Genomic DNA, 278,644 nt, shown 5'->3' with positions numbered 1-278,644 from the left:
GGCGAAAGCAGCCTCGCGAAGAAGTGCTTGCGCATGCGCCCTGGAGGGAGAGGCATTGATAGCGCCGGAGCGGGGATGAGGAGTATGCAATGACTTCATACAGCAAAGGTGGGTGGGTGTCACAATCGCTCCACGCTGTAGCATTTGTCCTAATGCAGGAGATGGTGGCATCTTCAAACCTGACTCTACAAATGTATTTTGGGGGAGTGACACAGAAAAATACGACAGTTACTCGAGGAAATGTAGTCTGCAAATCCTATGCACTTGGGAGTAAGCACCAGAGGTCCACAATCGGATTTATTTTTGGAGTTAACATTTATTAGCTCAGCATCCAAGCTGAATAGCCTGCTCTCAATTTATGAACGGACAACTACCAACAGCTATTGTATATCGATTTTTACTTTTGCCTTTCTCATATTGAAACACAAATTTTAGTGTTTATTTTCTTCGTTTTTTAAACAGCCTTTTGTTTTCTTTAAAGAAAAATCAGCAGGCACCCATTTTGCTCCTTTAAAACTAATATTCCCTTTTGAGAAATTTTGAGCAACGTGCACCTTTATCTGAGGAAATACAGATAACTTGCCCATATTTTAAGGGTTTGTCTCATTCAGATCCCGTTTTCATAGCTCTTAGCGTTTTTATTTGGTCTTCGAGAAAATGCCTGCTAATTTTAGCACATCTCTCATGGAAGCTTGTGGTCTTTTATGGAAACATATATTAAACAGAGCAGTAAGTACAGAAATACAAGGTTTTGTCTCCCTCTCCTATCATGGGTGTCTAAAAACACCTGGATGTCTGGGGGACTTCTCCAAGATAAAAGCAGGAAGAGCTGTATTTAGTTAAGGAATCTAAGATTGTTCCAAGGCTCAAAGTGTAAACTGACTCAGCTATGCAATGCATATAAAGAGATTTCTCATGCACAAAATTACAAAATATACATTAATCTCTTTACTCTTTCACAACCCTAACAAAATCTAAAGCAGACCCTCCAGAATTTGACATGTGAAATCATAAACATTAGCACTTAAAATATAGTAAAGTGTTCCTTACTATGGAGTGTTAAAAATGACACTGTTAGAATTAAACCATGCTTTCTGACATCTTGTTTGGAGTTCCAAACCTAAGAGCTGTTTTGCAGATAGACAAAGTCCTCTGATGGTAAGAGCTGTTTGACAGTGGAACAGACTACCTGGGAAGGTGGTAGACCAAAACCTCAAATGTTGGATGGCCATCTGTCAGGAATTCTTTAGCAGCGATTCCTGCATTGCAGGGAGCTGGACTCAATGACCCTTTGTGTCCCTTCCAACTCTACAATTCTATACAGCGGTACCTCGGTTTAAGAACAGCCCTGTTTATGAACTATTCAGTTTATGAACTCCGCAAAACCAGAAGTAGTGTCCCAGTTTGCGAACTTTACCTCAGTCTAAGAACGGAATCAGAACAGTGGAAGGGCCTCATTAGGGAAAGCACGCCTTGGTTTAAAAACGGACTTCTGGAACAGATTACGTGCGTAAACCGAGGTACCACTGTACTAATAAACTTACTACAGCATCAGTCTTCCTAGTACTGTTAGGAGAAATATTTTTCTATGGTTCATATTCTCCCTCCTCAGGCAGAACCATGAATTCCCTCTGCTTACAAAAAGACTAGCACATACACATTTACAGGAACACTTAACTACAACAGTGAAGTCATTTACAGACAGTGTCGTCATATGGATAAAAGAAAAAAGTCTAGCAGGTGAGATCATTTGGTCCAGCTAATAACTTAGAAGTTAAAATATTAGTTCCCATTTCAAAACCCTACTGTTGCAATAAAACATGTCACACTTAGCCACCTCTTTGGTGGCTTAAATTTGTTTTGTCACACCTTTGTAATTGCAATATTTTGATTTAGAGATCACCATATTTTTGTCTGAATATAAAAGGGACCTCACCATTCTTACTGGAATTCTTGAAGGGTGATTTTAGAAGTTCTAAAGCCTTGACAAGTAATTTGAGAAAGTGGCTGTGTCATTGTGTAAATGTGTTCCAAAGATAACACAAAAAGACATACTCAGGCACCTTCCATTTACGTAATTCCATGTTTTCCCATTCTACTTTCCACTGCTCTTTAGATCCTCAAAACCAATTAGGGGTTCTTTTTGTTTGCTGCACTCACCACCCCCACCAGCAATCTCTGCATAAACACGCAAGTCTTCTACTCACACTTCTATGGTTACACAAGTAAGGAATGCTGTCCCATCCTGCTATGCTATTATAGACTGGTTGTTTCCTAAATGTAGAAATCCTTACAGCTAGAGGATAACATTCATAAATTGCATTAAACCTATGCTTTTCAATTAAACAAAAGACAGCAGTAGAGTTGTTATACATTAATTATAGGCATCAAATGGGTGCCAAGGGTGTCATGACATGTCTTTTTGTGGGGGTCGTGCATACCTGATAGTTTCTGGTTGTTTTTAAAGTTTTGGTGAAATATACCTTGCCATTGTAAATGCTCTTTCCTCAGATTTTGTAAAATCCATGCACCCCCAAATCTTATGCATGTTTACATTATATTCAGTGGCTGTAATCCAAATAAGCAAGCAGAGGATTGCCGCGTTAACATTTGTACAACATATGAAGCAATTACGCTTTTACTTGCTCATTTTTAATCCTTCATTCCTCCCCTCCTTCTAAATAAGTGTTGTGCCAATGCCCATACCACCCCCTAAACAAACTTTTAGTTTTTCCTGGTGTGTGTTATTGAAGACATTTGCTTTTAAGCTCCTGTATGTGCACTAATGACTCTCTACTTGTAACTTTTTGTGAATAGGGTGGTAGGCAGTATCCTCGGGGGTACACTAAGTCCAACTAAGGCATCTGGAGCACTGGATCAGTTTAGATTATTGCAACCTAAGGGTGTGGGCAAGCTGCTTAGAGGTGTAGCTGACCACAGGTCTCATTGTCCCTTGCTGATTCTGGCTTCTTAGAGCTAGCCGCAGGGAGTTGATTAGGTGGGCTCAGGAAGTGATTAATGCTTCAATATAGTGTGAGGAGTACCACCTGTCATAGAGGAGGCAGTGATGCATCTCCTCAAGAAAACCTACTTGGACCCAGAAGTGTTAATCTATTGCCCAATGGTGAATATTTCCTTTTGGGGCAAGGTAATCAGGAAGGTGCTGGCAGTCCAGCTTCAGGCATACAATGGTACCTCGGGTTACAGATGCTTCAGTTTATAGATGTTTCAGGTTACAGACTCTGCTAACCCAGAAATAATACCTCAGGTTAAGAACTTTGCTTCAGGATGAGAACAGAAATTGTGCAGTGGTGGTGCAGTGGCAGTGGGAGGCCGCATTAGCTAAAGTGGTACCTCAGGTTAAGAACAGTTTCAGGTTAAGAATGGACCTCCAGAACAAATTAAGTACTTAACCCGAGGTAGCACTGTACTTGGTAGGAAACTGATTCCTTTGATCCATTCCAGTCTGGCTTCAAGCCTGGCTATGGCATTAACACTGCCAAGTTTCCTGTGGCGTCCAACTTCTGTTTGTAAAAAGGACTGATGAAGTTCTGTGTGAGCTCTTTCAATTAATTTTATTGAGTAGCCAAATTTGATAAATTAGCACAGCTAAAATAAGCATTTGCATGTGTTACAAATGACTTTATACAGGAATAAAACAGTGAAAATTACAAACTGTAAAAAGGGGAACAAGTAAAACCTTGCCTCCAATTTCAGAAGAGCATGGTTTACAATTTCACACCGAATATCAATGTCTGAGTTCAGAAAACAAGGATTAATATTACAATATTTTACACTACTTTACAAAATCAAATTTACTACGTAAGGATTTAATCTGTAACTGGTGGACAGAAGCTTTATGTCACATTTGATGGTCCCTTCACATTCTGTATGATTATATATTCTGTTAAATTAATTTTGAATAAAAATAAACCTCATCATTATTGCAAATTATGAAATTACAGAAATGTAAAGGCTAATTAAAATGGATGGTTTTGATGCTGACTGAATTTAACATATCCATCAACCATACTAAATTGTTTAAAAATCTTAAAACTAGAAAAATAGAGAACATCTGTTGTGAACTGCCATGCTAAGATGGAAGCATCAGGGCCATTCTTGCCTAGTTAAGTTGTGACAGATCTTAAAACAGACAGTTGTAAGTAAAAGTATAGCATAGGCAATTTTACACATGGGTCTGCCCTGCAATCCCTATTATTAAAAAAGGAGTACAACTTGAAGCAGATGTAGTTTTGTCCATCATGAGGAAAATTAGAAAATTCAATATTGCAAAAAAGAGTATGAACATTCTAAAAAGCATTCCTATCCAGACAGTATAATGTGCTCACCATCCTTTTTTGTTAAAGAGGTGGAAATTAGGGATTTATTCTTGAAATCACTTTCTCCCTCAGTTAGGCTAGTTCAGTCAAGGCCTATCATCCTGTCTGACATGAAGTGAAACCACGTTTGAAATACACACACCCCATGACACACTCTTCAAACTAAGTATTTTTGTGCACAGGAGATAGCTGGGCATGGTGCTACATTTAAGGGCTCCCACCACCCCAAGGATAGCAGTCAAGCCTGGCGACACCAGTTATCTGTTCAAAATATTATGCGTGCAGCATAGGGAGCAGTTATTCACCCAAGGGGTGCTGGATGCATTTGTTATCCATGCACAGTACCTGTGCCTGAGCCAGAAAAATAATCTAAGCACACAATCTATGCACAAATTGTTCTTGGTATATTTTGTACACTTTTGTTTAGAAGAGTCAATGGAACTATGGTCAAAATAATAATATTCAGGTTTTGATTTCCAGTACTCACAAGCACGCACTGCATTATGATCACATGCTGAAAATGTGCATATATCATTCTTGATAGCAACTTCCATAACTGAATTACTACTTTAAAAAAAGAATGACACCAGCAATAAGGAACTTCTCTTTTGCAGATTTCAACAGGTATTTTAATCCCTTTTGAAGAGGGAGATTCCCCCCCACCTGTAACATGAAAGTAAACAATTCTATAAGCAACTTTTTATAGACCACTCTGACACACTGGATAGATTAGCAGACAATGTTGTTAGAAGTAGATAAGAGTTGGTATTCCGATTCGAAATGCTGGTTTATAAACACCACAGTTCTTTAGAGAACTTTAGTGGCTTTTTGTGCATGTAATGCTTACCCATGCCCGTCACTGAGGACATTTCAGTTAATCTTCTATAACTGAACAAAAGCAACGGTCTGAAAAAGTGGCTGCAAAGTATCATTCCACAAAAGGAACACCAAGGAAGAAGTGTAATGGAAATATATTTCCAATCCACTTTTCTTGGGAGAGGAGAAGAGGTGCGAGAGAAAATAGAAATCCAAGACAGCTACAAGTTGAAGTTCTACCATGGATGAAGGATGATACTAATGCTGGCTGCTTGTGTGGTAATCTACATAAAAACACTAATGCTGTTTGCCATGATTTATTTCACAGTAGTTTCCTGGGTATGAGTAAAACTAACATTTATTATTCTTGCTTATACTATGCAGTACTTGGGATTCTTGCCTATTAAGTGGGATTTCTGAAATTTTTTTCCATTAAAGCCACAAAAATTCTTCCCTGCATTTTTTCAATTTTAAATGGCAGCATGTTAGATGCTCATCTGGATTTTAGACAAGTTACTCAACACTGTTTTTAACGTGATGATTATGGCTTAGTGTCACCATTAAGCACTCGTATTAAAAATCTTAACTGAATATAAAAATGTGACTTTATATTTAATCAAATGCAATCCATGACTTTTGGTTGGACAGTCTGTTCCCCTATTTACTTTCAATTAATGAATTAAGACTTACATACATCATGTTACTATCGAAGACAAGAATCCATGGTCACCATTTTTGTAGCCGATTCAGGCCATGTGATTATAATTCTCAATGGACATAGTGCAAGTTCATGGTTCTTTCAGGTACTAGAATACTGGTGCATCTTAAAGCTTTTTAAATGAATTGTTTCATATTCATTTAAATCCAGCCAGATCCTGTCACGTTTACTCTGCCTTGCTTATCATAATCCATTTTGAAAAGTACTAGAAAACCAAGTTCATTAAATATTTTGTTCACAACGAATTGTTTCATTGCTTCTTTAAAAATGTATTTTTTAAAAAATTAGTGATACATATTGTATAAATCAAGACAATATAGTTTCCCTGCAACTCAGTCTTGGGAGGTTTGAACTATAGCAGCAAAACAAAGCAGAAAAACAAAACAGAAAGTTAGAAACATACCATTTTGAACAAAAAAAATATTGTATAAAGGTTCAGCTCTTCAATATTGCCTTTATAATGCTACTTACAGTGAAACATTCTGCAGCAAATTAAAAAGGCATCCAACATGTTCAAATGGATTTTAATTGTTTGAAGTACAAGATTTGGTGGTCCTTTATTTGCTTTGTTTTTCCTTTCTTTCTGAAAATCACAGTGAGATTCTCATCAACTGCATCAGGCCAAAAACTATAGGAGCATTACAAGCACAAGTGTTCTGTATGCAGGAACGGTCCTTTGAAAGGGGCTCATTTATTCACTTGCTGCTGAATATGCAAAAGGAACTCATAGTACGATAATGCAGATTCTGTTCTGTCTTCTATCATATTTTGCAGAAAACTTGGTTTCCATGGACTTTCATCCCTTAAAAATAAAAGCAAACAGAATTTCATGAGCGTCAACACTGTTTAATGCTTCATTCCTAGAAAATATTTACAATGTGAATTGTCTGATAAAAGCAAAATCTATTTTGTTAACATGTCGGGAATCTACAGCATTAAAGATGCTCATGCTGTTTGCATGGGCACAAACTCTGATACATACATGGATCGGAGGAAGCAAACACTTCTTCATTCATGGCAGCACCTGGGACAGCCCTGTAGTTGTTCTTGCTATTGAAATGGAAGGGAACTACTGGCTTGTGTGGGAATTCCATGCATGCCACAAGACTGGCCATTTCAGGTAAGTACTTAAGGGTCTGAGCATCCCTCCATTTGTACATCCCTTAACACTCCCCATATGCCGCCAAAGATCAGTGTTGCTGCCCCTTTTTACTTTCATTGAATGTGGCCCCACTCTATATCTGCCAGAAGCAAGCAGAGAATGTTCCTCTTTTTAATAGGCGGGGGGCATGCAACAGAGGAAGTTTGTAACTAAGCTGTCTGCAGAGAGCCAGTTGCCACCTGTCCCAGGTGAGCAGCAAGCTGCACGGCTACCAGGTCTGTATGCTGATGTAGCCTTCTCATATAAAAATGCCACTTACCTTAAAATATACAATATAGGAAAGAAGGGCCTTTGCTCCCTCAGCCAAGAGATAAAAGCAAGCATTCTAGAAGACTCAGCCGTATCAAGTTCTGGAAGTTGTGTCTGTCATAAAAAGAGCTACTGTGAATGCCAATCAAAAATAATATCTAAAGTATTCAGGTTATATATATTCAGATATAATCAGGTTGACATTGGCCCCCATATACCTGCAAGAATATGCATAACCCTCAATTATTTGAAGGCGGCAAAAACTGTTCCCACTGCATTTTTTCAGGCACTGCTGCTCAAGTAAAACTGCATTGTACAAAATGCCATTAGCAGTCTGTCAGCAACCCACTATCAATGAACCATGGTGCAAGAGCAGCCCTTCTGAAACTTAGTCAGCAGTAGGATTAGATTTAGATTTAGCCAGCAGTAGGATTCACTCTCTGCACCATTCTTTAACTTCAACTCCTGGCTAATTGGTAGTGAACAATGTGTATACTTAAACAAAGAGGCATTCAATGGGGTCACTTGCTTGTGCAATAGAAAATTGCTTGTGCAACAGGATTCCCACCCCCACCCCCTGGAAGCTCCTCCAACTCTCCAGCACATGTTTTGGGGTGCATGGGACAGGAGGAGAGAGGAAAGCTGCAGTGCACACCTGCTTGCACTCCATTGGATCCTATCCGAAATGTCTCCTTCAGGACTGGAAGTGGATCCCTCAATCACCTGACACCATTGTGACATTATGTGACAACGTCAAAGGGACTTGCCTCTTAAGTGCCTATGCCAGCAATTTCTATACCATCCACTTGCAAACAGCCTTAAAAATGATGGCAGCTCACACAGTCCCCACCCTCAGGCCTACATAGTGGAAAATCTTTGAGGAAACATTTTTGTTCCCCTAAATAAGGAGATACAGGGTGTATTCAACATTGTGTTAAGAGGATCATTCTATCAGTGTAAGGGTTTTTCCTCATGCAATGGAACCATCTCCCCTTCTCCTCTGCCTGCACAACTCTTAAATCTGCTCTGGGGGCTTTCTCAACTCTCAGGAGCCGTTTTGAAGGAATCCTAGAGGAAAGACATCCCTCTGCACTAGTGCAACTATTTCACTGAATGCTGCCCATAAATTCAGACACTTGTGAGAGATATCTAAAGATTAGAACAGGTGAAGTGAGCTGCCTGTAAGCCAATCCTTAAAAATACTGCAGTTTGCACAGCAGAAATTTTAATTGTGTAGCTTAACTTTTTCATGTAGTTCTAAGGAGCCAGAAGTTCTTCTGAATTACAGAGGAATCTTCGCTTACGTGGGGGTTCCATTCTGGGATGTGCAGAAGTCCATTCTGACCCTGTTCTGCCCCCGCACCCTTTCGACACTGTGCACCCTTGTGCACAGTTTTGCGAGGTGGGAGTTGCCTGTACATTCTTACCATATTGTGTGGTATTGATGCATAGTGTGGAACTCCAAGGACACGGCTGATAAAGTTCTGTCCACAATTTTTTCCAACCCACAAAAACATCACCTGTAAAGACAGACATGGATAACCAGAAAACATTACTCTGTGCATTTTACTCCTCTCATACACTTTCTGGCAAATGACAGCTATGAAGCTTCAAAGAGCCACATTTTGCACACAATACGAATATTAGCAGAATGTAACTTACAGAGCCAGCATCCATAAGGTAGGCACCATCTCTATTTATCTTCTCCACAGACAGCTGGAGAATGGGAGGCTGAGGTATTGTTTTGTCATTGACGTTGAGGGCTCCCTAAAGAAATATGCATATAATGGATAAGATATGAAGAGGCTACAGGTCAGATCTTGACTAACAATAGGAATAAAGACCTTTATCGTGTAAAAAGGCACAATGTACCGACCCATATGTTCCAACTGCATTTTACCCTTCAGTATGATTAACCTTAAGGGACGCGGGTGGTGCTGTGGGTTAAACCAAAGAGCCTAGGGTTTGCCAATCAGAAGGTTGGCGGTTCGAATCCCCATGACGGGGTGAGCTCCTGTTGCTTGGTCCCTGCTCCTGCCAACCTAGCAGTTCGAAAGCACATCAAAGTGCAAGTAGATAAATAGGTACCGCTCTGGCGGGAAGGTAAACAGCGTTTCTGTGCACTACTCTGGTTCGCCAGAAGCGGCTTAGTCATGCTGGCCACAGGACCCGGAAGCTGTACCCCGGCTCCCTCAGCCAATAAAGCGAGATGAGGACCACAACCCCAGAGTTGTCCGTGACTGGACCTAATGGTCAGGGGTCCCTTTACATTTACCTATGATTAACCTTAATCATGGCAAAACCTTATCGAGGCCTAAGAGGTGGTATTTACAGGCACAATTTAGAGAAAAATGATCATACCTCGTCTGTGAGATTGTCAATTCGGTATAAATTAGGATGCATCATAAGCATGAGGTACACTAAAGGTTGGTTCTTCACTTGACACATGGTAAAGATGCGATCATCTAAACGTATGTTTGTCCCGGTTTGGAATGCTTTCTGTGAATAAAAATAGCATCGTTACCACATCCATTACTCAGGAAGTAAACATACACAGCATAGCATACAATTTATATCCCATTTGGTAATATATGTAAGAGAGGAAGATGAAAGGACATCTCAGAGGGCAACACACCAAGAGCTATGGGTTGCAGGCAAGCCTGCACTCAGAATCTAGTGTTTCAGCATATCCAACAAAATTGTTCTGTTAGCACCTGTGCAATGAGACTTTTTCTCCTCACACACATAAACCCATCTGCTCCAGAGGATTGGGGAAAACCCCTGGAATAGATTTAGGGAGGCAGGGAGAAGCAGTCTGTTGTGCATGAAGAGGTATTTGCAGTGGATAGGACAACTTTGCTGGCAAATCTGTGTTCTGCTTATTTGTTTGTATAAAATTCATGTTGTGTTTGATACAGTCTGATTTAAATACAGTTAATAAATTTGAAAGTGCAACAGCAACAAACACTAATCAATCTAGAAGGTAGGATTCATTAGTCTAAATCTAGAGGGCCAGTTTCTCCTCACACATCAGGACTTGAGGAACAACTTCCTATCATAACCTGCTGTCAAAAAGCTTTAACCACAACTTGTAAAGTTTCAGGGAAGCCAAAATGGAACACTGAAAAACCACAGGAGCTGCAGTGGACAGAGGAAATGGCAAAAGCCGGTGTTTCCATGTATTTTGGTGCACATCTCGGGACCTTCATATCCTGGATATTATGTTTTCAATTTCACTTTTGTCCTTACCTGCTTTAAGAGAGCCAGCACATACAATGGGAAGAGACGTAATGAAATCGGAGCCATGAGTCCAGGCTGCTGAATGGTTAGGACAGAGGACCGGTACGCAGACAGGGAATCTATTACAGCATTCACCAGTGCATCTCGAGCATCACTCAGGCTAGCAGTAACTGACCGGTCAACAGCTAAAGAAAAAAAGTACATACTGATTTTGGCTATTAAGTTAGGCGTTCTTGATGATCTATAGTTCTACAGTTGCTTAAGACACTCTCTCTCTCTCTCTCTCCCTCTCTCTCACACACACACACACACAAAAAGCTAGGAAGAATGCAAACCAGAGATGGCAGAATGTCAGCCCTTCACACAGTGGGTCATTGTTCCAGTCACTTGAACCCACACAGCTATAGCAGAATGCTATGCATTCTATGTCAATACAAACCAAAAACATTCACCACCACCTTCAGTATCTCAAGAGCAATACGGTGGTAAAAAATAATAATTGTTCAGACATTATTATTCAAAACTACAAATACCTTACATTCAAAAAGAACCAAAGCACTTACCCATATTGGCTAGCAGCCCGGTAATTGCTTGCACGTCAGCTCCCAAATAAACATCACTCAGCTGGCTAACAACTGGTAAGCACAAAGTGTGAACACGAATCCTCCTTTCACCTGTACAGGGAAATCCATAACATCAGAGCTGCATCTAACAAATGTGTCCAGGTGATGCTTCAGAAACCTTCACAGATGTAGCCCAACATTATAATTAATAGTCCCCCCCTCCCGCCTTAATGTAGTTATTCAAATAAGTCAAACACAGGTTGCAGTTTTTCAACCAAACTTTCACCAGGGACACTTTAGAAGAAAAATCATGGAATTGTAGATTTGGAAGGGACTCCGAGCATCACCTAGTCCAACCCCCTGCAATGCAGGAATCTCAACACAGAATCATAGAATTGTAAATGCTACAATTGTCCATCTTCAGTTTAAGCAGTCATTCTATTTAACAATGTGCATTCTACAAGCAAGCTAGTGTGTGCTAATTAGTCAGATCTATGAGGACTCAAGACCAATTAATCTTATCTTCACAAAAAATGTAGATCAACAAGCATGTATATATTTTGTAGCAGATACTACTAGTGGCAACTGATGCCATGACATCCTTACCTTTACTAGATGTATAGAGGAGAGCTGACTGGAAGCAGACAACCTGCATGTCTGTGAGATTATCCTCTACTGACATCTGTACAGCATATCCTGCATCAGGGTTCACATTGGGTAAAGACAACAGATCTGTTGACCGTACAAAGAAGTTGCCATGGAAGGTATGAATCGAAAGGCCTATGGAAGAGAAAAGTGTTTCAGGAATACTATTTCAACTCAAATCTTGCACATCACTTTGACTGCATTGTCTCCTTGCAAAGAAAGTCATAAGCACGTCTGAAAGCTGCTGAAGTTCAGTAATTTATCCAGTTCTCCAGCATCAGACCAGCCTTAGGCAGTGCCACTAAACACCTATTTACTGGGTGTCCTCTATTCAGAGAACTTGTATAATGTAATGGCTGTCTAGCACCCATTTCCACTACAATGGTACCTCGGGTTACAAACTTAATTCGTTCCAGAGGTCTGTTCTTAACCCGAAACAGTTCTTAACCTGAGGCGCGCTTTCGCTAATGGGGCCTCCCACCGCCACTGCACCACAATTAACCCAAAGCGTTTGTAACCTGAGGTACCACTGTACAAACTCTTGCATTGCTGGAAAGCTTTATTAGAGAAATATTTAACATAAGTGCAAAGGGCAACAATCCTCCTGTGCTGATGTGGAAGCTATTTTGGCACATGCAGAGGGCTCTTTGGACCAAGCCAATGTCTCAAAGTCTCAGTCTCAGTGACTAAACAGATAAGTAGCACAATATATTAAGGAATAATTACACACATGTATTAGCACTTGCATTATCACAGGGAGTCGGTCAAGTCCTGTAAGGGGGACTAGGGAAAATAAAATAATGCTCTCAAAATAAAAGACAGAGAAGCAACTCCATTACTATTTCACCTGATCTTGATTTACAGATTAACACTCACTTTATTAATGAATGGTCTCACTTTATTAACGAATTTTTCCACTGGCAGAACTGTCTGAAGGTTATTTTTAATTAGACTTGGTAGACTCTATATGTAAATCTAGGGCAAGATCACACAAACAAACATTTACCTTTCTCAAGGCTAGTTAGTTCAAGAATATTCTCTTTAATTTTGTTTTATTTATTTTTAAAAGTAAATAACAAATAGACAAAGGTGTTATTTTTTGTATAAGGAAAGATTTAAAGACCTGTATCCATTAAAACTGAAGAAGCAGAAATCCAGCTCTAGGGATGTGGGAACTGCTTCCTGACTCCAAATTCAACTCATCCAAGTCTGTTCTTTTTGAAAACAGCCTGGCCTACTCGTCGACATAGAGAACAACCACCCAGTATTCTGGACACTGGATCACAACACAATGGGAGAATCTAATACATTCACAGATGCATGTTCACTGTTCTAAATATTCTAAATTCACAATGCTAAGCTTTTAAATATTTGCATGTGCGCTTCTGCCAATTACTTATTTGGGCACTTATGGAAGCACTGCTTTGCTTAACATTAGCAAATTAAATTGTCTGACCTTTCGTACACCTAATTCGCATGACAGCCTCAAAACCAATCTTCCGAGTCAAGTATCGTTTCAGCTCTTTCTGTAGTTTCTCCACCAGAAGAGGATTGTGTTGTTGATGGTAAGATTGGTAGTAATAGACACTACCAGCTGAATACCTCGATATACAACCTAAAAATAAAAATCCAAGGATAAATTGAAGGAACAAACTACAGTCAACACAATAAATACAGTCTAACATTGATAGTATTGGGAGATGCACTAACAGTATTGGGAGAAAGTATGTGCCAGGGTATTTTAAAATATTGTAGAAATGTTACAGTAAGCCCAAAACTTATGCACATTTAACTTGTGCGCATTCAGCTTATTGTATTAAAATTTAACTTCCTATACTCCAAATGGAACCCACCATTAAGATTCAGTTTTTACTATTTAAAACGTATTGTTAAAACTATCGTGCTGATTTCTTTTCCTTTTTACAATGAGACATCAGAAAGCACAAATGTGAAAATACCTTACTCACCTAATGAAGCCAAGTCAGAGTACTGCCCGCTAAGGAGGAACAGGTCAACTGCAACCTGCTGTCCAGAACAGTCCAAGGCCAACTTTTTATAGAAGTCAGTAGATGGTGTAAGATGGATATCCTGGTAAAAAAAGTCAAAATGATAGAACTTCAAAATACACATTTCTGCTGTTCTCCATAAACTCGCATGGATTGAAGCAGTAGCTCAACTTATCCGTAAAAGAGACTGGGCATGGGTTCAAAAGCGTGTTTTGAGGGATGCAGTTGCAGCCAATAAGACAAGTTAAATTGAGGGTTACTTAAAGAATACATAGAAAGCAGCTTTTGCTAACCTTTGCAGCAGCTTTTTGGTTAGGCTCTTCCCGAGGTTTGAGTGCACCCACTCCTACACTTGGAAGTTGTGTCTGGAAGACAGAAATCCGACCACCAGTGGGGGACATCAATTTAAAGGCAGCCTGTAGTGCAGGTCCCAGAGCACTCTGAGTTTCCAGGGAGTTCGTAAACATTTGAGGCAAAGTTTTCAATAAATCTTGAATTAGCTGGGGGGGAAATAAGAGCATTAGAATATTCAAAAGACATGTCTCCCATAGAATTCAAAATTTCATTAGAAGCATTCATAAAAGACATTTTGTTAGCAAATAGTAAGCCTTGCCATTTTATAGCAACTGGTCTCTGAAGATTCCCAACCCACCCAACACCTTCCAAGATATACATTCTTTCAAAATCAAACATAAGCCCACAAATTCAATCAACTGTCCTTTCTATCTTTCACATACTTGTCCAAAAATGTGGTCCCAATCTCCAGCCCATTACTACACTTGCCTCCCTAAATATAATTTCAAGATAGACTAAAAGAAGCTTCAATATCTGCAACACAGGTGGGCGGTTAGATAAACAGAATTTGGGATTCTTTTTTTGCGGGGGGGGGGGCGCTTAGTTATTGTGCCTATAGCGTGTTCACCAAGGGTATGAGCTTAAAAGTAATGCTAAATTCCTGAAGTGGAATCTCATATAGAAACACTTTAATAAGGATTTAAAGTCCTCTTGATTAGTATTACAAAGTATCTGTGCTTTAAAACAGTCTTGCAACTCCAGTAATATGCATTATATCCTACCTATTCACATGCAAGCACACATGGAACTTTGCTTTCTATCAGACTACAGTGGTACCTCGGGTTACATCCGCTTCAGGTTACAGACTCCGCTAACCCAGAAATAGTACCTCAAGTTAAGAATTTTGCTTCAGGATGAGAACAGAAATCGTGCTCCAGCGGCATGGTGGCAGCAGGAGGCCCCATTAGCTAAAGTGGTGCTTCAGGTTAAGAACAGTTTCAGGTTAAGAACGGAGCTCCAGAACAAATTAAGTACTTAACCCGAGGTACCACTGTATATGGCAGCATAATCTAATAAAACTGAAGACTTGGATATTTTGGGAAACACTAATACCACATGATTTGATAATTTGGGAAGCACCTGTTTATACCATATTTGGTTTCTTCTAGAAAGAGGGAATCTATACCAAATACACATGAAGCATAAAGGAAATAATTTTTTAAAACATTACTTTGAAGATAAAGATTGGACACCACTGATTTAAAAGGATTTCAAACTGAACATGTTCAAGTATAATTGTTAAAGTTTCAGAAGTCAGCTCCCCCCACTCCCTCAAATTCAGATTAGTGGTTTTATCATTCATTCTGTTCTTAGAAGAGATGTCGCCTAGTCAGTTGCCAAAGAACTTTGCACTGTACATATTTGCGCAACCAATCAACTGGAGTGGGCAAAAAACTTTAGCTCATAGCCTTATAAGGGCTAGGGGAAAATGATCAAAAGGACAGAGTTAAATGACATCTGTTTTAAACATATACTTGCATAATGACTGTATAGTATTAATCTTACCTCTTTACTTTCATTTAAGTTTACTAGTAGGTTTTCCGGCATTGGGATAAACACTTCTGCAAGAAAAACAAAAATGCGATGAAAGCTCTCTGAATCAGTTTGACTGTTTAAGAAGTATTCTTAAATATTCCCCACATCTACAAAATGCATTAAACAAAAAAAAAGGCACCTCTGCAAGAAAATGAAAAGTTGGTTTTACTGCAAAGTTCCATTCTTGTATGTCAGCAGGAAACAGTTAACCCATTCTCCAGTCAAAGGCAAGACCAACAACTTTGATGTCCCTTCCAAGAGGAATGAATGACCCCCAATAATTAGAAAGGCCAGGTAAAAAGTTGTTTAATGAACACAGAAGTGGATAAAAATGAAGATGCAAAAGCCTTGAGAGTGGCAAGTGAGGTGCTCCATCCCATTCTTGTCAAAAAGGTGGTTTGACCCATACTGAAAAAGGCAGCTTCTGAGGTGGCAATGGCACAAGGATGTCCCATGTGCTGACTCAGGCAGCCTTTTCAGGAAGCAGCAGTGCCTCAATTTTCCTTTTACTGGGGTAGACAAATGACAGGAGAGTGTCAATAAAGTTGCCCTTTCTTTTGAAAGGGGCTGTAATATCTGAGGAACCAAGTGAATGAGCAGCCTCTCTGCACCTCTACAGCAGCAAGTCTATTACACCAGTTCTGATTCTAGGAATCACAAAGCATACTTCATAAATCTAATGCTACAGATTATTTCTACTTACCTTCAATATCTGAAACTATCAACATCTGGGGCTGAGAGAGACCTTCCTGAAGGCTATAGAAATGGATTGTGCTGTCAAATGTTATAAATCCTATTTTTGTTCTAGTGTTTCCTGGAAGTCTGAAAATTAAACATAGAAACTTGGTATCATGTTTAATAAGGCCCTAGGTGCACATTCATGTCAGATAGATGTATTTTCTTTGGGAATAAATGCTTGTAATGCATTACCCTTTGCTTAATGCTTCATTTTTGTTGCAAACAGCTATCAAAATGTCATTCAGGGTAGCAGCATTCAATGTAGTAGATTAAAACCTTATGCTGATTTTATTAAGGTAACAAAAACATATCACCATCCAAGGCTCCATGTTAAGGAAAAATAATCTTGCAAGGAGAAAAAATTTGGAATGGGTTGGTTAGGGTTATTTCAAGCATATCTCAAATGCACTGTAGGTTCTATAAAGATTTCATCTGTTACACCAATATATTTACATTTGTTTACTGAAAAAACAATACAAAAGCACAATGTTCCTAATCAGAATGCCTCTGCGAAGTACCTGCATTCGTTATTTGCGTGAATGTGCTTCTTGAATATATTCTTTTGAAATCCCGTACAGTACCACAAGAAACTAAAGTCCTTTAGTTGCTTTAATGAAAAGAAATACAGTGCAGCAAATTGGGGGTTTTAATACAATGAGCTTGAGAATGTAAATTGTTTTGGTGATGAATACAAATTTGGTACCTGAAATTCACAGTAAGTGCGTAGGGTGCATATTATGAAAATGGCAGCTTGAAATAACATCAATTGATTTTTTCCAGGTTTGGCACATGAAAGGATTGGACCAAACATGACAATGACATGAAAATTAAAAACTATATGGACAGAGTGAAAAGATGTGCAGGACTTACAAATCTAGATTGTCCAACACGGTCTTGCATACAGTGTTCAAGTATCCTGTTTCTATTGCATTATGTGACACATCAAACACAAAGAGGTACACAGGAGGCTGAGGTGGACGTAGCTGAAAAAGAAACAGTTACCTTAGTTTAAATTTCTAAACCTTGTCACAACACTACTCCTAGTTGATTTTAAATTAAAATTAGCACAATTGGAAAAGGTAGGTTTTTGCTGGAGGAGGGGGGGAAACCAAACTGAGAACAACCAGGCATTGTGTGTTTTCATCCATCAATTGAAATATATTTGCCAGGAATGGAATGTGGGAGAGGAAACCAAATTTCTCACACATTTGGAATACTCAGCTATAGCTATTTGTGCTGACATCCAATATTATCCCATGTCCTGTCCCAATCATGTCCAAGGTTTCAAATATGTTTTGAAATTCTGAGGCTAGTATCAAGGAACAACAAGCAGTTGTTCTTTGAAAAAAATATGTTATGGATCATCTTTTCCTTGGAAGGCACAATACACATGGCTTGTCTTCCTGACTCATCACTGGGTTAAGTTCATTATGTGACAATGAAGGACAGAGCCTTCCCTGTTGTGGCACCAGATCTCTGGAATGTCAGAGTCAATACACATTTACCGAAGCTTTGTGAAGTTTTAAAGTTGATTAGTATCCAACCTGTTCTGCTTGCCATTGTTTTTATGTACGAATTTGTTGTTTTATCCTTCATTGCATTATAATGAATTTGCTTTATTTGTCTTTGTATGACACCCTGGTATCTCAATTGCTGAAGGGTGGTCTGGAAGCATTTTAAAATATGTAATGTTGGGGTGTCTTAGGTTTTTTCTCTACTAAAAATGAACATCTTTATTTGAGAGGATTTTCATTCCTTTTCTTGGTGTCATATTAAGACAGAGAAAGGCTATGCCTGATAACCAAGCCAGATACACTTATGGGTCACAAATCTATCATGGAAGTTTAACAGAGTAAATACAACCAGTCTTTTGCATTTATAGGCAATAGGCTTGCAATTTTACAAAAAAAGCTATATTCAATGGGCAGCATCCATGGGATAGATTTGGTGTGCTGCATGTCCTCCAGGGCTTATCTGTGCTCCCTTCTGCACACACGCGCGCGCACACACACACACACACACACACGGATGGGGGGAGCAGTTCCTGATGGCAAGGACACCACCAGGGAACAGCATTCAACATGGTGTGAATGCTATAGTCAAAGAAAAATGGGTAATCCCTCATTACTGAAAACATAAGCACTTATGCTTATGCTTGGCACTGTGTGGATCACAGCCAATATCCTAGACTAATACAGTGCAATATAATCATAATGAGAACTATACTAAGATAGTAACTTTTTCCTAAAGCAGTACACTTACCTTGATTTACTTTTATATTTTTATTATTTATAAATTGCATTTTACATCTTTTGCCAGATGATTTACATGCATACCATAAAAACAGCTATTTTTTGATAAAAAATACAACCCCCACCCACCCCCCTGAAGACAGTTGTTCCCTTGATTTGTTTTTAAATCCAAGGCAGTCACCTTTTCATCCATCAGGAAAAGGCTGTCATATCAAAAAGGTCTTCAGTTGACTCCCAAAATACAGATAGTGGACACCTGTTGTACCTCAACAGGGATGCTATTCCACAGAACGGGGTAGTCACTTTGAAAGCCCTGCTTTGCAGGTATAAGACAGGGAAGGGAATAAGGCCTTCTACTAAACAGAAGCTGTTTTTAATTGGGTTATTATAGCAGGCAGCTAGCTTGGGTAAAGGACCTCACCATATATTCAGAAGGAGCCATAAACTCAATTGTGGCATTTTGAACTTCAGGTCTTTTATGAGGTTCTCCATAAACTCTTGTCACAGGATTGTACATAAATTCTTCAGGAACTGCAAGTGGGGGAAAATATAGTGCTTTACTACAAGATACAAGCATTCTAGGGATTGAATATTCTAGATATAGTTGTAGCATTCCCTAGTGTTATCACATAAAATTTATCCCCCTAACATGTTACATCCTCAAGCACTAAACCCTTGAAAGAGCTAGCAATTGATACAATTATATCCCACTGGAATCAGGTAGCATATTAACATACAGCAGGTATCTGATATCAATACAGTTGATGCTTTTAGTGGATTTATGCTCATTTGACAAAGAAAACTCACCATCATTCACTCTGTAACATAAATTGCACTTCCATCTCCTTTGGTCAAGAAAGCTGACAAAAGGATTGATGTATGTCCTACAGCTACGACATCTCACAATTGTACTGGAGGTTACCACAGGCAATTGCTGGAAAAGAGGAATGCTTTTGTAAGTCATGTGTTGGGAATGCACTAGCCACCTTGAGTAATTTGGGTGCCTACCTCTGGCCCAGATGTAAACAGATATAGTACAATGGTCTAAGCACTAGGGTCTCTGTCAGCTGAAGGTGGGTTTCCACATGTGTGATAACAACAATTATTTTAACTGTGGCCCAGTGTTTTATTAGACACTGAGACATACATGAATCATGCTCTGGGATGGGAAATGGTTTTGCAAGACCACCATATTATGTTAAATCACCAGCTTTACAAGCAAAAAATTATCTTAAGTGACAATGCACAAAGTTTACTGCTGCAGTAAAATGGAAGCAGAAGGACTACTAGGGTTGTATCTAATGGTACAACTTAGTTTGTCCCACAGAACTTCCTTTCCCTCTCCTTCCTTACCCCCCCACAATTGCTGCAGAGGGTTTGAAAAACCCCAGAGCAAACTGGGGCAGTTGTAGGAGGAGGAAGAGGAGGAGGAGGAGGAGGAGAGGGAAGGGAAATTCCATTGCAAGAGGATGTTGTTCCACTGGTGCAATGACTTTGCAGGATACAATCACAATCCCTCCTTTGATCAGGAAGTGCTGTTTAGTTTTGGCCACTAGTCCCCTTACCAGCATATTCTTAAACTGGAGTACTAAACTTAATCCTGTAAGGTCATATTCAAATGTACATTTACATAAAAAGGAAACCCATTGTAAGAAAACAGGGTAGCGTGGCTGTCTACAATGATAACAACCGATGCCACAATCATTTCCCACTAGGATCAAGTAGTTATTCCCCAGCCTAGAAACCCTCTACCTATTTGCAAACAGCAACCTATTCACAGCAGGTTAAAAATCAGGGAAAGGCGGATTTTGAATACACTCTTTGATTTAAAGATTAGCAACTGAAATATCTGTTAAGAATAAACCTAACACCATACGGCTTTTGAAGGCTTCAGTGCTGAATGATGCACAAAGTTACTACCACAAGGGTACAGATAAGATGTTGAAGAATGGGAAGGTCTCCATTAACAAAGCTCCTTTCAAGTGGGGCTCTGAAATGTCATCTTGCAGGAAATGTTATTTTTCTAGGGCAAGGCTAACAAAACTGTTTATACTGGCTGCAGTCATATGATCTTCTAAAACAATGGTTTGGGGGATTTTGACCACACTCTTCCTTCCCTTGCACATAGGGCCTAATTCCTTACTTTCTGTATTGAACCAAACCACAAGCTGCAGTGCCACCCAAACCACTGAACTGTCGCTTTGGGTGATATTGCGTAAAAGGATCTATCCTGGTTTGCAATCCCGATTTGTAGGTACTGGCCACACCATTTGATTCAAGCCCTACAGAAGAAATGGGATGTGGGGGGGATGCATGTGCACAGCGCTCACACTCCAGCCTCCGAATATTGTTTGGAGGATTATTTGAATGCTTTCTTCTGAAAGCCAACTCCCCATCACTCAGAGTTTTACATAATGTATCATACCGATAGGTCTTTGAAAGGATGAAGCAGGAGCCCCAAAGGAAGTTTGGCTTTGTTCAGTAAGGCCTGAGTTTGAGGAATGTTAGTCAAGGTACATCGGAATAACCTACATGAGGGACAAACGGTGAAAGTCACTATTAATTGCATGCATCACCCCTTCCTGATCAGGACAGATAGTTTTCCTTATGACCCTCTCTTACGTAAAGTTTCAGTCAAGCAATAAGCTCAGATTCAGTTTTATGCAGTGTGACAACCACCAACAAATGCAAAATCTAAATATAGTTTATAATACCCCAGGTGAAAACCACAGGGACACACTCTGAAGAGGGTATCTACAGAAGTGTTCTTCTGTTTACTATTAATCCTACTTGAAAAGCAATCACAGGCTACATGCCAGCTATCGACTAAGCTCCCAACAGAAGACAGACACACCTTCAGGACATATGAAAGTGAAGAGTCTTCCTTCCCCCAACCCTCAAAATAAATATTTTTTAAATTGGCCTTACTCTGGATTACAGTTGACCTTCTGGATATCTTCGTGCAAGTTCGGAATAGGTGCTTGCAAAGGGGTTGCAGGGAGAATATTTCTGTCTTGAAGAAGATTAATAGGTCTTAATCCTTCTGGTTGAAGGCTCAGTCCACCCATAGATGCAGCTAAGGAATTTGCTCCCAGGCCAGGCTAATGAAAACAGAATTGCAAGGTTAGCCGTTTGAGTCACCTTTAAAATTCATTCATATCAACTGGATGGAGGAATGCTATGTTTGCAGACCACTTGCACTAGAGCATTTAAGTAGAAGTTGATCTTGCCTAAAATGCTTTTTGAACTAAGAGCCAAACTGGAAATGAAAGGCCTCATCTGATCTCTTTGTACTTTAAATAATTTTTGGAACACATATTTCAGACAATTTTCTTTTACAATATCAAGCAACAATGACTGATTGTTGATTATTAGAAAGGAATGCAGAAAAGACTGGTGGAAAAATAGTGTACCCAGAATTCTCAATTGGTATAGATATTGGACTCACTAAAGCTCTCGGGAATAAAGAAGGCTGACTTTCAAAGTCAGCAATGTATTTATGTAAATATATTTATTTGTTAAATTTTTATTCTGTGCCCCCCTCCAACAAATAGTGCTCAAGGCAGCTCAATGAACTCCCAAGATAGCTTACATAGTTAACATTTTAGTAAGATTTTAAAGATTTACTTGAGGAAACTGTGGTGATCCACCTGGATACTGCATTCTTGGTCCTGCAGATGGAGATGCATTCTGGTAGCCTGGTGGCAAGGTGGGGTAAGCACTCCCAACATGTCTGTTTGTTTTAAGATTCTGAGGAGCAGAAGGGGGATGTGCAGTTGCTAAAAGAAGAATGTACTCATTAAAATGCAAGCAGTAACCCTAACATTCCAGTCGTAACAAAGTGGAACTCTCTTCATATTTTTTTCTATATATTAACCAATATGCACACCACTTTACATGTTCTTTAAAACTCTAGCTCAGTAATGAGGAACCTGCGACTGTGAGTACAGATTTTGCTGGACTACAACTCCCGCCAGTTCCAGTCAGTATGGCCAATGGTCAAGGATGAGGTACCCCCCCCAGTCCAGCAACATCTGGAGGGCCACAAGCTCCCAATCAATAATCAATACAATCCATACACTGCTGTAACTGAAGTAAAAACACTTTCTGACTGAACAACTTTGCAGGATATGTGGTTTAAAGAAGACCTAAGGCTTGCATTGCAGCATGCACTTGGATAGGTCATACAGCAGCAACAATATCATTACAATCTAACATTAAATGGAACTGAAGTATTTCCATTTCTAACTTGCTAGTCTTAATTTAGGAATACTGTATATGGCCAGAGGGTTTTTATTAATTAGCCAATCAGGAAAAGGAAACATGTTTCAGCTCCTGATTTGCCAACAGCAGCTTAATGACTGTAGTTCTGGAAGTGTCAACTGATTCCATTTGCCTGTTTGTCTTCATGCTTTGTGTTTGACCAATTATGTCCTCAAGCAGCACTAGGAGGTCTTAACTGTAATTTGCAATTTCCCCCTGTAGTCAAGACTTTAACATCTTGCCCAATATAACATGAGTTCAGTGAGTGACTTAATACTTTCATGAATATTAATCTTACCTGTTAAATAATTAAAGGTTATTAAAATTAAAAGGAAGTCATTCAACTTAAAGTGGGCCTACAGTAGCTTTATACAATGTATAATCTACATATGTTATGTTCACTTTCTAAAATAAAATGTATTCATAATGTTTCTTACTGCCGTTCCAGCATAAGATCCCAAGGCAGATTACAATATAATCAAACAAGCCCAGTAGTTTCTACCTTTATAAAACAAGTAAAACAGTCCCCCCCCCAAAAAGCATCACAGTGTTCATTAAAAAATAGGCATGGCTAAAGAGCAGAGGCCAAACTATTACAGACTTCAGTCTCTTGCCCCAGAAGGCTTATAAATCTTTTCACCCAAAGGCTTACCTGTCACACCATTGCATGGATATGAAACAGTTAACTCTCCATATATTTACATTTAAGCAATGGAAGAGGCAGGAAGCTGCTGTCATGAAGTAGCAATGAAATGGCTAATAAACTGAAGAAAGTATGTCTTACCCAAGAAGCCTCCTCCTTCTATTGTATCATAATTGTTCTGGACCAACAATCCATCACTGGCAGTGGATGCAGGATCACCTGCCAAGAAAGGCATCTGTTAAAAGCAAATGCTTAAATCTAGTACTTGTGTAGTTCTTGCTTATTGGTCATTTACCACTAAAAACAATTCTGGATGATATGCAAAGGTTAAATGTTTTTAAGGTTAAATAATCCCCATTTTGTACAGCTTTTCTCAGTTGGGAAAATAATTCTTCAGTCACCCTACATGACAATTCTACCCATTCAAACAGTACAATATCCACAATTCATCAGGCTACCTTTCTGCAGCATGCTTACATGAATGATGAGAGAAGGGATGTGTAGAAGTCACCTTTAACAGACTCTTTCTAAATGCACTTTCTGGTACACAAACATGTAAATATAGAAATACACAGCCTGATAAAATTGGTGGCTACCCCTTGGCTTCTGTCGTGCAGTACTGCAAAAGTAAGGTTAACAGTAGTCCTATAACAGTAGTCCTATAACAGTAGTCCTATAAATCCAGTAAGGCATAAGCTTTTTGGCATGTAAAATAACACCCTGAGTTTAAGTCAGATCCTAAGGGATAACTATTTGAAAAGCAAAGCTGCGTAAGAGTATTCAAAGATACTTGCAGCCATGATTTCATTATTCTGGCCTATTTTGAAAACAAAGGTGGCCTGCTCTTCCCTCCAGATTCCTTTGATCAGACTTGAACCAGATGAATATTTCTTATTTTAGAAAAATAAGAGTGAATTGGAAGTTATGAATTGATAAAGACTGTCACCTCAAGTTTACAATAAGTCAATGAAATCCTATGCATGATAACTCAATAGGGCTTACTCCCTAGTAACCATTTAGGATTTCAGAATCTTGCATAGATTTCCTTCCATATAATAATATTTAATACATAAGCAACAACATTCAAGTTATAATATTCAGGATATAACAAGAGCTGAAAGAGGATAGGGCAAGGCTATGGACATTAAAAGTAGAGATACCCAACCCTGATTTCTGCCGATTCCTTCCTCCCATGCCATGTGGGAGGGTCCCCTGACTGCTGTTGTCAATGGTCACTCCAGAGGTTGTTGAACTATAACTCCCATTAATCCCAGATGACATGACCAAGGGATTAGGGATTAGAGGAGCTGTAGGTCAACAACATCTGGAGGGCACAAGGTTGAGGAAAGCTAATTTAAGTTCTAATTGAATTGCTAAGACTATACTTTTAGATTTTTAATGCCATCTTTAATCCCACCCATCCCCTACACACCTCTGGATCTATACACTTGCCTTTAAGAGCTTATACCTGTATAAATATATTATGGTGCAACAAGACTCTTGTTTTTGCTGTTTAATAGAGCAACACTGATACCCTACTAATCCTTAGTAGTAACATTAAATAACATTTCCTTATTACAGGATCAATTCCTTACCTCCTTGTGTATTTGATGAATTCTGTAAAGCTTGGGGTGTCATGCTTGTTGGAGGAGCCATGGGCTGTGTAGAGGCTGGACTGCTAACTGGAGGAGGTCCTAAAGGAGGTCTAATTGGCGAATATGTTAGCTGATTACCTGGAAGAGGAACAGAACCTGCAAGAATCATCAGAACATAGAGTCAACATTGCTTCTGATTTGTTTTATTTTTGCACAGAACCAACCAAGAGGGTTTAATAAGTGCATTAAATTTCTTCTACATGAGGGATATTTTAGATGACCTTAATAAAATTCAAAGCCAAACTCTTTCTACTCCCCTTTTCAATACAATCTGCATATTGATCCAAAGAGCAGGTGTAGGAATATGCACATAAGTCTTCATTAGGCAGTATGGCCAGGGATGATAATGATGATGAATGATGATGAATGATGATGATGATGATGATGATGATGATAATATAGTGATAATATATCACTCACAATGCAATCATGTCATACAAAACTGCTGGGAGTTCACTTAGAATGTTGGTGCTAATTAGTGTAGCGTGAATATTGTGAAATGTATTTGGCTACCCACACCACCAGGTTTAGCCCTGTTCATTTTGTTTCGTACAAGTGTAACAAATCACTCTGTAGGTAAGAGCTACGCATGGTGTAACCCCCATCCATATGACACATTCTGTCTATAATGCTACAAGGTACAACATATACCATGATGTAGCAGGGATAAAGTGTTCTCCCCACCCACCTTTTTCTCATACCAGCAACAATGAAGCATCTACTTGTCTGTTGCAAAATGCTTGCACTACTGGAACCATCATAATAGCACAATGTTGAATTTCATCCAGTGCTTTTTATCTTAAAAAATGTTCAGGGGTACGCTCATTTTCCTACTCATATTGAAATACTGCCCCTCAATGAGGCCAAACATAGATTCACAAAATGTTTAGGGGTATGCGTATCCCTGCATCCCCCCAGAAAAAAGCACTGATTTCCACTCACAATACACATGAGAACATTTATTTGTTTTTCCAAAATTGATTGCTTTTAAGTACATCATTACTTCAAAAGTCTGGACTCAAGAATGCTCAAGATGAATGACAGTCAATATTCTTTGCTACTCCAGTTGCAGAAATATATTGGGAGAATTTCTTTTCTTACCTGGCTTTGTATAGCTGTTTTGAACTGGAGGACCTCCAGCAGAAGAAACATGATAGCTTGCTGATGGATTTGTATTCCCTGATGAAGGTAACAATGGCTGAGTTGCCCCTGCATGAGCAAAATGGTTTGGCTGAGAGCCCATTGCTGGCTGAATTGAAGGAGCCTGTCCGTACTGCCAGTTTGAGTGTGCTGGGAGATTAACTCCAGAATGAAAGCTACCTGCAGAGCTTGATGCAGCAGCTGAGTTCTGCGATAGAGGAGGCATCTGGGCAACAGGTCCCTGTTGTGCTGTTGCTAGAGAAGCAGATCCAATAGGTGGCCGATTAAGAGTTTGCCCAGGTCCCTGATAATTACTAAAAGGTGAAGCGTTCTGAGGTGCACCATAGTTATAGGGTCCAGAAGATGTATGCACCAGGTTCTTTGCAGGCGCTTGCTGAGAATACATGCCTGGGACAAAAGAATTGTATCCCTGTCCACCTGGTAAGTGTGATGAATTCACCATTGGGTTTTGTACAGGACCTGGGGAAGGAGGAAAATCACTGAATGAATGCTATATATTCTTGCCATTGAGGAATGCAAACATTTCAGGAACAGAAACTAAATTTTCCTGAAGATACAAGTTAAAGGCAGAGAGAAAGCCACCAGGAAAAGCAGTAACTATATGCAATTTTTGCCGATTTGCTTCACATTAATTATAAAGCCCCCATATCATTGTTCACAATGGGGTATAATTCCATTAAAAGAACTACCGTATTTTTCGCTCTATAACACACACGTAGTTTCTGGAGGAGGAAAATCCGTAGGCATGCCACCCATAGGCATTCCCTCCATAACACACACAGACATTTCCCCTTACTTTTTAGGAGGAAAAAAGTGAGTGTTATGGTGCAAAAAATACGGTAACATGTTTAAGATTCTGCACAAACAAAAAGGTATGCAATCACTGCTGCACAAAAAGTGCTTGGTTGCACAAAAAGAAGGGAAGCTTACACCAAGGCAATTCACAACCCACTGCTCCTCACTATATTTCCCTGTGACCTTAAAAATCTTCTCCAAAGGTTCAAAGAACCCTTAGTACAGGCCTTTGGTGTGAGATGGGGAGCTACCAGGGGAGACAGGAAATAGCCCAAATCAAGCAGATACCCTTTCCATTAGCACTGTAGCATTATAGCAAGCTGATTGGCACATGGTTACACAAGGGAATGGAATTACCGGTAAGTCATGTTAACTCCCTGAATCACCAACCCAGGTGTCATGCAGGAGACATGTGAAGTAGGTCTGTAGTTGGGATAGGGGAGATTGCCCCCCAAATTCTCTGCACCCCCTAACTTATAAAGAACTGATAATTAAAATTATTTTAGAAAATGAACATGACAACCTTTGTTTTTCTTCTTAAATATACTCTTATTTGGGGTGGTAGTAGAGCAGAATCTGCCTACCATTAAACATCATGTGACAAGGGTAAGATGCTTTCCATTAAAATGGAAAGTCAGAAGATTGACAGAGCTAGTCAATTTGTTCTTAAGTATCTAAATTCAACAGTTAGGTGAGTTATTGACCATTGCACTCATAAATCAAAAAACATATTCAAGGAGACATACAATACTGTTATATCTGTAGCTTGCAAACATTTGCTCAAGCGCTTAATGAGGACAATTTGAATCCACACATTGAAATACTGACAACCCAGACTACTTGAAATCAGAGCTTGAGTTGGTAAAATCCCTTACTGAAGAATGTCTATCATTGGCGCAATCTGCATACGAGCTCACAAAATATGGAACAGCATTTCCAGGACATGGTCTTTTCATTAAGACTGCATTGACTATTCTAAGTAGTACTGCAACAGCTGAAATCTGCTTTCCTAATTTAACACTAGTTTTAGGTTCACAAGGGATGCGGGTAGCGCTGTAGTCTAAACCACTGAGCCTTGGGCTTGCCAATCGGAAGGTTAGTGCTTCAAATCCCTGTGACGGGGTGAGCTCCCGTTGCTCGGTCCCAGCTCCTGCCAACCTAGCAGTTCGAAAGCACATCAAAGTGCAAGTAGATAAATAGGTACCGCTCTGGCGGAAAGGTAAACGGTGTTTCCATGCACTGCTCTGGTTTCACCAGAAGCGGCTTAGTCATGCTGGCCACATGACCCAGAAAAACTGTCTGCGGACAAACATCGGCTCCCTTGGCCTGAAAGCGAGATGAATGCCGCAACCCCATAGTCGCCTTTGACTGGACTTAAGCATCCAGGGGTCCTTTACCCTTTTTTTTTTAAGGTTCACAGCTATTGCCAGTACTGTAATAATGTAAAGCAGAGCTTGCTCTTTTAAGCAGTAACGTCATGACGATAGCATTGGTCTTAGATTCACGACATTTTGCAGCATCGAAAACAAGAAAACTTTTGTTATAAACTGTAAGAATACGGTTGAAGCTCATTCTTGATTTTCTACTAGTAGTTTGTCTTGTTTTCTTAACTTTTTTGTTAATTGATTGCAAGAAAAGTAGCAATTGTCGAAGTTGCTTAGTGAAATATTTTGAATGTACGCAAGCTGAAGTACAGTTAAAGGTTAAATAAAAACAGTTTACAATTTTGTCTTTAAAAGTCCTACAGACCAGATAAATGCCCTATTGCTTTTTTGGTGCCCCTTCCCAAAATGTTTAGGCTCCCTATGGGCATGATATGGAATGTATCACAACAGTTTTGATTGATACTTTAATGCAGCCACAGAGAGCTCCATGTTTGATCAGAGAAGTGGGAAGGGAATGCTTAGCCCTAAAAAAATCCAACTCTCCCATCCAGGATATTTTTCTCCCCAAATACCTCGCAAGACGAATGCCTCGCAAGACGGAAAACTCGCAAGACGAAAGAGTTTTCCGTTTTTCGAGGTGCTTCGCCAGACGAATTTCCCTATGGGCTTGCTTCGCAAGAAGAAAGCCCATAGGGAAATCTCCGGGGACAGCGGGCAAGCGCAGCGCGCCTTCGCCTCTGTCCCCGGACCTCTTCTGAAGGCTGGCGGGGGGAGAAGGGCTTTCCTCCCCACCACCAGCCTTCAGAAGGCTGTTCTGAAGGCTGGCGGTGGGAAGAAAAGCCCTTCTCCCGCCGCCAGCCTTCAGAAGAGTTCCCGCAGGGCTGCCTAGGCTGCGGATAGTAGCCTGCTGCCCGGTGCAAGGGGCGCTCTGAAGCAGAGCGCCCCTCGCGCGGGGCAGACATCCGCTGCTTGGGGAGCCCTGCAGGAGTTCCCCGCAGGGCACTCCAAGCTGCGGATAGCAGCCTGCTGCCCCTCGCGCCGGGCAAACATCCGCAGCTTGGGGAGCCCAGCAGGACATCCCCGCAGGGCTCTCCAAGCTGCGGGTGTCTGCCCCGCGCGAGGGGCGCTCTGAAGCAGAGCGCCCCTCGCGCGGGGCAGAAGGCTGCTATCCGCAGCTTGGAGAGCCCTGCGGGGAACTCCTGCTGGGCTCCCCAAGCTGCGGATGTTTGCCCGGCGCGAGGGGCAGCAGGCTGCTATCCGCAGCTTGGAGAGCCCTGCGGGGAACTCCTGCAGGGCTCCCCAAGCTGCGGATGTCTGCCCGGCGCGATGGGCGCTCTGAAGCAGAGCCCCCTCGCGCGGGGCAGCAGGCTGCTATCCGCAGCCTAGGCAGCCCTGCGGGAACTCTTCTGAAGGCTGGCGGCGGGAGAAGGGCTTTTCTTCCCACCGCCAGCCTTCAGAAGGCTGTTCTGAAGGCTGGTGGTTGGGAGAAAAGTCCTTCTCCCGCTGCCAGCCTTCAGAAGAGGTCCGGGGACAGACTGTCCCCGGACCTGGTCTGAAGGCGGTCTCCATAGGAAAGCATTAATTGATTTTCAATGCATTCCTATGGTAAACCGTGCTTCGCAAGACAAAAAACTCGCAAGAAGAAAAAACTTGCGGAACGAATTAATTTCGTCTTGCGAGGTACCACTGTATTAAGTTGACCTGATGTCTCCCCTACAAATGTGAAAGAAGAAGGGGGCATGACCATCCCAAACTACTGCTTTGATCAAATTTAGAACCTGCTGCAACTGCATTAAACTGAAAACAGAACAGGAGCTGTCAGCAGATGTTCCCCATGTATCCTGTGTCACATCTGGTTTGGCTCCAAGCCGCCATGAGGCAGTAAGAGAGGGGACCATGGTATAGTTAATTTGCTTCAGCCACAGGCCATACACAAACAAATGCAGGCATAAAACAAAAACACAAAACAGGCAGAAACAGATAAGATGAAAGAACAAATAACTGCAGGAGTCTTTCCTGTTATTGAAGAGTCACAGCAAATACCACCACCCTGATCCAAGTAACAGATCAAGAGCATCAGGCTCAAAAAGAATTTTGCCAAGGAAGATGTGGTGACTGTGCAGTCTGCTTATTTTCATTATAAAAGGACTTGTTTTGTAGATTTTACCAAATTTATCAGCTGGAGGACAAATATATTTCCAATACTTGCAGCTGAAGAATAACTAAGCAAGTAACGAATAATGCCGTCAATTATGACACACAAAGGTGAAAACTGAAGGGGATTTCCAATATTTCTAATGCAGAACTGCATGTGGTATTTTGTAGAATGTGAGAATGGTAAACACTTGGGTTGCTCAACACAACTGTTAATATCAGTTAAATAATTTCCAGCAACATTTTAGTACATAAACACAACATGGGGCCATCTTCATGTAGCCCATCCATCCCACTAAGACAGAATTATTGCATTTAAGTCCCAGAGTTACAAATGATGCTCAAAATCGAGAACACTCATGAACAAAAATCCACATGATCAAAACATCACTGCAAAACTCTTGTATCATGTGACTAACTGGTAGGCTGAGCTGAGTACATTCTGTAAAACAGATTTTGGGGAGTCTGCTTTGGATCTATTAGCAATATAGCTCAATACTTGAAAAGATTCAAATGCACATACAATTCTACCTTAAGTATTACTTCACTTCAGTGAAAATACTCATGGAGAGCTGGGGTGCCTAGAATAGTTCTTAAAAACTTTTCTGAAAAAATTCAGTATCAGAAAGCCCATCATTCTCTCAAATTGTAGCTTAAGACCAGAGGCAGAATTTGGACAATAATCTTTAATAAAGGGCAATCTGCCCAAACAGTTTCCTCAAAAAAATTGGGCATGAAATGCTGACTATCTTTTAATTTTTAATTTTTAGATAGCTTATCTTGAAACAGATGTTTATTTGTTCAGTTTCATGGCTGGTGCACAAATATAAGTTTAGTTTCGTCATCAGTAATGTTCAGCAAAATACAATCTGTTTCTGAAAAATCAACTCGGTCTTTTAAAAACAAAATGCTAAGATCCATGAGAAATAGGTTCCACATCTTCTATTTTACCACCAATGCGCCCTGGGTCTCTGTGGTAGTGTGAGCCGAAAAATGGGTGTGAGGGACCTAGTTTTAGATAGGTAACAGAGTAAATAACTAATTACAACAAGTGATAATCTGACCAGTACAGAGTAATTTTTACAGAGCCTTCCCCCAAGGGTACAGACATTTTGACTAGCCATCATTCAGAAGGCTGGCAGTGTCTCTAAAATACATTTTGCTGAGGTTTCATGGGCCTCTGAATCTTAATGTGACTGCAGGGCCAAGTCTGCCTCCTTTCATGGGAAGGACTGAAATCAAAGGTCCACAATGTCATTGCTACAAAGCATGTTCGTTATTCTGGCAGGAGCTCTTCTCATCCTTCTCTGGAGAAGGAAAGGGGCTTGGGAAAATCTCTCATCTATGCTGGGTTTTGGATGCAATAAGGAATCGTGTTGCTTCCAACTGTCACCCACGGCCAGAATAAGGTAACAAACATCATGCCCTCTCTCCACCCCCTCCCCAATGCTTACCTCAGTAAAAGCTCTGCTCAACAGTAGTGGACAGATTTTTGTGAATAATCTGAACAAGTACAAATCAAGTCTATATTGTGGAATAAAGTTATTAAATAATACCTACCACACAGCATAATTTTTAGGGGGAAAATCATTCCCCATGCATGCAAATGCCCTAGCCATTAAAATAATTTGGTAGCCAATATAATTTTTAAGGTGTGTATTCTATGTATAGTGTAACTGCCAAACATAAGTAGTCTAAGATACTCTTTCATATTTGATTTTCAGTTTCAAGATGACAACTCATCAATTCAGCCAATTCTCCAACTGATCTGTACTTCCTGTTTTTCAGAAAACAGCAAGATCCCACACTTTCGAACAGTCAAGTGAGCTCTCATTGATTTCTGATTCCTCAAGCCAGATTTCATGAAGATCAGTAAATTTAGGAATGCGCTTTCCCTTCCCATCCCCAGCTAATATCCTGCAGTTGTTCCAGGACAGGACTGTAAGGGAACTGCAATCCACATAATTTTGAAAAGTAATCAAATGACACAGAGTATGTGAAGTTGCCATAAGACAAAATTACCTGTGGCAGGACCAAACTTATGGGTGCTATGAACAGGGGTATACCAGAATAGAATTGCACCTGTACACATTTCAAAGCTGGAGTTCAAAGCTGAATTCTGCTCTTCCATTCTTTAGAGCTTGCCACTCTTCTATTATATACAAGTGTTGTAAGCATTCTTTGTTAAGAAGATCTGCATCAAGCCAGATGCCTTCTGGAGAATATCCAGATAGCCTTGTAATACTTAGGGTAAGCGATCGGGCAGATTTTTAAAATGATTTTGTTTAATATTTGTATGTCATTTCCCCAGCAACCAACTTGAGCTCAAAGTGGTTCATAGGAGAAATAAAAACACCTCCCAATACAAAACAAATATACAGTCAACCCTTGGTTCCCGAATGCCTCCTCTCTGGAACGTATTGGCTTCCAAAAGCCAAAAACTTGTAAGCTCCGGTATTCGAATGTTTTTTGGAAACTGAACATCCGATGCGGCTTCCGCTTGAATGCAAAAAGCTCTTGCAACCAATCGGAAGCTCTGCCCCGGTTGTGAAACATTTCAGAAGCTGAACTGTCTTCCGGAATGGATTGCGTTCATCAACCGAGGTTTGACTGTACCGCAAAAGTATAATAAATAAAATAAATGAATCAAAACAATACTAGACAGCAAAATTACAAAATTCAAATCAAGATAAACAGGATTGGTATCAGTATAGGGCAGGTGTGGGGAACTGGGCATCCATCATGATGGCTCCCTAATCCCCCCCCCCCGGGCAGGGTAACTTTGACAGGTGAGAGAGACCACCTACCTGTCATAACATAAGGATACAGATGGGAAGCACACCTTAAAAGGGGTTTGCTATAACCGTCCTCCAAACTGCATTTCCCCCTCTGCATGCATCTGCAGAAGGATCAATGCACTATTTGGAAGAAGTGGTCTGAATTCAAAGCTTGCTCCAAACAGATGAAGTTAGTCCCCCTCAACTACACTATTTTGGTCAAAGAACTCCCTAGTACATCCAGTCAGAATGGGACTCCCTGCCAGTAGCTATCAATTGGCACTGGCAGGGAGCACCACTTCCAAAAGAATGATCAGGACCTCAGCCCTCATCTGTTCCTTTGTAGCCAAATCCATACCTGCCTCACACCTGATACCACTAACTGCATGAGATGTGGGGCAAGTGGGTGTGTTTTGTGGATAAAGGCCTCAAAAACCAAGTTGGGACTCGTGCCAGGCTTAATTAGGCCCACAGGCTGGAGGTTTCCCACTGCTAGAATATCTTGTCCCAGAAGTCATGAGAATAAATGAGAACAGCCGAAGTGAGAACATCAAGAGATGCAAAGTATCAAGGGTAAGTCCAATGAGAATTCTCTGGGAACGAAATGAATCACTAGAGTATAAAGGATGTGGAGGAATAAATACGTGTGTCATGTAAGGCCGGAATAGGCACGTTTTGCTGGAATCTCAGGTCTGCTCAGAAGCTCACAAACTGACCTGGTAAGTTCTACATCTACATTCATCCTTACACACAGTCTTTAGATTTTTGGGTCCTATTCAGACAATTAAACATGGCCTTCCAGACAGCAAACCACAACATCAGCTCACATAATGACTGGGGCTATGCTTCTGGCGTTGCACAGTGGTGGTAAGGGTGTTAAAGGGATGTGGACCAGCGGTATGCCTGACATGTGTAAAGGGTGGGTATTTATTTACTCTGCCAAAAAGTTCCTTTAAGATGTTGTTGCTGTTTAGTCGTGTCTGACTCTTCATGACCCCATGGATCAGAGCACGCCAGGCACTCCTGTCTTCCACTGCCTCCCACAGTTTGGTCAAACTCATGTTAGTAGCTTTGAGAACACTGTCCAACCATCTCGTCCTCTGTCCACCCCCTTCTCCTTGTTCACTCAATCTTTCCCAACATCAGGGTCTTTTCCAGAGAGTCTTCTCATCTTATGAGGTGACCAAACCAATTCCTAATTCCACAAGCAAAGAACTCTCCCATTATTGGGAAGCATCACACTAGCCTGATATTTTGCTCCTTTCCCTCACATATTCCAGTGGCCTCAGGGTATCTCTAGGCATAACTAGAAACCTTGGTTTTCTGCTAAACAAATGTCCTCCAATTATGCATATAAATAAATAAATAAATAAATAAATGAAGGGCAGGAGGAGCTCGTTCATGTTTCCCATTATGTCTGATCCAGGCCACTGGTTTCCCTGTTTCAGCATGTTCTAAACTTACTTCTTCTTTACTCCATCTATACTTACATATGATTAAATTCATTTGTTCAGAACTGTGCATTTTTAACAGCAGCACTTTTTTGGCAACCTACTCTCTGCTTGTAGATTGTTCTATTTAGAGTACAAGTTGTTCAGAAGAAGGGCTGTCTTTATGCTATATGAGCTATTCATGATGTTGGCAAAACACAAGCCACATTCATGTATTCAAACTTTATTTAGAATCTCTTATGAGACAAATAATTAAATGATGATTTTATAAAACAACAATCTTTTAAAGCTAGCCATTTCAACTGCAGATATTCAAGTATAAATCTGCAGCTATTTAAGTGTAGGAGCCGTACTTCAGGGGGGAATAAAGATCCTCCCACCACCACATAAACATAGTGCCACATAGGCAAACCAAGTTCAAAATGGTGACTGAGGCCTCAAGGATATTTCAGCTAAGTGAAGATATTCCAAAATGCCACACTGAATCTGTAACCTTATTTCCTCATTTGATTCCAAAACAAGAAATGTTCCTTTTTAAGGTGCTACACAGATTTCAGATAGTGTTTAGAAATATGAGCAAGAGTGAGCAACTTGATTTTATGTGAACTTAACGTGCAGCACTCTGCTGCTACATAGAGGCAGCATTGGGACATAGAGGCAGCATTGTCCAGAGCTTTATATGCCATGGTTTACAAAACTCTAGACACGACACGTCTCAGCAATAATTCCTTGGTTTTTGCTATAGCTAGCATGCAACAGGAAGAGGAGGGATATGGAAGAACATACTTCCAATGCTATAGCATTTTATTATTCCAAATAATGAAGTTCTGTGGTCATTCTTATAAATCCTGTAATTACTAAGGACTGGTGAAATCAGTAAGAAAAGTGTCTTTCAGACAACAGAAATCCTGAAACTGGGGTGCATAAGAAGAGCCTGCTGGATCAGGCCAATGACCCATCTAGTCTAGCATCCTGTTCTCACAGTGATTGCCTGTGAGAAATCAGCAAACAGGATTCAAGCACAAGAGCACTCTCCCCTCCTATGTTTTCCAGCAAGTACAATTTAAAGATATTTAGCAATTGCTTTCTATCAGCCCCATCCAACCGCATAAATGCACAGTGGACCAGATCTAAAGGTTATGAATTGTGTTGCTTAACCCAGAAACACCTGCAGGTGTACCTGTGGGTGAAGGGGCATAGTTCAGACATGTATCAACCCAGTCTCAGATTATAGTTATGTTCCACAGTAAAAGAAGACTTGAGCAATCAGTCAGATAGAAGAGATTCAATGTTATTCTTTGTATCCAAATACTCACACCAGCAGTTCTTGGTCATGATCCACCTAGATTCTTTGTAGCAGATGAAGAACACAAACTAAAGCTACTACCACACTGCATACAGCCGTCCTCACGTCAAGCCCTTCATTCTTACAAAAAACTGTGGGGTGGTTATCCCGAAGACGCAACTTATCATCGATCAAGTGATTGTGAAATCGAGTAACTACCTTTAAAAGGTTACATGAGCAGCTGACTATACAGAGCAGTCACTCGACACTTTCTCCTTTTGTTTTGTATTAAGGTACGCGAATATTCCGGCAAGGAACGTTTCGCTTTTAAGGGTGCCACCAGGGCTCCGAACCCACGCCATTCACAAGCCTCCCAGCAGGAAAACATTAAGTTCTGCCATGAAGCCAAAACCGGATATCAAATCAAACCTGAACAATAATAAGAGTGCTACTGCTCAAAGCACTTCCCCATTAGTCACTCGCTACTAGAGAAGCCGTGACTGCGACTTAAGGAGCCGGTCAGGAAACGAAGCCTGAAAGGTCTGGGTCAGGGTTAAGAAGTAGAAACCCTCCCAGGCTCCCAAAGCCGTGTGAGTCGTCTAGCCCTTATTTCTAGCAGTAAGGCGTGCTAACAAACGAGAAGGAAAACCCAGCGCTCCTCATTAGACACATCTAGACAAACACGCACACCCCTCCCTGCCTTTGCTGGTGGCGCTCACTCGCCTCGCGCCCCGTCCCAAGGGCCCTTCCAGGCACAAGACGGGCGCGAGCGCCGGCATGTTGGGGTCCTCCGCGCAGTCCGTGCGCTGCCCCTACCCGACCCCACCCGGACGCGGCCGGGCCTCCCTCACCGTTGCTGTACGGCTGCTGCTGCTGTCCAGCCCCGTTCTGGCTGCTGTAGGCGGCGGGTCTCCCTGGCTGGGCCATGGTGGTGGCGGCGGCGGCAGCGGCGGCGGCAGGAGGGCTGTCGGTGCGCGGGCTCCCGTGACTGCGCGCCCGGCCCCAGCGCCAAGCCCAGAGTGGGAGGGCGGGGAGGCGCTCACCCTCCTCACACCGGAAGAAACCGGACGCAGCCGCGCAAGCGCACTCCGTACACGTGGCACTTCCGGGGACAGAGGGAGCGAGAGGGGTCGTGGGCGGGGCTTATGGCTGAAGAGCAGTGGCCCGGGAGAGAGGGAGGCGGGGGTGCTTAAAGGGGCAGGACGGCGAGCGCGCTGCCCTGGACTTCTGCTTGTTGTTCTGCTCCAGGCCTTCCAGATGTTTTTGGCCTACAACCCCCATGATCCCTAGTTAGCAGGACCAGTGGTCAGGGATGATGGGAATTGTAGTCTCAAAACATCTGGAGAGCCGAGGTTGAGGAAGCCTGTCTTTTCTGTATCAGTTCGTTGCAACCGAGCTCGCCAGTGTCTATTTTCAATGCAAGACCTGACCCACAGTAATTCTGTGCGACGAACAAATATTAGGGTATCTCTGAGGATGTGCAGAGTGAGCTTTCTTCGCCGTCGAATAACCACCACCACCCAGATCCAGCGTGTTTGGGCTTGGGCCGTGGGCGGGGGGGGGGGGCATGTTCTTGTTGCTCCTTGTTTTATAGACTGTGGTGTTTGAATGTACTGTATTTCTTTTAGATCGTTATCTAAATGTTAAGAGTATGGTTGCTTATGAGTTATTTTGCATTCTGCAGGCAAAACGGTCACTTCCAAATCATTCTACAATATCTTTTAAGAAACCTTTAGATCGTGTGGAAATACCTACTTACTCCCTGTTACATACACTATATTATTTTGGGAGTGTAGGCTTTGGGACTTGCCTGTTGGTATACTTTGAAATGTTCATCATATAGAATTGTCAATGAGTTAAAAGTTATTTTCTCCCCTCCAATAAGCTGAAACAAAGTTGAAAACTTTTTTCTGCCCACTCCTCATATAGTGGCACCAACATGACAGTGATAGATTCCCCCATCAGCCAGAGGATTCAGGTTTTCAGATATAAGGGCACTCCACCACATTCTACTCTTTTTTGCTGAAAAATAAATAAATATAAACAAGCATGTCAAAAGTGCTATCGAGTGGCTTTTATTTTCATTATATTTAAAACAAAAACCAAGATACTACACATCTGCGGTCTTTTTTTAACCAATTAATTAATCATATCATTTGTTGAAAGAATTCAGCCACTATGATGTAGTTAAACATGTGCCTCAATCTAGTATTTATATTATAAATTAACATAAATCATTATAATAGTTTCAGGTAGGTAGCCGTGTTGGTCTGACACAGTCAAAATATATATAAAAAATAAAAAAATGGTCCAGTAGCACCTTAAGAGACCAACTAAGTTTGTTCTTGGTACGTATAAGCTTTCGTGTGCATGCACACTTCTTCAGATACCTAGTAGTGTTAATGCATTAGTTCCTTCCTCAGAGTCATGGCATTACACAGAAAAGTATAAAAGCTTTTTATGTCTTCATCAAGTAATGACTGCCACCCATTATCTTCTTGTAAAGTAATGTCAGCCTTCACTTCTACAATGACGTGAATTCTCCACTCTCTTCTAATATATGTATCAATAGAAGTATAATAAGCATGGTGCTAAGTCTGATTATATTCCTGTCTGGGAAATACTTTTTCAGGGAGGGTGGTTTCTAGTAATATTTTGTCCATGTTTTCTGGAGAAAGTACAGTGGTGGGGAACCTCTGCATCAGCAGGATTTGACTTGGAAGACCAGTTTCACACCAACCTGCTCTACACCTCAATTGTGGGCTCAAAGCAATTTTGCAGGCTCTGCTAATCGAATGTACCTCAGTGTTTGCCAAATCCCTGTGCCTATGCTAACTGTGTTTTGATTTATAATTTAAATGCAATAGATACATTTGTGCTGCGTTTCCCTCCTAGAAACAACGGTTAGCAGTTGAGAGGATGACAGTCCATGGACTCTACAGTGTTCCAGCCCAGCCTCCTTTTTATAGATATATGGAATGGAATGTAAACGCACCTCATGTTCTGCATCTGCCATCCAAATTGTGATCTAACGCCAGTTTGAAGGTAAGCATATACATATGTATTGTTGCACACTACCCCAATCTCTGAGTGGTGCAAGATTCCAGAGGTTTCTAGGTGCTTACCCAGAGTTCATGTTTCATTCAGGAAATGAGGGTTGGCAGAGGCTGTAGTGTCTTTATGATATATGATTTATTTACACATATATACAACCTGGACTACAATGGAAAGATTCTCATCATCACACTCCAAGAGGATCTAGCTTCCTCCATAGCTGCAGCCTTGGATTCAAACAGAAATCCAACATGCTCTCAAACATGGCTCTGACCCTCTCTCCAACTTACTGCATTTCACAGACTGCAGCATCACTGCAAAAACCCAATCCTAAAGTCACTTCTAAAACTCTACCTCAAAACTCTCCTTTGTCTTCCAAACTAAATCTGGGTTGAGTAACGGACCCCTCCCATTTTCTGACTGGCAAAAAGTGCCCTCTGTCTGGCTTTCCTAATGGCCCATTACCTTCCCTTTGTCTTTGGTTAATGGCTAATCTCCCAGGAGATTTCCTGAAAATAGGAAGCTAGTTTGGCCAGTATTTTAACTTTGCTAAATTTTGTGACTGGCAACCAAATTTAACACCCCAAACACTGATTAAATTCTAACACTTATCAGACCCAAGAATTTAGGAGAATCTTGTACCCACAACTCATAACACTATTATTACAAAGACAGTAGCAAATAATGACTGTTAGTGCACACTAGAGGTAAAAACATTCCTCTTCTCCCAGGCCTTTTGCTAATAAAACAATCTATGGCCTTTTAAACTTTGGGGGTTGGTTTTTTATTGTTGCTACTGTTATGTATTTTTGTGGTTTTAATATTTAAAACTGCCCAGTGATCCTCAGATGAAGGGTGGTATAGACATTTAATAAATAAAAATAAAAGTAGCTCGCTGGTAGGCTTGAATTTATGCAGTTCTTGTGTCAATTTTTATTTTTTATTTTTTAGATTAAACTCTGTCACAAGAAGTAAATTCTCAGCTTCAGAGAGTCCCAATACATCCCTTACCTGAAAGGGTGGGGTTGGAAAATAGGTTTTACAAGGTAAACTGTGATACTATCAAAATGAAATCAACAAGATTCATTCTGGCTTTTACTGTACACCAAAAAGCATCCTTAGCAAGTGACTTGTGAAAGAAGTCGTTTCCATGATGCAATCTTTCTATCGTGGAGGAAGGCCACAATCATTTTTTTGTGTTTAATGGAGGGAGTGTTTAATGACGAGAGAAGAACATGGTTGCTAGATTCTTATGACCGATATCCTGACAATGTTTCTGATGAACGTGGCACATTGGCATGTTGAATTTTCTACAGATGGGCGATGGGCCGTTCCCCTGACACAAGGCCACACTGACTAAGCTTTATTCCTATCCCATTAATTAGTCAAGTCTTATTTACCTTGTATTTTCAGGTTTTTTTCTGAAAGGGGAGAAACCAAGCACGAAACTCCAAACCACATTAATTTTACTTATAATTGCCCTGAACAATACAAATGTTACCTAACCCTTTTAAATATTTGCCTAGTAAAACATTTCCTAATCACAGAACTATTTTATTTTCTAAAATTATTTGGAATGATGTTAGTAGAGTGATATAGTTTAGTGCATTCCATTCTTGGCCCCAGTTACAAAGTTACATGTAAGGATGCCAACCGCTTGAGTTATTTAATACTTGAGTACAGAAGACATTTGTTGATCAAATACTGAAAACTTAAACTATGCAACAGCTGAAAGTTAAGGAAATATTATACAATGGGAAGAATCAAGGTAATCAGGCATTCTTTTCTCATGCTGCAAACAATGCTTTGCAAAATAAGACTACCAGATTATTTACCAAGACTTCCTGAATGCAGCATTTCAGTGCCCAGATTATTATTATCTTTACATCCAGCTAATATGCCATGCTTACAAAGAAGAACATAGCAATTGGACCTTACTTATATTCACATCCTAACCACAATTCAGCACACAGTTAAGATGATCTAATGAAATTAGTGGGCTTAAGGCTATGATCCTTTGCAGAGTTGCTAACAATCCCTTTGCACCCTGGAAATCTACCTAATTTGATGTTTGACTGAAGTGTCCCAGGGTGTAAATTCAGGGTTCTAAAAAACAATACATGACCAAAAACATATATATAATTATATATGTTTTATTATATAAAATGCCTAACATTTCAACAAGTGAGTCACGTCGAGGAAAGGCTTGTATATTAAAGGGTAGCAGGGGCACCCCACTTGACCTACTACCTCACCCCAATGTTGCCTGATAAGCTAGCCTTACCAGGTAGCATCCCAACAGAGCTAAATGCCCAATGGGCTCTGCCCTCTGCTTTTCCCCCTTCTTCCCATCTCTCCCCCCCCCAATCTCCAAATGATTGCTTCATGTACCCTGGCAACAACATGCACTCTTCTTGTGCACCCTGAGAGCCTGTTCCTTCACAGTCCAGAGGATCTGAATGAGGAAGGGCTGTTGTGTCTGAGCTTTGCAACTTCCCTGCTCCCTACCGAAAGTCCCATTTTGAGGGCAGCTGAAGCCACATCATAACAGTGTGAGGCAAAGGGATTCCTGCTTCCCACACCCTGGCAACAAACATACAAACACATGTGGCAATGTCAAAGTCCTAATTGCATAGCATCTGGGGTGGAGGAGATCCTGAAAGGGAAAGGCACAGACTGTGTGGGACTGCAAACCAGCCATCATCATTGGTTATTTTCTGTACTGCTTTTTGGTCACAGGCCCCAAAGTGATGAAATGATTACTACAAAGAAAACATAGCAAAACTACAGTAAATACAAATACCAAAGTATAATGCAATAAATAATAAATAAAATAAAATAGCAACAACCCAGACATACTAGCAGGGCTCTTGTGACTTACAGTGGTTTGACAGACCCCAGGGTAGCAGGAACACTTTCACCTGCTCCATAACTATTACCTGGGAGTAAACGTCATTTAATTCAACAGGACTTACTTCTGAGTAGACATGGTTAGGCTTGCGCTGCAAAGAACTCAACGCAAGGCCTAGTGATATCTAGGACCACCAGATCTAGTAATATCTCTCCTTTTTCAAATGTTGCTCTTGGCCCCGTGGTGAATATTTGGGGGGGGGGCTTGGAACCCTAAAACACCCAACTATAGTAAAAGGGTGAGGAAATAAGGAGTGGATGCAGCCTGCCTAACAAAGGATCTGAAGGAGTAACCGCGGATTTGGGTTGAAGCCGCAGCCCTCCAGCGAGACCCCCCTCCCATAAGTACTCTTGAGGGGAAGGACCCTCTTTCCGAATAGACCCCTTGAAAGCAGCTATAGGGCGATGGTGGCGGTTGTTTTCTGAACGAGAAGCGTCTGGAACAGGAGCAGCCTTCGTTGGGGGGCGGGATGCTCGAGGGCGACCCAGCCAGAGGCAAAACGCCCCACCGGCCGACCCCGACCATCCACAGCAGAAAGAGGAGGGGGCGGCTCAACTACCGGCGGCGGCGGCTGCCGTAATCCGACGGGACCCGGAAGGAAGGACCCGGCGAGGGGCGGAGCGGAGGAGAGGAGAAGAGCCGAGCGGAGCGGCCTCGGGCTCCTGTGTTGGTGCCGGGCGGAGCTGAAGACGGACTGGCCTGGATCCCAGGCTCTCGGTAGCGGGTGAGTGGCGCTTGGCGGCGGGGCTGCCGGCCGGGAGGGAAGGTGGTTGGCCAGGGACTGGCTCCCCTTTCTCTCGCCGCCTCTGGCCTGTCCTCCCCACAGAGCCCCGCGACGACTCTCCGGCCCCATAGCCCCTCTCTGCCGGGTCTGTCCTGCTAGCCATATACTCCCACCTTACCTCTGCTGCCCCCCACCCCATGCCCAGTCCTCCCTTGCCCGACCCCTTGGCTCTGCTTGTGCCCTTAGTGCTGTCTCTGATATTTGTTTGCCCCTTCCCGCAAAAGATCCCTTCTTTCGCCCCACTGATTGTTTCCCCTTCCCACTAAATAATAACAATAATAATCTCGTGCTGTTTCTTACCCTCTCCTTTTGTCACTTGCCCCCAATACCCCCGCACCCTCCCTGTCTCTAGATTGCCTGCCCCCCCCTTTATTTCTTTATGTTCTTCCCTGTTTTGTTTATGATGGTGGTTTTTATTTATTTATTTTAAAATAGATGTTGGTGGCTCCGTAGTTCATCAGTGCTGTCATGCATTTTGCCTAACTAAAGGACACTTGCAATTTAGAAAGGAAACCACGTATGGTGCCTTGCCCAGTTGTCATATGATGAGTCAGTGCAGGGAGCACGAAGGGTGAAACTGGGTTGGTGATTTGACTAGTAGTAACCTTTGCTGCTGTCACATATCAAGTTGCCACTAATGAATCACTGCTATAGCACACATAACGAGCTAAAAAATGTGTGGCGGTTTCTGTTTCTTTCACCCTTGACAACAGTTCTGTGAGGTAGGCCCTTGTCATTTCCATATACGGATGCGGAACTCAGAGTGATTTGCCCAGGTAACTTCCCACATAAACATAAGTCGGGTCAAGCCAAGCGCACCACCTCTGGAGCAAGCTGGCAAGCTGTGCCCATGGCCACACATGTTCTCACTGAGGACATGATGTTCTCAGATAAGATGTCAGTTGGCAAATTCTTCCAATTGATAATTATGAAACAAAAGGCTTAATACTGATACATTCTCAGTGGTGGGAAGCTCAGAAGACACACCACTGGCTGTATGGGAAGAACTTGGCTTAATTGAAAATTAGAAACTGCTGCCTTGGTGCTGGTGGGCTATTATAGTGTAGTATATATAGCAGCTTGGGAGAAGGAGAAAGCACACACCATAATTTTTATAATAACCTTTTTTGTCCCATCAGCTATTTTGTACAGAATTAAATGCATACATGAAGTGATAAATAGCCCATAAACTTATAGTTCGTTTAATATTTTGTCCGCTCTTCACTGCTGTTTCTGGGGCATCTGAAGTCACTTAGAGTAGGGGTGATGGACCTTAGGCTTTCCAGATACTACTGTATTAGACTCCAGCTCCCATCAGCCCCAGCCAGTATGATCAGTGGTCAGGAATGATGGGAGTAGTAATCTAGCACCATCTGGAGTATCACTGGTTCCTGCAGCTCTACCCTGGAAGCAAATCAAAAGTATTGTTGGATAGCAATCCTAACACTACTTGCACCAGGAAGGAAATCCCATTGAACTTTGTTTGCTTCTAGCAAATACAATTATAATTTAGCTATTAAGAAGTGCTTCCGTTTGCTTGTTTTCCTACAACTGGTATTAAAACATATTTCATTACTCAACCAGCTCATTAAAATGTTTTCATGCTTCTTATGTGGAAGTCAGGCTAGGAGGCTTTTCCTGGGGACTGTGTTCCTTTGTTAAAAATAATAGGTATGGATATTAAGGTTGCTTAATACAAATTAGTTCCCCCTGAACATGCTTTAACTATGTAGTGTTTGTAATCAGGATTTTCTAGACTTACCCTCCTACTTTTAAATTTGTTTATCAATGAAGTGGGAATGCAGATATCACATTAGTGGACCTGATGTTTGGTGGTAGGAATTTTAGGTGAATTAATTTAGAACAAATGAGTGAAAATTTATGCATGTGTCAGAAGTTCAAAAAATGAATTGTACCAGAAGGCAAACTGAAAAATATTATTCACTGATATAAAGCTTCATATATTTCTAATATTTAATGTGGAAAAGAAGGCAGGCATTGTGTTACATTGGTAGAAAGTTACGAAGTCTTCAGAGATTAACAACAGCAAAATAGTATACAAGAAAGAGGTCTGTATTTAAAGAAAACATCAATTACTTGTAGAATGTAATGCATACCAAATCAATATGCTAGTATTTAAATGGACTCTGGAGTACACTAAACATTAACCACACGTCTATTTAAAATTGTAAGTTCTGCTGTGGGAATTTGTAAGAAGTTGTTTCTTACTAAGAAGTAATTTTGCAATCGTAGTCATATGTAGGTCACTGTAGGTCAGGCATGGAAGTTTCACTTTGATTTCCTAACATTTAAGAATCTGATGACATATGTCAGTGTAGATTATTTTGCATTACTAACTCTACCTTTTTTGGGTGGAAGGAGCATTAGGTGAAATGGAATGAATCAATAAAAAATGAAATTCATTCAAGGTAAATTTAAACAGTATTAAATTACTTTTAGTTGATCACCATTACCACCTTACTATATAATGAATACAGAAGTGCCACCATCTCTCTGATAGTGAATCTAATTGGCATTAAAATCATTGTATTTAATCTGTTATACATATATACCACTACAAAGTGCTATAAAGCAGGCTAGCTTTTTAAGAATGTGTAAAAAATAAGTGTTTGCATGGCATGACCTATATACTTTCTTAGCTTTAGCATTGTAGTAGTGCAACTTCAAGAAAGGTTGCTGCTTACATGTTGAAAGGTAGGAATGCAGTTGTGTTAAAAGGTTGAGACAGAGAGGATAGAGACGCAAGGCAGCCAAACAATTGCAACACTACTCCCAAGGTGTCCTTATACTTCTGATTACTCAAAACTAAGCAGTTAATGGCAGGGGTTGGATTACTAAATAATTGCCTTGAGCCTTCTGGTATGTTTCTTCCAAATCATCCAGCACTGGCCATGGTCTGAAAGTGACAAAACACATTGAGTGCCATACATAGAAAACTAACACACACACACACACACACCTCTACTAGCCCAGCCATATGTTCTTACAACAGGTCACATACAGTGCATAATAGTTATAAAATGTTATTTGAAATGTATATTATATGCAACAGTTATTGTGACTCATATTACGCCACAATGTGCAACTTACATACCGTAAATATGTTGTCATATGTGTCATTTAAATCCCTTCTTAGGACTGTCATAATTCCTTCCCTGAGAATTTAATAATTATTGGGCCTAAAATTTGTACTATGTAGGGCATCTTATGGAGGTTTTGTAAGAAGCTTACAATCTGAAAGACAGGTCGGATGAGGAGTGGATATATGTTACTGCTTTCAAGAGAGAGACAATATATTTAATAGTTGGAAAACCTTTTAGGTTAATTATTAGTAAGTTCAAACTAGGTGTGGTTTGGAAAAGTGTAGAATTGATGTTGCTACTAGAATCCCACCCAATTTCTTGAAGCATATAGGGGCTTCTATCTTCTCCTCAGATATATCCCCCTCACAAAAAAAATGCTGAAGATATCTTGCCTTGCCTTAGGGAGCCGTACAACCCTGTAAAGTTTGAAAACAGGCTTGAGCACAAAGTGTATATGAAGTTTTCAGGTAATTTAAAACAAGCCACAAGCACAGGAAATACTTCCCCTATTGAAAATGTGGTTATCCTGAAAGGATGCAGAAGCAGAAATAGCCACTGAAGTATTGGTGTCAGCTGGCAACTTCGTTGTTAAGTTTGAGGCAGAGAAATTTAAATGAAAATTTGTTGGCCAAATGACGCCAGATTATATTCATCGATATGAAATCATCATCTTAAAAAGGGGATTTCTGTGACCTTTGTTTTCCCTGCAAATGATGATAAATGTTGGGTTGAAAAGAAACAAATAATGACATTACAATTTTCCACATGGACTTGATGCTGACCTAAAACTTGTCAATGCATAGTTAAATGTCATATACATAGGCTCTTGCTTTGGAGGCATTTATTTGTAAGTGTCTGTCATTGAATTGTAACAAGTTATAGTGGTCACAGATCATTTGACAGAAAACCATTTTTCCACAGTTCCCAAGAAACATCAGCATATGATTGACTCTTGTCTGTGAAACATTAGCTTTTTACATATATTGCTGCAGATGGATTTCTTTTTTTGATTGGTTTTTTTTAAAGACAATAACATTATTAAAGTTATAGGTAAATTCTTAAGGTTGCAAGATTGTCACGTTGGTCACATCTTTTAAAAAAAACAAGAAAAAGGAAGTATTTAAATTAAAAATACTGACTGATTTTGTTTTGGAGGGAAGATCAATAAAGTTACCACACAAATAGTTTAATGTTAATTGGAGTTCAAATAAAAGTAGCTAAAACACAAATGTTATGTACATAAGCTTCCAGATGTTATATTGGTCACTACGGAATTGCCCTTCAATAATAGAGTGGCAGTTTTCAAACTGTGTTCACAAAACTTTGGAATTCCATAAAAGCTTGGTAGCTCCACAGTGATAGGATTATTAGTGGTGGCTGAGCTGCCTGATAGACAGTTTGTCTGTCATCATTAGTATTGCCTTGCAATGTGCAGCTGTGAAGGGGTTGAGGTGTGTGTTCTAGGAAGGCCTGTCAGCACATATGGGGCAATGACTAGGTCGAAACAGTAACACAGAAGGATTCAATGGAAGATGAGCAGAGATTCTGTGAACAGCAATATGAAATGGGATCACTGAAGGTCTGAGAAGTTTGAACCCCATTGGTATAGATCACTATGACTATGTTCATTCATAGGGGACACATACACACACGGTGCAGATGGACTAGTTAGAGCTCACTGTTTGTTTATAGCTCCATCAGTGCACAAAAGTAATTTGCAAGGTATGAGTGGCATGGGCCCTGTCCTATGGAGCTTACAATCGAAAAGTTGATACAGAGGACAGGGAGGGAAACAGAAGTGGTGTACATGATATAATTTCATTAACTTGGGCATAGTCAATTTCTTAACTATAGTTAAGAGACTGGGTGTGAGCCATTGCAGGCTGGGTGTCATATACCTCCCCCTGTCCCCAGTTCTTCTGTTCTGGTGCATGAATTGTCACTGCTCATACCCTGTCAGTCTGAAGCCTACCAAAATCTCCATTAGCACTAATTGCAGTTAAGGTTTACCAGGATTCCATTTTTCTTGAGATTTGAAACTTAACTGGTTATTGAGACATCAAAGATTGGTAAGCAGTATTCAGTTACAGAAGTTACATAAAGATGCTTAGCATAGCTTGTAGAATTAGAAGCCTGCAGGTTCAGGTCAGCTTCTGTTTTTCAAATAAAAGGTGCTACCTCACCCTTTGGTAGCTCTCAAATAATGCAGGACCATCTAATAGGTTTCACTACATTGTACTGTAACCAGATAGCCATAGAAAAAGGGCTTACATAAATCACAGTTTTGATTTATATGGAAATATTTCATCTGGAAACTTTCTTGTTCTCCAAGGTAATTGGATACTACTTAGCTTCCAGAGACCGTAATATATTTCTGCTTTACTTGAATATAACTCAATCATCAATAGAAAATTAGTTGAAAATACAGGCAGTTCTTAGAATACAAAGTTCAATAAAACTGCTGTGAGTCTTGCAGAGTCACACAGTAGACTTTAAACTTTCATTTGCCAAGCTGTTTCTAGAAGATTGAATTTCTACAATTCTAGCTGCACAAAGTACAATGGCTAAAGTGCAATCAGATTATATGTTAACTCTTTCCGTAATTTTTCTTAGAGGAGTTTTTACTTGATATTTCGAAACAAAGCTGTTACTGTTATCTAGTGAATTATCTTCTAGTTATTTATCATAATTTTGAGGGAGGAATTTCCAAAATAGTAAGTTATCATTTTCTACGTTAATAAAATAATTACCTTAGAATTGTCATCCTGTATGCTGGCTAGGGGGAAGCTATGATGTTTAGCCTTGGAGAAAGCCACTGTTTCAAATATCCCTTTATTCTAGAATGGGAAAGGGGGAATCTGCTGCCCTCCAGATGTTTCTTGCATCATCTTTGACCATTTGCTGTGGGGACTGGGGCTGCCTGAATCTGTGTGCCCTCTTCTCGAGGACTAATAGAAAGACATTTAGAATGCATTTTAAAATGTATGCAAGATCCTGTAGGGTTAAAGCTGTTTAGATCTAAAAAATGACTCTGCATTCTGAATGTGGTAGCTAGGGAGCGAGGCAAAACCTTGGGTGCATATATGGTAGGGTGAAAGGAAAGTGTGCGCATGTTTCCATGTGCTTGTGCAGACAGTGTAGAACAACTGTGAACTTCTAGGACCGCAGTGTAGGAAGAAGGCATTGGATAGAGTTATGTGGGCTATGCTTATGCAATGTTACTTTCTTGCATCTGCCCTCTCTCTGCCACCCCACGCTGAGTGTGGGCAGCAGCAACAACAAACATTATACTCTTTGTGAAAGCACACCTATTCCTAGATCATTTCCTATAACATTTACTTGCCTCTTGCTGTGTTCTTAGTAGTCATAGCCATAGGTATTCAGGCAGGAGTGTGCAAATCACATCAGTATCCTTGGCCTGCAGTGAGAGGTTTGAAATCAACTTTTCAAAAAAGCACTGCTGTATCTTGATTTATATCTGGCAAAGCCATAGCATTCTGAAATAAAGAACACCAGCTGTGTTTTGTGGGGTTTTGATACTCGATCTGACCTGTGCAAGCTTCATTGAAAAGAAGAGTTTTAACCACAAGAACCTGGGTCAGGCTGATCCATTTCTTTGGATATCTCAAACATCACTGTGGAGGCCACATTGCACCAAACACATAGTAATGGACATTAGAATAGGACATTAGCAAATACGGTATTGAAATGTGCAATAGGTAATCAGCAGCGAAATGGGGGAAGAAATGATGCCCTCCCTTACCCTTTGTTTACTTCATGTGATGAGGTGTGGAAGATTCCTGACCCATTCCACAACTTGTGCTAGAGGCCAGTGTTACAGTGCATGGAATATCCAGGGTGGGCCCAGTATCCAGACCTGGTTCGAATTCTTGCTTAACCTAACCTAGAGTGACTTGGACGAACAAACGGTGAAGCTGTGGTGGGACTTTCCTTCTGTGCCACAATCTCTGACACTCCTCATGCAGGAGATGCCATATGGGAACTTAGCGTTTCTCCTCAAACAACTGCATATGTCTTTTATTTTGGTTAGGCTTGAATATGCCTAAACATGAAAGACCCAAACAGGATTTTTATATAAAGATATCTGGTGACAAAATCCTTAATCGTGCATGCCAATAGTACTGCACTATTGCATTTTTATGGTTCTTTCTCCTCCTCTTTTCCATGGTAGATATATTCAATTTCACTCTTGTAGATTGTTTTTGTTGTTGTTGTTACTACTGCATCATTTCCATCCTGTCTGTCCTTCGGCAAGGAGCATAGGGCAGCAATTATAAAAGAACAAACTACCTTTAAGTATCAAGCTTCTCAGTAAGATATGTAATTTCCCATTTAGCAATAGAAATGTCCACTTTGGATGCTGGGTATCTTCTCTACTGTGCTCCCCCTCCATAGTTTGTTTCAATCCAATATATCAATTTCTTCTCTTACATAGTGTGTTGCATTTAAGTGTAACTTTAAATAAAATCTCCAGAGGCCTCTGTTTTGATTTACAAGATTGCTTAACCCAAAAGGACCCTTCCAGCTCAACTTCCTAAAGCCTAGTCATGTTATTTTCACCTCTGAAATATGAGCAGTTATTTTGCATCACACCCTGTGGACTGATTTGTATGTTACTTGAGTAGATAGTTTTTCTAAACCTCTTGGAAGCTTTTCCTGTTCGGTATTTTGTTCAAGCAATAAATAAATCAGATGACGTGTATGTACTGCTGTGTTTGCTTGTTCTTGACCTTTGCTTTTCAGTCATGTAAGTGTCAGTTTTAGACGTGCCGTTGTGTAAGTTGAGTTCATGTGATGAGCATGTTCTGTCCTTAATGTTTTCTTTGTAATGCATCTTGTATCTAATCAGTTGTTGTATAGTTTAGCCTAGCCTTTTACAGCACAGTCCCATGCAGTCTTACTTGGGAGTAAATCATATCAAAGTCAGTGGTACTTAGTTCTGAGTAAACATAGGATCAGGTTGTCAGTTTTTTCTAATAAGGGGAAGCACAGCACAGGTCCTAATATTAGTTTTTTCTTGTTACACTTCATGTGATAGATCTTTGCTTTTTATGTTAACAACAGAAGGTTCTGGGGTTTTTTGATAATTAATAATAGTCTTTAGGAATCTAGGAAAAACATAGCTCCTCACTCCTAATAACAGTGGCTATAGAGCTGTTTAGGTCTTGATCTACTGTTGAATTTTGCCCTGGCTACTTTGTATCATAATCGGTAAGATGTTATCCCAGACTTGTAAAGAGAAACTACCAGATCACCTATGGTGATTATTATTTTATTCCTGGTGAGCAGGGAGAGGAAGTGTTGTAAAACAGAATTTTTTTCTTATTCAGCCTTTCTATGTTTCCAGATAGCTAATATTAATGAGGTAAGTGGGATAATAATAAATTTGTGGCCAATGGCTATTGTGGATGTATTGCAAATCTGTGAATATTTTCATGGGAGAGGCCAGTATATAGGCATTGCTGGGATTGAAAGGACGTGAGTGCCACCTTTGCAGTTTGTTTGTGGTAATTTAAAGTATTTCAGAAGTTCAGAGTGCATTTGAGAGATGTAATGAGTTCTAGGGACTTCAATAAAATAAAGCAGCAAGTTGGAAGCAGTTGTTTTTTCTCCTCTTTCAAATGTTTTTCATGCACAATACTGAGCACTGCAGTTCTCAAAAGAGAAAATAAGGATCTAGTCCTTGCGATCTGGATATAGTTTCTGGCTGCTTCAAAAAAACTATTGACCATCTATCTCCATGTTGCAACACCAGGTGATAGAAAGGTTTAAAGTTTCTGTTATGTGGCTTTCTCGCAGTTTCTATTGTCTTGTCACAAAAATGGACATTGGAGCCTTCTCTGAATCACTGAAGTTTTGATTACACTTGACTACAGCCAAGGGACTCTGAACTCATATCACCTGACCCAATCCACACAGATGTTATGGGTGAACATTTATAAAAAGTTGTAACCACAAATTCCTGGGCCATCAGGGAAACTGAACCCAATCAGTAATTATCCTGGTGGTGTTGCAATCTGTTTCTGAGCAGGCTATAAATGCAAACACTCAAGGAGCTGAAGACATGTTTAATTTTGATTGGAAGCAGGACAGTGCAGTGATAAGGAAATAAGAGTGCCAGGGCCACTTGGATCCACGTGTTTCCTTAGACACGGCAGTGGTGATAGTGAACTGCTCCCCCAGCAGCTGTTTTAATTGTGGTGCTTCTAGTCCCATTCAGGGTGAAAGGATCTTTCAGGCCTGGCTGTACTCATACCAATTCATCTCTTAATGGCTGATGCAGATGCTTTGTGCAGTGTGTCTGGACCAGGGTTTGCTGTTGGTTCAGGAGTTCCAGGAACAAAGGGACACTTGCTGTACTTTTATGTTTCCTCCCAGTTTTACTTTGAAACCCTATAGATATAAGCCCAGCCTGGAAGGGTTTGGTGTCTCCGCTATGCGTGTGTGACGGGGAAACTGTTGAATCTCTTTCACATATAATGTTCAACTGTCCCCTACATAGCATATCCAGGACTAAATTCCTGGGTCCTGCTTTACTGCGCTTGGTTGGCAGGCCTGTTGAGTCACACGCCGCACTGCTTCTGCCGGATACAGATCCTTCTGTAACTCTGCAGGTGGCGAGATTCCTGAATGCGGTTATCTCACACTCAAAAACCACCAAAAAACAACAACAACATCAAAACTAATCGGACTGTTATGATGAGAGTGCATGTCGGATTTCGTCTTCAGTTTTCCTTTTTCTGTGATCCGTCCCTTGGAGCTCTCCTGGCCCCAAGCTGTCATTTGGCTCTGCTCAATGACCCACCCTTGCATGGTGGTGTTCACCTTCTGTTGACGGATATATCGGTTTTTATGTCTCTGTGTTTTTATGTTTGTACATATTTTATGGGCTAATAGCCGTAAATAAATAAATATTAAATATTAAAGCCCAGCCTGGTACTCTCCACATGTGTTGGACAACTATTCCCAGAATGGCCAGTGGTCTGGCATGATGGGAGTAGAAGCCCAAAACATGAATGGCAGCAGGGAAGGGATGGATGGTATAACCCTAATACAAGTACATTGGTACCTTGCAAGACGAATGCCTCGTAAGACGAAAAACTCACAAGACGAAAGAGTTTTTCGTTTTTTGAGTTGCTTCGCAAGACGAATTTCCCTATGGGCTTGCTTCGCAAGACGAAAACGTCTTGCAAGTTTGTTTCCTTTTTGATTTTCAATGCATTCCTATGGGAATCTGTGCTTCGCAAGACGAAAAATTCTCAAGACGAAAAACTCGCAGAACGAATTAATTTCGTCTTGCGAGGTACCACTGTACACCAATCTCATGCAATCTAAACAATTAAGAGTTAAGACTGGAGGGAAGTGTTCACTGGCCAGTAGATAAGAATCTATAAGTCCTGTAGGCTTCCTAGTTTGTAACTAATAAAACCGGCTCCTCCAAATGAGAGATATTATCTTGGTTTGCTCGAAGGATGTGCCCTTTGCTGAAGGCTGTTTAAGACTTAATTCCATACCATGATGTGCTCAGAATGTTGATTAGTTACTGTAACACACTTTTTGGGTGAATATTTTTGGCATGGAAAATGGGCTTTCAGGGTCTGTTAGGTGGTGAACCTATTTGCTGCCCCACTGATTCAAAACCATTTTGTGTGTTCTCTTTTTGAGGTCCCAGCCAGTCATGTGGCCACTATGATGTCACTGCAGCATGTAGATTTAATTAGTTGGTGATGTTACAGAAGGCAAACAAAGTCCTTAGCTTTGTTTTAACATGGAATGGAGACGAAAAAGGAATACATCAGTTGTTTAACCCTCCTGCAAATACTTTTGTGTCCTTTGGAGCCCCACCAAAAATGGCCGAAAAGAGTGCTCTTTTTCAGAGTGTGTGAAAATTTTAATGATTTTCACAATGCCCTCCCCCCTGCGGTTATACTCAGCACTACTGGTTACTTTTCTGAGAACTTTCAGACAACACATCAAGCTGCAATAGTAGAGTTTAATTTGAATAATATTGTGGTGTCTTCTCTTGTGTTGGCTGGCTGGAGAAGGTCACATTCCTTGTATTTTGAAATGGAGATGTCCCACCCAAAATTATATGAAATTGATTATGCTATGCTGGGAGAACTACTTAATTGTCTTTGCTAGCATTGCCAGTTACTCTAAACAAATGACCTGGTTTTCCTCTGGGTCTTTTACCTAGTTAAATAAACATGAATGGCCATGAATTTAAATTATGATTCACAAAAAGTACTTCCAAATTTTCATATGGAAGGGAGGAGTGTTAAACTCTATTTCACCACTTTTATCAAAGTAAATTCTTATTTTGTAAAACATCAAAGAAGGGGTCAACAATCCTTTGGCAGAGATGATAACTCTTTATCTCCTCTGGATGTGATATTCCTTACCATTCACTGAAGTCTGGAACCAAACTAGATTTATGCTGTGCCACAATAACAGTTTGGGATGTGGAACCAATGCTAGTCTTAGAATGAGATTAAAAAGTATAATTGGTTGTGTACATTTTAAGCAATGTTACCAATTGTGTAAGAAGATACATGCTTTTATTTGGAAAAAGATGAAACTGGCATTTCTGGGCTTTGGGTTCTACTCAATTCCCTGTTTCTGCCTTCTGGATTCTGTGATTTCTGAATCCAATCCTGTTCTCTCTCCATTGTTAATAATACAAGGGGGAAAGTGACTTTTGTACATTAATGGAGCACTTCCACATTAGCAGACCTTGGAAACCCCACTAAATATGTGTGTATCTGGACTGTAGCCATACAGGCAATTCACTTTTATTTTTTACATGATCCCATTATATTACAGTAGCTGCTGTAGACTTGGATCCAAGTTATTTCAGATGAAGTCAAGGGGTTTCCACATACCCATTGAGTCTTTTGTGTAGCACAGATGCTTGGCATACCACAAAACTTACTTCAAAATGCCTTTTGGAGATATCTTTTGATGAACAGATTTATGCTAGAAGAACTGTTCCCACAAGCACTCCAAGTTGCATTAGTCACAGAAAGTCACAGAAGACTGCAGCTTTTCTTTCTACATTGTGCTGTTCTTGCAGAGAAAGGCTCTAGGTGAGCAGATTGTATGGGTCTCACATTCATGCATGCGCACACCTACTCCGAGTGCAAGGGATGGAGGACCTGAAAAATGACACTTCAAACCCTGTTGGACATGAAGAACTAGTTGTGCATTTCAGTGGAATGTGGCCTTAATCTTTCTTTCTTTCTTTCTTTTTTAAAGCATCAAAACAGAAAGTTTGCCTCTCCAGAATAGTTTTTAAGATTCCAATCCATCAGTATTGGTGGTTTCACAACTGAATAATAAAAGTGATTTATCTCTGGATATGTTATTTCTGTCAAGTACTCCACAGTTCTCTATTCATTTTCAACATTATTTCAGTAGAGTGTTAATGCCATTTGATGTATGGGGCTTCTCTTTTGATTTCTTTCAGAACCTGCAAGATTTGGACATGTCCTTTATATTTGACTGGATTTACAGTGGTTTCAGTAGTGTACTACAGTTTTTAGGTAAGACATCTACATATGGAATGGACACTTCTGATTACTTCCATTTCCATCACACTGATTATATCAATATATTCATGGATGGCTCTTTGATCCAGGAAAGGCTTTCATGAATGGAAGCAGGAGAGGTATTTGGGGGGGGGGAGGTAGATTCTCCCTTTCTATTCAATTACCCATCTGTTTCAGAGACTTGTGGGACCCTCCAGTTTGGGGAGCAGAGAGAACTATGGAGGGAAGGGAAACCAGCAAAAAATACCTCCCTCCATCTTGCCTTCAAAGAAACCCCTGCTGATCAGAGAGCTGTCTGTGAATGGAAGGACGGCCTTGGATACAATCAACTGTCATGATACATATCTGCTAGCAGTCCACCTCACTAATGTTCCATTTCTGGTTTAATTTTTCTTTAGCCTATGCAGTACCGTGCAACCTATCTTTACTAATGCTCTTCCTTTTCCCTGTGTTTCTACCTGTTGCATTTTAAACAGACAAATAAATTAACCTGCTCCTGGCAGTTGCAGTGGAAGGGGAGCCACAGAAATACACAGCATTGTTCTAACCCCATGTGCCATGTTCTTCTCCCTTGCTCTGCAAAACATGGGAAGCTGGAGTGGAAAGCAAAGTACTTTCAGTCGGCAATGTGAGAAAGGAAGCTGCTTGACAGCTGCCAAATTGGGCAGCATCCTTCTGAGAGCTGATTTTCTTTTCTGAAAGATGCCAACTGTAAAGCGTGTTGTGCTGTTAATGAAAACATAGCAACCTGCTTTATACAGAGTCAGACCATTGGTCCATGCAGTACAATTAACTGACTAAGTACTATCATAGAATCATAGAATTGTAGAGTTGGAAGGGACCCCAATGGTCATCTTGTCCAATCCTCTACAATGCACTAGTTCAGGCTTCCTCAACCTCGGCCCTCCCGATATTTTTGGCCTACAACTCCCATGATTCCTAGCTAGCAGGACCAGTGGTCAGGGATGATGGGAATTGTAGTCTCAAAAACATCTGGAGGGCCGAGGTTGAGGAAGCCTGCCCTAGTTAATCATCACTATGATCTTCTCATTACAGACTGACCACTGCCTCTATAAATTAGTTTCTGTACCGCAAATATATACCTTGAATTGGGGATAGTAATAAAGCCTCAATTAAAAACTAAAATGTAGTAGCATTTTCAGTTTGGTCTATAAAATGTTAAAGCGGCCTGTCGAAGACTTAACAATGTACTTGTTTGCAAGTCTTCCTGAAGAGAGAACACACCTTTTCTAATTGATTGAAACTGCCACTGGTTATTGTAAAATGCTCTTATCCCTGCTGAATTGCCTGCACCCCTGATAGGCCTTCTGACTTTGTCCAGTTTGGCAGCAATAAAGGCACCTTTGTATCATAGTACGCTTAGCAGCAGTGAACTTTGTCCTTCAAATCATTATGAGCTGCAGTTTTGCTAGGGGCAGATCTTTTGTAACAGATGAGCTCATTAAGACTGCCTCTTAAAGCAATCTAGGTTACTCACTAGCATGACAAACATAATAAATTGTACAAACCAGTACTGAACTGCAGATTACACATGTTTACTCAGAAGTAAATTTAAAAGATGTAATGGGGCTTGCCTTGCTCAGAAATAAAGATGCATGGGATTGCAGCTCTGGACATTGAAATGGTTTAAGATGGTGCATTTGTAAACTCCTAAAGGAGGAAAATACATCTTATTGAGAAGAATAAATCACTTTAACTTTACATACATACATACATACATACATACATACATACATACATACTTACATATATTTCAAAAACTATCTGCAAACACAGCACAACCCCACTGTTTGCATTACTGTAGTGCATTGTACTTGGGGTTGTTTTGAAGACTGTTAGAAACAACAGTTGGTTCAAAATACAGTAGTTACATTACTGCCTGGAACAGAATGAATTATAATCCAGTTCTTTAAAAAAATAAAATCACAATATATTTTCAAATACAGTTTAAGGGTGGGTAGAGAACCTGTTACCTTCCAGTTGGTTTTACACCCTCCAAATCCCCATCAGTCTCGACTAGCATGGCCAACCATTAGGGATGCCCCAGACCACCCCTGACATAGTGTTGGTCCAAGGAATTGTGGGAAACTAAAATGGCAGCTTTCATTGGGAAACAGAAATGGTGGTGTTTGTATGCACACTGGAGGGCACTATGCTAGGGACCTTCTCAAATCTGGTGCAGGCCCTGGATAGGTATTTTCTGAGGTAGCTTCCTCACTTTTAAATTATTTCTCTGGTTGCAAGTCTGGGGAGGAAAGGAGAGATGAAAAAGATTTTTATCCCCCCCCTCCCCAGCTTTTTAAAGCTATTAGGTCTTTTTAAAAGCTCTGCTTTTGGTGGTTGCTGTCTTTTAAAAAAAGTGGTGTTGTTTTCCTGATTCTCATTGTGGATTTTAAATTTCATCATAAGCCGATTTGAGAAGCTGTTGAACTGAAGAGCAGGGCAGCAAAAGCTAAAAATATAGATTGTATAAACCATTTAGGACCAGCAGTGTGAAGAGCTTCACTGCAATTTTGAAGCAAATGTGTCACATCATTATGTTTATGACACACAGGAGTTCATCTAAAGGTCTGCTGGTGCTTTTCATCACATCCTGAATGTGTCTAAAATAGTATTGTGTTCATAATTCTTACACAAAGATAGTCTATGTATGAGAAGCCTGCTGCCTTTTACATGCTTCTGAGGATTGGGTCCCTCTGGTGGGAACCCTCCTCCTCCTCCTCAGGGGCAGCAGTAACCACGAGAAGGGCTGTGTCTCATTGGTTCGAGCACATATTTTGCATGCAAAAGTTCAAAAAGCAATCCTGCTGCCAGTTAGTGTAGACAGCACTGGCTATAGATGGACCAATGGTCTGATACAGTATAAGGTAGCGTCTTTTATTCCTAGACTGGATGTTCAGAAATTTTGCCAGGTAAGCAGAGCTCTCTGAAATCCCCTGCAGCTGCTCAGAGAGAACATAGGAAGCTGCCTTATACCATTCATCTAGTCCAGGATTTTCTATGCTGATTGGCAATGGCCCTCAAAGGTTTCAGGTACAGGTCTCTCCCAACCCTAGGTAGAGACACCTAGGATTTATGGCCCTTCCCAGTCAAGTGTCAAAATTCACCATTTATGGGTAAGTTGTTAAAAGTGAATAACCCCTGTTAGCTCAGTCGGTAGAGCATGAGACTCCTAATCTCGGGGTTGTGGACCTGAGCCCCACATTGGGCAAAAGATTCCTGCGTTGCAGTGGGTTGGACTAGATGACTTTCATGGTCCCTTCCAACTCTATAATTCCATGATTCACCTTAAAAAAATCAATACAGGGATAAAGCATGAATTTTAAGCTAGGATGTTTTATTTTAGGCTCTGAAACGCATTCATTTTCCATTCATTTTGTGATGATGCAGCTAATGGAAGGTTGTTTTTTAGCCTTTCAGTCTACATTTTCTTATGATTTAGGGAAAAGCACACTCAAAACTGACTTCGTTCTGCAAGCCTTCAGAGCAATACATGATTAGTAATTTTAAATGTTTCTGAAAAGGAGATAGGCACTGTGGGGGAGGGGGTAATTGACTCATTGAGAAAGGAATAACTTTTAGAACTCAACAGATGTTTTATCACTTTTCATCTTTGCAATTTCTGCTTGAAGATTTGTGTTCAGCTCTGAAGCTTTCCCTTTCTCATTTCTTTTTTCACGGTCAGCCTAGTTGGCTCAGTAAAACTCAGTTCAGTTGACTCCTATTTTCTATTATTCATTATTCAAACGGGCTTAAATTAAAAATGGCATTTTAGAAACATAACTATAATTGCATTATAATCATAGTAATGTGTTAGGAAACATCTGAGGGCTGACTTGTTGTTCAGCTAAGGAGAATGTCTGCCTGGATCAAAACCCAAACATTCATAATGTAGATATACATACCCAAGTGACTTCGACTCCCATTATTCCTGACCGTTGGCCATGCTAAATTGGAATTGATGGGAACTGAAGCCAAGCAGCATCCAGAAAGCTGCAGGTTCGCTATTCCTGATCTAGTTCAATAGTCTACTCTGACAGTGGCTCCCCAAGATATCAAACAGAGGTTTTCCACATTTCTTGCTATTGGATGCTTTTATCTGGAATTGTCAGGGAATAATCCTAGAAGCTCAGCATGCCAAGCATGTGCTCTGTCACTGACCTATGATCCCTTCCCAAATGTTGTGGAGATCTTAGATGGAGCCTCCTACGCTTGTTGTACTGCATTCTTCTCTTAGTTTTAGCAGATAAACTTGAGCTAGAATGATAGCCTGTCTTAAAGGTGTCATCCTCTTTCCATCTTTTCTAGAGTAACCTGATCCTGAATACTTGCATGGCTGTATTTACATATGTAGAATGTTTTGAGATTATGTGATGATAGGGAAATTGTTGTGTTCCATCCTAAATAAGCATTTAGCAAAACTTAATCATCAGACATTCTATTATGATGAGACACTTGTGGAAATTAGTACTTACTCATCAAATACTTTTATCTTTTCCAGGACTGTACAAAAAAACTGGTAAACTAGTATTCCTTGGTTTGGATAATGCTGGGAAAACGACTCTCCTACATATGCTTAAAGATGGCAGACTGGGTCAACATGTCCCCACACTACATGCAAGTAAGTCAATATATCCTTTCTCTCATACAGTGGTACCTCTGGTTACGAACTTAATTCGTTCCGGAGGTCTGTTCTTAACCTGAAACTGTTCTTAACCTGAGGTACCACTTTAGCTAATGGGGCCTCCCACTGCCGCTGTGCCGCCGCCTCACAATTTCTGTTCTCATCCTGAGGTAAAGTTCCGAAATGTTTTTAACCCAAGGTGTTTGTAACCCAAGGTACCACTGTAATATGACCAGGACTTTAGTAGACTATTGAACTAGATCAGGAATGGGGAATCAGAATAAACTCTTCCATTCAGTGTGAGTTAGACTGCAACCTTATGCATGCTTGCAGGTGATTAGTAGCATTTACTTTCGAGGAAGCATGTATAGGGTCAGTTTCATCACCTTGTTCTATACAGTGGTACCACTAGTAACGAACTTAATTCGTTCCGGAGGTCCGTCAGCACACAATTTCTGTTCTCATCCTGGGGCAAAGTTCTCAACTCGAGGTAACTCTTCCAGGTTAGCGGAGTTTGTAACCTGAAGCGTTTGTAACTTGAGGTACCACTGTAATGCAATATGGTTTATCAGTATGATTATTACCTTTACTAGAGAAGAGTTTGCTGTAAGATAGGGTTTTGAAAAATAGTATTTTCTGTTTCTGCAGCTGCAGAAGAGCTGACAATTGCTGGTATGACTTTCACTACTTTTGATCTAGGCGGACATACCCAAGGTAAGTGATGCTAACATACAGAAGGCTTCTTTTAACATGTTGAGCTTCCTTGGTTGCACATCAAAAGTTATTGCATTGCAAGAGGGTTGTGTATTTTCAATTCTGAAAACATTCCTGATTTTATTAAATTTTTACTGTAGTCTGTTATATACACATGTAAGGTGTGTGGGATGTTGGACTTTTTCATCAACACAGAGTGTGCACAGCGACTGGAGCGTAGAAATAAAAGGCTGTTTTCTTTGCTTCGTTTTAATATTGAAAATGTAACAGCCAAACTCTGCAAGCCATCACCACTCCTCACCAGCAGCATACAAAACATATGATCAACTTAAATACAGTTTTCAAATAATCAGTTATCCTATCACATCCCTTCCTGCATTCGGTGCAGAGAGTAACTCCCTTTCTAATTAGGCAAAAAGTTGAGAGATCACAGGTGTGCAGCTAAGTAGGTCAAACTGCAAACATACACCTGTGAGCTTCAATTAACCAACCCTGTTCACTGACCACTTTAAGATAAAGAAAAACCAACACACTGACATGAGCTACAGGATGCTTCAACTGCAATATTTGTACTTAATAGAATGGAAGCGGTGCATTGCACTTATAGTGATAGAATTTTCTAAAAGGTCCAGGATTATTGCAGCATTTAATTTTCAATGCAATACTAAAATAAAAGTCAATGTGTGCCTTTAATTAGTCTCTGATTCTTTAGAGAGCTTAAAGTTGTGAAACACCTCTGTTTTCATTATACACAATAAAAATAGGTTAAGGCAGCAATTTGATCAAGTGGATTTAAGTTGATAGTTGTATCCAGTTCATTGTGTTCCTGGAACAACTTCGGCTCATGCAATGGAATTTCCCCTTCCTCTCCTACCCCTGTGACCCCAAAATCTGTTCCAGTGGGATTGGGGAACCCCCAGAGCAGATTTGGTAGGCTCTTGAGATTTGGAAGAAAGGAGAGAAAGAGGATGCTCCACAATAACAATGACTACATTGGATACAACCCCCCACCCTTACAGTGAACCGATCCTCAAATATTTCTTGGTTTTGTGTTTAAATACTTCAGCATGGATACTGGGTATCCAGTGGATCAAAGAGGGCATTTTCTAGAATTTATTAGAGGCTGAAACAGAAAATATGTTATTGTCTTGGGGGTGGTTTAATTTTTTAGGAGATAAATCATCTTCTTCTTTGGCGATCACTCATAGCCGAGTAAGATTGCCTTCCATAAACACATGTTTAGGAGATAAATATTTCTAATGGCGATACGGCCATTTTGTTGTGTTTTTTAAGTTCTACCATGAAGTTTAGCATTCTTTTTTAAAACCTGCAAGCCATGTACTGTAGCACACATTAAGGCTGTTTCTTGCAGTAAAATTAATATGGTTTTTCAGTTTTAAACCCAGTACTTCACACTGTAGAACAAAAGAGAGTGGGCTTTAAAAAAGCTTTTAAATATATCTCCTAATGCCCTTTTAAAAGTTTCTGCTCCTTAATGAGGTGTTACTATGAATAGAGTTAGAAGAATAACAGATAATTTCCTCTTGCAGCTCCTTTATAACTCTCTTTTGTTAGCTCGCAGAGTGTGGAAAAACTATCTGCCTGCCATCAATGGGATTGTCTTTCTGGTGGATTGTGCAGATCGTGAAAGACTGGCTGAATCAAAGCAAGAAATTGATGTGAGTTAGTAATGTACTTGGTATTTGTAAAATACTAGTGAAGTGTGTGACATTTTGATGGATGGGGAAAAGAGGGAGAGTCTGTATTTTGCAGGGACAGCGGGCATTGCATCTGTATGGCTACAGCATCATATATGAGCCTACTACTCAATAAAATAAAAATAAAAAAGAGAACTTTTTGGGGAAAGGTTATCTTGCTGGAGACTGGTGCATAAGAGCAAATGGGACGTTGCCCCACCAGTGTTGGTCTTCCTATTTAAAACCACCCCATGGGTGGTACTACCTGTCAGCTTCATTCTCCGTAGTCTATAGCAGGGGTAGACAACCTAAGGCCCAGGGGCCAGATGCGGCCCAATCGCCTTCTCAATCTGGCCCGCGGATGGTCCAGGAATCAGTGTGGTTTTTACATGAGTAGAATGTGTCCTTTTATTTAAAATGCACCTCTGGGTTATTTGTGGGGCATAGGAATTCGTTCATTATTTTTTTTCAAAATATAGTCCGGCCCACAAGATGGTCTGAGGGATGGTGGACCGGCCCCCGGCTGAAAAAGGTTGCTGACCCGTGGTCTATAGGTTGTCCTTGCAGAACTCTGAAAATAGGATGAAGGGAACAAAACTAGAATTAGTTGGCTCTGGCTCCACCTACTGTTAGTCTCCCTGCCTTCTGCCCCACCAGTCTCATTAGGCACAAGCCGTCACTGGATTATCAGATTGCATTTGATTTTCACAGCTTTCTATCATTTTTGGTATTTCTACTGGTTAAATATAAATAAATAAATACATTTGTTAAATATGCAGTTCTGTAAAACTTTATTTTCCTTCCCTGGTTAATTCGTGAATCTTTGTTTAGCTTAATGAAGGAAAGCCATGTTATGTTTGATTAATATGTGGCCATTCTCTCTATTTTTGAATATATTTTGGCCTTGATGTAAGAGTGAGAGAGATCCTTCAGTGAAATATTTTTAAAGGTGTCAAAACCTCTTTTCTCCATTGAGTCTCTGAAGCTTCACTTCATGTATGTTGTCTGTGAATGTATAAAACCTAACACATGTGTCTTTCCTCTCAACATAGGCACTTATGACAGATGAAACTATTGCTAACGTGCCTATCCTAATTCTTGGTAACAAGATTGACAGACCAGAAGCCATCAGTGAAGAAGGGCTACGAGAGTTGTTCGGTTTGTATGGCCAGACAACAGGAAAGGTATTAATTGTCCTGTTCCCATTGCTTCAAAATACGTAATTTCAATGTGCCTATCATTTTCTCCCCACAGTGTTTCTGTGGTCTGCTTTACTGAAAGCTTGCATATACCGTATTTTTCCGTCTAAGACGCCCCCATGTATAAGACGCCCCCTATTTTGGGGGACTCAGATTTAAGAAAATGGGGGGAGATGGCCCAGAGTATAAGATACCCCCTAATTTTTGACATTATTTTAAGGAGGGAAACCTAGTCTTATACATGGAAAAATATGGTAATTCTTTGTCGGTTCCATATGGTTCTCAAGATGTATTTTTAAAAGGATGCTTACAGGACTTCATAGATTCCTTTTTAAAATAAGACTAATAAGTAAACCTTTACAGATTACTTGTTCACCATAAAGCCAAGCTGGCTTTGTTAAATTGTACTTTTAATATAATACAGAATTTTTAGAGCTAAGTGTCTAATGGAAATCTGAATTGTTGCCTTGTGAAATGGTCTTGCTAATGCCTCTAGCAATAAACCGAAGGGTTCCAATTTTAAACAAAGTTTATTTTAAATATTTTAATTAAATATAATTATAACCCGGGTTGTGTCATTTACAATAGGTAATTTTGAATACCAGAAAGAGATTTCTCTATTATTTCTTGTGCTTCTGAAAATGTTGCCACCCACTCATCTGAAACCTACTGTTCTATGCTCAGGAAATAAGCCCTCTGTGAACATGAATGACAATGGAGAGAAAGACACTTGCATTCTAGCGCTAGGGGAACCTATTCCCTCAGTGGTTGTGTCTTCATGGAATCATAGAATTGTAAAGTTGGAAGGGGTCCTGTTGGTCATCTAGTTCAACTCTCTGCACTTTATTCTGCTAGAGGCGAGAAATCCTGTTAGTATAGTGGAGAGGCCTCAAAACTAGCACAGAACCAAAACATGCAGCAGTACTGCCCTTGTAAGGTACATACAGGGGCGGAGGGATCAGAGATGGAACCTGAATTTTCCCAGAAAATGAGTTTTTATTGAGAAAGCAAAACAAAAGGCAGTTGTGTGTTAACCAGGCTTCCTCAACCTCAGCCCTCCAGATGTTTTTGGCCTACAACTCCCATGATCCCTAGCTAGCAGGACCAGCGGTCAGGGATGATGGGAATTGTAGTCTCAAAACATCTGGAGGGCCGAGGTTGAGGAAGCCTGGTGTTAACTTTTGAAGACAGTGCCAAAGAAGAGAGGGGCAGAGGTGAAAAGAACTATAAGGCTGAATTGTTTTCAATTATAGCTCCCCTATCCAACTTTTAGGTTGGATTACTGTAGTGATCTTTAACAGGGCTTGGAGACTGGCCAGAAGAGGGTTGCGGTCACCATATTGGTCTCAGCTGATAGGAAGTCATTCAGTTTGGCTGCTTGAGGCTCAAAAGGTACAGAGAAATGGGAAAGATTGAGTTTCAATTTATTGACCCACCTTCTTCTTTTTATGTCATTTTCAGGGGAATGTTTCAGTGAAAGAATTGAACACCCGACCCTTAGAAGTCTTCATGTGCAGTGTGTTAAAGAGGCAAGGCTATGGTGAAGGATTTCGTTGGATGGCACAATACATTGATTAATGCCAAAATCACATTAGTACATACTATCCCAAGCCTGTTCATTATTTGATCTCTCAGTGTACATAACTTGACTCAATAGACTTTGGTTACAATAGCGTATTTTTTTTATTATTGTATCAATTGTGTTAAATTTTAAGTGTAAAGACTGAAAATGGATTTTAAGCAAGTTTGTCAATTTGGATCTTGTAACATTAGTCTCTAGTCCTATAAAACCACTTTCTTTTGGGATTCATAGCTTGTCTCTTGTCTGCAGTCCTTTTTTGTGTGACAGTGACTTTCTAGCTCAGTATGGGTTTTTTTTAATGCACTTTTTAACAGCTCAACTCTGCAGACTTGTTGGTCATATATAATGCTCATCATGTTAAATTTTTATGTACTTTTTCAAAACTGGTTTTATAAATGTAGAGTGTATAACCACCTCTCAAAGAATAGTAATGAATCAGCTTATGGATAATTGCATGATGCCTTACAGTTTTCAATAATATACTTTCTTATGCAACGTCATGCAATAAAACTAAATCCCGTTTCTTGACATCTTTAATGGGAAATACTTCATTTTAATGTGTCTTAACCTAGTAAGGATGTCTCAAAATGTGAATATGTGGGGTAGCTTTTTGAAATGCAGTATAATTTCAGTGCACTGTAGATTTTTAAATTTATTTATCTGATTACTTTTTTGCTGGGAATTAATCCAATTAATTTTAACCATGTTTTCTGAATATCAGCATTCATTCACAGTTCTACACGTTGTACAGCAAGAGGTACCGTGATCTCACTGTATCATAGTACTAGTGAATGCCTGGATTTCGTGCAGGAATTTAAAGAACCACAGGAAGAACAAAAGGCTTTGTGCCCTGCTGCATCCATAGGTTAAACAGTGTTTTGCACAAGCTTCTGGGATGTGGCAAAGGTGGATAATTTAGGATGGCAGTCTATTGGCCTAAGGAATAAGGAATAAGGAACTGAGCACTTAAGATCTACAAGATTTTGTTTTTCTGGATTTTCTAAATTTTCCCTAAATTTTCTAGATTTTGTTCACTAGGTTGAGGCCTCTGAGTGTAGCTGTTATACCCCCTACCTTGAGCAGTTTTCATTCCTCTTGGAAGTGTTTGTGCATTCTGTTAGTTGCTATGCAGTGTTTGTTATCTCTTATCAGCCAGTACTCCCTAGGAAGGAGATTCCTAGTTGCCCATTTTGGCTATGATACAATGCTTTCTTTAATGAACTGTTCATGGGTTGATGAAATTGATAGCTGCCGTGCAGAGAAGAAGCTTTGCAGTTACCTCATTCATGAGTAGGTACTACGTTGTGATTTTTGGAATAGTTAAAGATTCTTGGCAGAGGTGATTGATCTGGGGTACTACCTACAAAAGTAACCTGGCAGAGTAAGCATCTCCTTAATGTAAGAGTCGTGTGAGGAGCAGGGACTTGGCTCCTTCCTGTCACAATAAACAATTATTGTGGCACCCGAACATAACCTATGTCATGTAATACATCGAATACTTATTTTTGAAGTATGGTCAGAGATTGTTATAATGTTGAGACTTCAAGGATAGCTTTTCTATGTATCTATATCCGAGTATGGCTGCTGCTACTTGGTACCTGATTTTAACTCTGCTTACCACTGTACTATGCAAGTAAAACCTTTTTAAACTGGTTTAACTATGTGGCATTCCCTAGAGAAAACGATGGACTGTAATTTTGAGAGGCTGCTAAGAATTTTAAGATTTCTCCAACTTCAGTACAAGGTTACAGTTTCTACAATCCCTTGGAAGGGAGGAACTGACAGTTTGGTTATACTTCCCATATTGCTCATTCTGCATATTTCTTCTGTAGCCTTGTTCAAAGTGAGTGCTCCATTTTTTTCCATGGAAAGAAGAGTCTTTGTTTATTTAGAAGGCTTTCAGATATTGAAGACATCTTTTCAAGAAGTACAAAAAATTCTATCACTAAAATCAAGTGAGGGCAGATGTAGTGCTTTTGAAAACAGGTGCCTAAATATCAGATGTTGCAAAAGAACTTGAAATATGGCTTATTGCTGTTAGCATGTGTTTAATATTTTTCTTGATTTATCATTTTAAAATATAACACTTCCAGGTTGGTTGGTGAGAGACAGAGTAATTCTTTAATTTACTTATGCTTGAATCACCTTCTGAGTCCCAGTATTGTACCAATAAAGTTAATTTAGGGCTTTGAATACATTTATACAGATTATTGTTGATACTTTTTCTAGGTGTCTTGACTTTCATTGGAATCCTTTTAGTAGTCAAATGTGAGATGTTGTTGGGCTCCAGCTTCCATCAACTCCAACCAGTGTGGTGAATGGTCAGGGATGATAGGAGTTACAACCCATCAATACTTGGTGGGTCACAGGTTTCCCCATCATTGAATTATGGACTGAACACACAATCCTGTTAGCTGATAGACTGGGCAGACCTTCATATATGAGTGTAATTATCACATAATATTTCACGCATGCATAAGGAAATACAACAGTTAAAGGTTTCCACCTTGTGACCTAAACATTTTTCTAGGGTTTTAAAATAGTGGTGTGACAACAAGAGCATTTTGGAGACTAGGCCTGTCATGTCACTAGTGAAGAAAGACACTATCCTGTCAAGATATGTTGTTTAATGGTGCAGGAATGCCTTATCAGTCTCATTCTGAGCTGTAACAGTAGGGGAGAGGTATTAAGAATTAAAATGAATAGGCTAATGCTTTAAGAAGCGTTATGTAAGGTTTTGTTTTGTTTTTTGCACATGCCCCTATTATTCTTCACACCCTAGGGCCCCAATTTCAGGACTGCTCCACACAAGGCATCAAGAAATTAATTTCACATGTGGGGAACTTTCATGGATCCCCAACTGGCAGCAAAGCAGAGGCTTGATACATGGGGTATAACAAACATGTGATAAGCATCAGTAGACGCCTGTATTGACAATTCATGTTCCAGCCCAGTGTTGTTGTTGTTTTTAATGTGATACAATCATCCCTTTTCCCTTTGGGTGTTTACAGTCTTCTCTTGGAGTACCTTGCCAGTACTTATAGAATGAGAAATCAGACACTGGTTATGTTTGGATATAACACTAAACTATGGTTTAGTTCAGGACGGTGAATCTGTGGCCCTCCAGCTATTGGCCTACAACTCGAATCATCACTGATCATTTGCCATGCTGGCTGGGGAGTCCAAAAATGTCTGGAGGACCACACATTCTCTATCCCTGATTTAGTGCTTTAAAAATGAGCCTGGACTCCTCCTGGGCTTGTGTGCTCTCTTCTCCTTCTCCAGTGTGATGGTGAGGAATAAATTGAAAGCTTCTGTTTTAGATTAAGCACAGTTTAGGGTTCAAGCTTGTTTGTATTCATTAATGATAGTCACTAGTTATGATAACCAACTCCCCCTCACAGCCATACCAGAGAACAAGGGGAAGGACTAATGTAGTGTTTTGTCCAAACCAGCCACTCTCCTGTTAACAAAATGACTTTGTTAACAGGTTTAGGTAGAAATGTCAAAGAAAGAGATGAAGGAATTATTCTCCCGCTGCTTTTGTTTCTTCAGCATGAGGCAGTTTTAGTTTATTTAGCAAGTTAAGCATTTATTTCCAGAAAGCAGACAGTTCCTAAAGTTATTCAGCCATTATTTCTGTGTTTTGTGGGGGGAGTTGGCAGTGTTTCATACTTTGTTTTGCCACTCAAGAGTTGGCTTGCTAACTCATTTAAAAGGATAGTAACTCTTAAGACTGTGCTGGAAGAAACTCACTAATAAAATGTTAATATGAATGAAGTGTGTCTAATTTAATTTTTCCTACAGTAGTTTCAGGTGCCCCATGCATGCCACTGTCATTAGTGAGACAAAAGCATACATATTTGTTGAGATGCCTGCTTTGCAGGGGGTTGGACTAGACAATCCTCGGAGTTCCTCCCAAATCTATGATTCCTTGTATTATAGTCACTAAATTGGGATTAACATTTGGCTGTACAATACTGATATATTTTAACTATAAGTCTTTCTTGGCATTATCAGTATTGACTTAATAAATGCTAGACCGAAAAGTGGATTGTGGTTAGATTTGTGGGGTTTTTTAAGATTTAGAGGAAGGCTAAGAGGAAGGCCAGAAGGTGTAAGAGAAACTCTAGCTATAGCTTTTTCTGTATATTTATGTTCTATCCACCAAATAAATGGATCTTTTGTATACCCTCCCTTATTGGTTCTGAATTATCTCCAGGCTCCATTCACAGGCGTGAAATGCAGAAAAAGCAATGGAGAAAGCGGCCTGTTGAGTTTCTGCATGTAAGGCAGAATGTCAGCAAAAGAAAGAAGCAATTTTATCCTTGGAGTGTTCTTTTTCAACTGTTTGCGGAACAGTTTTTGTTGTGTGTATTTGAACACTTCCTTTGGATGCAATGACTGCGGACAGACAATACTATAGTGGAGAGTTCCTGTGTTGTGCCTCTTTAAAAATTCAAGAGAGCTGTGCTTAGTGTTGTATTAATAACTCTTTGCACTCAATAGGTAGTCTTTCTGCTTAAGCTGGAGTTTGGAACTGTGACGTAGCAAACTTCCCAAGAGAAGTCTACCCCAGGAATCAAAGCTGCAGTTCAAAACCAGGACTCTGTGGAATAAGCTTATGGCACTGAGTATTTGACTGTCATGGACACCAGCCTTCTTGTCTTACATTTCCTTCTCTAACCTTATGCTCCTATTTCAGCACCTCCTCAAATGTGTCCTTAATAACTGACTGACGAAACTCGAGTCTCTTTTCTGGAGCTTAGCGATTCAAATATTTTCCCATACTGGGAAACACTAGTTAATAGCCTAATATCTGCAACATTGTACAGTAAGAGGAAGTGGTAGACTATCAAACAGCTGATTCTATATCTGGAAATGTAGTTGTAGCCTTTGATTTAGATTTAATCTACGCTGGATGAAACCAATACTTTATGGCTGCACTGCCATTACATAAATTTCAAAAGCAGGAGAGGGTGTGTTATAACCACAGCAGAGATGAGCTTTGCCTGCTCCTCTTTATTCCAAGAAAATGAAACTAATCTTTCCCCATGTGACAGCATTATCAGATCTATTTATATGACTGTAAACATGAAATCCTGCATGGGTTTTTTTTTTACTGAAGTCCTAATCTGACCTATTAGGAAGTCCTAATGTGAACTGTTAGGAAGGCTGCCCTACAAAATCAGTGGATAAAAAGAATTCACCAGGACAGTCTGCTTGCACGGAATATAAATTTTCTGCAACTATTATTTCCAATGTATTCCTGGAGAAGAGATTAAAAGATTTGTATATCAGAGTAGGTTCCAGATACAGACTTGAGGTGTACTGCACAACTTCCAAGTACAAAGCATAGCATTATGGTTCTGAGCTGTAATAAAAAGCAGTGCTTTATAGTGCTGCCCGTTACCTCATTTCCGATTCCTAACTGGGACAGTCATGTGATTTAAGCCAGTCTTTCAAATTTATATAACTGAACAGTGAATTATCTAACTTCTGTTGCTCTCTCTTGTATCGTTCAACTTGCAAACCAAGTTGATAATTTGAAAATGGAATACCTGCAGACCTTTCCCCTAAAATCAACCTGCTGTTGATTTTAAATATTACAATATGGTGTGGGATTTGGAAATAATAGTCTAAGAAATTATACAGTAAAAGACCACAAGAAAGTTATGAAATGGCTAATTTCATAACTTTCACATGGTCTTTTACTGTATAATTCTTCATATTCTTAAATATTTAATCCTCCTTCCCCCTCCCGACAGAAACATCTTCCTGCTGTTAAGAGCTCCATACAGTGGTACCTCGGGTTAAGTACTTAATTCGTTCCGGAGGTCCATACTTAACCTGAAACTGTTCTTAACCTGAAGCACCACTTTAGCTAATGGGGCCTCCTGCTGCTGCCGCGCTGCCGGAGCACAGTTTCTGTTCTCATCCTGAAGCAAAGTTCTTAACCTGAAGCAATATTTCTGGGTTAGCGGAGTCTGTAACCTGAAGTGTATGTAACCTGAAGCGTATGTAACCCGAGGTACCACTGTATTGTGCACTGACCTTTTAAAATCAGTATTTAATTATTACTTTTTAAACACATAGCCTCTGCTATAGAATGCATTATGATGCACTTTGCATTCTTAAGGGCCAGGCTCCAAGCAGGTTTTAACCAGAAGTGTGCTCCTGATTATCACAAAAGATACTGCCCAAGTCAACCATAGGGAACATGGTTAGTAGCCAGGTTGGGCTGACAACAATAGACAAACTAAACTCAACAAGCAACTGATGTCTGCTTAGAGGAAAACATGAAAGGAGTCAAGGGTGTGACCCTGAGTTGTTTAAGCAGGGAACCTGTCATAAGGGTAAGTATGACAAAGGACAAACATGCAGGATACAAGCATGTTAGTATCTGAGGCAAAGAACAGCATGGATGGAAAGAAGGTATAGGAATTAAACTGAAAGGCAGCATTGGGAAAAGGCCATGGAATGTTTTGCTCAGACAAAAGGTGAAGTATCAGCCAGAGGCTTCTAAGGCCCTATTTCTGTCTTGGGGCTTAAGCCATGCCCAATCTACAACACTGCAAACAAAAATAGTGGAATTAGCAGCTGCAGAATTCCCAGTTCAAGCCCCTGATGCCACTTATGTTAACTGGAAGATAGAACAGCCTTAAGGAAGGAGATTTATTATTAAAAACCAAATTTTTGGTCCTCTGCCAAAGATCATAGCACACTCTGCTATGTAAGGGTTAGAATAGTTGCCTGGAATATTACAAATCTATTATGTTCTTTTAGTAATAGTGGTTATGGTGGGAGCAGAGTGGGGACACAATCTGCACCAGAGATTACTGGATAGGATGAAACGTGATGGTGGTTGGGAGGGAAATAGCAGACAAACTCAAAGTTCAAAAACCTAACAGTTGTGGGCAGTGATATTGTGAAGAAGCTTCACATGTGAGAAAATAGTTCAGGCCCAGCCACTTCTGCTTGAGGAAAGCAGTTGCCTTCTGTTTCACCAGACAGCTGAAGCCTTGACATTTCTCTGGTGCAAAATAGCTCTTGTCTCATTGCATACCTAGAAGGAATATTCACAGTTCTAGGGAAATTTCTCTTCATGTCTCTCTAGTTCCTTCCTACTTGCATCTTAAAAACTCCCCCAGTGTCAAATTAACCCCATTTCCCTTCCTCTTCCAGGCTTCTTAGAATCATAGAATCATAGAGTTGGAAGAGACCACAAGGACCATCGAGTCCAACCCCCTGCCAAGCAGGAAACACCATCAGAGCACTCCTGACATACGGTTGTCAAGCCTCTGCCTAAAGACCTCCAAAGAAGGAGACTCCACCACACTCCTTGGCAGCAAATTCCACTGTCGAACAGCTCTTACTGTCAGGAAGTTCTTTCTTATTTGAGGCTGCCCACATAGGCAGAGAAAGCTATTTAGAGGGGTTTTTTGAGGGTGTCCTTATTACTTCCCATCTTTAGGTGGCAGCAACCCATAAACACTGGACCTTCTCTCATTTTACTGTGGCTGACTTCAGCTGATAATCAAACGTCAGAAAATAAGTGAGCAATTTCCAAAAATATTTTCTGATTATTGGGGGGGGGGGAGGAGAAGAAATTCCACAAAAACATTAATTCAAACACTATCCATATGTACGTATTGCAAAAATATAGGGGTCTACCTCTTGGAAGTCTTTCAAAAGGCAAAGGGATTTTAGTTTTTTTAATAGCCAGAAATGCATTTAATTTTAATATCCTTAGATATTAGAAAGGAATTTTTTTCTCCTGCTCTCATAGTCTAAAGATGCCAAATGATAAACGATTCAGGACACAGTTGATGTTAAATGACAGAATTTGCTTCTGCAGACAGATGGAATAATGGCCACCAACTTGGATGGCTACTTATCACAACGGCTGTATTTTATCTGCTGCATCTGAGGTAGTAGGTCTCTCAGTGCCAGTTACTCAGTGCCAGTAGGTCCTCTCAGTGCCAGTTATATTCAAAGATATACAGAAAAACATACCCAGTAGAAAATATCTTTTTATAATATACTGAGATAAAACAACTACTTGATCTAAAAAAGAGCAAAGTCAGAAGGGAGAAAATACAAGAAAAGGAGAAATCTAAAAAACAGTAAAGCAGCTAGAGGGGCATTAGGGAAGATGCAAATGGAAATTAAGAGAAAGAATGATTACATCAATGGCAATCAGATTGTGTTCAAGGGCTGGTTCTTAACGGGCTTTTTGGTTCTTAACGGGCTTTTTGGAGCAATGGTTCCAAACTACAAGTAAGAAGATTCCACCTAAACATTAGGAAGAACTTCCTGACAGTAAGAGCTGTTCGACAGTGGAATTTGCTGCCAAGGAGTGTGGTGGTGTCTCCTTCTTTGGAGGTCTTTAAGCAGAGGCTTGACAACCATATGTCAGGAGTGCTCTGATGGTGTTTCCTGCTTGGCAGGGGGTTGGACTCGATGGCCCTTGTGGTCTCTTCCAACTCTATGATTCTATGATTCTATGATTCTAGGGCTATGGCACTCATGTCCTGCTTGTGACCTTCCCATAGGCAACTAGATGATCACTGTGAGAAACAGCCTGTTGGATTAGATCAGTCCAAGTCACACAGGGCTCTTCTTAGGCTCTTAGCCCTTCCTTCCACGTCTATGCATTTGGTACAAAAGTCTGTAGGCAGCCTTCACAGGCCACATTCACACCATACATTTAATATATGATCCTGCCTTAAACAGGCATGTCCTCCCCCAAATAATTCTGAGAGCTGTAGCTTCATTAGGGTGCTGAGAGTTTTTAGGAGACCCTACTGTCACAGAGCTACAAGTCACAAGGTGGTTTAACAAATCAATCCCTCCACACGGGGAACTCCAGGAATTGAAGCTCTGGGGGGGAATAAGGGTCTTCTAACGAATCTCGGCACCCTTACCAAACGACAGCTCTCAGGATTCTTTGGGGGAAGCCATGACTATTTAAAGCAGTATCCTAGTGCTTTAAATACATGGTGTGAATAAGGCCACATATACAGTGGTACTGCGGGTTACATACACTTCAAGTTACAGACTCCGCTAACCCAGAAATAGTACCTCGGGTTAAGAACTTTGCTTCAGGATGAGAACAGAAATCGTGCAGTGGCAGCACAGGAGGCCCCATTAGCTAAAGTGGTGCTTCAGGTTAAGAACAGTTTCAGGTTAAGAACGGACCTCTGGAACGAATTAAGTACTTAACCCGAGGTACCACTGTACTTGCAGATGGAAGGGGTGAGGCAAGCAGGAGAGTGTGGGGCAGAGCTGGTCAACATGGCTGCATTCTCTGTGCCACCTTTGATAGAACACATTAGCAGTTCACCAGAATCTTAAAAGCCCTCTTTCCTTTCTTCTCCCCCAGTTCACTTCTTGGGCACACCTTCAAAAGCTGATCTAGAGGGTTGGAGCAGATTTGAGAGCATGTAGTGGGAGGAAGGGGAAGTCCTGTTTCAGGAGTGGAACTACACCCCCCACACCCCTCTTTGCTCCTGTGAATCAGTATGTGTCATAATACCAGAATGTGACCCCACCAGAGAGCCAAAGGAGGGATCTTTGTTTCTTATAGGCAGTTCATGGGCCTTGTCAGACTTGCTGAGCCTCCATCTCTTCCCTTTGCTTTCCCACCACCATCTCCACCGCAGTATGTTTGCTGTTTCCAGTTACTGCCAACACCAAGAGCGGATGTTACTGGACATGTCATGGGTGGTTCTGCTCCCCCATGAAATAACTGTATGTTGGAATACAACCTCAATTTTTGCCCTGTGAGCAGTGGTGACGTGACCCATGAAAATTGCGGGAGAAATACAATGCAAAACACCCATAATTTTCTGGATTAATGGAGTTGCAAATGGATTTTTCCAGTACTTATGGAAAGAAATGCTAAACGTCTGCTAGATTCCACTAGATATTGAGAAGTGGCTTTTCTGTCATGTGAAAGATCACATAAAATAAAATTATCCAGTAATGAAATATCAGGAAAAATAAAATGCTGTCTGAATGCAGCCATATTTAAGGGTTATTAGGTTGTTGTTTTTTGTTCTAGTTTTTATTATGTATGTTGTGTCTTTTATCTTGTAGAATCATAGAATCATAGAGTTGGAAGAGACCACAAGGGCCATCGAGTCCAACCCCCTGCCAAGTATTTATGTTGTGAACTGCCCTGAAATCTACAGCTGAAGACGGTATACAAATTTAATAAATAATAATTTTGAAGGAGATTACTATTAAACTTTTAAAAGGGGGTGTATTTTGACCATGTTGCAGATAGCAACTGGGGTAGGAAATGTAGTGTCCTCCAGATGTTTATCAGCTCTAGCCAATGCAGCTAATGGTCAGGGGTGCTGGGAGTTATAGTCTAGCAACATCTGGAGAGTACCACATTCTCTGTGCCTGAGACGGATCTTTAGCTAGCAACAACTGTGGAATTCTGCTTTCTGGTATTACCATAATTTTATTTGTTGAAATTCATGGAAATGTCAGATAACAACAAGAAGCCTATGTCTTATGACAAGTATTGAGACTCAAAGTTAATTTCTCATTTTGGTGTGCTCCTGGGTCAGGTGCCTCTGTAATTGGCCGTGCCAGCATCTATTAACCCAAGTCATTATCTTTCACAGTATATTCCTCACTAATTGCTTAGTAATTTATTCACATATATAAGGTGACTCATCTGAACAGGCTTTCTACCAGCTTCCTCTGCCTGCTGCATTAAGTTTTAAATATGCTTAAGAATTACATTAACTTTTCCCTATTATTGGCTGAGTTTAGACACAACACTAAACCGAGTGTTTTATGTTATGAGAGCAAATCTCAGTGAGCCTAGGCTCATGAGTCCTCTTCCTCCCCTCCAGCAAGATCACGTCTGCTTAAACATGGTTTAGTGTATTTTCTGAACCCTAAAATATGATGGATCATAACTATGACTAGTTGAAACAGCTCTGTTCCATGGATAATGGTCTGAAGTCAGCTTGTTTCAACAGACTATAGTACCAATTAACCACCATTTGTCTGGATTTAGACATCATGGCAAACTGAGGTTAATCTAAAGTGGAGTGGAAGCTTCTGGTTATGTCCTTGTCACCACAATGTATAAGTTGGGGGAAAGCATGTGAGTCCAAGGATCACTGTCACTTGTTCTCATAACACAAAACAATGGATTTGTTGTGTCTAAAAAAACTGGCAGCAGACATTTCAGTTTTGCTAGTGCCTTGTCAACATAGCTGTGAATCTGCTTGGTGATTCTGCCCATAGAATTGGCCCAAACCATTATATCATTCTTAAAGAGAAGAGCATTTTGCTACATCTTTTAATTCAGTACCAGGCATGGTGGAATGTGATCACAGCAGAATTCATGGGCAATGGATGCTCCATTGCTTTTGGAACTTCAAATCCCTTTGGTCAAGATTGGCTGGGGGGGGGGGAGTATTAAGATGCTGCATAGTCTGGTAGTGTCTCTTATATACCGTATTTTTTGCACCATAACACTCACTTTTTTCCTCCTAAAAAGTAAGGGGAAATGTCTGTGCGTGTTATGGAGGGCATGCCTACGGGTGGCACGCCTATGGATTTTCCTCCTCTAAAAACTACGTGCGTGTTATGGTCGGGTGCGTGTTATAGAGCGAAAAATACGGTACTTATCTGCCTTGAAAGAACTTAGCTAGTTCAATAGGGAGTAGATGGATAAGATTTTTTCATTTACTGACATCTGCAGTAGGACACCTGGAGGCACTGAGATGAGAAGAGTGGTTTTTCCAAAGGAAGTTAAACCATCCTTTTTGAAAATTGAATGCACATTAGCCATTCCTTTGTATTTTAAGATGTGTCTATATTAAGGACAGTTGAATATGTTTTCTCATTTTCCCATTCTTCAGTTCAGTTGTCCACATTTCCATATCAGTTTGTGATTTTTTTTAAAGTGAAAATTCAACAGCAATTTAGTGCAAATTGCTCCTAATATGCAGTTTTTAATACAATTTTTCCCTAAAATACACATTTTTGCAAATTAATATAATAACAAACACTTTATCCTACTATATGCATTTTTATGCACATTACTTTGCTGGAGAACTGCACTGCATAATTCAGAAAGTGTAAATTTGAAAGGATGGCTGTGTTTCAGTTCACATATTTTTTTTGGAAAGTGAGAATTAGGTATATTGTGAGAATTAGATATATGTGTTAAATTGGAACTGAATAGCATTCCTCCCCTGTGCCTGATCTCAATGTGCACATTGTAGCAGTGAGCCCACAGTGGAAGCATCCACCATGCTTTGTTCAGAACCCTCATGGCCCCTTCCAACTTTATGATTCTATGAGTCTAAGACGTACTCCCTGAAATCAAGTTCAAGGGGGGAAACATAATTTCTGGTTTTTGCAGAAACAAGTGGTGGCTAGCACTGATTGGCTGGGAACTGCTGATGTTACTAACTTCCTCTTTCTTCTACAAATAAATTTTTGTCAACATTTCAAAATTTTATTCTGCCCTTAAAGGAAAATAGAAGAAGAGGGTGAAGGTACATTACATTTAATAACAGTAAACAAATTAAAAATTGGACAGATTGCCTGAAACATGAATAAAAAGAATAAGGAGCCAGAATGTGATTCATTGGCCAGTGCGTCTATCAAATGGGTCACAAATTCAGAGAGAAGCTGGGCTCAAACCACAAGAGGAAAAATCATTTTGAGTCCTGATTTGTGTTTACATGTCCATGCAATCTTAGTGCTCGTGCTGATTCATCACCCACAAGCTAAAGTGGTCTAAGATGAAGCTCAGTTTATTCACTACAAAAGGAAAAGAGCACCAACAGCTCATGGAGACAACCCTTTACTTCTTCCTGATGCCTTAGCCAGTCTGCAGAGTTTCTTCTCCTGTCACAATTAATTCACTCGCAACTGTCAGCTTCCAGAAGATGGCATCTTAGTACACAGCTTGCATGCTGCAGTCTGTCAGCACAGCATGAAATACTGCCTACAAGGAAGAATAAATACCTCTGCCTTTCTAGGCTGAACTCAAAGTTCCTGGATTAACAGTAGTAGTAGTAGCAGGTGACAGGGAGTGGAGCAAAAGAAAAGGATGACTCAGCAATCAGTCATCTTCCACCTTTTTATCTCTCTTTTGCTGGCAGCGCAGAGCAGAAACAGAATGAGATATAAATGCCATTGGTGGGATGAGCTCAATCTATAAGAAGACCATTAAGTAGAGTTGCCATACGTCCAGAATTTCCTGGACATATCCAGAATACTGCAGTCGGCAGCAGTGTCCGGGTGGAAATCAGCAAAAAGGGGGGGGGGACCAGGGAAATCCAGACATATGGCAGCCCATGCTGGCAGTGTTGCTTTGGCCACTTTCCCCAAAAACTCAACACCTTTGCCAAAAACAGCTCAACAACTTTTCTGTCCATATTCTTGCTGTTTGAAATATGGCCACCCTACATTAAGACATGCCCCCAAACTCCAGTTCTCTAGATTCTGGCCCACACAACATGTGTTGGCCTTTAAAGTTTTCATTACACTCCAAAAAGAGAGACATTACAGTTAAATATAGTTGTTGTGGGGTCTGTCTGCGCAGGGTAGCGCTTCACCACATAATCAGTAAAAAGTATGGCCAAGAACTAGAGAAGCCTCATTAACAGTTCATAAATCATAGAGCTGAAAAGACCTACAAAATTGATGACTGCGACTCCATAGAGATGCTTAAGGACATTTAGATCAAGGGACTGAAACATGCCTAATGCTGTGTGAGATTATGGCCATCCAGTTTCACCCTCCCTCCCACAACCACCATCACTGCAGATTCTTTCACATCTTACCACTCCCCAACATCTCCCCTGCATAGCCCCAACAACAGTGTGTCACTGATAATGCAATGGGACTCTGCTCCCCTCTCCTCCCCTTCCTCCTCCCATCGGCTCTGGGGGAAGCAGGAGACTCCCCAGAACAGGATGCAGTGGGGAGAGAGGAAGGGTCATTCTGCCAGGCAAGAAGGAATGCTTGTGCTGATGATGTTGAATCCCTCCCTATGATTTAAAGAACAGCAACCCCATTCTAGCTCCATGGGGAAATTACGATATAGACCAGGCAGAAACACAAGGCACTGATGTATATGAAGTTTGACCACTGCTCAGTACTGTCCGTAATGACTTTCCAGGGTTTCAGACAGGGAAATTTCCCAGACCTACCTGGACATACCAGGGACTGAACCTGGGACCTTCTGCATACAAAATATTTGCTGTACCACTGAGCCATGTCTCTTTCCCTAATGCAGGAGTTTCCAAATAGTACCATCAGCTCCTTTGCTTGCTTTGGAGAAGACCTGTAGTTCCCAAAATACCACCACAAATATGCACTGTGAATGGCTGGGGAGTGGTTGTAAGTTCATCACTGTGAATGAAGAGGGTGAGGTGAGGAGGAGAAGAAATAGACCACTCAACTGGTCCCGAAGGCACCAAAATGCCATCTTAGCTAGCCTATAGCAATGAGGAAGGAGCTGCATCTTTGGGGAAAGACTATTCAAGTGGGTGTGCTAAAATGCCTCCCACTTACTATCTTAAGGCTGGATGGGATCTGATGAGCTTGCAACTTTATTGGAAGGAGTAGGTAAATTTCCACTCTCCTTTTCAGATATTGTGTTTCGAGATTTGGCCGTTCCCTCTTGAGAATAGGATCGGGCCACAACTGCAATGTCACGTGGCACAGCATTTCCCAGACATTTTTCTAATTAAATCATGAGAATTTTCTACCTAATTGCTTTATACATTTCCCAGGAATAAAGCTCACATTAAGATTTAATAAGACTCAGCTCCATTCACCCCAGAGCAGCTATCCAACATGATTGCCTCTCCTAATGTTCTCAGCGATTCCTCAAGAGCCAATTGTAATGATCATTAAGAAATAAAGGCCCTTCCGCCGGGTATTAAGTGTACCTCTGTGCACCTGGTTCCCTGCAAATGATCCACAACTATACACTACCTAAGGAATAATAATAACAAAGATGCTAATTGCCCCATGGCTGCATCCTGAGAAATTGTGTCATCGATTCTTCTGGGAGGAGGCTCAAACAGTACCATTTTCAAGAAAGGGACCATTCTCAAATGTTCCTGCTTTGGAAGCCAAGTAGCTCAGATACATGCACTGTGCACATCCACCATCCCACTCAAGCAACACAGGGGAAGAACCCTCTCTCCGTAGCAGAGCAAATGCTTTGCATGTGAAAGGTTCCATATTCAATCCCTGGTGTCCTTAGATAGGGCTGGGAGCCTTTGTCAGTTCGGGTTGACAATATTAAGCTAGGTGGACTAATGGTATGACTTGCTGTAGAGCAGCTTCGTATATTATCCCTTTCCAGTTGGCATCTGTTCCTCTTCTCTGTCACACATGTACTTTGCAACCTGACACTTCCTGCCTTTGCTTGACAAGATCAAATGTAAGTTAGGAGCACAGCCAATGAGCCTCTGAGAGAGGTATAGTAGGGGTCCAAAGGGAAAAACAGCATGGCCTTAGAAAAGGAGCTCTTAGAATATACAATGTACTCTGCCTGTTTGCTATGTGGGAATGTTTTCTGCTGTCACATACATATTAGCATTATTTTGGCATGGGGAATGAGTCACAGTAAGCTTTAAAGATCGGCACTAAAAAGAAAACACTGTCAAGGGACTCTGCATTGCCTCAAGCAGTCAGCATTATTCTGTTGGAAGCCATTTTAACTATTGAAAACAACATTCACCTCTAGGGGCAGGATCAAATGATGGGAAGAAAGATGGTCAAGACATGTCAGTGAAGAAGCAAGGCAATAACTTTATTGTCTCTCTTAAACAGGAATAGAATAGTACCTGACTCCACCCCAAGTCCAGTGGCACCAGTGATTAAGGTATATAATTACATGATCCACTAACATTTCTGGGCTGCTTAAGAACATAAACATAAAAACAGCCTGTTGGATCAGGCCAATGGCCCATCTGGTCCAGCATTCTGTTCTCCCAGTGGCCAACCACATGCCTGTGTGAAACCAGAGAGCAGAACATAAACAGCAACTGACATTCAGAAGCATTACATGTTTTGCCGTGCTAAATCTCTGCTGGGGTTCTCTCACCAAAGAGTACTTGCCCCAAACTTGGATTTTGGCTTCCAATGAATTTTTCCATCAGAGACTATGATCAGATTCAGACCTTATGGCATCAACATCAGTCAAGTTGTGTTCCCCCGCCCAAACCACCTGGCTTGATGAAGAGTTTTGGATAACTCGAAAGCTCACACCCAGTATTTTGTGACATTTTGACTGGCCTATTAAAAACATTGCTTCGGTTCTCACAAAGCAATGGCACAACCTCTTCCTCAGCTGCTTCCTCCAGCTACAAACATTAAATTCTCTCTGCTTATCTCTTTGTCCTAATTCAAATGACCAACTACTTTCTTTTCTCACACACATACCCCTGAGCACACACCCTCAGACCCCATTTTGCAGATAGATTTGGGGTTTTTTAATGAATGAGTCATTTATTTTCTCCCATTGAAGAAAGATCAACCAATCATGTCTGTTAACAAGCAATCAGCTTAACAAATATTGAACATCCATAACACTATTCAAGAGTGGACTTTTAAGCAAGAACGACTCCTTCTAATAAGGAGGGATACCAGGCATTCCCACCAACATTGTCTAGCACAGGCTTCCTCAACCTTGGCCCACCAGATGTTTTGGGACTACAATTCCCATCATCCCTGACCACTGGTCCTGCTAGCTAGGTATCATGGGAGTTGTAGGCCAAAAACATCTGGAGGGCCGAGGTTGAGGAAACCTGGTCTAGCACCTCTTTTGTTTCTCTAGTCTTCACTCACAGTATATTTGTATCTCAGGGGTGCCAACTTGAATAAGATATTGTGGGGGCCCAGATAAGCCCCGCTCACATAATCGATTACCGTACATGACGCAGTGCACACACACCATTTGAATGGCAATGCCCATCAACTTTAGGAGGCCTGGCCCCCTCAAGTATTTTATTGTGGGGGCCAAAGCCCCCAAGGCCCCTAGGAGGTGGCTCCTATGTTGTATCTAATGTGTCTAGCAAAGTCCTTGCTCTCCTAATAATGGCCACTGAAACTCTTTCACTACCCCACCCTCCCGCCAACTAGTTTTCATGGACTTTCAAATCTTGCTGAGGACCCCCCATCCATCTTTGCCCACTCCAGCCCTAAAATGTGAAATGGCATCATTAAACACCATCTCATCTCCTGGTATTCACATGTCACTTAGTGCTGATTGGCACAGTCCCCTTCTCTTCCACTGTTCTGTGACCTCAGCCAAGCAAGGCTCTCTTGAACTTTTCACGCCAAGGGCATATGTTCTTCCTTGGACTCTCACGCTTGGAAATGCAGGAGCTAACAAATGTCCATTGCCCCTGGCTCTGCAGGCCTTACCAGCTGCTCAGAAAAAGGAGAAGATTGCGGGGGGGGGGGGGTGAGAGACACTGGAGTTGAGACAGCTCAATATATTTTGCTTTGGTGTGCTGAGTCATCCTTCCACATTTGCCTGTGTGGGTGGGGGAGGCTGGGTAGAAATTGGTGGCAGGGTGAGGCAGAGGGCTATTCTTCTTCTCCCACTCGCAAGCTGGGAGAAAAACGTCCTTCATTCTTGTCTTTCCAAAGCAGCTTGAGCCAAGAGCTGCAAAGAGCTTTGCAGCCACTGCAGTAAAGAACTTCAGCTAGATTTCGCATGCACCCTTTTTTAGTGTAGTTAAATAAACAATGTGTTTTGTTTTACTGGCTCTGTATGGTGCCAGTACTATAAAAGGCACAAATAATCTGTCCTTTAAAGTGACTAGTTCAGACCAAAAGAGCAAACATAATTGAAAGTGTGTGTGTGTATTAAAATAAAAGGTGCCGACCATTAAAAAACAAATGAAAGAAGTGGCTCAAAAGGAGGGGGGTTGTGCTGTCAAGCTGATGCACATTTGGGCTGCTTCCGCAGGCAGGGAAATGGGACCCCGTGTCTCTGGCTGACAGAGGCAAAGTGTGTTGCAGAGATGACTCATTCATTTCACAGGGAAGATGATGCTATCTGCTGTGAGAGATCAGTTCTCCCGCTCTGCTTCTATCCTCCTCCCCCACCCCCTCAGGTGAACTTGCTACAGCATTCTCCTCCAGCAGTTATGAGCAGACAGATGACAGGGAGGAGGTGGGTAACGGACTGAGATTTAAGCAGGAAGCTCTGTCTGTTGTTAGCCTTTGTTAACAAGGAAACTGATCTCCCTCCTTCTCCCCCCCCCCCACAACACTCCCCCCCCTTGCCTACTCAGGGAGCAGGGTTTGGAAAATTACTTGGGATTCTGGGCCCAAGGCCAAAATGCCAGATGTGTGTCAAAGGCAGAGCTAGCTAAGAACAGGGACAGGAGCCGCCATGCCAGGACAAACAGCCCCACTCCACGCTTCTCTAACTGGCTTTACCCAACTAGAGCTTTCTTTTCAGATTTGGGCAAGATTCTACCCTGGTGCCTGTAGCACTGACCTTCCTTGTACATTCCTCTCAGCAAGGAGGATTTGATGTAGTGGCAGCAAGCAGTTATTATGGGGTGTATTTCCCCTGAGCAGGCTGTCCTGTCTGTCAGCAATGTGTGAAAGGATAGCTTAAACTAAAGCTGAAATAAATGTTCTTCCCTCAAGTTCTCAAAACTGCCTCTTGAATTTTGTTGTTGAATATTCTCCTGTCTCTCGGTTGTCTAAATATTTCGTCTGCCCACTCTAAGAAGAATAGAGATGTTGTCTGGAAACAATGTGCAAATAAAGAGTTGCATTCTCTTCCCCGCCCCTCTCACATACCCCTCTCACACACAAATACACAAACCTTTTCCAATCCCGCTTGTCCCTACAGAAGTGGCTTTTCTTATTTATTGCAGGTTGTTAGGCTTATGTTATACACACCTGCATGCACTGTCTGGTTGAGCCTTCTGAATAGGAATATGAGGTAAAAATACAGACCATACTGTGGCACCAGAATCCACTGTTACAATCCTCACTTGCTGTATAGTTAATCTAGAAACATAGTGCATTGTTAAGCTATTGAATTTGCTACCAACTTTGGCAACTTTAAATGGGGCTCGGACGAACTCATGGACAGTAAAACTATAAATGGAGACTAGTCATGATGTCTGTATACAACCTCCAGTATCAGAAGCGATATGCTTCTGAATATCAGTTGCTGGAGGGGAGGACATGGGTGGGGAAACTGCTATTGTGTTAATGTCCTGTTTGTGGGCTTCCCACCTGTATCTGGTTCATCAACGAGAGAACAGGATACCAAACCAGATGGGCCTTGGGCCTGCTAAAGAAGGGCTTTACTTATGTTCTTTTTATGTACTTGGAGCTGTTACTCCTGCTTGTTCTGCTCACCAACCCCACTTACCTGCCAATCTGCTTCCCACATACCTAGCCAACCACTGCTCCCTTTACACTTGACCAACTCCCTCCCTTTACCCCTTGCCTACCTCCTCCCAGCACACCCCCACCCTATTTTAAAGGAGAGGGGCAGGCACATCTGAGAATGGTTTGCCAAACCATTTTTGGAAGCACCTCCCACCCTCCTTTAAACAGTTTGCCTTGGCCCCCAGCCCCCAGCCCTCCTTGCTCGATCACCTGCTTGCTGTTTTGTCTTCACGCTATTGGAGGCCACATAAACTGCAGCATGACAACAGCATTGCAATTTTATTATACAGCCCAGTAAGATAAGCAGAGAAACCATTGTTTATTGTTTGCATGCTGCTAATGTTTTCTGTCACTGTTCTGAGGGAGCTTATGCTGGTATTTTTTGTTTATGTTTTCTCTGTATGAAATATTAATGTCTGGGTGGACTGACTGGATGCAGGGGAGCAATGGGAGACACCAGCTGGGGGAACCCCCAAGGGAACTCTGAAGGGAGGAAGGCTCAGAGCCAGGGGATTGTTGGTAGGTCGATGGTGAGTGGTCAGAGGGAGAAGAGGGAACAGACTGGGAGGAGGAGGTGTCAAAGCTGAAGAGGCAACAGTGAGCAGGAAGAGGCTCTGGCAGAGAGCAGTCCAAACTCAGAGGCAGGAGAGGAGTGGGGGCAAGGAGATAGAGATGCTGCTGAAGAATCTAGGAAGTCTCCTACTCCTCCTACAACCAGCTCCCCTCTTCCCATGTCTCCCAGAACATGCAGAGAAGTGAAGAGAGTGGAGTGAAGAGAGACAAGACAAAGGAGCCTTAGGCTGCTGGGGAAGGAACCGCAGGAGGAACCTTAGAGAGCGGTGGGAAGGCAGGGATCTTCAGTCCTCAAAACTGCCTCTTTGGAGCAAGACCTACTGGGAAGAGTTGTTCTGATTACTAGGTCTGTGCTGTTTTTGTTTCTTTGAATAAAGAATTAACTTCACTGATCAGGGTTTTTTTTTATTACTGATTACAGCATGGGTAGGCAAACTAAGGCCCGGGGCCCGGATCTGGCCCAATTGCCTTCTAAATCCAGCCTGCAGATGGTCTGGGAATCAGCGTGTTTTTACATAAGGAGAATGTGTCCTTTTATTTAAAATGCATCTCTGGGTTATTTGTGGGTCATAGGAATTCGTTCATTATTATTTTTTTCAAAATATAGTCTGGCCCCTCAAAAAGTCTGAGGGACAGTGGACTGGCCCCCTGCTGAAAAAGTTTGCTGACCCCTGGACTACAGCTCCTGACAACTGTTTCATTTTAATTTATTTCAGATTTTACAGTTTCAACTCATTTTTAAACTCATTTCAATCTCCTGTATACTGCATAGTCAAGTGGCATATAAATTGTTGGAATTAATTAATTAATTAATTAATTAAAAATGTGATTCAGATTAAGATCTGAAGCATAAAGGTGAAGTGTCCATGTAAGTATCTGACAAGAGTAACTACGTAATTTATGGCTTAATTCTACCCTCCTTTTCAGAGGCTCTGGCACCAGGAAGAACATGCAAGTGTGGGAACCACACACACCCAAGCTTATAAAGAGCTGCTTTATACCCAGATTAACAATCAACCCAGCACAGTCCTGAGTATTTTAACTGGCAACAGCTCATTAAAGTCTTTCCCAGAACTCCTACCTGAGAGATCCTTTCGCCAGTATTAAACATGAGACTGCATATATGCACAATTTAGCAAAATATAACTGAGATACGTACAGGTCCTGGCTTCTTATAAGCAACACAAAGTCTCTCTGTCTGACTGTCTCTTTTTCTCTGTCTTTCACACAGCCTTGCTGTAGCCTTTACTGTGCCAGCAGAATTGTGGCTGTTCTTAGGATGCTGCATGAGGACACAGGATTCTGGCAATGCACAATTATAGGGCCTGTTCACATATTTTGTGCACAAAAGAACATTCTCCATCTTTCTCCCAAAATAGAGTTTTGTCAGGGAAGTTGTATGAAAATATACCTTTTTTTATTTCCAGAGAGAAAATATGAATTTTATTGATTGTAGGCAGGGGCTCTCTGTGAAGTAACTGAGAGGGCCCAACTGAAGTATTTATTGAATCATTCATTTACTTTTATTTTTATTTTTGTATTTGTACTACAGTCTACCTTTCAGCCCACCAGGAGTCTAGTAATGTTATCATTAACAAAGATGTCAGGGGTAGGAATACGTAGTCTTGCAAGAGATCTTCAACAGAAATAAATATAGTGCAAGATAGCTAACAAAGTAAGAGTTATTCATTTCATTTATTTATGAAATGTATATCCCACTCTTCATCGTAAAGGACCCCAGGTCCACTATTCTGATGATTGTTTCAAATCTGGAGAGTCATACTTTTAGGGCAGGGGTTAGTTTCGTCCCAAACGAAGGGAAAGAAGTCATGGAAATGGATGGTGTCTTTGTGATCACCTGTGTGTTTGCAACTGTGCTAAATGAGGGAATAGTAATAATAATAATAACAATAATAATTTTTATTTATACCCCGCCCTCCCCAGCCAAGGCTGGGCTCAGGGCTGCTAACAAGCAATAATAAAAACAAGTTGAATGAATACAACTTAAAAACAAAATTAAAATACAACATAAAAATATTGAAATATTAAAATGTAGCCTCATCGCAGGAGGAGAAAGGAAAAGAAAAAAGAAAGAGGGGGAGGGAATCAAATTGGCTCCAAGCCAAAGGCCAGGCGGAACAACTCTGTCTTACAGGCCCTGCGGAAAGAAATCAGATCCTGCAGGGCCCTGGTCTCATGAGGCAGAGCGTTCCACCAGGCCGGAGCCAGAGTGGAAAAGGCCCTGGCTCTGGTTGAAGCCAATCTAACTTCCTTAGGGCCCGGGACCACTAGGGTGCTATTTATGGACCATATTTATAGAGATCTATCCAGCCCAAGCAGTGCTGCTTCACACAATCTCGAGGCTCTAGTAAGCTCATCATATTGCTTTTCACAAACACCTCTTTATAACACTCAACTTTGCCCATGTACAACAGTTTTTCTACAGTGCTCACACGACTTTTTCTCCTGGGTCATTGATGGTTTGAATGCCCCAGCACCTCATTGGGCGCCATACAGAAGAATTAAATGTTTTGTTGTTGTTGTTGTTGTTTAAAAAACTTGCAATTGATGCCAGATAGTCCTGCGAAAAGGTCACACCCATTACTTTAGTGCTGACTAAAATGTGATTAAACTTTGGTGCCACAGTCCTGCTCTGTATGAACTGCATATTTGATGTTACAGCAATACTGCATTTCAGTGTGCTTTGTATATTTCCTATGAACTGTGGTTGAAACAGATGGGCTAAAATTTATTATAGTGCTGATGACACAAGAGGAAGGGAGGGTTCGTATACCATTCAGACAGTGTCATTAGTGTCCTTGAGAGTGACTTCACAGCCGGATGAAAGATATTGCTTCTTCACATACAATTGTTTCCTTTCCTCCATAGGTATTGCCAAACACAAATAATGTCTGAAGACATTAGAAGTAATTGTCAAGGAGGTGAGTACTGAAAATAATTTGCAATTCTGCTGCTGTTTTTTTGATGCCAGCCAACCAAGCGTAAGAGACTTCAGCTCAATTTTATGAAAGTGCAAATTTAAAAATAGACCCTGGAGTCAAGGGATATTGACTGTGCCAAGGATAAAACATTTTGCAGCCCTGGCCCACATTACGTGACTAGAGCTGGTAAGCAAATGTCACTTTCTCAGACCAACAGCTTGCCACTTTTGTTTTTTTTACATGGATCTCACACTGATATCAAGAATATCAGATATAATTAAAGAAGCCACACACAGGGCTACAGCAAAGCATCCCATCAGATTTCATTCTTAACAAAGTATTTAATCTGATTAAACAAAGGAAGTCTTTCCAAGGTGATCAAAGAGCCTGAGATTTAGGATTCAAATGAAAACAAAACTCAAGACTAAAAAGAGGTACCAGCAGGAATCATAGCAGGTAGTACAAAATATGAGAGCCAGTGAGGTCCATTAACATAATTTGTTTGGGTCATGCAGGCAGTCAGTCAGTCAGTTAGTTTTATTGCACATAGCCAAAGGCTGCCGCAATGTACACAGAATCATTCAACAGTTAAAGGGAAATATGCTGGGCTAATACAAAAAACTTAAAACATTTACCGGTATATTATCAAGACATTACCTACTCTAAACAGAGTTATAGAAGGACCTTAATATACAGGTTCAGACTTTAAACAATAAAATTTATAGGCTAAAATCACCACATGACCACTAATATATTAAAAATAATGTTAATACAATGTACAATTATATTCAGAGTTTGGTGAGAAAGAGAGAATATAGCTTGATGTAGGTAGGGTCAAATAATTCCATCTCCTTTACAGTTGGTGGCTATCTTGGCTATATAATTTGCTATATAATTTTCCTAGAGGCAGTTGCAAAGAGTGCTACACGCCAGGTCACATACTTATCTATGTCTGCGAGGAGACATAAAATCATGTCAGGGGGGTTCTAGCCAGGGGACCTTGTCATTATAGGTGCTAAAACTTATTCTCTTGCTTCATTATATAAGGAGCAGCGCAAGATATAATGCATAAGGTCCTCTACTTCAGGACATCCCCTAATGCAAACACGTTTGTTTGTTGGTATGCCTCTGTGTCTCCCATCTCTATTATCAGAGTTTATTGTATTTAATAGTAACTCTGTATAAAGCTTTCCGAAGTTGTACAAAAGTCAGTTCATTAAAATAAGGTGTTTGTTCATGGGCCTAAGTTTAAAATATAATGGGGCGCATGTGGATGTGTACATAAAGTTTAGGTCATTTTTAATTGCCACTGCCCTTACAGTTCGTTTAAAAATATTTATCTGTGAATATAAGGGAAGTTCTTTGGTCTCAGTCACTGAGAGGTCATATTTGCCCATCAGTTGGGCAGCGTGATGTACCCAGTTTTTAAGGGATAATCCATTCGAGAGCTCAATCAGGCTTTTTTTTTTTGTAGTGTAGTGTTGTCCATCTGTTGAATTCTAAACCAGTAGCAGAGGATCTATTTGGCTCTCTATGCTCAACATGCGAGTTTCCAGCCTGAGGGTCATGCAGTCAGCTCTTGCCTCATTTTGTGGTGCTACTGGGTGTCACAAACTTTCAGAGTCAGTTATCCCAGAGTCAGGGCAATTTAAAGATAGCATCAGCATTAACTTTTGCTTCTCTAGTTTGTATGGAACTTCCTCATTGTTACCCTAATAAGTGACTTGTTTGCATTTTAGAATCACTCCTAGTTGGCATTTTGGTAAGTTGCAGGAATAACACAATTGAGTGTTTCTGCGGAGAGGCAAATTTCTGTAGGTGAGGCCCTAGTTAAAATGTTCATGCAATAAAGTTTAAACTTTGGACAGATTCACTCCTAATTAGAGCCAAGGTCATGGTATGATGGCTGTGAGACGAGCTCAGGATCCTGGGCCGGCTCATCCCTGCTCCCTTTCTGTCCTCAGAACATCCTGTTTTGGAGCTTCCTGCTGGTGGGGAAACTGCCAATAGGCCTCTCATCTGCAAGTTCAGCCAGCAGAGCTGAGTAGAGTAACACCTCGCCCAGCCCAGCATAAGGAGGTTTGGACTGCTCTGCCTGACAAGAGAATTAGTCACGGGACCTTGATTTATGCACTCAAATGCAGTATTGGTTTGAAAATGTGACCTGCCATATCTTAACAGAACTTTAGAAACGGAGATGAGTCAGGCTGCAGTCTGGACTCCTGACAGAAATTTCGTAAACCTGACTCGGCTTGCCAAAAAAGCTGAAGAAACCAACTTGCGTTGACTTCAGCCCCTAAAAAATGGTCCTTTGTCAAAGGAGTTGTGACTGGTTACACTTGCCAGAATCTGCTGAAAAACTCAGCTTGTTCAGATGAATATAAAAAAAATTGCAAAATGAAGTGATCCCAAAGTTCCCTTTCCCCTTCACTTGCTAACTAAGCCAACTGTGTTGCTACATCCAGAATGGCTCGAGCAAATTAATAAAAAGGCCCAATTCATTCATTGCCCTTGTTATGAAGCTGTTGCCCCAAATCTGCTCGCTCATGGCTCACTCCCACACCACATAGATAACTTTTTATTCATTCATTCATTCATACATACATACATACATTTATTTTCATTTGTGAATTGCTTCCCATAAAACATCCTGAAGCAATGTAACAATAAAAACATAAAAATACAATTGTAGTCCAATCTATATAAAGACTTGGATAAAAACCTCCACTTGTTGGAAGAGGAAGATATTCAATAGGTCCTGGAAAGATGTTCCCCCCAAAAGGATATTTAGCTAGCGTCAAACTGAGTGCTGTCCTATTTACATGTATCTGAACCCTCTCAGGCTAGGGATTTATACCCAAACAAAGATGATAGAAAAGAAGATAATTATAAATGTAGTATTTAACAACACTGCACAGCAGCATATATATCTAGGTACAGTGTCTGGCACACATAAGAATATTCAAACATACTCACACTTCTGTCTTAAAGAAATAAGAATTCTAAACTAAAAAGGAGGGAATAGCACTAAAAACAGAGAGTGTTGCAAAGTTCACCTCTTCTAGTGCTGGCTAAAGTACTCCATATATATATATATATATATATATATATATATATATATATATATTTCACTATTTTGAATACTTACTTAAACATCCTTAAAATATCAATATCTTCCCGTCTTCTCTTTCCATGGTTCATTTTGCGTACCATATATCCCTGCATATTTTACATAAACTAAACCATTCAGTATTCCATTATTATATCCATCAAAACTTATTTACACTGTTGGATAGTGTTTTTGAGGTTACCAGCATGAGTTTGACCAAACTGCGGGAGGTAGTGGAGGACAGAGGTGCCTGGCGTGCTCTGGTCCATGGGGTCACGAAGAGTCGGACACGACTAAACGACTAAACAACAATTTATCTTAATGCTGCCAACGTTTTCAAGTGTACACAATTCCCCTCCATATATTTAATAAACATTTTCCAATCTTCTTTTTTCCAATACAGTATTATTCTTCTCTTATTCTATATGTTAGGTCTGCAAGCTGCGCATATTCCATCAGCTTAAGTTGCCATTCTTCTTTAGTTGGGACCTCTCTCATTTTCCATTCTGGCTAAAGTACTCCTGACACCATGTGAGTGTAGCCAATAAAAGAGCTGTGAGTGACCCAGGCATTTTGTTCAGGAGTCTACGGCCAAAGAGATTTCAGGTCTTTATTAGTAAAACAGGGTCATAGGCACAGACCCTTCGCTGAGCTTTAGGTTCGAAGTCCAGCAGCAAGTTTGAAGGTGGTCCTTCACAGAGAGGAAACCCAGAGGGGATCTCCAGAAAGATGGCATATAGAGACAGAAGTCATGGAGATAACACACAGAGAGCAAGGTTAAAATCTGGGCTTGCAAGGGTTTGCAGGGGATTCAAAAGTGTGTCTCAGTGAGTTGGCATGATAACCAATGAGAAGGGGGCAAAATCCAGGTAGGTGTGCTTGCACATAGGGGAAGGGTTTCAGGAGAGAGGATCCCAGTCTTAAAGGTAAGAAGTAGATTGGGACATGTCCACAACAAGGGTGACTCATCCAGGATGTTTACATAGTGGACAATCCTCCTGAATGGATTTACCTATTAAGAAAAATGACTGTGGCAAACAGCTTTCTGGTGAGTCATGCTGTTTTACCTACAGATGCTATTGTTCTGCTGATCTGCATCTACATTTTTGTGGATTTTCTGATTGATGGAGGAAATTTGTCTTCAGATGCAGGGGCTTTTAGATGCCAGAAGTCTGCCCCAGCTAACCTTTTGTTTTCCAGTCATTTTATCTTATTTAGAATTATTGCATGTTGGCTTTCTAGTGAGTCAGACGAACTTTCTGGATCCTCGATGCTGACAAAAAGATCAAGCATAGAAAAACCAATGGCAATACTATACCTAAGGTCAAGCCAGGGTCTTTTGCATTAGCCAAACTCATCCTTGGTTCACTCCTGACACAACATGGAGGCTAACAGCTAAAACCTCATATCAGGAGCTCCAAAGCGCAGGTGAAGGCACAATTCTAAAATCACACAGAATGAACCTCCTGATCAGATTGCATCTGTAGGGATGTCCTTGTTGCAGATATTGTGCAGTTTGAAGTGACTAGATGCAATAAAATTGACTCCTTTTGGAAATGAAGCATTGTCCAGACCCATGAAAATGTTATTCAAATTTTACTAGCAGAACTCTGCAAAATAAAACAGAAGCATCAAAGATGCAACCAAAAATATCCATAGGCACAGGCTCAGCATCTTACAAAATATGAAATAATTCAAACAGACCTATAAGCAAAGGTCTCTCTTTCTCCTCTCCACCGCCTGCATTCCAGCCTGCACTGGCTCCCTTCAGGAGAGCTTCATTTACATCTTCACTCCATGGAGTTTGGGAGAAAAGGACTCAAAAGGCGACTCCCTTCAAAATAGAGATTCGCTACTCAATACCTTCATCACATGATCAAAGGTTCACTCAGATGTTAGCTACCAGAGAACAACCATCAGTTAATCATTAACTTAGCAAGAGCTCAGAGCACTCTCCTTGTCTTTAATATAGCCCCATTGGGGGGGGCACCAAGTTAAACCTTTTCACCAATATACATTTAGCTATTTTTCATTTTAGAACTTCATTAATATACAGGTGTTTTCATTTCAGTGTCAATTAAGTCAATTATACTTAACAGTTCTCACCTGCAGAGTGCAGTGATCAGTTGGGTATGGAAGGGATAAGGCAATCTTTTAGGTACCCTGGTACTGAGCTGTATAAGGCTTTATATAGCAGTACCAGCACCCTGAACTTAGCCCAGTGTGGATGTTTGGAGCACATGAGTAGCCAGGATCACATGGATACCTCCTGAGCAAGCATGGGCAGCCAGCCCTAAGAGACAGTGGCCTGGGTAAGTACCCACGAGTCAAACTGCTTCTGAGATCCTGATAACTATCAGTTACTAATGGAATGTGTGAGCCAGCCTTGTGGAGCTACTTTGCAGTAGCAACTGTACCACAATCCTAATGGGGCCTGCCCTGAATGGATTAGCTGGGGTAATTAAAATGGGCAATACCATGCTACAACTTCCTTCTGAACAAGCAGCTTCTGCTTGGAATTGTGCCCAGGTGGTGCTGATTTATGGCAGCTACCATAACACTAGTGAACAAGGCCAAACAGGCCCCTCAGAATGATTAATGTGAACTGTCTGGTTGAGGAAAGAACATCCATATGACTTCGTATTTCCCCAAATGATAACTGGTCACAGTGAAGTTTTAAAGGGAACATTTTCAGTTAACCAGCTTGGGGGAGAGGTCTTACACCAGGGGTAGGCAACTTAAGGCCCGGGGGCCGAATGCGGCCCAATCGCCTTCTAAATCCGGCTCACGGACAGTCCGGGAATCAGTGTGTTTTTATATGAGTAGAATGTGTCCTTTTATTTAAAATGCTGTTGTTGTTGTTTAGTCGTTTAGTCGTGTCCAACTCTTCGTGACCCCATGGACCAGAGAACGCCAGGCACCTCTGTCCTCCACTGCCTCCCGCAGTTTGGTCAAACTCCATTTCTTCCCCTTCTATTTGCCAGGAGGTGATGGGACCAGTGGCCATGATCTTCGTTTTTTTGATGTTGAGCTTCAGACCATATTTTGCGCTCTCCTCTTTCACCCTCATTAAAAGGTTCTTTAATTCCTCCTCACTTTCTGCCATCAAGGTTGTGTCATCTGCATATCTGAGGTTGTTGATATTTCTTCCGGCAATCTTAATTCCGGCTAGGGATTCATCCAGCCCAGCCTTTCGCATGATGAATTCTGCATATAAGTTAAATAAGCAGGGAGACAAAATACAGCCTTGTCGTACTCCTTTCCCAATTTTGAACCAATCAGTTGTTCCATATCCAGTTCTAACTGTAGCTTCTTGTCCCACATAGAGATTTCTCAGGAGACAGATGAGGTGATCAGGCACTCCCATTTCTTTAAGAACTTGCCATAGTTTGCCGTGGTCGACACGGTCAAAGGCTTTTGCATAGTCAATGAAGCAGTAGTAGATGTCTTTCTGGAACACTCTAGCTTTCTCCATAATCCAGCGCATGTTTGCAATTTGGTCTCTGGTTCCTCTGCCTCTTCTAAATCCAGCTTGCACTTCTGGGAGTTCTCGGTCCACATACTGCTTGAGCCTTCCTTGTAGAATTTTAAGCATAACCTTGCTAGCGTGTGAAATGAGTGAAATTGTGCAGTAGTTGGAGCATTCTTTGGCACTGCCCTTCTTTGGGATTGGGATGTAGACTGATCTTCTCCAATCTTGTGGCCACTGCTGAGTTTTCCAAACTTGCTGGCATATTGAGTGTAGCACCTTAACAGCATCATCTTTTAAAATTTTAAATAGTTCAGCTGGAATACCATCACTTCCACTGGTCTTGTTATTTGCAGTGCTTTCTAAGGCCCATTTGACTTCATTCTCCAGGATGTCTGGCTCAAGGTCAGCAACTACACTACCTGGGGTATACGAGACATCCATTTCTTTCTGGTATAATTCCTCTGTGTATTCTTGCCACCTCTTCTTGATGTCTTCTGCTTCTGTTAGGTCCTTTCCACTTTTGTCCTTTATTATGGAAATCTTTGTACGAAATGTTCCTTTCATATCTCCAATTTTCTTGAACAGATCTCTGGTTCTTCCCATTCTATTGCTTTCCTCTATTTCTTTGCATTGCTCGTTTAAGAAGGTCTTCTTGTCTCTCCTTGCTATTCTTTGGAAATCTGCATTCTATTTCCTGTATCTTTCACTATCTCCCTCGCATTTTGCTTGCCTTCTCTCCCCCGCTATTTGTAAGGCCTCATTGGACAGCCACTTTGCTTTCTTGCATTTCCTTTTCATTGGGATGGTTTTCGTTGCTGCCTCCTGTATAATGTTACGAGCCTCCATCCATAGTTCTTCAGGCACTCTGTCCACCAAATCTAAATCCTTAAACCTGTTCCTCACTTCCGCTGTGTATTCATAAGGGATTTGACTTAGATTGTATCTTACCGGCCCAGTGGTTTTTCCTACTTTCTTCAATTTAAGCTTGAATTTTGCTATAAGAAGCTGATGATCTGAGCCACAGTCAGCTCCAGGTCTTGTTTTTGCTGACTGTATAGAGCTTCTCCATCTTTGGCTGCAGAGAATATAATCAATCTGATTTCGATGTTGCCCATCTGGTGATGTCCATGTGTAGAGTCGTCTCTTGTGTTGTTGGAAAAGCGTGTTTGTGATGACCAGCTTGTTCTCTTGACAGAACTCTATTAGCCTTTGCCCTGCTTCGTTTTGATCTCCAAGGCCAAACTTGCCAGTTGTTCCTTTTATCTCTTGACTCCCTACTTTAGCATTCCAATCCCCTATAATGAGAAGAACATCCTTCTTTGGTGTCACTTCTATAAGGTGTTGTAAGTCTTCATAGAATTGGTCAATTTCAGTTTCTTCAGCACCAGTAGTTGGTGCATAAACTTGGATTACTGTGATGTTAAAAGGTCTGCCTTGGATTCGTATCGAGATCATTCTATCATTTTTGAGATTGCATCCCAGTACAGCTTTTGCCACTCTTTTGTTGACTATGAGGGCCACTCCATTTCTTTTATGGGTTTCTTGCCCACAGTAGTAGATATGATGGTCATCCAAACTGAATTCACCCATTCCCGTCCATTTTAGTTCACTGATGCCCAGGATGTCAATATTTATTCTTGCCATCTCATTTTTGACCACCTCTAACTTACCCAGGTTCATGGTTCTTACATTCCAGGTTCCTATGCAATATTTTTCTTTACAGCATTGGACTTTCCTTTCGCTTCCAGGCATATCCGCAACTGAGTGTCCTTTCGGCTTTGGCCCAGCCGCTTCATCAGCTCTGGATCTACTTGTACTTGCCCTCTGCTCTTCCCCAGTAGCATGTTGGACGCCTTCCGACCTGAGGGGCTCATCTTCCAGCGTCATAACTTTTATATGCCTATTGTCTTTGTCCATGAAGTTTTCTTGGCAGGGATACTGGAGTGGCTTGCCGGTTCCTGCTCCAGGTGGATCACATTTGGTCAAAACTCTCCACTATGACCTGTTCATCTTGGGTGCCCTGCTCGGCATAGTTCATAGCTTCTCTGAGTTCTTCAAGCCCCTTCGCCATGGCAAGGCAGTGATCCATGAAGGGGTATTTAAAATGTATCTCTGGGTTATTTGTGGGGCCTGCCTGGTGTTCTTACATGAGTAGAATGTGTGCTTTTATTTAAAATGCATCTCTGGGTTATTTGTGGGGCATAGGAATTTGTTCATTTTTTTTCTTTCAAAATATAGTCCAGCTCACCACACGGTCTGAGGGACGGTGGACCAGCCCACGGCTGAAAAAGTTTGCTGACCCCTGTCTTACACAATCATTAAAAGCCCGCCCACCCCAATCCAGCAGGACCGTATTGCTACATATTTTGAAGAAAATGAAGCAATACCACCTAAAGAAGGGGAGTGTAAGGCAGGAGACCCCAGAGGCAGCAGGGTTAGATTACAACTTTGAGTCTAAAATTACCCAGCTGCACACCTGTTTTGGAGCTCCAGGAGAATAGGGCACTGTGAATAGATGGTAGGAAGCAGGGAGGCAGCTGCTAGTTTCCAGAAGTTGCTGCCTCATGGGACAAGAGCCTCTCAGTGAATAAGGTATGGGGACTTGGCAATTCAGGGTTGAACACAGTTGGTATGGAGGAAGAGAATTCTTAAGGAGAAGAGGGAAATTCTCAGTCATAATAATATGATACAAGAAGTGGTTTTTAACTCTCAAGGCACACACCAGCAAATAAGGCATGGTTAGAGTGAACTGCCTCCAGTGTCGAGATTATTCCAAGATGGCTTATTTTGTGGTTTCTTCCATCCTTATATTTGCTGACCCTTTGCGGCCAGGATTTAGTTTGCTCTTTTGTAATGTTCTGTCTCATCTCTGAACATCTTAACTAGATGCTGGGAATTTGAATGCAGAATGTAATTGTGTAATATTGTTTGATGTAGAAAAGATCAGTTTGTTTCCCTGGAAACAAATGCCTTCTCATTTGTAATGCACCACCACCTGAGCGCCAGCATTCTAACTAATGGGAGCTCCCACTCTCTGTTGCTAATTGCAACTGTGGGAGATGGTCCAGGATTGCAGAGGGCGTGCTGTAATCCCAGTTGCAAACAGAATCCCACGTTTATGTTGTTTTTACATTTTATTTTTAAGACATGTATTTATGGGCACCTAATATTTAAGTCTTAAGCTGTTACCTGGGGTTAATGACAAGACTAGGGTTGAGCAAACAGTACTTGGTTCTGGTTGTGCAATCAAGTTGCAAGCATTTGGTAGATCAGGACTATCTCTGTATAACAGCAGAGATGGGGAACCATTTTCAACCTGAGGGTCCCATCCCTTTCTGCGGGCCATACGGCATTGGCGGATTAGACCAGAGGCAAAAGTGAACAGAGCAACAAATGTGAATTTTACCTTTGCACAGTAGGCTTGTTCCTACTCGCATGCTACTCTCTATCCTCCATCCATGCAAGTGAGAAGCATTATTGGAGTTGAGGGGCACATTCCAGCCAGGCAAGAACCTTCATGGAGGTTGTAAAACAGGGCCAGTGAGGGTGTGTGGCCTGGATATAGTTCTTTGGGCTAGACAGAGAGGCCTGGAGAGCCACATACTATCGAGTGGCCCAGTTAGACCGCTGAAATTGTGTGTATCAGGTTGCTGAGAGAAGTATATTGTGGGGTGTGCTGAATGAGCTCAGAACAGTGCCTCCTGAAATCAAATATACTCATTCATGTCTCTAAGGGAGGGTGAGGAACCTGTGGCCCTCCACATGTTTGCCTGTGTCTGGAGTAGAACCTATTTTGTCAGTTGCCCGTGGGCTCTAGTCCACAAAAGCTCTGCCCACAACAGAGCAGTTAGCCCCTAAGTTCCACAGACCTTTGTTATTCTTAAAAAGATGGAGACAAATCAGCTTTTGCACAACCTCACCAGAATTCCTTTTCATTTGACAAGGAGACTGCTTGGTACCAAAGCAGCTACAGTGGTACCTCGGATGAAGTACTTAATTCGTTCCGGAGGTCCGTTCTTAACCTGAAACTGTTCTTAACCTGAAGCACCACTTTAGCTAATGGGGCCTCCTCCTGCCGCCGTGCCGCCGGAGCAAGATTTCTGTTCTCATCCTGAAGCAAAGTTCTTAACCTGAAGCACTATTTCTAGGTTAGCGGAGTCTGTAACCTGAAGCATATGTTACCTGAAGCGTATGTAACCTGAGGTACCACTGTACTGGAATTTGAAGACTTACCCTCCTACCTCTTGCACTGCAATCCTGAAGTCTTTGAGGCACACCGTGAAATGGAGGCAGCCCTCAGGTTTTAAATGTCAGTGCTGTCTTTACAGCAGCTCTAGATGATGGATTTGTCTCCCTGGCAGTGGGAAGGGCCTTGGCACTGCCAGGGCCTGATGAGTATTGTGGAGCATTGGCGTTTACACAGCCGTTTGCTGACTCATGGACAGAAATTGACAGAGAGCAGCTGCCAGAAACTTGTTTTCCAGACCAATTTTCTTGTTACTTTGAAAATGTTACCTTTTAAGGATGAGTAATAGGGAAAGAGTATGTGTTTGTGTGTGTGTCTGACAAGCGAGGGAGAAAGAGCAAGAAGGAAAGTGATAAAAATGTAATCCAAAACAACCTGATTGAATTTCGAGTTAGATAGCTCTAAGTGTCCAGAGGCAAGTGTGTCCCTATGTAATCTTCATACACATGTTGCATATTAACATAAATGGGACTCTGTTACTTGAAATAGTGTTTTCATTTGCCAAGGAATCTGGTGGTAGGGGTGGCTTGTGAGTAAAGTATAAGTGTTTGTATGTGGGCTGTGTACACACATAGCCTTTGAAATGCATTGAGGGTTTTATTCACAACACGCCTTTGTGCATAATGGTTTGCAGTTGTACACACCTTTATGAAATCCAAAGCAGTAGCTCCTATCTGTGTTGTTTATACACACAGGTGGGATTGTTTTCAAATTAGCATGCAAGCTAAAGGTGAAGGTAAAGGGACCCCTGATTGTTAAGTCCAGTCACGGATGACTCTGGGGGTGTGGCGCTCATCTCGCTTTACTGGCCGATGGAGCCAGCGTTTGTCCGCAGACAGCTTCTGGGTCATGTGGCCAGCATGACTAAGCCGCTTCTGGCAAACCAGAGCAGCGCACGGAAACTCTGTTTACCTTCCCACCGGAGCAGTACATATTTATCTACTTGCACTTTGATGTGCTTTCGAACTGCTAGGTTGGCAGGAGCTGGGACCGAGCAACTGGAGCTCACCCTGTTGTGGGGATTCGAACTGCCGACTTCTGATTGGCAAGCCCTAGGCTCAGTGGTTTAGACCACAGTGCCACCCGCATCCCTGTAGCATGCAAGGGTGTCCTTTATTATGCTTTCCCTCAGTTACTGTTTGTACATACCATTTTTTAAAGTAATAATTTTTCAGTTTTTCCAAATAGAGGGGCTGGATACTGGTGTGTTGATATATTGATATGAAGAGGATGCACATTGGTATACAGGGGCGGGTAAGTTACCACACTCTCTGTGGACAAATTTGTGCAGCAAGTGCTTGAGAAGTGTTTCAGCGGAGTATTCCTTAGATTGACAAATAGTGTGGGGCAAGGATGACATGGGGATTATACTATGTGTATGGCACCCCCCAAAAGTTGCCTGCAACCACCCCTGAATGTCCATTATCACACAGTGTGTGTGCATGCCATTAAGTTACCAGCAGTGTAGTTTAATTCATGCTCAGTTCAATAGGGCTTTGGTATTATTAAATTTACCTACATAAATGCATTCAGTTGTCCAAGTTATGAAACACTTATTTTTTCATCATCGCCCAGTGGAAGAACCTCTCCCGGCTGCATTTTTTCCTTGCTTATTTATTCTGATAGCCTAGCCAACGTCAACAGGCCTTTCCAAGTGAAGGCTCTTTGCTCTGGGGGTTAAACCTTTTTCTTTTTAATACTGTGCTGGTGCCAGCACGGGTGTCTACATAAATAGTTCTGGGGGAGGAGCCGGTTGTTGACTACTGCAGTCTTTATGTCTTTATACTACTGAACCCCACGCCCCATTACATGTGATGAAAAGAAGCAACGAGAAACAATGTTGGGCTGTGCCTCTTGGTGATTTACTGTATTGCATGGGATTGTACCTTTCAGAACTAACTTCAGATGAATTGCATTTTTTGTCCAGTTAGCAATAACTGGGTAGGATACTAGAAAGACATAGAGCTTCAACAACACTGCAGCACTCTCAACCAAATTAAAAAAACAAAACAAAACCCTAAGGCTGAGTGCCACACCTTTGGCTCAGAAACTGCCTTAGCTATGATGGTGAATGCAAGACATAAGGTTTGAAACCAGCAGACTTTTTTTTTTTTAATGCTTGTCTGTCCATAACATAAGGAAAAATAGAACACAATGTGAATCATTTTAAAAATTAAAACTGGAGTCTTCAACACTCTTGGCCAAAACAGTCAATAATTTCTTTTAGAAATTTCTCCTTTTGGGGAGATCTTCAGCTTTTCTCTATGGACACTCAGCAAACACCATCTAGACGATCAGTTTTCACTCATGGTTGAATGTAGCCATGTTCAGTTGTGTGTGTGTTGTAACTGGAGAGAAACTGGGAGGCTGGCCATTTTAATAGCAGTTTGGTGTGCTCCAGTAGTTCAATAAGGTTCATATTGTGAGAGATTTGCAGTCAAACCTAAGAATGCTAGGCTGCATGTGACTACAGAGGACTACAGAGTTCTAAATTTCTAGAGTAGACTCAGGAATGTCACATCCCCTCTTCTCCTGAGAGGAAGTAAGTAAGGCTTGTATCCTGTTTCTGTTCTCTCTCACACACATTGAATGTGATGGAGGCAGCCATGCCTCAACATATCTCTCTGCCTCAGGAATATATCTGAGGCTGCCTTCAGTGTATTTTTCAGCTAAGAACATTTACCTGCCTATTATCACTGCTCCTAAGGACAGTGCATGACTGTAAGTAAAGTATATTTAAAACTTACTTCATTATGTGGTCCGTTTCTCTGCAAGAGGGATAAAGGAGGCCAGCTATACCTCAGGTAGCTGGAAAGTATTAAAATAAGTTTTAAAAGCCTATTCCTATGTTTCACTAACAATTGGATTTAAATTCTGCTACTGTGGCTCTTTATGTGCAAGCCCTGTGTTTTTAGAAACAAGCACCAACTGTTTTTCTTTCGTTTCCCTATCCCACACATGTGGATCTGTAAAGTATTAAATATAATTAATATATCCTGCCAGTAAATAATACCCATTAAAACATGTTGCATATGTCATGCAATGATGGGTGATATTTATTTGGTATGTCTTTTTGCCCACAACTCTTACCAAGTAGCAGATTAATCCCTAAAGTTTTCAGATTTGTAAAGTTCCTGAATAGAATTGACATGGACTTGAAACTCTTTTTCTTCAATGTGATATAGCTGAGATAGATGTAGTTTCAACGAACTGTAAGCAGGTTGGTTTTCATCCCTGAAACAAATCCTCAGTGAAGCAATCAGTTAATCCAGGTAAGGCGTGTAGATGAACTAACAGATTAGTTTGAATGATTGGCATGGTTCATTAGCCTAACCCTTGAGTTGCTCCACTGTATTGTTCTTGTGTGCTTTCATTTCCATTACATTTAACTTAACAGATTACAGAGCTTGGGCGATTGGCTCTAGCATAAAAATCCAATTGCTATTTAATTTTGATGGCCCTACACTGAGTAGAACTTAGTTGGATACTACCCTTTATGTCCACCATGTTTCAAGTGAAGGTGAGGCAGAGATGTAGGTCTTTTCGAAATTAAGACCAGCACTGTGGGAAGATCATCTTTTTTGACTTCACAAGTAATTATCCAGGAGTGAAACTTAGGTATAATGTGCAAGTCACTACTGCTTCTGCACAAATACCAATACTCATATTTACAAGGCTGGGAAGACAAGCCTTTGTTCATGTAAGCTAGAGAGTAATGCTCTTTTCAAACAGGATCAAAACTTATAAAAACTGAACTTTAAGCAGTGGGCAGTACTCCAGCAAGCACTAGAATGCAGAGCGAGTCAGACGGCTTTCTTACATAGGCCATTACAGTTTGCCTCTAGCTATTCTGTGGGTAAGTGAAGCGTCTATGAAGAGTCTTCTTTAATCTAGATGGGTTGTCGCATAAAAGAGAATTCAGCATAGCGCACATGGCTCAGTTCACAACAACGCAGTTGTAATTGTAACCAATTTAGTTCCCTTCGACCTAGTGGCCTATATCAAAAGCTCTGCTTATCTAGGTTATGAATTGCAGTGTTAATACTGGAAGAAGCCATTGTGCAGTTTGTAGCTAGAAGCAGTGATAAGGAGACCAAGTGGCTAGAAGCAAAGCAGAAACCATCACTATGATTTTCAACAGTAGTAATAACACTTTCCGTATGAGTGAATTCTGCCAAGAGTATTTACCTGAACAAAAATTACAGTCCTTCCTAACAAATGATAATTTCATTTCCACAATTGATGGTCTTAGTACATGGATATCTGTGATCCCTTTCCCCAAACCTGAGCTCAGCTTTGGGGTGGGGAAAAACCTTTTGCACCTGGCCCATCTCTGATGGGGCATGACCCCACAAGGCATGTCCAGATGTTTAGTCTGCCAGGCAGGGCCTGCCCTAAAATGAATACTGCCCACACCTCCATGGCCAGCTCTTCAGGGCCACCCAGAGTGTTTATGGGGCCTGGTGGAGGTATGATGTTGTGAACCCCCTACAAGGACCTATGCAGGTTTGTACAAAGCTAGGGGTCACATGTTAGAATTATTGCATGCACAGGTTATATGTGAGAATTCTTGCTCTGAAATTAAGCAGAATGATAGGTGTGTTTCTTTTTTTTTTCTTACATGAGGGATCAGGTTGTGCTTCTCCTGAGCGCCTCCTTCTCTATATAGTTCCAATGCCCTTTGGGCAGAGGTCAGTCTCACAGGTCTTCTGGTTGTGGCCTGCTGCTGGCCTTCTCCACTACTCAGTAAGGCCTCATGGATTTGTAGGCCTATATTCTTTATTATGTTCAGCGCACACACAAAATGGCTCCTGCTACAAGCTCTCCTCTCTAATTCTCTAGCACTCTCTCCTCAGCTACATGAAGTAGGCTCTACATTGAAGTGATATACCGTATTTTTCGCCCTATAGGACACACTTTTCCCCCTCCAAAAATGAAGGGGAAATGTGTGTGCGTCCTATGGGGCAAATGCAGGCTTTTGCTGAAGCCTGGAGAGCGAGAGGCGTCGGTGCACACCGACCCCTCTTACTCTCCAGGCTTCAGGAAGCTATCCGCAAGCCTTGCAAGCCTGGCGGGAGTTGCCGCCGGGCCCACAAGGCTTGCGGGCAGCAGCCTGCAGCCCAAAGCACGGGGCGCCCACCGGAGGGTGCCCCGTGCTTCGCGCAGGTGTCTGCAAGCCTTGCGAGCCCGGCGGGAGTTGCCACCGGGCTCGCAAGGCTTGCGGATAGCAGCCTGTTCTGGGGGCTGGGGTCGGGGGAAGCTCGGGCTGGGGGCTGGGGGGGGGAATATTTTTTTTTTATTCCCCCCCAAAAAATGAGGTGCGTCCTATGGGCCAGTGCGCCCTATAGGGCGAAAAATATGGTAATTGGTCTTTAAAGGACATGCTACAGTCTCCCAGACTGTAGCTGCTTCTTTGGCCTTCTTCCCTTGCTGCTTTTTAAAGAAAACTGAAAGTTGCTGTTGCCCCAAAATACAGAGCGGCAGTAACCGCATGACCAAGTCAAGCAATTGCCTTGAACTCCAGCCAGTTTTGTAGTATTATTTAGGCTGATATCACTGAACTGTTAACTGCATCGAGGCATATAGTATAAGTGGGGCATTTGTGTGAATACCTGTAGGAGTTCTCAATGAGACCTGTCTAAATGATCCAATTTCCATTAATGTAGAAGATGAGAACTCTGCCTCTCATGAGACTCCTGCTGAAATAGTAAAAGAGAAGGAACCCCTACTATATGTACCTATCAACAATATTTCTCATTCTACATACATATTTCTCATTCTGTGGTTTCCAACGGGCGAAATGAAATTGAGGATATGGGTTTTCCTCGAGATGAAAATAAATGTCATTTTTCAAAAGCTTTTGCTGAAAGGGCTTTAGATAAGCTGAAAAGGTGCTGGCTTGTCTATTCTAAGAGTACCAGCAATGATTTTTGCTGCTTCTGCAAAACATTTCCAGGTGGTGCCACTGCCACTGCCAGTTCTTCGCTTGGGAGTATCAGGGCCATTGACTGGAAACACTCTGAAACAGCACAAAAAGTCATCCAAGCATTTCACTTCATTCTGCAACTGTATAGAAACTGAATCTAGGTCGAGGCTGAACCAGTGCATTGATGCAGAACATCAGCGGATGATAAACCAAGAAATTCAGCATTGGAAGGGTGTGCTCAAATGCCTAATGGATATTCCACGGCCCCTGATGGTGCACGATTTGGCATTCCAGAGATTTTCGGAGAAGCTGTTCAGAAGCAACGGAATATTTCTGTTGTACAGTTGCTTGGCAAGTAAAATGAAGAAATGGAGAACATTTGTGGTGTGTGTTTTCTTTTTTTTTAAAAGATATTTATTAAAATTTCCAATTTTTATACAAACAAAAAGAAAAAAGCAAAAAAGTTTAAAAACACATAAAGTTCACAATACTTAGTTTTCAATGACATATTTCCCTGACCACCTCATACCTCCCCTTCTTGTATTCCAATTCAAATTATTTATTCAGCAAATCCTTATCTCAAAGCATTACAGCTAAAAACCCCTTGATTTCTATCCGACATCATTCAACATTCATTAATTTTACAATATTTCTGTAGATAGTCCTTGAATTTCTTCCAATCTTCTTCCGCCGACTCTTCTCCCTGGTCACGGATTCTGCCAGTCATTTCTGCCAATCCCATGCAGTCAATCATCTTCATCTGCCATTCTTCCAGAGTGGGTAAATCTTGCATCTTCCAGTACTTTGCAATAAGTATTCTTGCTGCTGTTGTAGCATACATAAAGAAAGTTCTATCCTTTTTTGACACCAACTGGCCGACCATGCCCAAGAGAAAGGCCTCTGGTTTCTTCAAGAAGGTATATTTAAATACCTTTTTCAATTCGTTATAGATCATTTCCCAGAAAGCCTTAATCTTAGGGCACGTCCACCAAAGGTGAAAGAATGTACCTTCATTTTCTTTGCATTTCCAACATTTATTGTCGGGCAAATGGTAAATTTTTGCAAGCTTGACTGGGGTCATGTACCACCTGTATATCATTTTCATAATATTTTCTCTTAAGGCATTACATGCCGTAAATTTCATCCCAGTGGTCCACAACTGTTCCCAGTCAGCAAACATAATGTTATGTCCAACATCTTGTGCCCATTTGATCAGAGCAGATTTGACCATCTCATCCTGAGTGTTCCATTTCAGCAGCAAGTTATACATTTTTGACAAAATCTTAGTTTTGGGTTCTAACAGTTCTGTTTCCAATTTAGATTTTTCCACCTGGAAGCCAACTTTCTTATCCAAATTGTAAGCCTCCATTATCTGATAATAATGAAGCCAGTCTTGCACTTTGTTTTTTAGTTTCTCAAAACTCTGCAGTTTCAGTCTATCTCCTTCTTGTTCCAAAATTTCCCAATACTTCGGCCCTCTGGCCTCCATATTGAGCTTTTTCTGAGCTTTCGCTTCCATTGGTGACAACCACCTTGGGGTTTTATTTTCCAATAAATCTTTATATCTAATCCAAACATTAAACAATGCTTTCCTAACAATATGGTTTTTAAATGCTTTATGTGCTTTAACCTTGTCATACCACAAATATGCATGCCACCCAAAAACATTGTTAAAACCTTCTAGATCCAAAATGTCTATGTTCTCAAGAAGCAGCCAGTCTTTCAACCAGCAGAACGCTGCTGATTCATAGTAAAGTTTAAAGTCTGGCAGGGCAAATCCACCCCTTTCTTTTGCATCAGTTAATATCTTAAATTTTATTCTGGGCTTCTTGCCCTGCCAGACAAATTTAGAAATGTCTTTCTGCCACTTCTTGAAACAGTCCATCTTGTCCACAATTTGCAATGTTTGAAACAAAAACAACATTCTAGGCAATACATTCATCTTTATAGCTGCAATTCGACCCAACAAGGAAAGCTTCAAATTTGACCAAATTTCTAAATCTTTTTTCACTTCCATCCAACATTTTTCATAGTTGTCTTTAAACAAATTCCCATTTTTAGCTGTCATGTTAATCCCCAGGTATTTCACTTTCTTAACCACAGTTAAACCTGTTTCACTCTGAAACTTCTCTCTTTCAGTCAATGTTAAGTTTTTCTCTAAAACCTTAGTTTTTGACTTGTTCAATTTGAATCCTGCCACCTGACCAAATTCTTGAATTAGTTCTAAAACTCTTTTAGTACTAGATTCTGGCTCTTGTAACGTCAAAACTAGGTCATCTGCAAATGCTCTCAGTTTATACTGTTTAGCTCCAACCTGTATACCTTTAACCAACCGGTCCCTTCTAATCATGTTCAGCAGGACCTCCAGGACCGATATAAAAAGCAATGGGGAAATTGGGCACCCTTGTCGTGTCCCTTTTTCTATCTTAAATTGTTCCGTAACCACGTTATTTACAATTAATTTAGCATTTTGTTCAGAGTATATTGCACCTATACCATTCTCAAAGCCTTGGCCTACCCCCATACCCTGTAGGTTCTTTTTCATAAAACTCCAAGAGATATTGTCAAAAGCTTTCTCCGCATCCACAAATATCAGAACTGCTTTAGTGTTTATATTCACTTCTAGCTTTTCCAAAATGTCAATTATGTTCCTCAAATTATCAGATAGATGTCTTCCCGGTAGAAAGCCCGCTTGGTCCTTATGAATCTCCTCAATCAATACTTTTTTCAGTCTCTTAGCCAAAATATCAGCAAAAATTTTGTAATCCACATTTGATAAGGATATGGGACGGTAGTTCTTAAGTTGTGTCTTTTCAGTTTCCGTTTTCAGTATAAGTGTAATATACGCCTCTTTCCACGATTCTGGTGCTCTTTTCCCTTCCAAAATTTCATTACAGACTTCCTTCAAAGGTTGTAATAACCACTCTTTCAAAGATCTGTAATATCTGGAAGTCAGCCCATCCGGTCCTGGAGACTTGCCTAATTGCATATTTTGAATGGCACCTTCTATCTCCTGGTCAGATATTTTGCAATTCAACATTAGTTTGCTTTCTTGTGAAATTTTTTGTAATCCATTTGTTTTCAAAAAGTGTTCAATGTCCATTTCATTCTGTGGCCCTTGTGCATATAATTGTTTGAAGTATTTCTGGAAGCAATTTCTAATCTCAGTTGGATTGTGTATATCTTTTCCTTCTACTTCCAAATTTGTGGTGGTATTTAGTTTTTGTCTTTTTTTCAATTGCCAAGCCAGTAGTTCCCCACATTTATTCGCTGATTCAAATGTCTTCTGTCTCATTTGTTTAATTTTCCATTCTATTTCCTGATTCATCAATTCCATATATTGTACTTGATATAATTTTATTTCTCTCAAAATCTCCTGCGACTTTGGCTTTACTCTCAGTTTTTTCTCCCCTTCTTTTATTTTTTCCAGAATTTTATCTTTTTTCTCATTTCGACTTCTCTTCTTTATTGCGTTCTGTTGTATCAAGAACCCTCTCATCATAGCTTTACTTGCATCCCAGATTACTCTTTTTTCAACATTGGTAGTCAAATTTATTTCAAAATAGTCTCTCAAAGTTTTTTGGGCCTTTTTATATACTTCTTCATCTCTAAATAGGGTGTCATTCATCCTCCATCTAAAGGAGCCGGTTGTTGTTTGCTTCATCTCCATCTTTACAGCGTTATGGTCTGAGCAAGTTTTAGGGCAGATTTCCACTTTCTTTATCTTTGGTGCCACTCCTCTAGTAATCCAAATTTGGTTGATTCTAGTCCATGTCATTTTAGCTTCAGAGAAGAAGGTTCCCTCTCTCCCCAGGGGGTTCTTAGTTCTCCAGATGTCAATCAAGTCCATATTGTCAGTCAATTCAAATAAAGTTTTTGGTAGTCTACCATCTTTGGTGACTACCTGTTTTTGTGCCTTGTCCATGTTTGTAGATACTACTCCGTTCATATCTCCCATCAGAATTATATTATAGTCCATATAGTCCAGAAGGATCTCATGCAACTTCTTAAAAAAAATTTTTTTTAACAACATTAACATTAAAGACTTCCATGTTATGATAATGGTGCCAAATGACAGGACAAGGAAAAAAAGGTGTCCAGGCAAGACTACTTACACTGAACGGACAAGCTACATTTGTACCCCGTGGCATGGGTGTCCAGCATGGGTTCACATCTCAGCTTTAGTTTGATTGCTTGTATCAAGTGGTCTGGGATGCATGGCATGGTTTGAAGCCAGCTCCTTTCAGGCATAGAATCACAGAAGTGTAGAGTTGGAAGGGACCCAAATGGTGGCTCAGTGGCTCCCTGCCTGATGTCCTGTTGGTTTGCTAGAGAGACAATGAACCTGGACTTGAGGGAAAGCATATACATTTGCTTTCAGGCTGAGGTGGAATTTGTTTCAATCCGTTCTGCCTTTCCTGGGCTTAGAATCATTTGGATGAAGAATGGTTTCTTGAGGCAGGTTTTGCTGGCTGCTCCAGTGCCTCAAGGGTGGAGCAGAGGGTGAACTGGGCTGAAATCCTTAGGCACAGTTAATGTGCCAGCAGTGAAGGGCCAGGGGTGTAGCAAGCTAACTATTTGGGGACCTCAAACCAAGGTAGCTTGCTAAAAAAATCTGAGGAGTTGGTTTAATTTTAAAAGCACTCAGATTTTAGGAATCTGCACTGGTAAGTAGTAATTAAGCTACTCCCTCCCTCCCCCCCAGAAATCCTTCATTACATTTGATTTAAAATGTTGCCCATTTTAAATGCAAACTACTGTGTCCATCTCATCATTTTTGTGGGTTTGGGCGCAAGCTTCTCTGATTATTTTGCGTTGTGGGAAGCCATAGGCAATGGTAGCTGCTCAATGAAATGTAAGCACAGTGAAATAGATATGTGCGCATTCCTCACATATTACTCGCAGCATGGAAGTGATATCACCGTGGGAAATCTTCATCATTGTAGGCTTGTATATACCATTTGTATGCTAGGTTGGTTCATGAAACCGCTAAAATGTATCAGGCTGCAATCCTAAACACAACGATTTAGAAGTCCCATTACACCCTGTGGGATTTACATCTGCATATGCATGTTTAGGATTGCTCTGTTAATTTGTTTAATTTGAAAAAACACACACAACCAGGCTGCATTAATACCATACATGGTGATCAAGACTTGCTGATTGTGTGAATCCTTAGCAATTAAGCCTATTCATTTAGTATGGAAAGTTTGCTGTTGAATAAAGACAGAACTTCAGATTGTTTGACTGATTTGTAAATGGAGGTTTGCAACTTTCCCTAACAGGAAAGGGGGGCGGGGTAATTCAGAAACAATATCATTGCACACCATCCCAATCTCTGAGCGATGTGAGATTCCAGGCACTTAACTCATACAGTGGTGCCCCGCAAGACGAACGCCTCGCAAGACGGAAAACCCGCTAGATGAAAGGGTTTTCCATTTTGGAGGCGCTTCGCAAAACGAATTTCCCTATGGCTTGCTTCGCAAGACGAAAATGTCTTGCAAGTTCCTGCGGGTTTTTTCCCCTCCCCCCCTTTTTCTAAGCAGCTAAGCCGCTGATCAGCTGATCAGCTAAGCTGATAAGCCGCTAAAAGCCGCTAAACCACTAATAGCGCTAATCCGCTAAGCTGTCAATGGGCTTGCTTCGCAAGACGAAAAAACCGCTATACGAAGAGCCTCACAGAACGGATTAATTTCGTCTTGCGAGGCACCACTGTAGTTTGTGTTTCCTTTGGAAATGAGGGACAACAGAGACTGTGGCGTGTTTAAGGTATTTGGTTTATTTACACATATATACAACCTGAGCCTGTGATGGAGTTCACAGCGTTAATACCCCATAAGGTCTTGCTTCTCCAAAGCCACAGCCTTGGATTCCAGCAGAAATCAGGCATGGCTTTCAATCTCTGGTTTCCCCCTACTTCTAGCCCAGCTCACACATGCAACTCTGACTTTTGTCCTTCTAATGAACAGGTAGTTGCCGGAGCCCCCCACCAAATTTGCCCTTTGGCCTAGAGCCACTTCCTTTGTTAAATTAAAGACCCATACTTAGGGGGCCATTACCAAGAAGCTTGCCTGGCTATTCCAGTAATTGAATCCTTGCTGGATCCAGAAATTAGAAAGGGACTCATGCATACAGCCTAACACCCTTCCCTCAAACTCGCAACAATATGTACAGGGTGAAACTAAACAGCCCATATGGATGAGCAGGAGACCGTCCTAGAAGGAAACAGCCTTTCTTACAAGTGACTCAGAAACTGAGATCTGTTATTGTCATTACTAAATAGAAATTCTAGAAATCAGAGGTGGAAATATTACTTAGAGCTCCATCTTTTCCTGCCATAACTGTTCCTGCTTCCTCATGTGTTTTGTTCATTTTAGGGTTTTATGGGGATTTCCTTCAGAAAGTCACCACTTTCTTCTTTGAGAGCAGGCAGAAAGGCATAGCTGGAGCAGGAGATGCCCTCCAAGGAAACAAGTCACTGTATGGGTTCTTTTCAGCAATGTCCATATCCCATGTTGCCCGGCCACCATGAGTGAGTGGCACAAACCTGGGAGAAAACCACATATTACAGGCAGTATGTGCCATGAATCTCAGAGACTATTTTTTAAATGAAAAGTAGCTTTCAGAAGATGTGATTTTGAACAGCGAAGCAGTAGTTCTAAGTACCTTTTCCTGTTCCAAATCACCACCCTGCTGCCCCGCTCCACTTTCCACATGGGGTTCAGGATGTGTTTTTTAACTTTGTGTAAGTAGCAGTCACCTAATGGCAGAAATGGAAGCACCTTGCTGAGTAATTTATGCTAACAGTATTTAAATGAGCACTGTGATACTGAGAGCACATGCACAAAGGTGCCATATCAATGGGGGGAAGCGGCTGCATTTGCAGGGTAGTACATATGGATGCACTGAAAGCTTTCTGGCATGAACTCATACAAATTGGGCTGCTCCATAAAAGAACCATAGAGAAGAATGGCACCATTCTTCATCTTGCATTAGGTGAAACTGCAGGCCTTTGTCCGTCTCTCCATTGCATGCAATGAGCCTAGAATAGAGCCCATCAACTGAATTACTACTTTCCATCTCTTACCCATACAGGCTAGTGGCGCGGGGCGCCAGGGCGCCAAGTTCTGGAGGGCGCTAGGGAAGAGGCGAAGGCTGGGCGTGGCGCCTCCCAGCATCAGCTCGCTGCCCTTGCCTGCCTCCGCCATGCTGCGCCAAAGCAGCGCCACGCCCGGAGCCTCCATCTGCCGTGGCCACCATGGCACGAGGCGGCCGGCTGAGCCGGGAGGTGCTGTGTCCAGCCTCTGTCTCTTCCCTGCCAGAGGAGCCACCCTCCAGCCACTGACCTCCTTTTCCAGCCCTGCCGGCAGTGCCGTCCTCCCTAAAAAAAACTCTGGGAAATGGGGGTGGGGGTTGCCGGAGGGAGCTTTGCACCACGGTGCCGGATATGCTTGAGACGGCCCTGCTCATACCAGTTCATTTCTGAACTGGCAGTGCAATCTTGGAACAGATGAGCGCTCTGTCCCTTCACATGGGAATGATATTCTTCACATGCTCAGGTACACTTTGCCCATAAGTGATTTTTTTAAAAAAAGATTTCTTTCTCCTCAGGAAAGAAAGAAACTCTGCAGGTATTTAGAAGCACCCAGTGCTAGGTGCTGGAATCTCTGTAAACAATAACTGCTCACTGAAGACAGAACAAGACTGGGTTCATTGTGTTTATGAATCAGAGAATTGTAGAGTTGGAAGGGATCCCTAGGGTCTTCTAGTCCAACCCCCTGCAATGCAGGAACCTTGACATTCAATTTGAAACCATACCAGACCCTGCTTATGATTTGCAAATGTGCTAGCAGTTTTATTGTGCCACCGTGTTTGCTGAAGGGTAGAGGGTGGCTATACATTAAGAGAGACTAGATTCTGGAATCTTCAGGAAGAAAGTCATTTTTGAAATTAGCACAGTTCTCTCTATTTTTTGCTATTGTTCTAATTAATTTCTGCTTTGAATAGTTGAAAATTAGTGTTCTTACCAGTCCAGTGTCAAAGCTAGATGCTTTACCAATTGAGTAACCCACAATCCTTCAAATTTGAAATCTCTGAATAAAAGAAAATACCGGCATGAACATTGCCCCTTGAGGCACATTTCTTTTCTAACAACCGATTCATAGATTCTTTGGGCAGGTCAAAGCTATGGAATCACAAACTCATTTTTCATTAGGACCATACTACATGTCAGTGAAAGAACATGTCTGTGATTGTCTCTGGTTTCCATGATCCGTGTCTTGCTGTATTAGAAATAATGTGTAAATGGAGTCAACCAAATCGAAACAAATTATGATTGACTCCCCAAGGTACAAGGAATCAAATTATTGTAACCATTCATCCATGTGCAAGCAGTACACCGCTCAAAGTATTTGCAATTTCATAACTTTCAGCATAGGTACAATGGTACCGGCTACTTCCAAGGTCATGCTGTTTGATTTTGGAGGGATGGTTGTTGTTATGAAGGCTAGCACTGTCTGTTCAAGCACTTTCCTGCTCCCTTATGCTCAGCGTGTATATCTGTAATAAACATATATCACAAAAGGCTCCAGTGATTCCTCTTTATAAGGAAGCTGACTCTAGGAACATAGGAAACTGCCTTACACTGATTCAGAACCCATTAGTCAATCTAGTTCAGTACTGTTGACACTGACTGGCGGCCACTTTCCAGGGTTTCTAAGCCTGAACTGAACACTGGAAAAACGAGTAACCAATAGAAATGGAAATTAATAGATTTGCTCATCCATAGCCACAGGAAGAAACTGCAGGGAGACCCACCACACCAGTTCTGATCTTGTTCTGATAGGCCTGAGCAGTCAGGTGATATTCCCTGACTCCTATAATAGCTTTGAGGTCATACAGTGGTACCTCGGGTTACAAATACTTCAGGTTACAGACTCTGCTAACCCGGAAGTAGTACCTCGGGTTAAGAACTTTACCTCAGGATGAGAACAGAAATCGCGCGCCTGCAGCAGTGGGAGGCCCCGTTAGCTAAAGTGGTACCTCAGGTTAAGAACAGTTTCAGGTTAAGAACGGACCTCAAGAACGAATTAAGTTCGTAACCAGAGGTACCACCATACATACTTGTTGACCTGATCAAACTAGGAAGGCTGCTCTTGCTACTTACAATTTTGCATGTTCCTTCTTTACTATACAGGAGGTGCATCTTATAAATTATGTCTGTGGCTAATACTTCATTTGCATCTAAGCATGTGGTAAATGTAGAGGTCACAATAAAAAATTCTAGACTGACACCTCTACTTGAGTTATATATGAGAGAGAGAGAGAGAGAGAGAGAGAGAGAGAGAGAGAAATCTAGATTGAATATCTACCCTATTTATTTGAATTTCTTTGTATTTAACTGTATATGCTGCTTTTCTTCTATGAAAACCAAGCAGAGGCTTACAATTAATGAATTCAGCATCATAAAAATATCATAAAACGGCATTAAAATTAAAATCTCAATATAATGTTTTTAAAACTTGGTCACTGAAGAATGAAGAGCAGTTAAACTAAAATAGATCCGATGACAAGCATATTCAATCAAAAGTGAAATCAGGTGACATATTGTTGCATGCCACCCCAGTCTCCAAGCAGTGTGAGATTTCTGGGGTTCCAGGCACTTACCCAGGGTTCGTGTTTCCATTTGAAATAAGGCACAGCAGAGACTGTGGTGTCTTTATGATATATGCTTATTTACACATATCTACAACCTGAACTTGGGATTGAGGGGTTCATAGCATCAACACCCCAAAAGTGTCTTGTTTCTCCCAAAGTCGCAGTCTTGGATACAAACAGAAATCAAACATTTCTCTCAAATGTTGCTCCGACTCCCCAGCTTGCTGCTTTACCTCTAGGTCACAGCAATTCACTCTCCACTCCAAACTCTGGCTTTGTCCAACTAACCGTGAGCTGGGTGAGGGGGCCCCACCAGTTTGCCATCTCACACAGAGCCCCTTTCCTTTGTTTCCCTTAATGGTCCATCACGCAGGTTACACCTCAATGCAGGAAACTAGCCTGGCTTATATTTTAACGCTTGCTGGATCCAGGGGTTAGAAGGGTCTTGCATAAAGCCCACTTCCTCCACCCAAACTCATAACAGTATATATGCCAACCAACTGTAGTGTGAGCACTGATGATTTAAGGGGAAGACTTCAGAGCACCAGCTAATTTCTCGTAGGCTAATAAAATAATTTCTGGACAATTAATCTCCACTAACCTAGGATGGACCTGAAGCATACATCAAAAATTGAATTGCTGTACAAAAATTAAAGCTTAAAAAGAACAGATGGATGTTCCTATGCTTGCTGAACATTTGGATTTTGAATGTTAGCCATTTATTTCTGAAATTCATATATATATTTGCCTTATCTTGCTGTCCCGGGCAGCTATTATCTTTTCACTTTTGTTGATTCCGTTTTGTCAATATGGACAGGATTGTACTACAGTGGTACCTCGGGTTGAGTACTTAATTCGTTCCGGAGGTCCGTACTTAACCTGAAACTGTTCTTAACCTGAAGCACCACTTTAGCTAATGGGGCCTCCAGCTGCTGCCGTGCCGCCGGAGCACAATTTCTGTTCTCATCCTGAAGCAAAGTTCTTAACCTGAAGAACTATTTCTGGGTTAGCGGAGTCTGTAACCTGAAGCGTATGTAACCCGAGGTACCACTGTATTATATTGGGCTGTATCCAGTGTTGCTGCTCTGATGACGGAAAGCTTACATCAGTAGAAAGAGAGAGAGGCAGGCACCCAGCAGCACCCTGCAGCCATCCTAAATCTGCTCTGGAGGTCCTCCAACTACTAAAGGCAGCCATGGGCAGTGTCCAACTAGCTCATTGCCTCAGCTCAAGGATTGTCACTTGTGCAACAGAGCTGCTTCCCCTAAATCTGTTCTGGGTTTCCCCAAACTGCCCAGAGCTAATTTGGGGAGGGTGTGGGGCATGCACAGAGAGAGGGGGGGGTGTTCCATTTTGTTTGTTTTTTTTTGCAAACTGATTTCACATTAGTTATCAGATGTCTATGTCTGCAACGGATTGTTTCAAGAAAGAGAATTCAGGAAATTCTGGCTCTGCAGCAGAAGTTTTTGTGCAGTGCATAAGATACCTTCTTGCTGCAGCTCCACAGCAGCTTCTCCGCTAATGCCTTGTCTGTCATCCTCATTTCTGTAGGAGGCTGCCTCTACCATAAGATCAAAGTGAGAGCTTGTGAGGCTTGTGTGTGGGAAGTGGGTGAACACTTCCACAATCATCTTCCCACAATCCACTCTCTAATATCTCTTTGCTGAGTAGTGGCACAGAAAATGGATGCAGTGTGTGTGTGTGTGTGTGTGTGTGTGTAGACAGCTAACCATCTTGGCAGGTGTTGGATGAACAAATCTCTCAATTTTCATTTCCCCTATTTCAGTCTTTAGTTTGCCAATCTTTAGTCTGCTTCAGTTGGTGATTTTTTAAAAGTCTGTTTGCAATTAACTCATTTTTTTAAATTCCTCAGGAAAATACTCAAGCATTTCTTCTCCTGATATGTATACCTTTTTGCATGCAATTTTGCCAAATATACAGGGGTTTTTTTGTATGCCATTTAATAACATGCATTTGTGCGTGTTCACAAATACAGGCATTTTGATTTCTAAGGATAGCTGAATTTTGGATCTCATATTGTTCTAGGAAGTGCAAATCAGGGAGCTTTGCACTGAGATGTGAACGGGATCATATTTCTCCCACACCCCTTGCTAGCACATCAGAAGAATTATAAATTCAGTGGCAACTTACTAGGCAAAGATATATGCACAAGGAACATGTAAAGAAGTGCAATATAGGACCAGAAATTTGGGTAACAAAGCGAGTCGTCACATGTGTCGTTTGGACTTTGGGACCCAGTCAGGCAGTCAATGTGGAGGGGGAGAGAAAAGCCCATATGCTAATTGGACCTTAATTAAGATGCTTGTAAAGCAAAAGAAAACAGCAGAGGGGAAGAGAAGGAGACACAGTATAGAAGGTGTATGAATACTCTGGAAACTTGGTCGCAGTTCTAGCTCTGCAGTGCCTCCCCCTTGGATCATGTTCTATTTTCAGACTCTGGAATAAGTCGTCTCCATTTCTTCCTTTGGTCCCTCCCCTTGGTTTCTTAAGCTTCCCACAGTTTGCAGTTACGGAGCCACCTTCATCTCCAAGCAGACGAAAGTGGCTGGTGTGCTGATAAAGAGGGGCAGGGACCAGGGCTGCCTGCCTCATGACACCTGTCAGATCACTGCCTGGAAAACATGGCTCATCCATCCCACCGATAGGAGAATCAAACGTGACCTTGGATGCTGGCTCTTTATCCCCCTTTGCTAAATTTGAAGCTCTAGCAATTGGGAGCACTGTGTGTTGGATAACCCTTAATGAGGGATAATGAATTGCTCGGGTACATTTGGATCAACGTCTCATTTATGTCCAGATGGATTTGCTGAGGGAGGCTCTGAAAGCAGTTATCTTCTGTATCTTTTTGGCAGGAGTTGCAACATTGTATGCATGTGTTATTTTGCTACTTAACTTGATTGACTTTCAGGGAAAATTCAGCTTTATTGATCTGACAATTTCAGCCTCAAGAGCAAAGCCGCTAATGGCCAATCTGCATGAGTGCCCTTTTAGCCTCCATCTTTTTGGAACGTCTGTTTCCCTAGTACCTGTTATAATGGCAGTAGGGTAATTCATTGTTTCAAAGGAGAAGCACAGCTGGCTAGCTATTATGTCATCATTAAAACTCAATGTACAACAATAATTCTCCACTTTTTAAGCCTCCTTTATTTTTTACTTTTTTTGTTTTTTTAGTGGTTCTTTGCTGAAATTGCCTTCTTGGAGCCTGCCCTAAATCTGACTCACAAAAATATACTTTATTGATGTGAAGAGTCGTGATGTACCTTGATAGGGTATTTCTTTTCTTTTTTTGCATGAAAAACATTAGATCATCTGCCCTCCAGCAAGTCCTCCCAAAACCTGTCACAAATAGTCCTGGGAAACTTAGGGCTGGATATAGTAACCAGGAAGCCAACAGAATCCAGCAAACAGAGTTAGGCACTCACATATAACCGCTGCGGTTTTCTTGCCCCATCTATGCTCATGTCTAATTGTAGCAGAAATACATTCATAATGGAAATGAGCATTGTGGTCACGGTTGGTTTAGCATTCACATCACCACCTGAAGTTGAATTGAGAGCCCCTGGGGTGTGGGCTGGGGTGGAGGAACTGGATATAGAATGTTCACTTTTACTGGAGTCCAATGTGTAGCCTGGGACAATTGGGGTCAGATTTAGCCACCTGGATCCATTTGTGGAAGCCAGTGCAAAGACTCCTGCTAGCACAATGGGGCTTTCCCTACTCTGCTCGCCCAACAAATCCACATTGGAGGATCAGAAGAACTCCCAGAGCAGTGCATGGTGGGAGGAAAGGGGAGTTCCATCAGGCAAGCAGAAATGTTTATGTTGACAGAATGATCCCCTTAGCGCCACACTAATTTCAATCCTCTCTATCAGCCCAGGGTGGTGGTAGTGTGTGGCCTGTGAACATAATAAATATTTCAAGGCAAAAGTGGCATTTAAAATGATGCGGGATCTGCAACATAATGTTGCAGTGCATCCCTCGCCCCTAAAAGGAGTGCTTCTGTTCACAGATCCAGCCAGCCTGGAACAGGAGCCTTGTAGGCCTCTTCAGAACTTGATGGAAAGAGGGAAGTTTCAGCTAAGGGAGAGGAACACCTTTTCCTTCCCATTATATGCTACATAGCAGTAGACTTGGAACCTGAGCGTTTTATGGTGTGTGTGTGTAGAGAATAAAAAAGGAGGGAAATGTCATTCCTCCGGAAACATTCCTATGCAGCGGGAAGTGGGGTTTACATTCAGGTCATGCAGTTCCACTACCCTAAGTCACCCTTTTCAGCATACATGCTACAAAGCAGCTTTTACAGGCCATTTTCTCCCTGCTCTCCATTTAACTTTCCCACCTCCTCCACAGAGACTCTAACATGCTGCTTCCAAGCATAGAATTGGCAGAGTTGCACAATCTGGTTGACTTCTTGTTCCTTTAGGCACCTTCTGCTCCTGTTTCTTTCTGGTCTCGACTGCCACCCACATTCTGCAGGTCCTGGAACCTTGTCAGGCCATTTGTTAGGGTATTTACCTTTTACCTGCCCCCCCTTTTATTTACACATTATATATGTCTATGTACCTGATTAATTATCAGATGGGGGCTGACTTGCAATTCATGCTTATAGGCCCAATCCCCTGGGAAGTTCTCTTACACGAGTCTCATTGACAAGAATGGGAACTTGCGCAGGAGACAATTCACCTGTGGGTTGCAGCTTATGCCATGATATTATTATTACGTTTCTATCCCACCTTTCCTCCGAGGAGCTCAAGGTGGTGTACATAGCTCTCCTTCCTCCATTTTATCCTCTCTACAACCCTGTGAGGTAGGTTAGCCTGAGAGACTGTAACTGGCCCAAGGTCATCTGGTGAGCTGCATGGTTGTGTGAAGCATAGAGAGCAGTGGCAGGCTGAGGCAGGCAAGGCCCCACAGCCCAGGAGGGGCTCACTGGCTCTGGGAGGAGGGGTTTGAGTCCAAAGCTGGAATAGGCTTGGAACAGGTCTCATCAAGCCCAGATGCTGCAGTCCACATGCAAAGTACACAAGAGCAGTAGAGCTGAGGTGCTGTGTCTGCTCAACAGCCCATGTTGAGGGACCTCATTTTGGATGCTCCAGGACTTCTACAGGACTGCACTTGGGGTTTGATTCTGGACTGTGTTTCCTGACTGCTGGACTTCAGACTTTGCTTACTTGGATTGACCCCTGGACCATGTTTTCTGACTGTTGAACTTTGGATTTGACATACTGTTTACACCAGTGGGAATTTTCGCCAGGGAAGCTGGGGATTCAGGTCAACACCACCCTGGCCTGTCTAGTAGTCTAAATTCTCTTACTAAGACCATCAAGAGACAAGGCCACTGAATGCCCAACTTTTCCACCTCCTCAGTGCAGGATTATCATGCACTGCAGCTGCCAAAGGAGTGAATGTATTCTTCCAGCAAGGATCCATCTGGATCCTTGGCACCCATACATCTCGGCTGTGCTGTTTTCCTTGCTGCTGCTTCCAGCTCTGTCAAGTTAATTAAACTCCTGATAGTATGTCTTGAGCTCCTGGATGCGAGTTCCCTTTCGTTCTTTCCTGCAAGCCCCCTTCCTCCCTTATTTGCCTCTCTGTGCCAGTCCTAATCTCTCTCCAGAGCCCTTTCTGTCTGCAGGTGATCTGCCTGAGTGACACAAGCATTGCTTGCTGAGTCATTCTCTGCAAACAGCCACAAACAGCAAAAGCTGTTGGTTCTCATCTCAGGATTATTCCTGTTCCCGACGTAGCCATTGGCTGACTTCCCTCACATTCTTTTGCTGCAGATAACCCTTGCATTCCATCTACGCCTCCCCCTCCATTGCTGGAGGAGAAAACATCGCCACCTGCAACGAATGAGCAAATCCACTCCTGTGTGCTGATTATTATTTGTCCTTGTTACTCTCCCATCTGATGATATCTATATGCATTTATTAAAGTATTCCAAAGGACGCACCTGGGCTCTGTATTGAGATGCTGCTTCCCATTGACAAACAGCAAGGGCATTAAGCCTTGTGCCTTAGGAGATGATAGACTTGCAAATTGTCACATTCAGAAAGGTACCCCTGAACATTTGCATGCAATCAAAACCTGATTCCTTTCTGTCGCTCCTGGCAGAATTGGCAGACTCCAACAAAAGCTTAAGTTGTAGCACATGTCTGTGAGCCAGGGTCTTTGCTTCCCCCAGACGGGATATTTCCCTTGGTTCGCTGCCACTTAATAGTAGATTTGTTTTCAAATCATCGCTTGCAAATTGCAGCAGGTGCACCTCGTTTTACATCCCTACATGGACATCCATGAGAAATGCGCTATTTTAGTACCCAGCATGGCTGCCCTAAATGGATTAATTTGGGAAGGCTAGATCTTATAATGCATATGTGTAAAATTAAATGCCTTTATGCACAAGTACAGCACCATCTTTTTCACATTTAGGGAACATATTGCTTTTACAGTAGTATTGAATCAGCTGTGGTATAAAATATCTTGTGCCACTCCTTTTAAGTTTGTAAGTTCAGCATTTTTCATATTCATTGGTGAAATGGACCCACACTCACTCCTTTTATTCAAACACTTCCTTTCTAGAAGCATTAACCAAAGCTGGATTTTATTCCATTTAATTTTTGCTGGGTACTTCTGAATTAGTCAGTGTAATGCTGTGCACAACCCCATAGGCTACTCTATGCAACTTCATTGCCAGGCTCATATAAAGCCGTAAACAAAGCTGTTGTCTGGCTTTTGTTTGTTTTCTTTTCAGCAGGGGAACTTTCCTGTGAAACACAAACATTTGTGCTTGCATTTCAGAAGCCTTCCAAAACCTAGAAATGTTGTTGATGTAGTGAAAGAGAGAAAATAATCTTCCATCACGTCTGGAGGGCTAGTTAATGCTGCCTCTTATGATATCTTGTTGTGACAAGACCATCATCCAGTCTTACGTTTGCTATCAAAAAGCCTGTCATTACAACAGGTGGTTTGGTTTTATGTGTGCGTAAGCAGGGACTGCATATTGCGAGAACATATGTATGGATGAAACGCAGCAGGCAGTGTGAGGTGGAAACATGATGGCAGAGCCAACCCTGGGACTTCTGCCGCTGCATTTCCACAGCACTGACCTTGCTGCCACCATGCTGCTCCTCTCTCCATCCTGCTTTGCTGCAGTGTCCCAGTGGGATGGAGGTCAGGATAGTCACACAGCCCCACCACATCACTTGCATGCTGCTACATGTGACAATGCCTTAGTACTGAGTTAGGTCATTGGTTCATCTAACTCAGTATTCATCTGGCTATCGAGCACCACAGGTTTGAGGCTTTTCTCAGACCCTTCCGGTGCTGGGGACTGATTCTGAACTCTCCTGCATGCAAAGCTCTACCAATGAGCTGTAGGCACATGTACAATGTCTCTCTGTATACTTTGCTCCCACCCACCCCTTGCTGGTGGGGTTTAGATCATCCATGGACAGTAGTTGGGCCTCTTGCAATAATTATTTCCCTCCTTAGAGTGCAGGAGGAGCTATTCATCTGTAAATGAAGTAAAGGGTACAGTTGGGGATAACATTGCTTAATCACTGTTTCTATCCCTCTTGCCCTCTGAAGTCTGGGGGAAGACCACCACCTTCTTGAATTATATTCCAGATTGTAGCATCCTTAATGAGAGCCACAGATCACTATCTTCAGAGCCACACTTCTATGCACTCAACAGCTCTGGGTTTGGTACTGTAACACACACACACACACACACACACACACACACACACACACACACGTACGTCTGTCTAAGAGATGAGATGTGGTTCCTGAATATACCCTGGGTTGGTATTCTTTGAAAAAAGGAACGCTGGTGGCGTTGTGGTCTAAACCACTGAGTCTCTTGGGCTTGCCGATCAGAAGGTTGGTGGTTCAAATCCTTGTGGCGGGGTGAGCTCCTGTTGCTCTGTCCCAGCTCCTATCAGTTCAAAAGCATGCCAGTGCAAGTAGGTAAATAGGTACCATTGTGGTGGGAAGGTAAACGGCATTTCTGTGCACTCTGGCTTCCATCACAGTGTTCTGTTGTGCCAGAAGCGGTTTAGTCATGCTGGCCACATGACCCGGAAAACTGTCTGTGGACAAACGCTGGCTCCCTTGACCTGAAGCAAGATGAGTGCCGCACCCCATAGTTGCCTTTGACTGGATTTAACCATCCAGAGGTCCTTTACCTTTACCTTTTTTACCTTTCTTTGAATGAAGGTTACTGGGAACTTAGCGTTTCTGCGATATGAGGTTTTATTTATGCAACTATACAACCTGAGTATAAGATGGAAGATTCACAGCATCCACAGAACTGCTCCCTCTGTAGGTATTTTGGGGCAGCCCCAAAGTCAATAGAGTTACACAGACACCAGCCAGGGGACATAAGAAAGAGAGACATGTTGCCTGCAGAAGGCTCTCCAGCTACTTTGTTCTATGGCAACATGTCATTTGTACTTGGCCATCTGTTGCAAAGGCCCAACCTCCCAGCATAACATAATCTGCCAGGCTAAGCTTGCTCTGAAGAGGGTTGACCTCTTCAGCAGCCTCTTTCTTTTAGAATCCAGAGTTACAGCAAGAGCACAGGGTTGGAGGGGACCCTGAGAGTCATTTAGTCCAACACCACTACACTATATTATGGTGGAGTGTGAGGCTACAGAACAATGTAACTGAGATAACTGTATTATATTGCCATTGGTGATGCTTGGAAAAGAGCTCATCAATGAGCATCCTGTTCGATTCCGCTTCTAATCACACTGTGCAGATTCCAGGGCTAATGACACATTCCATGCAAATATGTGTCACTGAACCTTGGTGGCTTTCTCCTTCAAGAAGCCATATGGGATTGCTTTGCTTAGAGCAGGAGGTTCAGTGCTTCTGAGGGGAAATGTGGAGACCTAAGATTTGCTTGCAAAGAGCCTGGGGATTGGTGATAGTAAAATCAATGTGGGAAAGGAAACAGAGGACGTGGAGACAGCAGGATGTGAAATAGCCAGGGTGGTTGTAGGAAGGGAGAGTCGGCTGAAAAGGAAAGCCCGGAAAGAGGGGAAAGGCGGAGGTAGGGATGGGCAAATCTGTCAATTTCAGTTTCTCATTTTACCAGTCTTACGTTCAGTTCCCCACATTTCCACATCTGTTTGCAATAAAACAAAAAAAGTCCCTGTGAAAATTCATCAACATTTTAGTGCTAATTTCTCCTAACCGACATTTTTTTTTTGCAAAGCAATTCCCCCTACTAGAATGCACTTTATATGTTATTTTCACTATTTGATGCATTTTAGTGCACATTTGACTCTAGTATATGCATTTTTGTACACAGTACTTGGCTGGGAAACTGCAAAATTCAGAATAGTGTGAATGTTGAAGGTTGGCTAAATTTTGGTTCACATATTGCTTCAGAAAGTGCAAAATGAGGTAGATTTGCCTTTCATTGTGAACTGAATCCCATCCCTTTTCTCCCCCACCCCTAGCAGGAGGGGGAGAAAAGGGTTGGATAACTACACAGAACCTAAAAACAGACCTGGCTCCACACTTTTAGCAAGAAGAAAAATTGGGGAAACCCTGGGGACCCGTTATTGACCTGGGATGGATCTGGGATACGGGAGGCAAGATGAACATCATTTAGTAATTTAAAGTAACCATACAAATCTCTGTTGGGACGCTGGTGGCGCTGTGGGTAAAACCTCAGTGCCTAGGACTTGCCGATCAGAAGGTCGGCGGTTCGAATCCCCGCGGCGGGGTGAGCTCCCATCTTTCGGTCCCAGCTCCTGCCCACCTAGCAGTTCGAAAGCACCCCTTCCCGCTTTATGGCGGGAAGGTAAACGGCGATTCCGTGTGCTGCGCTGGTGCTGGCTCGCCAGAGCAGCTTCGTCACGCTGGCCACGTGACCTGGAAGTGTCTTCGGACGGCGCCGGCTCACAGCCTCTTGAGTGAGATGAGCGCGCAACCCTAGAGTCGGACACGACTGGCCCGTACGGGCAGGGGTACCTTTACCTTTACCTTATACAAACCTCTGGGAAGAATTCAGCATCATGCTATTATTGATTGTTCCATCAGTGCAAGCATTTATGCTGAAATGGTCTCTCCTATCCCTGTGGCCTGTTCTGAGGATTCTCCTGCCCTGAGCCAATTTGAGAGGCACGGGGGGAGGAAAGGATGGAAACTCCAGTTGTGCTGGCACAACTCATTGTGCTGGCTCCCACTAGCACAACGGTGTGGTTGAATCCAGCCATTTGGCTCAAGCTCAGGGAGTGGGGGAGTCAAGTTGAATGTGCTTGCCATTTTGCCTCCAACCTGCCAATCGGAATGTCTCCTGCTGCTTTCCTGCTAATATATAGGGTGCTTTGACGAAAACCTGACTTCCTTTTGCCTTTGACTTGTTGGTTGGCATCCATCTGTCTCAGGGGACAGTGGAGGAGTGTGCCTTTGGGAGTGAGGTCAAACCATTGTAGAGTTAGAGTGCCTGCTGTGGCTGTAGAGCCCAATACAGGAAAGACATGGCTTGTAGCATCTTTAACAATGGGTGGTCATAGCTTGTTTGCTACCATTAGAAGGTTTGGTGAGAGTGTTTTTGAATCGGGCCCTGGGATGCATTCGTAGCTCTTCCAGCACTACTGATTTCAGCATAATAAAGTTACTGTTCTCTTTTGGTTAACAAAGCAGTGGTGCAGTCATCATAATGCAGCATCTCTTCAGAAGCAAGTTACCTTACTGCATACCTTATAGACATGGCAGTTGGCTCAGAACGAAAAAACATTACAAATGTGTCCCAGACCACTTACTGTCTTATAAAAGCTGGGAGTTGATCTAGTGGGAGCCAAGGTTTACAACGTGGGGAAACATTTCCTATATTCTGACACAATCAGACCCACCCGGGTAATCATCTAGTGATCTGAGAGAACAATCACATGGCTGGATGATTATCGTTTGTTTGGGTGAAGCTGCATTTCTGTTATGAATGGAAACCATAACTGCCACTAGATGGCCATTTATCACTTTTAAAAAACTCCGCCGAATGAGTCCAGCGGTTGTCTTATGGCCATTATTCATGTTTACAGCAAAAGTAGTCAATATTTCTTCTCCAATATGAGAGAGTGCAACTTTATTGTTATTTTCGTTGGCTTCTGACCAACGTTGATAGCAGTTTATATGTTTCAGCTGTTTCTTTTCCATTTTGGTATTACATTAGCAAAACGTTACTTTTTAATAGATTTGGTTCCATTTGTCCTAGTGTGCAGTTTCAGAAAAAGGAGATGGGGGTGTATTGCTTTTAAAAAGTTTATATTTGGTCTGGTTATTAAGACATTTGGAAGATGAACAAACGATGCCTCTGTTGAACTCGTGCTTTGGTCTAGCTATGAGCCAGCGGGAACAATTGTCTTTTACCTTCTTCAAACATACAGAAGGCGGTAGAAACTGTCTAGCACAATTCCCAATCTCTTCCTACATAGATCTTAGATTTTGTTTGCTGTCTGTCACCCAAAGATGTATCAGTGGCCACTGGATTAATGTTAGCTTTTAAAAATCTCATTGCCTCACCACATTGAAAAATAAAGTGCTTCTCCCAATCCTCCATTCCCAATCCTTCCATTTTCTCCCAATCCTCCCTATGAACCCACTGGGTGGGCCAGTGTGGCGGAGGCAGCAGACCAGGGGAGTGACTCAGGAGAGGGGACCAGTGATTTATGTGGTGTCACACCACCTGCAAGGCAGGAACCAAGGGAGGCAAAGGAAGGCATGCAGGATATTCCTCCCACCCCACTATCTATTAGAATCAGGAGGGCCTTGAAAAGGGGAGAGCAGTGATGACTTCCTGGTAGGTCTCAGGTTGTGGCCACGCATCTGTCCAGAGGAGGGGATTCTAATAGGGGACAGATTGTTCCCCACAGGAATTTTTTCCTGCTCTAAGGCTTATTATAGGCCTGACTTGCATGCCAAATTCTAGGATACATGTACCAGTAGTTAACTGCAAAAACCAATGTGGCGCTGAAAACTTATTTATATATATAAATCCTCCCACTTCCCTCAAATTTAGAAAGTTAAAATACTGTAAGAAGTATAACGGTGTAAAATTTCATGTTGAGTGCTCATATGATTTAAGAGCCACCTTCGCATAAACAAAGATCAGAATACTCAGTTTAGCTGCCTTTACAGACATTATACACCTACTACTATTTTGAATGACCCAGCATGTGAATATTGTGTTTGTGGATGCAAAATCATACTTTTCATTTAAGGGATGTATATGTAAAAGTAAAATTACATAGAAAAGAACATGTAAACCCAGCTGTTATAAATGACTGTGATTTAAAGCCTCAGAGTTTTTGATATAAAATTAAACACTATGTGAAGAGCTTTGCCCTTTCGTTATTTTCTGATATTTTGCTGGTTTTGTTTTATTAGTGTGTAGTGTGTCTTGTCTTATACGTGCCTTGTAGTGTGTGATCTTCTCCAGAACTGTACTCTTGACGAGCTTTCTTCATGTAATATTGCATGCAAGTTTCCTTCAAGAATGTGGTAGGTTGCATCTTCAAAAGGTGTATATCCATTTACCTTGGTGACAGTATAGGTCTCTCCAGTTTAACAGATGACAAGGGTATGTTCCTGCCATATCTAGTGTGAACTTGCTTCTAAGTAGGTTGGAGTGTTCCCATATGTTTTGTGACTTCCAAGACAATTAAACAAAACTGGGGATTCAAAGCCTAGTGGCACAATCTAGATATTCTTGATGGGGAGGAAGTCATCTTAAACTTGTTGATCAGGCAATGATACAACAGAAATACACAGTGGGAGTAGTGGAATCATTCTGTGTTGGGATAAAGCTACAAAGGAATACTTAATAATTTGGTCTGCCTTTCCTTCTCTTTGGGGGCTATCTGTACTTTTCTCCATTGTTGATACGTTCTTGCTATTATTATAGTCAACCATTCCTGCAGGATTGTGTCGTCCTTACCTTAAATTGTATTTTGTGGTTGTCTCACTCAGTTACTAGATTGGAACACATAACCAATGGGGGTTAAAGCATTATGTATGGAAGTCACAGGAAATAACAAGCATGTATTGAAACGATTGCCTCCTCCCCTCTTATTTCTTTGTATATTTACATACTGCATGCTGGCTGGGAAGGTGAATACATACAACATAGTGAGATAAACCTGCACATGTCAAGATGACCAGCAGCTGGGGAGTAGAAGAGACGACTGCTTTCATGCCCAACCAGTGGACTTTGGTCACTGTGGGAAGCAGGATGTAGCTCAATTCAAATTATTATTTCCCTACATTACAGTGCTTTCTGAACAGGAAAGTAGTCCTTAGAACAGGCACAGGCAAACTCGGTCCTCCAGATGTTTTGGGACTACACCTCCCATCACCCCTGACCACTGATCCTTTTAGCTAGGGATGATGGGAGTTGAAGTCCCAAACCATCTGGAGGGCCAAGTTTGCCGATGCCTGCCTTAGAATTTAAATCCCCAGGAGGAAATGGCACCTCAAAGATACAGCTGATTCACAGCTCAGTGTGTTGTGCTCTTACTCCTATAAAATGTTACTTTGCAGGTGTATAGCACCTGGTGCCTGCCGTGCACACCTTTGGGTTCAATGGGATTTACCGCCAGGTAAGGGTGTATAAGATTGCCTATGGCATTTACACTCCTGATGCTGCAGTCCTATGTGCACTTGTTTGGGAGTAAACTCCAGTGCATATGATTGCACTGGCTGCATGCTTTGAAGGACCCTGCTCTAATAATAATAATAATAATAATAATAATAATAATAATAATAATAATAGAAGGGATACATCCCTTTTCTACAGTGTTTACTATTCTGCAGCTTTCTTGCACTTTCAAAGTCCTGTGGCAAAAACACAGTACCACTACTGAGGAATTAAAAAGGAACTATGCCCTCAATCTTGATAGAAACTGATTAATATTGCATAGATACTAACTAGTCTAGGGCTCACTGCTACTGAGATTTTATGGAAAGGTGAAAAAGATGACTCTTTTGGATATGGAGGTGAGTTAGTCCTGTTGAATACTCAATAGCCAAACAAAAGTACACAGAAAACACGGCTTTATTGACTGCATTTGCCAACACATTGAAGAATGCAAAGGTATTTCTTTTCTTTTTTTATAAGCAAATGGTTCATGGTCCCAATGTGTATTAAAGCATACACTGAATCGAAACATGATGAAAATTATGGCAGACAGACCTATTCCAAAGCAACACAAACAGCATGCATAATACAGCTTTCACACAGAACAACTTTTGATACATTATATTGCTTTAAGGATTAACTAACATGGAAAATGTACAAAAGGAGAAATAGGTTTTTGCATTAATGAAAAATACATTTTTTTCTCTACAAAGGAATTTCTAATACAAGAAAATAAATATCGCAACATAAGCCAAAAATAATTTAAAATTGCTCTTTTCAATATATTTTCAATATTTCTCTTTTATATTAACAAATGGCACATCACTTTCTTTGAAACAAAGAAAACAGAAGGGCTTTACCTTCTGTGACATTCATATCGTTTCCTGTAACTGATATGGAGTGGGCCTGTTTTGCGTCTGTGTGGAATGGAGCAAAGTATACTACAGTTTCCTTAAAGAACAACCAAATTAACACACCTACCTGGTAACAGGAAACAGGAGTCTTTTTATGAGAGCTTGCAAAAACCTCACTTTGAGGAGCTCATGGGGGGGGGGGGAGCCAGGTGGGATTGAAATTTTCTCCTTTCTTCCTGCAGAAATGGCTAATTCTCCATTGTTGTTTTGAGGAAAAGCTCTGTCAAATAATAGATTAATTTTATTTTTTAATAATAAATGTTAAAATCTTCAAAGAGATGCAAAATATGCTACAAAATTGCCTTTAGGAAATTCAGTTGACTGAACACTGATATTTTAAAAGCAAGATTTGATTCTTGTTGATGAACAAAAGAGGAGAATCGTTATGACCATGTTAATGCCAAAGTATGACGCTGCTTTTCCAAAGGAAATGAGATTCATCCTTTACATTGCAAATACAAATGCTTGCCGTTCACGCATCATCTTAAAGACCGTTGCTTAATAAAATAGACCATATATGCTCTCTGTTCATCTCAAAATACATTTACAGTTCATAAAAATATTTTCCATGGACAATTTCTTCTTCCTTTACGCATATCTTTGTTGTTGCTGTTGTTGAGAAAAAGGCAAGTGCAAAACAGCGAAGGAAGATTGGAGTTCTTCTAAAAATATTTTTGAGCAATATGCAGATATGTCAACCGCACAGAAACGTCAACAAGACTTTAGATGGTCACTACTGGAGACCATATGAAATAATCAGAACTGGAAATGATTTAAAGTAAGTCAGAGCTGCACTGCCAGAAAACCCCTTTTCATTAGCAATGCTTTTGGCTACAAACGTTTCAGCGTAGCCAGCCAGATATATACCAAAACTCTGATGCCAGAGGTGAACCTGGACTAACCATACGGAGCACTTCTGTATACTTAGCACTGCATTTTGCTTGTAAGGTGGCAGCTTACATGGGCTCCTCTACAACTCCAGAAACTATGCCTTGTTCCAAGGCACTCACTGGCTGCTGCTGCCACATCTGCAGTTACGCTAGGAACATTATTGCCAGGCCGAGCACATTGCAGAATCCAGATCAAGGGATTCCACAGCAGTTATACAAAAATACTAACATTTTGCCAAAGCAACAAGGTAAAAGTAGTTACGTCTTCTACCGCATGCTTGTCTACACTGAATACAGTGAATATATTTTCTAACACACAGGTGGCTCCAATGGTGTTCTTCTGTTCACATGTGTGACACAATTGTTTAAAATACTACTTCTCCCTCCCCCCCCCAATCTTCATCATGGGAGGTGGGGGGCTGCATGGGGAATCTGCACCCCATACTTCTGTTTGCCCCTTCTGGACCCAAGCCAGAAGGGCATTGTGAACAGAAGGGCATTGTCATCAACTAGTTAGGAACAATGTTATATTCCTGGCTTCCAGTAAAGTATTCTGCATCTTTTTCTTTCATCTTTCTCCATACAAAAAGGCCAGAATCCACATGCACCCAGTGTTATTCCCTGTTAGTTGCAAACGTGGATATATTACATGGAAAGGCTGTGATCCAAGACTCCACAGGGCTTTGGTTTCCCTTGTGAACAACGGCAGCCCTGGCTCTCTTCCATTTTGTGGGGCTTCTCCTAGTGTGTAACTCCATGGTGTAATTTCAGAGACTTTGTGTACAGGGTCTCATTAATGGGCTGAAGGTGCTAGAATGGGAGAAAGCATTTCTTCTTTTTTCCATATATTTTTAATTTTTGTTTTTGGTTCACTATTACTTCTTATTCACAGTAACAATGAGAGTGTCTCGGAGTGCTACATATAATCTAAATCAAGACGATAGGTGCTGTTTTAGTTTGGTTGTTCTTTAAAGTTTGTTCCTTTTGCTGTCCTGTACTGGTGAGCAGGCAGGTTATGCAGTAGCTGATGAACAAAGCTGTGTACAGTGAGAATTCTGGATTTCTGTTTCTCTCTTTCTCTTTTTTTTTAAGCTATAGTTGAACTGAAGCACACGGAAGCAAGAGCCATTAAAAGGCAGCATATTGATTATTTGTATGACATAACTAGGATATTGTAGCTAAAGCCTAGCAAGCTTGATAAGATAAAACTAAGTCCTATTTACTGTATTTAACATTATCTGAACATACCAAGCCTTAATTAAGGAGCAGAATTTACTTGCCAACTCATATGGGTTAGGCAAATACCAAATTGTTCCATTTCAGTCAGTGCTTTTGAAAAATCATTTTGCAAACATAACTTCTCAAATCAGCAAAAACACTGATGTGTGTTTGGCTCCTGATTTTGGTTTTTTTCCAGAATAAAGGTACTCCAAGTTGTGGCTCAACTGGAGTGATATTAAGGACTTTGGAAGGCTTGTAAAATGACTGACTCTCAAAAAACCAAGGACAGCCAATGTCTGGCATCAGAAAACATAAAACCAACATTGCTCAGAATGCAATGAGCAAAGAGCATCAGAAATCAAAATGGTGGGATGTGATCCAAATGATAAAAGCATCATCTTCAGCAAGCTTGCAACCTAATGCCTCAGCTGTGTCATGAACACTGATTTAGTCCTTTTGCAGCTAAACAGCTTTCATTCATTCATCACCCCCCCCTCCCCAAAATGACAAATTTCCGGTTTCTGGCTGTGCTATTCTCAAAATATTCTTTGGCATCCATAAAATAATTTAACTGATTCATCTGAACAACTGCAACGTCTTCATCTCCCCCAGTTTGAAAGTGATGGATTAACAAGCGGAAGTGTCCCAGTATATATATATCTATATCTATACGCACACGCTCACATACACACATTTAAAGTAACATACCAACAACAAAAAGTTTTAGTGAAGTTCACTTTTCTTTTTGTTTTTGTTCCCTGAGCTCACACTGGGGTCACTCCAAGAAAGTATGTAGCAAACCTTAACCATGACCTTTGAAGCCAAAACTGAAGTAATGGTGTAATTAAGTGCAAACATGGAAAACCTGTGTGACTCATAGGTAATATGAGTTTATGAATGACACTTAAGGCGTACTAGACACAATTTATGCACAACAGTATTGAAATATTTAGAACGGTGACATCTGTCTATCACTTTCAATGGCCTCCTAGTAGGATTTCAGTTATGAAATGCAAGGGAGGAAAGGGTAGGAAAACCATCAATTCCATTACAAAGAAAGAAAGAAAAGAAATGGCAAAGGAAAAAAGGTTCAATCGCCTCTCGATGTCTACAGTAAAATGATTGTACAGAGGAGATTTACAGTGGTACCTCGCAAGACGAATGCCTCGGAAGACGAAAAACTCGCAAGACGAAAGAGTTTTTCGTTTTTTGAGTTGCTTCACAAGACGATTTCCCCTATGGGCTTGCTTCGCAAGACGAAAACGTCTTGCGAGTTTGTTTCCTTTTTTCTTAAAGCCGATTGAAGAGGTGCAGTTGCGACGGACCATGCTTCGCAAGACGAAAAACCGCGCAAGACGAAAAGACTCGCGGAACGAATTAATTTCGTCTTGCGAGGCACCACTGTACATGTTTTGCTCCCTGAACAGGAGCCATAATTTGGGTATTTATGCTGAAAATGTAGACTGACCTCTTTTATGGGAACTGAAGCCATTTGATTAAAAAAACAAAACAAAACCCCAACTCATTTGAGTAATATTTTTCTCAGGTTCGTGGAGTTGCATCTTCCGTCCTATTATCTCCATTGTGTTTTGGTAAGAGGCTACTTTAATCAACCTGAGCAAATTACGGGAATTGCTTCAGACAACCAAAGGTTTAGGTTTTACCAATAAATAATATCGGATGTCACTCAGGATGCATACTGATTAAAAGCAGAGCAGCTTTAACAAAGATATGTCATTCTTTATCTACCTAGACCCTTGGATGAGGGTTTATGGTGCTGCCCAGCTGATAAGTTGTGAGTGATAGGGCTAAATCTTGGTTCCTGAACCCTTGGATGGACTTGGATCAAACTGGAGGTAAAAAAGAAAAATCAAGGATTTAAAAGACCATAAATACAATGTTGTCTTTCCTCCAACCATTAAGTGCTTTCTTCAAATAAGCTCGTTGTGCTTCTTAAAAAAATTATCGCTTATTTTACTTCATAGTTGCGCGCACGCACACACACACTGACAAATCCTGCAGATGTATGCATACACGCACACATGCACACACACAATTTACTTTTCCATAAGTTATGTGTATATAGTTGGCTACTACAATAGTACCCCCATTCTGCAGCCTGCTAAACAGAGGCAATACCAGGCAGACCATGAAATCTATTTGCTTGGTTTAAATAATGCCCATAAAACTGTCATCCCTGCATGAACAACAGATACTGGCAATCTCAGGCCGCCTCGTTAAAATTCTAGGATGTCCTGCTCACTACCAGCAAGCACTAGCCCCTAATAATGCACATGCTTGCATTTTGTTTCACTATGATACACATGTTTTGACTAGGAGAGGCTAGCTACTGTTACAGTATATAAGTCTAAGTCAGTGAAGCTTTGAGTCAAACAGAGAAGAGGAAAAACAACAGTTCTTTTTTCTTAAACTATATATACAAATTAAAAACGAAACAAAAAACAAAACCCTCTGTTATGATACCAGGTGGAAATTAGACATGGCAGTTGTAACTGGATTTAGGGCTCACAGAGCTGTCACAATTGGTCTATCTGGCGTATTAGGATGCCAAAATGCTCATTCTGAAATTATCCTCATTTCCTGAATCTAATTGGCTATGGTGCCCTCTGCCACTACCAGATTCTGTGTCAGAGTCACTCATTTCTGCATCTGAGAAGTAGCCATCAGTCTCATTGTCAAAAGGGTGTAAGATAACTTTCGACCTCTCACTTCCTGAAGGTCCATTAACCAGCTCAGCAGGCTTCTCGCTCTGGGATCTCTGAGTCCCTCTGCCTTCTTTTGGTAATCTGAACCTCACTACTGTTTTCGGACTACCTACTGAATCAGGCACTTTAACCAGGGGTTTGGGATCAGAAGATGGAGTATATTTCAGTGGTTCCTCCTTCTCATTGCTCAGGTTACTTATCAGGCTCTGGGAGGCATGTGAATCATTTGCTTTTGGAAGAGTTGTGGGGTGTGAAGAGCCCTTCTTAGCCGACTTTTTCACTTCGCACATCATCTTGCGCTCTGGCTGAAGTTTGTCCCCACCTTTCTCTGCTTTGCTGTTTCTTAAATCATGGGGTGAGGACTTGGTGGTGCTATCTGGCAAAGAGCTCACGTTAGTCCAGTGATGTGAGTCCTCTTGTCTCTTAAAGATGGTACTCAAGCCGTTCCTTGCCACTTTCTTCTTTGTGTGCGTTCGCACTTTGCTCCTAGCTTTCTTTGCGGTGTCACTGTGCTTCAACGGGGACTTCAGGGAATGATCCATCATGAAACTCAGCAAGGTCTCTTCGTCTTGCAGAAGTTCCTCAGAAAGGCCTGGGGTGGTGTCTTCATGGTGGTCATTGTTCAAGGACCACTCGCTCATTGCCATGTTCTCAGTGGTGATCTGTACAGATTGAGCCAGCCAGCTGTTGAAGAAGGTCCCATCAATGGGAAAGGAAGTGGACAAACCTAAACCAAAAAGGAGTAGAAAAAGAACAGGACGCCTTAGGATTCAGTAAACATTTAACCGCCGTCACAAAGGTAATTTCTGTTCCAATTAGAACAGTTTTATTTGTTTATAATTGTAACATTTTAATCTAATTTTTATAATTGTATATACATTGTTGTAACTCAGCACGGGGCTTTACGGTACAGGGTGGCTACGGAAACAAACAAACAAACAAATAAATAAATTTGGGTCAGTAATTAGGCAGACAGAAGTTTCAGAAAGACCAAGGCAAAATGTGACATTACATATCATTGTGTCATCTTTCTAAAACACAACACCTAAGTAGATTGTTCAGTCGGGGGAAGCCTTAATGTGAATCACACGGCCACCTATTTGCATCAAATATTTTATCATGGCTGGATACAAAGCCCTGATATAGTAACATGAAACTCTATAGCTAGGAATGAACAAGAGGAGAATCATTAGCTTTACAACCTAGGGTCTCCAACACGGCACCTGCATACATAATGGCACCCTTCCAATTTCTTAGTATTTTCAATTTGACATGTTCACTCCCCCCCCCCCCCGGGCGGGATACAAGGCATCCTTGCTTTCGCCAGATTTCCTCTCGGCCCCACATGGTGGTGCTTTGTCAGTTTGTTGGGGGTCCTTTTCCTTGTCTGGGTTTTTTTCCCCCACTCTCTTTTTTGGCTGTTTCTGTTTTATTTGTTTTGGAGTGTGGGCGGCTGTTTTGTTTGTTGTTTGAGGGGGAGTACCTGAGAACTGCTTGCTTTTCTTCTGTGAAATGGGTATACTGTGGTGCCCACAACTGTTTCTTAGATTTCCAGGCGTGCCTAGTCCAAAAAGGTCAGGGATCCCTCCTCTACACAGATGGAAACTCCTAGACTTGGATGAACTCCCACGGAGTGAGTGAGTGGATTCTTTATGATCTAAATAGCCAACTCTTTTCACGAAACACATGGGGTTCACAAATACATTAGTACTTCCTCATCCTCATAAAGAATCAGTTTGGTATAGTTAACTAGTAAACAGAGACTAGAATTTTTCTCAGGATCAGCAGGCAGTAACACCTAAGGGCCTCAGCGTCACTGGCTGACAAACAGCCCTGCTAAAGGAGTCATATTGAAGATTACTTCACTAACAGTAGAACCTTCTTTCTTTAATGTATGAATTGTTCTACAATACCAATAACAATCAAGAGTTCCAGGTTGTGTGGACTCAAGACTCCATCTGCCAGTCCCTGCCATTGGGCATACTGCACATGTGATACTCTGAGTCCTTGCTGGCCAGTGCCCACATGCCTGAGGCATAGCTATTCAGTGCAGTCCTGTTCACATGATCACTTAACATGTGAATAAAAGCTTCTGAATGGGGCAATCATTAAACTCCCCACCCATAAGCTCCATGGGCAACATTTTTAAAGCATTTGGGTAATCTCTCCACAGGTGCTAAAGCAGCTTTTTTGAAGCCAAACTTACCCAGCTGCCCCAGCACCAACTCATTCCCCGATTTCCTCTTTTCTTTCTTCTCTGGGCTGCTTTTCCTATCATCTCTTCCTTTTCTTTTTGGGTCACTTCTTCTTCCCTTTGTTTTCTTTCCAGTTTGCTCTTTTTGGGTTTAAAAAACAGAAATCATTAATACTAAACACAACCAGCAGACACTTAGGAAATACAGAGTAAACTAAGAAGAAACAAAATGTAACAAAGTATTACAATGGCTGCTAGTAGAGCGTGAAGTTATATGGAAAATTCATTTACCACCATTTTAGGAAAGTGGACATTGCAAACTTGCTTGCCCATGCGCAAAGCATCACAGGCTGCAATTCTATGTCACATAGTCTAAGACTTTTTTTGTTTTGAGACACACGAATGGGGTCACTGGCACACGGGTTTATTTGAATACATAAGATTTAACTCAATGTGAACCACTGAAATAAATAAGACTCCTTGGATTAAAACCAGTATCTTTTAAAGTCAAGTACCTCTCTTCGTGAATCAGACTATTAGGCTGTGATTCACAATCCATTTTTATGGTACCAGTTTTGCACATCTCTAGAAAGTTTGGGTCAGCAGAGCATTCCAGCTATTGGACGACGTAATCAACTGGTTCTTTATCTTTTAGGACACTTTGCTTATCTTTAATTCCATTCAAAACAGCCCAACGGCTGTATGCAAATGCAACAAGTTCCATTTGTGTAATGGGCCTTGCCCCTTCCCCTGTGTACCACCTAAACTTGTTCTGGGTTCCCTCCCCACAGAGCAGATTTAGGGGCTGCCGGGATAGTGGTGGGAAAATGTCCCATTGTGTGAGTTGACCTCATTCCACAAATACAACAAACTAAACTGAATCCTGCTCCAACATTCAATTTATACAAAACAATCTGAATGATCCCCAGGATTTATTTCCCTTGGCTGATTCATACTAAAATTACAAGGGACTTTTGTTAAAATATTACTTTTTTTCCAGCAAAGGAACTTCTCCAAGCTTTTTACTTATTCCTTGGGATGCTGAGCATTCTCAGTGAGGTCCTGCCTAGAGTTCCTTCTGCTGGAGGCTGCAGAAGAGAGAAGAGCTCTTGTGTGCTCAGGACCTGATTACGGCTTTCCATAGGAATCTGGTTGGCCACTGTGGGAACAGATCGCTGGACTTGATGGACCACTGGTCTGATCCAGCAAGCTCTTCTTATGCTTACACCTAGGACCGTATTAGGATGCCACATGAAAAATGAATTTGCACACTTGATTCTGCTTGTGGTGGACAGCTTGTTGTAACAGTGTTGTGGGAACGCTAACACCCTGCGTTTTAGTAGGCTTCTACCCGTTTTGATGTTATGTGAGATAAATAGACAGCTCATGTTAGATTACTTGCTTAATGCAAGAGAATTGCCTCTACATGCTGGCTGGTGGTTGAGAGAGAAACACAGCAGCTACCATGGTACACATCAATAGGCCGTACTATTATGAACCTATTTCCAAGCATGCAGAACGGTCTGGTGTTAAGAGGAAGAATACAAATGGTGGTGGTGTTCAAGAACTGCTGGCTTAAACTAATTAGGCTGTCCTTGGTAGTCACTTAATAAACCCACTGATGTGGAGAATTTATGTTTCCAGGCATGCCAATCAAATACTTCCCTCCCCCCACCCAGCCCTCACAAGTACTGAACTGACTTCCAGGAAGAAAGAAAAGCAACATTGATGTTTGCTCAATTCCTGCCAGCTAACTGGAGAAGGGCAGACCCATTTTTCACTTGACTTAACAAATAAAAGTATCTGGCTTTTGTTTAGATGCTGCAATGCTTCCAAACAGCAATATGAATGTTAGCCTTTCTGAAAAGGAAGTCTGTCAAAAGGAACAACAGCTGCATTTCAAAGTCTGACAGCTAGGGGGGTTGCTTTTCAGTTCACGGGAGATAAATAGAAAACTCCCACTTTTAAACGGGCAGCCCCTTCCCACTTCAAGAGGCAATGCCTAAATGATTATTCATCAGTGGCAAAATAAAAAGGCAAGCTTAACTTTACAAGGGCCGTCTCCAAAAGTGAAGTGTGCCAAATGTGCTTCACCAAGATGTTGCTCATTAATCTCTGTGGCATACATTAATTAATAACTTGCACTGGGCTAATGATGGATGAGGAAGAATTTTCTCCCTCCAGAAAGAAAAGACAACAGAGGACAAAGACATTTTGGGTCAATCTCAACAATGCATTTTGTTCAGAAAGCATGTCGTTCCATGCAAGGATAGTAACACTAATAACGAATTATCCACAACACCGATCCTTGTGCCCAATTAAATGCAACAGGAGTTGAGGAGATTCAGCCAATTTCCAAGGGCTACCAGCTCCATGCAGGCTTTCGATTCCAAACAATGCCAATTTGGCAGGGCTATAACTCACAGAGTAACTACTTGCTGAGGAAGTGATTTCATCTTTTGTCTAATTGACCCATAATCATAAAAAAGCAAACCTCCTTCATCCCTTGCACCCAGGAATTGGTACAGACATAAATATATTATGTGAAGTACAGTGAGCAACATATGGCCTATAGCACTTCATCTTCCAGCCCACTGCCTCCTACCAGGGCGCCCACTTCATAGAAGCTGCTGGCAGTCTATTGCTCATCTCAACCATTTCCTCCTCTGGAAACCAGAAGTGGGTTAAAGAGAAACCTGCAAGTGCCAGTTCCTGGACCAAAGCTCTGAAGAAGTCAATACCAAAACTTTGTGCCCATCCTCCTTAGAGTGGCAATTTGGTATTTTTGTGTATCTGGGGGCGAAACTAGATGAGACAAGGAAGTTGCACAATTGGCTCTTCCATCTCTTTAAATTTTGGAAAAGAGCATCTGGGGAGGGAGGTGTGATACAGACTGAGACTGTTGGGCTGGGGAACAGAGTTAAGTCTCCCATTGCCCCATGATATATTTTCCCAATCTCTTCCTGCAAATTAGTATTTGCCCAATTTGGGGGGGGGGATACATTTACAGGCTGCATAAACACAAGTCCTCCTTTACCATACAAATAAGCAGCTTCAAGAGAAATGACACTGGGGGGGGGGCTATCTTCCCCCTACTCTCAGCAGATGCTCCTGGTCCAGATGGTTATCTCTCTCCCCCTCCCTCACCCCAGCTATGGTTTCTACTTGCTAAAAGATAGAGAGAGGCCAGGTAACATGTTATTCCTTCCATGAAACTTGCTTGGCTGTTCTTAGGGGTGCTAAGAGGAAATACATTAGTCAGAAACCTTGAAGGAGAAAAGTTGCATCTATTTAACTACTCCTTCAGCAGCTACAGATAATGCATTTTTTTCCTGCTTGCAAAGTGGAGGAGGGGCTGGCAGGGTGGCCTGGCTAGTGGCAACCACAAACCCGATTATCATGGGCCATAACCTGCGCCATTAATAGCCCTTATATAGTTGCCTACTGGAGTATCACATGAATATACAACCTACACTGTGATATATAGGACAGGCTACAAGAATTTCCATAACTTCGTCTTTCACAAGCCAAGCTTCCAAAGTGACCACAAGTGACAGCACGAAAGGCCACTTTAAGCACATTTCCAAGAAAACAGATTTGTTTTGGAAGTAAAGGCTTCTGGGCTACAGATCAAAAGAGTGAAATGCAACTCTCATGCATTTCTTGGGGTTACTTAATAGCCTCTGTGACCACTGGGATTACAGAACGATGTGCCAAAATTAAACTCCCAGGGCAAGAGTGATTATTTATCCAAACACATTGTAAGTAGAAAGTATGTGTGAAAATGATTATCGCAGGTCTAGCTAGTGACTGCCAAAGCAGAGTGGCATGTATGCGAATGATCTGCATATCAGTCTCGGAAAAACAAAAACAAAAACCTATTCCTATTTCACTTAAATAGAGGTTTGATTTGTATAAATGGGGAGATAAGCATGAGGCCCATGTATTCTTGTTATAACTATTTTTAAAACAGGTAAAATAATTAGGTGCTACACCCAGCTGGAGGTGGGGGAGAGGCTCTGCCTAAAGGCTTACAATCATAGAGAGCAGTAAACAAAGATGCTGCCTGCCTTATGATTGTGTTCATGGCTGAGATTGCTTTTTCTAGTGAAGCTGCAATTTCTCCTTAAATCACAGAAGTGATATTTGTGGCTTGATCCCATTTCCGCATTTGTCACTGGCAAAGCTCCACTTCACTTAACAGGAAGCCGGAAAGAGCTTCTTCAGTCTCAAGTCTCTCTCAATCTCACTAGCTCTTTTGTGGAAGTCTGCATCACCTGAGGCTAGCAGTCAAATCTCAACTACAACTGAAACAGAAAAGACAACTCAGCTCCAATCAGTTCAGCTCCTGTAAAAAATAAAATAAAAATCTAAACTGGCAAATGTGAACCATTTGGAGTAGGCGACTGAAACAAAACACCTGCACCAAAACATCCTGGCTAATTACAAAACCGGCATGGAAGCTGCCATGTGAATCAAATGGTAGCTGCAATATTCTCCTTGACAGCTTATTTTGGCAGGAACAACCGCTAGATTAGCAGGTGGGGACAGTCTTTCCCAAGCATACATGCAATATTAACACACTTCTAATCCAAATGTGGCTCATGGATAATATAGTTCAACTGAATTCTCAAGGTTACCATTATCACCCTATATAAACAACAGTTCCCTTATCTGAAGTCTGATTACATGCAGGCCTATATATACTCTGTGTAAGGAACACAAACAAAAAGCCCCGATCCAAATTCTGCAGCAAAGACAGGGGTGAGTAGGGAAGGAGTCACAGACAGGATAAGGACTCTCTGTTGTCCAACAACAGCTGGAGGTCCACAAGGCTCCTTTCAGCTATCATTAACCATTGATAGACCAATTCTTAAATCAGTTTGTCAATCCTTTTTGAAACTCAAGTAAATGGCTATCACCACAACTTGTGAGGGTGAAACTTGAGAAATACGTATGCTGATGGAGTGACCTGCTCAGTGCTATGTTGGATTCCTCCAATTCTTTATTAGTTTGAATATTGCTTATATGCCAAAATGGCTTTTAAGTGGTTCACAACTATAAATGCATTGCACAAGTTCTATGCATCCACATGGTATTTTTATCTCACTGTTTCTGGTGGAAACTCCTCAACCTTAGTGCTCTCCCAAAGGCATAGCTGTCAACGTTTCCCTTTTTTAAAGGGATATTCCCTTATTCCGAATAGGATTCCTCGCAAGAAAAGGGAAAAGTTGACAGCTATGCCCAAAGGTGGAAAGAGGCTGAAAGAAAGAAAAAACCACCCATGCTTGTGCAGACGTACCCATGACTCACTCTGGATACCAGTCATCATTTGTATTTATTATGGCATTTTGCATGTAATACAGTGGTACCTTGGGTTACATACGCTGCAGGTTACATACACTTCAGGTTACAGACTCTGCTAACGAAGAAATAGTACCTCGGGTTAAGAACTTTGCTTCAGGATGAGAACAGAAATTGTGCTCCGGGGGCGCAGCGGCAGCAGAAGGCCCCATTAGCTAAAGTGGTGCTTCAGGTTAAGAACAGTTTCAGGTTAAGAACAACCCCCAGTACGAATTAAGTACTTAACCCGAGGTACCACTGTATAGGAATTGAAATTCCAAGATAATATTTGAATATTCTTGTAGGTAGGTTATATTGATTAGTTGTGCCATGATGACTGCTATCTTCACAAGAGTTTATTAGTGTATTCAAACAGAGCTACTAAAATAAATAAATTATTGTTGCAAATTCACATGTTTTCTAGAATGCTGGCTGCTTTGCTACTAGTTACGGAAAATTCAAGGTCTGCAAAAAAGCAAGCAAGCAAGCAAGAAAGAAAGAAGGGCAAAGCACTATTTTGAACATATACGCTCCATAGAATGTTCACAAAGAAGGACTTCAAATTATTCAGCCTGAAATGAATTTTGTTCCCTTAGTCACTGTGTAACTTGCTTCTGGGATAAGCATCAATTCTTGATGCACTGAAGGTTTTCATGACATCCCTACCACCTTCACCTTCTGTTTTCCCCGCCCCTCTTAATAGTTCTGCTTATGGCAATATTGTTTGGACACAGAATTTCCAAAGTGGTCCTAATTCCACTGCTATCTCCATTTTCCCGTTTATTTCCATTAATTGAGTGAAAAGCTGCTGTTAAGTAATGTGCCCCAATTATTGCAACCCCCCCTCAATCTGGCAATAATTAAGCATAAATATAACTCCCCTTTTCTGCTATGCAGGCTCCCGTTTGACACCTGACTCCCAACCTAATCTGTAAATCTGCACAAACATGTTGAAGTGAAATATTAGCCAATGAGGAAGTAACCCTAGCAAATTAAGTCTATGAAATGTGTGACCCCCACAGACTGTTGCAGCAATAGGATGAGTCATGCCATTAAAAAAAGGGAAAACACATCGTCCAGAAGCCGGCACAGAATTAGGTGACCTTAAACCCACTGGAAATTCTGGAACTTCCCTAACACTTTGTTATATCATGGTTGTTTCCTTTCAGTAAGAAAACTTAAGATAATGAAGAAAATATGGCTGAGTTTAGACTTCTTTCCTTTGTTAATGCTCTCTTTTTATAGAGAAAAGAGCGCTACACAGCAGCTGACAAAATACTGTGATCCAAACCCCCTTTGGGCTGTCTTGGATGTCCCTGTGCCAGCCCTGCTGGCCTCCGGCAGCGGGAAGTTTCCCCTTCTGCATGTGTTCCAGGGCTGAGCCAGCCCAGACCTACTGGATGCCGATCTGGGCATGATCAGAGCATCAGTCATTTGGATGTCCCACCCACCTAGAGGGCTGCGCATCCTACTGTGGCCCCACTGCTCTGTTGAGTCCTGCCAGGCAGCAGCCAGGGTAAGAACTGCAGTTTAACATATTACTTTTGGCATAAACATTTCTGGACCAGAGCCCACTAGATGCATAAACAATGATCCCCAGTTGGCCTCGAGCGATGCATGAATACTGCAAAAACTGTAAACACCATGCCTCAAAACACAAGTATACAGCAGGAAATTTGTGACATTTCTACGACAATCCCAAATGTATACAAGGTAAAAACAGAGTGATCCATTCACAACAGGAGTCTATTCTAACAGATGTTGTTTAACTACAACTCCCATCATCCCTGACCACTGGTCAAGTTAGCAAGGACTGATGGGACTTGTAAAATAGGATTTGGAGGGCCCTACACTGGTGTCCCTGATGTGAGTTTTCTGAAGCTTTTGTCTGCCTCTGCTTGGGTTGCCATAAATGTAGTTATGGGATCTTATCTTCTGCGCACAAAGAAAGTTTGCATCGTGGTCAAACAAACGTGGAGCCGCACATTTCTCAGGTAACACATTCCTCAGACCCTCAAAATTGAACTTGAGAAGAAAGCTTTCAGCAAAAGAGAATGTGGTCCAGACAGTCCTAAAGAAACCCTAACCACGTGATGGCTTCTGAGAAGGTTCCAAAGCCACAAGCACAACAACTGACTGGAAACTCTGCCAGACAGCCAGATGCTCCTTCTGGAGAAAATGTTACATAGCTTTGAGTTTTGGGTTCTGTGCTCTTGTTGCAAAAGGGGATTTTTAAAAAAAATTTAATTTACAAGATATGGACTCAACAACTATGAGCTTTTTGGCTGGATGTGCGCCTTTTCAAAGGAGCTTATTTTTAAAATCTTCCGATGGTTGCATGCATCTTAAGGCTCTCCTTATTAACGGATAGCCACAACTTAATTTGCAGATAAAGCTAAGAGCAAAGAGGAGCAAAAAGATCAGCTGCCAGCAGTTCAACCTTTGATCCTTAATAGAGTCAGAGGCAGTTGCCAGGAAGCCAGTGTAACTGCTGGCAAACCATGCTAGTGAACCAGATGCTGCCACTAAAAACACTAAAGTCTAGAGGCTTGGGGGCCAAGATGAGCAATAATAATCCAAAGAAGGTGGGAAGCAAACAAACAGCATGCTTCTGCAATAGGATTTCATAACAGGTCAGGTTGATTAAACAGAAATTAACTAATGCAGTTAGGATTTCTAGCTAATTTCTACCTTAGATGTGACATATGGCTTGTTTGCACAGGGTCAGCAGGAGCTGTGATATCAGGTTCTTCTGCAAATCAGGAAATTAAAGGATTTGCCCTGATGTCTTGCTAACTATGTTAAGATGATTTCCTATGTGTTCAGAAGGAACCTTGTTGCTTATCCCCATTAATAGCTGGGTGATGACACACTGGGTTACCTTTTAAACAGCTACAGCTTCTACAGTGTAAGCAAGCTAGGTCCTGGGTAGCTAATGGCAAAGCAATTAACTGTAGTACCATTTCAGATTTTCATGGCTCGGCATTACAAATGAATAATAATTAATTCTCTGGAATGGTTAGGTGGTAGTTTCCTATTATAACAAAAAAATATGTTTTTATAAGTCATGTTATGACTTAACATAGTGACATTAAGTGGGGTTTTATAAAAAAATCTCTGACCGTTCCTTATTTAAACTGGCTTGAGGGAGTGTAAGAGGGAGTGAGCATGACATCCAACCAAGCTGAGCCCCTGCAGCTTATATTTAGAAATTAAGCTCTTGAATTAATGCATCTTTACAGGAACACATAGATACCCATTACCAAAAATAAATAAATAAATAAATATAGCACTTTAAAATGTCAGCAAACACATCAGCAATAATCATTATGTTGACAGTAGGCTTTTTGGGCCCCAGAAGGAACATATACCTGGGTAAAGGTCCTTCTCAATAAGTTTCATCTGAAGGTGGAAGATCTGTTCCTGGAGTTTGCAAATGGAGTGCTTCATTTTCTCTCGCCTTGTCACCATGTAACAGAGATTCCTAACCTGCAAAACAGAATAAGCCCGGTTTCTACTTTAGTAGTGAATTCTGACAAAAATCCACTGGCATCTCAGCTACTTAAAATGCCACCCCATTTCTCTGCTTATCCTTGCCCTCTTGTTTATCGTGATCAAATCTTTCCATGGCACACTTTGTTTCTCCATCTTTCATGTCTGCATTCCTCTACACTCTGGAGGCAGTTCGAATAATGCAAATACTGTGGGCAAGAAACCACCAACAAAAGAAACACCTCCCTCTTGGATCAGTTATCAGCCTGATACGTATGAATAACGGACAATAACCTAAAGCAGGAATGGGTAACCTGTGGTCATCGAGATGTTGGTGAAATACCCACCATCCCCAACCATTGGCCAAAGTTGGGGTCCAGCCATATCTGGAGAGTGTCAGTTTTCTATACCTGGGCTCAAGGCAAAGGCTGCTATAAGCTGCCTTTGACCATCAACAGAGGCCGTCTGGCATCTAATTCATGTAATAGGCTGGGGGGGGGTAGCTTATCTACCTTTTCAAGCAGCAATTGTTTGCAAAGAGAAGATGCCACAAATATTTTGTCCAGTCTTAATCCGGGAATGGAGTTGATCTGTGGAGGGCAGGAGAGAGGACTACACATGCCATGAAGTGTATGAGAGCAAGAACTATGGTGAAAGAATGAGGGCAAGTGAAATGTGCAAATTGCACTTGTCAGAAGGCACCCTGTTGGAAAACTTGCAGCAGTACATCTCTCAAATAAGTCTCTGTACTTTCTTATACCTTAGTGCAGGCAGAACTTATGCCTTTAATGTAAAAAGTATTTTGCAATACACTTCTCATTTTTTCTCATAGTAACATTAGGCAGTACATCATTGTCCCCATTTTAGATACAAGGGGCAAGAGTCACTGGGGAGTTATGCAAACCCCACTGAAATTAATGGGGACTGTGTAAGAGAACTTCATGAAGGAAACAGAGAAAAGACAGTGGTGTCAAGACTATCCAAGGGATCAAGGAATGAACAGAACTAATCATTTCAAAAATAGTTCTTAAAACATTTTCAAGAAAATAAAACCAAAATCAAAGCATATTAGCTAAGATAATTAAAATAAGATGGCTTTAATTAAATCCTACAGTTTCCAAACTACTAAAAAAAAAAAATTCTTAACCTGCACATTCCAGTTTACACATGGCTGGTTCTTGGGGTTGGGGAGTCTCCCTAGATCTTGCCTTTAAATTGAGTTAAACAATTCACTTTCTCAAGACCCTTTTCTCTGAATCAGGAGAACTTCCATAAAGAAAAAGAAAGGAAATATTAATGATCATATTTCTTCTGGGTCCTTGTTAATTTTAGGTTGCCTTTAAGGGATATTTAACTGCTTCTTCACATGTTTTTGAAACTTTAAGGAAGCTTACAAACTCTTATAAACAAAATATATAGACCATGGCTGGTGCTGGGGAGAGGCAAAGTAACTTCTTTTAAAGAGGAAGTAAAATGCGGTAAGCTACCTATTTCTCTGTTAGTTAAGGGTGATGTTCTGTTACCCAAGATCAGTACTTTTTTTCTAGAAAAAGAGGTGGTATTCACCATGAATACCTCCCTTGTTCACTTATAATGGCAATGGTGCCCACCTGAGAGGTTCCAGAACTGAGTTCCGTCTGAAAAAAATGTCCCACCCAAGGTATTGAAGCCTTTGGGAAATGTTTGCAGCTAACACATCTGCTCTGCATTAGAAGACCATTTTAGGAAACGCCAACACCCCAATGCAGTTAATGTTAGTTGTAACTAAGGCTGCAGTACCAACTCTTCCACCCCCTTGACAGGGCTTTGCAGAACTGTGGAGCCATCACTGCATCTGCAGTCTAATCACTCATGGCAGTCACAGCAGAGAAGAGGGTGGGCAGGTTGATCAAGCCCAATTCCCACGCCTGCTGCAGCCTGAAACAGCAACTGGTTCCGGACTAAGCCTGAAGCAGACAGCTATGATCCACCTCGAGATCCAATGAAACCTTGCTGTGGGGCTTTCTGCCAGCAGCAATACGACCAGTGGCCCTCCTGTGGACATGTTTGGTGGCCAGTCAAATCAGTCAGGAGAGCCAAGTGGAGTGACATTGCCACTCAATCTAAACCTCACACAGCCTGGCATAAGAGTGAACTTTGTCAGTACTTACTACAAGTCTTGATGGTTGTGTAATTGCAATGACTAGCAAATATTAATGAGTCATAGACTGGGGTAAGAAAATCTCTGTTGTGTCTTGAATCTTTTAATAATTATTGACAAATAAGTCTCTGCTTCTTCTAAAGAAAATTTTCTACCCTACACTTGCAGGGCACAACAAAGTTCTAGGCTGGAAGAGATGAAATTGTCTCGTTTTATCCTTCTCATACAACAACTCATATCCTTCTCATATGACAATGTCAGCCAGGCAGGGCTGAGACATAGTGACTTGGCCAAGGCCACTAAATGAACGTCAAAGATAAGAAAGGATTGGACTTTGGGTCTTCTGCATCCACGTCCAAGCTCAAAATCCAGCCACTATGGTACAACCGCTCTCAAGCAGGCAACTACTGTGCCTTCAGCGCCCAGAGGCAGCCCAGCTGTCCTTCCTTCCAACAAAGACTGAGCTATTGGTACAGCGCATTATTTTGTTTGAGCATGGCTCTGGTAACGGGAATGAACTTTAAAATCGCAACATCTGTAGGATACGTTTAATATAATTAAAACCTACTGTTTTAATTATACAGCTTGGTTCAGGATGTGTCTATATAAAATAGTACTTTTATGGAATTCTGCAGCAGAACTGCAGCAAGTTTTTCTGTCATTACGTTTAAAGGTCCTGTGTTGTTAGTAAGAGCTCTGTATAGTGGAAGAGAATTATACAGCAAAGGCTCAGTTTGCAGACACTGCTGGAGCCTTGAGGAGCAGGATTGATCTACAAATGTCAAAAAGATACAGTGGCCCACTTTGCATGGCATGGTAAACCACAGTTAATGGTTCACCATGAGTGCATCTTTCTGGACTATTTGTCGGCTCCCTGCTAGCATGCAGAGGAAACTCTGGCTTAGTGTTATATCCGAACCAGGGATTATGGTTTGTTTCACTCCAACAAACCATGATCGGTACACTAACAAACTTTGGCTACAGATTGTGGTTTACAAGGAGTGGGGGAAAACCACAACTCTTCATAGTGCTAAGACAGGGGATGTGGTTTAATACTACTGGCTTTGTTTGTCCCCACGGACCACAATCTGCCACAGAATTTTCCAAATGCTTCTTTTTAAAAAATAAAAATAAAAAACCCTACACAAAACAGTAACACCTTTCTCTCTGGCAGGTGTACAGCAAATGACAGTGCTTCTAAAACAAACCCAGTCACTCAAAGGTCACTTCTGTCTTGCTTCCTTCAGGAGAGCTGCTGTCATTTCACCAGTGACTGATGACCCAGTTGCAAGAAATCCCCCTCAGAGAAAAGCTCCATTCAGCATAAATACTGTATGCAGAGGGAATGTCAGTGGTAAAAGAAAACCTTGTACCAGTTGGCTATCCTGTTTCGACAGCATAGCTGTTCAGGAGAGAGCAAAGCCCAGACACAGATCAAGGAGACCAAAAAGAGCTGTTCAAGTGTCAAATTACTTCCTGACACATTATCATGCTGAGGCAACTGCAGGGGTCCAGGACCTCGACCCCTGACCCCTGAAGTTCAAGATCAGTCTTCAAGCAGAAGAGCTCCTGATTTTTAACATTTGCTTTTCCAAATCAGTACAGGGGCATGAAAAGCCTGTTGCTAATCTCTAACAGGACTTCATTGATGATTTAAGCCACCCTGTCACACACTGTCAGAGGCACAGTGTGAAGTAAATATAGACTTTACAGGCATCTAAATATACCCATTCTCTTCTGACCTAAGTCTGTCCTGGTTCATTCATATACTAACTGGGCCAAATTCTGATTCATTAAAGCCCTGTGCAATGCTGTTACACTCATGCCCATGAACAATAACAGCAGCTGGTATGAAAATAAAGCTTTATTCACATAACAAAAAATCTCTCTGGAGACCCCCTCCTTCAGAATCCCTGCCAACTCCTACCTGCATCAAACTTTTAAGAAACTGTGCTATTTCATCAGGACCTTACCCACAACTGTGCATAACAGGCACTTGGGGGGGGGGGGACGACAACCCAAAATAAGCAAAACCAAAACAAAGTTCTGAACCAATTTAAGCACCAACTCTGTGTCTTGTCTGTGTTTAGCTCATTAAATTTGTATACAGATTTACATTAAAAAGTCCTGAAGCGATCTCCAAGCAAGTAAAGAAAAGGGGTGTGTGTGTGTTGAATTCAGCGAAGTATTTGCACAAGAGGAACAGTGTCCAAGGTAGGAAAAATGACTAAATTCAGCTCCTCCCCACCCACTCCAGAAAAAAGAGAGTTCCCAATAGCTATGCGTGTGCAGCCCTAATAGATGGATCACAAATGCATATAACCATTCAGAAGACATCTTAAGGCAGCCCTGTTCAGGGAAGTTTTTAACGTGTGATATTTTACTGTATTTTTGGTTTTTATGGAAGCTGCCCAGAGTGGCTGGGGAGGCCCAGCCAGATGGGCGGGGTATAAATAATAAATTATTATTATTATTATTATTATTATTATTATTATTATTATTATTATTATAGAGGGCCTTTTCGGTAGTGGCACCCGTCCTGTGGAATGCCGTCCCATCAGATGTCAAGGAAATAAACAACTATCTGACTTTTAGAAGACATCTGTAGACAGCCCTGATTAGGTAAGTTTTTAATGTTTTATCACGGTTTTTAATATAGTATTCTGTTGGGAGCTGCCCAGAGTGGCTGAGGAAACCCAGCCAGATGGCTGGGGTATAAATATAGTTGTTGTTGTTGTTTACATCTGCTTGTGTTTATGAATCTTCTTCCAACTAGGGACTGTGCATGTGGAAGCTTGATTCCATGTTTGTAGGCCAATTGACTGGATTAGGCTATGTGTATATAAATAAACAAATCCCCCTCATAACAGCATTGTATTTCTGAAGAAAAACTGTGGGATGGCGTGAACGTAGGGAGGAAAAGTAAATTCTCACTGGAGTGCTTAATGCACAATGTCCTCAACAATATTTCCAGTAATTTATACAGACATAGAATGATATTCACATAACATTTTTCATTCTTCCCCCTCGCTTTTTGGTGGGGGAGATGAATATCCATCTCTTTAGTAAGCCTTGGATATCCATGGCTATGCATCCCTTTGGTGAGCTTTTACAAAACAGTGCAAGTATTTAGGAGCCTGTGTATCTCTAACATCACATTTGATCTGCCCCTCACCATTAATCTCTGCTAGCTGGAACCAAAATAGTAAGCAGAGTTGTTTGCTTGTCAGAAGCTTTTTTTGAAAGCTTTATGGTGACAGAAACACCATGAATTTACACTTGCCCAATTATCTGGTTTTCTTCTGTCTTCACTGATGAATTAATGTGAGTGAGACTTTGGGCAGTGAGCTTCCTGGATCTTAATTGTAAATAACCAGCAAGACAAATAAAAACAAGGGCCTGTTCCTTATGTAATTAAGGAGGACAAACCCTGCACTCAAACAATTACTCTTTTCTCTGGGTGCAGTTAAGAAAATTGCATCCAGACTGGGTGCATTTATGTCAGAGTAGACCTACAATGTAATCCTTCTAGGAGACTGTCACCTGCACAATAGTAACTGATGTCCCAAAATTTAAGGTATTACAATTTATGGTTCTTTCTGCTTCTGAAAGGTGTTTGGTGGGGAAAAAATACCCCTGAAATTATTGATTTTTTTTGCCACTGAGGTGCTTTGTTGTCCCTATCTATATTAACATATCCAGGTAAAAAAATGCCCATGCAGTTTTGCAAGCAAAAACTGACCCAGTGAAGCATGCAGGTGCCCTTTTTCTGACAAAACACACATTGCTTTGCATGGGGGCTTTTTACCACCCTAAGACACAATGGAATCTAGACTGGGATAGCGCATAAAAAAGGTAAAGGGACCCCTGACCATTAGGTCCAGTCGTGACCGACTCTGGGGTTGCAGCGCTCATCTCGCTTTATTGGCCGAGGGAGCTGGCGTACAGCTTCCGGGTCATGTGGCCAGCATGACTAAGTCGCTTCTGGCGAACCAGAGCAGCGCACGGAAACGCCGTTTACCTTCCCGCCGGAGCGGTACCTATTTATCTACTTGCACTTTGCCGTGCTTTAGAACTGCTAGGTTGGCAGAAGCAGGGACCGAGCAACGGGAGCTCACCCCGTCGTGGGGATTCGAACCGCCAACCTTCTGATTGGCAAGTCCTAGGCTCTGTGGTTTAACCCACAGCACCACCCGCGTCAGTTTCTTAATTTTGGTCTATCAAGGTCAATAATGTGAGGGGCAAAAGAATCAAAGAAATAGGACAGTGGAATACTTTAAAATTGTCACATCTGTGAATGGGTGGTTTTGTTTCTTTCTTTCTGTCTTTCTTGGTTTTGTTTTGTTTTTTTAAATAAAGGTTTCCTGGAGTAACATGAATACAAAATATGATGTCAGTTTGGAAGTAAAAGCAATCAAAAGTGAATTGAAAATATGACTAATTCCTCAATAAGTCCTAATTAGCCAGAAAAAGAACACCCTCCTGAAACGAATGTGTGCTGTAACAGTTCAAAGGGAACTAAATATGCAAAAGCAGAGGGCTTGACTTTACTGATACAAGCTCATTAAGGTTTTAAAAGGGTTTGAGTAGATTGGTAAAATGCATATTGTGCACCAAATCTAAAAACAATCATCTTATGAGGATATAATTGTGAGTTTTATTTATAATTTTATTCAGGGCAGCTCTGACTGTGCTCTCCCATTGCCAAAGCAACAAAGGTCCTGCGTGAGTGCAGTAGCCCAAATCCTGGATTCAATACAATGCTTCAATAATACACAGCTCCTGGGTTTGGCTCCTACTGCACAATTACTTTTTAGGGATATAATCATATGCATGCTTCTTTGGGAGGAAAGCCTTCCGAACTCAGTGGGACTGGGTTGTGAATAAACATAGGTAGGATCAGGCTAAAATTTGGTTAAGCACTCACAGGATTAAGTAGTTCCTACATGGACAGCTAATCCTGAATAATAACACAAGAATCAATCTGCTCACGGGAACAAGCCTTAAATACTATAAGGTATGACACCTCCAGCTAATAGATGAGGCTTTCAGTATTTTCTAACTCCTGTGGGTACTCAGTGATCAAAGAATGCTTATTTTAAACCTATCAATGATGTTTCTTTTGTTGGTTTTTTTGTGGGGAGACCAATCATTGCTTAAATAGCTGCCTATTGGTAGGAATTGTGCCAGATATTCTGCCCTCCTTAACTTTAGGTTTGGGTGGATAGTCCACTTTGCTCTGTGAACTTCCCTTTCACATAGTCCACTTCTGCATTAGGTTCAGATCTGTAAATTTATACCAACTCAAGCCATGATTACACTTTGCAACTCCTTTGACACTTTCCCCAGCTGCAATATCTGTAACTGAAGATAGCCAACAAGGGGCCTCTACATGAACTTGCAGGCTGTAACCCAGGGCAATAAAGCAAAGATAGTCTCTAAACTAAATACTATGGACTGCTTAGAATCAAAACCTGGTGGTGAAAATGGACTACAGAGACTGGGAATGGTGTGGTATAAAAACGGGTTAAAAGAAATGTGGACAACTAGTTGTGAAAGGTGGGACAATTGAGGTGAACCAACAGAGGTTTGTGGCATTAAAAAAACCGGGTGGGTCTAGAAATTGGGCGGCGCTGTAACGGGAATAGTAGGTTTTTATGGAAGAAGGTTTAAATAGTAAAATGTTTGTCTTATCTGTAAAACACCCTGGAAAGCAGTCTTCGCACTGTCAATATATCCTGTATGCTCTTTTTGATGATCCCTAGGTGAAGTTTTCTATACATTGCTTGCTTGGTCTTATAATACACACATTGAAATATACTGAGACAGCTCCTAGTCCCACCATAAAACTGGTGGAGGAAGCATTAAGAAAGTGGATGACAGAGAAGGAAGTTGGTGCGAAACAATACCGTCTTATCTGCATAAACGTATCATGACTGCTCTAACAGTGATGCACTTTCCTGTCAGACCTACATGGTTTGGACTGCAAACCCATACAAAATGTTAGTATTATCTCAAGAAATTTTGGAAGGTCCTGTTTTAGAGGTGGAAAAGTTTTTAGAAAAAAACGGTAAGAATAAATACCCAAGACTCAAGTATAGAAATGTGATTTATGCACTATATATTTTATGTGATCTATATTTTAACACACACCTTTCGATTTATTATGGTTTGAAGTGAACATCAGACTGAAATCTCTTTACAAGGGAAACAGCTGCCTCTGGCAAGATATATGTTAGAATGTCTTTCAGTTTCTTAATTTATATGTCTAAGAGAAAAATGTTTTTTATTGGCCATTTAACTACTTTCACCAGCATTGCTAAAACTACACACACACCATAAACAAGCTGCACTTCTCTGTCAAGTAACTGAAAGATTATGAAGCTTTGCTGAAGTTGATTAAGATAAATTAATTTTTACAGCTGCATTGTTTTGAATTCACTGAGTCTCGGGGGAAGTTAGGACAGTGGCTCTCGGAAGATTGTTTTGCTGTGTTTGTCTTTGTTGCTAAAAACACAGCTTCAACATCCTAAAATTACAGAGATCAGAAATGTAAGCAAGAGAATCATTTTCCTATGTTACAGGAAGAAAATAAAGGGTGAAGGGAATGTACATGGCTGAAGAGCAATCTTGTAAGACCAACACAGTTTCTCAATGCATAATCATGTCATCTAGGATAAAGGTTATATCTGGTTCAGGAAATCTCTATTCCACTTTTAAAATCTTTTAGTCCAATTCTAAAGATATTTCAGATTGGCACGAGTCCCCCCCCCCCGCCTTTTCAATCCATGCCTCATCCTGTGATCTGTCACTTACTGTTCCTGTTTAATGCAGGATCCTGCCCCTTTACCCGCTCCACAAAAACTAGTACTTTATTAAAGAACTTGAACTATTAGCCTCAACTCAAGTGTTGTGATATTCCTCTTGGCCCTGTTCTTGTTCCTGGTTCTTTTGAATTGAAATGGTGTCAATAGTGGTTTTTATGAACAATTTTGTCCTAGATGCAATTGTATCTTATGGATAAAGTTAATTTGGGCTCTCATATAGTTTTTAATATCAATTAGAATATTTGTAAAAGAGCAGAGAAAACAGGTTTCTGACCATGAATTACATCATAAAACAGGGATGAGGAGCTTGTGGCCCTCCAGATGTTGTTGGACTGGTTGAGTCTAACAAAATCTGGATGGCCTCAGGTGCTCCATCCTCATCATAAGAAGAGATCTGGATAGCATTTTGGGGGCATGATGCTGGTTTCAAACCTGTTTTTAAGACTGTAGCAGCAGCTGGTGCAGAAATAATAATGAGTTGGAAGAAACTTAACACTAGCTGGGGTTTTTTTAATTTTTGAGGGGGTAAAAAGGTGTTGTTGTTTTTTAAGTGAAGCATTAAATTCCTTCATGAAGATACAGAACACTTCCTAAGGCCCAGTGGCATTTATACACAAAATGCATGAAGTCCCCCAGCTTCACATGGTAGAGATCAGGAATTGCATTTCCTGTGAACCTTCTGAAGCATCATATACATTGATGCATTTTTTAAAAAGAGTGCTGCTGAGTACTGTTTATGGTAGAAAGGAAAGCGATACATTTTAACGTAAGCACACATATAATCATAGGAGAAAGAATCAAAATTAAGTGTAAATACAGTGTTTTACAAAATGCTTTGATTCTTCATCTTCCTCTCTCTGATTAGGACGGATCTTGTATTTTCATGGCTTATTTGAACCTCCATAGTTTCACCTCTGAACCTGGCCCAACTAGGGCAGTCAGTCACAAGGATGACACCTGCAATATCCTCTGTCAGCGCTTACCCCTTGTACATTTATTCCCATGCACTATTAAATCCTCTTTGCTTCCCATTCCTAGCTTTTCCTTTCTGCTTCTCTGTGTTTTCCTTTCTCAAGAGATGTTCACTAGGCAATTTGTTTTGTGTCTTCCATCTCCTCAGTTGTTTATGCAGTGCCAACTCTGCCCCCATCTCCTCTACTTTCTGTAGCATCACAGTTGGTTCCGCCACTGTTTGTTTTTGTATGCATAGCTAATAAAAGAGAAATTTACAAGAGTCCAAGAGTTCTGGCAACGTGGAACTTCAGAAAGCAGGACTCTAATAAATTTCCTTTTACTGTCTTGCATGCGGCAGCACAGCCTGCACTAGACACAGCAGGGGAAAAGTAGGGCAAAATAAAAGTAGATGAAGGTCTGTCATCATAAATTGTTACACTGAGCAACTTCACCAACATTGACCATTCCTTTGAAAAGATTATTAACAAAGCATTCCCTGGCCTTATCTAGAAACTGATTCCTAGTATAAAAATTAATCACAAAGAAAAGAATAAATTTAATGAGATACACTTCTGTCTATGCTATCCTAGCAGTGTGCTTTTAATTTGCTTAGGAGGGACCAAAATGTGTGGTGGGGTGGAAGGGACTGCAGGATTTATGGGCATTTGACTTCCCTACTGAGCTTTTCAAGAGCTAATTCTAACCAAGCCAATGGGTCTGTGCTGAAAGACACCCCATGTCATGGACCTACAACAGATAGTATTGTTCTGCGCGCCCTCTCTTTCTCTCTCTCTCTCACTCTCTCTCTCTCTCTCTCTCTCTCTCTCACACACACACACACACACAAAATTCCTACCCCCATTTTTCCATTTGATTTTTGTGCTTGCTTGGAGTAAGCATGGACCTACAACTTTTGGTTTACATGGAAGTAAAGTTTGACTGTGTTCATTCCAGCCTAACCCTGGTAAATATACACAGGAGTGCAGCCCTCATTTGTCACCTGGGGAAGAGAAGCAGGGACTTGTTTTGGTGCTGGCTGACAAAAGTGCTTTGAGTCCTTCACTCTGTCACACAAGGTACCCAAGGAACAGGAGGAAAGGTTTGATGCTCATTTTGGTCCCATGTGGCCAAGAGGATCCATGTGCCAGCCAAACCTTCCTCTCTGAGTTGGAGAGAGGGTGGGGATTTTCTCCACTGTTGTACTGAACCCTCGGAAGCTCACTCAGCTGTGGGGACAAATTCTCCCTTCTCCCTAGCTCCAAGGTAAAGAGGAAGGCTGGGCCTTTTCTCGTTATCTTTACAAAAGGATGATCTAGACAGGCAAATGAAAAATATGGAACTCCTTGAGTAAAAATCGTAACGAAAATGAATATACAGATAGCGATCAGAACAGAAGCTATGCCTGGGCGCTGTGAAGTTTAAGTGATTGTTAGGGTAATCAGGCCACTGGAGTTAAAGAATTACTAGAAACCGTAGAACAGCAGAACATTTCACAAAGCCTGTAATTCTACTCACCCTTTCAAGATCTTGCCTGAGGTGTGTGAAGAGCTTCAAGCGTCGGTACAGCACATCTTGCTCTTGCTGAGCCAAGTTGTCCACCTCATCCGTTTTGGGCATCATTAGAGGCTTGTTGTAATTGGCTTTCCTCTTTAACTTCCAGTACTGATAGACAAAATCAACTAGCCCCTCAGTCAAGTCAAGGTTCTCAGCCACTTCAGAGGGCTTCACAAGATCATAGAAGTCTTCCTCCAACTGTTGGAGCTTCTGTTTCCTCAGCGTTACTTTTTCCATATCCAGCTTGCCTTGATCTGCATCCGTCCGTGCTTCGTCTGGTGGCTTAGTGGCACCGCTGCTGTGCTCAAGACAGAAGGACTTGAACTTCACCTCATCGTTCTCTGCTAAAAGCGTCCGCATGTCCAGATTGCGTTCAAAGGCGCATGTTACGTGGAAGGCTGTGATGCAGGAAGGCATGGAACACTGCAACAGGTAGGGGAAGAAAGCAGAGCGAAGACCTGAGTATTCTTGTAAAACCATTTCATGGTTAACTAGGATCACTTTTACAAGAGTACCAACAGCAAAAAAATTCCTGCCATAATTAAAGATAGCAGTAAAATTAACAGAGGGTGATGGTGGAAAGTACCACATCCCCATTACTCTCTGTTCAGACCCCTCACTTTTCTTGAGGAGATGAAAAAATACCCCTCCATAATGCCCTCTCTCACTATTCATCTTCCAAAGTACATTTCTATCCACTACACTACAGCTTGCTTACACGCTACGTTTATGTTCTTGCTGTTTTTCCTTCATGTAAACATTCCTCATGGGATTTGTCTACTTGATTTTGCTGAGGAGATATTTAATTATACAGCACAGCTGATCCTGTGTCCCACCAAATTGGCTCAGTGTGATGGTCAGGTATTTTGCATGGCCAGGCCAAGTTTTCCTAATTTTTTATTATATTTCCACTGATTACACTCAGAAGCCTTGTTCTAGCAAAAATAGAATGAAAGCCCATCCAGGAAGAGGTGCTATGTGGAATGGGGTGAAGATGTGATCTGCTGTTTTCTTTGCTCTTCTTGAAGCTTGTCCAGGTGGCCTCTCCTCTGGAGGGGAAGGGCAGGAAGAGTGCACTGATTTCACATTAACAAGCTGCATCGCAGAGGAAGTACAGGTCAATCTATATCTATCTATCTATCTATCTATCTATCTATCTATCTATCTATCTATCATCTATCTACTGGCTTGTTTATTTTTACACTGCCTTTCATCCAAAAGGATTCCAAGGTGGCTAATGCAATTTCTGTAGGATGTCACAAACATTAACATCCTGATAAGTAGCAAATCAGAAAAGAACGATGGAGGATTTTTATTTCTCCTCTCCATATTTTCCCCTGGTGACCAATTATTCAGAGCACACAAGGGCCATGCCTTTGCCCTGCTTACTACATTGTGAAAGTTATTGATACTTGAAGCCAGCGTGCTGGTCAAAAGGTCAGCTAGCTATGATATAATACTAATTAGCATGGGGTAACATGAACTATATGAGTCTGACCAAACTGCGGGAGGCAGTGGAAGACAGGAGTGCCTGGCGTGCTCTGGTCCACGGGGTCACGAAGAGTCGGACACGACTAAACGACTAAACAACAACAAACATGAACTATGGAACTGTGGGAATTAGCAGCAAAACGTAACTAATGCATATTCCTTGCCGAAGCATACATTTGCCCTTCTGAAACACTCATATGATATTATTGTGTGTTTATGAGGGTGGTGGTGAGACCAGAGTTTCTACCACATTGTTCTGTTCTTTTTGAACTACCTTAGCTAATGTGATTTTTGGGTCGCAGACTGGGTCACAAGTTCATGAATAGATCTACACTCTCAGGGGCTTGCAATGCCCCTGGAAAGACTGGACCTTTAACAGTATCTTACCCTTTGATATATGTCCTCTAATTATATATTAAAAAGAAAGAGAACAAAAAAGTGAGCCTCAAGCTTTTGGCAAGCTAGTAACATAAAAATTAACTGATTAACGCTCACTGCAGTCGCTAAATAGCTGTCAACAGTTATTTTAAAGGGGAAAAAAATCAAACAATTTTATTAAAGCCCTCCCTATCTAATTTGTTCTGTCCCCCTCCTCCCCCAGGCAGCAACATCTGAAGTGCCATTTCCTACCCAATATAACACATTCCCCAGCTAGCTGTATGTAACTCTGCTGTCTCCTCATGGATCCACCCACTATTCATTAACTGTTTTTAATAGCTCCGAGTGTCAGGTAATTATTTAAGCCATAACCCATAAGAAATCAGTCTATTCCAGCTGCTAATGGCCAGTTAAACAGCAATAAGGAGCTGTTCTGAAGACCTTATTGCTGAAGACACCACACTGAGCAGTTTACATAGTTCAGATATATTTGTTAAGAACCATGGTTGCTCCAGCTTGAATGATCGCATTAACGCAAGGGGACACTTCCTGAAGGATGTTGAGAAGCGTTTCGGGATACTACACGTACTCAATTGAGTGTGAGGGCATGTCAGGGAAGAGGAAAAACAATTTTATGTTCAGTTTTAAATGCACACTCTGTGCAGCTTTATCTCTGCCCCACTGGTCCCTTAAGGTGCTTTTCTCCTCTGCTGAGCTCCAAGAAAAACATCTGGTCAGACGATGCTAAGGGAATATAAGAGGCTGGGGCAAAGAGAGTTTACTTCCCCCTCACCTGAGCATCTCCCTTTCCTCTAAAAAGACAGACCCGTATCCCTGTGACTGGGGCAGACCTAGGGTTAAACAAAGAGGTCTGATACTGACAGGTCAGGTTTGGTCCTCATATTTGCAGGATCTTAAGGAGGGCAAAAGAGCCATGACAGTGCTATGGGACACTCTGCCACTTGTGGAGCTACTAACAGAAATCTATCCAGGGTGGTGATCTGATAGCCCCTAAAAAGCAGATCTAATCAAATATTTTAAACTGCATTCCATGCAGGGATAAGGTGTGGTGGGATGTACTGACACAGACATGACCTAAGGATCAGAGTATTGAGTTCTCGTTCATTTTGCTGGATGCACAGTATCAGTGCCCAGATTTGTAAAGCAATGCTGTTCTGCTATCATGCGGTTTTTATCATAGGCCTGCCTGATATAAATACCTGGGCTGGGGATGGGAGACTATGTTGAAAAGATGCAGCGGAGTCACTTTCCTAAGTGTTATTGCATTTTGAGGTTACAGGCTTTTGCCAGCAGTAAACAGCTTTGATTGAGTTTTCTTGTCCGGTAGCCAAAGCTGTAATTTTACTGCATACATAGCTAGATAGCTACTGATGGAGCCAATTGTGTTTATATTGGAGTAACATCTGGGGGTACTTTAAAATGAGTGATTGGAAAGATCCTTTGTGCTGTTGTGCACACAACTAGCTGCAGTGCTGAGATGAAAGCTGGGCAAGGACCTCTCCGGCTTAGCAAAGCTACTGAAATAAATGCATCTCATTTTCTCCCCTCCCCTCCCTATTTGCGTCACAAACAGTATTAATATCATTATTAAATTGTTTATGACTTTTGCTAGAACAACAGCCTACACAGTGCCCTTTTATGAAGGAAAGATTATCCGCGCTACCTTAGAGATAAAACAAACAGAATGCCACCCATCCTGGGTTTCCTCTGACAGATGGCAAGTAGCAGTTGTCAGGGACTCTGCCCGAAATGCAAATAGGAAATAATTAGCAAGCTGAGCTGACAGGTCAACAACAAAAAGTACCTGTTCAGCAGTCGCTACCAAAGAACCTTGCATTAAAGTGATAATGAAGACGTTATTGATGCATTATTCCCCTCCTCCAGCCCAGCTAGCAGAATAAAACCATACAGCAGAGTGGGGGGAAGAATATACTGAAAGGTAGAAAGAGTTGGGAATTGTGTTAATGTACCACTGTATAGGGTTGTAGACTTAGTCTTTTCAAAAAGGGAATTGTTTAGTACTGTACTCTTGCACATCCCTGCCCCTTGGAAAACCAAAGTCATATGTTTACGCGCCAACGTGGTTATTGTGAATGATCCTCTGTATCACTGTTGAACCTCTAAACCAGTGTACAGTGGTACCTCAGGTTACATACGCTTCAGGTTACAGACTCCGCTAACCCAGAAATATTACCTCAGGTTAAGAACTTTGCTTCAGCATGAGAACAGAAATTGTGCTCCGGCGGTGCGGCAGCAGCAGGAGGCCCCATTAGCTAAAGTGGTGCTTCAGGTTAAGAACAGTTTCAGGTTAAGAACGGACCTCTAGAACGAATTAAGTACTTAACCTGAGGTACCACTGTAGTTGTACTGATGTTGCATTGCCTAAAGGTACTATCTCCCAGACCACCTCCTTCCCTACTGCACTTCCCAGATGTTAAAATCAGCAGAGGCGGCCCTCTTGGTAGTGCCACCTCCCAGGAGAGGGCATTCTCTGTGTCTGCCCCTAAATTCCCTCTTACAGAGGTGCATGTGGCTTCTTCATTATAGAGTGTTCAGAGAATGCTCAAGATGCAGCTCTGCCTGTGAGCCCAACGTACTCCTATGGCTGAAAACTGTTTTAACTGTTTTGAATTCTTAAATTTAGATTGTTGAAACTTGCCCCAAGACCTGTTGGCGAAGGGTGGGTAATAAATTTAACAACAACAACAAATGTATTTATAATAGTTCTTATCTGACCTTCACCATAAGGTTCCAGGGTGGGTTATAGTAATATAATCATACAAGTAAAGGAGGAAGGATTTGTATACGATTATACAAACAAGTAACACAATTCCTAGCAACCCCATTACTCCATTACCTACTCCATTACTTTTCTCCACTAAGTCCCTGGCTATTGTCACTTTCACTGAGCTGCATGAATTTTGATCCCTTTGCCTGGAAGGTTTCAGGAAAGTTGTCCCCCACCCCCAGCCAAAAGCTATTTTATAAAGCTATTGTGGAGTCTTCTATGCTAAATTTCACCTGCATAAGCAAACCCAGATGGAGATGCTACATCAACACAAATAATGAGATTTGCAATCCTAATGTGATGAAAGTGGGGGCAGATCTGAATTCTAATTTCCCCCCCTATGTTTCAGTTTGATGCTTAGTCATTGCTTAAATGTTTAAACAAATGAATCATCTACATATTTCTTTCATTCCTTCTTTTGGTGAAAATGTTCTCCCTCTTACGAGGCCAGAGCCAACAAAAGCTCAACTGTCAGTCTTATGAAGACTTATGAAATGTGGGATGTCAGCAAAGGAGACAATAAAACCCTGTTTTCCATTTCAGGTGACCTTTCATGCAAATCCACTCAGCTCAGAGCATTTCAAAACTAACACGCGAGCCAGAGCTAAGAGGATGAAGTCTCAGAGAAAACTGAATTCTTCCTTTTCTCCCCCCCCCCCCACCCAACGCTGCCAAGTGTAGCCGTCTCGTTTCCCTGCCCTTCCGTTCTTCAAAAGCAGTTGCCATTATGACAGAATATCTCCATCTGGCAGGGTGAATAAGCAGATCCACCCAGAGCCATTGCAAATGGAATTGAATCAAATGTTGGAAAGATTTAATGAACGTGTGTGAGAGCTTTCACTTCAGGCTAAAAGGGATTGCTTTAAAATTTCTCCCTTACAATGCCCCAAACATTATGGTGGTGGCTTCACACTTTCTGTTCATATAGCACATGACTTTCCTTCCACCAGATAGCTGTCTCACGACAGTTACAGCCTCAACATACAAACAATCTTTGACAGATCCTCCCTTTGGACCCAGAGATCAACACTTCGGTAATCTTCCTAGAGATCAAAGTGAGCTTGGATAAGATAAAATACTGTGATAAAAGAAGTGGAAAAGAACACTCGACTGTATTCAGTGGCATATCTTGTTACCTGGGAACTAAAGATAAAAAAGACCAACATTCTGCTGCTACCTCCTGCAAAACCTGACAGGAAGGGAAATAATTTACACACAAACCCTCTTGACTCCATGGAGACACTGGGAGAGGAGGGGCAATCCCTCTCCTTTCCCTTCCAACTAAAAGCTGCACATGACATAAAAGCCAGTGAGATCAATGTAAAGAAACATAATGGTTAGCAGGTTGGACTATGACCTGGGAGACCAGGGTTCAAATCCCCACTCAGTCAAGAAGGGCACCTTGGGCCAGTCACCATCTCTTAGCCTAACCTACCTCACAGGGCTGTTGTGAGGATGAATTTTTTAGGGGGTACACCATCTTGAGCTCCTTGGAAGAAAAAGGTGGTATAGAAATGAAATCAATCAATCAATCAATCAATCAATCAATCAATCAAAAGTTATAAACACCCAGCAAGGCCTAACAGGTTGCGCCTTTTGGTTGCTTGTGTATATTATTTGCCAGTGACTCTCAACACACATTTCATTAAAACTATTTCTTTATCTTTCTGATATGGGTGGTGCACAGTTTGACTACAGATAACTGCTTACCTGAATACATGTTCCAGTGCACTCCTTGCAAAGACTGCATGACAAAGCCCATCTGCTTGCTGGGATATGTGATATCTTCGTAATGGGTTCCATTTTTTCAGGACATCCAATGCTAACCTGAGCACAACACAGAACACACCAATTATTGGCCATCATGTATCTTCTCAAAGGATAAGAACAGAACTCTAAGGGTGGCTCTGATACAAACTAAATTTGACACATCAATCATGTAATGTGTGAAACAGAAATAACTGTGAAAACTGCTACCAGGAAACTGCAGGTGTACCCATGGAATGCCTGCAATGCACGTTACAACTGTAGTGTGAATAGCCCTGGGGATAATTATAGCACATTGCATGGAGAAGGTTCTGAATGTCTGAATGGACTGTTTAGAGATCACAGTGCTGAACAACAATAAGCTTTTAATTTCAGGCATCCTTAAGTCCTGTGTGCTCAACATAATCCTTGGCATGAATGACAGGTAATGATTCTGGACAGTACCTGGCATGGTGAAATCCAAATATATCTCATCTACATCACATCTACCTACCACTTAGAAAGTCATTTAGTATCTTACTTCAGGTATCCATAAGGCACAGCTAACGTGGACCCATTTTGTCCCACTCCGGGTGGGTTTCAGAGCTCCCCCTCTCTTTGGGCAGAGTAAACACTTTGGCTGGACTCCAAGGGCACAGGTTCGGCAAAGCCAGTTTCCGATGGGAACTTTCAGGATTCCATAGCAAGCCTAAGTAAACATATTGCAAAAAGTAAGTTGTTTTTCTGAGGGATGGAAAACAACACTGTAAAATACACTACAACCAAGACAGGCATATTAAATGTGGCTATCTCTGATACATTTAATTCCATGTGCTAAACCTGTTGGTAGACATATTGCACTTCTTACATTATTCAGTCTCCTTTTCTTAGTCTTTGAGAATCCATCACTATGATTATTTACAAAGCACTGGAGTTCAAGTCACAAGTGTCCAAATCTTAAGTATTCTAGAAGTTATGCAACTGTGTGTGTGTGTGTGTGTGTGTGTGTGTGTGTGTGTAGGCAGGCATGCTCCAAACACGCCTTTCAGGATTCCACAGCAAAGTTTAAATGATTTATATGCCAAAAGTGGCATTAACTTCCAGATTTCGTTCATTATACACCCACATATTATGTATGATGTTTAAACGGTACACCACTGTGCAATTATGCCTAGATTGAACTTCAAATAATTTACTAATTATTTAATTTAAATTACATAATTTAAAAAAAAACTGTTGTCAAGATTGCTTTCAGATATTTGAAAGGAAGCAATTAATAAATGGAAATAAAAAATAAATAAATATGTACTGTGGACATCCTCTCTCTGGTGTTTTGACGATCCCAGAGCTTGGTATCTTTGCTACTAATGAACAACTGGGAGAGGAGTGAACATGGGAGGAATGAACACAGGTACTGGGCTCTCATTTTTTTGAGGCAGTTTAGGCATATTAACATCCTAAAGCAGGGGTGCCCAAACTTTTTTCAAAGAGGGCCAGATATGATGAAGTGAACATGCGTGAGGGCTGACCAAAGTTGTTGAATTTGACCCCAAGATTGTTGAGCTGTTTCTAGGATTGACGTTGTTGGGCTTTTGTTAGGATTTTACCCCAGGACGTATACTGCTACGGGGACTGGATTAAATCAAACGGCGGGCCAGATTAGGCCCCCGAAACAGACTTTGGACATGCCTGTACTAAAGAGTCATGGATTTCTAGAGGATAGTTTTTGTCACATACAGCAGGTCCCAGGTTCAATCCTGGCACCTCCTCGTTTAAAAAATGGGGGAGGGAGTATGTTTGCATTTCAAGTTAGCAGGATTAAAGAAGCCTGAGACCTGCTTGAAGCCTTGGAGAAAGATGCTTCCAGTCAGAGCATACACTCTTGGGTTAGATTCCCCACCCCAATCTTACTGGACTGCAACTCTCATTGTCCCAGACTATTGATCATGCAGGCTGGGGCTGATGGAAGCCGGAGTCCAATAATATCTGGAGGGTCACAGGTTCTCCCTCCCCCAGCGTAAATGGACCATTTTGACTCAGTAAAAAGCAATTCCTTATGTTCATGTTGAATTCAAGCCACCCTGAAAGTCACTAAGGCACTCTTGGAGAAAGAGTAACACCTCAGGTTCATTTCCACAAAAGCTACAGCTCAAGCCCATCAGTGTGGGCTACCCATACTGGAATGAATACATTAGACGTTAAAAGCTCATTGCCTCATTAGCAGGTCCCTCTGTAGGTGGTAAATTTTAAAGCCTAAAGGTAATCCAAAACCAGCTCCTGACTTATTCATTTAATTGATCTGACGTGTGTGGCAAGACGGCAGTTGATGCACAATTTAAAGTTCCTCTTGGAAAAGGTAGATTTTGTGCTCTTTCCTGCAGCTGTTTGCAATCTTTAACTATAAGCTCCTTAAAATTCACAATGTGTCCCAGATTGTTGTGTTCTTCCTTCCAGGTTAGTTCACTTGTAGGTTAGTGTGTGAATCACATTATGGACTTTTAAAGAAAATCCAATATCCATTTTCTTCATTCTGAGCTCATGTGTCTTGGAAGCACAGTGTTTAAACAGCTTTGATTTAACTGTGCCAGAGAGAATGGAGTAAGAAGAAATCCTTAGGAGCAAAGAGGAATCTATAATCAACTGCCTTCAAATTCACCTGTCATTTGCATCCCTACACTGAGATCAACAGCATACTTGTTTGGAAAGGAGGGGGGGCACACACAAACTGCACCCAAAGAAGTAGCAAAGGGTACTAATGAACCAAACGAAAATGTATTTCCTTCAAAGACCAGCTCTCAGCACCCCTAGTAAGGTAAAGGTACCCCTGCCAGTATGGGCCAGTCTTGCCAGACTCTAGGGTTGTGCGCTCATCTCACTCTAGAGGCCGGGAGCCAGCGCTGTCCGCAGACACTTCCAGGTCATGTGGCCAGCGTAACGAAGCTGCTCCGGCGAACCGGCACCAGAGCAGCACACGGAACACCGTTTACCTTCCCGCTAGAAAGCGGTACCTATTTATCTACTTGCACTTAATTGTGCTTTCGAACTGCTAGGTGGGCAGGAGCTGGGACCGAACGACAGGAGCTCACCCCGCCGCGGGGATTCGAACCCCCGACCATGCAATCGGCAAGTCCTAGGCGCTGAGGTTTTACCCTTAGCGCTACCTGCGTCCCCCCCCCTCAGCACCCCTACCTGTTTCCAATTTTGAAATTCATATGACTGTTGTTGTTTTTTAAAGGCAAAGTTTTCTCATCTGCTTTTTGGTAGAGGGCCAAAATAAGGTCGTAAAATTTTAGCGCGCACAGAAACTGCTGGTGACACACTTTGTGGGCAATTGCAAGGCATGCCTTCCTCATCTGCATGTGGTTTGCATGTCATGATAAGGCAAACTATGAGCTTGCACCTGCTTTGCTCTTCCCCGGTCCTTTTAGCACAGTATGGTGGGGCAGCTAAGTTAAGGCTTGGCTGAGCAGAACATCTGAACCCAGGATCCTAGTTAAGGCCTCGCCTTGTTAACCATGACCTGTAGCACAGCTAAAAGGACTGAGGAGGAGCAAAGCGGGTGGAAGCTTCTTTCTGAAAGCCAGCTCAGTTGCATGGTTTTGGTAAGCCATATTTCAGTTTACTGCAATGTCTTAAAGAGGCTACAGAAGGGACCGGGGTTGCTGGTTGCTACTGGTCAAGATGCAGCCAGTCTGACATAGTAATTCCTGCCTTCCTGGAGGAATTCAATCATGAGCCCAAGCCTTGAGTGAGAGAAGAAATGTTTGCTTCTTAACACAGCGTGAAACTCTCCAATGAGGTGCATTAAGCAGCACCTTTTTCTGACAAAGGCTCTGTCCCATTTAAGACAGACAAAAGTTCAACACCATGAACTTTTTCTACCATGGAAATACAGCTGTCCCTGCTGGACTTCTCTTTAAAATTGTAGCTTTTGAATGTATTGGGGGAAATTGTGAAATCAACAAATGAAGCAATTAGACAAAACCAACAAACAAATAAAAAACCTCACAAGGGACTACTTCTGTGTCTTTTTGCATAAATTTATTGCTCAAGCACATAAACCAGGGAAGAATTTGTCTGGATGAGGGTAAACAGATACAAAGGAGAAGTGAACTTCTGCAGCTGTCTGACAGGTGCAGCTTGTTGTATATAATTGGGGGGGGGGAGAGAGCATGTTCTGAAATTCTTTCATGTACACAACACTTAAAGAGTTATCGAAACCCTTTTCTTCCATTATACTGGATCAACCCAGGGATATAGCCTGCCCACACTATATTCTGCCGTGTAAGAAATCTTTATGATTCCTGGGCCTCCTTGGCATTAGAACTCATGGGGGGGATGTGTTTAAAGCTTCTTATACTGTGTCACAACACACGAAAGCAGAAAAAAGTGACAAGAGGGCTGGTCATATAAGTGAGGAGTTGTTATAGACATGAAGAGGGCAGGGAACAAAAACAAAAGAAGACTCACTGGAAAGGAAAAGTTAGAAGCCCATAGCCTTCCTAGCACTATGATGCTGACTACTTTTTCCATATACATGAGGTTACTTCTGTAGAAATACCGTACATTTCATTTCCATGTTCTATTTAAGGACATGCACCTTTTGTACTAGAGTTGACTCCTCTTTGTAATGCTGGTCTTGTAACATCCTAAGAGTAATCTCTGGAAGATATGATAATGTTTTACTTTTAACGTATCAAAGACTTGTATAACTGTGATCCACTAGGAAATGGACACCAGTGATGGAAGCTGTGCCCTGTGTCCTCCTCAACAATTCTTTTTCTAAATCCCAAAATGCTCTGGTGCAAATCCTGCTAGCACATGACAGCACTTAAACTCCGCCAAAAGAGAAAGAGGGGAAAGCCTGTTCTCTCTGCCTAAAGGAAGCTACCTATGATTACACAGAACATCCCAGAGTCAGGTTCACACTATTGATGGCCTGACTTCAATGGATTTTCTTTCCTTCTAAAGGACAGTCGGGAAACTTGACTGGACAGACCTGTATAGGATATTTGCTACGTATTTGTCTATTAAATTGAATGCGAGCAACTTATCCAAGATCCTCTCTTAGTCACAGCCATATTCAGCTCAGTCAAGACCATTAAATCATCAACCAGCACTTTGTTACAAAAGGGCATGTAAATGAGTAGTTAAAGATACACCAGATTCAACTATACTTGAGTAAAAAAGGGGAAGGAAATCATGGGGCGAAACTTAAGAACTTAGCCCCATGCCTTACACCCGTTATATTACTGTTTTTATACCAGCATAAGCTATTGGTCAACACAGGCATGTGTGAATTTACTTAAGCCTATGTTCAGGTGGGCCTGAAGGAAGTCTCTTTTTCCTCCAATATTATGCTAAGCAATAATGTGAACACAATACAATACAAAACAAAATACAGGGAGAAATAACATATGAAGAACATAAATACCGAAGAATAAGAAATGCAAAAGGCAGGCAGGCAGATTATAAGCAGGACTAGTTTGGAGGCATCCTCTATTCCCTAGCAGTGATTCCTCTCTCTTACCTCTGAGGCAAGACTGTTGTCTCAATGCACACACTAACTGTGAAGAAAAGCCCAAACTTTCCCATGTCATGAGAGGACATGACAAGCCACAGCAGTAATGGCTGGAGGATGGCTGTCATTCTTGGTTCTGGTGTGTGCCAGGCAACTAAGTCCTCTGGGGGAGGGGGCTGTACTGCCTCAGCAAAGTGAGAAATGCTACTCACCTGGTGCACACAGACGTTGCATTTGTCACAGAAAACCATCTCGTTGCCATCCTCTCCTTCCGGCGAGCGGCACACGTCACACACGACATCCTCATCGTACTCTATGCCGAGACCTTCTTCTGTCTCGATGGCAACGTTCATGTTCTCATAGCACAGCGTCTCCAGCTCCTCCAGTACTCTTTCCAAGGTGAATTCATCCATTTCTGGCTTTTCTAAAAGACCAAAAACAACGCTCAAATTACTTTAATGTCAAGGGTTCTCAAACTTTGTCGCAGTGAGAAAGGGTGGGTGTTATGTTTAACTGCAGCACGACCGACACAAAAGGAGCACATCGTTGACAGAGCCTCATCACCTTAGCCCAATCGAAATATGTGCCAAAGCTGGGCATAGAAAAGAATGCTTGCCTCCCTTGACTATAATTGGTGCCTACTTAAAGAAACAACAATCCTGCTCCCTTTGTGGACTATGACTGTTCTGTTAACCAGTCTTGCTTTTAAGCCCTGGAAGCAACTCCCTGGAGTACCTGCCATTGTACCTGAGCTACATAAGTAACTACCTATAAAGGGTATTTTCACAAGGCCATTATACATAAAAGAAACACTTTATAGTGTTGAATAGACAAATGGATTGGTAAAACAAGGTCTTGTTCAGAAAGCTGCTTTTGGTTCTGAAGGCTGAGTTTATGTGTCACAGTTAGTAACAAAAGGATGTGTCCATTAAAGTGGCAAACAGTGGGTCGTAAAGAGGGATGAGATCAGTCAAACCAGTGCCAATAATTTGCTTTGGCAGTATCAACATTTATGTCTTGCAAGGATGTTCTCTGTTGTTTGAACTTTTAAAAAGAATGCTTTGATGCAAATAAGCTTGTGAAAACTCATCCACTTTAACAGTAATGGCAACTGCTCACAATGTGTTTATTAGTTTGCTTTACACCCCCTGCACAAAATTTAAAGGGGAGGGGGCATTCACAAACTCTACAAAAAGTGAAAAATTAATTTGTTTTGTATTTTTTGGTATTTATGTTAACTGTATAAATATTTATAAATATTTTTTTTCTTGCACTCTTAAAATCTACCCCTTTTTGTGGTAGTGGTTCTTTGTTTTCCCTAGTCAGCTGATATGCTAAAGTGGGGTGGTCTACTTACTTTTTGTATGTCTTACTTTGCTTTTTATTCTCATTATACCAGATTTCTCAGTAACAATAGCTAGTAATGTGATCCTGTCAGTGGCTGATCCACAGCAGGAATCTTTACTTTGAAATTATACCAAACATGTCTTGTTAGCTAAAGTAATTTCTGGCTGCTACCTTAGTCATGTGATTATTTGTTTTTTAATAATTGTTCTTTGGGCATTTTATTGATATTTTGTTAATTAGCTAAGATGTTGATAATGGGAGAGAAATGATATACAATTTTAAAAAAGATACAAATAAATAAATAAAAACTAGCAACTAAAGCAGGAAAATCTACAAATGTTAAAATTTCACCAAGCCTTCATTCTCACTCAACTTCTTCTTTGAGGGGTTTTTTCCCCATTTCAACACTTTTCCAAGGCCAGTAGGAATGCAACCCCACTGTTCAATGGAACAGTCTGGCATTGAGCATGTACAATGAGGCTAACTAGAGCACCACAGCTCTTACCTTTAAAAACACTGAATAAGCAGGGTGTCTCAAAGGGGTACTTTGAGAAGTGCTATATTTGCAAGACACTCTTGCTGCTACACATTTTATTTTGCTAAGGGTATTTGCATCATATTTCCCCAATTGAAATCTAAATCAATAAATAAATGATGAATATGCAAAAGAAAACAGGTTAGATGACCACAATTAAATCAAAAGTACACAATTACAACCACCTAACTAAATTTGTAGAGCGATACAGATTATCTTATTCATAAGCAGGATCATAAAAGTGATTTTCAGTTATGGTTCACACCATATGTTCATGGTACAGAATGATGCTGTGATTTATCTGCAATATGCACACATTGCATTCAGTGCAAAATCAGTAGTGTAAACACAATTGGCTAATCACAACTTACACTCCTGTAGCGCATATTCAGGGCCCAATAATTATTCCTCTGCACCCAATACAAAGTTGTAACACAGATCTGCTTCCTTTTTTCCTATTTTGAAATATTAGAGCATTGATTGGTGTCCTTTGGGCTTTTTAGGTCCCTTTGTTTAAGTTTCTTATGTTTCTGGCTGCATGACTGCCAGACATGAGAATATGACGAGCATACATATTAATTTTACGCAAATAACAAATGCCCTTTAGACATTGCTCCCCATCACTCAGATCCATTCTTCTATGAACTCCCCTTGAGACCAAATACACTGGTTACATCTGACCAATCAATGTAAGCTATCTTCAAAGGCTCTTCTGCAGGTGCTCCTATCCAATGAGCTTCCTGTTGATCTCTAAGGTGGTGCACCCTAACCTCTGGCCATGACCCCTGGGACAATGATGTGATGAACTGAATGTGAGGATCAAAAGAGGGGAGGAATAAAAGGTTTCTCTTAATACAGGCAGAAAAGTAACAACTGCAAGATAAGTGTAAAGGTTGGATCCAGACTGCAAAATAAACAGAATAATAGGTTGAGCTTCTGTTCCTCTTCGCTTCCCATCCCCTTTTCTTTTCGTCATGTATTGAAAGCCTGGTTTGCTAGTTGTTTAATTGGGAGGTTTTCCAGTTGCAGAGCAGGAGGTACATGTTTTGAATGAATGAATGGAAATCCTGCCTTAATAAACCCAGATGTGCATGAACTTCATGAAAGTACACAGAACCCCCTTGCTGCTGCTTCACTCCTTCCTTCATGTGAGTGGGCAAAACAAATTAGGAAGTGAAGTTTACCATAAAGGTAAAGGGACCCCTGACCATTAGGTCCAGTCGTGACCAACTCTGGGGTTGCTTTATTGGCCGAGGGAGCCGGTGTTTGTCCGCAGACAGCTTCCAGGTCATGTGGCCAGCATGACTAAGCCACTTCTAGCGAACCAGAGCAGCGCACGTAAACACCGTTTACCTTCCCACTGGAGCGGTACCTATTTATCTACTTGCACTTTGACGTGCTTTCAAACTGCTAGGTTGGCAGGAGCAGGGACCGAGCAACGGGAGCTCACCCCGTCGCGGGGATTCAAACCGCCGACCTTCTGATTGGCAAGTTCTAGGCTCTGTGGTTTAACCCACAGCGCCACCCGTGTCCCGAAGTTTACCATAGCCATACTGCCATATGTGAACTGGAAACTAAGCAGAGACGCACAAGGGTTTGTGAAACTGGCCCCCGCTGGGGGGCGCAGGCCCAGGGAGGGGGAAGAAATCACCTCCCAGATAATGGAGTGTACAATGTGTGTGTGTGGCGGCATGCCGCCCCTGTCACAGTGAATTCAAATGCAGGAGAAGCTTCCAGTCCTTCCTGCACCATGGCACAAAAGTGTGCAGTAAAGTGATATTTTTCGGTGGGTGGGTGGGTGCTGTATCAGCTCGATGCAAGGGACCCTATGTATGTATCTGAAACTAAGGTCAACGGCTTCCAAGCAAGCCAGGATTCGGAAGCCATATATGTCCTGGGGCTCATAAATCCTATTGGCAACATGGACTCCCACTTTCCCTATGATGTTAATGCCCTTGATTATTGCAGTGCTTGTTCCACCCTCCTGCTGCCAGACCCTGTTGGTGCCTCAGACTAGGAAATGCCAGCAGGAACTCTTTGGGGCTTGTCACTCTTGAGACAGCATGTCACACAGAGTGGCACGGGACTCTCTTGTGTCTCAAACCACAAATTCTAGAATTTCATCTATAAGCATGTTTTGTTTGTTTGTTTGTGTGTTTGCTCTACAGAGCCAGCAACCTAAAAGAGAGCCTAAAAAGGTGTAAGAATTTTGCCATTTCCTCCCCGGGTCTCCAAATATCCCCACCCCAATTTTTTTCAGGGTATGCATGGCCCTGTAAAAGTGTGCAGGGGGTAATGGATATATATGGTGCACCTTTAGTAGATACCCCATATAAAAGGTAAAGGTAAAGGGACCCCTGACTGTTAGGTCCACTCGCGAACGTCTCTGGGGTTGCGGCACTCATCTCGCTTAACTGGCCGAGGGAGCCGGCGTACAGCTTCCGGGTCATGTGGCCAGCATGACTAAGCTGCTTCTGGAGAAACCAAAGCAGTGCACGAAAACGCCGTTTACCTTCCCGCCTGAGAGGTACCTATTTATTTACTTGCACTTTGATGTGCTTTCGAATTGCTAGGTTGGCAGGAGCTGGGACCAATCAACGGGAGCTCACCCTGTCGCAGGGATTCGAACCGCTGACCTTCTTATCGGCAAGCCCCGTGTCCAGATACCCCATATAGTTACAGATAATTAAGTCTGGCAATTTAGCCTCTTTTATTCTTCTTCATGGTAATGGGCCTGCAGTCCAGGATGTCCTGACCCTGAAATGTCACCCCCTCCCGGGCTTGGGTCTAGGACCATGGTTCTCAATGTGGGGTACACACCCCACAGGGGGGGCAATTTGATTTTTAAGGGGGTGGGAATTTGAGAATGAGTTATTAATAGTTAATAACTCATTTTAGGCTTCCTCCACGTGAATAGGAGTTCACTTTTTAAATAATAAGAATTATATCTCACAGAGGGAGGGCATCAGGATTTTAGAGATGCTTAGGTGGGGCATGGCCAAAAAAGGTTGGGAGCTACTGATCTAGGGTATGATTATGGTTCAAGTAGTTACTTCCTAGTTAAAGCTATTAAGTAGAAAGAAGCTGGTTTTTTGTAGCATTGGGTGAAGCACTGCCAGTGATTGAGAGCTAGGACTTTGGTTCTCTATTCTCTTTGCCCTGTAGCTATTCCCAGTACACACCCCTTCACAAGCGTTTAGGTCTCAGTATCCAGTCCTTTCTCTCTCTTTACGCATTTCTGTTTCCCCACCTCTTGTCAAGCACACTAAATTCTTTGAAAAACTTAAGGTTGTACACAGAATAAATTATGGAAAATAATGCAGAAATCTGAGCAGTTTTGTGTTAACAGCTGTGCAGAAGACCAAGGATAGGCACAATATTAAAAGAGAGAGGGAGAAGGGAGAGTTAAACATTGTAGAGAGAATAAGGTGTATGTGATTTGAACAATTTATTCAGATACCACTATCTGGATTTTGGCAGGGAGTAATTGGCTCAGAAAACATGCAGATCTACAATGTGCTTGGACACCTGGGCAACATAAAGAGCGTCTCAAAGAGCCATCCATTTTCATGCTGTTTTCCTTGGCCTGACATGTTTAGGCAAGGATCTGGATTGGCATCTTGCATGTCTATGTCAGTCTGGGATTCAGCCAGCCAGACAACACAATTCCCTACTAGGGCTTTCAAATGCTAGAATAGTTACGCTAGAACATGCAGAGAAACCTAACAGTACCAGTTTTGCTGTTGGCAAACCTCATGGATGACTACAGGATGCTTTCAGAATCTAAAGTTGATATATAATAGGAAGCATGCATTGACTCTGTGTACTTCCCAAATTATAAGGCAAATAGGGGTGATTTGGGTGAGGTTTTCATATTCTGTAGTTGGATTGTGCCGTTAACAAAGCAATGGATCAGGAACTTCCTAAAGTCCCAGGTAGACCTGGGTGGCCTTTTTAAAAAAAGAAAAAAGGAAAAGTGAAGCATAGTTGATAGAGAGCTCTCTCTTTCTGTATCTGCAAAAATATGTTATGGGGAACAGAAACCCCATTTTAAAAAAAATAAAATCAGTTGCCTACAATTTTGCTGGCTTAATCCATTCTGGGGAGGCTCTTATGTCATGCACCTCTGTAAAACTAAAAAAGTCACATCCCTGTTTATATTCCTCATTGTAGTGAATGGAAAGAAAGCAACAAATTCGTTTTTCTAACAGATCTATCTGGTCTCAAATAATGTGTTGAGCTGAAAAGACATAAAAGTTGCTAAAACAGATGGGTTGCTTCCCAAAGCTACAGGTACAGGTTGAATCTTGTGGCTGGTACACAGCCTTAGTATATACTGCTTCATGGCACAGTACACACAGACAACTTTTTGAGAGGGGTTTTATAGCTACTGGCTTATACTGAAGATGGCAGTATAAAGAAGCATTGTCCAGTGAGAGCTTGAGTATGCATATCAGCACCCTTTAAAATAGTAAGCCTTTTCACTAATCGAGATCCTGAGTCAAGGAAGGCTATGTGCATTTATATAATCAAATCCTGGAAGGTTTCTGACCATGACACATGCCTTTTCTCTTGAGGACTGAGTAGGATCACAATGCTAGAAAACCTGTTGTAGCTCTTGTGGTGCCTCTCTCTCGCTGCCTCTTCCTGCGGAGCCTTTTCCCTTCTTGTTTGAGTGAAGACCAGGGTAAGGAATGGCTGGGGAAGGCCCCTTTGATCAGGCTGCTCCCCCCCCCACCAAAGGAGCAGAGCTTATATCATGCCATTGCTGAGCAGTGATGTGGGGGGATGGCAGTGAGAAGAGAAAACGGAGTGTTCTGCACCAAAATACCTCTGTTGTGTAGGCTGCAATCCCTTTGCTGTCCTTACCTTTCTGCCCCCAGATGCTCATTCCACCCACAGAACCTGCAGGCACTGTTGTGCACTCCCACCACCCAGTTGTGAGAGGGAGCAAAGAGGTACCGAATGGACTAATGTTCCATTTCACTTGCACTTGCCCTGCCTAATTCATGACAGGCTGGGTAAAAGATCAAAGCTATCCTTTTGGGGAGGACTGTCAAATTTCTCTGGAGCTCTGACAAGACTATGTATTTCTGACATTAGGCAGATCTGACATGGGAACACGGAGGGAGATCCATCCCCTTCTGGATCAACAAAAGTTGAAGGGCCGTGCCTCTGGAAAACGGGGGGGGGGGACCTTAGCCCTGAAGCTACTGGAATGCTTTCCATGAGCTGGAGGAGAACAAGTTAGTTCATCAACCATTTCAGGATCCAGTTATGTTTTGGAAAACAAGTGCCTTTCTACTTGTTCTTCACTGCTACAGAACCTGAAGTGTGTATTGCAGGCCAAATGTGACAAAGCTAGCTAGCTTGAGGATTCTTTGTTTATATATTATTGGAAGTATTCTTTCATAGGACTGAAAGCATTAACTGAACAATCCATTCAGGTTGAAGCAAGGTCTGTCTAAACAAATTATTCTGCTGTGCTATTAAATGAGAAATCAGCACTTCCATTCTACAAATAACCTAAATGACACCTGTGCTGAGAAAAAACATGTATTTATTTCAATGTAAACCAATTATTTCTATGTCAACCAACTGTTAAGTAATTCAAAGCCAGTCAACCAAACAAGTTTCAATATTTGGAAGCCCTAGTTTGCATGATTCCTGTCTTTTCTTTTCTTTTTTCTTTTATGCAGTCTAACAGGTAAACTAAGGTAGAGGACAACAAATAGTCTACCGTAACTGACCACATTTTTCTTAATGCTCATACATTAAATCTGAGGTAGAGCCAGTACAGATATTAAGTAGAACAGCAGTCATGGCAGTGCCTTTGCTATGAATCTATGGTTCAAGTTAATGCTAAGCCATGGTTTGTTTAGCTTAACTGTGGTTTTATTTCCACATCTCAACTCACTTCCCAACAAATTAGCTATGGTTTGTATGGTTTATTGGGAGCCAACAAACCATAATCTGAAACCATGGCAATCCTGACTTGCATTAACCATGGTTTGGTGTCATGTCTGATCAGACTTTCTTGACTTCATCCTAGTTTTCCCCCCAAATCTCCATCCCAGCCATTCACTTTGCATGGTTACAGAGGTACGGGGCAACGTTTTCTGCACCTTGTCCTCACTCTACCTGACAGCAGGCTTCTTCCTCCACAAACCTCCTTGCTGACTAGCCCTCTCTCTCCAGCCTAGCTCTGCAGCACGCTTGTGGGAAGAAAAAACCTGAGAAAAACGTTGGGCCATTTTCCTAACATCTATCCAGGAACGCATAATAAAAGCATAATTTTGCTCTTAGCAACTTATCCAATTTTAAAAACCAATGCAAAAACCCACACGAAGGAAGCAGACAATGCCAACCTTTGCTCCTCCACACTCAAGTGCTTTTTGCAGCTCTGCTTCTGGGAAAGCCACATTTGCGAATCCTCTGTACTTAGTACATTGTTGACCGAAAAGTGACTCCAGAAAGCCATTTCCATGGACCCAAGCATGCATGCTCCCTTGAGGCAGTCATGCTGGACCTAGGTATCAAGGCTATGAAGAGCATGTGACAGGTACTGTCCAGTAAAGGACAATAAAAAACCCATACACACACCTGACACTTCTTCATGTTTCCTTGGAAGGTGAATAAACTTCTTAATATGTGTAATCTAAATTTGTATTCTTGGGACCTAAAACACACAGAGAGGTCAGTGTCTATGCCACAGCTACAGCAGACAAGACTTTCTCTCATAGACTCCCTCTGCTGCTGCTAAGGATACAAGGATTTCACAGCAATTGGCACCCCACATGCATGCAGTCAAAGACTGGAACAAGGAAGAGGTAAGGATTTTTGTCAACCTGTGGAATAGATAGAATGGAATTCCAGAGAATGTACTATAATCTAGTAGTATTTAGCTACCTCTCTGAAGAAGTAGGCCTACAGAGGTTGCATCATTCAGCTCACCAGTTAAACAGGAAGATGAACACTTGTATAAAAAGAAATAAGAAAGTCACTACTCCCAATAAAAACTCTGTAACAGAAGCCAGGCCTGAAATGCTAAAAAGAGGCAGGGGGACAAGAAATTAACCTCAAATGAAATAAACCACTGTTCCTTTGTCTGTGAGTGGAACCCTACTTCTTCACAAGCTGTGGTTTAAACAAACTATGGCTTAGCATTGGGTCCGAACTGTTCTCCTTTCATAAAGCAGGACAAAGGTAAAGAAGGTACAGAGAGGGTTTTCAAAAGAAATGTAACACCAAGCCAGAGTTGACAAAAGCACTGAGAGGGTGCCTATTTAATTCAAAGTGGAAACAAACTTCTTATGCCTGCAACTGTATCCTTACCCTACGCCTTCTGTTACAGCCTTTTCCCTCTGGCCAGTGAAGACTGTAAATTTTTCATTGTTAGTGATACCGCCAGCTGAACCCACAAGAAATGGGACAGAGTTGCTGAAAAACCTCTTCCATCTCCTGGCTGGCTTCGCTTAGTTCTGAAGGTGAGCAGAAGACTGGAGCTCCACTGGGGCTTTTAAACAGTAAGCAAGAATTATATGCGATGCCTGCATGAACGGGAACGCTCGTTGGTTATACGGCCAATCTCCTTCTCTTGTCTCTTACACACATACACTTGCATTCCATTTATGTGTAATTACATTAGCACTGTAATTAGTTTGCCAAGCTCCACTCACAAGTACCCCGGAGCCTATTCAAGTGACAAATGTACTTGATGGGTATGAGGCGATTAATGGCTTATGAATCGCTAAACGACGAGGCCTGAGGGTAAAGTTCTTTTTCCATTTATGCTCCATTTATCTTCCTCAGCATCATATAAAGTTATTGCTATTCATAAAGTTTTCTTTAAAAAAAACTACTGAGCGGAACTATTGGCTTTTGACAGCGTTCAACAGAGGAGCTCTCTTGGCCATCAAGTATCTTGTTCTTCACGTATGTCACAGGCATAAGAGAGAGAGAAAGTGCAGAGCCAGCACCATTTCTAGACAGTTCAGTGCTTTTCACTCTAGAGCAGCAGGGGAAATGTAATATGCAAGCAGCCCCCCCCTTGAAAGAGAGCTGGAATCACTATAGCAATCCCAGACACAGCACTAAGGGACTATGTAATTAGACTAACACAAACAAATTCAAAAGTACATGCAGGTCCTGCTTTTCAATATCCCAGGAAATTGTTTGTTAAGCGAGTGTTTGCATAACAAGTTGATGGCTTTCATTATTTCCTATGGGGACATATCTAATTCGTGATTTGTTGGTTCTTCCTCCCCTCCCTGCTTTCTGACTGAAACTGCTGCAGCCAATCAGCAGAAGTCAAACAGGGGGGGGGGGATTTGTCCGATCTCTCCAGCTCTCCAATTTGTCCGATCTCTCGTCCTCCCTCCATGCTTTCTGCTTAAAATGGCTGCCGCCAACCAGCAAAACACAAACAAGTAAGGAAGTGGGCAAACTCTCGGCTTTTCGGATATCTGAATCAGCCATTTGTGTAGCAAGGTTTGGCTAGAATTCTTTGTGTTTGGATAACTGAGATTTTGGATAATGATCATTCTGATAGCGGGGACCTGCTACATAAAAACAGGCCTGGGAAAGCCGTGGTTCAACCACTATGGAAAGGAAGCTATCTATTTATATCCCTCCTTATGTAAAATGAGTTACGATGGATAGAAATACTGCTTGATGGATGTTTACTAATTGCCAACTTTTTAAAGAGGAAGGACTGCTGCACCTAAAAACTGCATGACAGGCAGAAATAGAACAGGTGATGCTTCCCATCAGATCTATGTTCGGAGGAAAGTGTCAAATGCTTAATTTCTGCCAGTCCTGTTTTAGGGCAAAAATACAGGTACAGGAGGAATGCCAGCAAGAAGGTTGTCAACTCTAGTGTTTTTCATAGAAAGCAAAAGGCAATGAAATGTGTCAAAACCTCACAACGGTCTAAAATAAGTAGTCATAAATTCAAAACTTTCAAACAGAACTTCTCAGTTTGTTTATTTATTTAGTTAGTTAGTTGGTTGGTTTGTAATTATATTTATATACCCTGTCCTTCAGTATTTCTACCCCCAGGGCAGTACTACAAAACACTATTAAAAAAGGATCCCACTTTGCATTGCCAATGCAATCTCTCCGCTGAGATTAGCATCAGGTAAGGGTGAGGCTCCAATCATCCCATTGAGAATTCTCTTTCTATGGACTCTCATCAACCACGTCTTCATAATGATGTTATGTGGTAGAGGTGTGGTGGTTTGGCATGCTCATATTAGTCCCATGGCAAGAGGATCAACAGTTTCCCATTAAATACACATTTTTCTACTTTTGAAGTGTTCTGATAATGAATTGCTTAATAAGCCAGAGAGAAATATTAACAGATGAACCACCTTGTGCAATAACTGAGACTTATTTCCAGCTAAACTGCACTTCAACTGAAATCAATTTACTGAAACCAGAACTCCTTTCGCCCTGCAGAGTATATTGGAGAGGATGATAAAATTGCTCATGAGCAACAATTTTAAGGCCACTGGCTGTGTCATTAGTTGATTCCCAACAGCACAAACCTAATTTTGTGTGTGTGTGTGTGTGTGTGTGTGTGTGTGTGTGTGTGTGCACACGCATGCATACTAATATGTATAACATATATAACCATTCTCAGATACTGAGATATAATAAATATTGCTGCAATCCTACAATTTTAACAGGAAGAAACTCTATCAGCTAAGCCCTAAGTCTTTTGTCTTCTTTTTTATTTTACTCTTTTGGCAAATTTCAGCAGTAAGCACGTGGGCATCATTTTTTAAAATGCAGCATGAGGCAGATTTCAAATCAGAGACAGTATTTCCTATGCACTAAACTTTTATCTTACTTTTAATTTATGACCTTTTATACGTGTTTGTGGGAGGGGGGTTATTGGTTTTCTTTAGTTGTCGTTGTTACATATTTTGTGCTCTCATTTGGTATTCTTATGCTGTAAATGAAAGGTGGTATATAAATTTAATAAATAATAACAATAGCAACAACAACAACAACAACAACAATGTTCTTTCTGTATATAGCTTTAAGAAAGGCACTTAAAATCTGTCTGCTTTATTTTGAAAATGCCCTTTACCTACCCCACAGGGATGCTGCAAGAATAAAAACTATTAAAACTATCAGAACATGAACTGGGATTTCAAAGCACGAGAAATAAATAGGGCTGGTTCTCTCCCTTAATCCCCCAAACCCTTCCTTTGGATTTTGGGCACATACGATTTTTGTCCTGGTGTGCTCTGATTGTTCAGTGACAATGATACCAAACCATTTCAAATATTCCAATGGAAATTAGAGGCACAGTTCTGTCAAAAGATAAATCATGCAATCTGGCTACAGTATGGTGGGGTCAGGAAATTCTGAGCTGGAAGGGGTATATTTTTAAAAACCTTCTTAGCATATAAGTTCATTAAAATCACATTTTCCAGTGCTTTCTAAACAAGTCCTAAATCAAAAATACTGATGACCGAACTTCAATATTGGTGGGGATCTCTGTTTAAGCACATGCAAGAGCTTTCCTCTGAAATCGCTAAAACTTGCTTTGTTAGGATCAGGAGGTGAACTTGTTGACAAATCACCAGCTCTGGATATATCCCATGAACGTCAAAGGGATTATTTAGAAATTGATGGGACCCTTCCATGCTTCCTTCCTTTCTAAATATTTACCTCTGATTTTGCTTCCTTTGTAAGAGGAATAAAAGGAACAACACAATGCTTGCTTGCTTCTTTTTAAAGTGGTGCATTAAGATGCTCAGGTGATACAGTGATGAGTGCCGCAGAAACCCTTCTCCATAAATGAAACAAAATACAGCTAGCAGATGAGCCAAGCGTGCGCTATGAAGCTCCTAGATATTTCATTATGAGCACATCCCGCTAATGCACTTAAAAGATTTACAGGAACCAATTAGCACCCTTTATGCCACCCACCAACATCAATTATTTCTAAAATTTAAGATGATGGCAAAATGTTTTTAGAAGTCACTTTATAATCAGCACGCGCACACACGCACACACACTGCCTCTGCAATAAAGCTCTCCTATCACAGAACTGTTCTGACACAACTCTGATTATGAGGCTATTTGGTTCCTAATATCCTCTCAAGTCCGAATGCATAACTGGCTCCAGGTTTTGAGGAGGTTCTGGGCAAAGTGCCCCCAGTGCTGCCCCTATATAGCCCTGTTCCTATGTGTGTATGAGGGGGGCTTAGGGGGAGGGAAAGCAGCAACTTACATACCTCCCCAATGCTCCCAAAGAAGCATTGCTCCTGTACTGGGGGTCCTGGAGTAGGATTAAATGAACGTGGAGAATTATCTAAACCTGTTTTCACTGTTTTCTCAAAGAACAGTAGTGATTGCACTAGCTGGGCTTCTCTAGGGAAGGAATGCCACAACTGAAAAGGCCCTTTTCCTTACGTTACAACACAGTTCTATCCCACTGAGTTCAATGGTGCTTTTTAGTAGGATTAAGTCTGTAATAGGATCGCAACCACAGGCACAGTAAAATGATCGGAACATCAACAAATCTGGCTTTGTCATTTTTTCTATCATTCTTTGTAAGAACATCCACTACATCAGAAGTGGTAATCCTAATGGATTTTCCAGCAGTAACTGAATCATTACTAGCTCCTCAAGTGCTGTCCCAGAGAGATCTGCATGGATTTCTAATACAGCAGAACATTTTCCTCAAATTATGCTTCTGCGCCCCCATGAAGGCAAATATTGCAGTCAATGAGACCTCGGGTCTCTCTAGTTATAAAGCACTTATTTGTATTGATCACTTGAGGGCTTTTAAATACTTCATATTATGAACTTAATAATACATCCCACGGCTGCATACATTTGAAAAAAATCAATTTTAATAGCAATGTTGCACATGTTCTGTAAAAAGTAATAACTTATTTAATGAAAGACCAACAAAATCAGCTCTGGAATGTCCAATGGAGCTGCTTCAGATTGACAGTGGTGAAAAACTAAGTAGACCAGATGTGTTTCCAAGGCTTCTATAATTGCTAGTTCACATCTAATTCCTATGATTGATTGCACCCTCCATTCAAAACCGTTAACACAGTGTTAAGTGGCAGTGGGTTTACTGGTTTTCTTATTCATACAAAAAGAGATGAGAACAAAAAAATTCAGCCCTCACTTGAAGGCTTCTTGTGCAACACATGGGATACCAAAAAGAGTTCCAAGAAAATGAAAGCTGCCTTCTAAACTGATTATAGGGTATTTCCTGCAAACTTTATCCTAAGATGAGTTCACTTCCCCTACAAAATCAAAGAGCTTGGTAACCATACATGTGGAAGACAAATGGGTGAACTGACTCTTAATGTCATCCTCCTCCTGTTTGTAATATATGAATAGCAATATGTAGTCAGACATGAACAAGGATGATCTATACCACAGGAACTGGTTGGAAAGCAGATAGAAGGAAGTGGGCCTGACAATTAAAGGAAGTAGAGTCCATGCTTAAAAGGACATGGCTTCCCACATCCCACCCACAGTTCAAGAAATAAAATACACAGTGCCAAGGAGATGAAAGACGGAACAGTATTAAGCACTACTTCAGATACAATACCAATATATCAATGATTTTGATTCAGACTTCATTCACTGAAGCGCAAAAAAAGATCAGTTTCATAAATTGAAGATACCTACAAGGCATTGCAAAGACAAAATAAAATAGATTGTAACACAGCTCAGGGGAGGGCGGGAGGTTGGAGTTTAAAGAATCTTTAACCAATCCTTAATTCAATAAAGATCGGAACATGAAAAGGGCAACAGAGTAGAGCAGTGGTTCTCAAAGGGTGTGGCGTGCCGTATTGGTGTGGCAAGAAGATTCAAGGACAATCAAAGAAACATTTAAACATTTCAGTACAGTATAGTATCTGTATCTGTACTGTATCTCTATATATTTATATTAAAGAATATGGATAGGTATCTTTTCAAAATGAGAATAGGAGCATCAATCGATACTGAGGACAATCCTAGTTGTGATCCAGAATCACGGTTCAAGAGTGCTGGAGAAGACTTGTTGTTTGATACTTTCTGGATGCCCCATGATCATCTTATAAGGTAATTGATTTCGCTTGTTATAAATCAAGCACTGCCAGGGGTCATTTCTTTTTGTTTCCCAATGTATTTCTTATCAGTAAAAAAAAAAATTGGTGTGGCATGAACAATTTTTTATTCAGACAAGGAAGTTTGATCCAGACAAGAAAGTCTGAAAACCACTGGAGTAGGGTTTGCGTTCTACTTATCCACCTTACCCATTCATAAGACACACATTGCAGAACACAGAAAGCACTAGCCAGACTGCTACCCTATTCAGTGTTGGAGAACATGCTTTGTCCCCAAGTTAAGTCTCTGGCATCTCCAATTAGGAAACCACATTGCAAGTGATGTTAAAGATGCCTCTGCCTGACTCCCTGGAGAGTCACTGCCACGCAAAGTGAACAATACTGGGGTTGATGGATAAACAGTCTGATCTGGTAGAAGGCATATGTGCTCTGGTCCAAAAACTGAGTAAAATATAGAATACTGATGATTAAAGTCAAAACCAGTTGTAAAGTATACACATTTCTGGGTCTACAAAGTATACAAGAGAATTATTTATTTCAAAATCAAGTGCTAGCTGTTTTGTAAAAGACCAATATACTAAACTGTATTTCAGGAAATTATATGTGAAACATCTCCTACAGTTCCATCTACAAGTGTATCTTCATCTCTCAGCCCCCCCTCATCAGGAGAAAGCCGAACACAGAGACAGTTACTGGCAGTACAAACAAGACTGATCAGGAAATCAACTGCTCATGAGAAGAGCTTTGCTCCCACGCACCCAAGCTCAAATTAATAACTGCTTTCCCTTCCTCCTTGAGGAATAAATAGACCTTAATTAAGCCTTACTGGAGACTGTGCATTAGATCAGGATTTCTCAAATCGGGAGGGGCCACCCTCCCCACTTGAAGGGCACAAGAGACCCTTGGGGAAACAAGAAGGACTCCTAGCTTGGCCATTGGTACCTGAGCAGCTACAATTTTCTCCCCTCCCGCCCCTCCAATATGCCTTTATTTCATTCTGTTATGCAAGTAGAGAAAGCAGCTACAAGACTCAAAGAAGGACAAACAGAGCAAGAAAAATGGTAAAAAGGATAATACAATAAAAGAGAGAAACGTAAACAGCACAGTGGAGCTCCAAATACATTGCAGCATATAACATTTTGGGAGAAAGCACCTCAAAGCTAAAATTGAAAAATGTCATAAAAATATTATGTGAGGTATACCAAAAATCACGAGTGATCACTGTCCTAAACTAAGTGTCTCCAAAGACTGAGCTGTGAGACTGAAGAAGAAGAAGAAGAAGAAGAAGAAGAAGAAGAAGGAGAGTTTGGATTTGATATCCCGCCTTTCACTCCCTTTAAGGAGTCTCAAAGTGGCTAACATTCTCCTTTCCCTTCCTCCCCCACAACAAACACTCTGTGAGGTGAGTGAGGCTGAGAGACTTCAAAGAAGTGTGACTGGGGACTTCCGGGTTGGCGCCTCCGGCAATGGCGGAGCTCCTCCGATCGGGAGGGACTTGCTCCGTGAAAAGCAGGGTCTAACCGCCACGGCGAAGGCGGAGACCCATAGAAATCACAGGTGGGAGAAGCCTGTGAACTTGGGATTCGGCTGGCACCTTTTGCGCCTCCCCTACTCGCGGGGAAACCCTGTTTTAGGGATCCGGAGCGACGTGGGGTGAGTGGTGCGGTGCTTCGAATCGACGAATTTCACGGAGTGAAGCCGCATTACTGCTGCCGGAGAGCGCTGACTTTTTCCTGTGGACATTTGGACCTTAAACAACTACCCGTGAGTAGACTGGAAAATTTGGATCTTCAAATATTTTAATTTGGCAACGAAGCGGGAAGGCTCTAAACAGGAAGTCCGCCTTCCGCTTTTGTAAACAGACTGAAGCAAAGACGTTACAAACTAAAGTCTCTGAAAGTCTTTGATAAAGGATTAAAATTCCATCGGTTAAAAATACAAAACCCCCTTGGAAGCAGGAGAAGAGGGGGGAAGTCGTGAACCTAGGGAGAACCTGCAGGAGAGAGTGAAAAGCAAATTACCACTGCTCTGAACCTGGGAATGGTCTGCCTGATGACGTTTGGGGAAGATTCATTGACAGAACGGATTTGACAGTTACTTAAAATTGGAAAGATACTGTTTCCATTGATCTCTTCTGAGTTTATCAAAGGGAGGAAAAAAATAACTGAAAATCGAAACTGTTTCTGTGCTTGAAAGAATTGATACAAGTTGAGACTGTTTCCCTCTAGAGGGAGCATGTGAAACTGTTACAGGAGTGTAACAGGGTAAGCTCCAGCTGCAAGATAAAGTTTCTGAGAATCAGAGATTGACCTTGGACTATTCAAAATGCTGATAGGAGAAGGTATTGTGACTGTATTATATAAGATAAACCATTCACTTGAACAGCTGCACAAAAAGGCAGATGACATGATGTGATGGGATGATGAGCTGCTTGTGCGTAAAATCCTAATCCCTCAGAGTTTGGCTAAGTCCCCAAACCTCTGTCTGTGATGGAGCTCCTTAAACATGACTCCATCAATCGCTCGTTGAATCGGACAGTGGGCGTTTACGGAACTTCTTCCAGCATAAAAGCTCCTTAACGGAAACGCGTCTTCTGGACTCTCGGCGTGACAGTTTCCGCCGAGGAGTGGGTGTCCCTACAGGAGGTCCTGAAATCTCCCCGCTGCTCCCGCTTGAAGTGTCTCTGAGCCCTCCCTCCGACTCACTTTCCCTTGGAACTCCACTTCTCCCCCTGCTGGTCCCCTCCTCCGCTGAATGGTCTCTCTCACCCTCCATGAGCCCTTTCACCTCCTTAGTCTCAGATGGCAGTTCCCTGACATCCACCTCCCCTCCAGGGCCCCCTTCACCCCCTTCCCTCCCCTCCTCTGCGGGAGGCGAGGGAGCAAAACCCCTGAAGGAACCTCCCTCATCTTCCGAAGTTTCGAACACTTCCCTCCACCTTTTGCTGTCTCCGGTTTCCAAGTACTCCTCCTCATCGGAGTCTGTTCCTCCTTCCAACTCCGATTCCCTGAATCCCTCCAGTTCCTCCTCATCGTCGGTGGTGCCAAAGTACTCCCTCCGAAACCTCGCTACTGGCTGAGGTTTCCTGGGGAACCTTTGGTGGAACGTTTCGATCAAGATCTCGTCACGGACCTCCTCTGCCTTCACCCAGGTGTTTTCCGACTCCGGTTCCCCTTCCCACGCGACCAAATACTCCACCTGATTACCCTTCCACCTGGAGTCGATGATTTCCGCCACATGGTTGCGGCTTTCCCTTTCTTCTATGGCTGGCCCCCGTGTGGATACCCCTTCACCTTCCCCCCTGTATGGTGACAGTAATGACCTGTGGAATACTGGGTGCAGTTTCATGTGGTTCGGTAACCGGAGTCTGAACGCCACTGGGTTTACCTGTTGGATGACCTCAAATGGTCCCAATCTTTTGGGTCTCAATTTCTTGCAACCCCCCTTGAACAGCAACCCTTGGGTTGATAGCCAGACCCGACTCCCCACCCTAATTGTTTCACCTTCCCTTCTGCTCTTGTCTGCCTGCCTCTTATATTCTTCCTTGGCCCTTTCTAAGTTGAGTTGGAGTTGACGATGGATCGCTTCCATTTCTTCTACAAAAAGTTCCGCGGCCGGAACACTCCATCTTTCCCCTCCTTCCCCTGGAAACGCCCTGGGGTGGCACCCATAATTAGCCAAAAAGGGGCTCATCCCGGTGGACACATTCTCAGCATTATTGTAAGCAAATTCTGCTAGTGCCAACTTTTCGACCCAATCGTTCTCTCTGTCATTGACATAACACCTCAGGTATTGTTGGAGAATACCGTTTGCTCTCTCCGCCTGCCCATTGGTCTCAGGGTGCCTGGCAGTCGAAAAGTTGACCTCTACGTGCAATAAGCTCATAAGTTTCCTCCAGAATCTGGACGTGAACTGTTTCCCTCTGTCGGAAACCACCCTCAAGGGGGCGCCATGCAGTCTGAAAATATGTTCTACAAACAATTTCGCTGTTTCTTCCGCCGTGACTGCATGTGAGCAAGCTACAAAGTGACCCATCTTAGTTAACAGGTCTACTACGACTAGTATGGCGGTTTTCCCCTGGGATTTGGGCAGATCAGTCATAAAATCTATCGACACCGCCTCCCACGGTCGTTCTGGTGTGGGTAACGGTTCTAATAACCCCGCTGGTGCCCGCCTTTCTCCTTTGGCTCTCTGGCATTGGTCACACCTTCTCACATACTCCCGTACATCCTCCCTCACCTTGGGCCACCAAAACTCCCTGGTCACCAACCACATGGTCTTGTGTTGCCCAAAATGCCCCGCTGTGGGATTGTCGTGCAGCTGTTTGAGTACTCTCCCCCTCAATTCCCCTTCGGGTATATATAGCGCCCCTCTGTAATACAATGCCCCGTTTCTTTCTTCAAAACCCCTGGGGTCTTCTCCCTCTCTCCTTAGACCTCTGAGCTTGTCCTGGGCGTACTCATCATTTACCGTTCCCTCTACCAGTTCTCTTTGCCCCACCCAGGCCGCACCACACACCCAGTGGTCCTCTGGGATAATATGTCTCTCTTCCGGCGCTCCCTCCCCCTCCAAATATTCAGGTTTGCGAGAGAGAGCGTCCGCTCTGATGTTTTCTGGACCTGGCACATAGCAAATTTCAAAATGGAATTTGGAGAACTCCTGGGCCCATCTCACTTGTCGTTGGTTGAGCACCCGTGCCGTTCTCCAATACTCCAAATTCTTGTGGTCCGTACACACTTGCACCTTATGTTGTGCGCCAATTAGTAAGTGTCTCCATCTCCGGAACGCTTCGTGAATGGCGAGTAGTTCTCGGTCATATACCGTGTAGTTCCTCTCGGATTTGTTCAGCTTACGCGAAAAGAAGGCACACGGTCTCCATTCCGACTTATTGCTCCCTGGCTGAAGCAGCACCGCCCCCACCGCCCGGTCTGAGGCATCAGTTTCCACTCTCATGGGTTTTTGTAAATCCACATGCAGGAGCTGTTCTTCCGAAGCGAATGCCCTTTTCAATTCCTCAAAAGCATGCTCCGCCTCCGCCGTCCAAACGAATTTCTTCTTGCTGCTTAGACAGTCCGTGATGGGAGCCGTTAAGTGGGCAAAGTTCTTGATGAATTTACGGTAAAAGTTCCCAAACCCTAAGAACCTTTGCACATCTTTTTTCGTTTTCGGTGTCTTCCATTCCAGCACCGCCTGGACCTTCCCTGGATCCATGGCTAATCCCTTGTCTGATAAGCGGTACCCCAGGAATTCCACCTCCTTGGTGTGGAACTGACACTTCTCCAATTTCACCCACAACTGGTTTGCTTGCAGCTGGCTCAGCACTTCCCTGACATCCTTTACATGCTGCTCCTCATTCTCTGAATATATCAGCACGTCATCGAGGAAGGCCACGCAATTCTTGTAGAGCAAAGGTCCCAGTACGTGGTTCATGAGCGATTGAAAACAGGCGGAGCCTGATTGTAATCCGAATGGCATAACGAGATATTCAAACGCCCCCAAAGGGGTGAACATGGTGGTTTTCCATTCATCCCCCTTCTTTATTCGTATCAGGTTGTATGCTCCTCTCAGGTCCAGCTTCGTGAATATCTTTCCCTTCCTCACCCTGGTCAAAATGTCATCAATCCTGGGCATGGGGAAAGTCACTGGTTCTGACACGGCATTTAGGGCCCGGTAGTCCACGACCAATCTCGGTTTATCCGTGTTTTTTTTGTCCACAAAAAACACTGGGCTCCCCCCCACCGCTCTGGACTCTCTGATGAAGCCCCTCTTCAGGTTTTTATCAATAAACTCCCTTAACTCCTGCATTTCCCTGTCTGACATGGCGTACAGCTTGCCCACGGGGAGCTGGGCCCCAGGGACCAGATTAATTTGGCAGTCAAAGTCTCTGTGCGGTGGTAATTTATCTGCTTCCCTTTCACTGAAGACCTTGCTCAGGTCAGCGTATTGTTTGGGCACCTTCCCTTTGTCCGCCACTTCCGTCCCTGCTAGAGAGGCTTTTGCCCCTTCTGGCACCTTTCCCTCTCTGCAGTGTTCCAGACAATGTGCTGACCCAAAGGAGACCACTCTCTGATGCCAGCCCACTAGCGGGTCATGCAACGCTAGCCAGCTCATTCCCAAAATGACTGGAGCCCCTCCCAGGGTGGCTACATTGAACGCTATCCTCTCAGTGTGCCTGGCCACCCTCATAACCATTGGGACGGTTTGTAGGCTGACTTCTCCTCCCAGCAGCTCCCTCCCATCGATCGTGGTGACCTGCAGGGGGTTGCTTAAAGGGAGTGTCTGTATCTGGTGTTCAGCTGCAAACTCCTTGCTCATAAAATTACAGGAGCTGCCTGAGTCCAGCAGCGCCTTAGTCTTTAGTGGGTATCCGTTTGCCAGCTCTAGCAACACCTCTATTACTAGGGCTGGTCTTGGAGGTTCCGGAGTGGGCACTTTTACTGCTCCTTGGCCTGTCTGCAGTGCCCTGACAGAGGCAGACAGGCGTTGGCTTTTACTGGCTCCTGGACTTCCTCCTCCTTCCCCCCAACAGCTCCAGCCATCCCTTGCCATTCCTTTCTTTGCGGGCAGACTCTGGCAAAGTGACCTGGCTGCTGGCAGAGATAACATTTCTTGGCGCTCTTTCCCTCCTTCTTCCTCCCTTCACTGGGATTTGAAACTGCGCGCGCGCGCGCTGTTCCAACTTCCATCGGCTCTCCTGGCGGGAAACTTGGTTCTGGAATCTCTGGAATGCGGAAATCCCTCCAACGCTCTCCTTTCCCCTCCCGCTTCTCCAAGGCTCTTGCCTCCTGGCGTGCTCCAATGGTCAGCGCTGATTTGGTCAGCTGGTCCATAGACTCCGCCCTGGGCGCCCGGGAAAGTTCATCTTTCACCGCCGAAGAAAGCCCCTCTTCAAAGAGCATTTGAATGGGTTCCGCCGAAAGGTCCCACCCCAATCTATGTATCAACATTGTAAACTCAGTCCAGTACTCACGAACCGATCGGCTTCCCTGTTTGCACGCCATCAATTGTCTGCGCACCAGCCCCTGTTCAATCTCGCTGGAAAACATCAAATCCATGGCGCGAAAAAACTTCCTCGCGTCCTTCAGCATGTCACTATTCCCTGCCATCAGGGGTCTGACCCAATCTCTCGCCCCTCCTTCGAGATGGCCAATCACAAACGCCACTCTCGATGCCTCGTCGGGAAAGTCATTAAACTGCAGTTCAAGAGCATACTGCATCTCTGTCCTAAAGGCTTGGTAGTTCCTGGGGTCCCCCCCAAACTTCTGCACCATTCCTGGCATCTTTCTTGCTAGTGTAGCGCCTTTTGCCTTTTCTGCATCCTGCGCCCTCCTTTCTTCTAGCCTCGCCGTTTGCATTGCTAGCTGGAGTTCCAACACTCTGTACCTTTCTTCCAGGCTTGGACCCTCTCCAGCTCCTGCTGCTCCTCCGGCTCCGGCTGGGTTACTCATGATGCCTCTCTGCACAAGCTGCTTTCAGGGACTGTCCGATTGCTGTGATGGGATGATGAGCTGCTTGTGCGTAAAATCCTAATCCCTCAGAGTTTGGCTAAGTCCCCAAACCTCTGTCTGTGATGGAGCTCCTTAAACATGACTCCATCAATCGCTCGTTGAATCGGACAGTGGGCATTTACGGAACTTCTTCCAGCATAAAAGCTCCTTAACGGAAACGCGTCTTCTGGACTCTCGGCGTGACAGTTTCCGCCGAGGAGTGGGTGTCCCTACAGGAGGTCCTGAAATCTCCCCGCTGCTCCCGCTTGAAGTGTCTCTGAGCCCTCCCTCCGACTCACTTTCCCTTGGAACTCCACTTCTCCCCCTGCTGGTCCCCTCCTCCGCTGAATGGTCTCTCTCACCCTCCATGAGCCCTTTCACCTCCTTAGTCTCAGATGGCAGTTCCCTGACACATGATTTCCAAAATTGACAGCCGGGAACAGAAAGTGACCAATTTGAATCAAAAAGCAAGCAACAATACAGAAATAATTCAGGACTTGGAACAGGAATATACCTTGGTAGGACAAATGGTGGAGGAAAAGGAGAAGGATGCCGTTGCGAAATCTAAGGTAGTTCAAGCAGGACCCTCAGTTCTACAGAAGCAAATTGAGGATTATAAATTGAGGCCTTGCATGATTGATTCTAGCAAAAGCCAGATTTTGAGGTTTGGACCCTGGCTTGGACTGAAGAACGAAAGTTGGAAAGATCCCTATATTCAGGGACCAACTGACTTTTGGGACATGGGTTTGGGCCTGCAGGAACTTGAAGCTTTGGGGGCCTATGGATTTGGAGGAATTCTGAAATACGTCCTGAAATACCTTATGGACTTTAGTTTCAATTATGGAAACTTGGCTGAGCTGTTCAGAAGGAAGAAAAGTTTTGTTTGGTTGGAGTTTACCCGAGATTTGCTCCTGAGTATTAAAGAATACGAAGAAGATCCGCAGAAGGGACTTGGAAAAGAATTAAGAGCCTTGGATATAAGATTTCCAGGTTGATGGACTACATGGATCTGACGGAAAGGACTGGCAGAATCCGAAACCAGGGAAAAGAGAGGGTGGAAGAAGACTGGGAAGTTAAATTTCATATTTAGAAATTTTGTAAAATTAATGACTGTTAGAAAAACTGTGGAATGATATTATAGGGATTTAGTGAAATGTTAGAAGAAGTTAAGTATAGATAAGTAATTTAGTCTTAAAGGGAAATAAGGTTAAAATGTGTTATTTACAAGATGATAAAAAACAGAGAAAGATGGAAAGGATTTGCTGAAACAATTAGAAGAACTGGAATACAAAAAGGGAGGTGTGACGAAGTCGAGGAAACAAGGAAATGAAGGATAGAATATGGAAAAGGAGAGATGTATTTTAAACTGTTTTTGTTTTAAGTCATGTGTTTAATCTAATGGGTTTGGGGTGGGTTTTATAATATTTGTATACTGTATTGTATTGTGGTGTTTTTTCACTTTTTTGTTTCCCCCCCCCCTTTCTTTCTTGTCTTTATTTTTCTTTTTTCTTCTTTTTCTGTAATCTTCAAAAGTAATAAATATTATTTTTAAAAAAACAAAGAAGTGTGACTGGGCCAAGGTCACCCAGCAGCTGCATGTGGAGGAGCGGAGACGCGAAGCCGGTTCCCCAGATTACGAGACTACCGCTCTTAACCATTACACCACACTGGAGTTTGAATGTGCCCTTCAGATCAAGTAACAAACACCTGGGGGAGTTACCAAGTACCATTAAGCTTATCAGTCTTAGTAAGATCTTTGTACCACAGGACCAGGTGCATTCAGCGTTCTACCAGGGCTAGTTGACACACTTTTGTCTACCATACTCAAGAGTGATGGAGGAATGAAAATGCCAGTGCTGGACAGTTTCTAGAATGAGGGAACACTCAATAAGGGAAGATTTTGAGCTGTAGACTTTAAAAGGTTGAAAACCTCTGGCACAAACAATAGTCATATTGCAGGAAAAAGCAGAGAATTCAACTCCCTGAGAATATCAGCTTTCAGCTTTAAAAAGAGTAATTTCTGCTTCTTATGGATTTGAAGATATGCTTGAAATGGCATAAATAGTGTGAAATATATGCTTTAAATTGTGCTGAGATATCAAGAAGTCAGACAAGTGATGTCAAAAATTTCCAGTGGTTCCTTGCCTTCCCCATGTTTGAATTATGCAAATTTGTTAAATTGCAAAATAAAGTATGTGAAGTTGTCCAATTTGTATAATTTATACAGGTAACAGAATTTAGCACTGATTCTTATGAATTCTGTATTGCTTAGACATATGTATTGAAAATCAGTCACTCATATGACTTGATAGTTCAATATTAATATGTGCGATCCTGCCTGGATGACAGACAATGAATGCTGTTAAACTTCTTTTTTGACAGTACTGCATCCCCCTCTGATTGCTCTGCTACTATTGATGCTAATGGCTGACTTGCTCTCATGCCACAGTAGGCTTGTTACTCTTGCAGGTGGCCAGGTTCCTTACCCTAAAGATGCAAGGATCTCTATGCCATTAAATGCCTAAAGAAGTTCCCCAATATTTTAACTCTCCGATTGCAATTGGCTTAGTTGCTCTGATGTCACAGCATGCTTTCCAAGTCTTTGGTCAGACAGTTCAGTAGGGAAGCCTTTGATTCTGAATTCCAAGATCCACAGGATACTTTAGACGAACAATCTGAAGTGCATTACACAGTTGATTTGAAAATAACATATTGTGGTCTCTGAGTCTTTCACTAGTAATTTGATATCATTTTGTTGCCTATAGTCTACACCTACACAAACACCTACAAACACACACATCTGCATCCTATGAATTATAGCATCATGACTGAATATGAAAGGATATATTAAGGCAATCTTTAATATACAGTATCATGACATCTTACAGTCCAATGAATATTTTTACACAAGCTGGCTTTTAAAACAAGAAGCATCTACCTTGCCTGCTTGCTGATTTCCTGTACTAGAAACTGCCAAGACACCTGCTATAAATCTTTTGCTGAATCTGTGGCCCACTTATTTTATTGCCATCAAACAAACCACACAGGGCTTTCTGGTTTTCCCTTCATCAGCATTGCTGTGGTTTATTTATGTGTATTTAGCTCTTAAAAGTTCCTTTAGTCAGTTGTCCATTTTTAAAGAGCTTTCTTTGGAGACTCTTGATTCTAGGGCAAGCTGCTATTTGTGTTTTCAGACTCTGGGCTCTCTGGCTTAAAGCCACACGTTCTCTTGGGAGTCTCCCTGCTGGTTCTTTTTCTATTATTTTCTACCTTCCCCAGTAGATTATAGAGGACATTATAGTGCAGTTACATCCTTCATTACTCTAAGTTCAGAGGTATTAAAGAACAACTCATTTAGAACATGTGATCTTGCGACCATCCCTCTGGAACTGTTTCATACCCGCTTCTTCTCGGGTGACTAAAGACATCGCCTACTTCCAGTTACATCCTGTAACTAATTAACAAATTAACAAAACAAAATGATCCTACGTACGTTCAAAAAATAAGCCCTAAGGAATTCAATGGGACTTAGTCCGAGAGTAGGACAGCAGCCTAGGACCATCAGCATGGAATATACCTTGAAGAGTCTTAGCGTTTCAATAAACAGGCCAGGTAACTCTTCTAGTTAGGGCTGTGTTAAATCTTTGGAAGTAGGGCTACTTGGAAAAGCTGGATTTGCAGTATTTGGGGCCATTGGGCAACTGCTAAAGAAAAAGTACCCCTATCACAACAAAAGGTGGAACTCAGTTGGAATGATCATATCTCCTTCTGAGTGTCTGCAGCACGAATAGATATTTCCATGGTATAATGCTTGAGGCAGGCAATGGGGTCATCAGCTTCTCAACTAGCCCCCAAGAGGTATAGAAGAACAGACCTGGAAAAGTTGTTCTGCTTGCCTCTAAAGGCAAAAAAAGGAATAAATTATCTTACTATGGCTCTGAGCTGGGCTAAGACTTTGCTTGCAATAGGAGCTGGAGGTCCTCTTCAAATATACTAGGATGGGGGGGAGGTCATTGGTTTCCCACTGTTTCTCTGTCTCTTGTGGGGAATAAGTTATGAAATGGTGTTCTTGTAAAGCAGTAGTGCCCATAGCTGTTGCCACTGTGGCCCAAGGAGGAGCCTAAGATGCCAACCACAGAGGAGGGAGCAGGAGCACGAGAATATGGACACTGAAAATCTAAGCTCAGCCCTATGTGCAGTGATGCAGAGAAGTTTGTGTCAAAGGAAAGATTAACTTTGAGATTCATTGGAAGGACCTGTGAGCTACAGGTGGAAGTCCTTGCAGTAATGGGATGACTTCACTAGATAAAACCTTTTTGCAAATTCTCTGAGAATATATTTGTGGCAGAAAGAGACTGAGCTCAGCTAGTGAATCAGGAAGATAGAAAAGAAGGGGGGCTCTGTGGGGGGGGGAAGAGAGAGATGGCTATGTAACAGCGAAGGGACTTTTCATGCCTTTGAAGTCTCACTAGTCACAATCATACAATAGCTTTGGATTAAACGGAGATCACAATATATGGCGTGAAATCTTAATAAAAACATAAATGGCCCAGCTTCTGCTTAAAAGGAAAACAGTCTTATGCTGCCTATAATGTCCTATATGTGAATGTAGTTCAGTGTTTGATCCAAATTACTTTAGACCAACTTTCTTTATTATCGCACATGGCAGCAGCAGCAACCAATAAAACCATCAGACACAGTTAAATGTTCATCACGTTATCGGCTGGCAGCTCTTTACATTGCGTATTTCCACCAAGTAGGGGAGCTGATAGCCAGCATGAGCTTCTGATAAAGAAAATGGACTTTTTCTGTTTTGTGCTTGATGAATTAATTGTACATTTTGTTTATATTGAGGCTTTTCTGCTTCTGGGTAGAGATGTCTACTTTATATTGAAAGTACTCCAGAAAAGTAGAATATTTGTTTATTTCTGGGAGGCATGTGTAATCAGCACAGCTAAAAATCCCATCTCAGGGGTGGAGGATATAAACTAGCATGGAAAAGGCATTAGAAATTATACTAGGTAGAGCAATTCCATGTCATCAGGCAGGTGATGACATGCCTAGAGGTTCTTATAGGTATTTTTCCTTACCCTCTATGTAGCAGTAAGCTTCTGTGCAATTCTTCATTGTTGTTTTTCCTTTGAGGACAAAAACTAGTTTGTTTTTAAAATTGAATATACAAGATGAGGATCAGGCAACAGCCAATACACTGCCTTCCATAAGCTAAAATTAGGACCCCTATTAGGGTCCTAATTTGGTACAACTCTAATGCTGCCTTATTTTCTCAGGATGGCCCCAATAAGGTGTCACTTGACTTCTTGGAAAGCTTGTATTTTCGGACCAATGTGCCAACAAATCTACAATCCATATGGCTACAGATCTGTCCCCATACCCACTTTTAAGCAGGGAATTCCTACTGCAATATGAGAATTTCTGGAACCAGCAATGGAAGGGAAGGGAAACAAGGTACTAATTAAAGCAAGACTTTGGACACTTCTAAGTCAAAACTTCCCGGACTGCTTTACAGTCCTATTTCTACTGTCTTTAATGTGGCGTACTCAGAAATAAGTTTGCGCAGGCTTGCAACTTTAGTGTAGGATAAAAATGTAGGACACAGCCCTAGAGAAATGACATAAATGTGTTATGGAGTTTATCACACCTTTACACACACGCTGTGACATCTACCTCAACTCGATCTTTCATAAGAGTGTGATTGTGGGGGCTGTGCATGTATACTGAATAAATATAGCTTAGTCCTGAGAAGGGGGGAAAACCCTTAGTGAAGGAGATATGTGGTAAATTCCCAGCTTATTTCCTGTAATACGTTTGGTAAACGGCTGTGTCAACCTTGCAAAAACTGGAGGCCACAGCACCATCCCACTTCACAGAACTGAGTATATTGAAGGCTCAGATAGGCTATGGTGAGGTATGCTCACAAATATGACCCTTCACCAGAACAGCAGGAGGCTAGAGGAAATCAGTAACGTGGAGCTATCTTGCCTTGGTAACATACAGAGTCCTGGTCCATGGGGTTGTCCCCAAACTCACTCTACCCAAATCTGCAACAAAGTGATTGGCAGATATGTCCACTAGCACAAAATAATTGTCCTAGGAAAATAATGTACTGCTAAAGTAAGAATACATCTTCTCCTCCTCCCTTTTTTGCTTATAACATTTGTAGGATATGAAAAAGTCACAATAATCCCAAAGTAATAGGTGCTATTAAAAAATATATCAGTAAGAACATAAGAAAAGCCTGCTGATCAGGTCAAAGGCCCATCTAGTGCAGCATCCTGTTTTCAAAATGGCCAACCAGATGCCTGTGGGAAACCTACAAACAGAACATGAGCAGAAGAGCATTCCCAGCATACCATGGTTTCCTGCAACTGGTATTTGGAAGCATACTACCTCTGATGTGGAGGCAGAGAATAGACAATGTCCAGTAACCAACTGCAGCCTTATCCTCCATCTAGATTGACTTTTGCCTATTGCCTTTCAACTTCTCAAAGATCATCATCCTTCATAGACTGGGACAGTTTTTCCCCTTCTTTTTTCAACAATATGCACGAAAGCCTACTGGTTTGAAAATGTGTCTTTGGTTTAAGACTGGTGAGTGTGCAACCCAAGAGAGAATTAAAAACATCAACAACAACAACACTTACCCATTTCCTTAAGCTCCATGTTGAAGAGTTCCAGCCAGCAAGCATCGATTTCATCCAGGTCATAGCGACTTGCTCTTTGGGAGTATGTCCTGGTGACATCTAAACTGTCAGAGCTGGACAGGTTGCTTGGTGAGGTTTGTGGTGATGAATGTTCTAGAACAGGAACGATCCTAGGGAAGAAAACAAGCATGGACATAAAAGAGAGGTACAGGGAGCAAGAAGTTCCTTTTTACAAGAATGGGCATTTAAATACTGAAATTTAAGACGTCTAAGCTTAATTTATGCCTAAATGTCAACTCATCTTGATATAAAATTTACCATTTTGGAGCAGAATAATTTAGCAACATTTATACCACAAATGGAAACTGGTTTAACCCTTATGGCTTTTCTCAAGGAACCTGTGAAGCATAGTTTTGTGAAGTTGTTAAAAAATCAATTAGAAAGATTATTGGCATATTCACAGAGCTATAGCCACTAGGATTTCTTCAGAGAAGGTGTGATAGTTAAGCTGGTTAAGATGTGAAGAGAAAAGATGGCTAGTTTTTAGTAATTTCTGGCTGAAGAGTTCAATGAGTTGCAGATGCACACCAAAAACAAACAAATGACCAAGAAGTTAAAAGGAATCACTTCCCAAAATTTCTCAAATTCTACAGGGCTGAAGTGCCAGACTGGGAAAATTATCTGGGGCATGTGCTTATTATTAAAGCCAATTTAGAATCACCTCAAAAGTGGCACTGACTTCCGACTCTTTGAAAGACCTTTGAGGTGCTGTCAAAACCAATGACACAAAAATAATGGTTTGTTTGGGAACTATTGACCTTTCTGACAATCAGGAAGTGCTTTTTAAAAGACCTAACATGAAGAGAATAAAGATTACGTAATGGGTTTTTATAATCAGCAGTGTCAAGAAAAAGGTGTTTCTGAGTGACAAGAAAGATATAACCATTCAACACTGTTACAAAGCTCTGAGTACTTCCCCCTTGACCTTGCTGATAAAACTGACTGCTGAGGTGATTCACATGGCAAATGGTTTCGGGGACACCTTTAGTGTTGGCACCACAAGAGGTGTAACTTTCAAGGGACCATGGAACTGCTGCTCAACTATTAAGTCACAGGTAATATTACTGAGGAAGAAGCCCTTCCCAAACCGAACCTTGGGTTCTAGCATGCAACCCTAAGTGATTTAGCTGCTGTACCAAAAGGTAACTCCAGCGTTTATCAGGAAACAATTGCAAGATTATCTCTAAGGATGAGCCTGAGACCAGAGACGGCACGAAACAGTTGGTCCAAGAGGAAATCCCCTGTATTAACAATAAAATAATAAAAGTAAATAATTGAATATGATGGCCTTTTAGATAGGCCACCTAATCATAAAGCTAGTACAGTGGTACCTTGGATTAAGAACTTAATTCGTTCTGGAGGTCTGGTCTTAACCTAAAACTGTTCTTAACCTGAAGCACCACTTTAGCTAACGGGTCTCCTGCTGCCGATGCTGCACAATTTCTTAACCTGAGGTAATATTTCTGGGTTAGCGGAATCTGTAACCTGAAGTGTATGTAACCTGAGGTACCACTGTACAGTCGTACCTTGGTTGTTGAACACCCTGGAACCCGGATGTTTTGGCTCCCGAACGCTGCAAACCCAGAAGTGATTGTTTCAGTTTGCGAATGTTCTTTTGTAACCCGAACATGCAACAGGCTTCTGCGGTTTCCTGCAGCTAATCAGAAGCTGCGATTTGGAAGTCCAACGGACTTCCGGAACAGATTCCGTTCAACTTCCAAGGTACGACTGTACTGCTGAAGGTAACTCCTTAATTTGGATTTTCTAATTGGTTCTTACCTCTATAGGTGACAACCATGCCTGGTTGAAAATATCTTGAAGTACATGCCACATAAACCTAATGCTTACAATTGCCCTAAGAGTACGGGGTGTGTGTGTACTATTTACAAAGAAGACTGGAAATAAGAAGATTTTATTTCTTTTCTTTTCTTTAAAAAACCCCCTACTACAATAGCAAAAAATTGAACAACCTCTCCAGAACAAAGGAAGAAGCAAACAAAACCCAAAAACTCTCCCACATTAGCGTATTGTTTTTCTGTTCTAGTGCTGCATTTGTGGCCCAATGGTAATGGGATTGTGTTTACTAGAGTCTTAATCTAACATTCTTCATCTGGTGCACCAGAGGCTTGCCACAAATATGAACAGAATAGGGTGACCAGATGTAAAAGAAGACACGAGCTCAAGCACCTTTAATAGCTCTGAAGAATTAGGAATTTCAGCTGAAATTCCTCCTTCCACACATTAAAGGTACAAGAGCTCATTTAACATCCGACCGGCCTCCCCATGACACCCTGTGGCTCTATTCCATCCTGACACCATGAATTGCATGAATATGTCTACAGGGATGGACAAGATGCCCTTTGGCCTTTCCTTTTCTCTAATTCTGTTGTTCTGTCTGTTACACTGGACCGAAAACTACAAGTTTCTTTCTGAAGTAAATTCAGGGGATGATTAACTCAATTCCTGACTACTTCCCTCCAGCTTCATTACTTCCCATCCACCTGCTATGGCACACATTGCCACATTCAACGCACAGACTGAGTCATGTTTTTAGTTTCTGCTTTTACCTCCTGATCTATGGAAAAGCTACTGGGTGCAACCAGTAGTAGAGCTTGTAGAGCTGGGCCCATAAGGTTGTCTGAAACTCAAATGCCTTATGCTCACACCACAATGAATTAAAGTGGTTCTTCCCACCCTCCCACTAGATGTGATTCTTTTATTTCCCTTTTTTTGTTGTTGCTTTGCCAGCATTACTAGAAGCCTGTCGGCAACAACCTCCCACATGTTTTGATTCTGAAGTCAAACAAATAACCCTACCTACGGCTAAATCTGCCTGCATCAATCTTCTCATAATGTTTCCTATGACACTGGAGGCTTTCTTTTCCCTGGAGCTTGCTGAGGATATCACTCAGAATAATCACATGTACAAACCACCACTTCAGGAAGAGAAGGGAGGGGAAATAACCATGGGATTTTTATATATGATACAAAAAGATAAGTGAATACAGGCTGTTTCAGCCTCAGCTGAGGTAGGCAAAGCCAAGCAATTAAAGTCATTTACTTTGAGGGCTTCCAGAAGGAGACAATAAGCCCAAAGAATTCTGCTTCTTCTGGTCTATAAAAAATAAAAACTGACAACTGTGCTTGTTAAGGGTAAAGCACTTATTTTCTAAGCCTCCTGCCCCTTTTTCTAAAGGTGGGTAAGCTCAGGAATTTTGTATTTTTCCCCCCACAAAATGACAACTTCCTTGCTATTTAGTGTCTCCATAAACCAGCCAGCTCTTGCTGCACCATCCACCATCCTATTGTGGTCCTGGCTGTGGACATCACCTGTTTTGTGAACTGTGGGAGGGCCTTCTCTGCAGTAGTGCCGTGTCCTGCATCTTTGGTGCTGATAATTCATCACCATCTTTTATTCACCCAGGCCTTTGTGCCATCCTCACTCATTAGAGCTGGGTTACCTATATTTATTAATTTGCTGCTGTGGTACTATGGCTCTGCAAATTCTTGTTTGAATTTTATTGTTTTATTGGTTGCAATGTTGTTGTTTGATTTTATTGTTTTACTGCGCACTGTAAACCACCCTGTTGTCTTTTGATGAAGGGTTTCCTATAAACAAAACCAATAACAGAAAGCAAACTCAGCTGTTGAGTCATAATGGTTCAGTATGAGAAACAGAGCCACAGAGAGAAAAGAGGGGTGCATCTGCCTTTCTTGTGGAACATCAAGGCTGGAATACACGGCGGGCATTTTTTTGGTTGGGGGTGTTCTTAAGTCCCATTTAAATGAAAGACTGGTCCCAAGTTGAATTTAAGAATTGGCATCTCATTGATTTCTTTTTTTAAAAAGATATTTATTGAGTTTTTCCACCTTTATACATTAAAAAATCCAAAAGGAAAAAACCAAAAAGTTAAAAACACATAAAATTTACAATCCTTATTTTCAATAACATATTTCCCTGACTTCCCCACACCTCCCCTTCTTATATTCCAATTCAAATTGTTAATTCAACAAGTTCTTGTCCCCAATTTTTGATCTTTTTATATTTAATTCGTTTTAAAAAAAAAACCAAATTTAACTTATAAACATCAGTGCTCATTCTTAAAACTTTTTTCTAAAGTCGACCCAAATTCCCTTCCACGAATTCCCCAATTTTCATACAAATAACAAAACAGAATAAAAACAAAAACAGATTATAATTATGCACCCTTTGGATTCCCAAACCCCACCCCACCCTTTCCCGGTTTCAATCCCCAACAAATGTCCATCAGTCTTAGTCTACTATCAGCCTGGAGACCTCACGTCCGAGGCTCTTAATTCTCTCTCAATTCCTCTCTGCCGGTTTTTTTTTTGGTACTCCTTAATATTAAACACCAAATCTCGGAGAAGCTCTGTCCCGATAGGGTCCATATTTCTTCCAGCCAGACCTCCATACTTAAAAGTGGAGCCTGAATCTTGTTTCTTACTCCTTTTAAGTCCAAATGTCCCCAAAGCTCCAACTTCCACCTTAATCAGATTTGTAATCCTTGGATCTTCAGATCTCCACATAAGGAGATCTCTCCATTCTTCAATCTCCAATTCAAACCAGATTTTCGACATCAAATTCTTATTTTCCTTTGTAGCCATCATGTCAGGCCTCTGGCTCTCCTTTGTCATCTGCAGCATTACAGCTCCTCCTTCCTTTTCCTCAGGAACAACATATATCTCTTTCTCCACACTCTCAAAGCTCTCAAGTTTCTCTTCTTGTCCAGCTGCATGGACTTCCTGAGTCAAGTCCTTATCAAATTCAATGAGTTTATTTACTGTTAAATCCAGAGTTGCAACATTTGTAGCCAAAACATCAATTTGGCCTTGTAACTTTCCCAAGAGAAGAAACACTCTGTCCAATTTAGCTTGAATTTTTCCTCCTTCAGCCATTCTTGTAATGTCCCAAAATCCCCTCTAGAGGGATTTTGGTTACTTTATCTTCCTTCCAGTTCAAATCCAAAAATCAAGTTAGTTTGTATCAGTTCTTCCTTGTTTTCAAAAAAATATAACCAAATTGTAGCAAATATATCCAGCAGAGATAGCAGAAACAAAGTTCTCTTTTTCCTTCTTGACAGCTAATTTGACAGCTGTCAAACTCTTCTATATCTCCTCAACAGGCTCTCTCGCGGATCACTCCCGGGTCCGGGGGGGTGGTACTTCAGCTCTCAAAATTAGCTCTTATCCTCCAGTGAAATTACTTATACTGCCAAATCGTGAAATTAATGTCTTTTACCCAATAAAAAAGAAAAGATTATCTCGACCTTAGTTAGCTAGTCCTTGCTTTAGATTATTTATAAGACGGGGAGACGGACTTCCTGTTTGCGCCTTCCCCGATCGTGCCTAATTCAAAAAAAATTTTTCCTTTACAAATCCAATTTCCGTATTACTCACGGGTTGTTGCTTTTAGAGTCCAATTGTTCACAAGAAGAAGTCAGCGCTCTCCGACCATGGCATGCAGCTTCACTCCGCAGGAGAAACAGTCGACTCTCCGCACCGCGCCGCTCACCCCATCCCCCGTTCCGAAGCCTTTAAAAAGGCTCCTTCGCGGGTAGGGGGGCGCAAATGGTGCCCGCCGAGTCACCAAGTTCACAGGCTTCAGCGCCTGTGATTTCTGAGGGTCCCCGCGTCGCCGCAGCGGCAAGACCCGGATCCTGCGGAGCCGATGCCCTCCGGAGCTCGGAGGGAATCCGCCATTAGCCGATGGCGCTAACCCGGAAGTTGGCATCTCATTGATTTCAAGGGGATTTAACCAGAAGTGATTTTTCTCTGGACAGCATCCTTGCCAGATGGTTAATGAAAAGGGCACAAATGTTGCCAAAACACACAGGAGACAATGGAAAGGCAAAAACCGTGTAGGTTGTCATACATTTTAGTTGTCCCATGCACAGCAACCTCATGTACAAGGTCCAAGTGCTATTGGCCTCGAGGACTGGGAAGAAGGAAGCATCAAGCCATGGGCAGGGACCATGACATGTCTATGTTCTGTTTAGCAGCTAATTCCCTGTTGGCAATGGCGTTAAACAGCAAAAGAATCCATGCCAGGCTTGCTTAGGGATCCCAAAACTTCTGACAGCTTGGGCACACTTTTTTGTTGTTTTTTTATGAGTGAATTACAGCTGCAGGCATGTTTCAATCTTATCCCCCCAAAAAGGTTCATTTGAGAGTGTGCAAGAGCTCTGGATTTGGCTGTGCTTCCTCTGAAGGGCTGTTAATTCTGGCGCATCTCTGTATCAGGATCAACTAAATGATCCAACTACACCCAACGCAGACATGCAGCAAAGTTACCCACCCCCAGGAAAAGCTGAGTGAAGCTGAGTGAAGCCGTGAATCACTGAGAGACGCAGCAGACAGGCTCCTCAGTGGGCAGGCAATTTCAGCTTGTGTGAGACTTTTATTTGATGATTACGTATGTTTTGGTTGTAGACCAATCACTTCAATATGTTTCATGGGAAAGCGATTCAGAAATAAATATATTGTCTATTTCTCACTATACAGTAGCAGTTCATTTGTATGCAGCATAGCATATTTGGAGACTTCTACATACTAAGTGTGTGGTACCTAGTACTGTAGACATCTGCACATGTGGGTAGCAGCCCAGATTGGCAACTGCATATCAACAGTGCTCTATGCGAGTTTTAATGTTCTCTATTTCCCAGAGGTGCTGGGATGTGGGGGATGTTTCGTAAGGGAAGGTGTCACACCCATCACTCATGAAGATTGGCCTTGAACACTGAGAAATAAGGATGAGGAAAGGAAAGGGGCCTTGTCTGCCCATGTAGTTTCTGGGTGGGAATTGAATGGGCATTTGCTGTCAATTCTCCTGCTGTTTTCCAGCAGCTTGGCACCATTACGCATGACACTTGCCACGCACACAACAACAGTGTCACACATAATGATATACCATCACAGGAAGAGCTCGGCCTGAGAAGCGGGCTGTGATGCCAGCTCTGACAGCTCTCGGCACACTCAGGAGCTGAAGCTTGCCATGGTATTTGCAAAGATCACATCTCTCCCTGGAAATATCACATTGTGACACAAATGCCAATATACACTGGTGCTGACAAAAACAAGCAGAGGAAGAGCAACATCCTCCTTGTCCTTCAGGAAATAATGTGAAATCTGGGATGTTCGTGATCATTCAGTTCACGTCACTCTTACACTTTCAAGAGAGAATATGGAAGGCGGGAGGAGGAGGGATGAGAAGGAAATGTCCCTCAACAGTTTCACTGAGATCTTCTGGAACAGAAGGGTCCACATAAAAATATGTTTTGCACCCTCCAAAAAAACCACTCCTGGGGGTCAAGGAACCTTCTGGAACTGCAGAGGGACTGGGGAAACTGGGATATTCAGGTTGGGGGTGAGGTACGATGTGCAAGTTGAAGTGCCTTTCTGCTCACACAATATGCCTTTGAATCCAAGCAATTATATATTGCTACTGGGAATCCATTAGGACTGACGCAGATTGACATGTTTTATGAGATTGCCCAGTGGAGGCAAGTTCCTGGGATTTGATGAGAGGGGAAGACATAGAAAAGAACCAAAAGTCATTCTGAGGAGACTAATGAAGGAAGTAAATGTAAAAGGAAGAATGTTTTGATGGATTCCCTAGTAGCTGCTAAAAATGTTTATGCTACACACTGGAAAGTAAATACAACACCAGATTTGAATGAGTGGTTATTTAATGTCTGGCATGTCACACTGAAATGGAAAAACTGACTTATATTCAGCAGGCTAGGGGGAAAGGCAGGGAATGTGATTTTTCAGGATTTATGGAACATTGGTCAAAGGTTATAATGTATTAGAAAGGGAAATCTGGATAGATTCCTGAGTATTTTTTAAAAAAAGTTTAGTGTTTGTTTTCTGTGGTGTCTTTCTTATCTAAACAGTTGGGTGGGAGTAGAATCACAACTGATGTTATTTGAAGCACTAAAGTTTGTGTCATATGCTATGTTTATCATGTTATACTGATTTTTTAAAAACTAGTATTTAAAAAGGTTGGTGAAGCGAAACCTTCTCTTTACACGAATAACACTGGTTTCCATTAGCAAGGCTTGTCCTCCTAAATAAATAAATAAATAAATAATTTATACCCTGCCCATGTGGCTGCGTTTCCCCAGCCACTCTGGGCGGCTTCCAACAGAATATTTAAAACATGATAAAAGTTCAAACATTAAAAACTTCCCTAAACTTCAGATGTCTTCTAAAAGTCAGATAGTTGTTTATTTCCTTGACATCTGATGGGAGGATGTTCCACAGGGCCTGGTTCCCTGTAACCTGACTTCTTGCAGAGAGGGAACCGCCAGAAAGCCCTCGGAGCAGGACCTCAGTGTTTTAATAGTTCATGTTTTAATAGTTCTAGCTTGAATAATGGTTTCAACCAACAGGCCTGAGCTATGCATACTAAGCAATGGTAGCCTTCCCCATATCTGAATCCATGGCTTTGTCTCTTGAGACAGATGGATGCCAACAATTTATTGTATCCAGGAAATTTGCCTTTCCCCTCAACCTGGGATGTATATTTATCTAGCAAGTGTGACAACAGGTGAAGTCACCAGTGGTAACCAAATTCTCTATCACCACCTCAGATATAATAATTACCGTATTTTTCGCTCTATAACACGCACCCGACCAGAACACACACATAGTTTTTAGAGGAGGAAAATCCATAGGCTTGCCACCCGTAGGCATTCCCTCCATAACACGCACAGACATTTCCCCTTACTTTCTAGGAGGAAAAAAGTGAGTTATGGTGCAAAAAATACGGTACTTTTGTCTTCCCACCTACAGCAGTTCTGTGAAGACATTTTCTAGGGTAGTAGACCAGAATATAGATCAATTCCACTCCCAATGGCTAGTTCCATATTGAACAGACCTTATTTTAGGGCTTTGTTTTAATCAAAACTATTTTTTGATACATTTGTGAATTATGCCTTTTCTCTTTTTGCCAGGAACGGTTTATCCTCACAATTTTTCAGTATACAGCTTCCTGCACATATAACAAAACTGTCCTTTGAGAGGTCTTCCATACTTGGAATGCCATCTAATAATCCTTTGCATGACTGATTCTCCAGAAATACTGTATATTGGATTAAAGAGGAAATGACTCCTTTAAAATCTGCAGGCTCAATTCTATTCTAAAGGTCTGTTGAAGTTTTAAAAATGCCACCATGATTGATTTCAGCCCTAAACACTCTCTTGACATCTTAGTATCAGTACAATCTAAGTCTGTGTTAAATCATGAGGCAGCTACTTTAAATAGAAAGCTTAGCATTCTTTTGCAAATTGATCAAGCGACAATAAATGTGTTGCTTTTTCACTGCCACTAAGAACGTCTGAACTGATCCAGCTACACAGCATGACCAGGCTTTAAAGCTTTATTAATCCTACTTACATAACTTGCTTACAGAACAGTCAGCTTGCAACAGGTGATAGTTTGAAATGCATCCAACTGATGATGCTCAAAAAGCACTGGGCTTTGAACCTTAGCGGAAAGAAGGTTTTATTTTTAGCCTGGCATTAAACTGCAAAGATCATTCACTGTACCTATCCAAGGCTACATTCACATGGACAAAAGCAAAGAGCTACAGATATTGCTGTAGGGTTATTTAGGGTTATTTGGGAATGACTGGTTTCTGTTTCATTTGTATTCTATGTTCATTCACCACTTTTTTTCCCAATGAAAGGGGATTGTGCTTAGTGATATTAAATGACACTATCCTGGAGGTTTGATTTCTAAAGAAGAAATGATGGTGAACAGAAGAATCCCAGGAATGAATATAGGTAAATTCCTCAGCTGCGATGGGTGGGTGTCTCTCTAACCCAGTAACTTTGTAGAGTTTATGCCCAGTGCCGTTTCCTGGGCTGACCTCCCATCCATGCATTACACACAGGGGAATACAAGTATAGAGCCCAACATGTGTGTGCTCAGTCCATGCAATCATTGAACGCTTCTCATGCAGTACACCAAGGACAGGAAGCCTATGGCCCTCCAAATATTACTGATCAATGGCTACTGAAGTCAAACAACATCTGGACAGCCACAGGTTCCCTATTCCTGTTCTGTGCATTCGAACTGCAATGTTACAGGGCTTCTGTGACAAAACAAGTGGAGATAAGGTGTGTTAAGCATCTGTTAAACAAAAGCTAAAAGCACTTGCTGGTGAGAATAATGCCAAAGAGCTTGTTCAAGTAGAGCGGTGAAAGCCTATGGAATACAGTAGCTCTGATACTGATGCAAGTGCAGACTGCATGCGGTTGGCGAAGGCTTTGAACATTGCACATATGATATTGTACCAAGATAACTGAAAGTTCAGGTTTTAAGCATTGGTGGCTTGCAGAGAGCTGTGCATGCACAACTCTTGTGGGGTGTTGTGTGTGTGTGTGTGTGTGTGTGTGTGTGTGTGTCTCCCTGAGGGCTTCTGTTGAAAATTATCACTTCGCAGAAAAGAATTTGAAATGAAGCTCTGCTGAAGTTAGAGGTGAGACACTTTCCAATGGTGAGAAATAAATCTTCACCCAGTCTCGCAATCACCTGTCTAATGCTGATAATGGCTACAAGCACCTAAAAACCTGAGGTACAGAGTAACTACATTTAACTCTTAACTTTCTACATGTTGCTCTATGGTAGAGATAAAAAACATTATCACAGAAGAGAAGATGTGGACTGAACATTATAGTTCTGGCAGTCAGTCCTGAGGGGCTACTTTAGTTGCAAACACTGACTTATGCCGCTGCAGCTAAAGTTAGCATCCTGAACACTACAAGTGAGACCAAGCCGTGCAATGATTTCTGAATTACCAGGGGAAAGACAGTGTCAATCCAGAGTCTGTGCCTGTGCGAACGATACAGAACTGCTCCAACAGTACCTGTGACCCGGGGAAGGGGCTGCTGGCAACCTCATCATGACTTGAGTATGCCTCTTGCATGGCCTAAAGCTCAGCAATTGCATGTTTATGCCAGTTCTGGGATGGTGACAATAACAAATCCCATGAGTTACATTTGTGCAGTGCCTAGCAGGGGTCAGGCTGTCAGTCACTCTCCTTGGTAAATTACAGCCTTTGACTTTTCTTGAAATGACAATGAACTGGGACTTGTGTAATGCCTAGCAATACCATTTTAAAAAGAAAGTCTGTTTATATTTTAACTTAAGGTTATGCCCACCTCATTAATAGGTTGTTCTCCAAAACCGTCCTCTCAGTTCTTTGATAGCTCCCTGTTTTGTTAATCACACCCTTCCCACAAGCTGTTCCCATAGCCCCTCTGACCTGCCTGATTAAAGATCCTGCACAGCTTCATTCTTAAAGTTTGCTCTGAATGCATCAACATCTGAAGGAAGGCGGACGCAAGTTGCATTTAGCTCATGTTTCCTGGAGCCAATTCTTATGTTGCTGTTGCATCATGAAGACCTCTTAAAATTGCATCTGAACTGTGAAAGCTTATGCCACAGCAAGCTTATTTGTTGTTGTTGTTTCACATTGTGAGTTACCAATGCAACAGCTGCAATGTGTAGAATGGATGGATTGCCAAGTGGACCACCTTGATCACATGGGCACATTTCCACACCAACATCGACTTCCATCAAGAATATCTGATCCAACATGGAGGCACAATGAGTCTAGTTCACACTGCAAGATTGCTTTATACCAGAGTTAAGGAAGCAGTAGCTTTCCAGATGTTGCTGGACTAAAAGCCCCACCATCCCTGACTCTTCCGGCTGGGAGTGATGGGAGTTAAAGAATCTAACAACATCTGGAGGGACACAGCTGGCTGCATCTATTTCATATATTACAGCTACCACGCAGAGCTGGCACCACACATACACTGTTTTGGACAATTTCCATATGACAAGTGTAACCTGCACATCAATCAAAAGTTTCATGCCTTCAATGCCCCCTGAATCTTACACCAGGCTTCACCAATCTGTTGTCCTCCATATGCTTTGGACCATAACTGTTCATCAGCCCTATGGGAGTTCTAGATAAAAATTTCTGGTAGTGAAGGCTGACTGACACACACTTTGCAATAGAAGTGCAGTTCACAATCTAGAACAAAAACATTTCACTGCTGTAAAACTAGAAAATCAGTCACATTCATGTTGTCTCAGTCCTCTGATGTAAAATGTGGGGGAAGGTTTTGAAACACAGAAATCCAATGCCCATCCTGTAGTTTGGGTGTGTATAAATCCATTTATAACAATGGATAAAAAATTCACACAAAGAAAAGAACATAATGTGTAACACGGCTTCAAGCGAGGAATCTCTGTGTGTATATTGGAGTCCTACACGCATAAGAAATCGCTAGATTAGGGCAAAACATGTCAAAAACGGTTTATTTGTCTCAGTGTTTCTTTTCCATATGTTACACCACAGGATAGAGTTTGGGTATTATGGCTGGCTATTAATAGCTTAATTAAGGCATCAGCCTCTCATCTAACAGCAATAATTCACAGTGCCTAATTTACAAATGTACACGAATCAAGCCTCTTGACACACTCTTAAAATAAATATCACAGTGTCCATTTGATAGCTGAGAACATAAGTAATTGAACCGCTAGTCATAAAATGGTTAGAACTAAAAAAGCCCTTGTCTCCAACTACCAGAATCCCGCTGTAGTCGTTTATATTGCAAACACAGCAGAAGGCTTCCAATGTTGACACAAAGCTGATGGGAGGCTACAAAAAAGGAAAGTATTTTTTCATTTCCAAGAAAGTCTCCTGAAGTGTGCAGAATTTCACAATGTCCATGTAATAGGTGTAAAGCTGTTCCCATTAGCCCGGGGGGGGGGGAGAGCCACTACCAAGACCGTACATTGAGAGTAATGGATTCTGTTAAGTGCTGAGCCGTACGCTCTGTAGCATTACTGTGTGGGTTAGCTTCTCTGCTGTTGCTCAGTCAGGAGGGAAACTAGGGGCCAGATCCTGGTTATTCATACACCAGTCTGAATACATGTCAGATCAACATGTATTTCATAGGAGGTCTTCCAGGCCCTGCAGATTCACAGCCTGAATTAATGCAGTTAGCTCTTATTGGAACACCTTTAAGCTAGAACATATGGGTCCTTGCCCCTGCTTTGCCCATTTCTGACCCATGAAACAGCTTTGCACATCAACATTACATTGCATCTGGTGGCTCTTGCCACCACTTTCCTCCTATGTCCCAAAGCTGTCTTGGATTACCAGCTTTACACCACTGGTTCAACAGTGTATTAAGGCAGTGCATTACAGCTGATGCTGAACACATGTACAGCAGGCAGTATGTGGCTCCTAGAACTGATTGGGCTGCAAGTTTCTTCTTACTAACAGCGGTTATTTGGGTGTGTTTTTTAAATGCTTGGATTCACTACTTTTGACTTGAGCAACACATTTACACCTGTGCAGTGCGAGTGTGAAGTCCTAAATGAAGAGGGCAACCTTTTAAATATATTGACTTAGATATCTATGGCATTTATTTTACCATAGAAGCAAATCATGCCACAAAACTCTGTGATAACTAACTGTTTGGTGTGGTGGGAGTTTTCCTAGCAATAGCCCACTGCATGAGATTCACAGGATGGACTGAATTCGTATACGGATGATGTCCTAGATGCCACCCTTTCCAAATTTACTGCACCCCGGGTGATCTGGACTATAATTCCCATCACTCCCTGACCATTGACAAAGTTGACTGCAGCTGATGGGGATGGCAATCCACCAACATCTGGAGGGAACCAGGTTAGACAAGGCGATGTAATGGTGAACTTCAAGAAATAGTTATTATCCTGCAAAATTAGTTCTATTTAGTCATCATGGCCGATAGCCCCTGACTGAGTTATCCTCCATGAATTTTTCTAATCCCCTTTCAACCATCAGCATGTCTTGTAGCAATGAATTACAACAACAACAATACCACAGGACGCATTCACGTGACACACTCCATTAAAGCAAGCTCTAAACAAGAGCTTCTGCTTGTGCAATGGTGCTTCCACCCCTCTCCTCACCCCAAAAGTTGCTCTGAACAGCTCTGGAGAACCCCCAGAACAGTGTGTCGGAGGAGGTGAGGGCTGTTCCATCTGGCAAAGTGATCTGCTTGAGCAGACAGAATGTTTGCGATAGTGCAATGTTGAATTGCACTATGTGTTTTGTGATGAAGTACTTTCTTTGCTCTGTTCAATTAAAATTCAGGCAAAAAGTGCCAACCTGTAAACCAGCATAATTAACAACCTGAAGCTTGACTATAGATTAAAACTAGATGGTAACTGTGGCCTGGGCTTTCTCAGGATTTCAGTGAGTTGTGTCCTTACACTGTAACCTTCGCTTTTGTTTTTCATCGTGAGGTGAAAGAAGAAAGGAGGCTGCCAGAGTTATGCCAGGGACTAACTCCCTGGTGAAATGAAGGGAGTCTTGTTACTTTTTAGAGTCAGTTCAGAGAAAAAAATGAGAAATACCCCCAAGAGCTGGAAGAGAAGGAAACTACATTTCTCATTATGTGACTCTCTGGGTTTTTGCTCCTGCTAATTAATATGAAGTGTGGTGGCCTAAGGCCTTCTAGAGCTAACATGAAACATGGTTCTGGGTCTCCTGAGGTACTATTCTGGGTTGCTGCTTTCAACTATCTCAGTAAGCTTTAACCTGTATAGTGTGCCTTCCTGGTCACAACAGCCAAAACCCTTCCCTTTTTCTACTGAGTATAAAGGCTCTGCTCCCAAGGCCCCAGAACAATTTGCTGGTAGGCACTTCCTGCTCTGGGTTCCATAGGTGAGAGTAATGGCTGCTAACACACTGAAAGTTCCCTCTTTCAACAAAGCTTATTTGTCCCAGTTGGTATCTATCTGTATTTGATTGGAAATTGTTTTTGTATGTGCAGTCATTTTAATATGCGTTAATTGTTTTTACAGTTCTTATATATGCAGCCGTTTTATCTGTTTTTATATATGCAATTGTTTTGTATATGTTTCTATTGTTCTGTGAAATCACTTCAACCGAAATGATACATAAATGAAACAAATAATATCAAACTTGTTGACTCATTCTGCCTCAGAAGGTCTTAAGAAGGCACAGACAGTGGCAGAGCTTCATGCTCCGGTACCAGGGGGCGGAGAGCAGGCAGGGGCGAGGCTGGCACGCATCCTGGGGGCGTGGCACATGTCCTGGGTGTGGGGCACACCGCCTGCAGGAGCGTGGCGCCCAGGACGGGGGGGGGGAGCCGCGATGGCACCCCACCGGGATCGCGCTGCTGGGGGCAGTGAGCTCCCCCTGCGCTCCTCTTCTTCCGCCAGTGGGCACAGAGCAGTGACCACCAAACATTATGTATTCAAATTAAAAAAGAGAGAGAAGAGCTAGGGGTTGATCATTATTACCATTATTAGAAGTGAAACATAAGGTTCTCAAAGATTACATCTTGCAACTGGTTCTGTTTACTTTATTCATAAATTATATGGAGTCAAGAGATGGACAATGAGCTAGTAAAGTTGCAGATAACATTCAATTAATTCAGGATGGTGAAATCCCAAACAAGGTGGAAAAGGGTAGAAAAGTAGCTCTCTAAGCTGGATGACAAATCCACACAACAGCTTAAAACAGACTTTCCCAACCCGGTGCCCTGCAATCAGCCCCAGCTAGCATGAATTGGCTGTATGGAGCTGTAATCCAAAACCATATGTCAGGAGTGCTCTGATGGTGTTTCCTGCTTGGCAGGGGGGTTGGACTCGATGGCCCTTGTGGTCTCTTCCAACTCTATGATTCTATGATCTGGAGGGCACCAGGTTGGGGAGCGCTGGTCTGTACGAGTCAACATTAGCAAGGACAAAGTGATGCAAACGAGAGGAGGTGGAGGGATCTAACGACATATACGCTGATGAGGTCTTAAACTACCCAGGAAAAGATTAGTGGATTGTAGAAAATTCAGTGGAAACAAGGACTCAGTATACTGCAAGCATAATAAAGACAAATCCAGTGTTGAGTATAATTAAGGAATGGGTCTGAAAATAACATGCCAAGCATAACGCCCAGAGGTCCACAACTCCACCAATGTTGCCTCGTCCTTTGGCAAGTGTGTCATGACCCAACCTTCTGCCAAACCCTGGAGCTGGGGAGGGGCTGAGGATCCTCCCCACAGTTGTGCCATGCTATGGAGGTGCTCAGCCCTGCATAAGAATGGGGAAGATCCCTGGTCTCCTCCTTCCCAGTTCCAAGCTGAAGGAGGAGGCTGGAATTTGTTACTTTGGCACTGCGAGCCTTGCTGTTGTGGAGCTGTGCTGCGAGAGCTTCATAGGCCCATTGCCAAAAACAAACCCCACCCCTCCTCTCCAGCTCCAAAGAGGAAAGCTGAGGCTTGTTGCCTGGCAGTGGGCTGGTGTGAAGTCCAGTGCCAAAATATACTTCAAGTTTCCTTGAAATCTAAAACCGAACATTATCCCAGGGATATTGTGTTCCTTACTATCACCTATGAATAGGGCATCAGAGACCCTAGGAACATATAAACGACTACCTTTCCCCAAAGTTATTTTTTTGGAGGGGTCCAGCACTATAATATACAGCACCATTGTGAAACCACTTAAGGCTTAAAAAAAAAAAAGCCATCACAGTGAATACTGCCTGCCATAAATATGTTAACAATGGAAATAAAAGAGAGGCATAAAAGGCAGGCTAATGTACTATGGTTCAGGTGTGAAACATCATCTGGAGACAGGAAGGATGGATAGTTAGGTCAAGGGTACTCACCAGAGGCCCAAATTCTTTTTATTATCATCATCAGTCATCTCTATAGCATTTTCAGCATGTGAGATGCTATACAACTATTATTTCATTCACCCTCACACTAATACCATGAGGTAGATCACTGTTATTCCCATTTTAATTATAGGTGAGAAATTAATGGGTCTAAGGTCACCCTTGTCTGCCACATATTCTGTAATAAACGTCCTCTTTCACTGCTCCTTCTCTCTATGATCCTTTCCCTCTATTCTGCCCATGTTCTAGGCTAGCGGAAGGTTCTATGAGAGTGGAATTCTTTCATGGTATCGCTTTTTAGGTAGGATACTGCAAATTTGTTCTCTCACTTATTAAAATGTTGTATAGCTCAGAAATGGGGGTCCTGTGGCCCTCTATGTGTTGGGGGACTTCAACTCCCACCAGCCCCAGCTGGCATGGCTAATAATCAAGAGACAATTGGAGTTGTAGTCCAACAACATAGAGGGCAGGATGCTATCCATTCCTGGTCTACCTCAAGTCTTATGATGGAAGTGGGGAAAGCCAAGATTTGTGTGTTTTCCCCAGCCCTCTTAATTACATTTGGTGAGGCAAAAGTTGGCCTTGTAAGTTCTGAGGCAGTTATGGAATGAGTCATAGATTCAGATGTAAGTTATGTTATCGCTGTTTTCGAAAAAGAGGCTTGCTGTTATGACCAATCACTTTTGGCACTTTTGAAGAAGGCCTGTGCAGAATCTGGAATTTATCTTCTAACAAGATCTTGCGTGTGCGTTTTTAAAATATGTTGAGCACCAATTCACGTAAATCGTTTTAAAAATATGTTGAGCACCAATTCACATAAATGTACGCAAAGTATAAATTGTTAGCACTTCACTAGTACCACACAAGCCTCAAAGGATGAGGACAGATTAAAAACTGGCAACACAACTATGGTGGCCATGAAAGACTCCTACCCAGGGCTTCACATGACTTGCTGAAATTCCCTCTTCTACACAACTCTATAAAGAGGCAGGAACCCTCTCTCCTTTTACATCTGGCCAGCATGAAAATTCCCATTGACCAACAGCATTCTGGTGGCATAGAGCTGTCAGGCTACAATACAGTCACAACTGAGATCAGAAACATGATGCAGACATGCATACTCCATACCCTTCTTCTTTCCTTCTCCCACACATTAATTCTATAGTTTGCTTTAACTATATAACCAGATTCACTCATAACCAGGGTTTGCATATCCGTTTCAAACTTTGGTTTCAAATTCTGAGTATAAGGTCAATCCTAGTCAGTGATTACCACAGCTAGGGCTGATGCAAATATAACCTTACACAGTGACTTAAATAAGATCAATAGCAAACAATAAATAGGCAGCATCCAACTCAAGCTTCCCATCAGTGCAAGGATTTACACTTGTGCAATGGCGCTTCCCCCTCTCCTCCCCCTGCGTCCTCCCCAAATCTGCTCTGGAACTTCAGAAGGCATGCAGAGGAAGGGTGTTCTGCTATGCAAGTGTAAACACTTGTGCTAGCAAGACACATTAGTTAGATATTGTCCAGTGTCAGGAATGTACATAATATCTAAAATGGACCAACGAACTAGTTGGTGAAAGCCCCAGCAAGAGAAATGTGTTTTAAGAGTCTCCTGTGAGTGCCTCCAGTCTAGCAGGAGAGAAAGTGTTTCAATGAGTGGGTGCCACTACAGAGAAGGCCCATCCATGTTGTCAGCAAGAAAAATATTGTAAAAAGCTACCTGATAACAAAGCTTCCTCCACTGATCTTAACATCCTAGCAGGTCTGAGTAACAGAAGGCAATCCTTTAGATATCCCAGTCCCTAAACCTTGAAAATAACTTGGTAGCTAACAGGCATTATTATTTGTCACGGTGTAAATGGTGAATTATGGAGCGAGAGAGATACAGAAGTTGAAATCCTTGCCATGTAATGCTTTAAAAGCATGCCTTTCCATCCTTAAAAATGATGTTCAGCCTGGGCCAACAGGAGGCACTGAGTGTACCTACTGTAAGTGAAACACCCATTGCAGATTTGGTCTCGCAGCTGCAATTTTGCCTCATATCTTAGCTGCTTCTGTTGGTGTTGGGGTGGGGTGGAAAACAGGAATGTTCCAGGTTCAGAATTAAAAAGATGGGGATTTAATGTGAAGCACCAAGAGTGAACATCAAAAAGCCCAGGATGAGTGTTCTTAAGTTTAAAGGAGGGAACAATATGAATGAAACCAACTTTATGTCGAGATAAGCCTGCCACTAAGAGAACAAGATAACACTTTTGAACTTTAAAGGCTCTGCATGGTATATACAGGGAGATAAGAGAACAGAAAGAATTGATCATAACCATTGGAGGGGGTAGAAAATGTCACAGGAACTGAGTGACTCATCCCTATGTACGGAGGGAATCTTTTCAAACAGGCTAGAAAGTGGGCAGGGGATAAATACACTGAAAGGGGAAACCATTAAAAGAATAAATGCATTCAACCTAAAGGTGACTAAGTAAAATACAATAATATAAGGGAAATCATTTCTCTATTAAAATTGGGAGATTTTGTTTTTAAATTTGAAGCATCTACACAGAGCCCAATTGCTAGGCTTGGCTCCCTCCTCCCCTACCCCAGGCAAATATAATTGATTGTTCAAAAGTTTAAAAAAAAAATGTTTGATGGGCATACTGTTATTGCTGATGTTTTAAAAAAAGCCCCACATCTCTGTCATTACCATGGAAGAGAGGAGCCACATGACTGCTTATCCCACATGTTCATATGTGGAAAGGTTTGTACCTGCAAAAATTAAGCAAATAGCCAGGAGATGCTCCTTCACTATTGCAGTCTGGTATGCTGATTATATATTTTTCCCCCTTTGAAGCCGTTTGAAGTTCGTGCCAGAGGTGGGAGTAACAAGACGAACTGAAAGGCAGAGATGAGTCATCTCAAGATGATGTTAATAAGTGATGTTAGAACAGGAAACCTCTGAGAGCTCCTCTCAGGGTGTGCAGCAAACCACCCTATTAAAAGCTTTCATTTACAGCCAGAGGCACTGGAGGGCTCCTTACTCTGGAAGCAGATATGTCTGAAACTGTAAAGCCTGCACTGGAGGTACAAGATCCATTTGTTCATACACAGTTCAGCTACATTCATCTGAATGGCCCAGATGGAGGACATCAAAGATATTCAGATAAAGTTTAAATGCATGGTGGACACGGGCATGCCCTGAAACGATGGATATGTAAATTTGGAGAGCAAGGAGAACAAGACATTGAAGGCCCACTTCAAACATGCAGGCGAACAACATCAAACAATGACTTTTATCACAGACTGTGAAGGACTTTACTGTCCTGGAGTGCTTGTATATAAAATGAGAATGCTTGTTTTTACCTGTCTGCTGATTGGATGGCATAGGGTTAACCTGGAGTCCTAAGCGGGTGCCACCCCAGGCTCATCAAACATTAAGGCAGTGAAATGTGTGGGATGGTACATCCCAGTCTGTGGGTGGGAAAATGAAAAGCTCTAAACATTCCTTGAGCAGAGATCCCAAGGGAAGGAGCTTATGCTGGCGATTCAACCTGAGACCCTCTATGTGCAAAGCAGAGCTATCGCCTGTCCCACGGGAAATTGCATTCCCATGATTCCTGGTGGCATATGAATGACAAGGGAGGTCTATTAAAACAGATAGACAGCCAGGAGGCAAGTAGTTCAAGGCCAAATTCAGCATGATAAGGAAGGAGGGCTGCCACGAAAGAGTAACTTTCTGCTGAGTAAGTTCTGGTGCCTTTTAGGGACTGTGCAGCTCAGAGGTAGTGGATGCGTTTCTGTAATTTATGCCTATCTTTTTCCTGAAAACACTTATATTTACCATATTTTTCGCTCTATAAGACGCACCAGACCACAAGACGCACCTAGTTTTTGGAGGAGGAAAACAAGAAAAAAAAAATATTCTGAATCTCAGAAGCCAGAACAGCAAGAGGGATCGCTGCACAGTGAAAGCAGGAATCCCTCTTGCTGTTCTGGCTTCTGTGATAGCTGCACAGCCTGCTTTCGCTCCATAAGATGCACACACATTTCCCCTTACTTTTTAGGAGGCAAAAAGTGAGTCTTATAGAGCAAAAAATATGGTAAGTATGTTTAAGGAAGGGAAGGTCTTGATGGAAAGGTTTAGTGGGTAACTCAAGCCACGCTGATTCCAATTTAGGACCTACATCTGGATGGCGCTGAGTAACAAAAACTTGTTCCCCTGCATTATTTCCAGTGCTTTGGGGGGGTGGCCTACCTATCACCTCAAATGTAATTCTGTTCCATGGATTCAGTTCACACATTCAACTGCCCCATTCAGCTGTGCTGCTGGCATGCAAAGGCTACACACAAGCAGCACAGGCGTCTCCAAGCATGGTAAACTCTACAGACACTCTGCATTGCTAAGCCAGCCACTTTCTGAGAGCTGGAGCAGAGACACTCCTGTACTTGCTGAGCCTTCCCACATCATACAGGGCCCTGCAAAATTGGGCATCTAAATCATGGTACAGCCTCCACTAGTAGATGAGTCTCCCACTTTGGACTTTGCCCTCCAACTTGTCGGTGGCGATGGGCACAGTTACATAGGGGTGGGATGAAGTTTAGCACCTTCGTCATCACTTGCCCTGCTTATATGTAGCTTTAAGTGCTAAGTGGCACACATGAATGGGGCTGTAGACAGAAATTCAGACAGAAATTTAAGTTCCTGAATTCATGATGTTAAAGGGAAGTAGTCTATTGAGCCAGTTGGAAAGCACACAATACAAGGAAAATAAATAAACAATGCACTCAACTGAGTGGAGGCAAAACCTAAACGTATTTCAGACCAGATGTGTCAAAAATATCATTTGTGATTACAATCTACCATCAGTTCACCTCAGCCCACACAGCAAAAGCCTCTCTTTTAGACACAGCATTGAACGCTAATTCCATCGGCTGGCATTTGCTTCTATGTTGTAATTTGTCATTCATAGCTTTTGTAATATGATATATCTAGAGAATAAGTGTCGTATAGCAGCTAGGATGCTATAATTGAACCGGAATGACCTGGGTTCAAAATATTATTTGGTCATGAATCTCACTGGTGATCTTGGCATAGTCGTGTCTCACAGGGCTGTGGCAAGAATAACATGGGAGTGACATCTGTGTATTTATTTATTTTAAAATGTTTACCCAGCCTTTTGAGCAGAGTCCTCCAGGCAGCTTACAACAAAATAGTTTTGAAAAAACAAGCAAACAAAAAATACATCAAAACAAACAATACATCAATAAAACCAATAGCAGCAGCACAGTAACATTCTTGATTTTTCAGTCTGGGATAGCTCAGCTGGTAGAGCATGAGGCTCTTAAACTCAGGGTCATAGGTTCAAGTTCCACGTTGGGCAAAAGATTCCTGCATTGCAGGGGGTTGGACTAGATGATCCTCGTGGTCTCTTCTAATTCTACAAGTCTATGATTCTATTATTATTATTTGCCACTAAAAGTCTGGGAAAATAAAATCATTTTAGCTGACACACTATCATCATCAAAGGGACTGTCAGGTTGGTAGGGAATTCTATAAATAGGGTGTAGAAAAGGGGGATGATCCTGCTCCTGGCAGCTGCTCACCTAACCTCAGAAGGTGGGGCTACTTAGAGCTAGGTGCCTGATGAGGGTATTAACATTTGAGGCAAATTCATATGGGAGCAGCTGGCCCTGCCTCAAGCTCCTTTCTCTAAGGACCAAAATTGCCGCGAGGTTCTTAGAGAAAGGGTGGGGAATAAATGTGAGAAATAAATCGTTACTGCTGCAAGATAAATGGGATAACAAGATGTACGGTGAAAAGAAGTGACTTGCCTAGTGCAATCAAAAGTGACAAAGAGCAACTTAGGCCTTGTGGCACTGCTCTGGTAATATCAGCCTAGACTAGGAGACCAAAAAGGCCTCTGCAGAACAGTAAGCGAACAAATCTCTTGCCAATTTGGTCACCAAACGCAGTAGTTTGGTATCAACACAGCCCAGCTGAACTCAGCGGGACTTACTTCTGACTAAATGTGCATAGAATTGTGTTCTACTGAAGTCAAAACATACTTGGGAACCCAGCAGAGAACTGATTCCCAGATTATTACTGCTCCCCCAAAACAAGTTGCAACAAATTTATTGTATGTGTTACTCATCCACGACACTGAACATTTGTTGTGAATATTCTGCGTGCCAGGATTAAAAGCAGCATCCCTTAACTAGTAATTGGGACCTGTTCAGATATTGCTTCACCATCGAATTCTATATAGGGCAAGATCAAAAGCGGGTTCTGAACTTGTGTGCTCCCTCCACCACCTCTCCCCCTCATTAAAGGTAGAAGGTAATTAACAAACTATGCAGTAAGAGGAGCGTCAGTGTGAACAGCACTTACATTTATCCCAACATCCAACTGTTTGACTATAACTGGTGTGCCCCGAGTCATATAGATCATTTTGATTCAACTCCAGATTGACAGTTTATCCTCATAATTACAAATTAGACACGAACTGGAGGGTTCATGGCTGAACAACCATGACTGCACCTTGGGCTAAAGAGCTGCTCCATTTAACCAGGGCCTCCAACAGATGTGTGGAGATTGGTAGATTTGGAACACAGGGGTGACATGTATGGCTTAGTGATTCCAGAAACAGCAGCGTCTGAGGTCACATCTCAAACATGCAATACTCCTTTTAAAAACTAATCTTGACCAGGGATGGCTCTCCTGGTCATGTGGAGCTACTGCAGCAGCCTCCTACAGTTGATGCTTAGCAGGAAGAACAGGAGGCAGCGAGGTCAGGACGTGGCAGACACACCAGCAAAGCCAATGTGGTGCTCCCACTGCTGCTTCTGTGCAGCCATGACTTTGCCATCTCCTCAGCCCTCCCAGTGAAGGACATCGCTGAAGCTCTGCCCCCTGGGGAGCCACCCCAGCCCAAGAGACCTCGATGGAACAAATAATCATGACTTAACTACTGGCGGGGGGCACAGTATGTGGCCATGAAATAAATAAAGCATTTGCCTGGCTATCTGCCTCAACCAGATGCCATGGGGTTTTCTCATATGATTTGTTTTCACCTCTAGCTTTTCTTCTCCTGTAGCTGCTTCATAACACCACAATGGTTCCTTACTTTCTGAATATCTTTATTAATTCTTTTTAAATAAAATAAAATAAAACAAAACACATGTATTCTGAAAGGTGGATAAGGGTGATTAGTTCCATGTGCCTTCCGAACAGCAACTATGCAGGAATATGCACAATAAAGTGCCATGCAACTGGAAGCCAGCGGCCATTTCAGGTATTTCAAATCTTCACTACACAACTGTCCTTGGGGAAACATTTGTGTGGAGTATACAATATATGGACCATGATATCCACACAAAAAGATACAGTCGTACCTTAGAAGTCAAACAACTTAGTTCCCGAACGTTTTGGCTCCCGAAAGTCGCAAACCCAGAAATGACTGTTCCAGTTTGCAAACTATTTTTGGAAGCCAAACATCTGATGGGGCTTCTGACTGGCTGCAGGAGCTTCCTGCAGCCAATCAGAAGCCATGCTTCAGTTTTCGAACGCTTTGGAAGTCAAGTGGACTTCAAGAACAGATTCCGTTCAGCTTCCAAGGTACAACTGTACAGACTCCTGGTCATGTTTTATGCCTTAGGCACAGCCCATTTTCCGTTACTGCAATTAGTGATCACTTCTGGCTAGCTGTTACTATATTTGCAGACAGTGCTTGTTGCATCAAGGCCAGTCAGGGCACATCTTTGAATGGCTGCAACAGCCCTGACACACTCAAGGAAGCTGCAGAAGCAAAAAATAAATAAAAATGTTAGTTTTAATAGCTGCAGGGTCACCTCATGTATGTTTCTGAGCACACACATAGTAGGTATGCACTTAACTGTGTATTGCATAAATGTGGCAACCACATGTGTACCATACCAGTCTGCTTGCCAGGGAACAGTTGTTGGCCAAAAATTCTGGTATTCTCTGTAACAAACCAACCTAGGCTTGCCCCTGAGTAGTACTATTATGATGTTGTTGTTGTTGTTGTTGTTCTTATTAAAATGTATTACTCGCCCTTCACCCCAAGGTCCCAGGGCAGGTTACAACAATTAAAACACTGCATGAGAAATTGCCAGCCAGAGGCGCTTGCGGGGCGGGGGGGGGGGGATAAGCCAATAGCTGAACTATGAAGCTGGTGTGTGGTTGAAAAATGGTTCAGTCCAGCTCCTGAGTATTCGGTATCATGAATGCTAACCAGCAGGAGCATATGTGTTTTCTTATTTTATATACAAACTGTTCCTCTTTAATGTGCTAGATAGGCATGCTACATTATTCCATATACTAATTCCCTTAGGCAAATCCTTAATTTTATTATGGCAAATGCATTAGTCAGTCATCTTCTCTCTACCTACATTCTAGTATAAAGCCTTCGTGGCCAATGCCTATAAACAAATCAGCTTATTAAAGTGGGAAGATAGTTCTGCTAGCAGTCTTCAATGAAATCTCACATTGTTATTTACTGCCACCTTGATTCACTCAGGAATTATTTTACAAAAATAGCACAACTCAAAAAATAATAATGAACCACACTGTAAAAGGGATGTTTTTCATTTTCTGATAATTATAGCTGCTTATTAAATGTATCTGGCAAAATGATTTAGAGCTTTGCCAGATCTTATGACTTTCACAGATATGGGAAGGGGCTAGTGATATTATTTGGGGGGCGGGGAGAAATCCTAGGAAAGAATGAAAAGTTTTCCGAGATCATACCCACTGGTAAACCAACAAAATATCATTCAATGAAAGTAAAAGCTGTAATCCTATCTACAAGTAACACTCTATGGATAAAAACAAGCGTGCTAGTAAGTCCCCTTGCACTGGTGGGGTCTGAAGGCATGACAATGCAGCAGGTGTGCTGGTGTGCTGTTGCACAAGAAGCAAAAATAGACGGGGGAGAGAGAGAGAATGAATCCCACACTCACTCCGATATCATTTCTCACCCTTGAGAGACAACGGTATGGAATGGTATATAAAATCTGCAGACGAGGTGACAGAAGTTTAAAAACTCCCACTGAAGTCAATAGAGATCCCAAAATGTCTGGAAACAAACATCTCTGAATCATAGCTCCTTCAACTATCGGAAGCATTCTTCTCCCACTCCCGCCCCGAAAACTCTTCTGTGCAAGGTAGACAAAAGCACAATCCAAACACAGAACCCATCTCTGTGCATGAATGGCATGTACTAAGCCGCCATGACTATGATCCTTAAAATCAAGTGTTGTAGCAGGGAGCAATATAGGATTTTAAATGTTAATAAACTTTCCCATGAAGTCTTCCAACTTTTCACTGGGCATCAATAGCCACTGGTCTGTTTACATTGCAAGCAAATTACATATGGGCTCCAGTTACCACGTATACACCAAGGACACTATGATCCCTCTTTGGTAGACATCTCACCATCTCTCCGTTATTAGTGAGCATCAGTGCCATTGTGATAATTGTTATCAGAAAGCGAATTATTATAGTTTATTGGTGGGTGTGGGAGGACAGCAACACTTTCCACACTTTTTAACCGAGGAGTGCAAATGAATAGTTGTCTGTTTCATTGCTGAAAGAATTCTGAAAATATTGCTGCTTTGATAATTAGATAAATAATTCCAGATGCTTTTGTATTAGTAATTTGGCTCGAGTTAATGTATTGCTCCATCCTTCCCCCTTTCAAAGCTTATTTTCATACACTTTTGGCAACACTGATACCAATTCTCAAACACGAGCTGGCTCATTAAATTGAAATTAACAATGTGTTAGAAACCTTATCCCTCGTTTTTAAAAGAGAGAGAGAGAGAGAGAGAGAGAACGCTGAAATCTAAAGTCTACTACCAGAGAAATACCTTTGGTTTGGATCACTTCCAGCTCTACCAAGAGCACTGTCTAGAATGGAATATCTCAGCTGGTGGCATGTTTGAGAGAGTTAAAATGTGATGCATTTCTGAACTCATCTCTATGTCCTATGAGATTAGGAGCTGGACTTAGGCTTATGTGCTCCCTTTCCTGCTCTGTTCCCATCCTCCCCAAGCCACACAGGAATCATAACCTATATTAGCTAATGCACATGTGTTTTCTATGCATTGTGATGAGGGTGGGGAAGAGGCGTGGAAAAGTATCATGCAAACAGTCCTGCCTGTGTCTCCCTCCTTTAAGACTTTGGGTCAAAAGAATTCACAGGACTACAGTAATGGCCCAAGAATTTTAAGCTGAGAGACACTGACTTGGCTCAAGGCCACCCAGTGAGCTTTGTGGCTCAGCAGGGATTTCAGTCTGCATCTCTCACATTCAGTCCCAGCACTTTATCCACTTCATCACAGGAATGAAACTTAAAACCCTTACCATGATTGTTTACTATCCATCCTAGCCACAGCGAACAATGCCTGTAGAAGTGAGTCAGAAAACAGGTTTTCTCTTTTGATTTGCCTGGATTCAATTCTAAGCTGCTCTGTTACTTTCTGCAAGTCCACCACAGGCTTGCCATGGACCAGGAAAGTTTTTCTTGTTATCACATGCGCAGCAATGGGAATTATTTATTCTTGCGATAGCTCTATTATCCTATTTTAAAATCGCATGTGCCCATTTGCATATGTGCACGTGGTTGTTTTAACTCATTGAAATTTCAACGCATCAAGCAACAACACTACCAATACGTGCCACAATTCTCTTCTGAATAAGAAACACAGGAGGTTCTCAGCAAGCTGCAGACCATGTCACTTGCAAAGCTGACTTCATTGCAACCTATTCCAACTGTACTAAGTGACAGCATGTGCCCCCCCCCATTTTGATCCACAAAAATGAACACTACAAATCCCATTATGCATTGAGCCTTCACAACAAATATGAACATGCATGCAGCTTGGCCACATTCCTATGCAGCTCTGAAAATTCCACAGGAAATCTGTTCCGGGGGAGGTGTCTGAAGATACATTTTTAACAGGTTAAAAATAAATAAACAAACAGGAAGACTAAGCTGCCATCCAGTAGACAGCATTCCTAAAATAGATCCCAAGCTGTTATTGGTGTATTAAAATAGCCTGACACTCAGCCGACTAGTTAAGTCCAAAAAGTGTTGGTGTTCATGCCTTTCCCACTTTTAACATTTCTAGAAAAAATTGACAGGCTGAACAAATGAATTATTTAAGTCTGAACTCCAGTCCATCATCCAGAAGATAACTGCCACGCAGAGTCCTTGAGAATAAAAGCACTTGCAACCTACAGCAGTGTCTCTGAGGGATAATCGGGAGTCTATTAAAAAAACACAAGAGATTAAGGGGAACATTTTCAGTATTTTATGGAATGGCTTATGGATACAAATCGAATCAAGACACTGAGCAACAAGTAAAGATTTGGTTCCATTCCAACAAAAACAAAGGGACAGATTTTTGGGGTGAGGGGATTGGATGACAAAAAGCAATTTTGCTGTATTGTAAATATCAGCAATGTTCAGTGATATTAGTTGCATATTTGCCGCTCAATGCACCAGCTGTTAATGCCTATTCTTCAGAGAAACCATTAATGAGAAAGGCCCTTCTGAGTGGTAGGAATGGATTGGGCAGTAGGGGGAACTGAATACTCACTTGTCAGGCTTTGGGACCAAGGAGATACTGCATACGTAAATCAGTTCTTGAAAACAGAGTGGAGTTTTAAGGGGGCACTGGGTGCCAGTCATGATCTATGCCCCCTCTTTGTTGCAGACAGTGTGAGTGTGGAGTAAGGGGCATGTTTCTGCATATGTGATGGGAGGGAAGCGTAAAAATTTGTGGGATGGAACTTCTCAGAGATAGTGTGCACTGCCGACAGAAGCGAAATCCAAATCTGTTTTTTACAGTCCTAGCCTGGCTGTTGTTACTGAGATCCTGGTGGCCTGAAATGTATGGCTTGTGGACTCTGATTGGTTTTTGGGGTGGGGGTGTCAAAAGTTGTGTAGGTCTGAGCTAGACCAGAGTTACTAACATTAAAAGGACTAGGATTGATTATCGAAGCAACATAAAGTTTCCAGAAGTGTTTCAATTAAAAATGCATGCATTTGCAACCACCTATTAAAAGACAAGAGGAACTGTATTTGGTGGGTGTGTGCACTCATGCATCTGCTATGTGCTTCAAATCCTGTACAGCTGATTAGAATTCTATGAAATCTGACCTATAAAAATATTAACGAGGCTACTCACAGAGATGAATTCAGGCAAGAAATGTACATTGCCATTAAAAAAATAGGGTATCATTTGCACAGCTTTATACAGAATGGGAATGACTAGAAACAATAATTCAAACTTACATGTTTACAGGGTAGGAGAGGGAAGCTACACCCGAGGCCAGTGCATACATGAAAGCTGCAGTCCTAAGTACAGTGGTACCTCGGGTTACATACGCTTCAGGTTACATACGCTTCAGGTTACAGACTCTGCTAACCCAGAAATAGTGCTTCAGGTTAAGAACTTTGCTTCAGGATGAGAACAGAAATCGTGCTCCGGTGGCGCAGCGGCAGCAGGAGGCCCCATTAGCTAAAGTGGTGCTTCAGGTTAAGAACAGTTTCAGGTTAAGAAAGGACCTCCGGAACGAATTAAGTACTTAACCCGAGGTACCACTGTACATTTACTTGGGAATAAACCCCAATGAATTCAATGGTTTGAAGCTGGCCTGTTTCAAACAAACCATAGCTAAGATTGGCACACTGGCTGAAGTTTTAGTTTGTAATAATAATAATAATAACAATAACAACAACAACAACAACAACCAGAGCAAAACCTTATAATCTGCTCATTGCAGCCATGTCTGAGAAGAGAGGAGGGAGAGTACTCAAGCCCAAGGTTTGTTGCAGATTGTTGTCATCACGATAAACAATGGTTCATCTTGATACTTGAACCACCTCACCAGTTACTAAGGTGAAATCCAAGAATTATAGAGGATACTGATTTCACAACCTGTCACACCCAGAAAAAAAGTCCTCATCAAGCATCCCTGTTTCAAAAGTATTAACACACCAGACCTTGATGCTGTTGTAATACACTGTCTAGTGAAAACACTAATCAAGAACAGTTGCTCAGTGACCCAGAATGTACTTACAAACAGATTCATATTACACATGGAGTATACACAGAAAAGGCACTGCCAGAAAGTTGTGACTGTTTGCAAAGCATTTTGAGGTCTTTCAGTACAGTACTGCAAAAAAGGGGATATAGCTATCATCAACTGCTTAACCATAAGCAGTTCCAATTCCTTTTTAACAGAAACAAGTTTCCAATTGATCATTTCCCTGCATTAATAAAAAGTCGCTTTATAAAGAGTAAGACCACTGCTTCAGCTCAGTTAGACCAGGGGTCTATCTAGTTCTCTAGAACCTTAAGCAGAGGTTCTCTGCTATGGAGGTACCCTGCTATGGATATCCTTTTTTAACGGGAAGTGCCAGGAATTGAAACTGGAACTTAATGTTTCCAAGCTGTGGTTTCTACAACAGCCTCTACCATTTTATTCAGCTGATTCACGAGTGACATTCAACAAGTGCAGGTTCCCTGCATGCCTGAGAACCCTGCATGGTCAGGGATCTCAATCACATGGGGAGCCAGGATCCCCCCTTCAGATCTTCAGCCCTAATGGAGGTGTGGAGTGGTGAGGGTTAGGATTAGCAGGAGATGTGACTCTGGGGGCAGAGCCATGTTGTGGGCCCTACTCTGTCTGACTCTTTCTCCCCGACACGATTTGGAGAAACTATTGAAGGGGACCATCAATTCAAATTGTTGCAGCCATTTGGTCTCTTAAAAAATTGCCGTGAACTTCTCTGCAAAAAAAATAAAGAAATAACAGAACTTTAACAGAAAAGGATGATGAAGAAACGATTGCCTAGCATGAGCAATATAGCTGTCAGGGCAGACAATCTGGAGGCAAATGGGTTCAAGCAAGACAGGTTTCACAGTGATGATACTGAATGGCGGTGGAGAGCGGGTCAGTGGGTATCATCTCTGGAATGCCAGCACAATGGTGCAAAGAGTAAGGCACTGGGAGCCTGCCTTCCCAAATTCCTGATGCAAGACGCCTGTGCCAAAATTTTGCCAGGTAAGAGACACAATGATAATGGAGAGCAAAGAAATTAATACATGGTATGAAGCAGACTTTAAATGGGAACAAGAGAGAGGATTGTGGCTGGATCAAACGGGCTCAGACCCAAGAAAACCATCAAGAAATCATTTCTTCCTTTGTATTCAGTAACAGTAATGGGAGCACTCTTACTTCTTGACCAAGTGGTTTCAAGGGGGCTTTCACTATCATTATTTAAATATATACATATATATCTTTAAATAAATCCTTCTTGCCTTCCCTACCCCAAGCTTCAGAATTCAGGAGCACTAGAAATATGTCCCACAACCTATTTTTCAGTCTGGGGCATGCACACCTAGAGGCAATGAGGAAGTAGGCTGTCAGTTTATAGATACCCAAGCTTAAAGATGAAAAGAAAAGCAAAAAAAAATATTTCCCTTCAGAAGCCAATGACTTCATTGCTGGGAGAGGAGGAGGAACAGGCAGAGAAATTATCTTGCTTCCGTCTTTCCCTCCCAGGGGAAAAAAATTATCTGTGCATCATCTAAACATTTGCTAACTAAGGAAGATTATTTGTCTATGGCATGTAGCGGAATTATTTCCTAAATGTGTCATGACATGCTATTGCCTGTGTTTGTGGCTTCCAGACCTTGGTATGGCTCTTTTCCCCTCTAGGAATTTCCAATGTAAATCACTGTCAAGAATGACAGCATTAGCACAACAGAACACAGGGCATTTGTCTCCTTGCTGGCTTAAAACCCCAAGGCCTTCATTTTCACTTTCAGAGAGGCATTTACGCTGTCCCATTATGAAGAGACCTTAAAGAGGGGGCAATTGCCCATTTTTGTTTGAGCAAGCATTAGGTCATCTGTGCTGTTTATTTGAGCAAATTGAAAAGAAAACATTAAGAGGAAGACAACCACTAAGGTCTGAGATTCCAAATGTTGCAGTGGAAGGATGTGGTATAACTGGTAAAAAAGAAGAAGAAGAAGAAGAAAGTTGCTGCTTTGTTCACGTACAGGTTCTGTAAGTCACATATTCTTACCTCCTTCCCCACATGTCACCTCAACAGCTTTAAGGCCCTCCCCAGGTGTGTATACTGTAGGAATGGGGACACTGCAGAAAAAAGGGGAGTAGTTGCTAAGTTGCATGGCAGAGCCATCCCTCTCTAACGAGTAGCCAAATCCCTCTTGTAAGTAGGGTGTGGGATTTTCCAAGGCTTCTTTGGCATGAGGGTTTTGTGACTCTTTTCAGATGGCACAAAATCAATCCAAATAATCTACTCATTTATTAGACACGGGCAGCTTTGTAAAGCCTTGAAGCACCTGCTCCTTATTCAAATGGTCCAGGGTAGTCACTCTGGAAAAAAAGAAGATTAGAGCGACTGTTCAAGGGCCAACTATGTAGCTACTTCATCTTTATGGGGGAAACGTGGTTTCAGACATCACAAAGTCTCCCTACAGCAGTTCTAACATCAGCTAACCAGGACTGACTTTGTAACATCTGAAAGAAAATTTCCGAAGAGTCTGAAACCCCTCCATAAATTCAGTTTTTATTTGAAGCCTGCTTTTGAACAAAACAGAAAACATATTTCCAGGGTCTCACATGTACAGAATGTTGAGGGCGCATGTTTTTGTCATAAAGCGAAACGTGCAAAGTGTTGTTTATAGCCAGAAGTCATAAACTCTGTGTTTGAAATCCGCCTTCCTCTTTTGAATGGGACTATCATCTAGCATATGACAGAAAGTGGAAAACACCTGGACAAGTGATTACGCCCCTGGGGTATTCAGAGAAGGAACAATACATGCATACATCCCCTGTCCCTCCTTCCTGTTTGCTGCCATAAAGACAGCCGTCAGTGTCACTATTTATATTCCATACTCCTGGTTCTCTCTATTGCCTGCGCTAACTACAGTCATTTATGGCAAGTGGCTATGCTACCCATTCTTAAAATGTGGTCACAACTGAGATACAACAGACTTGCAAGGTGGTAGCAACACTCCTGAAAAGTCACTCCTTATTTTGAAACTTAGCTTAGGAGATAAAAGCTGCCTTGATATGTTCCTATGGAAGTGGGACTCTTGTTTTTAGCCTATGAGAAAATATAAGAAGTTGCAAACTGAAATGGCCACTTGACAGGAAATAATGGGCACTTTAGATGCACCTGCATTACTGACACAGGAAGCTGTGGTTTCCATCTCGACTCACTAATTTAGAATGATGTGCAGATGGCTGAGCAAGGATGGATGCAGGAAAGGGATAGAAGTACAGATGAACTCTGCTGGGTGGCACCGTATCCACAGCCAACAGAGAAGGGCCACGTCCTGCAGAACTGTGAAAGGTGCTCCTGTGTAGTTTGAGATGGTCAGGTCTACCAGTGGCAGACATTCTGGAGCTGGAAAGGGATTCAGGTGGCCTCCCTAAGTGATGGGTTGAACACACTGAATGACTGCAGCAGGCAATAGCATGTGACTGGCTATCTGAGATCACCTGATTCCCAAGTGCAGGACCCTTCCAGGCTGCGCTGCTGGTATCCCACATCAAACTTATTTCATCGTCTCAGACCACTGACCCTTGCAAGAGTGGCTAAAAAGTACATCAGGATCTATCTACTAGTACATTGTAGGATGATTTGTAGTAAAATGGCATTTCTAATGCCCCTAAATAGGATATCCCCTCAAATACATTGAAATCTCTCTTTTGTAGTACCTTGGATATAGATTTATACTTGCATATGGAGATTATTCAAGTGTATGGTTCATTGAGAGCAATAGTTAATTGAGGCTACCTCTTAATCACCACTTTGCTTCTGGCTCTGGCCTCTGAGCCACAATTTTGCACCTAGTTCTGGTTGATGGATCTTGGGGTTCTAGTTGCAACAGTCAAAAGTAGATCCTGCAAACCTTAGGTCTACCCATGACTGGTGTAGGAAATCAGTGCCTGGGGTTACACAAACCACTGCTTGAACCTTGGAAATCTGATAGGGCAGAACAAATGGGTTCAGTATAACCTTTGCCAAGAGTCAAGAGTTCTTCAGATGGTATTGTGAAATGCCAACAATGGCTTGATAGTGTGTGGCAGATGATTCAATTAGTTCAGAAAAGATGGTGGAATAATGAAGACTGAAGCACAACAGCCCTAGGACTGGACACATTTCCTTTCTCAAGAAAAATGCTTTTGGTTTATGCAAAAGCATTTTTCTCCCCCTTTGAAACACTGTACAACACAGCTTCCATATGCAATCCCTTGGTCTCGGTATATCATTCAGAGTCCTCAGTCCAACGTGGAGTTAGGAACATTTAAGCCTTGATTTCAAAGGCTTTATGGGTGCCCACCTCTGTGCTGGGCTGTGTCCAGAGCCTTTGGCTACCTCCTCAGTGGGGTGAAAGAGCAGATCACATTAAACAAACTGCTTGCCTGCAAAGTATACTTGCCAAAAAAAAAAAGTGAATCCGTTTAGTCTGTCTTTAAATAGGCACCTCCGGCCCAGGCAACGTCAGGCTATCACTTTTCATCTTGACACAGCACCAAAATCAACCTTCAGCTCTAGAGCAGGACATTTACGACTACAGACTGTGGTTGTATATCAAAGTTGGTAAAAATAGATATTCCACCCAACATTTCTTTAAGGATTAAATAAACTTCAAATTCCATTTTTATGGCTTCCATTTTGGACGCGTTTGGATTCCTCATTGAAGTTTGGTTCTTTTCCAGTCGTGTCATTCATCCCCCAACCTTCCCCAAATCCTTATGGAAGGAGATGAGTGCACAAAAGTTTATTTCATAACTTTCCTCCACCAACAGCTGTTGCTGCTGTCACTGCTGGACAAGCTGTGCTTCAGGCAGTTATTGACTTTACTGAAATATTTCCATCCTTTTTGGGGGGGAGGGGAGGAATTTCCTGCATGAAATCTGAAAACACCTTAATGCGCTTAAAATCCTCCTGAGCTCTTTCAACGCACTGATTTTCACAGATTAACAGTGGGCTTCAGAATTACATGTAACATCTTTTAAGTGCAGAAAGCCCCAGGATCTTTGATATCGATACCAAAGTTGACTTGAAAAGACGCAGGAAAGAAAAAAGAAATGGCAAAATGCAGAGGCAGGGATGTTATTGGCCAAAGCCTGCTCAAATGCTAGTCAGTTGCTTTTGCAGTACATCATGTGCAAGAGCAGCCTTGAATTAATTTAAATAGGGCCTTTTCCATTTGGGCTTCAGCGTTTAATAAGAAGCTAATAAGGATGCTAGGAGATGGGATATTTGGGTTTGGAACTGTTCTCTGCCATAATTCTTTTGCAGAATCTTGAACAGTTACTTACTTAAGAGTTGTATTCTATCATAAAGTCTTAAGCTGGGTTATCACAGCACCAAGCCATAAACATCTGATCTACAAGATATCCCATGAAAAAGGAAAGACAAAAGCGTATTCAACACCATTAACTTCTCAGCACCAGCCACTCACTTAGGTATGTTGTGCCAATATGTCCCAACAATAACAATACTTCTCAAAATCATGGGGTGTCTCACAGTCAGCCTCATCCATGAGGAGTCACAGGATGCCCAAGGAAAAAGCCAGATTCCCAGTGGAAATTTGTGCCCTTGTGGCAGCACACTTGTTGTGGCAATTACTTCCCTGAAGCTGCATGTACAGGCAGCCTGGACCGCATTATGGTTTCTATAAGAATGCATTCCTGGGGGTGGTCAAATGTGCAATACATGGAGAACAATTTCAGAGTTTCAAGTGACCCTATATAACAGGTACATCCAACTTCCAAGAGACTGCGATCTACTGATCTACTCCCACTATTGAAAAAATGAGGATGAGCCAAAGCTGTTGAGCTTTTGGGGGGGGCATCGGGGTCCCGGGATTGACCAGGGACACCCCGCAATCGACCTGTTGGACATCCCTGCTATATAATGTATCACTGAAAGAAACTCTGAAAGCAGGGAGATAGAATGCAGTTCTGTCCAGTTTGGATTTATGAAAATCTTTGAAAACAGAATTTGGTGAGACGGGGGGACATTTATCACTTATGTTCAAACACACTTGACTTTAACTTACCATAGTTGTCCTGTGACTTTGCAAAGCCATCAGAATAGGAAAGATCAGGAGGGTGGAAAGCATAGCAACAGCCTGGGATTTATTATCCCCCAACAGCATTCCATATAATGCAACCTGCAGTAGGCTTTTGGCAGCCAAAATCCACTCGAATTATCTGGAGTAACAGCACAATTCTAATCATGTCTAGTAACAAGCAAGTCCTACTGAATTCAATTCGGCTTAACCCAGGCAAGCAGGTTTTGGATTGCCACCTCAGGGAAATTCATACCCAAGGTAGATTTTCAGGTGCACATAAACACTCTCATTAACCACTAACTCCTTTGAACCATTTCATGCTCGCAATCCGATTTCTGCTGGTGCAGTGGTTAAAGCTGGGACTGATCCTATTCCAACAGCAGCACAGCTAAGTTAATGCTGTTTCTGCCTTCTAGCTCAGAACCCAAGTGAGTCAAAGAAGAAATGAGACTCTCTCGGGCATATCAAACAGCCCTAAATCAGAAAGCAGTTTGTTGATACCATAACAGCTATTGGACGATGCCACATGGTGACACTGGGCCTGACTCCTAACTCCCTCACAGGAAAAGTTAACCCCATAAAGCTACCCTATACAACTGGGATCATGTAAAGATTCCTCATTGAATCATAGGAGGCAGAACATGGCACTCTCTGAGGGGGGAAAACCAACTGAAGGTATCTCACAAGCAGAAGAACATCAAGCTTACCTAACCACTGGTTCAGGGATTGTTTCTGTATTTGCTGGCACCTGAACACCTTTCTCCCACTCTTGCCTCCAGGGATCAGCAAGGATGTAGTACTCATCTGGGCTCAGTTGGTAAGAATCTGGGATTTTCATAGCTGTTATCAGATCGGTACGAAAAACCTGGAGAAGAAGATGAGAGTGGGACAGTGAGAGGCAGGACACATCCTTGGCACTCTACTTGGCCTTTGGGAGTAGAAATTCATGTCTACCACTTGGCTGTACCATGTATATATGGGGGAAACCTCTTCAGGCCTTAGATAATTAAGGGAAGTTATTAGATACACAAAAGCAAATGTGGCTAATAAGTTAGCTCCTATATACATGCTGAGCTCTTACATCAGTACTGAATATTGTCAAAAGGAACCACTGTCAAGGAAACTTGGAACCAATTATTTGCAAGTTACTCTGAAGGAAGAGTTGGAAGTGCAAAACAAATAATTTTTGAAGGGAATGTCTCTGTATCCCAGGAGGACTTATGGGTACTTGCTTCACTAAGAATCCATTTGTCAGCACAGTCTCACTCATGGAGATAACTACTGGAATTAGTACTGCAGGGTAGCTTCACTGAACCCTACTTTCTGTTTGTTTTCTTGTCTCTGTAGTTTCTTGAAATTTCCCAGCAATTCACTCTAACCCACAAAGATTGACTGATTGAAACTGTTTTCTCTGATGAGTCATCTCCTTTAGCATATACATGCTGTGAACTGTTCCAGGGAATTTTTTTTTAAAAAAGTCAAATAATAGCAGAGTTACTCCTCAAAAGATGCATACGCTTAGCTTGGACGCATCAAGGATTTTGACTTCTTGCTAACAGTAGTAGTAGTAGTAACACTGGTGGTGCTAGTAGCAGCTGAAATATTGTAAATATGTATCATTATATTTTGTCACATAATTATTGTTATCACATTATTTTCCGATCTTCAACCCCAGGCACCCCAAGTTCATTCATTTATATTTCCACACAAAAATTCTAAAAGGGGGTACCCAATTGTTATTATCACTAAATGTCAAGAATAGTCTTCCTCCAGCCCAGTATGAAGACTTTATCTCAAAAAAACCCTCCAACATCCATTATTAGAATAATAATCCATAGTTACTTGTTGTAGATTCATTAACATATACCCAGCTCCATGTCTTTCTCAAGTGCCTTCATTTGCCTGCAATACGTCTTGAACTGCAATAATGCCTCTTGCTTGCACAGAACCCTGTGGCCTTTACACAGCTGGAATAGAGTCACTGTACGGAGGTGTGCTGCTTCTTTTGCTCTTCCCACTTTTGCCTCTGGCACTACCTACTGCTGCAGTGCAACCCAGAAGGTTGCCTAGGAGTGAATGTGCCCCACCCTGTGCTCTCTAGGGAGTTCAGAGAGATGTTTTAACCTCATAAGGACCTTATTAAGAAGTCTGTGTTGATAGACAGTGACTTCCTCAGGGCCACCCAGAGGGCTTCTTGGCCAAGTGTGTCCCAGCCAGACTAATGCACAGCGACACACTTCTACAGTATAACAAAATGCTCTAAAATGGACACACAAGAGCGCAACTGAGCCAACAGTTGGGCCTATCCAATCCGCTCCCAATAACGGAAGAAGCTTGACAAGAAAGAAAGGCAAAGAGGGGAATATAGGTTCTGATATTACTGAAGAACGAGGAATGTCCTAATTAAGGCTGCTACACTGCTCATCAAATGGGTCTCCATGGGGGGGAGGAAAAATATTCAGCTGAATGTCACCCAATCCTTTCCTCCTTGACACAAGGGAACAAAAAGCAGCAGTGAGATGCCAGAGGAAGAAATCTAAAAAGCTGGTGCCCATGTCCTCTATGGTGAGGTAGACAGCATTTCCGGTTCAAACGAATGGCACTGAGTCTGTGTCACTTACTGACAACTCTCATCCATTATTTTGGACACCTCTCAGGATACAGCATGAACTGGTCCAAACCAGAAGTTGTATCCCTTGATGGTGTCCTGCCCCACAGTTTTTACAAGGCTTGGAATTTCGGTTTGTGTCCCGCTAAACTAGCATATCTGGGAATTCTAGTTCCCAGAGACAGCGGCAACATGGTCAACTGCAAACTTATGCATACAATCAAGGAAATACAGCGTGACTAGGAATGGTGGAAAAGTTTACCCCAGAGTCTGTGGGGCAAGGTTCCTGTGATAAAAATGAACATGCCACCCAGACTGATCTCTGTCCTGAGGGGATTATCCATATTGCCTTGGTCCTGGGAAAATCCCCAATATTCTTTGATGCTCACGCTATGTTCAGTTATCCTGTGGGTCCTGACAGAGGAGCAAAGTAATTAGACTTTGCGTGTCCTGTTGCTGGTCCAAAGAGTAGTGGAAAGAGCATATATCTCTCCACTCCTACCACACCCACAATCGCTCAGAGGGCTCATCTACTCTGGCACCATATGGGGGGAAAGCTACCTTCAGTAGGTGGCACAATAGACACTTGGACATTTGGGAGTTGTACTGGAAACTGTTTGAAGGAAGCACACGCCCATCAGGTTCTGCCAGGACCTATTCTCCTCCCGCTTTTCTTCCTCCCATCACCCACTGCTTCCTTCTTTTAGTTTTGTTCTGGTTGTATTTACTTTAACTGCATAATACTGCACTGCAAATTGCTATGCTCCGTTGCTGATCTTTCTCTTTATTTTCATTGCCTTTATTCCTTGACTGTATCAAGGAAAATAAAAATAAACAGAACTCTGAGCATGATTTGAAATTGGCATGTATCAAATGAAAAGTTACCCCACCTTACTTCTGTGTAAATCAGAGGATGAATAGGTGATCCAAGTTTCATATGGCACTCCACATTAATATGGAAGCCGCCGGTTGCTTGAGCAAAAGTCCAAACGCTGTCCTTTTTCCAGACAATGGGTGAACTTAGTACAGCGGCCTCAGAAACATTTAATTTAAAACTAATTTAGCAACTGAAATGACTCAGGTTTTCCACTGTGCTAGCCTTTCCTAGGGCATGTTGATGTTTTCTTTCTTGTAATTGAATGCTTGGTCCAGATAAATGCAGCAGTGCAACTGCAGTCAGCTGATTCTCATACATGTTACTCTTTTATATATTATTGCAGGCAGAGCAGCAAAAAAATAAATAAATAAAACCACCCTCCCACACCTGGTTCTTTAGAAAGCATTCTTTTCAAATCAGAGCCCAATTCAGCAACCATCAAGATGCTGGATTGTTAAACATAAGGATTAAAACACAGCAGCAACCCCACAAAACTAAAGGTTGCATTGCCTTGTTATCAGAAGTAAGCATGACTACTAGCATGCTTCTTGACTCTCCACTGGGTTTATGCCAAAAGCAAACTGGAAAAGGACCAAGCTAATTGTAGCAATGTTAAGAAAAATGCCATTAATTAGTTTACAGCAGCCAAAGACCCCAACCATATAATCTACTAATGATCAGAAACACAAAAACTGACCAGTTTAACGCTCATGGCACAATTGTTGTACAGCCTACAAAAGGCTAGCAGAAAGTCATATCAGTTCTTGCTAGATGTCTTTCAGCTGAGAAGATTGTGTTTCACCCACATGTTAAGTAGAGTGTGGCACTTGAATGTTGGCACAGAACCAGGCAAATCTTTCTAGCCTGGGTAACTCAGGTCACCTTTTACTTTTTTAGACTATGCCTTGAGGAAGTTCATGAGAGATCATATACCACTTATAATAATTAGGATGGTTCTTACAAGCTGGTGAGGACTCAGCTTGTATTTTTATTTATGAATACTACAAATCCATGGCACTCTAGTACATTACTAGTAAATACAGAGTAATCCCTCTGAAAGAAAGTGTCCCAGGTTTACATAAATACTCTGAGTAGAATTCAATGTCATGCTGTTACAAGTGTCCCGCCTGTACAAGCATATCAGCCTGCCTGCCAAGACATCCCACTCTTCCCCTCCCCTGCTGTTCTGGAGGTTCAAGGGGCACATGGGGGGGGGGAAGGTGAATCCCACCCTCTGTCTTTAAATTAAGGAGGTGCAGATGGTTGCTAGAAGTGGTGGAAGCTTCTTCGCTTTCTGACTTCTCCCATCTTAACTTTTCTGCATGACCTGATTGAGACAGAAGTGTGTACAAGCACCAGTGGAAATTTTGAAAGCCCACATTTTAGCATAGGGAATCCATAACATCTGCACCAGGTGTACTTGTGAACCAATACAGGTAATAATAAATAATAATAATAATAATAATATTTTATTATTTATACCCCACCCATCTGGCTGGGCCTCCCCAGCCACTCTGGGCGGCTTCCATAAAAACCAAAAATACAGTAAAATATCACACGTTAAAAACTTCCCTGAACAGGGCTGCCTTAAGATATCTTCTGAATGTCAGGTAGTTGTTTATCGCTTTGACATCTGCTGGAAGGGCGTTCCACAGGGCGGGCGCCACTACCGAGAAGGCCCTCTGCCTGGTTCCCTGTAGCTTTGCTTCTCGCAATGAGGGAACCGCCAGAAGGCCCTCAGCGCTGGACCTCAGCGTCCGGGCAGAATGATGGGGGTGGAGACGCTCCTTCAGGTATACTGGACCGAGGCCATTTAGGGCTTTAAAGGTCAGCACCAACACTTTGAATTGTGCTCGGAAACGTAAGTATACATACCACCCAATTTATTCAAACTTTATACTGTACACTGTTTTCAAGCTAGAAGGTTCACAGGGAACTAGATGTATGTGTGTACTGTGGTGGTAAGCATGCGCATGGAGTCTACCTCCACCATGAGTAGGGGATTTCCTGGCTGGTATTTGTATGAATCAACACTGTATCTGTTGAGCTAATGAAAGCTCTTTGTCTCTTCTCCCAGAAGTGAGGCCTCTCAGCAAGTTGGAAAGAATTTTCCTAGTTTCGAGTAATAATACCTAGGAACATTCTGCAGCTGCTGAACACAATGGAAGTGCTCTTACCTGTCTACAAGCTTAAACATTTTTTTTCTTTTACAGCAAACCTTGTTTTGAAGAAAGACCACTTCACACATTGCCTTTCTGTAGGTGACTCATGCAACTACACTTGTCACAAAGCTGTGATGTTCTGCAGCTCTTTGTTGACTGCAGATTTTATCTTCGCTTCTGAAATGGCCCAGACTGATAGGACTCCTGTTTGCCACAAAATATACCTCCCTGAAATCAGATCACCATCTTGACTTAAGATATAATATTAGTACTTATTAGTCACTTTTCTTTTACAATAACTCAAAAGTAATTCAAAGCGGCTTACAAAATATACATGTATTTTACTGTTTCGTTTTCTCTTAGAAGAATGGGGGGGTTATCATCTTGGGGGGGGTAGAAAGGGGAAAGGTTATTCAGAGAAAGCGTGGGAATAGTAAACAAAATGGTAGCCATTGTCTTTCTTGACAATGTCTGCAGCCAAACCCAACCAGATTCTCAGTGACACATGAAACTGCAACACCAATATCTATGCTGAGTCTTGCTCTGATGAGAATATTTCATCCCCCATCTTCTTCCTATTTTCCTTCTATAGATTCCCCTAATGTACACTGTGAGGGTAAAAGAAATAACATCCTAACAGCAACAAGAACAACAATTCCATCATGGCAAATAATGCTTTTCTGTCAAAAATTAGCCTTTGATTTAACTACAGCCACCCCGCTTCTCAGGAAATAAAGGGTCATTTGTAAATGAAAATGGATAATTTTGCCTTCCTTCTCCTATATGTTATTATCTGAAATGATAATCTACAAAACTGGCAATAATACTCAAATACCACCAGCTCTAATCAGTCTCTCTCTAGCGAATTCTCTGATCTTACATGAGGACAGAGATGGATCAGGTGTTTTCTTCAGATGCCTTTTAATTTGTTTTGAGTGCTTATTCTCGACAAGCTAACTACTGCTCAGCGTGAACAGTAATAAATGATTCAAAGGCAGTTTTATACTTTCAACACAGAGCTAAAACGCTCCAGAAGTTACTTTGGAAACCAAATCTTTATAGGAAGGGGGAACATTTAACCCCAACAGAGATCTAATATTTAGGTCAGTTAGTTTAAGCCTTGAAGCTGCAGCTGATAACCCAATTAAAGCTAAAGTACAAAAACATAAGCAACCTTTTCTTCTAAAGTCAGGGCCCCCTCTTTCCACACCAGCAGCTCTTTCTGTCCTCCACATTTGTTTGGAGAACATTTCCAACCCCATCTAAACAGAGCAAAGCTGGACTGCCCAGACGCAGTCGGGATGCATCTTCCAATAAAAACATAATTAACAGCCTACTCTTTTATAAGTCTGGGCTTGAGAAAGGTCAGCTTCCTTGAAGTCTCTATCTGCCAACATAACATAATTGTTAAAAAATGCCGCAGTAGCATTTGATTGCGCTGCTGGGTGTGAAAAAAAAAATTAAAATGAGATTAAGATAAATGCTAATTAAACACAAGGCAGGATTTGCAAAAGATGTCAGAATCCTTGCAGTTTTGCATATCTAGTTATCAGGCAATAAGACAGCTAATAAAAAAGGAAAAGGCAGCCCAATGCTAATCTAGGACTTTTTTTCTAAAACATAATGAACACTGTTGCCCTTTTAGAAATACATTCCATGTGTTTGCTGTTCTCTGTCACTATATCAGGCTAGAGGTGGTTTTAAGTTACTGAGTATTGCCAAGTGACTATCTCCTAAAGGGACAGAGCAAACAAGATAAAGCAAAGCCTCCACCAGATGCCTAGTCTGCTAAGCGCTGCATATCTATTAGGATTGGTGACCATGACAATCTGCCTGCCCATATATTGGATGTGGTTTAATGACAGCATTTTATGCCTATTTTAAACCTTGCTCTTTTTCTCTCCATCTCTGAAAAGCCTCCTTTAAACGCTTCAGGATTTTAAAGACCTAAAACAAAGAAACAAAAAACAGCATCGATATTGAAACTGAAGGATGGCGAGAGGACCAGGGCTGCTTGAAGGAGACTACAAAGTATCTGACAATAACCAATGCCGCCCCCCCCAAAAAAAAACCAAGGAGAGGAAACAGATTTGCTAAAGAGATTGGGAATGTTGTCTTTGCTGTGTTGAATTTCAATGGGCAGCATGACATGAAGAAAAATGGAGGTTGTTGTTATTTATTAAATTTGTATACCATCCTTCATCTGAACATCCCAGGGTGGTTCACAATGGAAGAGTTGACTTCAGGGCAAAAGCACCAGAAATTCCCACTGTCCAAGAAACAAGCTGCTATTCAATGTTAAAAAGTAGCTTGCCTCTTCTGCAGTGGGAACTTGCACATTGAAAACAGGAGGCAAAGAGCTGGCCCTCTCGGTTCATTGTGGACATGTCTGGATTCCAGCCATAGTGACAACTGAGAGAGGCAGGGGTGGAAATGCAGACTGGAGACTCCTCAACATAAAGGGAGAAAAAGAAAACATCTGAAGACAAACATACAGAGTGAGAAGAGGAGGGAAATAAAGGCTAAGTTCTCTAGAACTCCCATGGGGAATGAAAGAACCAAACAGAATTGACCAAATAAAAGGCAGTTGGAGAGACAAGAAGAGTTTTGGAAGAAGTCAGCCTGAAGAAGAGAAGAATCAGAGGGTGACGTGACTGATAGCGTCTGGAAGAAGTAGAGAGACCAAGAAGAAAGAAGACACAGGAGAAACTCTTAGCTTTGTCCAGAAAATAGGCATTTTGAAACCTTGGCAAGAGCAGCTTCTTCGGTAAGTGACACAGGCAAAAACAACTGTGGAACAGGGCAGGGATTTATCGCAGCAGGTTTAGCCAACAGCGTCAGTTTAAAAAGTTAACACTGGAAGCTCCCCATCAGTGCAAAACTGGTACAGAAAACAAGCAGCAAGCAGCAATGCTTGAGCAAAGCAATGTGACACGGTCTGGTCTACCTTTTTGTCTGCAACAGCAGCCAATCAGATACCCCGAGGGAGACTTGGAAGCAAAGCCCACTCACCGCCCCCCGGGTGAAAGTTCCCAGCATCCAATAATCAATAGATGGATGCCTCTGGCCATGGAGGTTCCATTTATAGCTATCATGCCTAAGAGGAACTGACAAACTTATCCTCTATGAATCTGTTTATTCCCATTTTTAAAGCATGCTAACTGAGAATCACATGCTACAACTTAAACAATAGGAAGGAATGACATTTCAAGTATCCTATGGTTTAAGTTGTAGTGATACTTCAGCTCTGCCTCCCCCTGCGTCCAAGCAAGGGATTGCCTGCAGGAATCTGGAATGGCTTTTGCTTTGCTTAAATGTGTTGTTCCCTTGAGCTCTGCATCCTGCGCAAGTACGCTCTTGCTCTCTGCTCTCATGTTACATGGGACACTTTCAAACTTCACACTAAACCATGAGCTCGTGAGCATTTTGGTTTATTAAACAAAGATCTGATTGTTCAAACATGGTCAGTGTTACCTGCCTGTCAGAGAATATTACAGGCACTCTAGCCATGGTCCTGAAACCATCCCAGATAGTCCTGCTGATGCAAAGCTTGAGTTCCTAGCTCTGCCAAGCATCCCAGATAGCTTCAACTCTTCACTTGCCTAACCAACCCTAACCCTTTTCTACCTACCATTGATAAAACACAGAATTTGCACCCAGTGTATTAAACTCAACATAAAACAGTGTATTCTCATGTGGATAGTTTAGGGCTTCATGTCAGGCTAAGTTATAGGTGTCTATGAACAGGGATATTAGTAAATCTGGGTATGCAACGGCTGGGACCTTTTTATCAATATATTCTGGTGAAATGGAAGTACTGGAGCACAAGAGAGAAAACAACAAAGAATCCTGTGGTACCTTAAAGACAAAGATTTTTTATGGAATACAGTCCACATTATCAGATGCATGAAGTGTTGTCCTGAGTTACAGGTACCTATCTATCTGTACGCTTGGTTGGAGGCTGCTGGTGGTTAGGAATTGTAAACAGCAAGGTCAGAGGGAAATTGTTTCCCCCCCCTCATTTCGGTTTTTGCTGCAAGAAACTAACACAGCTAACCCCTCTGGAAATTGTTACAAGAGAGAAACACTGTCTTGTTCTAAGATGTGGTAGAAGGAAATTGGAAATGGAAGTCAGAAATCCATACAACCAGTACTGTGCTTTCACTTGCAGACGTGACTGGAGAGGTGTGCACTACAAAAATGAAAATTTCTCAACAGAACTAAATGGCAGGCTGTTGGGCACTATATAATGCATTAGCGCTTGGGGGCTGATACTGTTTGCAGAGTCCATGCAAAAAAGAAAGAAAGAAAGAAAGAAAGAAAGAAAGAAAGAAAGAAAGAAAGAAAGACACAGATGGGAATCTTCAATGGCGTGAATCACCCAAATAGTTTTAATAGGGCATCAGGAGATAAAAGCTAACTCCATCTAATCTGGCTGTCTATCTGCTTATATTGTCCCATCCAAGCAGCGTCTGAACTCCCACCCAATGAACCCCTACAAAGGGGAAGATCTCATTCACAGACCAAATGTCAGCAGAGTTAAGCGTGCCTCCGTAATCTGTTATTGTTGCAGTAAAGTGCTTTTCCTCCTCGCCCTCCCCACCATCTGGAGGCCTTTTCGGCAGAGGGTGGGCTAACGGAAGGTCATGAATGAAGAGCAGTTCGCTTAATTGACAGTCAGCTACCTGACAGTTTGCTGCTTTCATTGCAGTCCCCCTCCCTCTTCACTCACTCACTCACTCACGCTCTCCCTCCCCACCCCCAACTTCTATGCCGCAGGCACACAGGCAGTGAAGATCAAGCATTAAAGATCAAGCATTAAAAATCAATCACTTTGGGGTTCTTTTGTAGCAGCAGGTGGACACACCTTCTCCTTGACATGTGCCTGGATGAGAAAGGAATCTTGTTTTGCAAGCAAGCTCCTTACCATAAAAATGAAATGTGGTGGTTGGTTGGTTTGAGTTTTAGTTTGTTTGTTTGTTTGATTGACTGATTTCCAGCAGCTACCTGGCTCCACTTATTTAGTTCATTCTATGTCACCAGGACGGCTTTAATGGGTGTCATGGCTTCTCTGCATTTGAACACATGTTCTTACCTGCTGCAGCCTCTGGCAGCATCATCTTTGCTGAGAAGCTTACATATACTGAGCTGTTTGTGAGGCTTTGGCTACCTGGTGAGCCAGGACTGAATGGAAAACACGCAACAGTCGCAGGGTATCAAAGCTCAAGAGAGCTTGTAGAATCCAGAATGGATGTTTGGGACAAATATCTTACCTGAACATCCACACAGCTTTTCCCTTCACTAACTTACCCTTTCCCAGCATCCCCTACTCCCAAGCTGTCTCTTCTGGCTTTTCATATCAGGACCGAGACAGCAGATTAGTTCTAATATTATGCCAAATGACTGCATCTATTTCCTTGAAAATGGAAAGGCATGCACAGCCTTGATTTGTAATATTGCTACCTCACTTGTTTAGTGCCCCCCTCTGAAGAGATAAGCTTCCCACATTCAAAGACAAGGAAGTGTGCCACCACTCTAGTGATGATGATACTTCTTCTGATGTGGAGCTGGAAATGCACAAAATTATGAATGTTCAAACTAGGGGCCTTTAGAAGTGATGGAATGCTGCAGAAAAGGCCTAAAAGAAACCACAGAAGTGGTCTGGAAAGCTACCAACAGCTATATACTCAGACTGTAATCTGAACATTTCCCCCCTTTTGTTTCAAATTATCTAGGATTAGCGTTTGGGAAAAGACTCAATCATTCCACTCAATGCCGAATTATTTATAGAAGCTAAATAAAGAATAAATTGAGCAATGGTGAACTGAAGACCTGGTGGTGGAGGGAAAGTTGCATACTAGAAAACGAGCAATTTTCTCTCAATAGGACTGTTTATTATTTTCTTCCTTCTGCAGAAATTGACAAATTATCTTTAAAGTTCTGCTGCTTAGCAACACCAGTTCCACTGATCTGCTTGGAAGATGTTAATTGCTTCTCCAAACAATGAGAAACGTTTAAAGGGATACACCTCTAATTTAACAGAATGATAAACTGGTCAGGAATATGATAGGTTAATCAGCTTTATGGCTCTAGTTTATTTGGCCTTTCCGTAGCCACTGGGCAAAAGACAATCAGGACACGCCCAAGCAGAAATTAGTTGCACAGGCGGGCCTTCTCTATGTAACAAATTTCTGGAGAAGAAAGCAGAGTATGGAAGTTATGGAAGATGGAAGGCAATAGCATTTGAAGCCATGACTGCTTCTGCCATGTATTTGGGCAAAGAGATCAGCTTCAGATGTTGGCACCATGAGGGGAAAGGATAGAACAGAAGAGGGCAGGAATTAAGTGTCTGAATAGTGCCACGAACACCTTTGGAAATTTTGCCCCAACGAGAGTTGGGCTGCATTATTTTGGCTTTGCTTGAGGCAGTCCTGGCACTTATTTTTTTCAGAAGCTTTACTCTCTACCACCAGGGATATGAGCAGTTCTTCTTTGCACAGAGTCCAGTCCAACAACTAAGGCAAAAGTGGACTGTACTCAGCTGAAGTACATTTTTAAAATTGCTACTGTGCCTATTGAGCATTTTCCTGTACTGTGCTATATAGAATCGGGCGATAACCAGCTCTGGAAAGCAGCTTGTCAAGATGTTTGTGTTATTATTTTTCAGAAATGAGCTCTATTTTGACCTTGAATAAGTGTCAACTAAAGGACTGGCTCTTCTAGATAGAATCCAGAAGGAACCTACAATTAATTAGAAACACCAATTTTCCCCCTTGGTATCCACTCTTGAGAACAGAGCATTTCAGAGCTCATTATCTGACCGAACTCTCACCAGTTTCCTTAAGAAATGCCTTTGCTGAGCTGCATTTCCAAGCGACACCCACTGCAGTATTGGATGGCCGCTATAACATACTCAGACAGACTTTGTATTTGTGGTCAACCTCAGGTAAAATACATCACTCATTATCTGTTAGACTGCCCCTCATATAGAGATCCAAGAGATCACTTTCTGAAACCCTTGTTCACACAAGCAAGCAGGCACACCCCAGCAGAAAGGATTTGGTTTCTTCTGAAGGAAAATAATAGCTTCATAACACAGAGAGTGGCCATCTATGCACTGGCTGCAAAAGCATCAGGAAAATCACTATAAATTGTTGTGGTGATTCGGAGGTTTAATCTGAAATCAAGCTGGATTTCAGTTTGCTGGTGTCTCTGGAAACTTCTCTCTTACATCATGGGTGTTGGCAAGCTGGATTTTTAAAAGGCAAAATAACATAATTTTAGCTGTCAGAGATTCACAAAGCCTTAGTTATACTATGGATTTTTATATTATGGATGTATGTTCTGTATTGTTTTATTAATACTATTGCCTAATAAAAGTTTGTCATGGCTTTTGGCTAGAAAATTAAACATGAACTGGAAACATGTCAACTAAACCATATGGTTCCTTTGCTAATAGAGAATGAGAATGAACAACAGGTACGGATGAGGGATGTAGTTAGAGGACACACAGCACAGCACCCTCCCATTCTGGAAACAAAATTTTGGTTCTGAGGGGATTCCATTGGATATAACCCTTTGACCTTAAGTTCTACTGAAAGGATCTGGACTTAAGTTAGTCCATGTGTTTTATCCACTGGTTTCAATGGGACTTTGGCACCACCAACTTTAATTGGATTAGGGCTATTGTACTGACTGATGGGTGAATTGCCAACTGGTTGCTCTAATAAAGCCTATGGTGTACCAGGGGAGCCAACTTGGGCCCCAGGTTATGGGTGCCCAGTGCATGATGTCATACCCACCCACCCCCAGCCTTGGAATCTGACTTCCGGTACCACCGGAAGTCAGGTTCTGAAACCTCAGAAGGCCTTAGAAAGCATCTCTGAGGCCTCAGAGATGCTGTCCAAGGCCTTGCACAATCTCAGAAGTTGTGTGGGGGCCCTGTGGTGTGGGTGCAGAGCACCCACAACAAAATTTTGGTGGGTGCTCAGGCACCCAGAGCACCCCATACTTGGCGCCCCTGTGGTGCCATTCATCAGCTCTGTGTCATCCATTCGGAACTCTTCTTGCCTCACACAGTTTGTGAATGGAGAATTCATTCACCCAGAGAAAAGTTCCCGCTCCCAAAGAACCTACAGCAAACATCTATAACTTCCAAAGCCAGTAAGAAACCCTGCTGCAGGTGCTGGACTGGCAATCTGTCCTTCTGAGTTATTGGTTCTGCATCGGCTACTGCTTTAACATGATAAATACTGTCATTAAAAATCAGCTCAATGGAAATATATGTCATTTCCACTCTTCTGAGCTCCCGAGACTGGCAGAGGCTGAATCAAACCACCACAAGTGTGTTTCAACATGCTATTTGCAAAGGTTCTTATTTATTGCCTACTTAGGAAAGTGGGTTGGTATTCTTTTTAAACACTTCTGAAGAATTAAAAGCCTTGAATCAATAGGAAGCAATAGCCCCATATATTAGCCACAGCCATAACAAAAGATAACCCAACCAGCATGACTCTTTACTTCTCGGAGCTCAAACAACCAATCACAGGTTTCAGTTCAAGGCGGAGGAAATACTTTGATTGTGTGAACCTGAGATCACAAGAATAACCATAAACAAATATCATAAAGACTGCTGTCTAGCTTTTCATAAGCAGCTTATAGAGTTGGAAGCCATCCTACGGCTATACCTGCCCAAATATGAAGTGCTCTTTAAAAAAAAAGTTCAACTAGATGTTATATTATTTTTAAGAGACATAGAAAATGCAACCTAGAATATTAAAATCCAGTGAGGTTAGCCCCTAATGGACTGTGCTCTGGAATTACCAAGCAAGAGTAAGTCAACTGGGCACTAACTTCATGAATGGTTTGAAGGCTGGCAGAATCTAAAATTCCAGTTACAGATAGGTAGCCGTGTTCGTCTGCCATAGTCAAAACAAAAAAATTTTTTCCTTCCAGTAGCACCTTAAAGACCAACTAACTAACTTAGTTGGTCTTTAAGGTGCTACTGGAAGGAAAAAAATTTTTTGTTCAGAATCTAAAAGAAACTGTATAATCAATGCAGAACCAATCAGCCACTTCTCAAAGTATCATTATTTCTAGCCAATCCATGACACTGCCATATTCTGAAATGAGACTCTAAGCCCTGATCCAAAACACTCTTACTTGAAAGTTCTACTGAAACAGTGAGATTTACTTTCCAAGCAACTATGTTTAGGAGAAGTGATCATTTTCATTTTAGACATCTTAAGTAAACTGAAGGAAGTCTTGCTTAGATCCGTTTTTAATTAGCAGATCAGACAGTTTTGCATAAATTTGCTTAATTTGAATACTTTATCAGCTGTAGACTTTGCCCATAAAGGAACAATCTGACACTGATGCAGGCTGTGTAGTTCTCACACTGAGAAGGCTCATTAATGTGTTGGAACAATTGTTTATGCTCAGTTCATGCTATTGCATGAGTATTAAAATGAGCCTAAGGCTATGATTTGCAGAATCTTTAGCATAGAGTACGTATACTGAAGCCACTGAGATTACTCCAAAGTAACTGACCAAAGCATAACACTCCAATCTGAAACATCTGTTCTGACTAATCTGCCCTGAAGGCCAGTATAACACTCCTTCAGTATAAACATAACGTTATGGGTGGAATTCAATGTCAAGCTGAGGCGATCAGTCTGTCTGCACAAAATTTTCAGCTGGCCAGACAGAACAATTGCTCCTCCCCCTGCATGCTGTTCTGAGGGTTCTCCCAGTGTTCCCCAGAGCCAAATTCAGAAGGGGACTGTGGGGGGGACGGGACTCCATGGCACAAGTGGAATCCCTTATGCAGGATCTTTAGGTGAATCACACTCTATGGGTTTTTTTGTTCCATGGGTGTTGTGGTCAGTATATTCCATACTAAACCAAACAGTTTACAGGCAAGGACCAATTCACACACATTTAGAATGTGCACAACTGTGCACGCAAGCATCACGGCAACCCAGAGGTAACCAGGAAAGGGAGTGGAATGGGGTTTAATGGGGCAGAGCGGGCTTATGCATGCTCCATTGTCATGCACAATAACCCAGAACACGACCATGCACAAAGGATCAAGCTGCAACCAAGTGTGTTCACTGGCCCTAAAAAGGTAAAGGTAAAGGACCCCTGACAGTTAAGTACAGTCGCGGACGACTCTGGGTTTGTGGCGCTCATCTCGCTTTACTGGCCGAGGGAGCCGATGTTTGTCCACAGACAGTTTTTCCGGGTCATGTGGCTAGCATGACTAAGCCACTTCTGGCGAACCAGAGCAGGGCACAGAAACACCGTTTACCTTCCCGCTGATGCAGTACCTATTTATCTACTTGCACTTTGACGCGCTTTTGAACTGCTAGGTTGGCAGGAGCTGGGACCGAGCAACGGGAGCTCACCCCGACGCAGGGATTTGAACCACCAACCTTCCAATCAGAAAGCACTAGGCTCAGTGGTTTAGACCGCAGTGCCACCCGTGTCCCTGAAAATGATCTGCCTCTACTCACTGGCCCTACAGGACTACAATTTACAGTCCTCAAACTTTGAGTAGAGGCAGATCATTTTCAGGCGTACTTGCATTTATACTTTGGGGGAAACTACCATTCTGCAAGGCATTCCCTTATGGATGCATGTGGTGGAAAGGCAGATGGGTGCAAATGGAATCCATGAATTGATGTTACACATGAAGCACTGTAGCTCAGTAGCAGAGCATCTGCTCTGTATGAAGAAGTTTCCTGGTTCAATCCCCAGGATCTTCAAATAGGGCTCTGAAGATTCCCCCCAACCCCTACCACTGCTGTCTGGTTTCCAACTGACAGTCAGCTGACCAACAGGACCAAACAAGTAGGAACTCTTCAAGCAATAAAATTGCTTTAAATACAGGGAAGTCAAATCAATTAAGCAGTTTAAGCAAATTTGTGGCTAGCAGTCTACAGTAAGTACATGCCTACCACGAGAAGTGCCGATATGCTCTGCAAAGTGCTGAAACAAGCGGGACTTCACCACCATAAACAGACTTCCACTGGACCCTAATCTAGAGAAAGATAATTTTAGAAGCCATTTTCTTGCTGCACTGAAGACTCAACTTTATTACCCCAGTGACGCGTACAAACAAGAGAAACCTGAAGATGATAATGGTCAGCAGTTTTGTCAGACCCCTGTGCAACTGTTGAAATTCTCCATCTCCCATAATGTGCTGCTTTTCACTGGCTTGGCACAAAACCACTTCTGCTTCATATCTAACCACTTCACTTTTCTCTCTTCCCATCAGCCTCTTCACTTGCTTTCCTATTAATTTTTCTATATCCGTTTCAAGGCTGTTTTATTCACCTACAAAAGCTCTAGCCAATCTCACTAGAATTCAACTGGCACTTTAAACCCTCCACCAACAGCCAATGCTTTTAAAAGCAGCTGCAGATTGGCAAATCTGGTGCTGCTAGACACCTAGTTTGCTTTAAGCGTCCATGGAAAACACCAGAGTTCCTTCCTCTTTGGTTAAGTTTTCTGTGTTTGTGTGAAATCTGCTTCTGGCTGAGATCTAAAGCTTTTGATTCTGTTTTGGACTTTAAAACTAAAACAAATAATAAAACTGCTTTTAACTAGAAGATAAGGCCATTTTTCATAAACATGCTTAATTTGAATTGCAATGCTTTGTTTTGCTCAAAGTTCAGGACCTTTTTGGCAAGAAATGGGAATGTGAGTTCCAAGACCAGCATGGGCAGCTAGATAGGGACTTGGAGCCATGGGAATGAATTGGCTTTTATCTTAATGCTTTCACTTAAGCTTGGATGTGGGACTGGAACCTAGATTAGGCACTGAGGGCTACAATCCTACACGTCTTTATGTGGGATCAGGTCCCATAGAGCTCAACAGGACATACTTCTGAGTAGACTTTTATAGGATTGTGCTGTTCTCATTAGTGTGTGTTTGAGAACTGGCCCCATTGTGAATAATTGTTCTGAATCTTATGTATTAGAACGTGATTGATGTTTTCAACCCTTTTTCTGAAAGCAACAAGTATTGGCAATTTCAGAAGAGGTATACAAAAGGCTTATGCAGAATTTATTCCACATTCCAAGCCTCTGGACATCTTGGTCAAAACCACTGATGCACTTCTGTGAAAATATAAAAACCTTTTTTTGGTTGCAAGTTAGCCTTCACTCCTTCCCGATATAATTAGTTCTGTGGGTTAATAGTGAGTTGTGTAAAAGTATCTCCTTCCATCTGTTTTAAAACCTGTGTGTTTAAGTAAGCATTTCCTCGTTTTGCTATAGAGCAGTACTATGCAGATATAGTACTACCATTCATCTCTCCCTTTTGCTATCTAAGGCCCCTGGTCCGTGTTCCTGGTCAATTTATTCTGCTTTATTTTCCAAAGTCTACTAAATCCTTTCCATAAGACGGCAACCAAAAATGGTGCTAAATATTCAAAAGGCAGGCAGAACATAATTGTAAATGAGGCATTATATATTCTTTACTATTGGTTCTTAGTATGCCATTTGCCCTTTGAATGGCTACATTAAGTTGATAGTTTCAGTGGACAATTTCTGGCAGCTCCCAGCTAATATGGATCCCAAACACAGCAAGGTCAGATCTAAATGCTGTTCAGAGGCCAGGAACCAGAAACTCAGGGAACAATGGGAAGGTGATGACAGAGGTCTTGCAGGATTGGAAAAGGGCAAAAGAGGTTGTCACACTTAAGATCACTTAACCACATACTGTACAGTCTTTGTTTTTAGTACAGTGGTACCTCTGGTTAAGAACTTAATTTGTTCTGGGGGTCTGTTCTTAACCTGAAACTGTTCTTAACCTGAGGTGCCACTTTAGCTAATGGGGCCTCCCGCCACACGATTTCTGTCTCCACTTGAAGCAAAGTTCTTAACTCGAGGTACTATTTCTGGGTTGGCGGAGTCTGTAACCTGAAGCGTCTGTAACCCAAGGTACCACTGTATCTGGCTAACCTGTGCTGTGGCAGCCAAAAGAAGGGTATTCCCCAATCCCTTGGTTGTACTTCTTTACATACATATTCCCTTGGTATATGTCACTAGCCAGCCCTTGAATAAGAGGAACAGACACAGGAGAACAGTGAAAAGCCTTGCAATTCATTCCATACTACAATTTCACTATGCTTTATCACCACTCAAATACATCTTCAGGCTGTCAAAAGGAATATATATAAATTGTCTTGCCAAAGGAGAGCCATTATGGCTCACGTTTGTAAACCACATTGCTAACGCATATGTAAGCAGAAGCCTATATTATGTTAGGACTCTATAGTCTCACCATCTCCACAGATACATGGCAGCTACCTTGACTGTTTGGACCGGGCCTCAGGTTTGTTGCTGGGTGTCCTGATAATGCTGCATAATGACCTCAGTGTTGACAAAAGGCTTGGTGTGTTTTTTTCCTCTGCAAAGAAGCTCGTTTTTCCAGTTGCACTGCAAATGCATATAGCTAATCCCTTGTCACACAGCCTTTCATAATAAGCACCACTCTTGATTTAGCTAATGACTATGTTGCACTAATGCCTTTGATTCCTTATCTTTCCTGCCTATGCTTCTATCTAGAGGAAACAAGAAGGGCATCTCAGCTCAAAGATGGAACTAGAACACGGCCTCAAGAGGGACAGCCCTAGGGTCGTTCATCTTGGATCTCACGCCTTCCAGAATCCAGGGCTGCTTTTTAGTGTGCCAGAGACGGCATCTTAGCTCATTTGGAGAGTCAATGTGGCAGAGTGGCTAAAAGACTGAGCTATGAATCAGCAGGTCCCAGAGTATTACATCTGCCGTTAATGTCTAGCTTTAGGCAAGTCATTGGTTGCTTCACAGCCTCAATGCCCACATCTACTACACGGGGCTGATAATACACACCCACCTTGCAGGGGTGTTGTAAGAGTTTCATTGTAATGGCTTGGATCACAACAGAGTTCACAATCATGGGGCTTTCATGCCTCAGTTTTCCTCTGATGTCCCCTGAAAATATTCTCCTGGGGACTGTGAAACCTTTGGGGATGATTTGGGACGGGGGTGCGCAGTCAAAAACTGCCATCTCCCTGGTGTGAATGGAGGAGCAACTTGGGATCCAAGTCACTGTATGTGGAGTGCTTGAAAGTGCTGTCTAATTCTAAGTACTTTTTTAAAAAAATTCTAAAATTTAGAAATAAATATTTAATAATGCTTACACTACAGTGAAGATTCACCAGTGCTATGACAGGGAATGTTTTTTAGATCCCACAAGGCCATTTTATTCAAGCCTGTCTATATGCTTTTGATTCCTTTCTCAGTAACCGCACATACAGGTGTAGCCACAATAAATAAATGTGTTAAAAGCACCCGTTATATCTTCTTTCCTGTTCACCATGAACAGCCAGTTCTTCCCACATGGCAACAAAATTCATGTTTTCAGTCTACAGCAATGTGTGTTCTCAGTCTGTGCAAAGGCGTAATTCCTGAAACGTGGTATCTTGGAAAGGAATGGTATTTGCTAGGGCAATGGAGAATGACACCTCAGGCAACCAAAGAGAACAGTTTTCCAACCCTGAGTTGTCATTTGAAAGGGCCAGGCTGTTTCTCCTTCAACTTGTGATGAGTGATTCACCTCATCTCCGAGGAATCTGATTCTTCTGTTGGGTACTGTGTGTCACACACTTCCTGGGGGCCTAGAGAAATATGTATAACTAACCTTTCTTGTCAAATGAGCTGTTCTTCACCACAAGTACCAGACAGCGAAACTAAAAAATGTAACTGATGTATAGAATTTGATCTTCGTTCTCTGCTGAGTTGTAGTTTGCTGTTTTGCTTCTTTTATTCTGTGCATTTAATTTTATTGTGCATTGCCTTAAGCAAAGTTTTCAGTGGAAACACAGCCAATGAACGTTAGAATAAACAAAATACATTCGTTCCTGCACTATGTGGAGTCTTCATCCCAAACGCCACTAGTGCAGCACTGCATCTTTAGCTGTAGTTAAAATTGGCACCACCCAAATGCACACACAAACTGCTTCTTGTTGGGAGATGCAGGATAACACTAAACTGTGGTCTACTGAGAATACTCGTCATCCAGTCAAATTTAGCTATTGTCTTAAAATAGCTAAAGAAACTGGAAGCCATATGGAAGTCTGTTGGAGCATTTCCCACTGTGTCAGGCTCATTCACACATTAGACTGATCCATGAGTGCTGCAAGGATGGTAACATTCCATCATCTACAAACGATATGCTCAAGGCTAGGTTTTAGTGAGCTCTATGGAAAGCCATTTACTGGACCGTCCCCAAGTCTTTCTGTGGATGGTCATATACCACAACTCTGGATGCCTTCTGCTTGGTCACAGCTTACCCAACAGCTCCACACCAGTGTGCAAAATTAAAATATATACATATGTAAGCGTATCAAGGAGTAAACCTGTAATTAAGGTTTTACCACGTCAAGACAAAAAGTGGAACCAGAATACAAATGACAGTGAATGAATGTCTGCAGAGGCTTTCATTTGTCTTGGACTCAAGTTTGGGATGAACTAGGGGTTTACCTGGATCAAAAGTGCAATGAAAGCCAAAAGATAGTAGGTATTGCAGGACCAAGGACAGCAACTAGACAGACAGCTCTAGCAAAGCTCAACTGGGAACTGTCATATAGCTGTAATTCCTCGGACCAGATCTAGCCCCAGCTACAGCTGTTAGCTGGAGAGGTGTTATGAGAAGCAGAGTTCTGGCCCTGCACTAAAATGGTGCTGGATGTGCTTTCTGCATCTTCAGATGGGAGTTCACTAGAATTGTTTATGTATTTCTAAGGAGAGAGATATGGGCTTTCTTCTAGTGTCTCTGATCCCTGCTGGTGTGTCAAGTGCCGCCCTTAACTTCAGGTTTGAGCTCATTACTTTTTGTATTTAAACCTACACACACACTCCGCCAAACACGGAGGCTGAATAGAAAGATGAAATGCAACTTACCTCTGAGGGTTTCTTCTCCTTCTGTCTTGACCAACCGGATTTTGTATTTGGAATTTTGGAGCATCTTGAAGCTGATGTTGTCTGACCTTCAAACAAAAACAAAATTCATTAAGATAACAACAGCAAGACTTCCATGAAGAAAAGTCTAATCACCATCTAACTGGTGTCTAACAAGAAATTTACAGATCATTTGTTGAAGATTCTTCAGGACCTATGGACAGTAATCTGAACACCAACTGTGTTGCTGAGGAGAATAATTCAATGCACCAGAACTTCTGAGAAAGCGACTGGGTGAAACTTAGCAGAGGTATATAAACTGGTTCTACGTGAGGCCAGCAGCTTTGTTTTGCTCCTGTTGCCTCTTGTTTGAATTATCTCTTTGCTAGATGCATTATTTGATTGGAAATATAGGTTTCTCCTAAATCAGCCTTTCTCAACCTGTGGGTCCCCAGATGTTGGTGAACTACAACTGCCATCACCCCTAGCTAGCAAGGTCAGAGCTCAAGGATGATGGGAGTTGTAGTAAAACATCTGGGGACCCACAGGTTGAGAACCACTGTCCTAAATGATGCTCTTGAATATCCTGTGTAGCTATTGTACTTCAAATGCTTCTAATTTGGACACGCATCTGGGTCTTAAGAAAATACAAATCCAGGTGAAGCATCAAGTGTTGCTTCAGTTATGGGCTAGTAGCTTTAAGCCTAACAAGAGTGGACAAACCTTAGTGGAAATCTAATAACAAAGCTGAGGTTTTTAATTAGCTCTAACTCTTTGTTGGGTGATTCCTTCCTGCTTTCCCCCCTGTGCTAATCATCTCAGTCACTGTGAGCCAACCTATGCAGACCTAAAGTAAAGGATTCAACACACCTAAGCAGATTGCTCCATTGTTGCAAGCATTTCCCAGGTTCAAGCCCCACAGGCGTCTCCAGGTAGGGCTGGGAGACAGCCCTGCATGAAATCCTGGAGAGCCACTGCCAGTCAATGTAGACAATACTGAGTTAGATGGATCAATATAGATAAACTCAGTTTAAGGCAGCTTCCTATGGCCCTGGGAGGAGTCTCTTGCTAGAGCAACTCCCTCAGGTGCTTTACCAAGTGACAAGAATGGCAGCTTTTAGACATGGTGAGGTCTACAATGAAGCAGCCCGGCAAGAGCCCTTGTAGCAACTCAAGTGTCATCAACAAGCCTTAATTTTATTGGTCATTGAAGTGTACTTCACATGAGGTGCTGAGTACTCACACAAGCAGTCACGGAATGAGTGGATTTTACAGGTTGCAGACATTCAAGGATTACAAACTGTTGTTAATTGTGTTAAGTCTCTTCTAATCCAATTTAAGATGCCAGCCAGGGTATTTGATAAAACCATCCATTGTTATGTGGTTCTGCTATTTAGAGGAAGGCCACAGAAACTTGCTCTTTTAGCTGTTGCTTTAAATAGTTTATGCAGAAGCTCTGTTCTGATCCTCTCTCAAGTGCTAGAGATCACACCTTTACCATTTTTTTAAAGGCTCTCCATGCAGAGAGTCTGCAAAAAAAAAAAAAAAGAGGGGGGAAAAGCTGCTGTTGCCATTGCAGTAAAAGTCCCCGCAGGCTAAAAAGGTCCTTGTTGCTTGACTTGTTCCAATTAAATCATAACATAGAACCTTATGCTGCCATTTATCTCTTTTGGCTTTCTCGGTTCAGAATAAACTTGCTTTATTCTGTGGGTCAGGAGGGCAAACTTTCCCTCCCACGTGTCAACTCCTCCTTGAGTCTGACACTTATAAATCTGAATGGGTAGACAAACTCTTTGCCAGCATGCCGGCATGTGTAATGATGCACATACACTACCTCAAGGGGTAAAAGGCTATGGAAGTAGTTCTATATAGGCCATGCTGAGGCCTACCCGTGCATACGATTCTGAAAACATCTGTGTGGGGAAATCTAACCCAAAACCAAATGCAAGCCAATTTTTGTACTGTATTGTTACTCTTACATGAGTTAAAGAACACTGCAGATCACAGTCCTGTACTTGCATATAGCTTTTGGACGCTCTATTCAAAGAGGTGGTTGGTTATTCTTTTACGAAAGACACTTGCGTATAAAGATGTGTATAGACATAATGAAAGATTTGTAATAATATGCTGTTCTCATTTTGCATTTGAATGTATCAAGTCCTGGATGTGTACACCCCTGTATTAAAAAGTTAAACGTGGAAGAAATGTTAAACTCCACCTAGAAGTTTGGGTCAGCAAGGGAAAATCCACAGGAAGTGTCTGATCCCAAGAGTGGAATCATCCAGCCTCACATGGCTAACTCAAGAGGCAAAGCACAACACATGAAGCTGATTCTTACTGAGTTAGAACATCTAGACCAGTATTGTCCACTCAGTTAGCAGTGTCTTGTTTAAATCAGCCTTTACCAACCTGGTAGCCTCCAGAGGCTCTGGACTACACCTCCCATCGTCCCTGACCATTTGCAATACTGACTGAGTGGGAGTTGGGAGTCTAACAACAGCTGCAAAGCACCAGTGGGGAAGGCTGCACTCAATTCCCTTCTACTGGAGATCCTTTAACAAGAGATGCCAGCCATTCAACCTTCTGCCTGCCTGGCACATGCTCTATCCCTGAACTATCACCCCTTCCTCTCAGCACCAGGCTGTACCAGTGGATGAATCCAACTCCTTTACAAAAGTAACCCTGCCAAGCTGCTGCCCAATGGTTTAGTCTTATCCTTTTAATTAACCCTAAAAAATAAACCTCTAAAAAAACTTTTCAGGAGAGCTTCAGGGCTCTTGAGGGGTTAAAACATTGTTAATCAGAGTATTAAACTGCACCACCTTATCTCAGTTGGACTTTGGTATTTATGCAGTAGGTGATGTTTTAACTGTTGACAAATGCTCTCCTGCAGAGTAACTGTAAACACAGCCATGACCTTCCTTTTCCAGGAAGTGACAGTAGCTGCACATTGTCACACGGTTTTAAATGCCACATCTTGTAGCTTGTTTAAAGGTAACTGAGCATGGGAAGTTACGGAGAAGAGTCCATAATATTTGCACACTAAAGTAAATTGTGTTCATGTTGCACATCCCAAACTAATTCCTACACTATGCCCAGTTTAACCACCTACAGTTTGTTTTTATGCCAACAAACATTCTGCCCTTGAAGTGCTAAGAGCCTAAACTACACAATTTACTGATGGAAAACTGAGCCAGAACAGTTCCCATACAGTACTCAAAATTATGCTTGGAAACAGAACACTTTATTGAACATGGAAGAAGTCGTATGTCAAAATGTGTTGACTATGTTGCATCTTTCAATTAAAATGCTGTACTTCTAAGCACCACTTGGAGGCTTCGCCTCTTTTTGGCTTCCTTGTGTTTGGTGTTTTCCTCAGTTTCTGTTCCTGTAACGTAGCCATCAGATAGCTTCCAGCCTTGCCAAAGACTACTTTAAGTTAAGTTTATTTCAAACACTTGCTCCTTCCTGAAGCCCAGTGTCCTTTGACTAAGCTGTTATGAGAGAAGATAGGTTGCAGTGTGCTGTCTAATAAGGGTTTTGTCTGAGTCAAAGTTTTATAATCAGTTTTATTTTATGGCTTCCTCTTGCGCACCATTCACAGGAGGAGAAGGACACTTAGATCAGACAAAAGGCACCCCACTGCCAGATATGCAAGTGGATATTAACGTCTTCTAGCATATTTTGAAAAGCAATCCCCAAGTACAATTTATTGTTCAGGGACTACCCAGTAAAATGTAGCTTTCCCTGGCTGTCTGCAAAGTAATTATTCAAATGCTTTCCCTGCTGGAGGTGAATCGTTTAGTTATCTTGTTCAAAGCCTTGAATTAAAGGTCTTACTGTCAGTGGTGTCTGAGTTATCACTGCTGATCGAGTACTTTCGCCGTTTCTCTTCCATCTGTAACAAAAGAAAGTGAATATTACACTTACTGTTCAGGAAACTCATTATGGCACCAAATCACTGTTATCTCAGGATATCCACACATCGCATTAACCCAACCATACCAGTGAATACTTAGCCTAATGACAAGAGAATTACCAGGGGCTTAAAGAGTGAAAAAGAACATCACTGAACCACTGCAGTTTAAGGTGCAGTAACACTTCTCTTCTAAATCCCTCTGCCACTTGGGTGTGTTTTATTTTTAATCATGCAGAATTCGTGGAAACCAAAACTTTCAAACCAATTCTACAATACAAATTTAAGGAATGTCCATCACTGTGGCGTGGAGAACTCAAGGATACCATGCATCTAAATTTGGATCAAGGTCAGCACAAGTTTGGGACGCGGGTGGCGCTGTTGGTAAAAGCCTCAGCCCCTAGGGCTTGCTGATCGAAAGGTCGGCGGTTCGAATCCCCGCAGCAGGGTGCGCTCCCGTTGTTCAGTCCCAGCGCCTGCCAACCTAGCAGTTCGAAAGCACTCCCGGGTGCAAGTAGATAAATAGGGACCGTTTACCAGCGGGAAGGTAAACGGCGTTTCCGTGTGCGGCTCTGGCTCGCCAGAGCAGCGAAGTCACGCTGGCCACGTGACCCGGAAGTGTCTCCGGACAGCACTGGCCCCCGGCCTCTTGAGTGAGATGGGCGCACAACCCTAGCGTCTGTCAAGACTGGCCCGTACGGGCAGGGGTACCTTTACCTTTACCTTTACAGCACTTACTTATAGCCAATTGCCCAATGGAGCAAATGAGTTGATGAAAAGTTTGGGAGAACACCTTCAGAAACCATCCATGGCCCATAGCGGCAACACCATCGATCTTTGACTTGATGTCAAATAAAAGGTGGAAATTAGTTTGCTAAGGGGACATGTAGTCTTGGACAAGCAATAGCCCCATGGTGATGGTTTGAAAATTGAACCACATGGTGGCTGGCTCCATTCAACAAGCCACTGAAATGTAAAATGCTTATCATGCGGATTTCACCAAGTCAATAACATTCACAAGGGTTTTCACCAAGATTTTAGGACTGACATTTAGAAGGGTTTGAGGGAGAAATTTCTGTTCCCAGAAATGTATGCTCCTGATTAAGTTTCCTGTATGAAATGGGTTAAAAGACTAGCCTCCTACTGAGCTTCTGCAACTAGGTAAAAAAAAAGGTAAAGGACCCCTGGATGGTTAAGTCCAGTCAAAGGCAACTATGGGGAGCGGCGGTCATCTTTCTTCAGGCCAAGGGAGCCGGCATTTGTCCACAGACAGCTTTCCAGATCATGTGGCCGGCATGATTAAACCGCTTCTGGCGCAACAGAACACCATGACAGAAGCCAGAGCACATGGAAACGCCATTTACCTTGAGGGGAGGGTGACACTATTGATTAAAGATGGCACCTTGGCACAATTCTCAACCCATGACCTTGTATTACAGTACTTTAGTGCCCAAACCAATGAACCACTGCCTGTTTAAACTAGAGGATCCACATCAGGATATGACCCAGCACACTCCAGAAGCACAAGAAGCCACTCTGGAGGTTTATATTTTGGCACAAACCCAATTTCATATTCAAACAGGAGAGAGGGAGGTGCACACCCCAAGATCACCACCAAATCTCTAAGATGGAAGAAGCTAATCTTTACTTCAGTTCATTTATGTCCATACCGCAAGCCAACTGTCTTCCAATTATTCATAGCCTCACTTGTGTTGCACATTATCACTACCACTCTTTCCGCTGGTACATACAAAGTGGGTGGGCATGCAAGTATCTCAAAGGTCAGAGCTCACGGTAAGTGGTATTGTTTCTACATAACACTAACAAAAAAGCCTATGCGTCCCTCTCACAGTATTTGCATGCAGGTGTGGAAGTTGTTTGCAAAACAAATGATTCCCGAGAGGAAGAAGTATGCCAGATGCCATGTTACATACCAACCCATTGCATCTACATCAATTAACTCTCTGCTATGGTGCATAAGGGTGAATGCACATCTGTGCACAGGTCAGATGTGCATGGAAATCAGATTGCACTCCATATAAACTGTAATGCAGACATGGCCCAAGTTATTTCTAGGAACACTTATTCCTAGAACTCTTATGCTTTCCTTTATTTTTTAAGAACAGTATCCTTGGTTAATCCAAAGCATTTTTCCTACTGTCCACTGAACCAAGTATATTGAGAGAAAAAGAATATTAAGGGCAGCAGAGATTCACACACCAATTGTACAGAAACCCTGCTGTGAACACACCATCACAGCTAACTGTGCTGGATGTAACTACAATGATACGCTATGCAGCACAAATGGAGCAGTTAATCCTTACTACACTACACCTACTCTCAATTCCTCCTCCCTTATATATTGCTATCTAGCAACAGATGGCACTACATCTAGTCCGAACTGCACAAGTCATATATCACAAACCTTTCTAGGCCCATGGGGACATTGGGACTTTTGAGCAAGCGTCATGGGTACCATCCTCCGATCCCTTCACTCCCACCTTCCTGGATAGGGCCCCCTCCCACAGAGACATAGAAAGAGAAAGCATACACATGCACACACATGCCTTACATTTCCAAGCAATGCAGGTAAACGTTGGATCCAGTAAAATTAATCTGAGCTCTTCCAATAACTCTTCCAACATCCTGCATTAGCTCTATGTACTTCTCAAGAGAGGAAAAAGGTAAGCACCCTCAGCCTTTGCAGACGTGGGATGGACACCACAGAAAGGAGATGGCTTGTCCATGCCCAAACAAGCATGCATACATTCTTTATACACAAAGCAGCAAACGTCACTTTGTCTAGGCCTTCCCGTCGCTTCACCTGCCCAGATGAGGGCATGGGTGGCAAATACCCAAGTCTGACAGATAGTTCCCCTTTTCTGGGCTCAGAGCCCAGCACCCCAAGCCCACAGATAAGGATAACATCAAAGCAAGCCCATTAACTTATATCAAAGCAAGTGAGTATAAACATATATGAGCTCATTGCTGCAACAACTACCAATTAATTGTGGGGTTATCTTGACTACCAAGATGGCATTAGTAAATCTTCCAGAACGGTTCACCTTTGGTTGAACACAAACAGGCAGAAGCAGCTCTGGCTACCTCTTTTCTCACGGCAAAGGGGGATTTAAAACCACCCACATAACCTCTGGGTCCTGATTTGGCAAACCCTAACAACAAAGGCCTGCTTTTTTTCTGCTGCTTCTGTGCATTTTCAGATTTTCCAAAATACGCCTGGTTTCATCATAACGAAAGCAGTATAAGCATATTTTAATCCCCAAGTACAACATTATCTCACAAGCCGCCACCATAAGAAATCATAACATACAGGCAGGGGTTCTCTAAGGTACCAATGACTAGATACCATTCACCACCACCACCCTGTTTTTCTTCTAGGAATGAGGAAGGAAAGAACAAAACTGTGGAAAATAGTTTTGTTTGTGGTTTAATCACAAGAGCTATTAGGAGAAAATTGCACTTGATGACAAGACCACAGGATGCTATTATCCTTTGGAAAAGATGACAATCCGCAAAGGAATTCCCATAAATACTAAATCATAAAATCCTAAGCACTGCCTTCATTTCCAGCACATGTGCAATGTTTTACCATGCCACTACGAAGGATAATAACAGCGAAGTAACATAAACATTTTTACTGACAACGCTGTGGTAAAGAATTGCCCTGTCAAAACATGATTAAAATTACTTCTTGACAATATGGCTATATCAATACTTTTCTCCAGTAATTCAGGGGGAACAGATGTTATTAAACCAGCCTTGCACTTCAGGGCCATTAGATTTCAGGGAGAGAGAAAGATGCCGCAGATGGATTTGAAGACCGTTTATGAAGCTGAAATTCCAACTGAGCATCTTCCTACTGGGGTTTTGCTGACCAGGTCAGTTTAAAAAAATAAATACTTAACAGAGCAGCTTCTACGCTTTGGAACTAAGAATGGGCAGAGAAAGATTCATTTGAGGACTTGATATTTGTCCCTCACAAGCTCTCCTGCAAAAAAGTATTTGTGGGGCAAATTAAATGCAAAAATATCCTGAAGGGTGCAAGACTCAGAGCTACAAAATTCTGCTAAGTTCCACTGAGACTTTTACTTCTTAATATTGTTGCCAACTGTGGCAAAGTTATTTGTGCCAATTCAGAGTCCCCTGTGCCACTTCAATGGCACAGGATGCTGTCTGCCCAGTTCCTCGGCACTGAGTTGAAATGGAGAAACACTTGCAGGTGTAGGACGTCCATGAGCATGCACTGCACTCCAGAGCCTAGGTCACTGAATCGGGAGTAAACAAGTTACCTGGCAGAGATCACCAGGCTTCTTCTAGGATACTTAAGCTGTCAGTTGTAAAATGATGCTAGTAAAACCTGTCTCCTCCCCTTTTGCACCAAGCTGAGAGGCTAATGTTTTTCATGCTGCTCCTATAACGTGTGAAATTATGGTGAAGTCCTTCTAGGTTAGCAAACAGTCACAATATAATAATCAGCATTTATTTAAAAAACACGCTTTAGTGCTCAAGGTGCACCACATGCATTCCTTCAGTATACAACACCCCTGTAAGGATGGCCAGCATTATTATCCTCATATAGCAAATGGGGTCTGGGGTTGAGTGCTCACGGCTTGCCTAATGGCACTGAGTAAGTTTGCTGCAAAGATATAAAAATTCTAGAAGAGTGGCCATGCTAGTCTGTTGCAGCAAAAAAACAATAAAATATTGTGGCTCCTTAAACGCCAGCACATTTGTTAAAGTGAGATTTTGTAGGCAAGAGCCTGGTTCGTCACATCTACTAACTAAATTTGCCAAAGATGATTAAGCATCTAAGAATGTTTTTATAACCGTCCCAAGATACTCCTCAAAATCTATGTGCAACAGAATGACAACTATGTTTGACCTTTTTATATTTCTTGAACAACTGAGCCATAGGCATTTATAAAGACCTGACATGCTGTGGGGGCAGTGGTCCTTGCACGGCACAGGTGCCACACACAGGGATGGTAAGGGAAGCCCCGCTGTTGGCAGTAATTTTACTTTATGTACAAAGCAGACCACCAGTAAGCAAGCTAATGTTATTAGGCCTGGCAGATAACTGCAGGAATGTGGGTTGAGAACTTTATTCTTCCAAAAAGAAATTAAGGATGAATGTTCTTTCAAAGGTTTTCTTCAAAGAGCCTCCTAACAGCAAGCTGTATTGTGCTCTCCCCTTTTCCCTTGGAAGAAGAGCTGAGTCAATTCTGCCAGGCTTTGGATGTTATATGCGGTTCCAGAGTCTCTAAATAACCACAACCTGCTGATTAGATTACTAGGTTACCCTATCCAGCAGGGGAAATGACATTCTATGCATTCCTTCCTCTGCTTTACGCATTAGCTGTGTCATTCTCTCAGGCGTAGAAAATTCTGACTTACAATGGCCTGCTCCCTCATTTTATTTGAAAACTTTCACTTGTGGACATATGCATTTTCTTGCTGGATCATTCCAAGCCATCTAGTTCAGCACTCTGTTTTCGGTCTCAGCTAGCCAGATACTTATGAAGGCTCATAGCAAGTTACAGGAGGTGATAGTCATTTGTTTGGCCTGAACATGGAGAGCCCACTTAACTTTCATTGCTAAAAGCCACTCATAAACTAATCCTCTATTTACATTATTTCTACACACACTTTTTTTTTAAGGTTGATAACGTGCATAAACAATTCATATATGCAAGCCCAGCAGCCTTGTCCCTCAGAAGTGTATCTCAAGTTCTACAACTTTTCAGAAGGCACAACATTATTCTGTATGGCATATATTGCAAGGATCTGGCAGAATTCTGGCATAAATTCTAAATTTCTTCCACACAGCTCAATCAGCCAGCCTACCCAGTGTAGGAATAAGCTTTGCAACAGCATTGCAATCCACAAAGCCATTGCCTCAAAGTGATACACATACGCGCGCACACACACACACACACACACACACACATACACTTTAAATTGACAATGCTAACTGCAGGAGGCAACTTCTGAGACTTCCCCCTGTGGCAGGTCACTAAGAAGTTGAATAAAATGAGATGCTAATAAGATCTAAAGTACTTTTGCCTGGAAAGTCTCTCCCAGAGTGGCACTCTTTAACATGAAAGCGAGAATTATACAGCAACCGTAATGTGCAAATGCCTAAACCACTCCATCATGTGAATGGAATCTCTATCTTTAATATCACTTATTTATTCAAATACCGTCTTGGGAGAGCAAATTGTAGAAAAGGAAAAAAGTGTTTGGTCATCAGATAATCTGCCTTTGGGACGCCTTACTTAACAGTGTCCCATTTGGGGCTCAAATTTCCCCATCCCTAGTCATTTTTTATCCTATGGTGGTCAAGGGAAACGCACACACTGAATTCTGTGTTCTCTCAAGTTGTGGTACGGGTGAAAGAAACCAACTTTCCTGTTTGTTCTTCCTACATACCTGAATAAAAAAAAAGAAAACAGCACCCCCGGTGGCATGTTAGGAATCTTCTTTCTGAATCCGTAATTCTTCTCTAGCAATCCATTTTCAGACACTTTTCTTTTTGTCAGCTAAAAACACACGGGACAGTTCACTGCCTTTTAGCTTTCATGGAAACTGCTTGGTAACTTCTAGAAAATACAGCTAACCTTTTTCCTTAAAAAGTATCTTACTGATCCTTGGGTTTTCATTCTCTTCTTTGTATTTTCTTTGCTCCGTGCCATAAAACATTCCCCTCTACAGTTTCTGAATCAAAACTATGTAAGGCCTAGGTAACCCTAGGCTGCATCACTTGATTGAATACTACTCTATACCAAATAGTAATAATAACAGAAAATTTTTTGGGGGGGCGGAATGGCTAGAACTATTTGCAGTCATACAGCATTCACAGCCGTATAAAACTTCACTTGCACTATAAAGTGATCCAAGACCCACATTTAGTACCTCAGTAAAAACTAGGCCTCACTCAAGGTTCAGACAAGAGGGCTTATTAATCTGAAAAGAATGAGTCCAAGCCAGGTGCTCTAAATTCCTCTTCTACAATAAAAAGCAAAGAAGTCGTTCTCATGGTTCTCAAAGGCTATCAATCAAATTCAGATTTCTGGGGCTTTTGTGTATGATAAGAGCCCACGATGTGTTCAAAATACTCTAAGCCCATCTTCAAGCCTGAAGCTAGTAAAGCAAATGAGCTTTAAAGCTTTATAGTCATACCCCTCCACACCTGCTCCATCGACTACTGTTTGACTAGTTTCAAGTTTCAAAGTGATGGAGCACTGCATACGAGAGGTCCGATCCCTGTTGCTTCCAGGTAGGGCTGGCGAAAGCTTTTGCTTGAAAGCTGGGAGAGCCATAGGCAGCCAGTGTAGAAAATACTGAGCTAGGCAGAACCAGTGTGGTCTGACTGTGCTGCTTCCTACACTCCTAAGATTGGCTCAGAGCACATCTGAAAACTAAGCTCCTAGATCTCATTTTATCATCTTTCTGACCAAGCTGACATTTTGTTTAGCTTGTGCTCTGCATTTTTCAAACTTCAGATGCTGGGAAATAATAATATAGCTAACTTTTCCATTCTACAGTGGTACCTCAGGTTAAGTACTTAATTCATTCCGGAGGTCCGTACTTAACCTGAAACTGTTCTTAACTTGAAGCACCACTTTAGCTAATGGGGCCTCCTGCTGCCGCTGCGCTACCGGAGCACGATTTCTGTTCTCAACCTGAAGCAAAGTTCTTAACCTGAAGCACTATTTCTGGGTTAGCGGAGTCTGTAACCTGAAGCGTATGTAACCTGAAGCGTATGTAACCTGAAGCGTATGCAACCTGAGGTACCACTGTACTAGTATTAGTATTACTACTACTATACCTTTTCCCCTAACAGAACTCAAAGACAGCTTACATATAAAATAAGAACCACTATAAACATAGGGGGAGGGGGAGAATCATACAAAAACAATTGAAAAGGAATAGAATTAAAACCATATACATATATAAAATCTATTTAAAACATATCAATAATTGCAATTTAAAAAGCATGGCACAACCCCTTTCATTAAAAACAGTCAGTTCCCAAAAGCCTGTTGGAACAAGAAAGTCTTCACCTGCTGCGGCAAGACCAACAAAGAGGAAGCCAGTCTGGCTTCTCTAGGGAGGGAGCAGCTACCAAGAAGTCCTGTACCTGCATCTCTACCAGCTGTGCCTGAGAGGGTAGAGAAACTGAAAGAAGAGCAGGTTCCTGTGAGGGAATATGGTATTTCAGAGAGCTTGGACCTAAGCCCTGCAGGCCTTTATAACCAAAATGCTGAACTGTGCCCAGAAACAGACCGGTAGCCAGTGGAAGTATTGTAGCAATATGCTTCCTGTAACCAGCCCTGGTCAACAATCTGGCTATTTTGATTGGTTTTACCTGCACTGAACCAATGGGAACTCTTAACATTTCCCTCCGTGGCTAACAAAAGAGAGGCACATTATGAAAGAAGAGAAGTGACCTTCCAAAAAAAGCTTTAGTAATATAAAGTTTGGGATTCTTATGTACTAAGTTCAATACCATGGAACAGAAGGAGATACACAAGCCAATAAGCCAATAAAATATGGATAAAGTTCCCTCTATAGTATCTATATGGTTCAATAAATATTTTATTTAAATGGTTCAATAAATATTTTATTTAATGCATAAAACTGACCTGGCACTCATTATGTTTATGTTCTGTACTTGTAAGTATTAAGATGCTTAACCACATTTAGGATGTAATCCTAACCATGCTTTAAAACTACAGTCCTAATCTCATTAATCTGGGAGTAAACGCCATTGAACTCAATAGGATTTACTGCTGAGTAGACATGGTAGGACTGAGCTCTTTGTTCCCTGTCCCACATATCTAACTATCCTAGTTGGTTTTCTCTTGGATAATTTTTATTTTTAGCATTCTACTTATTCCAAGAAAGAGAAGTTTCCAAACTGATAAGAAAGCCCTCTACTGGAGGAAAGAACAAAGTTGAGAAGGGGAGTAGACTAACTAAACAGATCCAAAGAGAAACTCTTGCATTTGCACCATCAAGCATGACACACACACTGGGTGATACCTTGCACCTCTACCATGGGAGAGAGGTTTTCCTGGTGCATAACTGAAAAGCAAAGGTGACCCATCCCCCTCCATGCTGTATACACCAAGTTTTGGTTTTTGTGCCCAATAATTCAGTTTTTCTTCTTCTTTTAAAGAATCCTGTGAATTCTAGTTCTCATTTTTAAGTTACTTTCTAGTTTTCAATGAGAAATATGCCATAGAATCAGAAACACAGAATCAAACAAAAAAGCTTCAATTGTTTTTCAGTCCCTGTGTTTACATATCAATCATCTTCAATACTATACTCATTTTTTCCCATTTGAGGCAAACAACTTCAGAATAACAATACAAGACAATAACTGCAGCATTCCCATTAGTTGTGTGGGGGGATCCTGTGGAAAGGATGTGCAAATTATTGCCTTCTCCAGCCTCAGATACAAACCCCCAGCATGACTAGGCGCTTCCCATCCCTGGCAGAAACGCTTTCACTAAAAAGTGATCAATTTCCCTTAAAACTACACAAAGTAGTAGTTATGCACATATCTGAATATGTAATGCACTACACACTTCAACATCTAAAAATATGACGGACCTGAATACCTGAGGAAGCAGCAACTAATAAAAGACCATGAAGGAAAAGTCCCATTATATTTAAAGCCCTGCACTTACCCTTGTTTTGGATTATCTAGAAACTGAATGGGAGATTGGCCTGTGTGGAAAGTATGGAGTGCGTGCCTCCTGTAAACATTTTCCACTTAATAGGTCCCGTTGCAAAGGATGACTCCAATAATTGTAGTCATCTTTCTAAACAAAGATAAAAGTTACTTCCTGCTTCTTCCTCTGCCAGCTCCAACATATGAAAAATCTAGATCCATTCAATCTAGCTTCACTCCTGGTTTTGACACGGAAACAGCCTTGATCGCACAAGTGAAAGGACAGGGAGAGCGAGACCCTTCTAATTTTCCTGCACTTCAGTGACCAACTCTGCTTAGTTTGCAAACAAACCAACTTCAAAACACTGGCTATGAAATTGGCTTGTTTAATTATGTTGGATGCAGCTCATGTACATAGTGATAAACCACAGTATAGGATCACAAGCTAACTTGGCCAGTGTTAAGGCTCAATAATGGACTAGGTCTTTAAAATAAAATAAAACAGAGAATGAACCTTGAAAAAAAAATTTAAAAAATGGACTAGGTCAGCAGAACCATCATTTTCATGACAACCCTTGTCACAAGTCTGGCAAATCTGGAACTATACTTCATAATCTGATAACGCTGACGGTTTTACTTGGACTTTGTTTTAATCCATGTGCAACTGTATTCATTCTATGCGCCTATTTTATCACTTTGTTTTTCACCTTTTGATTTTCTTCTGTTACTATAAATGTTCTTTACAAAATAAATAAATAAATATAATAATAATAATAATAATGATGATGATGATGATGATGATGATGGACCAGGCAAGAAGCAATACACTCAAAGCCAAATTGTGACAATACCCATTCTGGGCATGGTTACACCCACCTGAAGAATCAAGTTTGTATTTTGTGGGTGCCAATAGATCTAGTGCTGTCGCTGGAGGTCACATTATGCACCTCCTGCCTTCAGCTTCAATCCCTGCTGGCCCAACTACAGCTATTCATGTTCCAGTAGTCTCTAAATTAAACTACTGCACTGCACAGGCAATTACTTTGCAACTCCTCAGAAACTTCAGTTATTTCAAAATATAGTGACTATGCTGTTAACCGAGACTGGCTATAAGAAGATTGAGGGTTGCTTACAATCAAGCAGTGCCTAAGTTTTATTAAATGAATGAATGAATGAAGAAGAAAACTGTAAGTTGCTTGTCCAGCTAACAGTAGCTGACAGTCAGTTTCTGGGCACAAGTGCTGGTGCTGGCCTTTAAAGCTCTAAATGGCTGGGGACTTGGGTTTCTAAGGGGAATGAAGGATAGTGAAGTGGTAAAGAATCTACTTTGCATGCAGAAGGCCCCAGGTTCAATCCCTGGCATCTCCAGAAACTCCTGTCTGAAACCCTGGAGAGCGGCTGCCTCTCAGTGTGGACAGAGCTGATTTAGATGGACCAATGGCTTGACCCAGTTGATGGCAACTTTCTATGATCCTAAAGGGCTGCCTCCTTCCACATGAGTCTCCCCAACGGTTGGCATTTGTCACCTGAGGCTTTTCTTCAAGCCCCCTTCTTCTGAAGGTGGTAATTAGAGAGGGGGCCTTTTCAGCTGTGGTGCCCCCAAATTCGGAACTCCCTTCCCAGGGTCGGCTCACCTAGCCCGATTCCAGAATACATTTTTATATGCCCAGGTCTTCTAGGATGTCAGCTAGATGATTTTAACCTGGTGATTTTAACTGTTCTCTGCTGGTTTTGGATACTCTGCATTTTTGTGCTCTGCTGTATTACTTTACATAGCTTTAATCATCAGAAGCTATATCAGCACTGGATTTGTTCTATTATCTTGCAAGCTGTTGTGCGAGTTTGCTGTCTGAAGACAGCATGTAAACATTTTATTTATTTATTTATTTAGCAGAGCATCAGTATAAAAATGCCGCTTTGAAAGCATTGTTTGGCCATATTCAGAGGTCACCGAACACCACATATTTTCTCTCTCTCCTACCCCATGACTCATGCAGCTTCCATCTGAAATTGCTTGGTCTCTGGTATCCAAAAAGCAGCTGGTAGATGGATCCAGTGAAACTACTCTACATTTTTGTCTGTGCAATCACCCAGCAAAAAGCTACCAAAGAGTTGCATTCAGACATTTCAAGATGCAACAAGGGCTCAATTACTCTGATTGAGGGGTTAAACTAGCACTGTGTGCTTTGATCAACACGTACTTCTTAAGGTTGGGTATTTTTGATTTTGCTTTAGCCATGCTCACTATCTTGGTTCCTGGAGCAACTTCTAAGCTTATTTAAATTTAAAACAAAACTCTCTTGTGTTCACTTTGTCTGCTTTGCATTTTTCCGTATCTAGGAGGATTTTTTTTATCACACATATTTATGATCCTACTTTCCCTTTCTGACTCTCTTTATTCTGCTAACCCTTTGGTTATCCAAAGACATATCCAGACAAACTAGCAACAGAGACAGACAAGAGTGGCTGGGGAAACCCAGTCAGATGGGCGGGGTATAAATAATAAATTATTGCTATATTATTATTAAGTTAATGACAACAGATGTTAGATACAGGGAGGAGAGATGGGCATCACCAACATAGTAATGTCTAAGCATAACAATAATAAAATACAACTAAGCATAGCCCTCTCTAAACAGAATTATTGAAAGATGGTGGGTAGCCAAATACAGAATATGCATGCTCCAGGCCCTGATTTTGGAATCCTACAATAACTGGCAAATATGCACCTTGAAAATGATTTGGCAACCAACTTTCAAAGCCAGCTGCTGGCTGCACTACTAGCAAAGGGAGAAAAATAACTTCTACCGTCTACAGCTTTTAACTGAAAGCTATCTATCCCAGTGAAGTCATAGTGCTTAATGTGTGAGACTAGGACCTGGGAGACCAGCATTCAAATCTTCACTTGGCCATGAAACTCACTGAATGACCTTGGGCTAATCTCAGTTTAACCTAACACACAGGGTTGTTGCAGAGGTGAGAACCAGCTATGCCACCTTGAACTCCTTTGAAAAAAGGTGGGCTATAAATGAAATGAATAAATAAAATCAAGAAGAGTAACCCTAGCAGCAAATTTATCTTCTCCACAGTTATCTGTGCACTATTGTCCCAAACTATTCAACATCTTCCCCAAATCAGAAGAAGCTCCAACGTATGTATCTGACAACTGAAAACTTAAGTCATACTTGTCTTCTGTTCCCACAACTTCTCACCTCCCTTTTTCTGTTATTTATAGAACAGGAATTCTGTTATTTATAGAACAAGATCAGAAGGTTAATGAAAAATGTGCGTTAGTGCCAGGAGTACCCAGGGCTCCATTCACACAGCCAGATTTGACAGGTTACAACTTTCATTACTCATTTTTAACTTCATACAAACAAGGTTAAGGCAGGGTAAACATAGTCAGGCCTTAAGATTCTTGGAAACAGAACAGAAGTTAATGCGACTTTAAGATACCTATTTGGACTAGCATGACAGAAGTCCAAAGAAGCCAAGGTTTCAATATTTTCAATAATTATATAAACAAGGCAATTTCAGCAGGGGCAGCTTTTCTCAATTCTGCATGATAAAAGCTTTTCCTGACAAAACTCCCTCTTTTACCTAACATTAAAAGTTCTGTCCTCCTCAACATCTGACCATGTTAATGCAGGCAACTATAGTTATTCCAATTACATCCTCAGTGGCAACAACCTTAGGGAAATTTGGAGTAAAGCCAGCCTCCATAAGCAAGGAATATGTTTACCTTCCTGCCCTGTTTCAGCAGCCTTGGCTGTCAAAACCCAAGCTGAATTTTCCTACAGCAAACTTGACCTTTATACAAACTATTTTTCATTCAGTCTCAAATATGCTTCAACTTCAGGGGCCAGCAAATGTTTAAAGGTCAAGTATAGTTCTTAAAGGCCAATATTCCTTAACCCCAGTGAGAAGATGAGGGAAGTGAACTGCTGCCCTATCAGGAGCCAAAGACTCATTTGCAAAGGTCTTTCTGATATTGTTTTGCATGTAGATTTACCAAATTAGTGCACTGCGTTTAATGACAGTTGGAGGAATAATCAATTGCCTGTTTGCAAACAGCTGCTGCTGCTGTGCATAAGATTCACAGCACCTAGGGATCTATACAGCTGCATCTGAAATTCAGTTGCTTTTTACAATGATCAGGTGCATTTTCATCTTCCTCAACTTAAAACTACAAATGCAATTTCTAAGAGGGGTGCTGACAGATTCCCTAGCATCTGAAAAGGCAATTAGGATATTATATTCAATTTAGGTCTAAAATTAAAATGCTGTTAGCCGCACGATCAAAGATGGGCATTTGATTTGTAAGAAAAATGTGCTCAAAGTTTCAAGGGTGGAGGGCAAAGAGATTAATTTATATCCCAGAGTGACAGCTGGGAGGCCCCAACAATTTGCAAAGCTACTTGAAGAAATCAACCTTCTGGAGATTATGTTTTTTCTTTATGAAAAAAAAAGGAAGGAGAGATTAAAATGTTTGCTTCTATGAACTCAATTCCACAGAAGATGAAGGAGAGTAAGCAAGACAAAATGAGAAATGTGAGACACACATGGAAAAAGCAAGGACCATCAAGCATCATTTACTGAGGAATGAAGAGTAACATAGGAGTAACAGAGGAAGCTGACTGAGGGAGAAACAGGCAAAGAGAAACTGACTATCTCAAGATGCTTTGAGTTGGAGGGAGATTAACCAACAGTTAACACAGTTAAATGCTAACCTGCATTTCTGTTTACTTATAAGTTTCTAGACAATAACCCAGAATCTACCAAGCAGTCCTCATGATTTATGGTACTTCCAGGTGTTCACAGTCCCACCAAAGGAAGGAGGCATCCACATATCAACAAGTAGCAGACAAAAAGGATGAGGATTGCAATTAAGAACAGGAATACGGAGTGAGCATGATCATGTTGCTGTGGGGCTTACTGCAGCTAGAGAAGATGGGCACCTGGGCATCCTTGAGGGCTGCTAATACTATTAAGGACTACAGGAGAAGCAAAGTTATACAGAAGAGACATAGCCCCAGTGTGCCAGCAATGGAAAAGTATCAAAAGAAGGTATGACTGTCTCAGTGGCACAGGAAAATAGCAAGGGGTGTGTGTGACAGAATAACTGACAACTTAACAGAAGGGTAAGGAGATTCCATTGAAGCATGGGTAACAGCAAAGTGCAGAATGCATCAAAGAATGTTAAAGAGGCAAGAGAACAATCTTGGGTAAGAAGCTCAGGCACTGCTACAAAAATCACATGTAAAAGGAAGTCAAGCCTAAGAGTTTGGAAAAAGAGCAGAGAAAAAATGGAAGATGGGATGGGGTAGGCAAGCTGTATGGGAAAGTTTTTTTGTTTTAAAAAAGATTAACACTCATTTTAAAGAAGTGTTGAATGAGGCCTAATCTAATCCCTTGGGAAACACAAGAATGAAGGACTGGGAGGGATGGGGTGAGCTATGTGTTTATTTTCATTCCATGCTGATTCTGAGCATCTTCCAACACCCAAATTTGCCTAAAGATTCCCAGCCATTTGTTTGCTTTCTCCTTCACCAGTATTCAACCGCCCACCATGATGTAAGCTCAGGAGGCTAAAGGCCAGAGGTAGTTCACATAGTGCCCTACAGACATTGCTGAACTACAATTCCCATCATCCCTGACCTGCCGGCTGTGCTGGCCGGGACTGGTGGGAGCTGGAGTCCAACACCACTTGCGGGGCCACAGGCACCTCACCCTTGCTGAAGGGTATCTCCCCCTATTCAGAATGCCTGCCCTCAGCCTGGAAAAGATAACTGATGAAGCCCGGGAAAGACAGAAAGGTGTTCAGCACTTGGGGGGGGGGGGCGACAGAGAGTATAAGCGGCACCTGTAGCAGAGAAGAATGTTTGAGTGAAGAAAGACCCGCAGGGGTTAAGCTGACAGAGGACTCAGCCCTAGAGACCAAACAACCATAATGGAAGAAAAGGCCTTTTGGTTTAACCGTGGGGGAGGTAGCATCTGTCCTCAGGGTCATGTAAACCACAACCAGCCCACACACTTCTGGGACGAGGGGTGGGCTTCCAGGGCAGAACCTGCGCCTTGCAGGTCTCTGTCCCTCTGACTCCATATAAATGCACTGTATAGAAAGCAGCCGCAAGCGGGGCATCGGGTGTCCGCACGAGGGGTGGGGGCAGCAGGGCAGGAAAAGAGGATGCGCCGCCCTCAGGAGGAATGCCCAGCCCAGCCCAGGCAAAGTGCAAAGCCTGCAAGGAAGTGCAGGGAGGGAGGGAGGGATTCAGTGGCAGAGATGGAGGAAGAGATGAGACGCCCCCGGAGGAGCCCGTTGGGAGCCGGGAGAGTTTGAGAAGGTAAACAACAGCCACGCCCCCTACAGTCCTTCTCCCCACCGCGCAGCTCCGTCGCAGCCGTTGCCTGTACATTTCCACTCCCAAATCTCTCCATGCCCCCCAGCGGCGCGACTCTCGCCCTGCCCCCTCCCAGCCCGGGCAACCGCCCACCGCCCTGGCTGGGCTGTGCAGCCCGACTGCAAAAGCCACCGGCACCCCGGAAAAGCCTGTGCCCTTCCAAGCCCACCCGGGCTCGCCCACCCTGGCCAAGGAAAGGCGCCTCTTCTCCTCCTCTGACTGCCTGCCTCCTGGGCGCATTGTTTGTGTCTGTTGCAGGAGCTGGCAGGGACCCCACAACCCTAGCACGTGAGAGGAGCCGATCATGTGGGTGCAGCTTCAAGACATGCAAAGGCTCCAAAACGTGCTGCGTATCAACAAAAATGAAACTCGTGTCTCTGCTAATTGCCGCGCGAACCTCTCTTTACTCGCGGATACAGGGCGCAACACACACACACCCGCCGCGCACTTTTCGCCCGCCACCCTTTTTTGCCCCTCGAGCGCCTTCTTCCCCCTTCTACCTCAATAAAACGTGTTTAACTCCCCTCTCCCGGCCACCCTCTTGCTTCGAGACCTTTTGGGGTTAGCTCTGCCGCAGTCATTAATTCGAGGAAACGTTTCCTGAGGCTTCTGATCCTTTAAAAAGTTGTTGTTTACATTCCTGCCGCCTCCCTTTTAAAACATGACTGACCAACATGCGCAATCCATGTCTAAAAACGCTACACACTCTTCCACCCCCCCATCCTCCTTTGCAGGCAGCACAGTCAGGGAGCAGTAAAACAAATGCAGGGGGGGGGGAATCGAGAGAAGCTGCAAAAAAAATAATAATGGAGCAATTCTCCACCCTTTTTACCTTGCCTGGGAAAGAGCGTCCTCCAAGAGTTGAGACTGTCCCTCGGGTTACCAGAGAGGTGTGGGGAGAGATGCTCCAAAAACGTAACCGCTCATGGAATCTCCCTTTGCAAAGACTAATCCGGCACCATTGCGCAGGGGGCAAACCATCCCCCTTGTAGGATCCGAAGATGATGCCCTTCTTTTAGGAGTAGATACAAAGTAACTCCATGGATGCAAAATTAAAAACAAAAACAACAAAAAATCAATTCCAAAGAATTGCTTCCAGCTGAGATGGCCGCTCTGTGCAAAATCCAGCGAGCCCTGCGTGTTCCTATTTCTTTTTTAAATCCAGACTTCTTTTCGGATCTCTTTGCAATTGCCCGAAATCCTGCGACTGCCCTTTTTCTTCTTTTCTCTTCCGACCCCCCTTTTCCCCTGCTGGCGAAGAAGGGACTTCTTCAAAGGAGTAGTATATAAATTAGGGTGATGCTGGCGGTTTCACCCCACCTTCTTCCTCCCCCCACGCCCCCTCGCACCCCCTTCCCTCAATTTCTTATTTTCTTGTTTGTTGTTCCTCCCTGACGAGCAGCAGGTCCAGGTGCAGCAGCGGCGGCGGCGGCAGTAGCAAACGTGGGTCCCATCCCTGATTGTGTTCGGCATGTGTTGCCTCCCACCCCAACGCACTGCTCACCCACCACCCCTCCCTCGCCTTCACCTCCCTCCGATGCGCTGAGTCCCCATCTCTTTTCTCTTGTGCCCTGGGCAGCTGGAAAGAGGTCGGGTTGCATACACGGGCTCGCTCTCCTTTTCTCCCTCTCTCCTTCTCTCTCTCTCTCTCTACAAGCCTGATCAGGTCACTTTCGCAATGATCTTCAGCCTCGCGCGCGCACACAACGGCGGCAGCAGTGCACACACAGATCACAGAGCTGCAACACTTTCTTTGCTTCCTCCCCTTCTCATATATACACACTCCCCCTCTTTTTTCCTCTCTCTCTCTCTCTCTCTCTCTCTGCGCCCCCCCCCCCCACCGCGCCGCTTTCACCTCCCCGGAGCTATGCACAGGCGTACACACTAGCCTGCTGCTGCAACCTTACAAAAAATAAGCTTATACTTAACAAAATCTTTTGGCGCCATATTAATGACGTACTTCAAATTTGCCATTTCTTCCTGCGTCAAAAAGACGTTTCTTGCAAATAACAGATGAGGTGCAAGGCGGGCGGCGAGGGATATTAAGGGGAAAGAAACGCCGACCAAGAAACCTCTTCCGCGGAAAGGAGGAAAGAGACCCTCGCAGCGAAAACCGCGCGTGGGGACTGGGGGGGGGGGAGCTCGCATTCGCTAGGAGGGCACGGGAGGTGAGGGAGTGAAGCAAGCCGGGGGGGGGAGGTTGCAAATCGAGATCGGAACAGAATCGTTTTCCCGCGGGTCACAAAAGTTACGCGGCCCCCTCTGTGCTGAAATACTACCACTCTGGAGAGAGACGGGCATGGGGGGGGTCGCTTTTAATTCAAATAGTTATCCAGATCACTTACAGCCGGGAGCATGCTGACGTTAAGCACTTGCTCCTTTTCAGCAACCGTGCCAAAAGGGGGGGGGGAGAGATTGAAAGCAGGGGTTGAATGGCATGATTCGACACCCCCCCACACACAGAGAGATTGGGGGGCGCTTAACATTTTTGCCCCATTGAGCCTGTTTGTTTCGATCCCTCCAAATGCCTTCTTTTACTACCAAAAGGTTTCCACAGGGCAAAGAGGAAAAAGAACTTTGCCCAGTTTGCACAGGAAGAAGAGGAGCCAGGTCCGCCCTCCTGTAGTTCTCGACTTGACCTTGTGATGCACAAACAATACACTTCAATCCGTTGCTGGAAGGGTGTTTGTTGCTGTTGCTCTTGCCTGTCTGTTTTCTGTGGTCGCGGCGGCAGCAGCAGCCGCTGAGAAGAGCTCCAACATCCAGCTGGCCACACCCACCGCTGCCTGCTTGAGGCAGGCACCTACTTCTCATAAAATAACAGTTATTTCACGCAGGGGAGGCCTTCTGCCTGATCAACTGTCGCCCACTCAAGGCAGCAGCCTCCCCCAAGTGCCTCCTTAACCATCGCACACCACCACCACTTGTTAATAATGCTTTGCCTTTCTAGAGTGGTTCCCACTTAACTAAGAACCTTGTGCATTTTCAAAAGTAGAACTTTCCTCAGGAGCTGCTGCTCAAAGCTCTGGGTTCAAGATGTAGGCTTGCTAAGGGATTTTATGCTGGTACATGTGCAAGTGTTATTCAGATGTGGTAGGAAAACCAGATATACCTCCCAGCATAGAGTTTCTTATTGACATGATAGCTACATTCTCCTAACACTCAACATTGCAGTATTGTTGTGGTTAGGGGAAATATAAAGTGCAATGCTGTTGCAGTTCAGGCAGCATCTCCAAGATATCAGACAGCACTACCTGGAGATGCCAGGGCTGGAACCTGGGACCTTCTGCAA

At 42.0% G+C, this 278,644-nt stretch overlaps 3 protein-coding genes and 1 long non-coding RNA gene across 6 annotated transcripts; 2 read left to right on the top strand and 2 right to left on the bottom strand.

The window, feature by feature from the left end:
- Positions 1–3,560: 3,560 nt before the first annotated feature.
- On the bottom strand, positions 3,561–37,265 carry SEC24A (SEC24 homolog A, COPII coat complex component). 2 transcript variants are annotated; one of them, XM_053376826.1, is made up of 23 exons: positions 37,040–37,265; positions 26,282–26,800; positions 25,121–25,276; positions 23,667–23,744; positions 22,247–22,398; positions 21,548–21,720; positions 21,045–21,147; positions 19,427–19,553; positions 19,041–19,150; positions 17,238–17,350; positions 16,333–16,451; positions 15,600–15,655; positions 14,033–14,239; positions 13,701–13,821; positions 13,190–13,348; positions 11,695–11,868; positions 11,089–11,199; positions 10,535–10,710; positions 9,647–9,784; positions 8,948–9,052; positions 8,713–8,805; positions 7,296–7,399; positions 3,561–6,676 (listed from the first exon to the last, which is right to left on the bottom strand). In XM_053376826.1, the coding sequence occupies exons 1-23, from the start codon at positions 37,113–37,115 to the stop codon at positions 6,562–6,564; spliced, it is 3,285 nt and encodes a 1,094-aa protein (XP_053232801.1). In that variant the 5' UTR covers positions 37,116–37,265; the 3' UTR covers positions 3,561–6,561. The 2 variants fall into 2 exon arrangements, with proteins under 2 accessions (XP_053232801.1, XP_053232802.1); XM_053376827.1 differs by having other exon boundaries at positions 25,121–25,258.
- A 5,456-nt stretch (positions 37,266–42,721) lies between these two features.
- On the top strand, positions 42,722–67,644 carry SAR1B (secretion associated Ras related GTPase 1B). The gene is made up of 7 exons (XM_053376824.1): positions 42,722–42,877; positions 55,529–55,604; positions 60,133–60,252; positions 60,904–60,969; positions 62,545–62,648; positions 63,719–63,850; positions 65,327–67,644. Exons 2-7 carry the CDS (start codon positions 55,547–55,549, stop codon positions 65,441–65,443), a joined length of 597 nt encoding a protein of 198 aa, XP_053232799.1. The 5' UTR covers positions 42,722–42,877; positions 55,529–55,546; the 3' UTR covers positions 65,444–67,644.
- Positions 67,645–85,555: 17,911 nt separating this feature from the next.
- LOC128409601 (uncharacterized) lies at positions 85,556–91,222 on the top strand. 2 transcript variants are annotated; one of them, XR_008329267.1, is made up of 3 exons: positions 85,556–85,800; positions 88,344–88,396; positions 90,361–91,222. It is a non-coding gene; the product is annotated as an uncharacterized LOC128409601 (long non-coding RNA). The 2 variants fall into 2 exon arrangements; XR_008329268.1 differs by lacking the exon at positions 85,556–85,800 and adding an exon at positions 86,740–87,129.
- Positions 91,223–133,896: 42,674 nt separating this feature from the next.
- On the bottom strand, positions 133,897–277,480 carry JADE2 (jade family PHD finger 2). The gene is made up of 12 exons (XM_053376823.1): positions 276,185–277,480; positions 259,176–259,233; positions 255,339–255,424; positions 234,449–234,606; positions 197,801–197,970; positions 168,888–169,099; positions 163,696–163,863; positions 163,119–163,235; positions 156,692–157,153; positions 145,135–145,252; positions 136,433–136,561; positions 133,897–134,953 (listed from the first exon to the last, which is right to left on the bottom strand). Exons 2-12 carry the CDS (start codon positions 259,231–259,233, stop codon positions 134,061–134,063), a joined length of 2,571 nt encoding a protein of 856 aa, XP_053232798.1. The 5' UTR covers positions 276,185–277,480; the 3' UTR covers positions 133,897–134,060.
- Positions 277,481–278,644: the final 1,164 nt, after the last annotated feature.

The sequence above is a fragment of the Podarcis raffonei genome, chromosome 2 (genome assembly GCF_027172205.1).
Source record: "Podarcis raffonei isolate rPodRaf1 chromosome 2, rPodRaf1.pri, whole genome shotgun sequence".
Taxonomy (NCBI): Eukaryota; Metazoa; Chordata; class Lepidosauria; order Squamata; family Lacertidae; genus Podarcis; species Podarcis raffonei.
This window is presented reverse-complemented; position numbering and strand designations above follow the sequence as displayed.

What these genes read in the sequence shown, in the direction of transcription:
- SEC24A (XM_053376826.1), bottom strand. Translation starts at nt 37,115, where the DNA reads ATGGCCCAGCCAGGGAGACCCGCCGCCTACAGCAGCCAGAACGGGGCT. An exon ending in GTGTTGGACAATCTAGATTT is followed by an intron (nt 16,452 to 17,237) that starts GTAAGTCCTGCA and finishes TTTAATTTTCAG; the next exon opens with ACTTCCAGGAAACACTAGAA. An exon ending in CCTCTATACATCTAGTAAAG is followed by an intron (nt 11,200 to 11,694) that starts GTAAGGATGTCA and finishes TTCCCTGTACAG; the next exon opens with GTGAAAGGAGGATTCGTGTT.
- SAR1B (XM_053376824.1), top strand. Translation starts at nt 55,547, where the DNA reads ATGTCCTTTATATTTGACTGGATTTACAGTGGTTTCAGTAGTGTACTA. An exon ending in TCTAGGCGGACATACCCAAG is followed by an intron (nt 60,970 to 62,544) that starts GTAAGTGATGCT and finishes CTCTTTTGTTAG; the next exon opens with CTCGCAGAGTGTGGAAAAAC. An exon ending in AATCAAAGCAAGAAATTGAT is followed by an intron (nt 62,649 to 63,718) that starts GTGAGTTAGTAA and finishes CTCTCAACATAG; the next exon opens with GCACTTATGACAGATGAAAC.
- JADE2 (XM_053376823.1), bottom strand. Translation starts at nt 259,233, where the DNA reads ATGGAAGAGAAACGGCGAAAGTACTCGATCAGCAGTGATAACTCAGAC. An exon ending in CATGGAGCTTAAGGAAATGG is followed by an intron (nt 169,100 to 197,800) that starts GTAAGTGTTGTT and finishes TTGGTCTTTTAG; the next exon opens with AAAAGCCAGAAATGGATGAA. An exon ending in GTGCCTTATGGATACCTGAA is followed by an intron (nt 163,236 to 163,695) that starts GTAAGATACTAA and finishes TGTTGTGCTCAG; the next exon opens with GTTAGCATTGGATGTCCTGA.